Here is a 258,072-nt window from a genome sequence, read left to right on the forward strand (position 1 = left end):
CTTCCCATTCTCCTTCTGCTGTGTTGTGGAGGTCTCTAATTTTTATCTTGGGAACCCACTCAGGTGAGCCCTTGGCAGCAGCTACCATTTCTTCCTCTGTTATCTGACATGTCCCCTGCTGCTTTGTCTGCCTGGCTATTCCCCTTTTGCTCCGGAGTGTCTACCCTCCAGTAGGCCTTTATTTTTATTACTGCTATTTCCTGAGGTCCTTGTACCACATCTATTAGTTCTCTAACTAGTTCCTCATGTTGGATCGTCGTTATTGGCCCCTGGGGGGAACCGATCTGTTGATGCGACCGGCACTACTCGACCAAGATGTTTTTGTATTAGTTTGATTTGTTGTAGTTACAGGCTCAAGATAAGGACTATAGCCTGATTGGTTCTGTCACTCGTCTGAGCTTTCCACCACTCCTTAGAGCGTTGTGGTGAATCCCTTGGTCGCCGATCTTGTTTTCTCATTCTGCTAATCAACTTCCTATTTTTTCCGGGTGAGGGGAAAGAGACATAGTTCCCTCACTTCCCCATTCTGCAACAAACTTGAGTTCCATTTTCTCAGCTGTCGCTATTACGTGCCCTAGTTTCCTAACCAGGATCCAGTCATCCCCTGGGACTCAATTGTCCCAGCCTGTTTGAGTCTCTGGTCTAGAGTTCAGATCCGCCCTATTAGACCTCTGCTCTAGTCTGATGCAAACAACCGGAGAGTACTTTCAAATGAAATATACTCACCAGATCATTGTTCCACCTTTGCAGAGGTCCAGGTAGATCCTGCCGACTGAAAGGGAGCATTAAACACCCTCCGATTCCACGGAGACCAAACAAGACTCAATCTTCTTGACACCAGTTTATTCAAGCAAAAGCAGGGCAGCTGCATCCATTTACAGAATGGTGTACAAGCTCTCCGATCAGCTACATTCCATGACTTAACACCCTTGCAGATCATAGATCATTTGAATATACCAATCATTAGTTGACATACTTCTTACTCTAACATCGTTATCCAGTTGTATTCATTTACACACGATTAGGTTATCCTATTACATTCAAGGCACGTACACATGATTATACTATCCAATCATATTCAAAACACATATCCATGATTATACCATCCAATCATGACCAAGGGACTTCTGCTTGCCCATCGGGAGCCGGCACACACACAATTATAATTAAAATTTAAAGGGCCGGCAGTGGGAACGTGAGAAGCATGCGATCTCGCAGCTGGGGCAGGTACTCATTGGTGGATTCAGCGGTCAGGTCATAATGCAGGCATGGGTGAGCTTTAAAACCAGCCTCCTGGATATACAGGGACACTCTGCATCACGGCCACAACTTTCCTGTTCATCTCCATTCTATCAGGGTTGTTCATTTCTTATTGCACCGCTCATCACCCTCGGACACCCAGCAAACTTCTCCCCCATAACTCCCCACCTTATTATTCTTTCGTGTCCTGCCAACCCACCCTCCGCCCCCTACCCCCACCCCATCATGTCCAAGTCCCTTCAAAAGCACCAAAGAGGTGGGCAATTCATTGAATAACATTTGTCTCTAGGTAGTTGTAAATGGCACTATCATTGTGTCCCTGGTAGTGCCTCCCCCCACCCCCACACTGTTGTTTGGTTTATCTACCATTTGATCATGGGCCCATTTTACTGGGATGGTTTGCCCCCCCTTGTCTCAGTCCTCCCATTGTTCTGATGAAGAGTCGTACGGACTCGAATCGTTAACTGTAATCCTCTCCACAGATGTTGTCAGACCTGCTGAGTTTTTCCAGTATTTTTGTTTTTGCTCCCATTGTTCATGGTCGCCTCGCCATCTAGATCCCAATCGTCGTTATTGGCCCCTGGGAGGAACCGACCTGCTGATGCGACCGGCGGCACTACTCGTCCAAGATGTCAGGCAAGTGGTACAGATTTGAGGGAAAGGGCAAGGACTGCAGGAGAAGTGCCTGCCCTTGAGCTGCTCAGCCCTGCTGAGGAAGAGACACTGCAGATCGTAGGAGAGGAGAGCATATGGGCCCACAGGAGGTATACGAGGAAATGTGATGCGCTTATGCTGTGCTGGTCCTTCAAGTGGTTCTTTTCGCTTTCCACTACAGGTCCTTGCAATCCCAAGCCCAGGCCAGAGTCACTGCAAGAGCCTAAAGGCTCCACCTCTGTGGACGATTAACCTACTGACCCAGAGGATGTCTTTTCAATGCCTCTTTCACAACCTCCAGCAGCACAGTTATACCCACACAGGTCGCAGAGGGTTCACGTTTAGAATTGGGAGCAGGCTGTGAGCACATTGCATACACGTTCCCACAGCTGAGGGAGACTGTGACAGCTGAGCCCCCTGACACTTGGAGGATTGCTGGGATACACACCCCTGCTGAGCCCCACACACATTACAGACCTCTAGTCACAGCCACAAGCAGCCTGCTGGACATACAGCTAAAGGTAGGGGAATATATGGTGGAGATATTATGTGCAGCTTTGCACGGGCAATGGAGGAGTCCATACTAGCCATGAATTCGGCCATGTCTCAGGCAATGAACTTGGAGAGGATGACGGCTGCCATGGAGAGCCAGGTTAAGCATTCAACCCAAATGTGCTTGGAACTGCATTCGGAACTCTTAACCATGAACTCCATACAGCAGTGGGCAGGTGAAGGGGGGGGGGTGGGGGCGAGGCACCTGGACCTCCTCCAGGTGTGCCTTCTCCTCAGGGATACAGGGAAGTGCCATCAACCACTGAGATTGGGGAGGGGGGGGGGGGGGGGGGAGCATGTGCCAGCTGTCCCAGGGGCAATCTTTCAGGACACATTGATGGTGAGTGGCCTTTCTTCATCCCGTCTGTCCACTGCCTCCACTAGGCAAGGCTGAGGAGGATGCCCTGCACCAGTGCAGGAAATCCCCATTAGGCCAGAGCCCACCACGGTTATCAAACCACCACCACCTTCTAGAGCAATTAGGGATGGGAAACAAATGCTGGCCTCACCAACAATGCTCATATCCCATGAATGAATATAACACCATCATCTCCAATTCACACACCCATTCCAAACTTCAACATATATTGCCATTCCTTCATCATCCCTGGGTTTAGACTTGTAACTCCCTATCTAATAGCACTGTGGATTTACCTAAACCATATGGACTAGAAGGTTTCAAGCAGACAGCCCATCACTGTATCACTGTCTTCTTATTGGGCATCTAGGGGTGGCCAATAAATGCTGGCATTGCCACATCCCAACAACGAATTGAAAGAAGCAAACTCAATAACCTGTTGAAAATGGCAATGTAGGAATTTTATGTTGTGCATGAACCATTGTGCTAAAAATCACATTCAGTGGAATATCAGCCTTCGGGTTGGAACAATGGAGGATTCTCTCTTCCTTTAGCCCCTCTCTTCCTTTGGTGCAATCAGTCCTAACTTTAAAGGCTTTTGCAAAAAAAAAATCTTTTAATCATGGCTTACCCCTTCTGTTTAAGAGTGATGATTTCAACAGTACAAGTGGCACAGTCTGCAAGTGTTTTGAATAAAAATTTATTGATGCATTACACACACATGCTGTGCATTATGACAGGAGTATTCAGCGCATCAGCAACTACACAAGCTATTGTACACAGGCAAAGGTGTTATTGTTCAGCGAAAGTGGTACATGGCATCTTGAAATAAGATCATTTGTACAGACTCTAACGTGGCATGCAAACTTCATGGTGTTGACAATCCATTGACAGAATGGATCAATTTAGTGCATTGAATCAACACGACCCGTGTGTGTGTGTGTCTGTGTGTGTGTGTATGCCACACGCAATTAGCAACAGTGTAGTAGTTAGGCATTGTCCTAATAAGCACTGAAATGCAAGTTATTCTACCCTACAGAAGCCAATAGACAGCTGTTTCGTGAGAGGTTAAGCCAGCGATGTAGATTTGGCCACATACACATTTAGATTTCCCAAAAGAAACGCACTGCTTTTCTTGGTGATGAACAGCTGAGAATTTTTCAGTGACAGGCAACCAACCCTACGGAAATGTCTGAATACTGTGGAGAACACAGATTATCCAATAGGCCTTGAAAGTCAGTGGCACCTGGTTTGTACAGGCGAGGCCTGCCTAACCAAGCCCTACATGCAAGGCACCTACACCCTGTGCTACCATTGAGGACAAAGCCAGGCATCCACTCTGCTAAAATACACATCCTCCTTTGTGCTCTGTACCTCACTTGCCGGTGTTTGCTTTACATTTGATCATTTTGTTTTCATTCACAAACTCTTATGGACTGTCTACTCTGGTTTCCTCACCCATAGTTAACCATCTACAATTATCATCAGGTAGCTTTTGCAGCAAAAAGCAAACATAAGAAAAGAACAGAGTGAAATTAGGAGCTCCCCGTCATCAAAAAGGTGGGATTGTCAGTCATTCTGAGTAGATACAACCTCTACAGAGGAAATCGGGGTGAGGGATGTGAGGTACCTGATCAGCTGCTTTGGCTGAAAGTTTTGAGCCTAGGGTTGCTAACTCTGGTTGCACGTAGTCTCCTGTTGGTTGCATCACCTGACCTGTTCAGTCAAGCAGTCACTTTCCCATCTCCCACATTTTATGAAGATTAACTGCAATATTTTTCACATCCCTGTGACTTTTCTTCTGGGTTTTTCTCGCAGTTGTGTCCAGAAGATTAATCTTCTCAATTCCTGCAGATTCTAGGACAACCCTGCAGTGTTAGCAACCCAATCTGTATCTACAAATATGTTTGGTTACTTTTTAGGAATAAGTTACAATTACAGGATTAACATCAAACCTACATAATTGATTATATTGTTTGGTGTATTTTAACTATACTACTATTCTCTTTGAACTTCACAGGGTGATTGTAAAGCACATAAGTACCTCAGACAGAGTGCTTGATGCAAACTAGACCAAGTATTGTCTTCCACAGTGGCTACAGAAACTCCTTTGCAGCACAATGCTTAATGTAACGAGAGCACGTTTAAAGGTGCCCGTTTACATTTCTTTGTATACTTGATTGTACAATTTGAAGTCAGATTTGCCTTCTTGGGAGGTCATTGCAGCTGTCAGTCTTTTATTGTAGGCTTGTAAATCTGATTTCTCACAAGTGGGTGGCTCAACTTTTCAAAAAAGACTTACTAGGTGGCAAGTTGCAGCAAAATATGCTTTGTTTTTGGCTAATGTAGTGCTTTCACAAGAGGCACAATATTGTGTTGTTTTAAGGACATTTGATCTTAAAGGTCTATAAATAGCAGTAAACCAAATATAATACTGCACTTAGATACTTAATACTAACTTAGCAACTGAAGATGAGAAGGGTTGCGCAAATCCATTTTACCATAGAAATTAAGAAAGGTTCTAGTTCCCGGTTATGGAAAACATTCATTTATAAAAAAAAAACTATAATTAAGTATGGTGCAATAATGCTTTGAGAATCATAATAAAACAGTTTTAACATCCACTTCAAAATTAACATTCAGTTACCACGGAAGAATACCTGAGTTTTCTAAAACACATTCTACAATGTCCCTTAATCCATACTGTGCATTACTGCAAGACCCATTCAAACTGCAATTGAACAAACACTTCTCTGGGGAAATTCACTAAGTAGGTTTCAATATTAACTTAAAAAAAACACCAAGAAATAGGAGAAGCCAGCAAAAGCTACGTAATTATCATTGAGATTCACATCTGTCTTAAAATGTGGGTAACATTTCATCTGACTGATAGAGGGATTATTAGAAATTGTTATCACAGTAAACATGAGTGAGCTTTCACTGTAGTAATTTAATTGCAGGATGAATGACGCTCAAGGCTGTTGTTGTAACTGACCACTCTGGCCAGGGACAACATTTACAGAATCATATTTGTTAAAAAAGAAAGATCTGCATCTAATACGGATGATTTGAACTGTTGCGTGAAGGATTACTGTTAGTTACTCCAACATGTCCATAAAGGCTACATGAATCTTCTTAAGGTAACGCAGTCTTCGGGATCATAGTGATGTTGGACTGATTGAAGCAAGTCTTTTGCATCCTACCTTATTGTTCAGAACTCTGGGAAAAGACAAAAGCAACTCGTTAGTTTTGAGGTTACAGTAAACATTTTTGCACCAGTATTTTATTCAAAAGATATGATCACCTTATTATGAAAAACTTGAATGAAGAAATGTTCTTTCATAGGCATTATTCAAAATTCAGCTCTATATGGCCAACATTAAAATTCATAGAAACACAGGACCAGCAACAGCTCTGAAGAAGGGTCACATGGACTTGAAACGTTAACTCTGTTTCTCTCTCCATAGATGCTGCTAGACCTGCTGAGTTTTTCCAGCATTTTCTGTTTTTATAACAGCAATAGTCCATTCAGCCCCTCAAGCATGTTCCACCATTCAATCAGGTCAGGGCCGATCTACATCTCAACCCCATTTACCCATCTTTGTTCCATAGCCCTCACAACAAAAATCTGATCAACTCTGGTCTTGAAATGTACAACTGCCCCTTCCCCAGAAGAGCAAATTGGTTCTATGACCTTCAAGCTTTTCACAGATATATCCACATCTTTATTGTACAGTAGTTATACAGGTTAGAGCCAGAGCAGTTGTGACAATCTTCAATTATGGATGGTTAATGAAGTGATAACAAATGGTTTGTATACAATGGCCCTTTGGACATTCTGGTCCTGATCCTAACTTCAGCCCAGCAACAAGCATAAGGGGGAGGCTGAGTGGTGAAGTCACAGCCCCTTCCTTGCCATGTGCTGAAGACATGCTCTTTAATGTCTGCCTTCAGATCACTGGCTTGCATCATTTTAAAACAGGCCTGTCACCCTTCCTGACACGGCTCACCCCTCGCCCCTCACACTGCTCACCGCCCCCCAGCCCCTGACACTGCTCACCGCCCCCCTTCCCATGTGGGGGTATGTGGCAATACCCTATAATATCCCTATTGCCCCTATGTGGGGGTATGTGACAAAATTCTATATAAACCCAACATAATCCTCCATCCGGAGTTGAGGAATCAACTATCTAAGCTAATTAGATTACTGGGCAGCTCCACCTGTACTAAGCAGGTTCACTTCTTTCATTAACTGCTGGTATGATTTACCTGCTGATGTTTGTATATGGGTTTCCTCAACAGATTTAGTCAGTGAAGTGATAAGAGGGTTCTCCATCGAAATGCACCGCCCTTCAATCAAGTTCTTGTTACAGTCATCCAAGCTCATCGTGTCCCGGGATAACTTGGTGTAGGTTGAATGAACCGTCAGGTCGATGAGATCTTCAACTGCCTGGGCGTCACTCAACCCATTTTGCTCCTTCTCCAGTTCAACGACATGGCTCACCTCATTGAGTGGGGAGAACTCGGGGATAGAAATACCATCGTCCTTTGACATAGGGCTAGACACCAAAAAGAAACACTCAGAATGAAATGAGCAGCCCGCTTTTATAAGTCACCATCACCTCAAGGTTGCAGATCCCTGACATTCTTTCATTAGAGACATGTGGCTGAGTAACAGACACTGATTCTAAGTTATGGCATGGCCATACCAATGATTAAGATGTTTGTATAAAATTCCTTCCACCTCAAAAGTACTACAACGTTAATTTTAAATGAATTATTGTCACCATTTGAATAGATGAGGGAATGACTCAATCTGAATGTGTTTGTGCATTCATACAACCTACAGCCTAACTTCAAGCCTATTGTGTCTGCCAAACAAGTATTACACAAAGTAAACTGTGGTTTTTATCCATGCATTTTTACTTACAGGAAATAGAAAGTGCTTCCATTTATTGAACAGGTTTCATGACACTACAAGTCCCAAAGTACTTCAGTGGAATATTTCCAAACTGCCATCGGTGTGGCCGTGCAGGGAGATGTGGCGGCTAATTTGCACACAGCAAACTCCCACAAACAGTAATCATGACCAGGTAATCTGTTTTAGGTTTAGTTCAGAGACAAGTGTTGGCTGAGACACAGGAGAGAATACTGCCCAATATAGGTATACAAACATACCAACAAGGAGCAGGAGTAGGCCAGTCAGCTCCTTGAGCTTGCTCCGCCATTCAATAAGATCATGCCTGATCTGATAGTAACCTAGGTATGTGATCGCATTGTCAATATATCCTGCAGCTCACTCCTCTAACTATGTGGTGAGGAGGTTTGATGAGAATATTTTAAGCAAAGGGTTTGAATGGAGTGACTGGAGGAAGTCTATTTCCTCTGGTTGTGCATCATTTATGGTGACCAAGGACAAAGTTTTCCCCCCATCAGTAGGGAAGTGCAGGGGCGGGCGGCCCTCCAATCGGCACTCCTAATTGGGGGCATGCCGCCATTTTTAGTGAATGGGCCTTAATTGGCACTTAAAGCGCTGTGCACTCCCTGTGCGGGCAGAGGGGGATTCCTAAAATCGGAAGTGCACTTCGATCTCCCTGAGACTAACTGACACAGCTGACTTGCAAGTATTGAATGAATGGCATGGCACTAGGAAGTTCTGAAGAACAAAGGGACCTTGGCGTGTGTGTCCATAGATCTCTGAAGGCGGAGGGGCATGTTAGTGGGGTGGTGAAAAAGGCTTATGGGACACTTGCCTTCATCAATCGAGGCATAGATGACAAAAGTAGGGAGGTCACAGCTGGAGTACTGTGTGCAGTTCTGGTCGCCACATTATAGGAAGGATGTGATTGCACTGGAGGGGGTGCAGAGGAGATTCACCAGGATGTTGCCTGGGATGAGACATTTAAGTTATGAAGAGAGGTTGGATAGACTTGGGTTGTTTTCGTTGGAGCAGAGAAGACTGAGGGGCGACCTGATCGAGGTGTACAAGATTATGAGGGGCATGGACAGCGTGGATAGGGAGCAGCTGTTCCCCTTAGTTCAAGGGTCAGTCACAAGGGGACATAAGTTCAAGGTGAGGGGCAGGAGGTTTAGAGGGGATGTGAGGAAAAACTTTTTAACCCAGAGGGTGGTGACGGTCTGGAATGCGCTGCCTGGGAGGGTGGTGGAGGCGGGTTGCCTCACATGCTTTAAAAAGTACCTGGTTAAGCACTTGGCATGTCATAACATTCAAGGCTATGGGCCAAGTGCTGGTAAAAGGGATTAGGTAGGTAGGTCAAGTGTTTCTTATGTGTTGGTGCAGACTCGATGGGCTGAAGGGCCTGTTCTGCACAATGTGATTCCGTGGAGTGCTGCCTCAGGGAGATCGGTTCCCAAAGTAAAAAAGTTACTGCAGTGAAAATTTCATTCACCATTCATGTCCCCTCATGTGACAATGAGTTGGGACATGGACATAACTTTAAGTAAAAGTGAATGGTAATTTTTTGATTCAGCAATGCAATCTCATCCCGCCCGTGGGTGAGGTTTCATGCTTTTTCAGATGGCCGCCAGGGTTCCCGACCTGCCCACCAACCCTAAGGTTGGGTGGGCAGGTCCACTAAATGAGCTTAATTGTTTTTTGAATGGCCTAAATAGGCCGTTGACAGGTTGGCGGGCGCACAGCTGACTTGGATGCGTGCCCGCCCAACTGACAGGGTGACGTTGGCCGACATCATCCCGCATCAGTGAGTGGGCCCCGCCCCCGCTTACCAACCCGAAGATGCTGGCCCAAGTGTTATCAAATAAACTGTCACTGAGAGAATGATGGCGAGAGGTTAAGGAGACAGCTCTTAGGATACGGAGCAGGAAGAGTTTCATAATGGGGAGAGATTGAAGCAGAAACCACGTGAGGGAAGAGTAGACAAACATAAGAGGGCAGAGCAGTCAGTTTAGTATTTTATTAGCTAAAAGCTACCGCGGATGCTGGAAATCCAAAACAAAAACAGAATTACCTGGAAAAACTCAGCAGGTCTGGCAGCATCGGCGGAGAAGAAATCAGTTAACGTTTCGAGCCTTCATGGCCCTTCGGCAGAACTGAAGCATAGTTAGGAGAAGGGAGAAATATTTCTCCCTTCTCCTAACTATGCTTCAGTTCTGCCGAAGGGCCATGAAGGCTCGAAACGTTAACTGATTTCTTCTCCGCCGATGCTGCCAGACCTGCTGAGTTTTTCCAGGTAATTCTGTTTTTGTTTAGTATTTTATTAGTCTGTCAAAGATTCCTGAATTTAACTCTCTTTGTCAAGCAGAAAGGGGAGGTGGAAGGGGCATTAAGATGGGGGCAGCAACTTACCCCTTGTCTTCCCACCATGTCCCCATGACCTTCCACCCCTTAAAAATTGGGGTGAATGGTTTAAATAGTCTCATCTTCAACAGAAAGTATTTGTTAATATTTCACTGTGAGTTACTGATTAGTGCATGAGAACACTGCAGAAACAGGCCCCAGCCCCCTTGTTCCTGCCAGTTAAAATTCTCTTAACGGCAGTAGGTCACATTGTAAATGTGTTTTTTTAAACAATTGTGAAATTAGGCTCAGGTGATCCAGTATTTATAAATCTCCAAAGAATTGCTGAGATTGCTCATGCACTAATCAGTAACTCAGTGAAATATTAACAATTTGGACTTACCCAATATCTCAACTCTCTCCTTATATTCTAGGTCTCTGTTTCCAAAGAGACAATGCTGCCACTCATTTTTATGGCTACCAACCTGCACATTCAGTGAATGATGTCTTTACAACGCTAGGTCTCTCTGTTTCTCCATATGCTGTGTCTCTTTCCAATGTAAGATGGCCACCGATACCTGTCTGTGCATGTGCACTGGTCCGCGCACGTGCAAAAATCCAATCACATCACTCCGCTGCGCCCAGCTTGCCAGAAAGCGTTATTGTTTTTGTGGCAATATTTTTTCAGTATTATCTTTTTCAGTGTTAACTTAATGGTATATAACTAGGGTTGCCAACACGGACTAGACCCTGGAGATTCGATCACACAACATATGCTGCAGTCTTCAAATGTTATTTTGCTTCCTTAATGCCTTGACAACTGATCTCTCGCAGGGAGACTAATTAATAAATGATGTTCTGAGGTTGCGAAAGCTCAGTTTGGTCTTAACAAACTGGTCAGTGCCCAAGCACCAGATAATTGTGACATGATGTCAGTCCAGTACACAGTATTGTTGGCTAATGCGCTGGGGACATTGAGTTCAAATCCTACCACAGCAGTGAGGAGGCAGTGATGTAGTGGTATTGTCACTGGGCTAGTAATCCAGAGACCCAGGGTAATGCTCTGGGGACCGGGGTTCAAATCCCACCTCGGCAGATGGTGGAATTTGAATTCAATAAAAATTCCATGAAACCATTGTTTTGTGTTGTAAAAACCCATCTGGTTTACTAATGCCCTTTAGGGGAGGAAATCTGCTGTCCTTACCTGGTCTGGCCTGGCCCTACGTGTGACTTAAATGGCCGAGCCACTCAGTTGTAACAAGCCACGACAAGATGCGAGAAAGGAATGAAACCAGGCGGACCACCAGGCATCGACCTAGGCACCGGAAACAACAACGGCAAACTCGGCCCTGTCGACCCTGCAAAGTCCTAATGGGGGCTAGTGCCAAAAGTGGGAGAGCTGTCTCACAGACTAGTCAAGCAACAAAGCATCCTCACGGAATCATACCTTAGAGATAATGTCCCAGACTCCACCATCAACTGTACCACTTCGCAGGACAGACCCAGCAGAGGTGCCGGTACAGTGGTATACAGCCAGGAGGGAGTTGCCCTGGGAGTCCTCAACATCCACTCCGGACCCCATGAAGTCTCATGGCATCAGGCCAAATATGGACAAGGAAGCCTCCTGCTGATTACAATGTACCGCCCTCCCTCAGCTGATGAATCAGTGCTCCTCCATGTTGAACACCACTTGGAGGAAGCACTGAGGGTGGCAAGGGTGCAGAATGTATTCTGGGTGGGGCAAAATGTCCATCACCAAGATTGGCTCGGCAGCACCACTACTGACCGAGCTGGCCGAGTCCTAAATGACATAGCTGCTGGACTGGGTCTGCGGCAGGTGGCAAGGGAACCAACAAGAGGGGAATACATACTTGACCTCATTCTCACCAACCTGCAGATGCAGCTGTCCATGACAGTATTGGTAGGAGTGACCACCGCACAGTCGTTGTGGAGACAAAGTCCCGCCTTCACACTGAGGATACCTTCCATCGTGTTGTGTGGCACTACCACTGTGCTAAATGGGATAGATTTCAAACAGATCGAGCAACTTAAGACTGGGCATCCATGAGGCGATGTGGGCCATCAGCAGCAGCAGAATTGTACTCAAACACAATCTGTAACCTCATGGCCCAGTATATCCCCCACTCTACCATTACCATCAAACCAGGGGATCAAACCTGGTTCAGGAGGGCATGCCAGGAGCAGCACCAGGCATACCTAAAAATGAGGTCTCAACCTGGTGAAGCTACAACACAGGACTACTTCCATGCCAAACAGCATAAGCAGCAAGTGATAGACAGAGCTAAGCGATCCCACAACCAACGGATCAGATCTAAGCTCTGCAATCCTGCCACATCCAGTCGTGAATGGTGGTGGACAGTTAAACAACTCACTGGAGGAGCAGGCTCCACAAATATCCCCATCCTCAATGATGGAGGAGCCCAGCACATCAGTGCAAAAGATAAGGCTGAAGCATTTGCAACAATCTTCATCCAGAAGTGCCGAGTGTATGATCCATCTCGGCCTCCTCCAGAGGCCCCATAATCACAGATGCCTGTCTTCAGCCAATTCAATTCACTCCACGTGATATCAAGAAATGGCTAAGGCACTGGATACTGCAAAGGCTATGGGCCCTGACAATATCCTGGCAATAGTACTGAAGACTTGTGCTCACTTGCCACATCCCTAGCCAAGCTGTTCCAGTACAGCTACAACACTGGCATTTACCCGGCTATGTGGAAAATTGCCTGGGTATGTCCTGTACACAAAAAGTAGGACAAATCCAACCTGGCCAATTACAGCCCCATCAGTCTACTCTCCATCATCATTAAAGTAACGGAAGGGGTCATCAACAGTGCTATCAAGCGGCACTTGCTTAGCAATAATCTGATCACTGACGCCCAGTTTGGATCCCGCCAGGGCCACTCAGCTCCTGAACTGATTACAGCCTTGGTTCAAACGTGGACAAAAGTGCTGAACTCCCAAGGTGAGGTGAGAGTGACTGCCCTTGACATCAAGGTAGCATTTGACCAAGTGTGGCATCAAGGAGCCCTAGCAAATCTGAAGTCAATGGGAATCAGGGGGAAAACTCTCCACTGGTTGGAGTCATACCTAGCACATAGGAAGATGGTTGTGGTTGTTGGAGGTCAGTTATCTCAGCTCCAGTACATCATGCAGGAATTCCTCAGGGTAGTGTCCTAGGTCCAACCATCTTCAGCTGCTTCATCAATGACTTTCCTTCCACCATAACGTCAGAAGTGGGGAGGTTCACTGATGATTGCACAATGTTCAGCACCATTCGCTACTCCTCAGATACTGAAGCAGTCCATGTCCAAATGCAGCAAGACCTGGACAATATCCAGGCTTTGGCTGACAATTGGCAAGTAAAATTCGCGCCACACAAGTGCCAGGCAATGACCATCTCCAACAAGAGAGAATCCAACCATCGCCTGTTGATGCTCAATGGCATTACCATCACTGAATCCTCCACCATCACCATCCTGGGAGTTACCATTGACCAGAAACTGAACTAGACTAGCCATATAAATACTGTGGCTACAAGAGCAGGTCGGAGGCTAGGAATCCGGCAGAGAGTAACTCACCCCCTGACTCCCCAAAGCCTGTCCACCATCTACAAGGCACAAGTCAGGAGTGTGCTGGAATACTTCCCACTTGCCTGGATGAGTGTAGTTCCTACAACACTGAAGAAGCTTGACACCGTCCAGGACAAAGCAGTCTGCTTGATTGTCACCACATCCACAAACATCCACTCCCTCCACCACAAACGCACAGTAGTAACAGAGTGTACCATCTACAAGATGCACTGCAGGAATTCACCAAGGCTCCTTTGACAGCACCTTCCAAACTCACAACCACTACCATCTAGAATGACAAGGGCAGCAGATAAATGGGAACACCACCGCCTGGAAGTTCCCCTCCAAGTCACTCACCATCTTGACTTGGAAATATATCCCCGTTCCTTCACTGTCACTGGGTCAAAATCCTGGAACTCCCTCCCTAACAGCACTGTGGGTGTACCTACACCACATGGACTGCAGCGTTTCAAGAAGGCAGCTCATCACCACCTTCTCAAGGGCAACTGGGGATGGGCAATAAATGCTGGCCCAGCCAGCAAAGTCCACATCTCGTGAATGTATTAAAAAAAAGTTGATGGGCTTTGAATTCAGTAATAAATCTGGAATGTAAAGCTAGCCTCAGTATTGATCACCACAAAACTATCACCAATTGTTGTAAAAAATCATCTGGTTCACTGGTGTCCTTTCGGGAAGAAAATCTGCCTTTTATCCCAGTCTGGCCTACATGTAACTCCAGACCCACAGCAATGTGGTTGACTCTTAACTGCCCTCTGAAATGGCCGAGCAAGCCACTCAGTTCAGGGGCAATTAGGGATAGGCAATAAATGCCGGCATTGACAGCGACACCCACATCCCATGAAAGAATAAAAGAAAAAAAAGTGTCTTCATGATAAGGACAGGCACCTGCTAATATTTTAAAAATATATTTGTAAGGAAGAAGGGGAGTGGTGTGTTTTAAATGTACATAGGTGGCCCTGTTGCCAGTGCAGGGCTTTTACTGGCCATGGCTAAATAGTGACAGACACTAAGATCAAGGTGGAAAAACTGTCTTCCTGGTCTAAATAAAATCTGCCTGTTTTATAAACCATGAGAAGCTGGCAACATGAAGCACCTTAACTCGCAGCATTGCTGCTGTCTTGTTTATGAACTGTTTGATCAGTGTCTCTGCTCCTGGCTGCTGCCTACCCTGTCGCTCGCAATGCGTAACAGGGTAAAACACGAGAACTGTGCACACACAGCACTGGTAGCAGATACAGACCTCTCAACATCCTTCAATGTCTGCCTAGTAAGTGTTACATCACAAGCCATTGCTTTTACTCCCAAAATGTCTCAACTCACGTTAAATTGCATCTGCTACATCACTGTCTGTGTGCTGCTGCAGTCTTTCACAGGACTCCTCACTACTTGCTAAATACCTTGCTTTTATTTATTTTTCAACTCCCCCTGCCCCCCCCCCCCACCCCACCTACTTTTGGGGGGGCAGATTACAGTGTGTGTGGGAGAGGGGGAGAGGGGCTGATTACAGTGTGTGTGGGGGTGGGGGAGAGGGGTTGATTACAGTGTGTGTGGGGGAGGGGGAGAGGGGGCTGATTACAGTGTGTGTGGGGGAGGGGGAGAGGGGCTGATTACAGTGTGTGTGGGGGAGGGGGAGAGGGGCTGATTACAGTGTGTGTGGGGGAGGGAGAGGGGCTGATTACAGTGTGTGTGGGGGAGGGGGAGAGGGGCTGATTACAGTGTGTGTGGGGGAGGGGGAGAGGGGCTGATTACAGTGTGTGTGGGGGAGGGGGAGAGAGGCTGATTACAGTGTGTGTGGGGGAGGGGGAGAGGGGCTGATTACAGTGTGTGTTGGGGAGGGAGAGGGGCTGATTACAGTGTGTGGGGGGGAGGGAGAGAGGGGCTGATTACAGTGTGTGTGGGGGAGGAGGAGAGGGGCTGATTATAGTGTGTGTGGGGGAGGGGGAGAGGGGCTGATTACAGTGTGTGTGGGGGAGGGAGAGAGGGGCTGATTATAGTGTGTGTGGGGGAGGGGGAGAGGGGCTGATTACAGTGTGTGTTGGGGAGGGAGAGGGGCTGATTACAGTGTGTGTGGGGGAGGGGGAGAGGGGCTGATTACAGTGTGTGTGGGGGAGGGAGAGGGGCTGATTACAGTGTGTGTGGGAGAGGGGCTGATTACAGTGTGTGTGGGGGAGGGGGAGAGGGGCTGATTACAGTGTGTGTGGGGGAGGGGAGAGGGGCTGATTACAGTGTGTGTGGGGGAGGGGGAGAGGGGCTGATTACAGTGTGTGTGGGGGAGGGGGAGAGCGGCTGATTACAGTGTGTGTGGGGGAGGGGGAGAGGGGCTGATTACAGTGTGTGTGGGGGAGGGGGAGAGGGGCTGATTACAGTGTGTGTGGGGGAGGGGGAGAGCGGCTGATTACAGTGTGTGTGGGGGAGGGGGAGAGGGGCTGATTACAGTGTATGTTGGGGAGGGGGCTTCTCTGTGTCTTATATCCGCAGGGAATGGAGAGCTCGGCTGAAATGTAAATGAGAATATAAAATAATAACATCCTTACAAAGCACTCTATAAACACAGATTTTTATATTTATGATGTATTACTGTATGTTAATCTATATGTGAACTTTAATAATTATAGGCTGCAAGTTACTATTCTGCTTTACTGCAGTTTTACATTTGCTGGGATGGGGTAAAAGTTTCAGGTGTTAAAATGGGGTCATGTTGGAAAACAGTTTGGAAAACACTGCTCCACCTCATCAGTAAACATGATCTTTCCTCAAATAAAAACAGAAAATGCTGGAAAAACTCAGCAGGTCAGACAGCATCTCCGAAGAGAGAAACAGAGTTAATGTTTCCAGTCTGTAAAGAGTCATACGGATTCAAAACATTAACTCCGTCTTTCTCTCCACAGATGCTGCCAGACCTGCTGAGCTTTTCCAGCATTTTCTGTTTTTATTTCAGATTTCCAGCATCCGCAGTATTTTACTTTTATCTAAGCTGCCTTTCCTGGTCAGCAGCTCTGCCCCTTTACCAATCAATCCATCCGAGAATTGAGGATGCTTTTAAGGTGTTACTCTTGCCTCGGAGTCATAAGGTTGTGGGTTCAAGTCCCACTCTCGAGGCTTGACCACAAAATCCCCTCTAATTCCTAGTTCAGTACTTCAAAGAGCAGGGGGAGTTCTCGCCTGTGACCTGGCCAACAATTAGCCTTCAACAAACATGACTAAAGCAGATAATCCAGCCATTGCCACATTGCAGCTTATGGGATCTTGTTGTGTCCAAATGCCTCTGCTACATTCCCCATCTTACAAGTGACTTCAATTTCAAAATACTTTATTAATTTTAAAGTGTTTTGGGAACATAATGGCCTTCTATAAATGTAAGTTATTTATATATCTGAAAATATTTAATCAGCTTCCACATGTACGATGAGAATACCCACACACATCTCTCTCGACCCCTTCACTGTCTCCAATCAGACTGCTTGTCCAATATCCAGTACTGGATGAACAGAACTTTCCTCCAATTAAATATTGTTTATTTTTTCATGGGATGTGGGTGTCACTGGCAAGGCCAGCATTTGTTGCTCATCCCTAATTGCCCTTGAACTGAGTGGCTTGCTGGGACATTTTCAGAGGGCAGTTACGAGTCAACCACATTGCCGTGGGTCTGGAGTTACATATAGGCCAGACCAGGTAAGGATGGCAGATTTCCTTCCCTAAAGGGCCTCAGTGAACCTGATGGGTTTTTACAACAATTGGCGGTAGTTGTCATGGTCACTATTACTGACACTAGCTTTATATTCCAGACTTTTATTAAGTAAATTTAAATTTCACCAGCTGCCGATATGGGATTTGAACCCAATGTCCCCAGAGCCTCTGGGTTACTAGTTCAGTGACATTGCAGTAATATTACATTACATTACTGGATGCTGGAAGGTGGGATTAGAATAGGTGCCTAGTTTTTCAACCAGTGCAGACAAGATGGTCTGAATGGCTTCTTTCTGTGTCATAACTTTTCTATGGCTTCTATGTTTCATTATCCCTATGCCACTGTTTCTGTGAAGATTGAAGCCATTGTCTTTGGGCCTCACCAGCAACTCCATCTCTCTCCCTGTCTAAGGCTGAACCACACTGTTTGCAGCCTTGGTGTCCCAATATTGACCCCAAGTTGAGCTTTCAACCATATACTCTCACCATTGCTAAGACCACCTCTTTCCATCTCCATAACATCCGACCTTTCCCGTCTCATTTCATCTGCTGTTGAAACCCTCAGCAACCCCTTTGTTACCTCTAGACTTGACTATTCAAATGCACTCCTGGTTGGTCTCCCACATTCTACCCTCCATAATTCGGAGGTCACCCAAATTCTGCTGCATATCCTAACTCGTACCCAATGTCACCCACCCATCACCCCTGTGCTCGCTGGCCTACACTGTCTACCCATTAAACAATACTTTGATTTTAAAACTCTGACCCTTGTTTTCAAATCCCCTCCTGGTCTTGCTTTCCATATGTCTGACTTCCGTCAGCCCCATAACCCTCTGAGATATCCGTGTTCAATTCTGGCCTCTCGATTCCGATTTTAATCACTCCACCACTGGGGGCCGTGCCTTCAGTTGCCTGAGAATTCTCTCCTAAACCTCTCCACCTCTCTATGTTCCTTTAAGGCCCTCCTTAAAAACAACCTTTTTGACCAAGCTTTTGGTCATCTGCCCTATCCCATTATGTGGCTCGGTGTTTAATAATGCTCCTGTGTAGCGCCTTGGGATGTTTGATTACATGAAAGGCTCTAGATAAATGCAAGTTGTTTGTTGTTTGCTACTGCTAACTGGAACACTCCCAAACACTGTCAGGACATTTGTCACAGTCTTCTGTAACAGTCCATCTCTTATTGTCTGCTGAACGGTGCCGTCCCTAATATAAAACACCCATACATCGTAGCGATCTGTTTTATACATTATTTCAGTGTCGATATTTAGATAGGTATTAAACCTTTGCCCCTCACCAATATGTAGCTCCTGAATGGTAAGACTTGTGCTAAAATGGAACAAAAGCCTGAAATGTGTCAGCCACCTAGCTGTTCAGTTTATGCTGGAGATTCTCTTAAAACCCACAGGTAAACCATGTTGAACAACCTAAGACTAGAACTGTGTAATGAGAAAACAGCTCAAATCTTAACTTCAATACAAGCCAGATAATCCACAACCCAAGTTCTGCCATGCTTGCTACATGACTTTCACGCCACCCGTGTTTGATATTGGCCCATTTTCAGTCTCAAGCATATTCGCCATCATCTTGAGTTCAGTTCATCTTCTGCTCTATGTGGGAGGACTTTCCCCTTGTCGGGCAGGCGCAATAGGTGGGCCAGGGAGTGGCAACACTGCCCCGCCCGCGATCGGGCACCGACTGCAATTTCACGCTGGCTGCCCATTAATTGGGCGCTGAATCACTCAGCGCTGCATATTAATTGGGCGCTGAATTGTGCGCTGAAACAGTCAGCGCTGCCTGGGCGGGGAGAGGGCGAGCGCGGAAGTCAGTGCCTGCGCGTGGGTGCACTCACTGGAAGCTTCCTGGAGGCACAGAGCGGCCTCAGGGAGCTGAAGATTTATCACATTAAAAATAAAGATTTTAAAATTAAGGTAAACATGCCCCCTCTGTCACATGAGCAGGGACATGTTAGAAATGAGATTTAAACATTATTACTTTATTTTTAAATAACATCAGAAACCCATGGTTGAGGCTTCCTCAAAAATCCAAAGGCCGCTTGAGGGAAAAATTCAATTGAATCAATTAATTAACGGGCTTAACAGCCCTGTTAATTATCAGCGGGCAGACTGCCGACTCCCGCATACACATGTGACCGAAATATCGCACAAGTGTGCAATAATGTCGGGACACTCACCCGACGTCATCGCACACTATTTCACGCTCATGCATGTCGGGTGCACGCCGAGCTGAAAATTCAGCCCGATCTCCGTGACATTACCCATCTCCACCCCACCTCAGCCCACCTGCTGAAATTCTCATCCATTACCTCAGACTCCACTATTCCAATGCATCCCATACTCTACCCTCCATAAACCTGGCTGCCTCTGAAACACTGCGTCCCGTATCCTAAATCACACCAAGTCATATTCACCCAGCACTCCTGTACCCACTGACCTCAATCCCAGTATGGCGTACCTCAAACTGAAATTTCTCATCCTCATGTTCAAGTTCCTCCATGGCCTCATCCCTCCCTATCTTAATAACATCCTCCAGCTTTACAACCATCTGAGAACTCTGTGCTCCTCTGGATTAGGCCTCATGTGTGTCCCCCACTTTCTTTGCCCCACTGTTGGAGCTGTATGTTCAGCTGCCACAGCCCTAAGCTCTGGAATTCCCTTCTTCAACCTTTCCCACCTCTCTATTTCTCACTCCTCCTTTGGCTCTCCTTCAAATCTACCTCATTCACCGAGCTATCAATCATCACCTGCCCCAATATCTCCTGGGTTTTGGTTAGGTGCCAATTTTGGTCTGATAATACTCCTCAGGATGTTTTACTAAATAAAAGGCATGTTGTTGTTGCATGTTCTGCTGCCCCAGGTTAAGCTGCTTTGTTGCCCTGAGTTCTGTGGTAAGGTATTGAGCATAATTCAGTAGGTCTTATTAAGGTATTTGTAGTCTCAGGTAGTTCAACAGTAAGTATTTATTAACGACGATAAGCTATAAACATAGGTACAGTAAAGGTCCAAGCTAGGAGCTGTCCCCATGCTTGCTTCTACACAGGGCTCTGTCCAATGCTACACTGACCTCTAGGTATGGGTCATGCACTCTCTTACATCACTGTGTGGGCAGTACTGTACTCAGTCCCACGTTAACTCTATGTGCCAGACCTTTATACTACAAGTTAATGGCAAGAAATTGCAAAATTTAAATATTTTGTTTAGCAACTCACACGGAATAAAATTATTCTTACTCCAGCCCCAAATCTTTTTGGCTAATCAAATATTCAATAAATTCACTTGCTTTTGGTCAGGCTTTACTTAAAAGCCTAGAACTTCTGTTTCAATTGGAGTTCCCAATCAACAGATCCTGTGGAGTTTAACATTTTGTGCTGTATTGGACACTTGGAACAGCGCTGGGCTTTACATACGAACATAAAAAATAGGAGCAGGAGTAGGCCATTCAGCCCCTTGAGCCTGCTCTGCCATTCAATAAGATCATGGCTGATCTGTTTGTGTTTCCAGTTCTATATTCCCATCTACCCCTGATGACTTTTAATTCCCTTGCCTAACAAGAATCTATCTACCTTTGCCTTAAAAATATTCAATGACTCCATCTCCACTGCCTTCTGAGGCAGAGAATTCCAAGGTCGCACACCCTCAGAGAGAAAAAGTTTCTCCTCATCTCTGTCCTTTAAGGGTGACCCCTAATTTTAAAACATTGCCCCTTAGTTCTGGACTCACCCACAAGAGGAAACATCCTTTCCACGTCCACCTTGGCAAGACCATTCAGGATCTTATATAATTCAATCGATTCATCCCTTACACTTCTAAACTCCAGTGGAAACAAGCCCAGCCTGTCCAACCTTTCCTCATAAGACAACCCTGTTATTTGATGCTGTATTTTAGGATGCGAGAAGGAATTTGCAATGGGCAGTGTACATTTTTCAGAGTAAATAAGTGAAAACCACAATATAAATTACCAGGGTATTGGTCAATAATCTCCAGGATTACTCAGAATAAAATTCAGGTCTGATACCATTCGTTCTGCTGTTTCGGTCACAATTTTACAATAGTTCCTTTCTGGATGTAAGGAAACGCACTGACAATCCAGCCTACCTCACATCCATAGACTGCAGCTCATCTGTCGATTCGTCCGCACTATTAGGCTGCTCGTCCACAATATCCGCCTGCTCGGTTCCAGTGACTGCTTCCAGCTCGGGCACAGTCTCAGCCTGGGCCACCGGAGAGTGAGCTTCCTCCTGCTGCTTGTCCTCCAAACTGACCGATGCTTTGCTGCCCTCCACTGGAATGCAACAGATCTGAATTTAGACACTGGCCCTCAGCTAGCTTTACTCATTGCTCTGCAAGGCAGGGTTATTTAATGACACAACTGCTGCACAGAAGAACATGAGAAATAGGAGGAGTAGGCCATTCAGCCCTTCAAGCCTGCTCCGCCATTCAATGAAATCACGGCTGATCTTTTACTTCAACGCCATTTTCCTGCACCATCCCCGTATCCCTACACATTAAGGTTCTCACATTGAACCAAGCAAAGAAAGATCCAAGTATTATCATTTTATAACTGATGGCTACACATTAACTGTAAAGGGCGTCTGCAAACCAGAAAACTCCCAGCAAAATAATGATGCAGCCCTTCGAGGGAGCTGAATTAAGCTTCAGAGGTACAATTTCACTCCTGCAGTGGGAGGACACGTCAGGAACTGGGCATCGTGATCAGTCCATCTCTTAATCATCTGATTTAACCAGTGAAGAAGCGTCTGGGCTACGATCATACCCCAGATTCGGAGATGCACGAAGCTCTGGATCAGGAGCACTTACCCTGTTCCCTCCAAAGAAAGGCAGGGAAGCCCATTATTTCCAACCAATGTGTGGGAGTCCGAGTACCTGTGCTCAAACACCATTAGGTCAGCTAGTTCACCAGAAGTAGTGTCCACTGTAAGCCAATGTATTATTTACTTTCTTTTAATGTACTAATCGCTTCTTAACCATGAAACCGTTTGTTTATTTATTTCATATTAGTGAATGTAGACTAGGCGCTTGGTGGTCCTGTGTGCGCGGAGTTTGTCTCCTGTTGGTAACATGGAACATCAAAGAGAAGCAGTACCCTGACTGAAGACACATGAGGAACTTTGTGGGTGCATTGACAGGATGGGTAATTTAGTCAAGACACAGCTTGCCAGAATTAACAAGGTCTGCAAAATGAATTAACTTGTGCAGAAGAACTGGCCTTGACTGTGAGAAAGATAGACCCATATTGTGTTTGTTAGAGGTAGTGAAGGTGTCTGTCTGTACTAGCTTGGGGATTGATAACAGAGTAAGAGATAACAAAGCAGAGCCAGGCTGGCTCTTTCCTTCAATCATGACCTTGTGAGAGGCCCAGGACATAAAAACAAGGGAAAAGACACTGATGTAATTGAAAACAAATTACGTGGACCAAAAACAGGTCTTATATGGCATAAGGCCAGAGCCAAAAACAGTATAAAGAAAGAGCACACAAAGACATGATTAATACACAAGGTAAGATTACACGGAGTTAGGGGTAATATATTAGCTTGGATAGAGGATTGGCTAACTAACAGAAAGCAGAGAGTCAGGATAAATGGGTCTTTTTCTGGATGGCAAGCTGTAACTAGTGGGGTGCCACAGGGTTCGGTCCTTGGGCCCCAACTATTTACAATCTATATTAATGACTTGGATTCAGGGATAGAAGGTACTATAGCTAAATTTGCAGATGACACCAAAATAGGTGGGAAAGTAAGTTCCAATCAAGAAATAAGAAATTTCCGAATGGATTTGGACAGGTCAGATGAATGGGCCAAAATTTGGCAGATGGAGTTTAACGTGGATAAGTGTGAGGTTATCCATTTTGGTCGGAAGAATAAAAAGGCGACTTATTATTTAAATGGAGAGAAACTTCAGAATGCTGCAGTGCAGAGGGATCTGGGTGTCCTCGTGCATGAATTGCTGAAAGCTAGCATGCAGGTACAGCAGGTAATAAGGAAGGCAAATGGAATTTTGGCATTTATTGCTAAAGGAATAGAGTATAAAAATAGGGAAGTGTTGTTGCAACTGTACAAGGCATTGGTGAGACCGCACCTGGCGTACTGTGCACAGTTTTGGTCCCTTTACTTGAGGAAGGATGTAGTTGCACTGGAGGCGGTTCAGAGGAGGTTCACTAGATTGATTCCAGAGATGCGGGGCTTGTCTTATGAGGATAGATTGAGCAGTTTAGGCCTATACTCGCTAGAGTTTAGAAGGATGAGAGGAGATCTAATTGAAGTATACAAGATGCTAAAGGGATAGACAAAGTAGACATGGAGCAGATGTTTCCCCTTGTGGGGCATTCTAGAACGAGAGTTTTAGGCTAAGGGGTGGTAGATTTAAATCAGAGATGAGGAGGAATTACTTTTCTCAAAGGGTTGTGAATCTGTGGAATTCACTACCTCAGAGTGCAGTAGATGCCGGGACGCTGAGTACATTTAAGGAGGAGATAGACAGAATTTTAATTAGTAACGGGTTGAAAGATTATGGGGAGAGGGCGGGAAATTGGAGTTGAGGCCGAAATGAGATCAGCCATGATCGTAATGAATGGCGGGGCAGGCTCGAGGGGCTGAATTGCCTACTCCAGCTCCTAGTTCTTATGATTGCTGCAGTGGATTACAGCGATTTTGGTCAGCCACTCTGAAGTTGCACACGGAGACCTCATCGCCGGATTGAGCACTAGGGTGAACTTTGGCTCGCAGGGTTACTGAGTAACCAGAATCATGAGTATGTACTATTGCCTAGTGGTATTAATAAAGGTGTACCACATTTAATGGATCAGTGTCCAAGTTGTTGTGCCTTTGATACCAAGTAGAGGCAAGAATGTTTTAGACCAGGTAGAGGGTCTTAGCTGTGCCCACTTGACAATACAGATAGTCACATGATGCTGAATTGTCTTGTAATGTTGCTGCCCAGGGGTAAGACAGCTACTATCAGCGAATGGTTTATTAATTCGTTCTCAGGATGTGGGCATCGCTGGCAAAGCAGGCATTTATTGGTGGTGATGGTGGTGGGTCTCCTTCATGAACCACAGTGAGGGTTTGACACAGCCGTGCGTCTCACTGGGCCATTTGAGAGTTGAGAGTAAACTGTGTTGGTGTGTCAGTGGAGTCACATGTAGGCCAAACTGGGTAAACTTGGCAGTTTCTCTTCACCAAAGCACATTAATGAACCAGTTGGGATGCAAAGACATCCAACAGTTTGTAAACATTTGGGATCTCTAAGCTTTGGTTTCTGATACTCCAGGCCTTCTGTCCAAGACACATTACATTTCAACACTTTCTCAGTTTGGTTTCTTGGACAAATGCTCCAATACTACAGTGATACTGCAAGTGATTTGGAAAAAGTTGTTCCCATAAAGATTCATTAATAAATTGGCAAAGTTGTTTTATATGGTAGGATGCACAATCGCTGGGCTGACGTAGTCAAGCTATTGAGCCAACGGCAAGAACTTAGCCACATGAGTGAAGCTGTGCACTGGCTTCAGAATCAGGGTCCGAGTGCGAATGCGGTCTGCAAGAATGAATCCTCACTCTGTCGTTGCAGCTAGTTTGAGACTGAAATGCCTCTCAGTTCACTCAGCGTAGTGTACTTGCACCCTGTGTAACCAGGGTGATTATCAGCAGAAACGGACATGGAAAAAAGCTAATGAAATATTAATCAGAACTCCAAGAGCTAGACAAACCATAACGCATTGCTTACTGCTTATTTGTTCTCTGATCTTGTAAAGGGCAAATAATACATATCAAACAGCATTTCTATAATCCTGGGGCTGAATTTCCCCCCCGCATTGGGGGGGGGCGGGTGGTGGGGGGGTTGTGCAGGGGCGGGCGTGAACCCAATCGGCCATTTTACATGGGTGGGCCAATTAAGGCCCGCCCAGCGCGACTCTCGCCCGGAAGCGCTGAGTGCTCCCTGTGCGGGTGGTGGTGGTGGGGGGGGGTGCAATCCCTGAGTTGTCCCCTGCGCTTGTTCGCACATGCGCGCAAAGGAGCACAGAGATCTCCCTAAGGCATGGAGGTGCCTCAGGGAGATCAGCTTGACATGTGTAAATTTAAATAAAGGGAAATAAAAACTTTTAAAACATGTCCCCTCTTGTGACACTGTCACATGAGCTGGGACATGTGAAAGAATTATTTTAAAACATTTTATTGACTTTTAAAACACTTCATGAAACCTCATCCCGCCCATGGATGAAGTTCCCTGAAAAATACGAAGGCCGCCTGGGCCCTTCGCCTGCCCCACAACCTTAAGGCTGGATGGGCAGCTCAGCTGATTGAATTAATTACTATTTAAATGGCAGTAATAGGCCTTTGACAGTTTGGCGGGCGCACAGCCGACTCGGGTGCATGCCCGCTGAACTGAAAATCTAAACGACACACAGTGACGTTGGGATGCCCGCCCGACAACGCCGCGTGTCATTTTATGCATCGGCGAGCGGATAATTCTGCCCCTGGTGTCCAACAGGCTCAATCTCACACTTTGTGCTGCTATGCCTCTGCTGTAACGGTTTGGGAGATCCACACAACAATCAGACAGTGAAATAAAAACACAAAAACACTGCAAATATTCAGCAAGTCTGGCACCATGGCCACAATTTTACATCCCATGTGCCCGACGCGAATGGACATGAAATAGCGCGAGATGGCGTCGGGCAAGCATCCTGGCATCATCACGCATTCGTGTGATACTTTGTTCGGAGGGCGCGCGCGGCAGTCGGAAGTGCGCGCGCTGACAATTAAGCCCATTAACGACACAATTAACAGCGATTTTACGTGGCCCGTCCACACTTACGGTTGGCGGACAGGCCATTCTCCCAGGCGGCATTCACACTGTTGCTCAAACCTCGATCCAGGGTGGGCTGTGCTGCATGGACATTTTTTGCAGCATTTTTGCTGTTTTCTTTAGTCTGTGGGGGTCTGCAGCTCCCTGGGGCAGCCAGGGGCCCGCGATCGGGTCCGTGCCGCTATTTTTTGTGGGCGGGCCAATTGAGGCCCGCCCAGCGTGAAACGTGGCTCCCAAGGACAGCGGGAGTGGGCGGGCGGCAGTGGGACTGCCATGACCACCGGGTCCAATGGTGACCCGATGGCCTGTTTAAAAGTGCTCCTGCAGCCTTTCAAATGCTGTCAAACATGCCCAGTGGAAGGGCTTCCAAGAGCACTGCTGGTGAGCAGGCCAGGCAGGAGGGTAGGGCAGGGGGGCACTGTACCCCTCGTTTCTCAGACGATTGCCTTGCTGCCCTCCTCGAGGAGGTGGCAGCACGGTGGGAGGTCCTCATGCCTGGGAGGAGGTGGCGGAGGTGGTGAGCTCCCACGACGTGGTGCAACGCACTTGGATCCAGTGCCGCAAGCGTTACAATGGCCTTATGCATTCTGGAAGGGCGAGTACCATGTTGGCATTGGTCACTTAACCCAGCAGGTAGGCTTTCCCCCCTGGTCACTTCCCCCCCTCCCCAAATTCTGAGTGCAGCTCCTGCATTGAATCATTGACGGCCTGTGTCCTTCGCTGGGTGGGTCGGCAGATATTGCCCATGCCGAGGTCACCCTGAGAGGGTGGTGAAGAGATGGGTTCTGCCCCCGCAGCATGTGGTACATTGAGACCCACATTAGTATTTTGGGGGCAGCCTGGAGGAGCTGCACCTGGGCGCAGGGCTGGAACTCCAGGACATGTCAAAGCCAGGGTGCTGACAGGCTGGGAGGGGAGCTTCCAGGTGGTGTGGCACCGATCGATCTGCTGCCCTCTGCCCTCCACGTGCTTGCGCCTCCTTGTTTCAGAAGGTTAGACCGTGTGGTGCCAAATGTGATGGAGGCAGCGTTTGGCCAAGGGGGGGTTGGGGGGGAAAGGCCTGGCATCTTTGTGTGTGTGTTCAGCAGCAGCGGGGTGAGGGGGCACTGGAGACCTGCAATGTCCCACTCTGGTTGGGGTGGGCCGCCCGCGAAGAGAATCCAGGTACAAGTAGCACCAATCAATGCTCTTCTCTCCTTTTCAGGAGAAGAATGCACATAATGCCACCGAGCGGGTGAGGGCTGGCGGAGGGTCGGCCCAGTTGGCGATTCTCAGCCGCTTCGAGCAGAAGGTCCTCTATCTGGAGAGGCACCATGTTGACCCACGTAGGTGAGGCTGGGGTGCCACGGGCAGGTATGTTTACCCAGCACTGAGGTCACCATTGTTCTCCCAGCAGCCATGGCACTGCTGAATGTTCAGTGATTGAAATTTGCAACATGGCTTGACCATTGCTTATGGAAGGATGAGCGCATAATGATCCTGGGGACAGGGATGCACTTTGACATTGTCTCCATGTTAACTGATCTAATGTCCTTGTTCTTCCTTTCAGCAATAGCGGAGCAGGGCAGGGAGGAGGAGGCACAGGGGCCCCCCCTCACACCTGAGGGTCCTGAAGTCTCAGACTCACCAGCGTCACACCATCTCTGCCAGGCAGGTACCAGCGCAGATACTAGCACCTCGGTGGGAATTAGATCATCAGCTAGCGTCCCGGGGCACAGCGTTGAGGGCACTTCACAGTCACTGGCGGAGACAGAGAGTGCCCATGGCGCCAGCAGTCGGAGGACTGCAGGGGACCAGGTACATGCTCAGTCGGTGGCTGATGATGTACCTCTGGAGTGGTCCGTGATGCAGCAAACACTGGAAATGCGGCCAGGTGTGCGGGAGCATCTGGGGGAGATACATGAGGCTATGCTTGGCTTGGTCTCCGTGGTGGAGGAGTTTACGCAGACCATCGCTGTTGCAATGAACCTCATGGCCGAGCGCCATGCATCCTCCATGGAGAGAGTGGGGACTCTCGTGGAGAGGCTCCTCCAGGAGACCAATCAGGGCCTCCTGGGGTTGTGCTCGGACCAGCAAGCCCTCACATCGGCACTGACCTCAGCTGGTCAGCGCCAGTGTGGGAGATGGTCTGGGCACCAAGTTTCCCAGCTCGGTGCCCATCCATCCACGGTGAGCAGGGAGGTCCGAAGCGACCTCACGTCGGCGCAGCAGCTGCCTGTTGTCTCTGTGGGCTCCTCTCAGGGCACTCCGGATGAGGGCGGCAGCTCCTCCACCCCTCTGCCAGTGACCGTGGCATCCGATGAGGCTGCAACGAGTGGGGAGATGCCAGCTGTGGAAATAGCAGCTCCCTCCCAGGCGGGGCCAGCACAGGATCCACTGGCCAGAGGACGACCACCAAGGTCATCGAGGCCAACAGGACAGCAGAGTGAGCAGGCTGTCTCAGATGGCAGTCCCAGCCATGGGGCAGCACCAAGACGTAAATTTTAGGCACCTTAGGCACACCGCGGGTTTCTCATTGGTGCTTTTGTGTTGCTCCGCAATGAGGTCATGATTAGTTGGTGTGCTATTTAACACCTTCTGATTTTGTTTCCTTAAGTTCATTTTGTTCTATAATTACATTTAGACATGTGACCATGGCTGAGGGTGCCTCTTTCCCTCTGCAGGTGGATGGTTACCCATGATGTTATGAGTGAGTTGTCTCACATTGAGCTTTATTGACAAGGACATTAGTTAATGTTCCTATCCAGGCAGATTTAGCATTCAGGTATCGAGTATGGAGCCTGCAGCACAGGCTTTTGTTGAAGGTCCATCTGTGGTGTTCTAGCTGAAGGTTCATTGGATTAAAGCCTCCCGAGTGTCCCTGCCTCCCTGGAGTATGCCCGGGTCAGCATCAACCTCCTCAGCATTTCCCTGTGCGTGCTCATCCTCGGACTCACTGCTGGACTCACCGTGTGCAGCCGCAGCCACTCCGTCAATATCTTCATCGTCCAATGTGTCCCCCTTTTCCAGCGCAAGATTGTGGAGAGCGCAGCATGCAACCACCATCACTGAGACACGATCTGAGGGGTACTGAAGTGCGCCTCCTGAGCAGTCCAGGCATCGGAAGCGCATCTTGAGAAGACCGATGGTTCTCTCCACCACAGCCCTTGTGGTGCCCTGGCTCCTATTGTACCGCTGCTCAGCTTGTTCTTGGATGGCGGAGAGGCGTCATGAGCCACCTTCTGAGGGGGATAGCCCTTGTCACCCAGCAGCCATCCATCCAGTCAGGCTGGAGCACTGAAGGGCCCCAGCACGTGGGAGTGTCTGAGGATGTAGGCGTCCTGGGAGTTGCCTGGGTACCTTGCACAGACTTACAGAATCAGCATCCTGTGGTCACACACTATCTGCACGTTCATGGAGTGGAAGCCCTTCCTGTTGACGAAGGCACCGGGCTCACCTGCGGGCGCCTTGATGGCCACATGTGTACAGTCTATAGCACCCTGGACATGGGGGAAGCCAGCAATGGCCGCGAAACCTCTGGCTCACTGTGTCTGGCTTGCCTGGTCCCAATGGTAGTGGATGAGAGTACAACTCCCATTCCCAGGCTAATGGAAGGCTTCCTGAAACCTGCAGGCTCCAAAAAGGATCTTCACTGTAGACTCAGCAGTCTACAGTGTCAGCACCTGAAGACTGAGTCCTGTCCAAGCAGCTGGGATGACTTTTGAAGTATTTCTGCTCACACAGGCAAGTATCAATAACTTTCCAAATTAAATATCTGACTAGGGACCTTCACAACCCCACTGACCCCTCTTATCCCGCCCGTGGGTGAGGTTATATAAATGTGTCCTACCCGCCAGCCTGTTGCGCCCATGCGACGACCTGAAGATCGCACTGGCCCCAGAAAATCGCCGTCAATTGATGCCTCAGGGGCCTTAAGTGGCCCATTAATTAATGGTGGTCGTGCATCCGAGATCATCGCGTGCCCACCCGCCAAAATATCGAGAAGGTGAGAACGTCGGGACGCTCGCCAGACGTCACCGCGCGTTATTTTACACGTCGGCATGTGGGGCCCGCCCCTGCACGCCAACAGGAAAATTCTGCCCCCAGAGTATTTTACTTGCACGTAAAACCATTCGCCATATTTGGAGCCAGCTCTCCCCTACATTACTGAGAACCCAAATGCCAACATCTTAAAAACCAACAGTCAGAATACGCTGCAGACTTTGGCAAAGCAAACTCTTTGATATTGTCACTTTTGAATGTTTCACGTCCGAGTGCAGCTGGTGATGCAATCGGTTGTTTCGAGTTCTACTCCAAATATTAGGTTGCATGAACGTGCTGTTCTCTACCATGCTTTAAATTAGAATGATCACAATCATAAGATGTACAAATATGAAGAGGAGCAGACCTTGTTTCACAGGGGCTGCGGCCTGAAGCTCCTTTTCCCTATTCGTGCTGGGCTCAATTTCTGCTTTTGTTTCTTCTTTCTAGACAATGGACAGAAAATGGAAAGATCAGGACTTAAACAAAAAACTTGCACTTCTGTAGCACCTTTCACGACCTCAGGTAGTCCCAAAGTGCTTTCCAGCTAATGATGTAGCTTCGAAGTGTAGTCACTGTTGTAATGTAGGAATCTGTGTATAGCAAGCTCCCACAAACAGCAATGAGATAACGACCAGACACACTGTTCTAGGCATTGTTTTGAGGCTAAAGGAATACCAGAAGAACGCTCCTGTTTTTCATAGCAAAGTGCCAAAGCATATTTTGCCCTCACCCAAAGGGTCAGACAGGGGTTTTAGTTTAATATTTCATCAAAAGATGGCACACAAACCATTGAAATGGGCAGGCCAAGTTGAGAAGGCTGTTTAAAGAGCAAACTAAAGGCTTTATTAAAAGAGTAGAATAGAAAGAAAGCTGTGCTAAACCTTCATAACATACTGGTTAAATCTCAGCTGGAGTAATATGTTCAATTATCAAAAAAAAAACAGAAAAGAGTTAACAAAGTGAACGTGGTCCTACAGAAAGTGGGTCTGGGGACTTAATAATAGAAAATAAGGAGATGGCAGATGACTTGAACAGGTATTCTACATTGACCTTCGCTATAGAGGATACAAGTGACATCCCAGAAATAGCTGTAAATTAGGAAGTGGAAAGGAGGGAGGAACTCAAGAAAATGACAATCACCAGGAAAGTGGTACTGAGCAAATTGTTGGAGCTGCGGGCTGACAAATCCCTGGGTTCTGATGGGCTTCATCCTAGGGTCTTAAAATAAGTGGCTAGTGAGATAGTTGATACATTGGTTTTAATTTTCCACAATTCACTAAATTTGGGGAAGGTTCCATTAGATTGGAAAATATCAAACATAACCTGTGGCCATTTGAAGCCTCTAGATCACTAATCTAGTGACATTATGACTATGCCACTGTCTCCCCGAATTGAAAATTAATGGCTAGAGAGCAAGCTCACCATACAATTAAGGACAGTGGGCACGCTCTCGAAGCTGGGGGGCTCATAGGAGGCCCTCCACCAATGAAGAAGCAGCAAGATACCTTTTCAGATAAGAGAGAGAGCCTCAAGATGGAGGTGTCCTCTCTCCAACTTCTTAACATTTAAAATAAAAATGCCCTTAGTAGCTGACTTCCATTTGGAGGGAGTAGCTTAACCACAGGGTGGCCTGTGGCTGCAGCTGTGGACAGGCAGGCAGGGAGGGCGTCAAAGCCTGCTTGGAGCACTAGTTCCTAGTCTGTTGCCAGGATACCACCTCCAGGCAGCAGGCCTAGTCCCAGCTAGGAGGAAAGTGGGGGTAATGGGGATAACCCTTTCAAAGAGTCGGCACAGGCACGATGGGCCGAATGACTTCCTGGGCTTACCAATATATACTCACCTCATGGTGAGTTCAGAAAAGTATTAACTAACAGCTGAGACCATTTTGTGCGCTTGACTTCTGAATGAGGAGCAGTGTGTGTCACAAAGAGAAAACAAAAAATGTCCCAATTCCAAAGAAAATACATTACCGAGAGAAACATAGAAAATAGGAGCAGGAATAGGCCATTCTACCCTTCAAACTTGCTTCACCATTCAACATGATCATGGCTGATCTTCTATCTCAATGCCATACTCCCACTCTCTCCCCATACCCCTTGGCGCCTTTAGAGTCTAGAAATCTATTTCCTTCTTAAATGTATTCAGTGACTTGGCCTCCACAGCCTTCTGTGGTAGAGAATTCCACAGGCTCAGCACCCTCTGAGTGAAGAAGTTTCTCATCTCAGTCCTAAATGGTCCACCCCGTATCCTGAGACTGCAACCCCTTGTTCCAGACCCCCCCAGTCAAAGGAAACATCACCCCTACATCCAGTCTATCCATCCCTGTCAGAATTTTATATGTTTCAATGAGATCTCCTCTCACTCTTCTAAATTCCAGTGGATATAGGCCTAGTCGTCCCAATCTCTCCTCATATAACAATCCTGCCATCCCAGGAATCAGTCTGGTGAACCTTCACTGCACTCCCTCTATGGCAATTATATCCTTTCTTAGGTAAGGAGACCAAAAACTACACATAATACTCCTGATGTGGTCTTACCAAGACCCTTTACAGCTGCAGAAAGACTTCCTTGCTCCTGTACTCAGAGAGCCACATTCTCTCGTTTTTGGTTTACACAGTTGGCCGTTGTTTTTTTCAATCAAAATCCGGGGAACACATATGGTGAATTGTGATACTGACGTAGAGACACTGTGCGGGTCATGTCAAGTTCCTTTGCTTGCTACCTTAATGAAGGCATTAACCATTGTAAAATTAATTGGCATGAATATATTTTTTGTACAATGATATTTCCTAGTGTAATTTCCTGACTGGGGGTCAAATGGTTGATTCAAGATCAAAGTGTTAGGAAGGTTCGGTATGATGATTAGAGTCGAGATGCTTTTCATCCACAAAAAGTCCCATATGGTCAGTGTGTCAAATGGTCTCTCCTAATCAAACTCCTACTGCCCAGCTTCATGTTCCCTGTTTATAATTGTGGACAGGTGGGTGTTTGCATGTCTAAGCCAGACAGCTCTAGGTTGGTAGGGTTCGTCAGCTTTAATTAACAGTCTGCCTAGGAGAAGGTAACTCTGATTTCCAAGCCCCCAGCTATGGGTTAACTAGTGAAGTACACGTCAGCTGACAGTGCGGAAGGTCACAAATACTGCCAATGGACAGGGCAGCAATGTCAAGGGTAGATGTGGCTCTTCAGCCTTTCAGCTGCTCATCTAGGATAATGACAACTCCAAAATCAAACCTGCATCCTTTCAGCTGCTATGCTTGTGGGGTACATTGTACCAGTGTAGTATCAGCTGCCTCGGACGAGGGAGTGGGAGAGACTCTGACAAACCCCACCCACTTCAATATACTCCATGTACAGGTTGTTCAGCGAGTCCTTGATCAAAACATCAGACACACCAAGCCCTGTGACAATGGGGACAGGTAGAGGATGCTGCTGCTGGTCTTTAGTCATAAACCTGCACACAGGTAGTTTCAGGGTGATGGTCTCTCTCCACAGATCAGGGCAGATGTGGAGCTCGTATCCTCCTGAGGTGACACAGCAGATATTTCCAGGTACAGCACTGCTCTCCTCAATCCAGGGAAGGGGAAGAGAAGGAACCCTAAACACAGCCTGTTCTTCCTGTACCTAACAGGCTACCGCTCCTGGCTGGTCATCCATTCACTGCGATTGAAATATAAAAAACAAGTCATCATATGAAGCTCAGTTCATGGAATGTCAGAACACTTCTAGACAACAATATGAGATCAAAGCGCAGGATGTCCCTCATAGCCAGAGTGCTGGGCAGATACAACATCGACCTCACCGCCCTGAGTGAAACAAGGTTCACTGAGGAGTCTCAACTTGAGGATGTTGGTGCAGGCTACACATTCTACTGGACTGGCCAGTCCAAGGACCAGCATCAACATTCAGATGTGGGCTTTTCCATTTGACCTAAACTGGCAAACAAGCTCGACTCACCTCCTGTGGGGATCAGTGGTCAACTCATGGTTCTTCGTTTAAATCTTGCCAATAACCAACATGCAACACTCCTTAATGCCTATGCTCCAACAAAGATACATACAGACGAGGTCAAAGGAGCATTCTAAAATGACCTCAGCAAGATAATTAGGGGAGTACCCACCAAGACAAACTCATTACCCTTGGTGATTTCAGTGCCTGTGTGGGCACAGGGTGAGGAGTACTCGGACAACACCGTACTGGCAGAGCCAACTCCAACGGCCAGCTCCTTCTCTCTAAGTGCAGCGAGTTTGACCTAATCCTCGCAAACACAGTCTTCCAGTAAGCAGGCAAACTGCAGATCCAAAAGCAGATCCAAACACTGATAGATGTTGGACCACATTATGGAACTACAGAGAGATCGCAAGGATGTTTGTTCTACCCACCCCCTAAGAGGAGCAGAATGCTGGTCTGAGTATTGTCAGGTGTATTGTGTCTTTGAAGATAAAATCTAAGATGCTTTGGCACAGAGTCAAGCCACAAAGGAAGCTTCATGTAACTGTTCTTAAAGACAAGGCCAAGAGACAAGAACTGGAACACAAACTAGCCACAGGAATAGCTGATGTCCCCGAGGACAATATTGTCATTGAAGATTCTTGGAAAAAGTTAAAGGATGTTACTTACAGCGCAGCATCTGAGGTGCTAGAATTCATTAAACAGAAGCACCAAGACTGTTCCTCAGCATCGACCAAGACTTGCAGACAAAGTGGACGACACTCACAGATCTTACATCCCTGACAAGAAATCAGCAGCAAGAAACCCAGATACCATCGTGCTAAACACATGCTGCAGCCAAACTGAGAGAGATGAAGAACCGATGGTGGGAAAACAAGGCTGATGAGCTTTGAGCAGCTGCTGATAAAAATGACCTGAAGGCTCTACATGAAAGTCTGCAATCAGTCTATGACCCCAAAACCAACGAACACCCATCCCCTCAGCAGATGGCAATCGGCTCCTAACAAATAGGCACGAGATTCTCTCTCGTTGGGCAGAGCACTTCAGCAACCTCACAAATCAACAATCCACAGTGTACAATGGTACCACTGAGTCACTTCCACAGCACCACACTCTGGAAGAGCTTGCTCTCCACCCTTCTCAAGCAGAAGTCACAAAGGTCATAAAGCAGCTTTCTATGGGCAAGTCACGGGAGCTGATGACACTTCACCTGAAGTATCCAAGTAAGGAGGGACTCACGTGGTTAGGGAACTCACTAGTCTCTTCTGCCCAATCTGGAAGCAGGGCGCTGTGCTGTAAGACTACAAGGATGCCTACATTACTCATCTCTACGAACAGAAAGGGAGCACGTCCATCCTTGACAATCATCGTGAAATGTCACTTCATTCAAGAGCAGGAAAAATTCTTGCAAGTGTTATTCCTAATGGGATTGTCTCAGTGTACCCAGAATTATAGAGCAGCATCTGTGCAGGATGGGGAACAGTGGACATGATCTTTGCAGCACATGACAAGAATAAGGATCTCTATATGGTGTTCTTTGGCCTGTCCAAGGCTTTTGACAGTAAACTGGGAAGACCTGTGGAAGGTTCTGCACAAATTTAGCTGCCCTGAAAAGATGATCATTGTCATTCGCCCATTTCACGATAGTACGATGACCAGTGTGATACTAAATGGTACATCATCAGATGCCTTTCCTGTCACCAACAGCACCAAGCAAGGCCGTGTATTGGCTCCAGCTCTGTTTACCATATACTTCTCGCCCATCTCTGGTACGCACTCAAAGATCTTGACGCACAAGTACACATTCAATTCAGGACAGACAGCAACCTCTTCAACTTACAAAGGCTCAAGGTTTGCTCAAAGGTTACTGAACAACTACTGAGTGGACTCTTGTTCGCAGACGACTGTGCTCTCATAGCAAGTACTCCAGAGGGCATTCAGCTCCTGTTGATCACTTTGCACTAGTCTCAGAACACTTTGGCTGACAATACATCTGAAGGAGACAGAGATCTTGTATTAACCCACCTCTGGTCACGTACTCCAAGATCCCACATTCACTATCAACAACACACCCTTCTGTTCAGTACAGTTTTACTATCTTGGGAGTATCCTCCCCAATAACACTATGGCGGATGACAAAATCAATCATCGCCTGACAAAAGCAAGCTCAGCGTTTGGCAGGTTCACTCACAGACTTTGGAAGGAGTTTGTCTCTGAACAAAGATCAAGATCTACCAGGCAGTGGCTCTTACATCACTTCTTTTTGGGTGTGAGACTTGGACAACCTACCAGCATCACACAAAACAACTAGAAGCATTCTGTCTTCACTGTCTGAGATCTATTTGTGACATCAGGACAAAATCCCCAACATTGAGGCTCATTCAAAGTGCTGCATTCTTGGCATTGGGAGCTCAGCTTCTCTGGGCCAGTCATGTGCTTTCAATGGAGGATTCCCACATACTAAAGTTAATACTCTAATACTCTACAGCCATCCGGGCATGGGAACCAGCACCATAGGATGTCCCAAATTCAGATATAAAGACAATTTGAAAGCCAAGCTCAGAGCTTGCAAACTGGATCCCAAAACACAGGAAAAAAAAACAAGCTTGGATAGACCCAAATGGAGAAGTCTCTGTCATCAAGTGATTTTGACATTTGAGGAGAACAGAGTCAAGTGCCTTCAGGACAAGGGATCACAGTGCAAAGCCAATACCTCCATCCATCCCTCCAACACTGACTTCATATGTAGTATTTGCAATCGGTTATTCAAATTGAGACTTGATCTAACGAGAGGACATCAAGCTAGACTGTATACTTTGTTTTTGCTGAAGGCTCATCTGTCAAAGTGACGGGAGAATCCAACAATTCCCTGATTTGTGCTATCTGAAATCACAGAATGGCCCTGTGGGTGGAAAGTGACAGTACCGATACGTGACCTCCTGACCTCCCTCCTCTCGACTAACACCAGGGGATCAGTCTACTTGTTCAGATCATAAAGGTGGTAGAATATTACAACATATCAAAACATTCAGCAAGGAGGGAAATGTTACTGAACATAAGGGTGAGTATTAGATTGCTATGGTTACCTTGATTTCTCCAGCATCATTTCGTCTGGTTCTTTTCATGATCTCTTCTATTCTCTACAACAAAGAATTGGCAATAAAAAGAATTGGTCATATTTTCCTTTGAACTAAACCCTGCCTCCCTTATGTTCATCTACTGTCTGTCCTAACCTTCTTTCTCTCCATCCGCTCCTGTTCGATCTGCTGAATGATCTGCTCCCGTTCCAGTCGCTGGCGTTCAGCTGCCTCACGAGCCCTGGTCTCAGCTTCTTCGCGCTGAACAGAAAGAAGTACAGGACACAGCCGTAAAAAAAAATCCTAAAGGAAAGGCCAATTAACTTTGGCCTAAATAAAGATCCAATCAAGCAAATTTCAGAAAGAAAATATATTTTTTTTAATGGCCCTAGTCCAACGCTGGGGTGTTTTGTGGTGCAGTGGGTAGTGTACCTAACTCTGAGCTAGAAGCTCTGGGTTCAAGGCCCACTCCAGGACTTGATGGCCACGGGAGGTGTGTTCATAACATGGCCAAACAGGTAGAGTATCCACCTGCAAATCCTTCCAATATGCCTGATGGCAGGCAGTAAGGACAGGAGTGTTTCCTGGTCAGCCATACTGCAGAAGGCAACAGCAAACCACTGCAGTACTTTACCAAGCATAACCATGGACCAACCCATGGAGGTCCATGGTTGCCAATGCCCTGTTAGGGCATGGTACCCGAAGAGAGAGAGAGAGTTCATCTCTAAGCATGACTACATATCAATCCAATTACCTTCAACATATAGAAAGATGCTATTCAACTCTCAGAATACTGTCTACTTTTAGTAACTATGAAAAAATTATCCTGCAGTTAATAAGATTTATTTACATGATGCAGACCCAGGTTAGAATCTCATTCTCTTGAAATGATACTGTAAACTTGGCTATAGTCAACAAGCAAGTTTCACCAGATCTGAAATGTGTCAATCTGTTGACTGGGTTGATGGGGAATTGAAACACAGTGTGTGTGTGTGTGTGTGTGTGTGTGTTGTGTGTGTGTGTGTGTGTGTGTGTGTGTGTTTGGGGGAGGGGAGGGGGGTGGGGGGGGGGGGCGACGACAGTCTCAGGATAAGGGACTGACCACTTCACACTGAAATGAGGTGAAATTTCTTCACTCAAAGGGTTGTGAACCTTTGGAATTCTCTACCCCTGAGGGCTGTGGATGCTCAGTTGTTGAATTTATTCAAGGCTGAGATCGATAGATCTTTGGGTACTAAGGAAATGAAGGAATATGTGGATAAGCATGGGAAGATGGAGTTGAGGTAGAAGATCAGCCATGAATGTATTGAATGTCAGAACAGGCTCGAAGGGCCGAGTGGCCTACTCCTCCTCCTGTTTTTTATGCTCTTATGTATGAATATTTTTTTTACAGGAAAGAGACCGGCTGAAGCAGCAAGTTAGAATTATGTGTTGGTTGAATGGATTAAATTATGAGGACAGGTTGTCTGAACTTGGTTTATATTCTATTGAATTTAGAAGATTAAGGGGTGATTTGAGGTGTTTAAAAATTCTAATAGGGGTTTGATCAGGTAGATGGAGATAAACGGCAGAGAGGGGGATTCCAGAAGAAGAGGGCATCATTTTATTACAGCCAGGCCATTCAGGAATGAAATCAGGAAGAAAATTTAATAATAAGATGGAATGTAATAAAGTCTAAATTATGATTACTGTGCACGTATGTGAAATAAGGCTGTTGAGCTACAATGCAGATAAGTACATAGAGATATGTAATGGCTAAGGGCAGGACTGGGTATTAAATTTTCCTGGATATAAAAGATGTTCAGATAAGATAGAGAAGGAAAGATAAAGGAGGATGGGTTGAAGTTAAAGGGTTAAATAGAATATTACAATGCTGGAGAGAGGGTGTCCAGAGGGTCAAGGGCAGAATCTATTTGGTTGGAGCTAAGAAACAATAGCAATACCGTTACATTGCTCGGTGTAGTCTATTGGCCACTAACTAGTGGGAAAGATGTAGAGGAACAAATTTGCAAGGAAATTACAGCACAGCTCAAGAATGACAGAATTATAATGTGGGGGTTTAATTATCTGAATATAGACTGGGACAGTAAGAATGTTAAGAGCAGAGAGGCACAGGAGTTTCTAGAATGTGTTCAGGAAAATTTTCTACAACAACATGTTTCCAGTCCAGTGAGAAAAGAGGCACTGCTAGACCTGGTTCCTGGGAATATGGTGGGCCAAGTGAATCAAGTGTCAGTAGGAGAACATTTAGGGAACAGTGATCATTGTATCATAAGGTTTAGGCTGACTAAAAGCCCTAGAAAGGACTGCTTCACCGGTGACTTTGTCTTTCCACGTGATGCCGAGGATGTTTCATAGACACCTGAGATGGAAGCTATTGAGTCTTTGTTCTTGGCAGGTGTAAGTTGTCCAGGCTTTGCTGCGATATACAGTAATGTGCTGAGGGTATATGTCTTATAGATTAAGCATCATGGTCCTGTGGATCAGTTTGGTGTTTTTCTCACGCCCATTTGTTAGTGGGTCATCTGTCTCTGTAGATCCAAGGTAGCAGAATTTCCTGACTGCTTCCAGTGGTGTGTAACCAGCCCCAAAGGCTCATGGGTCATCTGTCCTATGCCTGTATCATATTCCCCATCATCAGTGTCGAGAAAACTGTAGTTATGGGACAGGATGTTTGTTGTATTTCCACCTGTGAGGGGGGAAAGGTAGGCAAACAAATCCAAAGCTCCCTAGATAATGAAAGGGATACAGAGAAAGATGAAGCAGAAAAAACCATGCATGTGATATTTGCCAGGAGGATAATACAATTGACCCAGCTGAATATAGAAAGTTCACAGGGGAAGTGAAATAAGAGTCAAAAAGAGAGTATGTGAAGAAACTGGCAGCTAAAACAGAAGTGAATCCAAAAGTCTTCCACAGGCATAAAAGGTGAAAAGACTGGTAAAAGGGGGAGTGGGGCCAATTAGGGACCTAAAGGGGATTTACACATGGAGGCAGGGGACATCGCTGAGTTATTAAATGAATACTTTGCATCTGTCTTTATCTAGGAAGATGCTGTCCAGGCCATTGTGAAAGAGGAGCTAGTTAAGACACTTGATGGGTTAAAAATTGACAAAGAGGTGGTATTAGATAGGCTGGTTGTACTTACGTTGATAAGTCACCAGAACCAGCGAGATGTATCCAAGGATATGGAGAGAAGTGAGAATGGAATTTGCGGAGGCACTGGCCATAGTTTTCCAATGCCTTCAAATATTCCACCCTTGTTCAAAAAAGATATAAAGATAAGCCCAGCAATTACAAGCCAATCAGTTTAACCCCAGTGATGGGAAGCTTTTAGAAATAATTATTTTGGACAAAAGTAACAGTCACCTGGGCAAATGTGAGCTAATTAAAGAAAGCCAACATGGATTTTTAAAGGACGAATTGTGTTTAACTAACTTGCTGGATTTGATGAGGTAACAGCATGGATTGATGAAGGTAATGTGGTTGGTGTAGTGTATATGGATCTACAAAAGACATTTGATCCAGTGCTGCACCACAGACTTGTGAGCAAAGTTAGAACTCATGGAATAAAAGGGACAATAGCAACATGGTATGAAATTGGCTGAGTGGCACGAAACAGAGAGCAGTGGCGAATGATGAACTGGAGGAAGGTTTATTGTGGGGTTCCCTAAGGGTTGGTGTTAGGACCCTTGCTCTTCCTGATATACATTAATGATCTAGACCTTGGTGCACAGAGCATTAGTCCAAAATTTGTGGATGATACGAAACTTGGAAGTGTTGTGAACTGCGAGGAGGATAGTGATAGGCTTCAAGAGGATATAGACAGGCTGGTGGAATGGCCAGACACGTGGCAGATGAAATTTAATGTAGAGAAATGTGAAGTGGTTCATTTTGGTAGGAAGAACATGGAGAAACAATATAAATTAAAGGGTACAATTCTAAAGATACATAGGAGCAGAGGGACCTGGGTGTATATGTACATAAATCACTGAAGGTGATAGGACAGGTGGAGAGACCGGTTAATAAAGCATACAGTATCCTTGGCTTTATTAACAGAAGCATGGAGTAGAAGGGCAAGGAGGTTATTCTGAACTTGTAGAAAAATCTGGTCTGGCCTCAAGGAGTACTGGGTCCAGTTCTGGACTGCACACTTTAGGAAGGATGTGAAAATATTCGAGAGAGTGTAGAAAAGATTCACGAGAGTGGTTCCAGAGATGAGAATGCAGATAGATGGGAGAAGTTGGGTCTGTTTTCCTTGAAGAGAAGGTTGAGAGGATATTTGATAGATATGTTCAAAATCATGAGAGATCTGGACAGAGTAGACAGAGAGAAACTGTTCCCATTGGTGGAAGGATCGAGAATCAGAGGGCACAGATTTAAAGTAACTGACAAAAGCAACAATGGTGATATCAGGAAAAGCTTTTTTACACAGTGAGTGGTTAGGATCTGTAATGCGCTGCCTGAGAGTGTGGTGGAGACAGGATCAATCGAGTGGTTAGGATCTGGAGTGCACTGTCTGAGAGTGTGGTGGAGACAGGTTCAATTGAGTGGTTAGGATCTGGAATGCACTGCCTGAGAGTGTGGTGGAGACAGGTTCAATCGTGGCTTTCAAAAAATAATTGGGTCATTATCAGAAGAGGAAAAATCTGCAGGCTTAGGGAAAAGGTGAAGGCAGTGGGACTAGGTGAGATACTCTTGCAGAGAGCTGGCACGTATATGACAGGCTGAATGGCCTTCCACGCTGCAACCAATCTATGATACTATTTACATACAAAGGGTAGTGGAAATCTGGAGCTCTGGGAATGCTGAAAGTCAACTGGAGCTTTCAAGGCTGGGATCAATAGATTTCTGTTGGGAGAGAGTATGAATGGATACAGAGCAAAGATGACCACAAGGAGATGAAATACTGACTTGTCATACTCTGTAAACAGGCTTAAGAATTTGAATGGGCTATTCTTATTTCCTTTGGAGATTATTTTTTATTCTTTCTTGGGATGTGAGCAAGCAGCCCAACACCGACTGCTAGGGAACCCCATTATAAACCTTCCTCCAGTTCCCCACTCACCACTACTCTCTGTTTCCTGTCACTCAGCCAATTTCATATCGGTGTTGCTACTGTCCAAGGGCTCTAACTTTGCTCACAAGTCTGTTGTGGTGTGGACATTGTTGGCTAGGCCAACATTTATTGCCCATCCCTAACTGCCCTTGAGAAGGTGGTGGTGAGCTGCCTTCTTGAACCACTGCAGTCGCTATGGTGTAGGTACACCCACAGTGCTGTTAGGGAGGGAGTTCCAAGATTTTGACCCAGTGACAGTGAAGGAACAGCGATATATTTCCAAGTCAGGATGGTGAGAGACTTGGAGGCGAACTTGCAGGTGGTGGTGTTCCCATGTGTCTGCTGCCCTTGTCCTTCTAGATGGTAGCGGTTGTGGGTTTGGAAAGTGCTGCCTAAGGAGCCTTGGTGAATTTCTGCAGTGCATCTTGTAGATGGTACACACTGCTGCCACTGTGCGTCAGTTTGTGGAAGGGGTGCCAATCAAGTGGGCTGGATGATGTCAAGCTTCTTGAGTGTTGTTGGAGCTGCACTCATCCAGGCAAGTGGGGAGTATTCCATCACACTCCTGACTTGTGTCTTGTAGATGGTGGACAGGCTTTGTTACCGAGCTACTCTGAGAAGATGGAGGTGGTGAGCGTCTCCTTTTTTGACCAACTGAGTGACATCCTAGGCCAAGTCAGAGGGTCGGGTCCAGGGTGTATAGGCTAGACTAGGTATGGGAGGCTGGCATCCTTCCTGAAAGGACATTCAGGAACAAGTTAGGATTTTACGACAATGCAACAGCTTCCTGGTCATTTTACTGATACCGAACTCTTAAATCACTGTGATAGAATTCCAGATTGAACCCCCTGGATTATTATTCCACTATATTACACATTTCAAACCTCTCTCCTCACAGGTTGTGTTTCACTGCTTATTATAATAGTGAGGTAGTTGTTGTATTACAGTGTGAATCTGCTCATCTAACCCTTACCAGGATTAATGCAGCTTTGACACCATTTTTTGGTTGGGCTGAAGAGCAAGAGTAACAGAACTGAGGAAAGTTTAAACATATCCAACTTCACAAAACATCACTTCACCACGAACCTGCTGTTCAAGTCTGGCCTGGAGTTCTTTCTCCTGCTGTTCTCTGAAGATCCTTTCCTCTTCTGCCTTCCTCTGGCGTTCCAGCTCCTGCTGTCTTTGCTCCTCTTCAAGCTTGCGAGCCTCTTCTTCACGACGAGCTTTCTCTTCAGCTTCCTTTCTTTGCAACTCTTCCCTCAGTTTCCTTTAACAGGCAACCAGATATGCTCAGAGTCATCATTAGCCTCTTCCTAAAACATTGAGGTCAAGGTACAAACATTTGCATAAAATGTCTTCCTGCATGGACAGCCTTGTGATGAACGTGTGATCAGAATGATGATAGGTGGTGCTACCTGCAATTGTTCAGCACCGGGTGTCGGTTACTTAGCCAGCACCTCCAAAAAGAGTCAACGCCCTTGTTCGGACAAGCCACTGGAGGGGTGGGGGTCAGGGGAGGGGAAGTGGGATCCTCATTGGAGGAAACACAATCAAGAAGCGGACACATTAACCCTTGAGTTAGCCAATGATATCCACAACCTGCCTCAGCTGCAGTACAGGTCAATGAGAGAATGAGTGTGGACAGTCCCAAACACAATGCCTGAGTTCAAATCCCTGCCTGAGGTGTGGAGTCACAATCACAGGAACTCCAATACTGGGGTGAAAATTCAACCTCTTAGTTTATTTGCCAATTATTGAATTTCCCTCTTGCAGTGCTCCCAATTTTAAGAGGCAAAATATAATTGAAAGTTGTTGTTATAAATAGACAGCAAAGAAACAGGTACAGCAGATAAATACAGTGCCTTCATTGGCTGATGCCTGGTTATGTGAGTTTCTAAATCTAGCACATTACCTTTCGGCTTCCTCCTGCTCTAGCCTCTCCTTCTCCTCAATCTCCTTCTGCAGCCGTGCATGTCTTCGTCTTTCTGCCAGAAGTTTAGCTGCTTCTTCTGGGTTAGTGGTTCCTGCCATGGTTTTAGTAGCGGATGTGTCTGATGGAGAAATGTGGAGAGGTGTGTCAGTCAGAGGGGCGCTGCTATTCAGCTGAGCAGCAAACGCATAGACGAGAAAAGGAATCAACTTTAACATCTCAACTGGTTTAAAAACACAAAAAAGGAACCTATTGTCTACCTGTATTCCAACACAAAGCCTCCTGAAATAACACAATGGATTTCCTCCAAGTGGATTCATTGCCCAGTATGTTACCAAGAGGCAAAGAGTCATAAATTCTGTAGATGCTGGAAATCTGAGACTGAAACAGAAAACACTGGAGACACTCGTTGGAACAGGCAGCATCAGCTGAGGCAGGAGGGTAGGATTAATGCATCAGCTTCAGGGCCTCTCGCAAGCTGATAAGAAACAAAGCCAGGGAAAAGCAGGTAGAGGAAGCAAAAAAGGAGAGTAAGAAAAGGGAGAAACAGATAAAATGACACTTCTCTCCCTTTCTCCTCTTCCTGCTGCCTTTTCCCACCAGTGTTCAGCTCTAGTCGCTGAGTTTGATACCACTGAGTGGCTTGCTAGGACATTTCAGAGGGCAGTTAAGAGTCAACCCCATTGCTGCGGGTGTGGAGTCACGAGTAGGCCAGACCAGGTAAGGATGGCAGATTTCCTTCCCTAATCGACATTAGTGAACCAGATGGGTTGTTACGACCATTCAACAGCCTTATGTGTATTTTTATTGATACCAAACTTTTGTTTCGAGTTTTAACAAAGTTCACATTCACAAATTACTTATGGGACTGGCACTCACACATAAATGCTGTTATGAAGCTATTAATGTATATAATATTTTGGAAAATATTTTTCTTTTAAAATAGAGGTTTAGTCTGCGGTTATGTCTTAATTGGATTAAAACCAGCTAGTCTAGGTGCTTTAGGTACTAGTTTTGATATGTAAGACAGATAGAGCGCATTTGCATTTTTTGAATAGAGCATTCAAGTGGGGTGAAAACTGATGCTTTTCTAGCAGCCACCAAGCAATATGTTTATATTACTAATAAAACTGGTACAATGAAAGGGGTTTCATTGTTAAAAGGTAAAGTTCAAAGAGGTTGTTGATACAATGAGAATTAACATTCAATGGTGCTGGTAGGTATAACTTCAGCAGTTTTCGGGTGCATAGGCAGAGGTAATGTAAGATCAAAAGGCAGCTGTAAGATCAAAAGGCAGCTGTAAGCCTCCAACTGGCTCCACAGTGAAAAGAACCTCATTTTGAATTTGTAAGGTGAAAATGCTTTGTCTGGTATTTGTCTATGGGTTGTTGTTGCCTTAATGGAGATTAGTTTGGGAATTTGTTACAACTTATGATAGTAGTAATTTGTAGCCATGTGCATATATTTTAACCTGTGTAAATTAATAAAATGTTTCAATTAGTTTAGTGCAAAGTCTCGAGTACTGGTGGCCTGTTTCCTCAATTTAGAGTCGCATCTCAAACATAACACTTAAAAAATTATAGGTTATGACAGTTGTTTAAAGTTTCCTCTGGGAATTTTAAGTAACTCTACTTTACCAACTGCATCGTCCTAGCACTCTGTTGTAGACTGCTGCTTTGGTTCATAAGAACATAATAAATAGGAGCAGTAAGCCATTCAGCCCATCAAGCGTACTCCACCATTCAATACCATAATGGCTGACCTTCGGCTTCAACTCCTCTTTCATGCCCACCTCCCCATTTCCCTTGATTTCCTGAGAGATCAAAATCTATTGATCTCAGTCTTGAATATGCTCAATGGTAGAGTATCCACAGCTCTCTGGGCAAGAGAATATCAAAGATTCACAAGCCCCTGAGTGAAGGAATTTCTTCTCATCTCAGTCATTAATGGCTGACCCTTCATCATGGGGCACTGACCCACAGCTCTAGACTCTCCAATCTTGGGAAACAACAGAGGATTTTCCGTGCCCACTGGCATTGGGCTTGTTCGGTGGTATTAATGGACAATATGGTGCGATTGGATTCACGATGGCGTGAAACCAGTTCGTGAATGTCCACTCAGCCCGCTGATGTCGGGCTGCATTTCCCGCCATCGGACATTGGGAACCTCATTGTCATACGTCAGCATATCGTTATTAGGCCAGCCCATCGGAATCGTTCCCCTTCCTCCCCGCTGGATTGTCACAACAGCACATAAAAGGCATGCACTTGGCGGGCTGCACTTGGAGGGGAACTCGGAGGTGGGTACACAATAATATTGTGCAGCGCTTGCCAGGGTCACCTGTTGGACTATAAGCTTGAGGGGTGTTGGGGGGAGTCGGGGTTAAGGGCGGCCCAGCCGTACAGGTGACTAGCTCGGGGGCGGGGAGGCATGAGCTGCCCTGTAGTTGAGGTGACTTGTAGTGGGGGGAGCAATGTTTCCCTGCCATTGAATATGTCGCACAAGCATTTGGGATGGGCGATGGGAGTGGCCACGCATTGGGGAAACCTGTATAAAGTGACCATTCCTCTGCAACTGAGACAGTTCAGGCGCAGCCACATTGATATGATTGGAGTCGGGTTTCTACCTTATCTGCCCACTCAAGCAACACAGAGGCAGCAAAGTGCCAGCAAGTGCTCCAGAGCTTTTCACCCCACATCCCCGCACCATACAGACTGCAAAGCCATGAGCATTTTAGTGGACTGCAGAACAGTTGGGACAACTGCACACATTGTACAATCTCCTTGCTAAAGCTGCCATGGAGCAGTCACTGCTGGAGACACTCACAGCCCCTTGCAATGTTAGCACTACAATCCCAGTTTGGACCAGTCTCCCCCATGGTTCAAGCTAACCTTGCAGTGCGGGTTAGGGGAATGCCTGTGCCTGAGCTGAGAACACAGCAGGCAGTCCAATGGGCAAAGCTGCTGCCAATCGGTCAGGCGGAGTGGGACGGAGGTGGGTGGGGTTTCGGGCAGCCGTGCAGAGGAGTAATCTCTGGCCATCCAAGTGGTGACCAGCACTCTCCGGGGAGCGTTAAGGGGCCTTCACACTTAAACAGGACAGGTTCTTAGTACACCCATGCTGACCACGTGTCTCTCTCTTTCATCCTGCAGGAGTAGAAGATCAGGATCAGGGAGCCTGGTGAACTAGCCGAATGCCTGATGGACACAGAGAGTGAAGACAACTGAGGAGAGAGTGATGAGGGAGGGGCAGCAACCTCAGGAGGAAAGGGTGGCTGGGGCTCCCACACACACCACAAAAGAGCTGTTGCTGGTCAGCGCCTAGCAACACCCAGAGTCTATAGACACCACCTTTCATTCCTGCAGATGACTGAGAACCAGTGTCGCTGAAGACTGCGCATGTCTAGGGACCTGGTGAGTCACATCTGCCAGTTACTGCAGGATTTGGCACGACAGGGACATGGAGGGCATCCACTGCCAATGGCTGTGAAAGTGACTGCGGCGCTCAATATCTATGCCAGTGACCCCTTTCTGGGCTCCACAGGTGACCCCTGTGGGATATCACAAGCCTCCACCCACAAATATGGATGCCATCTTTGCAAGGGCACACAAGTTTGTGCATTTCGCTTGGGACCGGGACAGCCAGGATGCAAGAGTGATTGGATTTGTCCAGATCTTGGGATTCTCACAGGTGCAGGGTGTGATTGACTGTACTCATGGTGCTCAGATCTTCATCGCTACACACGGTGAATAACATCAACCGCATGGGCTTCCATTGCTGAATGTGCAGCTGGTGTGTGACCACCAGAAACACATCCTGCAGGTGTGCGTACAGTTTCCAAGGAGTGTGCACGGCGCCTACATCCTCAGTCGGTCACAGATACCTGATATCTTCCAGGGTCCACAGAAGCTGCAGGTTTGGCTCCTCGGGGAGAAGGGCTACCCGCAGAGGCCGTGGCTGATGACACCTGTGCAGCGGCCTCAAACTGCAGCAGAGCGACGCTATAATGAGGCTCAGGCTGCAACTCACAACTTGGTGGAGCAAACCATCGGGATGCTGAAGATGAGGTTCCGGTGCCTGGACCGGTCTGGTGGAGCCCTGCAATACAGTCCGCAGAGGGTGTCACACATCATCGTCGTCTGCTGCGCCCTTTACAACCTGATACTGCAACAGGGAGAGGAGCTGGCTGAGGAGGAGATGGAGGAGCTGGAGGTCTCCTCTGATGAGGACGATGCTGACGGGGTCCTCGGTGGTGACGATGACGGGGATGAGGTCCTCGCATTGGCTAGACTAGCAGGCGCTCGGGGAGCCCTCATAGCTGCCAGATTTGTGGAGGATGATGACGACAGGCAGTGAGGTGATCCCATAGATCCTCACATTGCATCTGTGAATGTTTGACTCCAGTCTGGCTTATGGTAGCGTGAATACCCTCTGTGAGAATGCTCCTGTCATGGAGACACGGTGGAGACCCTAATAGTCGCTCGATTGCGGGAGGATGATGACGATATGCAGTGAGGACACACCATAGATCTTCACATAGCCTCTGAGAATGTCTGACTGCTGTCTGTCTGAGGACAGCTCGCTTGTGCTCTGTGATCAGGGTCATATCATAGAAACACCGCCATGAAACTTTAGAAGCATCTGATCCTTTGTCCACCTTCAGAACCTGACCCCTTCAGGAGCTGGAGCACAGCCTCACTGGTCACAGATGCTGAAGAGATGGGGGCCAGCCCCACATTAAAGATGCTGAGAGCACACAGAGAGAATGAGGGAACTCTGTGTCGCCTGCCCACTACATTCTGGCAGCAATGACCAGCGCCATCGAGGTGCAGGCATCAGTAATGTGTCCAGGGAGTGTGAGGCTGGACCATCATTGTGATCTGAAGGCTGCATAAAGCACAGGGAAGAGGCCCTGGACTGAGACACCTGCCTTTATCTTGTGCAGAAAGGTTTCACGTCTGAGCGACACGAACACTGCTCATCAGAACAAGGAGCCATAGGCAGGGAGACATTCTTGGGAGTTTATTGACAATAGTGAACAGTATGTACAAGTGATTAACACCCATGCCCAGGCTGTGCAACTAAATCTCCTTAACCATCCTAGCCCTGCCGCTGCGTCCCCGGACATCCACAGTGGAGACGGAGACAGCCTGCTGACTGCTACTGTCTGTGATGACCTTGACGGGCGTCCTCTGGAAGGCTGAGGCCTGGAGGGCCCCGGCCTGCTTTTGGGGTCCTGCTGTGTGGCAGTGGTACCCTCCTCAGCCTGTGGAGCTGGAGCTGCTGTGGTCACAGGAAGAGGAGATTTGGATGGGCTGGACACTCTTGGAGTCACCTGGATGGATGGGCCCGGAGTGTGCACCTGCTGATCCTCCTCCCTATGGGTGCTCGGTGAACCCAGGCTGACTCCTTGAGGAGAAGGGGAAGCTGGAGTGAGATCGGGTTCCCTGCACCCCTCTCGCGTACACACTGTTGGAGGCCAACTATGGCATCAGCGATGGAGTTAAGCCCGAGCAGCAGTGCAGGAGCGACGTCCTGGACCAAGGTCTCCATGGCGGCCACCATCCTACCAGTGTTGACCTTGGTGCGTTGACATGCTGGCACTATCACCTCAGAGTGAAGGCAGACGGACTCCTCCATTGTGCCTTGCAATCTGAGGAGTGCAGCGGACATCCCTTCCTGATGTTCCCGAGCTTGCCTTTGCAGCTCCAGCAACTGTGACATGACCGAGCCCAGAGGTTCATCATCTGACTCGGACTCAGCAGAGTTCTGGCCTCCAGCAGTCCTCCGAGTGCTGGGGACCTGGGAAGTCCCTGTTGCTGCCTGCTGTGGATCGGAAAGCGTGATGTGCTCACCAGATTGTGATCCCGAGGCTATTCTAAAGCTAGGCCCCCCCGAGGTGTGTGTCTCTGCGCTGGTGGAAGGTGTGGGTGACGCTGTGACGGGACTTCAGGGAGGGTGCCTCCAGATTCTTCTTCAGAAGTTTCTTCGGGGTTTGATTGGAGGCCCTGGGTCATGGACTCTGTCAGCTGTTTCGCCGATGTGCCTGTGGAAGCAAGGAGAGATAGTTAGTACATGGCAGTGACTGTGAAACAGGACACATCACTCACAGCATGGTTGTCTGACTGATGTTGAACTGCTGGACCCTCACTTGGTAGAGCAGCGCCGACCTCACCGTCAGCACAGGACTGGTTCAGATCCTCGCCGGCCAGCTGGATGGCTGTTTTCAAAGTCCGAGAGGACCTTGATTTCAGGCATTCCTCCACCGGTCTGCAACCTTTCCCCCTTGTTGTGTGCCAGCTTGTCCTGTATGAATAGAGATGGAGAGAGTGTAAGCAGGATGCCTGCCAGGCCAGATGATAAATGTGCCTGGCCTGTGTGGGTGGTGAGTGATCCCATGGACGGGATGAGGACAATGACGGTGTGTATGAGAGAGCGAATGGTGATGTCCCTTGAACCAGCAGTGAGTGAGGTCCCTGTGGGTGTGTGATGGGTTTGAGAGTGCATGAGTTGAGAGTGATGAGAAGAGTGACTTACCCTGGCGGAACGGAGATCATCATTCATCCTCTTGTGGCACTGGGTGGCTGTCCTCTTTTGAAGGGCGTTGGCCCTGACCACCGCTACCATCGCCTACCGAGCCTGGTTGGTCACGTTGCTGCCCATCCTGCGGCCACAGCGGGGGTAGAGGACATCCTGGCTGAATTCCACGGCATCCAAAAAGTGCTCAGTGATGCATCGCTGCAGACTTATTGCCTTTCAGGGCCTTGTCTTCCCTGCAGCAGTTGTGGGCTGGAAGCAGTGAGATGCGTGTGCACAGCTGGACTTTAAATATGGCACCGGGCGTGATGAAGCGGCGAGGTGATGGCTGACGGGGTGAACGAGAGCCTGCTCACCATGGAAACGATGTGTTTCCCGAAATGCACAAATAATTGGGACAATACGGCGTGAAAACCCGTCATCGCGGCCAACAGATAAAATATCGTTTTATCCACCCACTACCGTACTTAGTGCAAATCTGGGGCGATTTTGCCCAATCTCTCACTATCTATCCTGTCAAGCCCTCTCAGAAACGTACATGTTTCAATGAGATCACTTTTCATTCTTCTAAGCTCCAGGGAGTACAGTCTGTTCCATTCAGTTCAGCAAGCAATGATGCTGTCCCTTTTGTGGTTCTTACAACAAATGTTGAGACATCATAACCTAACACCAATGTTAAATACTGTTTCACTCTAGCAGAATAAATCCTGTGTATTTTCAGACCATTCCTACAGTCTCAATGTTATGGTCATCGAGGCATTCAAGAGGCCATTAGATGATTATTTGAATAGAAACTATGTGCAGGGCTACGGGGAAAAGGCAAGAAAATGGCACTGAGTCATAATGCTCATTTGGAGAGCTGATGCAGACACGATGGGCCAAATGGCCTCCTTCTGCGTCATAACAATGCTGTGATTCTGCACCACATCTACATTAAACAGGTCCCTCCTCCATTAGTTCAATGCCATCTGAAAAAGTTTCACTTTTGAAATGTAGTACTGAACAGCTCTAATATAAAAACAGAAAATTCTGGGAAGACTTAGCAGGTCTGGCAGCATCTGAAGAAGACTCATATGGACTCAAAACATTAACTCTGTTTCTCTCTTTGCACAGATGCTGCCAGACCTGCCGAGTTTTTCCAACATTTCCTGTTCTTATTTCAGATTTCCAGCATCCGGAGTATTTTGCTTTTATTGGACAACTCCACCTGTTCCAGTCCTAGGGTCCTTCAGAATCCCAGGGCCGTTTGCCCTTCTCTGATTCCTATCGCTCCACCATTGGCGGCTGTGCCTTCAGCTGCCTGGGCCCCAAGCCCTGGAATTCCCTCCCTAAACCTGTCAGTCTCTCTACTTCACTTTAAGGAACTCCTTAAAACCTACCTTGTTGATCGAGCTTTTTGTCACTGATCCTGATATCTCTATGTGGCTCGTGTGAAATTTGTATTTGACGTTCCTGTCAAAGGCCCTGGGATGTTTTACTACATTAAAAAGGTGCTATATAAATGCAAGTTGTTGTTGTTGTAATCACCTTCACCCGCAGCAGCTTTCTTCCTCTCATGTTCTTTGACTGGAGTTGTCACTGGAGCCTCCCTTTCAGCTACCTCTGGCGATTTAATCTCGCCCCCTGCGGTCTCCTCCGATTTCTGCCGTGCCAGATCCCCCTGCTCTTTGCTCTTTTTTTTACTTCCTGCAATGTTATTAGAAGATGGGCGTCTCCTCATGGGAGAGGACTTGTTGCTGGACGTCGGAGATGGCGGGAATTCTTTGCCAGAGCTGGGAGACCGGGTTCGAATCTTTGAACTGGCCCTGCAAGAATGATGAGCAAAAATTCCACAGAACTGTTAAATCATAACACATACTGAATATATTTTTGACAAACTATTCCAGCGTTACTATTTTACTCAGTCCATTAAGTATTTTATAAACAAACTGTAAAATTTAGCATGTAATTTTCAGTTTTGTACATCTATATGTACAGGGGGTGGATTAGCTCAGGCGGCTGGTTTGTGATGCAGGGTGATGCCAACAATATGGGTTCAATTCTCGTACTGGCTGAGGTCATCCGTGAGGGTCCTGCCTTCTCAACCTCGCCCCTTGCCTGAGGTGTAGTGTCCCTCGGGCTAAACTCACCACCAGTCGTCTTTCTCTCTCTAATGAGAGGGCAGTCTCTGGTCCTCCGGGGCTACGGCAACTTTTGTTTCACATCTATACATATTTATATTGTTTGTAACTGTTGGCCATGGTTCAGTTGGTAGCCACTCCTGAATCAGAAGGATTCAAATCTTAATCCAGTAACTTGACACACCAGTGCAGTACTGAGGGATTCAGTATTGGAGGTGCTGTCTTTCAGATGAGATGCTACATTTGCTTACCCTCGCAGGTGGATATAAAATGCTGCATGGCATTACTTCAAAGAGGAGTTAGGGAATTCTCCCCATTGTCCTGACCAATGTTTACCAATATCACAAACCAACAGATTAGTTGGTTATTATCACGTTCCTGTTTGCAGGAACTTGCTGTGTGTAAAGTGACAGCTGCATTTCCTACATTTCAACAGCAACTTTGCTTCAAAAGTACTTGATTGGTGCTTTGGGACATTCAAACTGCAACAAATGATTAATGGGGCTAGAGACACTGGGGGCCAGATATTCACAGTCGGGAAGACTCCACAAACCTATATAAAATACGACACAGGTGCGGAAGTCGCGCCCCCATTTCTGACAAATCCAATTTTTACTGGTAGGTGGAAGAGGGCAAGCTGTGATTCCCACAGGAGGAAACCTGATCTCAGCAAGGCCATTTGAACGCAGTGCTGAGTTCAAACAGACCTCATTTTGGCTGTTGCAAGGGCCGTAACCCGCAGTATGGGAGTCACGGATAGATGAGTAGACATAAATGCACTCAAAGGGCGGGTAAGGTCAATTTAAGTGTCAAAATCTGATTTTTCTTTTTAAATTTCTCACTCTTTAAACATTTGCAGTCTGAAGCTGTCACAGAGTTTTAAAAAAAAGCCTCTGCTGGACTGCTTTGATTGCCAGTCCATCTGGTGTAGGTGAGAAAGAAACATGAGCATCTGGTCATGTAGTTTCGAAGGAGGTTTTTGTTGACATTTCTCCAAGGGCTATTGTGTCATTATGAATGCTTGGCTGAGTTTCAAAAGTTACAATAATTTCAGCAGGGGTTTCAGGGTTCACAGTTAGATTGACAGTTTGAAAGGGACTAGTAAAGCATTAGCGGTCTTTGATGTGGGGTCTGAGTGAAAGTCTGTTTGCTTTCATAAGTGGTTAACTATTTCAGGAGATTTAGAAACTTTGAATGGATTTCATGAATTTTTTTTCACTGTCAATGGTGTATGAGTGAGAGCTGTATGAAAATGTTAGAAGTTTTTTTTCCATCACCATATGACTCCTGAGGTCTACCCATGGTGGATATAGCATGAGTGGCGATGTAGTTGGAATGGGGGTTAGGACTGTTGATGGGGGATGGGTGGGGGCATGAGTTGGTATTGAATTGGCATGGGGGCTGTGTAGGGGGAATGGGGGTTGGGGTGTGAGGGACACAGGCTAGAGAGCACAACAGCTTCTAAAACAATTGGGACTAAGTCCCAGAGAACTGAGGCAGGCCGTCTAGCCAGCCCACCCTGGCACTCGCCCACCCCTGTGGCCGCCTAGGTACTGCTTCCAGGATTGGCAGGCCTGACTGCATCCCATCACTGTGCAACAACCCCACCCAGAGCAAAAATTCCATACCAGGACATTTTTTCTACTGGGGCTGGTCTGCGGTGGAAATCTCCCGATTTCCATTTAGTACCAAGGCTACACAAACAGGCCACTTTTCTGCATAATTTTCGATGTATTATTTCGGGATGGGCCTCTGGATTGACACCCATGGTGCGGACACCCAGCAGAACTTCCATTCATCTGCTGCTGAAACCCTCACCCATGCCTTTGCTACCTCCAAACTGGTCTATTCCAACATACTCCTGGCTGTTCTCCCACGTTATCTAAAACTCTGCAGCTCACCAATCCCCACTGTGCTCGCTGAACTATATTTGGCTTCCTGTTAAGCAGGCACTATAATTTTACAATTCTCATCCGTGTTTTCAAATCTCTCTATGCCATTCTCCCTCCCTATCGCTGTATGCATTTGGAGCTCCACAATCCTCTGAGATACCAGTGCTCTTTTAATTCTGGCTTGTTGAGAGTTGAAACACTCCTTTATTGCTGGCTGTGCCTTCAACTGTCTGCACCCTAAGCTCTGGAATTCCCTCTCTCAACCTCTCTGACTCTCTACCTCCTTTTTCTTCCTTTAAGATGCTCCTTAACCTGCGAAAGAGTCAGGCAAACGTATCAGGAATCCAACCAGTGGCTGGCTGAGTGGGTGCCTCACCCCACAATAATATAAAACTGGATATATTTGTGAAAAGCTTGCATCAGGAAGATCTGTACAGTGTCATTAATATCAGGGCTGGCCACAATTCCACTGGCTATTTTGTCATCTGGGAAATCTATTCTGGGATATAAATCATACTGCATACCTCTTCACATATCAACTGTGTGTGAACTTTCCTCTCCATTATAACACTCATTGTCTTCTCTCCAAAGTCTAATGGCTCATGAGGCAACCCCTTTCTTCCACTGCTTTGACACCAGCTAGCAGATTGTGCTGCAGGCTGTTTCTATAACCAGGATTCTTCTCGCATGAGCAGATTGCTACCACGGCTGGGAGGACTTGTTCAATGGGATGGAGGTGGGTCATCTTTCTACTCCCAATAGACTCAAGGCCTCCACTGGGTGTCAGGATTTCAAGATTGGAATGTTTGTATCCAATCATTGGGGTTGTCTGGGATGGGGCTTGAATGGCAATGTAATAGTTGTGTGGGAACCTTAATCTTAATATCGACTGGACCAATCAAATTGGCAAAGGTGGTCTAGGAGATGAGTTTGTAGAATATTTTTGTTTCTTAAGCAATAGGTTGTGGAACAGACTAGGGATAAAACTATTGTAGATCTAGTATTGTGCAATGAGGCAGGGTTAATAATAATAATTTCATAGTAAAAAATCCAGTGGGAAATAGTGATCATAATACCGCTGAATTCTATTTTAAGTCTGAAAGCAACATACTCCAATCACAGACTTAAACAAGGCCAATTACATGGATATGAAAGGGGAACTGGCTAAGGTTGGTTAGCTAAATAGACTAAAAGGTATAGCTGTAAATAAACAGGGGGAAACATTTAAAGAAACAATTCAAAATGTTCAACAAAAATACATTCCATTAAAAAAAATCTCAGCAAGAAAGATCCATCTGTGGCTCACTCAGGGAGTTGAGGGTAGTATAGGGGGCAGTGGTGGCATAGTGGTATTGTCACTGGACTCGTGCTCCAGAGACTCAGGGTAATGTTCTGGGGACCCAGGTTCAAATCCCACCACCAGATGGTGAAATTTGGATTCGATTTTAAAAATCTAGCCGTGAAACTATTGCCGATTGTCATAAAACCCACTATGTTCACTCATGCCCTTTCAGGAAGGAAATCTGCCTTTCTTACCTGGTCTGGCCTACATGTGACTCCAGACCAGGTAAGAATGGCGGATTTGTGGTTGACTCTTAAATGCCCTCTGAACAAAGACAAATAGGGATGGACAATAAATGCTGGCCTAGCTAGTGATGCCCACATCCCGTGAATGAATAAAAAAAAGTATTAGATTAAAAGAAGAAGCTTATAACGTTGCAAAGAATAGTAACAAGTCTGAGGATTAGGAGTGTTTTAGAAACCAAAGTTGATAACAGAATGAGAGCAAACCAGCTAGAAATATAATAACAGATTGCAAGAGCTTTTACAAGTAAATGAAAAGGAAGAGAGTAGCTAAAGTAAACACTGGTCCCTTAGAAGCAGAGACAGGAAAAATTATCATGGGGAGTGAGGAAATGGTAGAGACATTGAACAAATATTGTGTCTGTCATTTCAATTACATACCAGAAATAGAGGGCAGCCTAGGGCTAATAAGAATGAGGAAATTAAGGTAATTCATATCAGCAGAGAAAAGAAGCAGAACCTCAAAGGTCATAATCTCTGGATTATCACCTGAGTCACGTGCAAATTGGCATAGGACAAATCTGGTTAGGGAGATGAATGCGTGGCTCAAAGTCTGGTGTGGGGTAAGTGGGTTCCAGTTCGTGGGGCATGGGCACCAGTATTGGGAAAAGTACTGCTGGGACGGTTTACACCTGAACTGTGCTGGGACAAGTGTTCTTGTTAGCCGCATAACTAGGGAAGTAGAGAGGGTTTTAAATTAAATAGTGGGGGCAAGGGATCAAATTTGGGAAGATGTGGTTAATCAAAGAGCAGAGACAAGGCAAAAGAGGTGTTATTACGGGAAATGACAAACAGATCGTGACAGGATAGAGAGCACAAATCTAACAGTAAATCAACAGATGAGGCTAGAGGTTATAAAAAGAATAAAAGGATAAAATTAAAGGCTCTATATCCGAATGTATGAAGCATTAAAACAAAACAGGAGAACTGAGAATAAATAATTACGATTTGATAGCCATAACAGAGACATGGCTGCAGGAGGACATGGATTAGGACCTGAATATTAAAGGGTACAGGACATTTAGGAAGGACAGGAAGCAAGGAAAAGGTGGAGGGGTGGCCCTATTAGTTAATGAATGGTATGAGCACAATAGAGAAATGGTAAAGGCAGGAAGTCACTTGTGGGAGTCTTGTACAGGCTCCCAAATAGTAAATACACGGTGGAATGGAGCATAAAGGAAGAAATAATTTGAACTTGTCAGAAAGGCACGGCGGTAATCATGGGAGATTTTAATCTACATATAGACTGGAAAAATCAGATAGGCAAAGATACCCTAGATGAGAAGCTTATAGAATGTTTTCGGGATAGTTTCTTAGAACAGCATGTTCTGGAGCCAACCGGAGAGCAGGCTATACTAGACCTGGTATTGTGCAATGAGATGGGATTAATTAATGATCTCAGAGTGAAGGTACCCCTAGGTAGCAGCGACCATAATATGCTTGAACTTTAATACACTTTGAGTGGGTTCGAGACTGTTTTTAAACTTAAATAAGGGAAATTATGAGGGCATGAAAGCAGAGCTAAATAAAGTGAATTGGCAAATTAGGTTAAAGGATAGGTCAATAGAGATGCAGTGGCTAATATTTAAGGGGATATTTCAGAATGCACAGAATAGATACATTCCAACAAGTAAGAAAAAGTCCAAGGGACGGACACACCATCCGTGGTTAACTAGGAAGGTTAAAGATAGTATCAAACTTAAAGAAAAAGTATATAATTGTGCAAAGATAGGTGGAACGTCAGAAGATTGGACAGAATATACGGAACATCAAAGGATGACTATGAGATTAACAAGGAAGGAAAAATTAGAGTACGCGAGAAAGCTAGCCAGAAATATAATAAGATAGTAAGAGTTTCTGTAAATACTTAAAAAGAAACGAGTTGACAAAATGAGTGTTGGTCTGGAGTGAGTCTGGAGAAATGACAATGGGAAACAAGGAGATGGCAGATGAATTGAACAGGTATTTTGCATCAGTTTTCACTATAGAGGATACAAGTAACATCCCAGAAGCAGCTGTAAATCAGGAAATGGAAATGGGGAAGGAAGTCAGGAAAATTACAGTCACTAGAGAAGTGGTACTGAGTAAACTGTTGGAGCTGCGGGCTGACAAGAGCCCGGGTCCTGATGGACTTCATCCTAGGGTCTTAAAAGGAGTGTCTGGTGAGAGAGTTGATGCATTGGTTTTAATTTTCCAAAACTCCCCAGGCTCGGGAAAGGTTCCAATAGATTGGAAGATAGCAAATGTAACTTCATTATTCAAAAAGGGAGGGAGATAGAAAGCAGGAAACTACAGGCCAGTTAGCTTAACATCTGTCATAGGGAAAATGTTAGAAGCTATTATTAAAGCCGTTATGGATAAGTTCAGGGTAATTAGGCAGGGTCAACATGGTTTCATGAAAGGAAAATCATGTTTAACCAACTTTTTGGAGTTCTTTGCTGTGGATAAAGGGGAACTGGTGGATGTACTGCACTTAGATTCCCAGAAGGCATTTGATAAAGGGCCACATGAAAGGTTATTGAGGAAAATAAAAGCTCATGGTATAGGGTTAACATATTGGCATGGATAGAAGATTGGCTGGTTAATAGGAAGAAGAGAGTAGGCATAAATGGGCCTTCTCAGGTTGGAAAAATGTAACGAGTGGTGTTCCACAGGGATCAGTGCTGGCACTGCAACTGCTTACAATTTATATAAATGACTTGGATGGAGGGATGGATGGGATGGTTGCTAAATTTGCTGATAGGCAGGGTACAAAAGGATATAGATAGGTTAGGTGAGTGGGCAAAGATCTGGAAAATGGAGTATAATGTGGGAAAATTTGAAATTGTCCATTTTGGCAAGAAGAATAAAAGAGAGGCATATTACCTAAATGGTGAGAGATTGCAGAGCTCTGAGATGCTAAGAGGGATCTGGGTGTCTTAGTGAAGGAAGTGCAAAAGGTTAGTATGCAGGTAGAGCAAGTATTTAGGAAAGCTAATTGAATGTTATCATTGATTGCGAGGGGAATTGAATACAAAAGTAGGACATTATGCTTCAGTTATACAGGGCACTAGTGAGACTACATCTGGAGTACTGTGTACAGTATTGGTCTCTGTATTTAAGGAAGGATGTAAATGCATTGGAAGCAGTTCAGAGAAGGTTTACAAGGCTAATACCTGGAATGAGTGGTTAGTCTTATGAGGAAGAATCTTATGGACAGACTAGGCTTGTATCTGCTGGAGTTTGGAAGAGTAAGAGGCAACATGATTGAAACATATAAAATCCTGAGGGGTCTTGACAGGGTGGATGTGGAGAGGATGTTTCCTCTTGTGGGAGAATCTAGAACTAGGGGTCATTTTTTAAAAATAAGGGGTCGCCCATTTAAAACAGAGATGAGGCAATTTTTTTTCTCTCAGAGGGGCATGAGTCTTTGGAACTCTCTTCCAAAAATGTCAGTGGAAGCAGAGTCTTTGAATATTTTAAAGGCAGAGGTGGGTAGATTCTTGGTAAGCAAAGGGGTGATAGGTTATCGAGTGTAGGCATAATGCAGATTTGAGGTTACTATCAGATCAGCCATGATCTTATTAAATGGTGGAGTAGGCTCGAGGGGCCGAATGGCCACTCCTGCCCCTTGTTCATAAAAAGTGTTAGTGAAATTTAAAGGATTCAAATCTGACAAATCCCCAGGACCTGGTGGCCTACATCCTAGGGTTCTAAAAGAGAACAGTCTTTTTAATTAATTAAAAATTAAAAACTACAGAAAAAGTGGATGTGCTGGCTCTGATTTTCCAGAATTCCCTAATTATAGAACAAACCCAGAGAATTGAAAGTTAGCAAATGTAATACTGCTATAAAGGAGGGAGAGAGAAAACAGGGAACTACATAGTCATCGGAAAGTGCTGGAATCTATTATTAAGGATCCTTACTGATCATATTATGCTGTTCTAAGTGCTTTGTTAAGCCTGAACAATCCACTTAGAAAATCATAGTATGATCAGACAAAGTCAGCATGGTTTTATGAAAGAGAAATCATATTTGGCTGACTTACTGGATTTTTTTGAGGATAAAAGGGGATCCAGCAGATGTAGTATACTGGATTTCCAAAAGGCATTGATAAGGTGCCACACAAAACATTAATAGGCAGGATAAGAGCTCATGGAGTAGAGGGGTGATATATTAGCACGGATAGAGGATTGGTTAATCGACAGAAATCAAAGATTAGATATAAATGGGGCATTTTCAAGTTGGCAAGCTGTGGGTAGTGGAGTGCCACAAGAATCAGAGCTGGAGTCTCAGTCATTTACAATCTAGATTAATGTCTTAGATGACGAGACAGAGAATAATGTATCTAAATTTGCTGATGATACAAAGCTGGCTGGGAATGTAAGCTGTGAGGAGGACAGAGAGAGGCAGCAAAGAGATATAAACAGGTTTAGTGTGTGGGCAACAAGATGGCAGACGGGGTATAATGTGGGATAAAATGTGTGAATTGTGTGAGGTTATTCATTTTGGTCCCAAAAAAAAAAGCAGAATATTTTTTAAAAGGGGTGAAACCTGTAAATGTTGATGTTGAGAGAGTCTTGGATATACTCTTACAAGAAACTCACAAAGTTTGCATGCGGGTACAAGTAATTAGGAAGACAAATGGCACGTTGGCCTTTATTGCAAGGGGATTGGAGTACAGGAATAAAAAAAAGTCTTGCTACAATTGTACAAGGGTTTTGGTGAGACCACATCTGGAATACTGTGTGCAGTTTCGGTGTCCATATTTAAGGAAGGATATACTTGCATTGAGGTGGTACACTTGTTGACTAGTTTCACTAGATTGGTACTTGGGATGTGTGGGTTGTTCTATGATGAGAGACTGAGTAAATTGGGTCTATGTTCTTTGGAGATTAGATGAATGAGAGGTGATCTCATTGAAACATACAAGATTCTGAAGGAGTTTGACAGGGTAGACCCTGAGACATTGTTTCCCCTGGCTGGGGGATGTAGAACATGGGGGCACAGACTCAGAACAAGGGGCCAATCATTTAGGACAGAGATCAGGAGAAATTTCTTCACTCAAAGGTTAAATATTCCTGGTTACAAGGTGTTCAGAAAAGATAGGAAAGGAAAGAAAGGAGGAGGGGTGGCGGTATTGGTTAAGGAGAGCAGTGCAGTTCTGGAGAAAGAGGATGTCCCAGAGGATTCAAGGACAGAATCAATTTGGCTAGAGCTAAGGAACAAAAAGGGTGCAGTTACATTGCTCAGTGTAGTCTATAGACCGGCAAATAGTGAGGAGGACGTAGAAGAGCAAATCTGCAGGGAAATTACAGAGAGATGCAAACTTTATAGAGTAGTTATAATGGGAGACTTTAATTACCCAAATGTAGACTGTGACAGGGTAGTGTAAAGGGCAAGTGTTACTAGATTGATTTCAGGAGAATTTTCTACAGCAGTATGTGTCCAGTCCAACAGGAAAGGATGCACTGCTAGACCTGGTTCTTGGAAATGAGGTGGGCCAAATAGATCCAGTGTCAGTGGGGAGACATTTAGGAGACAGTGATCATTGTATCGTAAGGTTTAGGATGATGGTAGAAAAGGACAATTTGCAATCCTGAGCAAGAATCATTAACTGGGGGGGAGCAGACTTCAATGGGGCAAGAAATAGTAAGAGGGTGGTAAGAGGAGGAGGAGGGCCATTTAGGGACTAAAAAGGGGATTTACACATGAAGGCAGGGGGCATGGCTGAGGTATTAAATGAATACTTTGTATCCGTCTTTACCAAGGAAGCAGATACTACCGAGACCACGGTGACAGACAAGGAAACTCTGCCACTACAAGGGTTTAAAATTGATGAGGAGGAAGTGTTGAATAGGCTGTCGGTGCTTAAAGTTGACAAGGCACTGGGACTGGATGAGATGCATCCAAGAATATTGAAGGAAGTGAGAGTGGAAATTGCAGGGGCACTGGCCATAATCTTTCAGTCTTCCCTCGACTCAGGAGTGGTGCCAGAGGACTGGAGAATTGCAAGCATTATGCCCTTGTTCAAAAAAGGTAGTAAGGATAAGCCCAGCAATTACAGATCAGTCAGTTTAGCTTCAGTGGTGGAGAGGCTTCTAGAAAGAATTATTCAGGATAGAAGTAGTAGTCAATGGAAAAATGTGGGTTGATTAGGGAAAGCCAACATGGATTTCTAAGGGGGAAATCATGTTTAACTAACTTGCTGGAGTTTTTTGAAGAGCTAACAGAGGGTTGATGAGGGTAATGCTGTTGATGTGGTGTATATGGACTTTCAAAAGGCAATTGATACAGTGCTACACAACAGACTTGCGAGAAAAATTATAGCTCATGGAATAAAAGGGACAGTAGCAACCTGGATACAAAATTGGCTGAGTAACAGGAAACCGAGGGTAATGGTCAATGGATATTTTTCGGGCTGGAGGAAGGTTTGTAGTGGAGTTCCCCAGGGGTCAGTATTGGGACTCTTGCTTTTCCCGATACATATTAATGATCTAGATCTTGGTGTGCAGGGGACAATTTCAAAGTTTGCAGATGATACAAAACTTGGAAGCATTGTAAACATCCAGGAGGGCAGTATAGAACTTAAAAGGACATAGACAAGTTGGTGGAGTGGGCCGATAGGTGGCAGATGAAGTTCAATATGGAGAAGTATGAGGTGATGCATTTTGGTAAAAAGAACATGGAGAGACAGTACAAAATAAGGGGTACAATTCTTAAAGGGGTGCAGGAGCAGAAAGACCTGGGTGTATATGTGCATAGATCACTGAAGTGGCAGGATAGGTGCAGAGAGCAGTTAATTAAGCGTATAGTATCCTGGGCTTTATTAATAGGGGCACAGAATACAAGAGCAGGGAGGTTATCCTGACCTTATATTAGACACTGGTTAGACCTCAGCTGGAGTACTGTGTACAATTCTGGGTGCCACATTATAGGAACAATGAACACATTGGAGAGAGTGCAGAAGAGGTTCACAAGAATGATTCCAGGGATGAGAAATTTCAGTTATGAGGATAGACTGGAGAAGCTGGGGACTGTTCTCACTGGAGAGAAGAGGGCTAAGAGAGATTTGACAGAGGTGTTTAAAATCATGATGGGGCTGGATAGAGTAGATAGGGAGAAACTGTTCCCCGCTCGTAAAAGAATCGAGAACAAGAGGGCATAGATTTAAAGTGTTTTGAAAAAGAAGCAAATGTGACGTGAGAAATAACTTTTTCACACAGCGAGTGGTTCAAATCTGGAATGCACTGCCTGGAAGTGTGCTGGAGGCAGGTTCAATCGAGGCATTCAAGGGGGCATTAGATGATTATTTAAATAGAAACAATTTGCAAGGTTATGGGGAAAAGGCAGGAGAATGGCACAGCCGGGGCAGACACAATAGGCTGAATAGCCTCCTTCCAAGTCATAACAATTCTGTGAATCTGTGGAATTCTCTACCCCAGAGGGTTGTGGATGCTCCATCGACAAATATATTTAAGGCTGGGATAGGCAGATTTTTGGTCTCTCAGGGAATCGAGGGATATGGGGAGTTGACGGGAAAGTGGAATTGAATCGCAAGATTAGCCAGGATTGTTCTGAATGGTGGAGCAGGCTCAATGGGCCAAATGGTCTAATCCTGCTCATCTTTATGTTCCAATCCATAAACGTCTGACTCAGAGATGGAAATGCTTCCCTGAACCAAGTCACACTTTGATCTTTGGCTAATAAACATTACAACTCACTTCATTGCAGGTGAAGTTGACCTCTTGGACATGTTTGCTGGAGATTGAGATCTTCGGAGTGTGGACGTCACACTTGACACCAGCCCAGGGGATAGCTGTCTCTTATCTTTTTTCACTTTCTCTGTCTAAAAAAAAAGGTTTTTGTTTATATATAGAATCCAAATATGTTAAAACATTAATAAAACTGAAAGAAAAAAAGCTTAACATGGGCACATTGGAGTTATTTACTGTATCTTCTGTCCAAAATTCAAAAGTAATCTGCGGGAATCTTGAATTTCCTTCAGACCAGTTTTCTAGGCATAACTTTGGATGTGTTAAATTCTGGTGATGCAAGGAGAATTAAACTCAAAGACTGAAAATTGGTTCAATGACCAGCGTGTTGTGTTTTACGCCTTGGAGATATGCAGAGATGACACACCGGGGCAGAATCTTCTGTTCGGCGTGTGGGGGCCGGCCCCCGCACGCCGACACGTAAAATGATGCGCGGTTGGGCGTGCATCCTGAGTCACTGCACGCCATTCCGCTCTTTCTTTCGGTGGGCGGACACTGGAATCGGCTGCACGCCCGCCGAACTGTCAAAGGCCTGTTAAAGCCATTAATACATTAATTAACCTAATTGTCAGGGCTGCCTGTCCAACCTTAAGGTTGGCGGACAGGCAAAGAGCACAGGCGGCCCTCGCATTTCTCATGAAACCTCATGCATGGGCGGGGTACGGTTTCATGAAGGGTGTATTAAATATTTTTTAAACATTTGATAAACATGTCCCAGCTCATGTGACGCTATCACATGAGGGCACATGTGGGGATGATATTTTAAACATTTTTTATTGTAAACTTTGAAACTGAAGTTAATCTCCTGGAGGCAGCTCCGTGTCTCAGGGAGATTTCTGCCCTCTTTCCGTGCATGCGTGAAAGAGCGCAGGCCCCGACTCTCCCTCCTCCCCACCCCCTGCCCGCACAGGTACCGCTGAGCGCTTCCGGGTACGCGTCACAATGGGCGGGCCTTAATTGGCCTGCCCACGTAAAATGGCGGTGCACAGCCGATCGCGGGTGGTGATCAGCTCCACGCCTGCTCCCAACGGGGAGAAAATTCTCCCCCAGGTTTATACGTCTGAACAGGAGTTTATGCTTCCAAAATGTCTGCTCTCACACACTTACAGCTTCTTTCTTCAGTTCAGTCTCTCTTTCTCAGCAACCACACCTAAAACAATAGCAAAGTGCCTATACTGCTGCTTCCATTATTTTATTAATTCTGGGGAAACTAACTGACCGCTCCTAATGATAAGAATTATATACCTAAAAATAGTTACCAATCAACCAGCACCACTGTGCAGTATACACGAGAACTGATTCATTTAGACTTCAAATTGCATTGAACATTGAACAGAAACAGTATCAGAATAGGGGCCAACCTTCTCTGGTTCTGGGACATGGGGTGAGGAGACCACGCGTGGTCCTCTGCTGAGGTGCAGGTCAGAGGATATTTGGACAAGCAACTGCAGATGCAATTCAGCCCCTAGACTGAAGTACCATTTTTTCCATTTCCATATTCACTTACTATTTCTAATAGAAGCTGCTGAAAACCCTGTCATGTAGCAATTATACAAAAGCAAAATGCTGCAGAAATCAGAAATAGAAACAAAAAGTGCTGGAATTACTCAGCAGGTTTGGCAGCAACTGTGGAGAGGGAAACCGAGTTAAGGGCCGGGATTTTCCGCTCCCACTGGCGGTGGACGTCATGGTGGGCGGGAGCAGAAAATATCAGGACATGGCAAAAATCGGTTTCACATCGTCATAAAACCAGTTTGCGATCGTCTGCTCCATCAATCAATGACGGGCTGCGTTTCCCACCATCGGATATCAGGAACCTAATTTCAATACTTTAGCATCTCATTATAATTCCTGCTCACCGGAATCACCCCCCCTATGCTGGATCATCCAGCCATGTCAGTGTGATTGCACACCCACGTGTTTCACAACTGTACGTAAGCAACGTGCACCTGGCGAGCTGCACTTCACTCGGGACTTCGAGGTCTGTTTGCCCACCTTGCTTCGGGCAGCACTTGTGGTCATCAGTGCCAGGCTTTGCCAACAGCACATCACTTTTAGAGGGGCTCATGGGCAGGTCTCTACCTACCAGACCAACCATAAGGTGGTTTTTCAATGGCTGCAGGACTGGGGCTTGCTTGGGGAAGGGGGTGGAAAGAGGCTGCAGGGCGGGGGCTTTACTGGGGAAGAGGGGTAACCAGGGGTGTGTGTGGGGGCACATGTTGATCTGTGCATGTGGCCTCAAGATAGTGAGGGCTGAGGAGAATGTCTCCAGAGGAGATGAGGCCAGATGGAGATGTGAGGGTGTGTGTGAGAGAGTGAGTGGTGATGTCCCTTGAGCTGGCAGTGAGTGAGATGCCAGGGAATGTGTGATGGGCTTGTGAGTGTGTGAGTTTAGAGAGATGAGATGGTTGCCTTACCCTGGCAGCACAGATGAGATTATTCATCCTCTTTCTGCGCTGGATGGCCAACCTCTTCTGTGCAGTGTTGGCACTGACTGTCACTGTCACCGCCTCCCAAGTCGGAGTGGTGAGATTGCTGGACCTCCTGCAGCCAGAGCAGGGGTAGAGGACATCACTGCGGCCTCCAAAAGGCATTCCAGTGATGAGTCACTGAACTCTTCCTGGCTTTCAGGCCCACATCTTCACTGGAGCAGTCCTGGGCTGCGAGCATTGAGAACTGTGTGTGCGGCTGCAGTTTAGATATGGCCCCTGGGGTGAGGGAAGACTGAGGTAACGGTGTGGCGGGCGATTCAGAGGCTGCCCGGCAGCGAGACGGCGTGTTTCCTGTGGCTGCATAATTAATGAGGTGGGAAGCGGACATTATGGCGCGAAAACCTGTCATTGTGGCCAGTGGGTAAAACATCGCTTTTCACGCCTGTTACTGCACTTAGTGCAAATCTGGCACCTACATGTCGGGTTGATGACCCTGCTGAACATTTCTGCAATGTCTGTTTTCATTAACACAGTAATTATCTCTTTCTGCTAGGTTGTGTAATTGCTATGTGGCCCTCTCTCAAATGTGGACTCTTGGGGCAGATTTTTTGAGCCCCCTCCAGGTCAGGAATGGAGTGGGGTCAGGGGGAGGGGGGTGGTCTGAAAATACTGGTGTACCAATCTCAGAACGCCATTCCGAGCACTGGCCATTTTAAGAGAGGTGAGTTTGGAGCCCAGAAAGACCAGCCACTCCCATGAGGCAGGGCAGGCAAACAGACCCATTGAGATGGTGTTGAAGGTAAGTCATGGAGGCAGAGTGGGAGTTTTCCAGTTGTTCTCCAGTTTTCCGATGTGAAAAGGGGCTAATCAAATGCCTGAAGGCAGGCACCCAATGGCAAGCTAGGGTGCCAGTGCTCCTGACCGGGTTACAGGCCCTCCCTGCTTGTGTGGGGACATAGCCAAAGACCACCCTGTAGAGGAGATCCCCCCTCCACTGGCTGTATTTTTTCTGTATTCTATCAAGGTTTCTAAAAAGTGGCTGACTGGACACCTTCTTGTTGAGATGTCCTCCCACGTACTCACCTTGTACTGCAGTTAGCTTCTACTCTGAAACTGGAAGGTTTCTGAATGGCCCTCCAGATTTAAGAGCCCACCGGCCCCCATAATTGGACAGGGAACCTGTCTCCACGCCAATTAACAGCTCACCCACATGAAAATCTTTACTTTCACCAGTTTCCCACCAGTGCCGGGTTCCCAAAGACAAGCCCGGCTCCTTTTCCCACCTCCATGGCAAAAATTCAGCCCTTGAATTAATACCAGAAAAAAGATGACAGTGAGATGCATTTTACAATAGATGCTGCCTTATTTTCCATCTCTTTTATCTTGGCAGGGTAGCAGAGGAGTATCTAGAAACCGTCAATGATGACATATTGATCGAGAGATTACTATTTTGGCTGACTGGGGAGTTTAGAGTAAAAATAAGAGAATAAGATGAAATCAGGAAACACTCCATGCAAAGGATGGTAGGAGTTTGGACCTATTTTGTAAATGGTAATTGATGCTAGATCAATTGTAACTTTTAAATCTGAGGTTTTTTGTTCGCCAAAGGTATTAAGGCAGGCTCCTCCAACCTTTTTGCATGGGCGGGGGTGTGGGATGGGGGCACATTTCCGTTTTTTTCTCACTCAAAGAGCCAATGAGTAGATTTCGGAAAGATACATGAATGAGTGAGCTTATCAACAGCCAACACAGGAGAGTAATGGTCTGTGATTGGAGGATCAGCCTCTTGCAGGATCTTCAACTTCACTTCCCTCTCTTACTGGAATTCTGAACAGTGGCTTTGGGGGCCACAATCTGGCCCGCAGGCTCAGGTTGGACAAGCCTGTATTAAGGGATATGGGACAAAGGCGGGTATATGCAGTTAGGTTGCAGATCAGCCTCGAGCTCACCGAATGGCTGAACAGGCTCGAGGGGCTGAATGGCTTCCTGCTGGCTTTGGGACATTCTCTAATCTGTATCAAAGGTTAGCAAAACAATACCCTAATCAATGGCTCATTCTCTAGCCTGTCTCTGCTGTCTTCATGTTGCTGTTTCTTTCTCCAGCGAGGGCCTCCAAATCTTGTAGCAAGAAAGCAGTTCCAACAACAGCGTCCTCTCCCAAACCATCTTGCCCAGCATCAAAATGCTAATCACTCAAACCAGCTCTGTTGGGTAGGACATGTCGTTCGTATTCCCGACACCAGACTCCCCAAGTAACTGCTCTACTCAGAACTTGGTCATGGCAGGAGATCCCCAGAAGGACAATGGAAACGCTTTAGGGATGTCCTCAAAGTATCCCTGCAGAGATCAAACATCCCACCGACTCATGCGAGTCCCTGGCTTGTGACTCACCAAAATGGAGAAGGTTCATTCGGGAATGCACTAGACACTTTGAGAGGCTTTATTGGGAATGTGCAGAAGTGAAGTCGAGGCATCAGAGGAGTATGCAAACTCCAAACAACCCATCTACCCAACCCTTCAAACAGCACGTGTCCCCACTCATCAGACATCACATAGCCCATCAAACCACAGTGGAAACCAGTCAGTCTCAACCCTGAAGGAGTGCCTGAGAAGGGGAGGAGGACGAGGTTTGTTTCTCTATCTCTCCTCTTCTGCTTCTTTCTCTTTCTTTTCCTTCTTTGCTTTCAGCTGGGAGGGACTGGGTGGTATGATATGGTGGAGTGGGGCTGATGGGGATGGCTGCACTCTGCAGGTGGAACTTAAAGAAGATGTGGCTCTTAATGGTTCACTTCTGATGTGCTTTTCTAATCATCCTGGCTCCATTATATCCCCCTCCTACCTATCCGTTTTCATACAAGAGACATTGCTTACTTTCAAAATTCAATATTAAAAATATAATTTGAATCTCTGTCTCACGGTTCAAGTGTTTAGCTTTGGCTTTTCACTATTCAATGGTTACTGCTGAAAAGACAGACATGTTACCTAAGCCTTTCATCTTGCACACATCAGGGCAAATGCAAGAATGTCAAATTTCAAATAATCACAACAATTTATACTATAGGAGAAAAGGTTGGCAAGGCAACTTTGATAGGCTGAGGCATTGTGTTGGAGAAAGCAGTGGGGAGCTATAGGCTCCCCAAGCTCCCGGGTAATTCAAGAAAAGGCCTAAGGCTTGAACATATTTCTTTATTTCCAGAGAACGGGTCCCTGCCTATGAATGTATCTTGCTTCTAGCAAGTGTAGATGAGCCACATTATGAGCTCAACTGATTATCTTAAGTTGGTTGTTAGCGTAACTATTAGCACAGTCATGATTGTTCAGCAAGTGCCGTCCAATCACAGAATCACATCTAATAGCAGACATTTTGTTTTGGGTTTTGTAAGCACGGTTGAGTATGGCCTGTACTCTGCCTATCATGCAGCAAGTAAATTACTGATGCCTTGTTACTGGGGCAAATATATTCAAATAGCAGAATGAGAGGGCACTGCAATTCTGTTTGCACTGGAGGAATCTGCAAAATCTAGGATAGGTTCCAGGGGACAAACACTTTCCTCCCCAGATGTAGCTGGATATAATGAGGTCCATGCAGTCGCCAACAATGTGTGTTTATTTAGGGGAGGGCTTCATCAGTGAGTATATAGTAGTAGTGCTTTCAACGCTTGGCTACAGCAAGCAGGATAGCAATCCACGGGAAAATGCAGGACATGGACAAAGGGGTCCGGGCCACTATGAATTTAGCCTTAAATGCAAGTTTCTCTTTTCAAAGCAATGCTACAATACTTTTTTGAAGAAACAAATTGGAATTATCCTCATGATTTATTCCTCTCCCTTGAATTGCACTGCAATATGACCCCTGACACTGGCAGCATCATCCACGACACCTCGCTCCACTGGCTCACCATTCTGTCCAAGCAGTGAGAGACAGAGGGCAGTGTGACCACAGCAATAACACAGGAGAGTCAGTCTCGCCCTTGCCTATTCGTCTCACAGTGCTTGCTTGAATACTTTTAAATTGCAATCTTCATGATCACAAACCCTAAAGAAAAATAATGTGTTTTTGCAATATTACCACTTCATTGTGTTTTGTTTTTGTTATTACAATAGCATGCCAGAGATTTGGGAGCACAACAAACTCTCAGCTCGCTCTCTCTTTATCTGTCTCCAGCCCTTCCTTGCCTCTTTCAGTTTGCCCCAGTCACTTTTCAGTTAGTTCAACAACCTCAGACCATGAATCTGTCCTCCATTTTGTATTTTATCCCCCCAGTGCCAGTCTGTATCTTGTTCTCATGTTTTGCTTTCAGACAACACTAACCTTCATGCTACTATTAACACATTCTCTGGACCAATGCTTTGTTCCTTTACTACTACCATTCCCACTCCCATTCCCTTTTGTTCCATGACATTTTTGTCATTTAATCTCCCCTGCCCTCTAACCTATCCATTACCTTCCCTTTTTGCTCCACCTGACTCTCCCCTCTTTATCAACAGCATAAAACCCATCATATTTCTATCTCACTTCAGTTCCGAAGAAGAGTCATATTGGACTGGAAACGTTAACTCTGTGGGCAGGATTCTCCCCCTGTCAGGGGAAGTTGAAGTGCGGGTGCACCAGAGGTTTGCCTCTGATCGGCACCCCCGATCGGGGGCGCGCCGCCATTTTACGTGTGCGGGCCAATTAAGGCCCGCCCAGCGTGATGTCCGCACGGAAGCGCTATGCGCTCCCTATGCGGGCAGGGGAGGAGGAAATCCCTAAACCCGAGAGTGCGCTCTTTCGCGTGTGCGCATGAAAGAGCGCACTCATCTCCCTGAGGCTAAGTGCTGCCTCAGGGAGATCGGCTCTACAATAAAAAATATTTTAAAAAAAAATTCCCTGACATGTCCCCTCATGAGATACTGTCACATGAGTTGAGACATGTCCATAACTTTTTAAAAAACTTTAATTACATTTTTTAAAACCTACATGAAACCTCATCCCGCCCGTGGATGAAGTTTAATGCTTTTTTTGAAGCCCGCCTGGGCTCCCGGTCAGCCCGTCAACCAAGGTTGGACGGGGAGGTCCATTAATTAGTTTAATGACTCTGCCAATGGCCTCAATTGAAACGGGGCACGGTGACATTGGGAGTCCCGCCCGACGCCATCCCGTGTCATTTTACACGTCGGCAAGCGGGCCCCGCCCCCCCCCCCCGCTCGCTGATAGGAAAGTCCTGCCCTGTTTCTCTCTTTCCACAAGTGCCAGCAGACCTGCTGAGTTTTTCCAGCACTTTTTGTTTTATTACTCCAGTCACTTTGTTGCTTTGTAGCCTGCTTCAGACTTCCTACTTAAGTGGGTAGTGATTTCATTATATCAGGAATTTTATTAGATTCACTTCCATGGTAAGGATATTAGGATTGCTTTTTAACATGTATATAAATGTAAATTTATACAACTGAATTTACTGTAAGTGAAATTTATTGCATAAGCTATATACAAAGTAATTTTTTTTCACATCAAGGTCATGGATTCAAGAACCACTCTAGAGAATTGGGTATAAGTTCTAGGCTGACACTCCAGAGCCAGTACTGAGAGAGAGTGCTACACTGTCAGAGGTGCCTTCTCTCCCATGAGACTGAGGCCCTGTCTGCCCTCTCAAGTTGATGTAAAAATCCCTTTTGAAGAAGAGCAGGGGAGTTATCCTGAGCCAATTTCTACTAATATCGCTAAAAGTTAGATTATCTGGTCAGATCCCAATGCTGTTTGTGGGATCTTGCTGTGCACAAATTGTCAACTGTGCTTCCTATTTTACAACAGCAACTACAATTTGAAAAAGGATTCCATTGACTTTGAAGGTGAGAGGTTGCCAAAGGTGCTAAAAGGCCCTTTTCGTTTTTGTGCTATTTGGAAATTTGGGGAGAATTGTCATGCCATTTACAGACAGAAAGAGACGGATTCTCAGCAGGAACACAGGGATGAAGTTTACATTCCGTGGCAGTGGGCGGGATCTGATTCGGAAGCACGTGGATTAGCCCAGCCCCCGCCTTTAAGCAATGTTAGATAATACGATAATCAGCCAATTAACTGACACCAGGCGGGTTGTAGGCCAACAGGGTTCATGGAAGGTGGGCTGCTCGCCCAATAGGCCGTTAAAGGTGGGATGTGTGGGCAAATGTTACTCAGATACTAGGTACGTAAATTACGTCATGTTTGAACGTTCTCGAGAAGATCACTGGTTTATTTACTTTGTGCGAGAATGCATCGAGATGGACTCCATTGATGGTCTTATTTGAATGTGTATTCATGCGCACTTAAAGGAGTGACAGAGTTTGGATGTTTGTGATTGTCCAAGATGACAAATTGGTTTTCTTATGATGGGGGTGGGTAGGAGGAGGAAACACTGGTAAAGGTGAGCAGATACATGGGAACATCACCACCTGCAAGTTCCCCTCCAAGTCACTCACCACTCTGACTTGGAAAATATCGCTGTTCCTTCACTGTCACTGGGTCAAAATCCTGGAACCCCCTCCCTACCAGCACTGTGGGTGTACCCACACCACATGGACTGCAGCGGTTCAAGAAGGCAGCTCACCACCACCTTCTCAAGGGAAACTAGGGATGGGCAATAAATGCTGGCCCAGCCAGCGAAGCCCACATCCCGTGAATGAATTTTTAAAAAAAATCTTTGGATAGACTGAACTATTGGAATCTTCTCAGGATTAATGCCTCCCGAGTCCAACACCCATCCAGATGCTCCCTGGCTGGGCATTCCACATCTGGCTGTGGCAGCTCAACCTCCTCTTCCTCTGGAGGAATGGATTGTCCCCCTTGGCTCATCCTGTGAGAGGAGATTCCCTCCCTGTAGTGGCAGGTTGTGAAGTGTACAAGCAACCACCAGGAGGAACATTCTCAATGGCACGTACTGCAGAGACCTCATTTTGAACAGAACAATGGTTTGCCCAATGATGGCCCTGGTCGTTGAGTGGTTCGCGTTATATCAGTGCTCAGGGTCAGTCCTGGGGCCTCATACAGGTGTCATGAGGCACTTCTTCAGAGGGTACCCTTCGTCACCCGGCAGCCACCTTTCCATTGTGTCCTTCCCACTAAACATTCCTGGCACCTGAGAGTTCTTGAGGGTGTACAGGTCATGCACATACCTGAAATAAGTGCTGCTGGTGGTCGCAGACTATGTGATTGAGCGGTAGATGTTTGGGATAATGAACACCCCTGGATGTCCTGCTGGTGCTTTGATGGTGAGATGGGTGCACCCTTGGGGAACCTTCCATGTCCACAAAGCCTCTGGCTCTTTCCATCTGACTGATGTTGCCAGTGGTGAAGGCAATGAACTGCTTTGTACTGTGAAACATGGCATCTGTAAACACCTTAATGTAGTGGTGAGCTGCAGGGCTGGGTCACACCGTTCTGGTCTCCGCAGGCAGCCTGAAATGACCCAGATGCAAAAACGTTTTGTGCCAGCATGACTTTCAATGCCACAGGCATTAGATGTCACCACCCCACCTCCCCTCCCCTACAGCTGGATGTCATCTCTATATCTAGCATGTCACATAGAGATGTCACCGTGGTTTGCGAGAAGTGAAGTCTCTGCAGGCACTGTCCCCCAGACACTTCTGAACTCTATACACAATTGGCAGGTTATGGCCTCTGCACCTCCTGCATCCTGCCCTCAGCAGCCCCTCACTCCTCAGCAGGCTGGCCTCCTTCATCCACTTGTTATGGCTCCTGCCCCTCTTCAACTGGACTCCTCCATCTCCTTCTCTTCCTCCTCTCTTCCTAAGCCTATATTGGGCTCAGCAACAATGCTGTAGTGATCTTATATTACAGTGTCCATCATTTTGAAGGCAGTGTAATGATCGATAGCCCTGATACTGACCAGGAATTCATGCACTTCACAGATTTGCCAGTGTAAAGCCTCACCTGCTAAAGTAGGGTATAAACCCACCGTTAGCTTTTATATCCATGCCTTTCACTAACTATGAAAAAAACAAAGGTTCCTACTTGGCATGTTTCACATGCAGGCGACGTATTATAGCATCAGGGATGTATAATTGCAGTCAATTGGATTGCTAATAAGCTTAAACAATCATTACTTGCTTATTTCAAAGTGGTGGTGAGCTCCCTATTTTGGAGCCCGTGCAGCCACCATATTATTGCTGACTGGCGTGATGAGGTTGTGTTCGCAGCCCAATGTCACCATGCTGGATATTATGCTGCCACGGGACTAAAACAGTCCCATTTTCGGAACATAACGTTCAGCCCAAATGCTCAGATAATTACCCTCTAACTCTCTGCCGACTGCACTCTGATTCTATTATCAAATGAATAATTTCAGAATTGTTTAAAGGTTACAGCACAGAGGAAGGCCATTCAACCCATTATGCTCACGTTGGCTCTTTGCAAGAACAACTCAGCCAGTCTCACTCTTTCCCTGTAGCCTTGCAAATGTTTTCACTTGAGATAACAATCCAACTCCCTTTTGAATGCCTCGAATGAAGCTGCCTCCACCTCATTTTTAGGCAGTGCGTTCCAGATCCTAACCACTCGCTGCATAAAAAAGTTTTTCCGCTTGTCGCCTTTCATCCTTTTGCCAATCACATTAAATCAGTGTCCTTTAGATCTCAATCCTCCCATCAATGGGAACAGTTCCTCCCTATCTACTCTGTCCAAACCCCTCAAGATTTTGAACACCTCTATCAAATCTCCTCTCCACCTTCTCTTCTCCAAGCAGAACAGTCCCAGCTTCTCCAATCTACCACGGAACTGATGTCTCTCAGCCCCAGAACCATTCTCGTGAATCTTTTCTACACTTTCTTTACTGCCTTCACATCTCTCCTAAAGTTTGGTGTCTAGAATTGGACACAATACTCCAATGTATATAAGATAATGAATTCTCCTGCAATTAAAAAAAAACTGGTCCTATCAATATTCCTTCAGGTTTTCTGTCACCCAGGATTAGCAACAGAAGCACAATGTTAAATACCACACAGAAAATTCACCATCAGCTAAATATCCTTTCAACAGTTTTGGAAACGCAAAACATTCAAGGAAGTCATTCCAATTTAGGATTCAGGTCATGAGTTTTAACAATATGGTTAGAAAGTCCAATTGATGATATTAGGACAATAAGGACTTGCATCTATATAGCACCTTTCACAACCTTGGGAGGTCATAAAATGTTTTACAACCAATGAAGCACTTTTTCAGTGTAGTCGCTGTTGTAATGTCAGAATTGTGACAGCCAATTTGCACACAGCAAGATCCCACAAACAGCACTGTCATAACGATCTGACAATCTATTTGAATTGAGTTGGCCAGAACGCTGGGGAGAATGCCCCTGTTCTTTTTGAACAGTGCCACAGGATTGTGTACATCTACTGAGGGGGCAGAGGCTCAAAGCATCATATTACACTTCTACGTGTGGTATTTTACATGAGTCTTAATCCTTTTAAAATAAGTACCAGAATGTTAAATGCTGATAAATGAACTTTGCCAGTTGAAGGCTTGATTCTCAATACTTGACTCATTGGTATCATCCAAACCCCTGACACTAGATTGCGTCTTGTATGAAATAAACCATAATCCCTTGACAGAACTTTGGATGTCCAACGTTATGGTGCTTTGTTACCTATTAGAGCTAATGCAACATTCGTCATCATTCTTCATCAATAGGGGCATTGGGGGCAGGTAGTGGGGGTTGGGGAGAGGGTGGGGCCCAGAAACCTACTACACACTAAATAAGGCTCAACAGGGCTGGATTAGAGGCAATGTATAAAAGGTCCCTGATTAATTCCGGGCTTTATTTGCTCAAATAGGAAACCAGATCAGGCCTTTATATGCACATGTCATATAACCCATGATTTTACACACAGGTCTTTGGAGTTTTAAAGAGTTAATTACAACTAAGATTAATTGAAGAATAGAACTTTCTTTGTAAACACTATCACATGAAGTCTTTACTGAGTCATAGTGTGACTGATAGCAACAACTTCATTTGACTATACAAAATAAATAAGAACATCATGTGGATTTTACCAATAAATGAAAAGATATCTCCAATAAGCAATGTTATTCATTTTTGAGCTTCATCAATAACTTCATCATTCTTTTCGCTACCTGTTGAAGTTCTGATGCCAGTGTCCCTTTTGTCTCTCCTGGTGAGCTGGAGATTCCGGCTGTATTCAGACTGTCTCCACTTGGGCTGAGCGTAGATGTGAAATTGGTCTTGTGGGGGCTATCTGAGGCTAGACGAGGGCAGAGATGGGACACTAAAGAGTTAAAGTTTATAAGAAAAGAGCAAAAGAGTATATAGAACGAGGAAAGAAATGGAGATTCATGTTAGAATACGTTTACTGGCTAGAACAGGCTAAAAGTGAACTGCCACCACAACAGTGCGTATCGGTGTTTTCATGTTAGGCAATTAATCTTGGCTAGATTCCCCTTAGGGTGCGGTGAATAGTTCCAGTCTCCATATTATATTAAAAAATACAGACTGAGGGGTGACCTGATAGAGGCCTTTAAAATTGGGTAGATACAGAGATGATGTTTCCACTTGTAGGAGGCACCAGGGTTAGGGGCCATCAATATAAGATAGTCACCAAGAGATCCAATCAGGAAAAACTTCCTTACCTAAATAGCGATGAGAAGGTGGAAGAAGCCACTACATGGAGTAGTTGTAGAGCCATAGAAAGGTTACAGAACAAAAGGTGGTGATTCAGCCCATTGTGTCTGTGCTGGCTCTTTGTAAGAATTACTCCACTCCCCTGTCCAACTTAGTTAGTCCCATTCCCCTGCCTATCCCCCCCTCCCTCTGCCACTCCAAGGTGAATAACACAGATACATTCAAGGGGAAGCTAGATAAACACGAGGGACTGAACAATACAGGGGGAGGGGGTGAACAGCACTCCCCCCACCCCAGAAACCACGTGTGGAGGTGACACGCTCCATGCCAACCCGCTCCGCCGCCATAAAGCGCTGCGAAGCAAACTAATGAAGGCTGAGTGGGACTTCTGCCCCAAAGTCCCGCCCCCTGGAGCTACCAGCCATGTTCCATCAGTCCCAGCAGCACCAGGGAGGCGTCAGCGGCTGCTGCTGGGACTGCTGGAGAAGGAAGGACCCCTAGGCCTTGGATCCCCAGAGCAGGTTAGTCCAGGGTCTTGGGCCAAGAGGTTTTGAGTAGGCTAGCGAGATGGGTGGGAGGGTGGAGGGGGTGGGTTTAAGGGAGGAAAGGAAGGGGGAGGTGGAGGGAGGGTTTCAACCTAAGAGGGAGCTGTCCCGTGATCGGCAAAGGACATCCCTTGAGGAGTGACATCCCCTTCCTCCCCACCCTTTAACAACTCGAGGTTAAAAATCGGGCCCGGTGCTCCTGCCCTGATCATGCCAAACATTTTATGGTGTGGGCAGCATATTATCAGGGTCAACTGGCTTGATAACAAGCCTAATTTACCCTTAATTGTTGATTTAAATATGGTGGGCAGGCTGCCGTTTTCAGCGCCCCCATTATTAATGGGGTGAGCTTGGGAGTGGGCAGGTGGGGTGGGTGCCCACCTCATTTTGTGTGCCCAGGCCCCGGGGGAAAGAGACCTGTGGTGGGGCACTTAAAATACAGCCGGAGGAATAGAAGGATATATAGATAAGGTGAGATGAAGTAAAGTGGGAGGAGGCTGGTGTGGAGCATAATCCCATTCTACTGAATGGCCTGTTCTTGTGCTTTCGGTTCTATGTGACTTTGTGTAGCTATTCTATGAATATCATACACCATATGTATGTACATCTTCTACAGCTGTGCTGAACTTTTAAGACACAGATTACCCTCTTATTCAAATCTAGATTGCTGCCTTTGTATCTCTTTTATCTGTGCCCAGCAGGTTTGTATTTTCTAAGATCAAAATTAGCTGATGGCGCTTTGAAACATTCCTTTCCTCCACCATTATTATCTGATTATTCTCTGAGCTTTACAGAGATCTGAATATGAGGACGTGGCCTCTGTCTGGCTGGCTGCAAATTGACAAAACCTCCAACGTTTATTGCAATTCAAGCTCAGGTAACAGTTGCTGCAGTAGCAACAACCCAAAATTAGCTAGACTGAGGCATCTGTCAGTGAGCACCCCAAATTAGATGTTTCCTCTTCGCCTTCCAATCATATTATTTTTGTGTTGCAACTTGCTGGCAGTGTGAGCTGATAATGCTGTAGTGAGGACAACAGAGCACCAGAGAACTTAGTGAATGGTGGGACCAAGAATCTATTGCATTAGCAATGAGGTTAAAGGATTGAGAGAGAAAAAAGAGGAATGGTGGGGTAGGAAACAGAATTAATAAGATTCAAGCTTGGAAACAGAAAGAAAAATAAGGGGAAAGATTGGATTAACTGAGTAACAATGGCAAAAGGATACAAAAAACATTCCAGCAATAGCTGTAAATCGGGAGGTGGAAGGGAGAGAGGAACTTGGTGAAATTACAATCACTGGGGAAGTGGTACTGAGCAAACTGATGGAGCTGTGGGCTGACAAGTCTCCGGGTCCTGATGGACTTCATCCTAGGGTCTTATAAGAGGTGGCTAATGAGGTAGTAGATGCGTTGGTGTTAATTTTCCAAAATTCCCTTGATTCTGGAAAGGTTCCATCAGATTGGAAAGTAGCAAATATAACCCCTCTATTCAAGAAGGGAGGGAAGCAGAAAACAGGAAACTACAAGCCAGTTAGCTTGACATCTGTCGTGGGGAAGGCGTTAGAATTGATCATTAAGGAGGTTATAGCTGGGGCACTTAGAGAAACTCAAGGTAATCGGGAAGAGTCAGTATGGTTTTGTGAAAGGGAAATCATGTTTAACCAATTTATTAGAATTCTTTGAAGGAGTAACATGTGCAGTGGATTGAGGGGAGTCTGTAGACATACTGTACTTGGATTTCCAGAAAGCATTTGATAAGGTGCCACATCAAAGCTTATTGTGGAAAATAAAAACTCGTAGTGTAGGGAGTTAACATATTAGCCTGGGTAGAAGATTGGCTGGCTGGCAGAAAACAGAGAGTATGCATAAGTGGATCTTTGATTGATAGGATGTGATGAGTGGAGTCCCGCAGGGGTCTGTGCTGGGGCCTCAACATTTTACAATTTACATCAATGATTTAGATGAGGGGAGCGAAGGCATGAAAGCTAAATTTGAAGATGACACAAAGATAGGTCGGAAAGTATGTTGTGAAGAGGGCATAAGGAGGTTGCAGATGCATATAGGTAGGTTGCTTAGGTGGGCAAAAATATGGTAGATGGAGTATAATGTGGGAAAATGTGAAGTTGTTCACTTTGGCAGGAAGAATAATAAAGCAGAATATTACTTAAATGGAGAATGGCTACAGAATTCTGAGGTGCAGAGGGATCTAGGTGTTCTAGTGCATGAGTTACAAAAGGTTAGTATGCAGGAACAAGAAGTAATTAAGAAGGCTAATGGAATGCTATCCTTTATCACGAGAGGAATTGGACATAAATTAAGGATGTTCAGTTATACAGGGCTTGGTGAAACCGCATCTTGAATACTATGTGCAGTTTTGGTCTCCTTATTTAAGGAAGGATGTAAATGCATTGGAGGTGGTTCAAAGGAGGTTTACTAGGTTGATACCTGGAATGAGTGGGTTGTCTTATGAGGAAAGATTGGACAGACTGGGCTTGCTTCCACTGGAGTTTAGAAGAGTGAGGGGTCACTTGATTGACAAATATATGATCCTGAACAGTATTGACAAGACGGACATGGAAAGGGTGTCTCCTCTTGTGGGTGAGTCCAGAATTAAGGGGCACTGTTTTAAAATTAGGGGTCACCCTTTTCGGACAGAGATGAGAATTTTTTTCTCTCAGACGGTTGTGCGACTTTGAAACTCTCTGCCTCAGAAGGCAGTGGAGTCACTGAATATTTTTAAGGGGAAGGTAAACAGATTCTTGTTAGGCAAGAGAATAACGTTATTGGGGGTAGATGGGAATGTGGAATTTGATACACAAACAGATCAGCCATGATCGTATTGCATGGCAGAGCAGGCTCGAGGGGCCGAATGGCCTACTTCTGCTCCTATTTTTTTATGTTTGTATGTTCGGAAAATACCCAAAAAAATTAGTGTGAGTTACTGTTATTATTAGTGTGAGCTATTAGCACACTAATTATGACATGCTGATTAAACTCGCCATATTTTCCCAGTAAATTCTGGGTCGCTTATATCAGCGACTACCAGAATTGATTGACTTACTACACGTGATGCTCTGATTGAATAGTTACTGCCTCAACTAACTCATTTTCAGGAGAGGGAGTGATGAATTCAGCTTAATAGTAGAGCATTTGATTAATTTTTAAAAAGGTCCAAGTGTTTCAGGTACATTGACCAGAAACTGAACTGGACTAGCCATACAAGAGCAGGTGAGAGGCTAGGAATCCTGTGGCGAGTAACCCACCTCCTGACTCCCCTCCTGACTCCCCAAAGCCTGTCCACCATCTACAAGGCACAAGGTAGCAGTGTGATGGAATACTCTCCACTTGCCTGGATGAGTGCAGCTCCCACAACACTCAAGAAGCTTGACACCATCCAGGTCAAAGCAGCCCACTTGATTGGCACCCCATCCACAAACATTCACCCCCTCCATCACCGACACACAGTGGCAGCAGTGTGTACTATCTACAAGATGCACTGCAGTAATTCACCAAGGCTCCTTAGACAGCACCTTCCAAACCCACGACCACTACACCATCTAGAAGGACAAGGGCAGCAGATAGATGGAAACACCACCACCTGGAAGTTTCCTTCCAAGTCACTGACTATCCTGACTTGGAAATATATCGCCATTCCTTCACTGTCACTGGGTCAAAATCCTGGAACTCCCTTCCTAACAGCACTGTGGGTGTACCTACACCACATGGACTGCAGCGGTTCAAGAAGGCAGCTCATCTCCACCTTCTCAAGGGCAATTAGGGATGGGAAAGAAAAATGTTGGCCTAGCCAGCAATGCCCACTTGCTGTTAAATGATTTTTTAAAAATCCCTTAAGTTTTGTTTTTTTTTCTACAACTATCTCAACCTGTGCCAAATTTAGGTGGCATGGTACATTCTGTGGAATGTTGCAGTCTGATTGCAATCGAATCAGTATCACTTAGATAGTAATTGTCTGATGTGTTACCCATCAGTAACTCTTGCAACAAGAACATTGTAAACTGTTCACATTTCGCAAAGGCATTTTTAAAATGCATGTTCAACTAAATAAGTCACATAAATTGATTTTTAAAAATTCATTCATGGGTCATGGGCATTGCTGGTAATGCCACCATCTCTACTTGCCCTTGAGAAGGTGGAGATGAGCTGCCTTCTTAAACAACTGAATGGTTTGCCAGGCCATTTCAGAGGGCAATTAAGATTCAACATGTCATCCCGGAGAGGCCAGACCGGGCAAGGACAGCATATTCTTCCCTAGAGGATAGTATTGAACCAGATGGAATTTTACAACTAGTTTCTTGATCACCATTAATGCTACTAGCCCTTTATTCCAGATTTATATAGTTGAATTTAAATTTCCAACTGCCATGGTGGGATTTGAGCCCATATCACCTGCTCATTAGTCCAGGTCTTTGGACTATAAGTCCAGTAACACAGCCATTGTGCTACCATCCCATCATAATCAGCATGTAATTGAAGACATTCTTTGTTATATTTTCCTTTAATATATCTTAATATTGGTGGATAAATGTTCATACAGCATTTTTGAGTGCATTTTATATTCGAACACACTGTCGACTGAGAGTTTTAGCTACATTCCAAAAGTACCAATTTAGCATTAAATATTTGAAAAGCTTTAGTTTGTTCAATTATTTGCACTTGATTTTGAAAATAAGTCGCTTGTGGTCTTGGAATACTGGGAAGTCATGGATCCTTCCCTGTGGTTGACATGATAAGCTGAATGAAGTAATGGGCTTCTGGAATCTGTTTAAAGTCTCACACATTTTTACCACCTAAAACCCTCTCTCTCTTCTGGATTTTCTAAGAAGCATTTTATTGGGATTCTGCAATTGCTAACCTTTAATCGTAGAGAAGAGGGAAAATCTCCCAATTTGGTCTCCAAAAACATACAAACATGCAATTGGGAGCATGAGTAGGTCACTCAGCCCATCGAGCCTGCTCCACCACTCAACAAGATCATGGCTGACCTGACTGTAACCTCAACTCCACATTCCTGCCTGCCCTGACATTTAGCTGGCCAATATTTTTCATGTATACATTAGGATCATGAGATAAACACTTTAGAAATGCATTAAGCTCTTGGAGCCCTCTTCGATCAAATACGCATTAACAGTTTGACTGAGCAGTTTTTAAATGATCAATTCTTTGAAACATATAAAACATATTCAGTGAGCAACGATCATAAAGCAACATTTGAAATGCTTAAGTTTAAAAGCGAGAGTTTTGGGGGACCAAAGCTGGATTAACACTCCACGTTTTGACCTTTGAACCTTTTGTCATTTACCTGAATGATAGGTGGAACAATATGACAAAACCTGACAAGTTAAGGAACGTGCAGTGGTCAGCAAGCAGCAGATAACATTCTCCGAGGGACAATGTGAAAGCAGCAGTGAACTGCTAGATTGAAGCAAATGAAGTAAATTATGTCAAGATGAAAGAAAAGCGTGAATCATTAAAGGATAAAACTCAAAATTAAAGTCAAATGACAGAAGAGCAATATTCATTATTTCATTGTTTAAAAACAATGGAAAGTATGAAACAATAATTTTCTCCTCCTTCATCTTCATATAAAGTAATTGGCATACAAAATTCTTCAGGTTTGTGATGAAACAGGTGACACATGCACACAAGTCCAGTCTTGTCCAACAGGAATCACTGAAATGTCCCAGGTGATGCTACAGTAATACTGTTTTAGCCACATGCACTCATTTTAGTGGAAATCACCTTACACACAATACATGTACATTTACTGAACAAACATCTATCGCCATTCAGTGACCAAGGGAGTGAAGCAGCCACACAATTAAATAACATTCTGCTTTTCCTCTATCATACCAACAAACACACAAAAGTTTAAAAATCACTCGCATATGCTATGTGAATGAGTGTCAAGGTCACACACTTAGTGCTGTGTCTATCACTCATTGTTTGCTAATCAGAAATGCTATTAACCACATCTGGATTTCCAACTGGCCAGTTGTGACTGCTGGCTAATGTATTGGACGACACTGGAATAATCCACAGCTGCCTTCATGACACAATAGCAGGTATCAACCATCGAGCTTTTAACCGTTCCTCTTCCGCAATCCAAGATGGAGCATCCACATGTGAACCAGTGAGTCTCCCAATGTGACATACAGGACTTGAGCCACGTCTAGCTGTGGCCTGATTGGCCCATGTGCCCATTTTGAAAGTGGGTAACAGTTTAAACAAAAACATTGAAAGAAAAGCTTGAACGCAGTTAGTGCCAGGCTTCACGAATGGTTACCGCTGAAGGAAAAATGATGTTTACTTAGTAAGTACGAGAAGTACCAGATTAGTAAGGTCTACTGTAGAACAGAAATGTATTTGCAATTAAGATGAGTGTACTGCTATTTAAAATTGAAACTTACAAAATTTAGAAGTAAAATGGCAAGTGCCATTACACAGAACATGTTCAGGATATATAAAGCTGAAATCACTAATGAAATGTTTAAAATGTCTTTGTACATAACTGGAGAAAAATAAACCTTAATGTCATTGACAGATGAGGCCCCAGGTATGAGACCATAAGATAGGCAATGGCAATATAGTAAATGAGCTTGGCTAGGCCAGGTCTGAGAGACAGGCATTTGTGCCCACAAACAGCGTTGATTATCTTCTGACAAAGCCCCTTGCTCCTGTGTGGCAGTAGCTGTTAGCCATCGGTCTGCACATTACTACCTGGTATTTTACAGGAACCATGTGGAGGAGCTGAAGCTGTAGACACGGGTAAGAGTATTTCTGAAGAACCAGAGACGCAACAGGCCTGACCAACACTTGAGAAACTCAAGGTTACACTGAGACTGTTTCTGTCTCCCTGATTAGACTATTGATATTTTGTTAAGGGAAAAACCAAGTCTATTAGACATTTAATTCAAAAGATTTAGAAAACCCTGTTAAACCCTCCACTGTAATGTCAGGCAAATAACGATCAATGATTTTAATAAGTAATTGAAGTTCTTTCTAAATGATTAATTGTTCAAGTCTGTAGCACTCCAACTACTCATCTACAAAGAACAATGGTTTTACAAATCAATATTTGTGCTAGCGATGACTCTTAAAGGGTTTTAAAGTAATTATTCCATACTTAAACTACTGTACTTCTCCCCAATTATATACTGTTGATCATTTATTTATCTGGCTTCCTCTCCCTGCCAACATCACTCCCCCACACATGGACTGACTGGCGAAAACCTACAAGCTGATTGAAACCATCAGTACTGCGCCTCACTTCCCACTGCATGATGACCTTTCAGCCGATCTACTGCCCGCCTTCCAACTCAGTGCCCCATATGGAGCACCCTTCCTGAGGAAGATCTACCCGCAGACATCCTCTGGATCGAGAAATGGGAAGTCACTAACAAAGTGACAAAGCCTGTCTTGTTTTTTTGTTTTAATGATACACACAATGATACGCCAACATTGTAGCTGAGCTAACTTTATTGCCAACACATTTTCCTAACATGAACACATATCTGCAGTAACTGAATTCTATCAAGACAGGTTCCAATTTGTGCTATCTGACCTTCAACTCCCAGGTCAGGTGACCCCATATGTAGTAGAGAGTACCGTATAGTATCTGTTGGATCCTGGTCCTTAGTTTAGTTAGGCTAATGGATCCGGGCTGCACACATGGCCGAGTTGGTACCATTGACAGAGTAAATCAGTAGACGGTTCTTATGTAGAACACATTCTATTTATTTACAAAGGAACTCAGCAGTTACACTTGTGTGCTTGCAACTCAAACTCTGTCTCTACATTACAGACTCTAACTCTACACTACTCCTACTGACTACTGAGGTAGCCTGCGCTACTCTGCTATTGGATACTAAGATCATGTGATCTTCCAATATACATTCTTCTTAAAGCTATATTACACATCAGATTACCACATCCCTCCCCCTTTACTCAGAAATACTTTTTTACAGTTACAATTACAATTTTTCTCAAATATCAAATTATTTACACAGATAAGTAATTTACAAGTTCAGCCTTTCTAGGGGTTTCCTTACGTGTGTAGAAATTCTCAGCTCCACAACTTCAGGTGTTTTGTCGGGAACCTGCTTTTCTGGTGTTATTCAAACATCAGGTTCTTCGGTGGGCACCTGCAAATCTGTTTCCTCGACTCTTACATGTATAACCGACCCTTCAGACATATCTGTACTCGGTTGAGTTCTTTCAACTGGAGATGCTGGCAGAATTGTGAATACTTGGGGAATTATTTCCTGACACTTTGTTTCTCTCCTCCTTATGTGATCTATATGTCTCTGTGTGACTCGGTCTTCCACTTTCACCTGATAACCATCTGGATCCTTCTCCAAAATTTTTCACGTATACCATCTCTCCTCTGGTAAACTTTCTGTCAGGACTATGCCAGTCATGTCCAGTTTCTGACTTCCCAGACTCCTTTACACCTTCCCTTCCTAAATTCGGCGTTATTCAGCTCAATCTCATTCTGAGACAGCGTTTCATCAAGAATTCAGAAGGTGTGATATCTGTTGTCATGGGGTGGTCCTATATGGAAAAGAAAACGTGCTAGCTTGGTTGCAATGGAGATTCCTGTTAATTTCTTCATGCCAATTTTGAATATTTGAACTGCTCTCTCGGCTAGTGAAGTTTTTACCAAGAGTGATACCATTGAGGCTGATAAACCGTTGTAACTCAGCACTCATAAATGCCGTGCCGTTATCTGATACGATGACTTCTGGTAGTCCATTGATAGCAAAACTTTGACGTAGCTCGTCATTTGTCGCAGAAGATGTTGGTGACTTCACCTCATATATGTCCATCCATTTTGAGTGAGCGTCAACAATCAGGAGAAACATTGTTCCCAGAGAAGGTCCCCCATTGCCAATATATAATCGCACCCATGGCCTTCCTGGCCACTCCCACAGATTGTAATGGAGTTGTAGGAGGTAACTTTTGCACTTGCTGACACTGCATACAACTTCTCACTAAGCTCTCTATTTCCCCATCCATTCCAGGTCACCATAAATAGCTGCATGCTATGGTCTTCATTCGAGAAATACCTGGATGGCACTATGCAGTTCAGTCAACAATGGCTTTCGTCCTTTTGGAGGAACAATCACTGGAGCTCCCCACAATAAGATAGCCTCCTGGCAGGTTACCTCATATCTTCTGTGAAAATACGGTTTCATTTTGTCAGATTCCTGCTCTTGCGACCAACTGTGAAGAACCTGTACTTGTACTTTGGATAAGTCTGGGTCTCGACTTGTCCAATCTCTAATCTGTCTAGCACACACCGGGGATGAATCTAATAAGTTCAATAATAAAACGAGCTAGAGGAACTGGAATATCCTCATCGTTTTCTTTCAAAAGGAAACGACTAAGTGCATCAGCGTTTGTAATCTGATTTCCAGGCCTGTGGATGAAAGTATACACATACACTGCCAGGATCAATGCCCATCTCTGTATTCTTGCTGAGGCTAAGGGTGGTATAGCCTTGTCCTTGCTGAACAATCCTAGCAAAGGCTTGTGGTCTGAAACGGTAGTAAAATGACGGCTGTGTACATACTGGTGAAGTTTCTTAACACCAAAGATGATTGACAGGCCTTCTTTTTCTATCTGTGAGTACCCCTTTTCCACTGTGTTGGGCGTCCTTGATACATATCCAATAGGTCGTTCTGAGCCATCATCCATTCAATGGGAGAGCACTGCTCCCACTCCATAAGGTGGTGCGTCACATGTCAAAACTCTTTTCTTTTGTCAAAATGTACTAATAGGGTGGATGAGTGTAACAGCTGTTTCACCTTTGTGAAAGCTTCTTTATGTGGCGTTTGCCAAGACTAACTTTGGTTTTCCTTGAGTAGGTACTACAGGGCTGCCAGTTCTGTCGACAAATTAGGCAAGAAGCGTCCATAGTAACTGATTACCCCCAAGAATGATTTGAGCTCAGAGAAGTTCTTTGGCGCTGGTGCCTCTCTAATGGCTCTAACTTTTTCCTCAGCTGGGTGGAGGCCCTGTGAATCTACCCTGTGACCTAATTAAACTACCTCTTTCGCTTGGAACGTGCACTTTTCTTTCTTTTCAAACGCACTCTCGCCTGTGAAAAACATTTCAAAACTTCTTCCAAGTTTACCAAATGCTCCTTTTCAGTGAGTCTTATCACCAGAATGCCATCTAAATAAACTACAACGTGGGGCAGTCCCTGCAGTAAACTTTCCATTGTTCTCTGGAATTTGGTGCAAGCTGAGGATACACCAAAAGGCAAACGGGTATATTTTTACAACCCTTTATGTGTATTAATTGTGATGAATTTCTGGGAGGCTTTCTCTAATTCCAATTGTTGATAAGCATGGCAGTTCCACCTGCCAACTTAAATTGCAGGTCTTCAATTTTTGGTATAGGGTGTCTGTCCAACTTACTTACTTTATTAACAGTAAGTTTGTAGTGTCCACAAATTCGAACACTTTGGTCAGGCATAAGTACGGGGACTATTGGTGCTGCCCATTCCGAGAACTGCACAGGTTGTATCACTCCCAGTTTCTCTAATCTGCCCAATTTGGCGTCTACCTTTTCCTGCATTGCGTAAGGTACTGGTCTTCCCTTCATAAATCTGGGGTAGCATCTGGATCCACATGAATCTTTGCTTGTAGTCCTTGGATGTTCCTGAGTTTCATCTTGGAAAACTGAGGCGTATTTTTGTAGTAGCTCAGGTAGCCCCCTGGCTCCCAGCTGGAAGAGCTCAGTCCAATCCAATTTAATTTCTTTCAGCCAGTTTCATCCAAGGAGACTTAGCCCCTTACCTGCTACCACCACCAAGGGTAATTTTACTGATTGTACTGTACTGTAACCCTGCTTATGCCTTTAATCTTGATGTCTTCTCCGTGTAAGTTTTCAATTTGGTACCTGTTTATTCCAAATTTAATTTACATTCTCCACAATTCAGGTATTTGAAGGTATGCTCACCTATTACCATAGTGGATGCTCCTGTGTCCACCTCCATTCTGATAGGCCTATCATTCACCCTCACTGTTACATAGATTGGTTCTGTTCTTCCTACCTTTAAATTATACAATGAATAAATATCTGAATCTGTTACTTCAGGCTCTTCTACGTTATGGATCTCACGGGGTTTTTTCTTTTGATTGAAAATCTTCCTGATTCTATCCCTGCAAGGTCTCATGAGGTATCCATTTCGATGACAATAAAAACATTTGATATTTTAAAATTTTCATTCATTACAAGGTTGTCTACTTCCAATTCTGTCATCATTATTCCATGTTTTAGCTGCTAAGTCATTTCTTTTTATTTGCCTGCAAGCGGTGGCTGCTTCCCGCTTCTCAGAGCTGTGCATTTTCTTGCCCTTTTTGGATGAGATTCGCCGCTCAATGTGAAGGACGGCACCATTTTATGCTCCTTGTATGGCTTTTGAGTTCCTTGCTGCGCTTTCCATGGCCAGTGCTACCTCTAGTGCCTTCTGAAAATCCAAATTTGTTTCAGACAGTAATCTCTTCTGAATCGCACCTTCATTTATACCGCACACCAAATGACCTCTAAGCATATCATTGATAGATGCACCAAACTCGCAATATTCTGTTAACTGTTTCAGACTTGCCACATAACAAGCAACTGTCTCTCCTGGGGCTCTATTTCTTGAATTAAATTTGAACCATTGTATCGTTACCAAGGGCTTGGGCTGATAATGACTCTTCACAAGGTTCACTAAGTCATCAAAATTTTTTGAATCCGGGGAACTGGGTGCTGTCAAACTTCGAATCAATCCATAGGTCTTACTCCCACACATGGATAAGAGGATCGCTCGCCTCTTCTCCTACCCTGTAATGTTGTTAGCTTGATATTCAACATAAGGAGACCAATTGTCCACGGTTGGGTCGAAGGAATCTTCCCAACTGTGGCATGCTTCGAGGGGACTGCCTCAACGGTTAGGACAGAAATAATTACTGTGTGCAATATGGTCTGACTCTGGTTCACTTGATTTCCTTTCTTGCTTTTTTCCTGTCCTTCCTTGCTTTTTATAAAGGAACTCAGCAGCTACACTTGTGTGCTTACAAGTCAAACCCTGTCTCTACATTACAGACTCTAACTCTAGATTACTGACTGCTAAGGTAGCCCATGCTATCCTGCTATTGGATACTAAGATCATGCGATCTTCTATTATAACATTCTTCTTAAAGGTATATTACACATCAGATTACTACAGTATCTAATACTGGAGTCCACTACAACAATCAACTATTATCATGACAAACCCCACTGATCAAATGGCAGGCTTTGAACTACCATGGCAAGGGTGGTTCTTATTAAACAGGTTCAGGACAGCCCAGGGCCCCTGTGCAGCCAGTGTCCACTGCTGGGGCCTGAGTACAAACCCTTTATGTACCTGTGGAGAGACACAAACAATACATTATTGAGGCATGTCACCTCCACAGACTAAGTGATGGACTAACTCAGCAAATGAGGAGGTTATCGCTTGGCTTCGGGATTTGAATTCATATGAACATATACATGAATTAGGAACAGGAGTAAGCCATTCAGCCCCTCGGGTCTGCTCCACTATTTGATAAGATCACAGCTGATCTGATTGTGGCCTCAACTCCACTTTCCTGACTGCCTTTGCACTTTGACTCCTTTGTCGATCAAGAATCTAACTTGGCCTTAAAGATATTCCAGGAGCCACCTCCATTTCTCTCTGGGGAAGAGAATTCCACAGACTAATGACCTCAGAGAAAAAATTCCTCCCCACCTTAAATTGGAGCCGCCTTATTTTTAAACTGTGTCCCCGGTTCTAGTCTCTCCCACAAGGGGAAATATTCTTTTGGCATCCACCCTGTCAAGTCCCCTCAAGATCTTAGATGTTTCAATAAGGTCACCTCTTATTCGTCTAAACTGCAATGGATATAGGCCCAGCCTGTCCAACCTTTCCCCAGATGATAAACCCGTCATCCCAGGAATCAAGTCAAGTGAACCTTCTCTGAACTGCTTCCAATTCAATTATATCCTTTCTTAAGTAAGGAGGCTAAAATTGTGCATGATATTCCAGATGTGGTCTCACAATGCCCTGTACAACAGTAGCAAAACCTCCCTACTTTTATATTCCATTCCTCTTGCAATAAATGCAAACATTCCATTTGTCTTCCTAATCACTTGCTGTAGCTGCACACTAACTTCATGTGATTTGTTTACCAGGAGACCCAGATCCTCCTGTACCTCAGGGTTCTGCAATCTCTCACCATTTAAACTGCTTTTCTATCCTTCCTGCCAAAGTGGACAAGTTCACATTTTCCCATCCATTCACACTTGTCACTCACTAGGTGACGAGACATTTGCCTATTTTGCCACACTCTGCCACAAAAATGGATAAATTTAGAGTGCCCAATTTGAATCTTTGCATGATTCGTCCACGTGCAAATACATCCAGAAGCGAGAACAACCAAGGGATAGAATTAAGAGTCACTTGGAAAAATGTGGATTGATTCAGGGAGTCAGCATGGATTAGTTGAAGGAAAATCATGTCTAACTAACTTGCTGGAGCTTCTTGAAGAGGTTAACAGAGATGGTTGAAGAGGGAAAGGCTGTTGATGTGGTGTATATGGACTTCCAAAAGGCGGTCAATACAGTGCCACACAATAGACTTGTGAGGAAAGTTATAGGTCATGGAATAAAAGGGGCAGTAGCAACATGGATACAAAATTGGCTGAGGGATAGGAAACAGAGAGTTATAGTTAATGGTTATTTTTCGAGCTGGAAGGTTTGTAGTGGAGTTCCCCAGCGTTCGGTATTGGGACCCTTGCTTTTCCTGATATATATAAATGATCTAGATCTTGGTGTTCAGGGGACAATTTCAAAGTTTACGGATGCAACAAAACTTTGGAGAATTGTAAACTGTGAGGAGGACTGTGTAGAACTTCGAAAGGACATTGATACATTGGTGCAGTGGGCAGATAGGCGGCAGGTGAAGTTCAATGCAGAGAAGTATGAGGTGATAAATGTTGGTACAGAGAACATGGAACACAGTATAAAATAAAGGATACTATTCCCAAGGTATGTGCAGGAGCAAAGAGACCTGGGTGTATATGTACATAAGTCATTAAAGGTGGCAGGGCAGGTAGAGGGAGCTATTTCTAAAGCATACAGTATTCTAGGCTTCATTAATAGGGGCAGAGAGCACAAGAGCAGGGAGGTTATGATAAATTTATATAAGACACTAGTTAGATTTCAGCTGGAGTGTTGTGTACAGCTCTGGGTGCCACACTATAGGAAGGATGTGGATGCATTGGAGGGGTTTATGAGTATGGTTCCAGGGATGGGGCACTTCAGTTATGAGGAAAGATTGGAGAAGTTGGGACTGTTTTCCTTGGAGAGGAGAAGGTTAAGAGGAGACTTAATAGAGGTTTTCAAAATCATGAGGGGTCTGGACAGAATAGGTAGGGAGAAACTGTTCCTGCTCGGAAATGGATCGAGAACCAGAGGGCACAGTTTTAAATGTTTTGCAGAAGAAGCAAATGTGAGGTGAGAAAAAACTTTTTCACACAACGAGTAGTTAGGGTTTGGAATGCACTGCCTGAAAGTGTGGTGGAGGCAGGTTCAATTGAGGCATTCAAGAGGGCATTGGATGATTATTTAAATAGAAACAATGTGGAGAGTTACAGGGAAAAGGCAGGAGATTGGCACTAAGCTAAAATGCTCAGAGAGCTGGGGCAAACATGATGGGTTGAATGGCCTCCTTCTACACTGTAACAATTCTGTGACTCTGTGAAGGGAAGTTACGCTCGATGTAAGGGGGAGGAGTGGCAGGTTCTGAATTGTATGGCCTTCGATGTTAACCAAGCATGGAATACCACACCGACAGAAAGATGCAACTAGGTTCAGTGGTCCAGAGACCTATTCTTGAACACATCATTTGATTGTTGTGTAGTATTATTAAAATCATTATTAAATTAATATTAAAATGATAAAACATGCAACAACTACAATAATTAGTCTAAGCTAACACACCTAAACCTGGGTCAAAATCCTGGAACTCACTCCCTAACAGCACTGTGGGTGTACCTACACCATATGGACTGCAGCGGTTCAAGAAGGCAGCTCACCACCACCTTTTCAAGGGCAATTAGGGATGGGCAATAAATGCTGGTCTAGCCAGCGATGCCAAAATCACATAAAATGAAAAAAAACCCAACAGTTAAAATCCCAATTAATGTAGTACACCATACCCAGCCTCTGGGGATTAGGTGTTTCATCATCACCAGCTTGAGAGCTCTATACAATTACCCTTGAATCCAGAACTAGTCTTTCGTCATCCAGCCTGGGGTAAATGTCTTTATTCAACAGCTCTCAATGTTCTCAATGAAACACCTAATCCCCAAAGGCTAGGTATGGCGTACTGCATTAATCAGGATTTTAACTGTTAGTTTAGGTGTGTTAGTTTAAACTCATTATTGTAGTTGTTGCATGTTTTATCATTTAATATTAATTTAATAATGATTTTAATAATAAATCCTGTACATCAAATGACAAAGCAGCCTGCTTGATTGGCATCCCATCCACAAACATTCACTCCTTCCACCACTGACACACAGTAGCAGCAGTGTGTACCATCTACAAGATGCTCTGCAGGAACTCAACAAGGCTCCTTAGACAGCACCTTCCAAACCCATGACCACTACCACCTAGAAGGACAAGGACAGCAGGCACATGGGAAGATGACCACCTGGAAGTTCCCCTCCAAGCCTCTCACCATCCTGCCATGGAAATATATCACCTTTCCGACGCATAGTGCTACTGTCACTGGACTAGTATATCAGAAACCCAGGATAATGCTCCAGCGATCCAGGTTCGAATCCCACCACTGCAGATGGTGAAAACTGAATTCAATGAATAATCTGGAATTAAAAGTCTGGTGATAACCATGAAACCATTGCCGATGGTCATAAAAACCCATCTGGTTCACTAATGTCCTTTAGGGGAGGAAATCTGTCATCCTTACCTGGTCTGGCCTACATGTGACTCCAGACCCACAGCAATGTGGTTGACTCTTAACTGCCCTCTGAACGAGGACAATTAGGGATGGGCAATAAATGCTGGTCTAGCCAGTGACCCCCACGTCCCATGAACAAATAAAAAAAAATAAAGAAAAGCTGGTCGTTTGATAGAGGTCATCAATTCTCACTTGTAACTGAAAATCTGCAAAATCTCTTGTGTCCAAGATATAGTTAATCCCGAAATCTGCTGTGCGAATGATTTATGTTTTTGGATCTTCGGAAACTGCAAGAGTCCGTTGTTTTTCTCCAGCCCTTTGCCTCATGCTGCAAATCACAAATCCAAAGAATCTGATCCCCGAGTCTCCAATCAGTCCCAGAGTTTCCCCTTTAAGGTGCAGATATTTCTTCCACTTTTCGTCACAGGCGAACAACAACATGTGTCATGTTGCTGTCCTCACACTGAACTATCTACTACAGTCACGTCCTCCCGTTTCCTGACTATAATGTCGGGCCTTGCTTCAAGGTTCGATGTCCATCATACTATCAGTCAAATTGTTGGCAATGGTCCAAGGTTTTGTTAGCGGCGAAGGCGTAGGATCTCTCCTGTGGATTTCCTGATTATGTGATCCAGTTTTATAAGTGCATTTTGTGAAACTTCTGCGAGAATTAGATGGAAATAGATTCTCGGAATTATGTCTGTTTTTGGGATCTCAATTCTCTGAGCTGGTCAAAGTGAAATCGCCCTTAGACTTGTGATCTGTGATCCTACTGGTCCTCTGCAACACCTGCCCATGGGTCTACAGCACTCACAGGTACTTCACCATGTCCCTGGGTGGGATGTAACAAACAGGTCCACCTTTCAAACGTCGGCTTTCCATGTGATTGTGTAAAAAGGTCATTCCCTTACAAGCGAAGTGGAATCCTTTTGTCCTCGAGGTGATAATTTCCAGCCCCAGGTTGTCACAGAATGACTGGACAGCCTTTAGGTTCCATATGCGAGTGTTGCTGAGGAAAGCCCAATCATAAACAGCAGACTCACTTCCCCTGTAGAAGTGTTAACATTCCCATATCGGCCTTTTCTAGTGAACATATCAATGGGTCCAGTGAAATACTGAATAGAATTGGAGAAAAGGGGTCACCCTATTTAACACCCTCTTTGTTATTTATCGGTGCACTTCGGATATAGTCGCCTTCAATCACCATAGTGTTATCGGTGCACAGATCTTCCATCAAGTTAATGAAGTTCTTGGGTAACCCTGTTCTGTTTAGAGCTTTGATCAACATTTTGTGTTTCATGGCATTGAATATTTTGGCTAGGTCCACAAAGTCAACTGCCTGGTACTTTGTTATTCTTAACCTCCTTTGATGTACTGCAGGATGGCAATGTATACATTGCATCCAGGGGTTGCTACTAAAAATCCCTTCTGTCAAGGATTGATCTTGACAACCTTGCTTTTACCATGATCTCGAAGAGATGCAGCAGCATTTGACTGATGGTGATGAGTCGCCAGTTGTCGATTCTTCAGGCATTTGGCATCTTTTGGTTTGGGGATGAGCTTGGTGCAACTTGCTTCAGGCTTTCCAGTATGCTGCCTGGTCCTAGCCAGAGGGAGAAGAGTCCAGGAAGCCAGGTATCACCTTCCTCCTCTATGTCCTGGATGGTTTCCATGTTCGTATTTTCAGGCACTTCTTCCATCAATACCCTTAATCCTCCTCAAATGGCTTCGTTGGAGTTAAACTCCTTGGTATTGGGGAATTTTCTGATGTTTGCCTTATTGTTCAGTATGGTTAGCTTTGAAACAGTGTTCCAGTTCCTCTTTGCTTAGAGAGATTGTCATAGGGGGTGCTGCACCCATCATCTGATTTACAAGTTTTCACCTGTCAATTTTGTACACTGGTTGGGTTCCTCCGAACACTGCCTTTTTAGCTGCCCATCCCTTTTTAGCACCAGTGTTGTAAACCCCATGGGTGCTTTTCCTACTTCCTCTCAGAGCTCTTTGCTGTTTCCTGAGGTTTTCCGTTGCTCATTAACATCTCGGTGGTGTTTTCCACAAGCCCAATGCTTAGGGCCCTGGTGTCAGGGTCTCCCCTATAGTCCATTAATTCTTCCACTGGTGTAAGCCGGTCAGCCAGATCCCTGTGCTTCGGGACACTGGCCAGCAGTTGGATCACTCTTTTTAGATAAGAGGTTACATTATTACTGTTATCAGTCTTACCCCCTCTCACTCAGTGACTCTGCACCAGGAACACCAACACGGGAATGAGTGTTACACTTGCCGCTTCCACCATAGCTCTCTGCAGTAAATCGGCATTTGTCCAAAATCTGTTTACTGGGTTTTGACTGGAAGACATTTGCAATTCTCTTGTTAATGTCCCAGCGTCCTTGAAACTTCTGTTCGAGTTCCCGAAGGAGGTTTGTTTTCTTCGGGTCATCTGTAATCTTTCCTGTCTGGTTTCTTTTCGGACAATGGAGCTTCCAACCGCTTCTCATTCCTCAGGCTAGCATGTTTCTACCTCTCGTGCTGACTGAGATCAACCTGGGTTGTGAATTTTTGTTCACAATTACCACATGGGAACCTTCCCTCTCGTGTAGGCAGCCCTCTGCCATTGCAATTTGCATGGCAGTAAGCGATTGAGTGACATTCACCCGTCTTATTGCATTTAGTGCATCGAGTGCGGATGGATTTGATTTGATGTCTTTTGGCCAAGAATGAGGGGCTGCTGTAGCTAGGCAAGGGGAATGGAGGGTCCGGGGAGCTTAAAACCCGCCTGGGTTGCTGTTCTCTCAGTCTGCCCCCAGGAGGCAGCTGACCTGTCCCCAGTGCCTTCGGGATGGGGCCTGCAAGCTAACTGCAAAATCCCAAGAGGGGTGGTCAGGGATCTGGAGGAGGAGGCCAGGGGAGGGGGTTAAATGGGTGCAGAAGTGCTTGCATTCAGTTGAATTACTGACCTTTTTCTCGGCAGGCGATTCAAAGGCCTAGTTCCCCCGAGTTCAGTCAGCCTAGGTACCAATTGCCTCAAGGCAAACCTATTTTGGAGAGAGGGCCACAAACAGGTGCTAGGTCCCATATTGGTAAATGTGAAGGGACATTGGCTAAGGGTGCCTTGTTTGTTCTTACTCAATTGGGCATACCTCCTGTCCACCATATTAGTCTCACTAGTCCGAGTAGCCTCTGAAAAACAAGTGCTGCAAGGGCCAATTTCTAGGCCAACTTTACATAGAATTACATTAAAGAGGCAGCACAGAATCAGACCCAGAATTTGGCCCAACAGCTCCACGCTGGGGTTTGTGCTCCACAGGAACCTCCTCCTAACCCTCTTCACCTCAGCCTATCCATATATCCTCTACTCCTTCCTCCCTTATGAATTTATCTAGGTTCCCTTAAATGCCTCCCTGGAATTCACCTCAACCACTCCATGTTCCACATTCTAATCCTTCCACACATGGTTAGTATTGAAATGTAGGAACAGGAGGAGGCCATTCAGCCCCTAGCCTGTTCTGCCATTTAATTAGATCATGGCTAAACTGTACCTTAGCTCCATCATGGTTCTGTAGCCCTCAATACTTTTGATTAATAAACTCCATCAATCTCAATTTTGACATTTTCAGCTTTTTGGAAGCTGGAGTTCCAGATTTCCCTTTGTGTGAAGAAGTACTTCCTGATATCAGCCTAGCTCTGATTTTAAAGGAAAACAGCTTCTCTCCAACTACCCTATCAGCAGCACATTTGGGGGGAAGAGGTGCCATTGGACCAATGGATCCCAAAGCTCTCCAGAGTTTTCCTCACTTAATATCCAAGTCTGTTGTAGAGAAATTCAGAGATTGATTGTCATGTAATTAGTCAACAACTCCATTATTGTTCATTGCGACTCCCAGGATGGTAGCAGGTGAACAAGGACAACTTAGGTAGATAAGAAACGACCGATGAGAGCTATCATTCTTGAGGTGGGCAGGTGTATCCTGTGTCCATTTGGTGGGAAACGGGGAGAATCCATACTCTAGGCTTGGATCACTGAAAAAAGCAGGATTTTTTAAAAAATTAAACATTTGGTCCCCTTGAAGAGGGTCTGGCTAGTGTAGTGCCAATGGGGAGGGAGCCTGTGCCTCCATCCCCATCAGCATGTGCCAGTCATCAGATTGCCCCACTGCATGGGGAGGCAGGACCCACAGCTGGGGTAGGACCCCTCCCCCAAACCCCAGAGCTGGGGTAGGGCCCCCTCCCTCCCCCAAACCCCAGAGCTGGGGCAGGCCCCCTCCCCCACACCCCAGAGCTGGGGCAGGCCGCCTCCCCCACACCCCAGAGCTGGGGCAGGGCCTCCTCCCTCCCCCAAACCCCAGAGCTGGGGCTGGCCCCCTCCCTCCCCCAAACCCCAGAGCTGGGGCTGGCCCCCTCCCTCCCCCAAACCCCAGAGCTGGGGCTGGCCCCATCCCTCCCCCAAACCCCAGAGCTGGGGCTGGCCCCCTCCCCCCAGAGCTGGGGCAGGGCCCCCTCCCTCCCCCAAACCCCAGAGCTGGGGCAGGGCCTCCTCCCTCCCCCAAACCCCAGAGCTGGGGCTGGCCCCCTCCCTCCCCCAAACCCCAGAGCTGGGGCTGGCCCCCTCCCTCCCCCAAACCCCAGAGCTGGGGCTGGCCCCCTCCCTCCCCCAAACCCCAGAGCTGGGGCTGGCCCCCTCCCTCCCCCAAACCCCAGAGCTGGGGCTGGCCCCCTCCCCCCAGAGCTGGGGCAGGGCCCCCTCCCTCCCCCAAACCCCAGAGCTGGGGCAGGCCCCCTCCCCCACACCCCAGAGCTGGGGCAGGGCCCCCTCCCTCCCTCGCTCACACCCCAGAGCTGGGGCAGGGCCCCCTCCCTCCCCCAAACCCCAGAGCTGGGGCAGGCCCCCTCCCCCACACCCCAGAGCTGGGGCAGGCTCCCTCCCTCCCCCACACCCCAGAGCTGGGGCAGGCCCCCTCCCTCCCCCACCCTCCAGAGCTGGGGTAGGGCCCCCTTCCTCTCCCACACCCCAGAGCTGGGGTAGGGCCCCCTCCCTCCCCCACACCCCAGAGCTGGGGTAGGGCCCCCTCCCTCCCCCACACCCCAGAGCTGGGGTAGGGCCCCCTCCCTCCCCCACACCCCAAAGCTGGGGTAGGGCCCCCTCCCTCCCCCACACCCCAGAGCTGGGGCAGGCCCCCTCCCTCCCCCACACCCCAGAGCTGGGGCAGGCCCCCTCCCCCACACCCCAGAGCTGGGGCAGTTACCCACCATAGCCCCCTGAGCAAGCTTCCACAAACAGCCATGTGATAATTGCTGGATAATCAGTTTTAGAGGGGTTGCTTGAGGGGTAAAGTACTGGCCAGGGTACCAGAGAGAACTCCCGGCCTCTTTAAAGTAAGCCCATGAAATCTTTTACAGCCGTCAGGAGGGCAGACAGGGCCTCGGTTTAACATCTCACCTTGAAAGGCAATGTAACACTCCCTGTGTACTGCAGGGTGTGGCAGCCTAGTTCATGTGCTCAAGTCTATAAAATGAGGACTCAAAACCATGGCCTTCTGATTCTGAGGCAAGGGTGACAGCATTGAATCAAGGCAGCCACATAAAGACAGTTAACAGAGTTGTGGAGTAAGTTATGGAAACATTCATTAAGGCTAAGCATATAATTGAGCTGAAATGGAAATCTGTACAGACAGAAGTGAGTGAGGGATATGGTTACACAGCAGCTTCGTATAATTGTAAGTACATAGGATATAGGCACAGAAACAGGCCATTTGGCCCAACCAGTCCATGCTGGTGTTTATGCTCGATTTGAGCCTCCTCCTATCTCTCCTCATGTAACTCTATTATTGTATCCCTCTATCCCCTTCACCCTCACATGCTTGTCTAGTTACCCCTAAATGCTTCTATTCTATTTGCTTCAGCCCCTTCCTGTGACAGGGAGTTCCACATTCTCAACACTTTTGACTGTGGTACAGGGACGTTGCACATAGTGACCCCCCTGTCAGGCCCAAAAATCAGGCCAGATGAATTTTACATGTTTCAACAAGGTCACTTCTTGCTCTTTTGAAACTTAGCAAACAGCTGCAGTGGTCTAAGATAGTGGCCCACTTCCACCTTCTCAGGGCAACTAGGGATGGGCAATGGCAGCCTTTCCAACACCCACATTTTGAGGAAAACAAAAATCCCATCACAGCTTGAGTCACCCTTTGTTAACATAGGTCGCTGGGCTCAGGCAGCCTTCAACGAGAAGCAGGTCATTTTCATTCACTGACGAGGCCAGTCTGGCTGAACTGGCATTGAGGCCTCGAGTTCACAATTTTGCTGGGCTCCTGTGGTAACTCTGCTTGGTCGATAGGGAAACGATGGAGACTCCCTCACTCTTCCCACTTCCAGGAGTTTCCATTCACTGCACCCCCAACTTAAAGGGCAAGTGATGGTCGGTGGGGGGGAACCGGAAATGGGACCCTCTTAACTCCTGCCCCTGGCACCTGCTTGGTACCCAGAATTGCTGTGGAGACCTTTGGTTTTTGTTGACACCGAAATAGGTGGGAAAGTAAGTTCCAATGAAGAAATAAGAAATTTACAAATGGATATGGACAGGTTAGGTGAATGGGCCAAAATTTGGCAGATGGAGTTTAACGTGGATAAGTGTGAGGTTATCCATTTTGGTCGGAAGAATAAAAAAGGTGACTTATTATTTAAATGGAGAGAAACTTCAGAATGCTGCAGTGCAGAGGGATCTGGGTGTCCTCGTGCATGAATCGCTGAAAGCTAGTATGCAGGTACAGCAGGTTAGAAGGAAGGCAAATGGAATTTTGGCATTTATTGCTAAAGGAATAGAGTATAAAAATAGGGAAGTGTTGTTGCAACTGTACAAGGCATGGTGAGACCGCACCTGGAGTACTGCGCACAGTTTTGGTCCCCTTACTTGTGGAAGGATGTAGTTGCACTGGAGATGGTTCAGAGGAGGTTCACTAGATTGATTCCAGAGATGCGGGGCTTGTCTTATGAGGAGAGATTGAGCAGTTTAGGCCTATACTCACTAGAGTTTAGAAGGATGAGAGGAGATCTAACTGAGGTATATAAGATGCTAAAGGGGATAGACAAAGTAGACGTGGAGCGGATGTTTCCCCTTGTGGGGCATTCTAGAACGAGAGGCCATAGTTTTAGGCTAAGGGGTGGTAGATTTAAATCAGAGATGAGGAGGAATTACTTTTCTCAAAGGGTCGTGAATCTGTGGAATTCACTACCTCAGAGTGCAATGGATGCCGGGACGCTGAATAAATTTGAGGAGATAGACAGATTTTTAATTAGTAATGGGTTGAAAGGTTATGGGGAGAGGGCGGGAAATTGGAGTTGAGGCCAAAATGAGATCAGCTGTGATCGTAATGAATGGTGGGGCAGGCTCAAGGGGCTGAATTGCCTACTCCTGCTCCTAGTTCTTATGTTCTTATGTTAAACAATGTTCAAAAATTATCCCCCTTGCCAGGGTTGAGGAGAGACCTTGGCAAAACATGCCCACCGACAACATTGCTACCTTGGGCGTGGTGCAGGAATAGGCCAAAGAGGTGCCCATGCTAGTGAGATGCAGTCCAAGCAACCCTGTAAACTGAGAAGGGCACCAGAGTGTGGGATCCTAACCTGACCTTCTGGAATGTGACACCCCCTCAGGGTCTCAGCAGCTAATAGTCGACAGGTTTGAAACAGAGGCTGTGTGCTTGTGTGCGAACTGAGACAGTATATAGTCAATCAATAAGGAGTTGTTTTTCAAACGCTCACACACAAGCCTTTTCTGCCTCAGCAGCTTGCACATTATCCTGCAAGTTATTCAGAATTAAAAAGAGTAATCGAATTCTCGATGCATTGGTTGCCAGATCTTGCTGTTCACCTGGCTTGTTTGCCGCAAACATACAATTAAAAATAGTGTTCTTAAAAGAGAAAATATCTGGAACACCTCTCTTTATTCATTTGAAAAATATTTGACATGAGAAACAAAGGTTTGACTAACCATGACGAATCATCCAAATGTAGGTCAGCGCAGATGGAGGCAGGAGATCATGTGATGAGACCTCCAGATATAGGCCCCAACCAGAGCTGGTGATGTAAACTCAGGGCAAGAGCAAGGGGTTGGAGGGGGTGAAGGCACAGGACTGGTGGGGTGCGCAGAGTGTAGGCCAGGCAATAGCGTTTAACATCCTGCATCACCTTTTCCTCGTTGACTCCACCTTTTTCACTCTGCTGGCCTCAACCCACTTCACTGCCATCACTTCCCAATTTTCCAGTGAAGGGAATGCAGAAAGCTCATTCAATAACCAGCACAGAAAGGGCTGAAGCAAAGTAGTCACTACTTTGTCAGCTGCTTGGGACTTACAAAAGCGTGTTTCATCCTCACAGGGAGAAAACAATATTTTGTAATCCTATTTCTCTCGAATTTTATGTCACCTTAAAAAATTCGAAACAGAGCTAACCCATTGTGACAAGAAATGAACGCATTGCCTTGAATCCTTCACAAGAGTCATTGATTAATAGGATGAGAGAGTGGTTAAGTCCAACCAAAGGATCAAAGGCAGAGCTTGGGTGAGGAAGTTAGGCCCTCTGTAAACAGGTCGGATCAACAGTTACACAGCAACGTTGACTGAAAGCCACTGAGTGCATCCAGTCTTTGATTAAATGCACATGGTGCAGGAACGCAGTAGAAAATCTGCTAAAAAGGCCTTCAACAATGGCACCATGAACAAAGGAACAGGAGGAGGCCATTCAGCCGCTTGACCTGTTCCGCCGTCCAATTGGATCATATGCCTGATCGGTGTCTACAGCCTCCTCTGCATGGGCGGGCGGCCTCCCTGTGCTTGTCAGCTCCCTGTGTGGGGAGCCTCAAACCCACACGCCATTGCTCTGGGCTGCATTGGTAGAATCTTGCTTCACACAGTGACCATTACCTGCTCCGCATCTCAACTGAAAACCGCTGAACTAAGCACCTTCTGCAGTTACCTGATAGGGAAGACACTGCCTTTTTCTACACGCAATGCAGACACTGCAACATAACATGCCTAGTAACAGTAACATTTCATACCAAATTTCAAATAGGTCTTACTACATCCATTGGGCAGATGCATCCACTTACCCAGTAACACATAGCCAATCGGTTTGGAATCTACCTTTTTTTTTTGCTTGTTGGTGTTTAACTAGATTACTAGTAAAGCAACAAAAGCAGAGAGAGCACACACAGGAAACACTGTAGTGAATACAGGAGAGGAAAAGCTAATATGGCCTCAGAAGCACATCCCACAGGGAGCACGCATACCGCCCAGCAGGATGATCACTTGCCTCTTTCAGGGGGATGTGGATTCGCTGGTGTAGAGGAGGGCACAGCCTTGCTGGTAGGAGACTCCATTTGTTTGGGCAAATTGGCAGCAGAAGCTGAGAATCTGTCAGCCACTGCAAAAAGGAGAGAGCGAGCAAGGACATTTACATTTAGATTGGCACTTCATAAATCCTCGTTGTGAAATATAAGGACAATGGAGATTGAAAACAAAAACACATTGAACAGGGAAACAAGCATGCACGCAGACCAGCCTCGGAGCATATGTCTGAGTCAAGTGCTGGTATAGGAAATGATGCTGTCTCGACAACAATAATGCAATAACCATGCTTACCAATTATTGAAAGATCAATGAGAAAGCACAACACACACACACACTCACGCACACACGTTACCCAAAATATGTCAAGCAGTAATAATATAAACAGCAAAAAACCATTAGGTCACTGGGTGGGTTCAACAGACCAATTAGACAAGTGGGTAAGACACTAAAAGAAAACACCTAGGTATAGTAATTATCCTAAATACCAGTAACGCAGTCAGCAGCAGCAGCAAAGGCCACGGGCTCTGTAGGAGGGTGGGTGTTGAGTGATAAACCTACAGGAGAGGATGGGGTATTTTCTGATTCACCTACACGACACACAAGCAGAATAAAGAATAGTCAGCTGCGAAATAGTTTTAACACTCCAGAGCAGATGATTAAAAACCAGAAAACATTTCAACAGACAGTGAAGGGCAGGGAGTTAAGACCTTGCACCCTGACACAAAAGGGTGGCGTGCAACATGTTGAAATCTCAGAGCAGGTCCAGGGTCTCATGAATTCCCAGGGTCTTGCAGCGAATTCACCTAAAATGTCTCAAATCAACATATTTCAATCATCAGCGGTGGTGCTTTCAGACGCAGTCTCAGGAACATGATCAAGGGATTGGGAAATCGATCTATTTTTGTAACAGAAATGCTGCCTGGTGTACTGCACCAGCACTCAGTTACAGGCTGTGGCTGCTCCCAGTCTAGCAGTTCAAACTGGGTCTAATCCTTACCACAAGCTGTGCAGACACTGAACATCATTCCCCGCCCTGTTGCACGGGTACATTTTAACCCAAATAATTAACTGTTTCAGAAATGCAGTCTCTGTAAACAACGGGTCAGAGAAACAGGTTTGAAAATTCATCCTGCTAAAAAATTCCTGAGGGACAGACATCTTCAATAATTTACTCAGATTCGCACTATCCATTTTAATACATCTGGTCCCAATGATTCAGCGAAAACTGTAGTTATCTGCGAGCCAAGTATTTTCTGCACTTAAAATGTTTTGTCTTTCATTGCACTTATTTCAATAAAAACAATATTCTGCACAGGCTGCGTGATGAGCAAATGGGAGAGACCCACATAAAAAATGAACGGAAAGCGGTGACGCACCTGAACAAATGTCTACTTTATAAAAATGCAGAGACTTGTTCTGCTGTCTGAAATTAGCTGGAGAGAGAAACCCGAAAGTTCAGAGAGCGCTCAGAGGCTCCCTCTCTAACACACACTCATCGCGTTATGTAGGAGCTGCAATGCAGTTAGTGTCCTCTCACTCACCATCTCTGGATCCAGCTCCTGGAGATCCTACTCCTCCCCAAGACCATCGCTTCTGTCTTTGCTCTAGCTGCTGGCTACGCTCTAAAGTGCGACGCATCATAGCTTCGTGACGCTCCTAGCATTGCAGGGAACAAACAGAGAGACAGACACACCTTCCAAAGTCAGAGCACTCACCATGTACTTTCGCCAGATGTACACACTGAGAGACCATATAAAGAAAACCAGAGCTCGCTGCTCTTAGGAAATGATTGTTCAAACGTAATTTGCATTCAATTGGTTAAAAAAAAACGGCCAGCTTAACATAAATTTTCACACAACAGCACAAAACATACCATCAGAAATCTCCAAGCTCAGCACCATACCCAAGAGAAAGGCAAGCAGTTACAGGATGCTGAACTACTATGCAAATATCTCTCTGCATCACCATCAGCACCTGCTCTTATAGGTCTGAAGAGCTTTGGGGATTCTGACTTCATGGGCCCATGAATAATGCTCAACAAGCATTAACTGCAGAGCCATGGAGAGAGAACTTAGTGCAGAGGTTCAATGGCTGCATTATTGTGTAGGATCCTTAGTACAAGCTGCTCTGCCAATAGGTATCTATTACAGACTGTGGCACTGCACTGTCTTTAAAAAAAACAGCATTTTCCAGCAGAGATAAACTCAGGTGATAACCTGAAATATTTAGATGTTCATAAATCAACTTCTTTTAAAGATGTGGAAATCTATGCATAATTTAACCAGTTGAGTTTGATAGGTGAAGGGGTGTCCTGTCTGACCTTGAACATTTGAAGGTGGTTTATTTCAGCCGTGAACACCTCAGAGGTATGAATTCTTATTGTACCCACAGCACACAGGGTGTGTCCCAAGTAACGTGGCAATGCTATGTGAACACGCCAATCCACGCATCGAATGCAATCTCCTCCATAACCAAATCTGATGCAGTTTATAAAATGAGTGATCAATGGTGAGCGGGTGTTCAGCCTGTTCCAAAGCCGCCCGTTGCATCATGCCTGGCAGGTCAGCGAGGAAAATGCAGAACTGCAGAAGAGTTTGTTTGCCACAGCATCAATTCCTTCACTGTGTTTTAGGGAGCACTGCACTGATAATAAGAGAACACGGGTTTCAATCCCAACAGGGCAGTTTGAGAATGTGAATTCAGTTTAAAAACAAAATTGGAAATAAAAAACTAGTCTTGGTAATGTGACCATGAAACTATCACTGATTGTCATAAAAGCCCATTTGGTTCACTAATGCCCCTCAGGGAGGGAAATATGTCGTCCTTACCCAGTCTAGCCTACACGTGACTCCAGACCCACAACAATGTGGTTGACTCATAACCGCCCTCTGAAATGGCCGAGCAAAACACTGAGTTTAGGACAACTAGGGATGGGCAACAATGTTCACATCCGGAGAATGGTTTTTTTTTTAAATGCACATGGAAACACTGAACACAGCTACATTCAGGTAGAAAGTGACAGCTACCCACCATCTGCATGGTGACTTGACAAAAATATTCCTTAACTGTCACATCCAGTGTGATCAGGGGCTGAGTAAATTGGGTCTATATTCTCAGGAGTTTAGAAGAATGAGAGGCGATCTCATTGAGACATACAAGATTCTGAAGGGGCTTGATAGGGTGGGCACTGAGAGATTGTTTCCGCTGGTCGGGGAATCTAAAACACGGGGGCTCAGTCTCAGGGTAAGGGGCCGATCATTTAGGATTGAGATGAGGAGAAATTACTTCACCCAAGAAGGTTGTGGATGATCCATCGTAGAATACATTTAAGGCTGGGATAGGAAGAGTTTTGGTCTCTCAGGGAATTAAGGGAGTGGGAAATGGAGTTGAAGCCCATGATCAGCCATGGTCATATTGACTGGCGGAGCAGACTTGATGGGCGGTGTGGTCTACTCCTTCTCCGATTTCTTATGTTCTTAATGAACTTATATGAGTCACATCGCACCTTGTAGATGTGAGTACAGCATCAGCCATGTGGTTTAACAAATTACAATGAAGGACACTGAAAGGCCAACACTTCCAAATAGAGTACAGGACACATATCCTTCCTGCGCTAGCATTGTCTCTATTTTTACTCCAATCTCCCCTATAATATATCAATATTTGGAGGAAATTTCTGCTCATTCAATTATGGATGCTGGATAAGCAGTCTGACAGATCAGAGGCAGTGGGAGGGTAGAGGAATGTGATGGTGAGATAGAGCTGCATGTCATCAGAGTATATATGGAATCTGACATCATGTTTTCAGATGGGGGAAGATCAAAGTCATTGTCTCCAGTCTGGCAGAGACTCATCCCTCTCCGTGGTAACTGTCTGATGCTGAACCAGAATGTATACAGCCTCACTGGCCTATTTGATCCTGAAGTTTAGAAAAATGGGAGGAGATCTAATTGAAACGTATAAAATTCTGACAGGGATGTACAGACTGGATGCAGGGAGGATGTTTCCTCTGGCTGGAGGGGTCTAGGACAAGGGGTCACAGTCTCAGGATACGGGGTAGATCATTTAGGACTGAGATGAGGAGAAACGTTTTCACTCAGAGGGTGGTGAACCTGTGGAATTCTCTACCACAGAGGGCCGTGGAGGCCAAGTCACTGAATATGTTTAAGAAGGAAATAGGTAGATTTCTAGACTCTAAAGGCATCAAGGGGTCTGGGGAGAGAGCGGGAGTACGGCGTTGAGATAGAGAATCAGCCAGAAACATATTGAATGGCGGAGCAGGCTCGAAGGGCCAAATGACCTCCTACTGCTCCTATTTCCTATGTTTCTATGTTCCCATGAACTGAGCTCCTGTCCATCACTAGGACCATCTACTTGCATCTCTGCAACATCACTCGGCTGTGTCCCAGCCTCAGCTCCTCCGCTGCGGAACCCCCAACCCCCTCATCCATGCCTTTGTTACCTTAATTGCAAAGCACTCCTGGACAACCTCCACCTTCCGCACTCCATAAACTTGAGCTCATCCAAACTTCTGCTGTTTAAAATTCTAACTTCAACCAAGTGCCATTCATCCATCTTTCCTGCAAGGATACCGGGCCGGCAATGACCCAATTTTAAAATTCCCATCCTTTCCTACTTTTCAATGGCCTCACCTTTCCCCATCACAACAACCTCCTCCAGTTCCACAACCTTCCAATTCTAGCCACTTATGCATCCCCACAAGGATTGAATCATTCTACCATGAGTGGTCATGTCTTAATCTGCTAAGAGAGGTTCATTCACATCTCTATCTCTCCCTCCTTTAAAATGCTCCTTAAAACCCAAGCTTTTGGTCGCCTGCACTAATACCACTTCTTTTGGAAAAGCAGATTTGATAGAAGTGTTTAAAATCATGAGGGGTTTTGATTGAGTAAATAAAGAGAAACTGTTTGCAGTGATAGAAGAGTTAGTTAGCAGTGGGCACACAATTAGGATGGACTGGCACAAGGACAAGGCAATATGAGAAAATGTTTTTACTTACACAGCGAGTTGTTGTGATCTGGAATGCGTTGTCTGAAAGGGCGGTAGAAACAAATTCAATAATAAATTTCAAAAGAGAATACCTGACAGAAAAAGATTTGCAGGGCCCAGGGGTAACAGGATGGAAGTGCGAGAACTGAACAGCTCTCCCAAAGAGTGACCCAGCTACGGGGGGCCAAAGGGGCCTTTCTGCACTTGATCATTCCACCCCTGCATGACTAGTTTGGATTTTGGTTCAACATGAAGGTGAGAACAGTGAACTGAGAGTCTCATGTGGAGCTGATCTGTAATTGCAGTTCACACATCGAAACTGGGCAACATAAACCAACCCGAGCCAAACCGAACCGAGAGAAACCGGGCAACACAAAATGACCCGAACCAAACCGAACCGAGAGAAACTGGGCAACACAAACCGACCCGAACCAAACCTAACCGAGAGAAACCGGGCAGCACAAACCGACCCGAATCAAACCGAACCGAGAGAAACCGGGCAGCACAATCCGACCCGAACCGAACTGAACCGAGAGAAACCGGGCAGCACAAACCGACCCGAACCGAACCGAGAGAAACCGGGCAGCACAAACCGACCCGAACTGAACCGAACCGAGAGAAACCGGGCAGCACAAACCGACCCGAACCAAACCGAACTGAGAGAAACCGGGCAGCACAATCCGACCCGAACCAAAACGAACCGAGAGAAACCGGGCAACACAAAATGACCCGAACCAAAACGAACCGAGAGAAACCGGGCAGCACAATCCGACCCGAACCAAACTGAACCGAGAGAAACCGGGCAGCACAAACCGACCCGAACCGAACCGAGAGAAACCGGGCAGCACAAACCGACCCGAACCGAACCGAGAGAAACCGGGCAGCACAAACCGACCTGAACTGAACCGAGAGAAACCGGGCAACACAAACCGACCTGAACTGAACCGAGAGAAACCGGGCAGCACAAACCGACCTGAACCGAACCGAGAGAAACCGGGCAGCACAAACCGACCTGAACTGAACCGAGAGAAACCGGGCAACACAAACCGACCCGAACCGAGAGAAACCGGGCAGCACAAACCGACCCGAACCGAGAGAAACCGGGCAGCACAAACCGACCCGAACCGAGAGAAACCGGGCAGCACAAACCGACCCGAACCGTACCGAGAGAAACCGGGCAGCACAAACCGACCCGAACTGAGAGAAACCGGGCAGCACAAACCGACCCGAACAAAACCGAGAGAAACCGGGCAACACAAACCGACCCGAACCGAACCGAGAGAAACCGGGCAGCACAAACCGACCCGAACCGAACCGAGAGAAACCGGGCAGCACAAACCGACCCGAACTGAACCGAGAGAAACCGGGCAGCTCAAACCGACCCGAACCGAGAGAAACCGGGCAGCACAAACCGACCCGAACCAAACCGAACCGAGAGAAACCGGGCAGCACAAACCGACCCGAACCAAACTGAACCGAGAGAAACCGGGCAGCTCAAACCGACCCGAACCAAACTGAACCGAGAGAAACCGGGCAGCACAAACCGACCCGAACCGAACCGAGAGAAACCGGGCAACACAAACCGACCCGAACCGAGAGAAACCGGGCAGCACAAACCGACCCAAACTGAACTGAGAGAAACCGGGCAGCACAAACCGACGCGAACCAAACCGAGAGAAACCGGGCAGCACAAACCGACCCAAACTGAGAGAAACTGGGCAGCACAAACCGACCCGAACTGAACCGAGAGAAACCGGGCAGCACAAACCGACCCGAACCGAGAGAAACCGGGCAGCACAAACCAACCCGAACCAAACTGAACCGAGAGAAACCGGGCAACACAAACCGACCCGAACCAAACTGAACCGAGAGAAACCGGGCAACACAAACCGACCCGAACCAAACTGAACCGAGAGAAACTGGGCAGCACAAACCGACCCGAACCGAACCGAGAGAAACCGGGCAGCACAAACCGACCCGAACTGAACCGAGAGAAACCAGGCAGCACAAACCGACCCGAACCGAACCGAGAGAAACCGGGCAGCACAAACCGACCCGAACCAAACCGAGAGAAACCGGGCAGCACAAACCGAACCGAACCAAACCGAGAGAAACCGGGCAGCACAAACCGACCCGAACCGAACCGAGAGAAAGCGGTCAACACAAACCGACCCGAACCGAGAGAAACCGGGCAGCACAAACCGACCCGAACCGAGAGAAACCGGGCAGCACAAACCGACCCGAACCGAGAGAAACCGGGCAGCACAAACCGACCCGAACCGAGAGAAACCGGTCAACACAAACCGACCCGAACCGAGAGAAACCGGGCAGCACAAACCGACCCGAACCGAGAGAAACCGGTCAACACAAACCGACCCGAACCGAGAGAAACCGGGCAGCACAAACCGACCCGAACCAAGAGAAACCGGGCAGCACAAACCAACCCGAACCGAGAGAAACCGGTCAACACAAACCGACCCGAACCGAGAGAAACCGGGCAGCACAAACCGACCGGAACAAAACCGAGAGAAACCGGGCAACACAAACCGACCCGAACCGAACCGAGAGAAACCGGGCAGCACAAACCGACCCGAACCGAACCGAGAGAAACCGGGCAGCACAAACCGACCCGAACCGAACCGAGAGAAACCGGGCAGCACAAACCGACCCGAACCGAACTGAGAGAAACCGGGCAGCACAAACCGAACCGAGAGAAACCGGGCAGCACAAACCGACCCGAACCGAACCGAGAGAAACCGGGCGGCACGAACCGACCCGAACCGAACCCAGAGAAACCGGGCAGCACAAACCGACCCGAACCGAACCAAGAGGAACCGGGTAGCACAAACCGACCCGAACCGAACCAAACCGAGAGAAACCAGGCAACACAAACTGACCCGAACCAAACCGAGTGAAACCAGGCAGCACAAACCGACCCGAACCAAAACCTGGACTGCAGCTCACCACCACCTTCTCAAGGGCAATTAGGGGAGGGCAATAAAAGCTGGCCCAGCCAGCGATGCCCAAACCCCCTGAATGAAATTAAAACTGAGTTCTGATTTGTTGCTGTTTTGGGAATAACTTGAGCTAATCAGTAAGTGTGATGTATAATTCCTGGATGGTGGGATGTCTGGGTATGTACATTATTTGATGGTTCAGAATGTTTCTTTCAGTGTCTGTGGTCAATTGTTTGTCCTCCCTCTGTCACACAATATCTTTATTTGACTAAATGATTTGAGAATCAGATGTGAAATGAATTTTAACAGCTTTGTTCAGGTAAAGTTTCAAATTGAAGTTATTATCAAGTCTTTAGCATTCACTGAGTGCCAGAGAATGTCTTTCTGACCATAATATTTAACACCTGTACACGTTTCACTTATGGGTAGAATTCTAAGCAATCATTGTTCACAGGAAATGATTCTTCTTTCAATGGGAAAGTTGAATCATGTCTTTACTCACCAAGTAAAAATCTTTCCGTTCACCTGAGCAAAAGAAACCAAAAGATGAATTTGGAAAGGTTTTTTGCTGCTGAATTTCCGCATGAGCTTTTCACATGAACCTTTATAAAGCTTTGGTTAGAGATTTAGATACCGTATGAGAGTACTGTGTCCAGTTCTGGTCACCGCACTTTAGGAAGGATGTGAGGGTCCTTGAGAGATTTACCAGAGTGGTTCCAGGGATGAGGAATTTTAGCTACAAGGTTGGGTTGGAGAAGCTGGGGTTGTTCTCCTTGGAGCAAAGGAGATTTTGGGGAGGTTTGATAGACATATAACAGGTTTGGGTAAGATAGACAAGGGAAAGCTGTTCCCATTGGCTGATTGTATAAGGACGAGGGAACAAAGATTTAAGTCAAATATATGGGAATTTGAGGAAGAACTTTTTTGATGCAGTGAATGACCTGGCACTTGCCACCCTTGAGGGTGGTGGAAGTGGAGACAATCAATGATTTCCAAAGGAAATTGGGTGGGCACTTGAGGGAAGTAGACATGCAGGGCTATGGGGATTGAACAGGGGAATCGGACTGACTGGATTGTTCTATAAAGAGCCAGCATGGACTTGATGGATCAAATGGCATTCTTCAGTGCCACAATGGCTCTATCACACCTGAGAGTACAATCCAGGTCTCAGTTTAACGTCGCATCTGAAAGGCTACAGGGCGGAATTGCGTTTTGGCCTCGGGGGTCTTGCCTGCTGGCTGGAGAGCCGACGAGAAACCTGCGCTGCCTCTTTTTGGGAAGTCCTCCAAGCCACATGCCAATCAGGCAGCACTGAAGCCAGCAGTGGGCCTTCCCCTAGAACCAAGGCCCCAGGGGCAGAGGTCTCGCCTGCGGAGAGCTGACGGTAAATCAGAGACTGGCAGCTCCTGTGTTCAGCAGCACCACTGATGAGGCCGTGGCTTTTTTATTCATTCATGGGATGTGGGTGTCACTGGCTGGGCCAGCATTTATTGCCCATCCCTAATTGCCCTTGAGAAGGTGGTGGTGAGCTGCCTTCTTGAACCGCTGCAGTCCATGTGGTGTAGGTACACCCACAGTGCTGTTAGGAAGGGAGTACCAGGATTTTGACCCAGCGACAGTGAAGGGGCGGTGATGTATTTCCAAGTCAGGATGGTGAGTGACTTGGAGGGGAACTTCCAGGTGGTGGTGTTCCCATCTATCTGCTGCCCTTGTCCTTCTAGATGGTACCATTTGTGGATTTGGAAGGTGCTGTCTAAGCAGCCTTGGTGAATTCCTGCAGTGCATCTTGTAGATGGTACACACTGCTGCATTGGTGGTGGAGGGAGTGAATGTTTGTGGATGTGGTGCCAATCAACTGGGCTGCTTTGTCCTGGATGGTGTAAAGCTTCTTGAGTGTTGTTGGAGCTGCACTCATCCAGGCAAGTGGGGAGTATTCCATCACACTCCTGACTTGTGCCTTGTAGATAATGGACAGGCTTTGGGGAGTCAGGAGGTGAATTACTTGCTGCAGGATTCTTAGCCTCTGATCTGCTCTTGTAGCCACAGTGTTTATATGGCTAGTCCAGGGCAATGGTAACCTCCAGGATGTTGATAGTGGAGGATTCAGCGATGGTAATGCCATTGAATGTCAAGGGACAATTGTTAGATTTTCTCTTGTTAGAGATGGTCATTGCCTGGCACTTGTGTGGTGCGAATGTTACTTGCCACTTGTCAGCCCAAGCCTGGATATTGTCGGGTCTTGCTGCATTTGAACATGGGCTGCTTCAGTACCTGGGGAGTCACGAATAGTGCTGAACATTGTGCAATCATCAGCAAACATCCCCACTTCTGACCTTATGATGGAAGGAAGGTCATTGATGAAGCAGCTGAAGATGGTTGGGCCTAGCACACTAGCCTGAGGAACTCCCGCAGAGATGCCCTGGAACTGAGATGATTGACCTCCAACAACCACAACCATCTTCCTTTGTGCTAGGTATGACCCCAACCAACGGAGAGTTTTCCCCCTGATTCCCATTGACTCCAGTTTTGCTAGGGCTCCTTGATGCTACACTCGGTCAAATGCTGCCTTGACGTCAAGGGCAGTCACTCGCACCTCACCTCGGGAGTTCAGCTCTTTTGCCCATGTTTAAACCAAGGCTGTAATGAGGTCAGGAACTAAATGGCCCTGGCGGAACCCTAACTGGGTGTCAGTGAGCAGGTTATTGCTGAGCATGTGCCACTTGATAGCACTGTTGATGACCCCTTCCATTACTTTACTGATGATTGAGAGTAGGCTGATGGGGCGGTAATTGGCCGGGTTGGATTTGTCCTTTTTGTGTACAGGACATACCGGGACAATTTTCCACATAGCCGGGTAGATGCCAGTGTTGTAGCTGTACTGGAACAGCTTGACTAGGAGCGCGGCAAGTTCTGGAGCACAAGTCTTCAGTACCATTGCTGGAATATTGGCAGGGGCCATAGCCTTTGCAGTATCCAGCTGTTTCTTGATAACATGTGGAGTGAATCAAATTGGCTGAAGAATGTTATCTGTGATGCTGGCGACCTCTGGAGGAGGCCGAGATGGATCATCCACTCGGCACTTCTGGCTGAATATTGTTGCGAATGCCTTATGTTTTGCAGTGATGTGCTAGGCTCCTCCATCATTGAAGATGAGGATATTTGTGGACCCTCCTCCTCCAGTGAGTTGGTTAATTGTCCACCACCATTCACAACTGGATGTGGCAGAGCCTAGATCTGATCAGTTGGTTGTGGAATCACTTAGCTCTGTCTATCACTTGTTGCTTATGTTGTTTGGCCCGCAAGTAGTCCTGTGTTATAGCTTCACCAGGCTGACACCTCATTTTTATATATGCCTGGTGCTGCTCCTGGCATGCCCTCCTGCACTCTTCATTGAACCAGGGTTGATCCCCTGGTTTGATGGTAATGGTAGAGTGGGGGATATGCCGGGTCATGAGGTTACAGATTGTGTTTGAGTACAATTCTGCTGCTGCTGATGACCCACAGCACCTCATGGATGCCCAGTCTTGAGTTGCTAGATCTGTTCGAAATCTATCCCATTTAGCACGGTGGTAGTGCCACACAACACGATGGAGGATATTCTCAATGTGAAGGCGGGACTTTGTCTCCACAACGACTGTGCGGTGGTCACTCCTACCGATACTGTCATGGACAGATTCATCTGCGGCAGGCAGGCTGGTGAGGATGAGGTCAAGTATGTTTTTCCCTCTTGTTGGTTCCCTCACCACCTGCCGCAGACCCAGTCTAGCAGCTATGTCCTTTGGGACTCGGCCAGCTCGGTCAGTAGTGGTGCTACTGAGCCAGTCTTGGTGATGGATATTGAAGTCCCCCACCCAGAGTGCATTCTGAGCCCTTGCCACCCTCAGTGCTTCCTCCAAGTGGTGTTCAACATGGAGGGGCACTGATTCATCAGCTGAGGGAGGGCAATACATGGTATTCAGCAGGAGGTTATTGCCCCCCACCGCCCGCTCCCCCCACTCCAGAGGTGACAAGCTGGCTGCACAGTTTAACCTGCCCTCCACACCACGTGGCGATAAGCTCATATATTAATATATAATAGTTAATCCCAGCGGCAGCAGGATGCGGCCATTAATTGGCCACTTAAGGGCCTCAATTGGCAGTGCGGTGGGAAGGTTGACCATGAATTTAATTCCGCTGGTGTTCCGGTATGTCACCATCCCGCCAAATTACACACCCTTCCTACCTCCAAGCTCAACACCAGCGAGAGCAGAAGATTCTGGCCAACACCTCTGACTGCAAAAATTCTTCAGAGTTGACCTAATAGATTCTGTTCTCTATACTGTGGAGTGAGCCCACATCCTTTTGACTCAGAGGTAACTTAGTCAGCAGCAGAAGAAAGTAAGAAATAGTAGCAGAAGTAGCCCATACATCCCCTCAACCCTGCTTCACATTTCACACAGTCATGGCTGATCTTCAACTTCACTTCCCCGTACACTCCCCATATTCCTTCATTCCCTGTGTGATCCTCTGTCTATCCCAGCCTTAAATATATTTAACAATGGAGCATCCACAACCCTCTGGGCTAGAGGATTCCAAAGATTCACAACCATTTGAGTGAAGTAATTTCTCTTCATCTGAGTCCTAAATTGATCGGCCCCTTATCCTGAGACTGAGTCCCCGTGTTTTAGATTCCCCGACCAAGGGAAACAATCTCTCAGTGCCCACCCTACCAAACCCCTTCAGAATCTTGAATGTCTCAACGAGATCGCCTCTCATTCTTCTAAACTCCAGAGAATATAGGCCCAATTTACTCAGCCTCTCAACATAGGACAATCCACTCATCTCATCCCAGGGACTAATCCAGTGAACATCTGCTGTTCCTCCTAATATGTAAGTCCTCCTTAAGTATCAGAAAGCTTAGATTGGCTATTGAAAAGGACAAGGAACAATCTAGAGTAAGAATAATTAATCAAGGAAGACCAACATTAATGGTTCTGGTCCAGATAAATTGGAATCAGAGGTTGGCAGGCAAAACTGGAATTGGGCAATGAAATGAACAATGCCTTTAAAGAGAAGAAGGTCCAGGTACAGTCAAAATATCTTCCCACAAGGGAGAAAGGTAGGGTACACAAATCCAGGGCTCCCTGGATGATTTCTTTTCTTAACTCGTTCATGGGATGGGAGCATCACTGACTAGGCCAGTATTTTTAGCCCATCTCAGTCCTAAATGATCGGCCCCTTATCCTGATGCAAAGGAAGAAGATGCTGCACAGGTCATTGTGAAAAAGGAAATAGTTGAGGCACTTTATGGGTTACAAATTGATAAAGGGGAGCTATTAGATAGGCTGGCTGTATTTAAAGTTGATAAGTCACCAGGACCGGATGAGATACATCCAAGGATACTGAGGGAAGTGAGAGTGGAGATTGCAGGGGCACTGGCCATAATTTTACAGATACAGGAGAGGTGCCAGAGGACTGGAGAATTGCAAATATTCCACCCTTGTCCAAAAAGAGTTTAAGGATAAACCCAGCAAATTACAGGCCAGTCAGTTTAACCTCAGTGTTGGGGAAACTTCTAGAAACAATAATGGGCCAAAATTAACAGTCACTTGGGAAAATGTAGGTTAATTAATGCAAGCCAACACACATTTGTTAAGGGCATATCATTTTTAACCAACTTGCTGGAGCTTTTTGAAGAGGTAACAGAGAGTATTGATGAGGGCAATGCTGTTGATGTGGTGTACATAGACTTCCAAAAGGTATCTGATAAATTATTGCACAACAGACTTGTGAGCAAAGTTAGAACTCATAGAATAAAAGGGGCAATAGCAACATGGATACAAAATTGGCTGAGTAACTGGAAACAGAGACTAGCAGTGTACTGGAGGAAGGTTAATCATGAGGTTCCCCAGGGGTCAGTGTTAGGACCTCTGCTCTTCCTTATATATATATTAATCATCTAGTCTTGGGCATACGGGACAGAGTTTCAAAATTTGTAGATGATACAAAACTTGAAAGTAGTGTGAACTGGGCAGGACTTCAAAAGGACACAGGCAGATTGATGGAATGGGCAGATGAAATTTAATGCAGAGAAATGTGAACTGATTCATTTTGATAGGAAGAACATGGAGAGACAATATAAAATAAAGGGGGTGCAGGAGCAGAGGTCCTGAGGGTCTGTGTGCAAAAATGATCAAAGCTGCCAGGACAGATTGGGAAATAAGGTTAATAAAGTTTATGGGATCCAGGTCTTTATTAATAGGGGTATAGAGTACAAAAGAGGTTATGTTAAACACGTATAAAACACTGGTTTGGTCTCAACTGGAGTACTGTCCAAAACTGACAAAAGAATAAAAGTCAGTTAACAGATCGAAATTAAAAATGAATGAAAATGCTGTAAAGCACCTTCCCGATTAAAGTCTCCACTGCTCAGAGTTTCCGTTTTACTAACTCGAGATGGACAAACAGAATTTACAAATTAACAAAGATGTCCTTCCTGTCAGCCTTTGTACGTTTCTGCAAGTGTAATCCTGATTTAGCTGACATATTACACTTTAATTCCTGGGTTGTGGGTTTGCTAACCAGGCTGACATTGATTGGCCATCCCAGTAGCTCGGAGGAGGTAGTGATGGGCCTTTTAGAATAGTTTGATACAGCTGAATGTTTCACTTAGGCCAGTTCCAAGGGCAGTAAAGCATCAGCCACACGAGTGTAGGAGCAGGGTTACATGATCGAGAGACCAGGCAAGAATGGCAGATTTCATTCTCTTAAGGACTTTAGTGAACCTGGTGGTTTTTTTGTGACAATCCAACATGGACATGGTCATTTTTACTGATACTGGCTTTTTATTTCCAGAGTTTTAAAAACCAAATTCAAATTCATGGTAGAAATTGAATTCACATGTTCTATAATTCAGGCTGTTAGATTACTAATCCAGTACCTATACTCATACTAGGGAAGAATCAGTTGACAAACTTCCTTACATCTTTTAGTGTGCCCAGTGGTCTAGCTGCATTGGACATCGCTCATGTGGCAGTTCGAGACTGAATTCAGATTTCAGTAAGCTACGGGTGGAATTTTCCGTGCCCGCTGGTGTCGGGCGTGTTCAGTGGTGTGAGCGGACAATATGACGAGAAGGCCAAAGATCGGTTTCACAACGTTGTGAAACCAGTTTGCAGCCTGTCAATAGCGGGCTGCGTTTCCTGCCATCGGACATTGGGAACCTCATTGTAATACATCTGCGTATTTGGGGGTGGTGGGGGGGTGGCAAGGGCTGCCTTGTGGTTGAAGATAGTGTACAAACACATGCGGTGGGTCAGGGGAGGGAAACAGGCATGCGTTAGCGAATCCTTGTATAAAGTGACCATTCCTCTGCAGCTGAGACAGTTCAGTCACAGCCACATTGATATGCTTGGAGTTGGGCCTCCAGCTGATCTGCCCACTCAAGCAACGCAGAGGCCTGAAAGTGCCTGAAAGAGCTTTTCACCTCTCGGACACAGACTGCAAACTAGTGAGCATTTTAATGGTGCAAAACAGTTGGGACAACTGGGCAAGTTGTACAATCTCCTCCCTAAAGCTGCCATGGCACAGTCACTGGTGGAGGTGCTCACAGCCCCTGGCAATGTCATCATTCCGGTTTAGACCAGTCTCCCCCATGGTTCAAGCTAACCTTGCAGCGCGGGTTAGGAGAATGCCTGTGCCTGAGCTGAGAGCACAGCAGGCAGTCCAATGGGCAAAGCTGCTGCCAATCGGTCAGGTGGAGTGGGACGGAGGTGGGTGGGGTTTCGGGCAGCCATGCAGCGCACTAAACTCTGACCATCCAAGTGGTGACCAGCACTCTGTGGGGAGCGTTAAGGGGCCTTCACACTTAAACAGGACAGGTTCTTAGTACACCCATGCTGACCACGTGTCTCTCTCTTTCATCCTGTAGGAGGAGTACATCAGGATCATGGAGCCTTGTGAACCAGCTGCATGCCTCGAGGCTTACAGAGAGTGAAGACAATGGAGGAGAGGGTGACTGAGGCTCCAGGCTGTGCTGAGGGAGGAGCAGCACCCTCTGGAACTAGGGGCGGCTGGGGTCCCGCACACGTTGCTGAAGAGCCACAGTGAGCCATCGCTGGTCAGTGCCTGGCTAGACCCCGGGTCTATAGATGCTGCATTTCATTCCTGCAGATGACCGAGAACCAGTGTCGCTGAAGACTGCGTATGTCTAGGGAACTGGCCGGTCACATCTGCCACCTGCTGCAGGATTTGGCACCACGGGGACATGGAGGGCATCCACTGCCAGTGGCTGTGAAAGTGACAGCAGTGCTCAATTTTTATGCCAGTGACTCCTTTCAGGGCTCTACAGGTGACCCCTGTGGGGTCTCACAATCCGCCACCCACAAATGCATCCATGAGGTCTCGGATGCCATCTTCTCCATGGCACACAACTTTGTGCATTTCGCCTGGGACCAGGACGGCCAGGATGCAAGAGCGATTGGATTCGCCCAGATCTCGGGTTTCCCAGAGGTGCAGGGTACGATCGACTGTACTCATGTGGTGCTCAGGTCTCCGTAGCAACAAAAAGGTAACTATGTCAACTGCAAGGGCAGCTGCTGTGCGACCACCACAAATGCAGATCTGCGCATGGTTTCCAGGGAGTGTGCACAACAAATACATCCTCAGTCGGTCACAGATCCCTGACGTCTTCCAGGGTCCACAGAAGCTGCAGGTTTGGCTCCTCGGGGAGAAGGGCTACCCGCAGAGGCTGTGGCTGATGACACAGACTGCAGCAGAGCGACGGTATAATGAGGCTCAGGCTGCAGCTCACAACTTGGTGGAGCAGACCATCGGGATGCTGAAGATGAGGTTCCGGTGCCTGGACCGGTCTGGTGGAGCCCTGCAATATAGCCTACAGAGGGTGTCACACATCGTCATCGTCTGCTGTGCCCTTTACAACCTGGCACTGCAACGGGGAGAAGAGCTGGCTGAGGAGGAGATGGAGGAGCTGGAGGTCTTCTCTGATGAGGAGGGCGCTGTTGGGGATGAGGCCCTCGCATTGGCCAGACGAGGCAGGTGTGCTCAGGAGGCCCTCATAGCTGCCAGATTTGTGGTGAATGATGACGACAGGCAGTGAGGTGACCCCATAGATCCTCACATTGCATCTGTGAACGTTTGACTCCAGTCTGGCTAATGGCAGCGTGAATACCCTCTGTGAGAATGCTCCTGTCATGGAGACACATTGGAGACCCCTAATAGTCGCTCGATTGCAGGAGGATGATGACAACATGCAGTGAGGACACTCCATAGATCTTCACATAGCCTCTGAGAATGTCTGACTCCTGTCTGTCTGAGGACAGCGCGCTTGTGCTTTGTGATCAGGGTCACATCATAGAGACACAGCCATGAAACTTGAGAAGCATCTGATCCTTTCTCCACCTTCAGCACCTGACCCCTTCAGGAGCACAGGGTCACCGGTCACAGATGCTGAAGAGATGGGGGCCAGCCCCACATTAAAGATGCTGAGAGCACACAGAGAGAATGAGGGAACTCTGTAACGCCTGCCCACTACATTCTGGCAGCAATGACCAGCACCATCGAGGTGCAGGCATCAGTAATGTGTCCAGGGAGTGAGAGGCTGGACCATCACTTTGGTCTGAAGGCTGCACAAAGCACAGGGAAGAGGCCCTGGACTGAGACACCTGCCTTTATCTTGTGCAGAAAGGTTTCACATCTGAGTGACATGAACACTGCTCATCAGACCAAGGAGCCATAGGCAGGGAGACATTATTGGGAGTTTATTGACAATAGTGAACAGTATGTACAAGTGATTAACACCCATGCTCAGGCTGTGCAACTACATCTTCTTAACCTTCCTAATCCTGCCACTACGTCTTGGTGCTCCCTGGATATCCACAGTGGAGATGGAGGCAGCCTGCTGACTGTAACACCCTGTCTGTGATGACCTTGACATGCATCCTCTGGAGGGCCCCGGCCTGCTTTCGGGTTCCTGCTGTGTGGCATTGGCATCCTCGTCAGCCTGTGGAGCTGGAGCTGCTGAGGTCACAGGAAGAGGGGATTCGGATGGGTCGATCACTCCCGGATTCACCTGGATGGATGGGCCCGGGGTGTGCACCTGCTGATCCTCCTCCCCATGGGTGCCCGAGGACCCCAGGCTGACTCCTTGATGAGAAGAGGAAGCTGGAGTGAGATCGAGCTGCCCGGCACCCCTCTCGCGTACACACTGTTGGAGGCCAACTATGGCGTCAGCGATGGAGTTGAGCCTGTGCAGCAGTGCAGGAATGTTGTCCTGGGCCAAGGTGTCCATGGCGGCCACCATCCTACCAGTGTTGACCTCGGTGTGTTGGCATGCTGGCACTATCACCTCAGAGTGAAGGCAGACAGACTCCTCCATCGTGCCTTGCAATCTGAGGAGTGCAGCAGACATCCCTTCCTGATGTTCCCGAGCTTGCCTTTGCAGCTCCAGCAACTGTGACATGACCGAGTCCAGAGACTCGTCATCTGACTCGGACTCAGCAGATTTCTGGCCTCCAGCAGCCCTCCAAGTGCCGGGGACCTGGGAAGCCCCTGCCTCCGCCTGCTGTGGATCGGATGTACTGTGCTCACCAGATTGTGATCCCAAGGCTATTCTAAAGTTAGGACCCTCTGAGGTGTGTGTCTCTGTGCTGGTGGAGGGTGTGGGTGAGCGCTGTGATGGGACTTCAGGGAGGGTGCCTCCAGATTCCTTTTCTGTGGTTCCTTGGGGGTTTGATTGGAGACCCTGGGTCATGGACTCTGTCGGCTGTTTCCCCGATGTGCCTGTGGAAGCAAGGAGAGATAGTTAGTGCATGGCAGTGACTGTGAAACAGGACACATCACTCACAGCATGGTTGTCTGATGGATGTTGCACTGCTGGATCCTCACTTGGTAGAGCAGTGCCGACCTCACTGTCAGCTTAGGACTGGCCCAGATCCTCGCCGGCCAGCTGGATGGCTCTGTTTTCAAAGTCCGTGAGGGCCATGATTTCAGGCATTCCTTCACTGGTCTGCGACCTCTCCCTCTTGTTGTGTGCCAGCTTGTCCTGTATGAATAGAGATGGAGAGAGTGTAAGCAGGATGCCTGCCAGGCCAGATGATAAATGTGCCTGGCCTGTGTGGGTGGTGAATGGTCCCATGGACAGGATGAGGACAACGACGATGAGTGTGAGAGAGTGAATGGTGATGTCCCTTGAACTGGGAGTGAGTGCGATCCCTGTGGGTGTGTGCTGGGTTTGTGATTGTGTGAGTTGAGAGTGATGAGAAGAGTGACTTACCCTGGCAGAATGGAGGAGATCATTCGTCCTCTTGTGGCACTGGGTGATTGTCCTCTTTGGAGGGCATTGGCGCTGACCACCGCAGCCACTGCCTTCCAAGCTGGATTGGCGATGTTTCTGCCCCTCCTGCAGCCAGAGCAGGGGGTAGAGGACATCCCGGTGACCAGCACTCAATTGTGAGCTTCTCTAATACATTACACATATTAAATCCAGTCAGTAATGTGCTGCTCAGGTTACTGTTTGGACTAGTATAGCGTTGCAGCTGAACAGAGTTGAGTTGAGCTTCAGGTTTGGATTCAGATATTCCCATTTTTTTTCCCACTGTGACCCCATTTTAATGATTGAAAATTGCCGAGGCTGCAGAGTGAGAGCAGGTGCGGAGGGGGAGGACATGAGACTGGCAGGGAGAGTTGTGAGAGTGAGGGTGGAAGTGCTGAGAAAGAGGACAGCTCAGAGAGCGGGGGCGGGGTGGGGGTATGTGCGGTGGGGCGGGGGTATGTGCAGTGGGCGGGGGTATGTGCAGTGGGGTGGGGGTATGTGCAGTGGGCAGGGGTATGTGCAGTGGGTTAGGGGTATGTGCAGTGGGCAGGGGTATGTGCAGTGGAGGGGGGTATGTGCAGTGGGGCGGAGGTATGTGCAGTGGGCGGGGGTATGTGCAGTGGGGTGGGGATATGTGCAGTGGGCGGGGGTATGTGCGGTGGGCGGGGGTATGTGCAGTGGGCGGGGGTATGTGCGGTGGGCGGGGGTATGTGCAGTGCGGGGGGGTATGTGCAGTGGGGTGGGGGTATGTGCGGTGGGGTGGGGGTATGTGCAGTGGGGTGGGGGTATGTGCGGTGGGGTGGGGGTATGTGCAGTGGGATGGGGGTATGTGTGGTGGGGTGGGGGTATGTGTGGGGGGGTGGGGGTATGTGTGGTGGGGTGGGGGTATGTGAGATTGGAATGTAACAGTTTTCTCGAGTACCATTTTGCAGGCTCTGATTCAGGCAGCAATGGGGCCTTGGAGCTCATTCGCTTAGGACATGCCCATTAACTAAGGTGAGAGAAATATCGTAGCTGGTCCTGGGGCTGTCCAGCTGGAGTCTCTGCTGCATAGTCGCCATTACTGCCTTGGAGCTCGTGGCCCCAATTGCTTAACCCTGAGACCCCTCCCTGGGGTTATGGCCCACGGTTTGGGAACCCCTGCTGGAAGGTTTTCTCAGGTGAGGTGGTTAGGACAGGCTCTTATTTCTTACAAGTTGCACTGTTTTAATGATCTCCAGCTGAAGACTAAATAAATTGAGCAGAATTGACGTGAGGGTAAATGATCCATTGGTGGACAGTGTAGGCTCGATCAGTGTAAGTGACACTTTTCAGTCTGGATGTTTCTGAATTATTTCAAAAGAAGGGATTACGTTTTCTGAAATCCTGCCCTAAAAACGGTACAACTTCTGACATCTCAGGCACCTCAAAATCTCACCCAAGGTCCATTCTCAAACCCTACACTGCAAAAAACATGGAGCATTCCATCACAACCTGAACATTCACATGCATCAAAAAGGGAAGACGAGAGTAAAAAGATTTGTATTTATATAGTGGCTTACGCGACTTCAAGGTGCCCAAAAGTGCTTTACTGTCAAAGAACTACATCTGAAGTGGAGTCACTGTTGTAATGTAGAAAATACAGTAATTAATGTAACCACAAACATAAATGAGATAAATGACCAGATAACCTGTTCGTGAGGGGTAAATATTGGCACTGGGGGGAACTGCCCCGTCCTTTATCGAATGGGGTTATGGGTCTTTTTTGAAATGTCCACCTGAGGGCACATGGAGCTTTGGTTTACATCCCATCCTAAACACAGCATCTCTGACAGTGCAGCATTCCCTTTGTGCTCCACACCACCGTCGGTCTGGATTATGTGCTCTAATCTCTGGATTGGGAATTGAACCCACAACCTCACGTCGCAGAGGTGGTGAGAGTCAACAAGTTGAATCTAGGGTGGCTAAAACCCACCATCAGCAATAAAAGAACAATCTTAGAATATATCAAAAATTGCAGACCTCCTGGAGAAGAAAATGCACAAGGGTCCACACGGCCAAGAGAGACTGTGTTGCAGCAGGACCCGCCTTACTGCAATGCTGGAGAGTTCTACAAGGCAATAGTTGGTAAATTTCCCAAACTGAAATAAAGTCCCATTGGCTAGAAACCACAATAATCAATAAACTGTTCCTGTGGGTCCTTTGCATTTTCATGATTCATTGGGTCTTTCTATGCTATCAGCTAGCTTGCTTTCTAGTGCAGTATTAGTAGCTCATCATATTGATTTCTACAAAAGACAAATCACTCCGTGTTTATTATGCTTGTATTGCTATGAGCAAGACTTCCAGACAACGGGGAAGCTATTTACTCTTGATCATTGCTGCTGTCTGGCACCAGCATTGTTGCAGTAAGCGACTGGGCCTGATTTGGATGCATGGAACAGCAACTGATAAACAATGAACCAGACACCAGATCCCTTCCAAAGGCCACAGATTGCATCAATCACTCCTTCTACCTGATGCATTTCTCCTGCTGATCTGATTAATTGTCCCCAGGTTTAGCACAGTGGCTCAGGAGCAGTAATGTTTGGCATGGAATAAAGGGTTCCCAGCATTGCTCCTCAATGTCAGGCAGGATACTGGGGAGCTGCAGCGGTTCATGTAGGCAGCTCACCCTAACCTTCTCAAGGGCAATTAGCAATGGGCAATGAATGCTGGCCTAGGCAGCAACACCCACATCCCATGAACGAATAATAAGAAAAGAAAATAATAAGTGACGCACTAAAGCAATGTGTGACTATTCCAACAATAGCTCCCTATCTGTCGGAGGAAGTGAATCCCCAGGGCAGATTACCACAGGTTGGCTCAGGCATGTAGGCAGCTGTTTAAAAAGCATCTTTGGTAAAGGCCTGAGAATAGCACTCCACTCCCCCAGAGTCAGTGTGGCTCAGTGGGTAACACTCTCACCTCCAAATCGGGAAGTTGTGAGTTCATAATCCCATTGAAGAGGCTCAAGTACAAAATCCAGGCTGCAACTTCAGTGCAGTCCTGATGGAGTGCTGCATTGTCAGATGTGGATCTCAGAGATGTTAAACCAAGGCTGTGCATGCCCTCTCAGCTGCATGTAAAAGATTCCAAGGCACTATTTCAAAGAATAGCGAGGTTCTCCCTGGTGTCCTGGCCAATATTGATCCCTCAATCAAATCACAAAAACAGATTCTCTGGTCATTAACACATTGCTGTTTGTGGGAACTTGCTGGGTGCAAATTGGTTGCCACATTTCTTATGCTACAACAGTGACTATACTTCAAAAGCGCTCCATTGGCTGTAAAGCACCTTGGCCTGTGCACAGGACATGAAAGGCGCTATCTAAATGCAAGTCTTTCTTGCTGTCTCTATTAATTCTGCAGCTGAATCCCTCAGTGCTACACACTACCCTCTTCACTCTACAGAGATTCATGTTGTGGACCGCAGGCCTCTAGTTTGAGGTCAAGTGTAAGCATGAAGTGGTTCAGGTTTCTGTAATCTGGAGGCTCAATGTATGGAGTCAGAGCAGAGCAACCAACAAGAACACAAGGAGACTGCAATGCTATCTGGGTCACAGTCATGACTACCAATGTCCTCTGGCATTCACTCAGCTGGAGTTTGAGGGGTTGGTGGAAGGGAACCTCATCCCCATGAAACAGATAGGTGGAAGCATGGTGATGGGTGGCGAATGGGGGACAGCATCTCTGGGACGAACCTTCTCAATATGACTGGAAACTCAGTTGTCCAGCTGCCACTGTAGAGGAGGAGGGGACTGGGTTGGGAAGCAGTTAGAGTGGTTCTGACCTGCCCAAACCCAACTATGTCCTTCTCCGCCTCTTTTAGAAAGAAACATCAAAACTCACTTTCATCAAATTGAAGGGTTGTGGGGGTCGGGTATGTGAGCAGGAAGGGGTCCAGGGATCTTTCCTGGCGAGACCCACTTCTGCCCATGTGGACAGGTGGTAGGTCAACTCACTTGTACCAGCCTCCAAAGGAACTCTGGCCCTGAACACATGGGGACATTTAGCCTGTGTACCTGGCTGAACTTCTGCCTCAACTCCACCTTCCCACTCACTCCCCATGTCCCTCGATTCCCTGAGAGACCAAAAATCTGTCTATCCCAGCGTAAATATATACAACTATGGAGCATCCACATCCCTCTGGGGTAGAGAATTCCAAAGATTCACAACCCTTTGAGTGAAGTAATTTCTCCTCATCTCAATCCTAAATGATCGGCCCCTTATCCTGAGACTGAGCCCCCGTGTTTTCGATTCCCCGACCAGTGGAAACAATCTCTCAGCATCCACCCTATCAAACCCCTTCAGAATCTTGAATGTCTCAATGAGATCACCTCTCATTCTCCTAGACTCCAGAGAATATAGACCCAATTTACTCAGCCTCTCATTATGGAACAACCCTCTGATCCCAGGGACCAATTTAGTGAAACTTCGCTGTACTGCCTCCAATGCAAGTATATCCTTAAACATAGAGACCAAAACTGTATACATTATTCCAGATGTGATCTCACCAAAACCCAGTACAATTATAGCAAGACCTATTTATTCTTGTACACCAATCCCCTTGTAATAAAGGCCAACATGCTATTTGCCTTAAGTGTTTGCTGTGTCTGCAGGCTAACTTTCTGAGTTCCTTGTATGAATACGCCCAAGTCTTTTTGAACATCAACATTTACAAGTTTCACACCTTTTAAAAAATATTCTGCTTTTCTATTCTTACTATCAAAGTGAATACCCTCACACTTCCTCACATTAGACTCCATCTACCATCTTGTTACCCACTTACTTAACCTTTCTATATGTCTTTGCAGCCTCCCTGTGTCCTCCTCACAGCTTACCTTCCCATCTAGTTTGGTATCATCACTAAAATTAGCTACATTATTCTCTGTCTCATTGTCTAAGTCTTTAATATAGGTTGTAAATAGCTAAGGCCCTAGCACAGGTCCTTCCAGCATTCCACTAGTTACAGCCCGACAACTTGAAAATGCCCTGTTTGTCCCTACTCTCTGTTTCCTATCCTGTCACCAAGGCTCCTTAGGCAGCACCTTCCAAATCCATGACCGCTACCATCTAGAAGGACAAGGGCAGCAGATAGACGGGAACACCACCACCTGGAATTTCCCCTCCAAGTTACTCACCATCCTGACTTGGAAATATATCACCGTTCCTTCACTGTCACTGGGTCAAAATCCTGGAACTCCCTCCCTAACAGCACTGTGGATGTACCTACACCACATGGACTGCAGCGGTTCAAGAAGGGCAATTAGGGATGGGCCCACATCCCATAAACGTATAAAAAAAAATCCTCAATCCATGCTATTGTATAACCCCATGAGCACTTATCTTGTAAATTAACCTTCTTTATAGCACCTTATCGAATGCCTTTTGGAAATCCAAGTATACTGCATGCAACGGTTCCCCTTTATCTACTCGACTAATAACATCCTCAAAAAACGCTATTAAATTCGTCAAACGTGATTTTCCTTTTAAAACCATGTTGACTGTCTGATCAGACCATGAGTTTCTAAGTGCATTGTTAAGACTTCCTTAATAATCAGTTCCGGCATTTTCCCGATGACTGATGTCAGGTTAATTGGTCTGTAGTTCCCTGTTTTCTCTTTCCCTCCTATCTTGAATGGAGGTGTAACATTTGCTGACTTCCAACCTGCTGCGGCTGTTCTAGAATATAGGGAGTTTTGGAAAAACATAAACAGTGCATCCACTCTCTGCAGCTATCTCTGTTAGAACCTTAGGATCGATTGGCTTTTAGTCCCCTACATTTCTCTAACATTTTTTTTGCTGACACTAATTACCTTAAGTCCCTCGCTATTAGTAGCCCCTTGTTTGCCCTCTACTCCTGGAATATAATTTGTGTGTTCTACCGTAGACAAAAGATTTATTCAATGTCTCTGCCATTTCTTCATTCCCCAATGATCATTTATCCGGCTCTACCTTCAGTTACTTTCCTACTTGTAAAATCTCTTACAATCTGTTTTTATATTTCTGGCTACTTTATTTTCAGATTCTATTTTTTCCCTTTTTATCTACTTTTTGGTTGTCCTTTGCTGGTTTCTAGAACATTCCCAATCTTCAGACTTACCACTATTCTTTGCAATTTATAAGCCTCCTCTTTTAATCTGATACTATCCTTAATTTCCCAATTGTCAACAAATGGATTTTTCCTGCTAAGTTTTATTTTATTTTGTTGAACACTTTGAATTGTTTCTTTAAACAGTTTATTTATTTACCGCCATCCCTTTTAGTCTATTTATCCACTCAAACCTAGCCCGGTCACCCCTTATACCTTTGTAATTGGCCTTAGGTTTAATATTTTTGTTTGAGACTGGAATGTGTTGTTTCCAAATTTAATATGGAATTCAACTGGTCACTTTTCCCAGAGTTTACGAATTAAATCTGCCTCACTGCACAATGCTAGATCTAAAATAGCTTTATCCCATTGATTCCACAATGTAATGTTCCAGGATACTGTTGCGAAAGCATTCTACAGACTCAGCATCCACACTACCTTTGCCAATTTGATTGGTCCAGTCTATATGATGAATATAGAGCCCACAATTATTATTCTTTTAATTCATTTACAGGATGTACGCATTGCTGGCTGGGCCAGCATTTATAGCCCATCCCTAGTGTCCTTGAGAAGGTGGTGGTGAGCTGCTATCTTGAGCCGCTGCAGCCCATGTGGTGTAGGTACACCCACAGTGCTGATAGGGAGGGAGTTCCAGGATTTTGGACTCAGCCAGCTGTGGTGCTACTGCTGTGAACATTGAAGTACAGAGTACATTCTGCACCCTTGCCATCCTCAGTGCTTCAACGTGGAGGGGTACTGATTCATCATCTGGAGGGGGGAAGGGCCATACCTGGTAATCAGCCCATGTTTGACCTGATGCCATGAGACTTCTGGAGTCGATGTTGAGGATTTCCAGGGCAACTCCCTCCCCTCCCGACTGTATACCATTGTGCTGCCACCTCTGCTGGGTCTGTTCTGCTGGTGGGACAGGATAACTGAGTGGCTCCCTAGGCCATTTCAGAAGGCAGTTAAGAGTCAATCACATGACTGTGGATCTGGAGTCACATGCAGGCCAGACCAGGTAAGGACAGCAGATTTCCTTCCCTAAAGGACATTAGTGAACCAGATGGGTTTTTACAACATTCAGCAGTGGTTTTCATCATCAGATTTGTAATTCCAGGTATTTTATTGAATTCATGGTGGGATTTGAACTCAGGCCCCCAGAGTGGGGGGTCTCTGGATTACTAGTCCAGCAACAACACCACTAGGCCACTACAAGCTCCAATTATCTCATGCTTAATGCTCTGTGTAATGATATAGCGACTATTAGGGAGCCTATAAACTACTCCCACCAATGTTTTCTGGCTCTTATCATTCCTAATTTCCACCCATACTTATTCTACTTCCTGATTTTCTGGGCCAAGGTCCTTTCTCACTAATATCCTTTTGTCACCCTTTACTATCAGGACTATCCCTCCCCCTTTTCCATTCTGCCTGTCTTTCCAAAATGTTGTGTACCCTGGAATATTTATTTCCCAACTCTGGTCACTTTATAACCATGGGCTGAATCACGTCAGTGTAGAGCCCACACGCTCCACGCCTACCCGCCCTGCAGCCATAAAGCGCTGTGGGTGGATTAATGAGGGCCGAGTGGGACTTCTGCCCCCCATTAGGGCGGAGATCCCACCCTGTTAAGCTGCTGGCCAATCCGATTGGTGAGCAGTTCCATCAGTCCTGACAGTGTGAAGAAGGGGTCAGTGGTTGATGCTGGTACTGCCGGTGAAGAAACGACCCCAAGGCCTTGGATCCCCGAAGCAGGTAAGCCCGGGACCTTGGGCTGGGAGAGTTTGGGTAGGTCACAGAGAGGAGCGGGGGAGGGGGTGGGTTTAAGGGAGGAAATGAGTAGGAAGGAATGGGAGGGTTCAGCCTAAGTGGGGCCTGCCCCTTGATCAGCAAAGGACAGCCCCTGAGGAGTGACCCCCACTGCTTCCTCCCTGCCCTTTAACAACTTGAGGTTAAAAATCAGGCTTCCTGTTCCCGCCCTCTGCCCACACCGAATGTTTTATGGCGTGGGCAGCGTATTATCAGGGTCAATAGGCTTGATAACAAGTCTAATTGACCCTAATTGTTCATATAAATATAGGGGGTGGGCTGCTGATTTCAGCACCTGTATTAAGTGGGTGAGTTGAGGGTGGGCGGAAAGCTGGTGGAATGAGTGCCCATCCCCCATTTTAGATGCTCCCCCCTCCCCCACCACCAGCAGGAAACACGCCCACCAGGGGCATGTAAATTCAGCCCCATGTCTCTGTAATAGCGATTAGTTCCCTCTGCTGGTGCTGCGAGTTCATTTATCTTCCTAGGAATGCTTCACGCATTCAGGTAAAGAGCCTTTAAGTTTGTTCACTAATATTTGCATGGACCTTGTTTGCTGATGCGTTATCATTAAATTCTCTGTGCGCTCCTTTCCATACTGTGTTTCTTCACGCAAATCGCTACACTGCTCTTTTGCCCCAATGTTTCTCTTTAGATTTCTAATTATCCCTTCACCTACCCCCTTCCTCATTTCCTACCACCCACACAACCCCTCCACCACGCCCCTCCTGTTAATTTAAAGCCTACCCTCAGGCCTAGCTACATGATTTGCCAGGACACTGATCCCAGTCTGGTTTGAGTGGATTCCTCCTAATGAAACAGCTCCCTTTTTCCCCAGGACTGATGCCAGTTCCAGATGAATCGAAACCCTTTCTTCCCAGGCCCCTCCTTGAGCCACGTGTTCAATTCTCCAGTCTGCTTTACCCGATGCCAATTGACATGTGCTTCAGCTGACAATCCTTTGAGGCTTGGCATTTTAATTTGAACCCTAGCTCCTCAAACTGTCACAGCAGAGACTCATTCCCAGTTCAACCTATGTCACTGGCTCCTACATGGACCATGGTAACTGGATCCTCCCCTTCTCACTCCAAGGTTATCTCCAGCTGTAAGCAGATGTCCTTAACCCTGGCACCGGGCAGGCAACACAGCCTTCAGAACACTCAGGTGCTGTCTAACCTGCTGACCATACTGTCCCCTATCACTACCACATCCCCTTTCTCACACACTCCCCCTCTCTCACTTGAATGGCATCTTGCACCATGGTGTCATGGCTAGTTTGTTCATCCACCCTTGTTCATATTAACGCAGGTAGTAAGTACCTCATACCTGTTGGTCAAAGTCAAGGTCCAATGCTCCTCCATCACCATATTGTCCCAGTCAGAAGACAGGAAGGAAAATATTTAAATATCTACATATATCCATGTCAGCCTGGCTACTTCATGGGCAACATTTTCCCCCCCGTTGGGGGGATGAGTGGGAGCGGGCGCAGACGGGCGGGTTCCCGATCGGCGCCCCCGATTGGAGGCACGCCGCTATTTTATGTGGGCGGGCCAATTAAGGCCCGCATAGCATGATGTCCGCTTGGAAGCGCCATACGTTCCCTGTGCGGGTGGCGGGGGAATCCCTGAGGCGAGAGTGCGCTCTTTCGCGCATGCGCACGCATCTCATCTTAAGGATGAGATTTCAGAATACTTGGAAGTGCATGGTAAAATAGGGCAAAGTCAGCATGGTTTCATCAAGGGGAGGTCATGTCTGACAAATCTGTTAGAATTCTTTGAGGAGGTAACGAGTAGGTTAGACAAAGGAGAGCCAATGGATGTTATCTACTTGGACTTCCAGAAGGCCTTTGACAAGGTGCAGCACAGGAGGCTGCTCAGTAAGATAAGAGCCCATGGTGTTAGAGGCAAGGTACTAGCATGGATAGAAGACTGGCTGTCTGGCAGGAGGCAGAGAGTGGGGATAAGGGGTCCTTCTCAGGATGGCGGCCGGTGACTAGTGTAGTTCCGCAGGGGTCAGTGTTGGGACCACAACTTTCCACTTTATACACTAATGATCTAGATGAAGGAACTGAGGGCATCCTGGCTAAGTTTGCAGATGATATAGAGATAGGTGGAGGGACATGTAGTATTGAGGAGGCAGGGAGGCTGCAGAAGGATTTAGACAGGTTAGGAGAATAGGCAAAGAAGTGGCAGATGGAATACAACGTGGGGAAGTGTGAGGTCATGCACTTTGGTAGGAAGAATAGAGGCATAGACTATTTTCTAAATGGGGAGAGAATTCAGAAATCTGAGTGCAAAGGGACTTGGGAGTCCTAGTCCAGGATTCTCTTAAGGTTAACTTGCAGGTTGAGTCAGTAGTTAGGAAGGCAAATGCAATGTTGGCATTTATTTCTAGAGGACTAGAATATAAAAGCAAGGATGTGCTGCTGAGGCTTTATAAGGCTCTGGTCAGACCACATTTAGAATATTGTGAGCAATTTTGGGCCCCGTATCTCAGGAAGGATGTGCTGGCCCTGGAGCGGGTCCAGAGGAGGTTCACGAGAACGATCCCAGGAATGAAAGGCTTAACATATGAGGAACGTTTGAGGACTCTGGGTCTATACTCGATGGAGTTTAGAAGGATGAGGGGGGATCTGATTGAAACTTACAGAATACTGAAAGGCCTGGATAGAGTGGACGTGGGGAAGATGTTTCCATTAGGTAGGAGAGACTAGGACCCGAGGGTACAGCCTCAGAGTAAAGGGAAGACCTTTTAGAACAGAGATGAGGAGAAACTTCTTTAGCCAGAGAGTGGTGAATCTATGGAATTCATTGCCACAGAAGGCTGTGGAGGCCAGGTCATTGAGTGTATTTAAGACCGAGATAGATAGGTTCTTGATTGGTAAGGGGATCAAAGGTTACGGGGAGAAGGCGGGAGAATGGGGTTGAGAAACTTATCAGCCATGATTGAATGGCGGAGCAGACTCGATGGGCCGAATGGCCTAATTTCTGCTCCTATGTCTTATGGTCTTATGGTTACTCATCTCCCTGAGGCCAAGTGCTGCCTCGGGGAGATCGGCTCAAATGTGAAAAGCAGTTTAAAGAGTAGAAAAAAATTCACTGACATGTCCCCTCATGTGACACTGTCACGAGTTGGGACATGTCCATAACTTATATTTCAAAATATTCTGAAATTTTAAAATCCCTCATGAAACCTCATCCCGCCCGTGGATGAGGTTTGATGCTTTTTCTGAAGCCCGTCAGGGCTCCCGGCCTGCCCGCCAACCTTAAGGTTGGATGGACAGGTCCATTAATTGGCTTAATTAGTTTTTCAAAGGCCTTAAGTGGCTGTTGACAGGTCAGCGGGTGCACAGCCGAGTCGGCTGCGCGCCTGCTGAACTGAAAATCTAAATGACGTCGGGACGTCTGCCTGTGTCATTTTACTCGTTGGAGAGCAGGACCCCCCCTCTCCCCCACCCCGGCCCGGAAGATGCAGCCTCTTGACGTTATTTTTTCTGTTTTACAAAGTGGACACTTGCTGTGCTGATAAAATTGGCTGCAGCCAATCACATGCTAATTTCTGGAAGGTTCTAAGCTTTTCCAATGGACAAAGGCTACATTATCATCCTGGAATGTGACTTGTACTGTATAAACATTCCAGCCAAGCCAACACAAAGGAGTTATAGACAATAAGTCTGTAACAGCAGCTATGGACAAAGATAGAGCTATTTGCGACTCCTAATCTCCAATGTTGTGCTAATGGCCCCAGCGTTACCTGCGCTAAAACACAATGGGTTTCAACCAGGCTTCTGGAAAGAAGGATCACCCTGCAACAGTTTCGTCCTGCTAACCTCTGAAGGAATACAACACTGGACTTCTGATTCTGGACTTGCTTGAAACCATAACTCTTATTTTCATCGTGGTCTTGCCCTGTACCCCTTTCTCTCCCTTATCCTTCTCGTATTGTGTGAGTGCAAAAGGGGCGGACATTGCAAAACCTCTTTCCCATGTTTTGTGTGTTTGTGTAAAATAAACCAACTCTCTTCTTTTACCTTATCTCGAGTTTGCTGTGGGGTTATTAACAGAGGATTGGATAACCCCAAAACTGAAGGGTTTGGGAAAATATGCCACTGTTTATAAAGCTGCAGACATTTACTGTGGATATGGCTGTCCAGGTTTGCATGCTGTAGACTAACTTCTACATGTTACAGTCATGGCACACCATGTATGTCTAACCTTATTTATTTATTTTATTAGTTAACTGGTTACTAATTTAGTAAACTAAAGTAACAACAAGTTACAGGCTCCTAGTTTGGAGATAAAGAAGAACAGCAACCAGTTCCAGGAGGTAAAACAAAAAGAATAAACAGTAGGGCCTCCTCCAAACTCTGCATCAAATTCCCAACTCAAACACCTGGTTTTCGAAGCACATTATTCCCTGCTCACTCTGCCTTACAGAATTGGACCCAACACTCCAGCTAAGATTTAACCAGTGTTTTATACAGGTTTAGCATCACTAGCTTGCCTTTGAACTCTATGCCAGGAATTTTAGGATTTCCCTTCCTGACATCCAAAGAGTTGGCAGAGTCCCCCGTCCATCCCCACACCACACGACCAGCCCCACAGCCATTTCACACTCCAACAAGTGTTAATTGGCTGGAGACGGGACTCTAGCTGCTGGCCAATCTGAGTCCCTCTAGTTCCTGCAGCGCCAGAAGCTGCAGTGGACAGTGCAGTCAGTCCCCAGAGCCTCAGGGCAGGATTTTCTGGTCATCCAGCGGGTGGGCCTCGGAGCAGCCGGGAAGCAGCCCGCTGCCCGCGATCGGCCCCCGACCGCGAAACACGGGCTGAGAACGTCAGCGCTGCCCGGGGGTGGGCGGGGGTGGGGAGCACGAGCACTGAAGTCTGCCCATGCACAGGGGAGCACACACTGAAAGCTCCCTGAAGGGAGAGAGCGGCCTCGGGGAGCTGAACAATTTTAAAATCAAAAATAAAGAGTTTCAAAATCTGAAAAAATGTCCCGACATGGGATTCACTCACAATAACAATTCTGCCCAAAAAAAAATTATATATTTTTTTTATTTAATTGTGGAAACCTCATCCCGTCCAAGGACGATGTTTGCTAAAAAATCAAAAGGCTGCCTGGCTGAGTTGCCTGCCTGCCAGCCGTAAGGTTGGATGGCAGTGAAAACTATGTTTAAATGAATTGCTTAAGGGCTTAAATAGTCCTCTCAATTGTTGGCGGGCGCACTGCTGACTCTCACGCACCCACCCGCCGATCAAAATATCATGTGAGTGTGCGATGACGTCGGGACACCAGCCTGACATCATCGCGCACTATTTTACGCCTAATTGGGTCGGGTCTGCGCCCACCCACGGGATGTAAAACCCTGCCCTGGAAGAGTTGGGAGGATGGGGTCGGAGAATTGTCAGAGGAGGATCATGGCTCAGTGGGACATTGTGGCCTGCTCCGGTTCCATCTGGCCAACAAGCAGGATTGGAAGACCGCTTACCTGCTGGATCCAGCTGTCCTCACCACCCTTCAGCTACCTGGTTTCCCCGAGGCTGAGAAAATCCAGCCATTAGGCCGGTGTTAAATTTAAAATGGAGGTAAAATATGTGGCACACAAATTTAACTATTTAAATAGGCAACCCACCTCCTGGGAGCAGTTTAATTTTTTTATTCATTCGAAGGCTGTGAGTGTCACTGCCAAACCCTGTATTTATTACCCATCCCTAGTTGCTCTTGAGAAGGTGGTGGTGAGCTGCCTTCATGAACCACTGCAGTCGCTATGGTGTAGGTACACTCACAGTGCTGTTAGCGGGTGGGTTTCCAGGATTTTGACCCAGCGACAGTGAAGGAACGGCGATATATTATCAGGTCAGGACGGTGAGTGGCTTGGAGGGGAACTTCCAGATGGTGGGGTTCATCCAGGCAAGTAGAGAGTATTCCATCACACTCCTGATTGTGCCTTATAGATGGTGGACAGGGTTTGGGGAGTCAGGAGGTGAGTTACTCTCCACAGGATTCATAGCTTCTGACCTGCTCTTGTAGCCGCAGAATTTATATGGCTAGTCCAGTTTAGTTTCTGTTCAATGATAACCCCCAGGATGTTGGTAGTGGGGGATTCAGTGATGGTAATGCCATTGAATGTCAAGGGGCAATGGTTAGATTCTCTGTTGCTGGCACACAAATTTAATTTGTCATTGCCTGGCACTTGTGTGGCGCGAATGTTACTTGCCACTTGTCAGCCAAAGCCTGGATATTGTCCAGGTCTTGCTGCATTTGGACATGGACTGCTTCAGTATCTGAGGAGTCGGGAATGGTGCTGAACATTGTGTAATCATCAGCGAACATCCCCACTTCTGACCTTATGATGGAAGGAAGGTCATTGATGAAGCAGCTGAAGATGTTTGGGCCGAGGACACTACCCTGAGGAACTCCTGCAGTGATGTCCTGGAGCTGAGATGACTGACCTCCAACAAGCACAACCATCTTCCTTTATGTTAGGTACGACTCCAACCAGCAGAGAGTTTTCCCCCTGATTAATTCCCATCAACTAGAGTTTTGCTAGGGCTCCTTGATGCCACACTCGGTCAAATGCTGCTTTGATGTCAAGGGCAGTCACTCTCACCTCACCTCGGGAAGTTCAGCTCTTCTGTCCATTTTTGAACCAAGGCTGTAATGAGATCAGGAGCTGAGTGGCCCTGACGGAACCCAAACTGGGCATCAGTGAGCAGGTTATTCCTAAGCCTGATTGCACTTTGATGACCCCTTCCATTACTTTACTAATGATTGAAATTAGACTGATGGGTCAGTAATTGGCCGGATTGGATTTGGCCTGCTTTTTGTGTACAGGACATACCTGAGTAATTTTCCACATAGCCGGGTAGATGCCAGTGTGTAGCTGTACTGGAACAGCTTGGCTAGGGACGCGGCAGGTTCTGGAGCATAAGTTTACAGTACTATTGCCGGAGTATTGTCAGGGCCCATAGCCTTTGCAGTATCCAGTGCCTTCAGCCATTTCTTGATGTCACGTGGAGTGAATCAAATTGGCTGAAGACTCGCATCAGTGATGCTGGGGACCTCCGGAGGAGGCTGAGATGGATCATCCACTTGGCACTTCTAGCTGAAGATTGTAACAAATGCTTCAGCCTTACCTTTTGCACTGATGTGCCGGTCTCCCCCATCATTGATGATGGGGATATTTGTGGAGCCTCCTCCTACAGTGAATTGTTTAATTGTGCACCACCATTCACGACTGGATGTGGCAGGACTGCAAAGCTTAGATCGTGAAGTGGGGATGAAGAAATAATTCGATATTAAAGCTGATATTAAGATATGCATCAATAACTTTAAAAGTAGTCAAATATAGTTATTAGCATTAATAGCTTTAAGTGTGGTTGTGAGAGCTCTTTCTAAGCATGATGGGAAATATAGCCAACACATAGGCATGATGGGTATAGTACTGTGGGAACCTGACTAACAATCACAATTCATAAAACTTTGTGACATTCACAGGATGGGTACAAATGTTCGAGTGATAGGAGCACAGACTTGGAGGTATTAGAACGGAGGCATTTCCCAACCTCCCAGTGAGATAACAGAGACATCTGCAGGCTGAATAATTCTGCTCATTAGGTATATAACTGCAGGATGTACTAGGCAGTATAGTGAAATGCGATAACTGAAAGATATAAATATGCTACTCAGCCTTTGTATCGGAGAGAGACACTGTAGAACCAGGCTGTGTCCTCCCAGCATGTGCTTGAATAGAACCTTATAAAACCTTTGCTTACTAGAAACTCACAGACTTGAGTCAAAGAATCACAGAATCACAGTGCAGAAGAGGCCCTTCGGCCCATCAAGTCTGCACCGACACGTGAGAAACATCTGACCTACCTACCTAATCCCACTTACCACCACTTGGCCCATAGCCTTGAATGTTATGATGTGCCAAGTGCTCATCCAGATACATTTTAAAGGAAGTGAGGCAACCCGCCTCCACCACCCTCCCAGGCAGTGCATTCCAGACCGTCACCACCCTCTGGGTAAAAAGGTTTTTCCTCACATCTCCCTTAAACCTCCTGCCCCTCACCTTGAACTTATGCCCCCTTGTGACTGACCCTTCAACTAAGGGGAACTGCAGCACCCTATCCACCCTGTCCATGCCCCTCATAATCTTGTACACCTCGATCAGGTCGCCCCTCAGTCTTCTCTGCTCCAACGAAAACAACCCAGGTCTATCCAACCTCTCTTCATAACTTACATGTTTCATCCCAGGCAACATCCTGGTGAATCTCCTCTGCACCCCCTCCAGTGCAATCACATCCTTCCTATAATGTAGTGACCAGAACTGCGCACAGTACACCAGCTGTGGCCTCACCAAGGTTCTATACAACTCTAACATGATCTCCCTTCTTTTGTAATCTATGCCTCGATTGATAAAGGCAAGTGTCCCATATGCCTCTTTCACCACCCCACTAACATGCCCCTCTGACTTCAGAGATCTATGGACACACACGCCAAGGTCCCGTTGTTCCTCAAAACTTCTTAATGCCATGCTGTTCATTGAATACTTGCTTGTCAACCTTCCAAAGTATCACCTTATCTTAGTCATCTTATCTTTCTGCTACAACAAATTGCGTAGTCAGCAGGATCGTCGCAATATCAGACACTGGCACTGGATTGAACGTTGACAGCAGAGGATGCATGAGTACGTTCATTTACCATCCATTAGACAGTGTAGTCAGCGTTCGGAATGGCAGGCCAGTGGGTCAGTCTGACGATCCAAACCAGCATACGAGTCTGAGAGTGTAGTAGCTCAATAGCGTGGCGCCACGAGCACGGTTTGGTTGCTTGGGTAAACAAGAAGGATGAGATTATTGTAATTGTTTCCAGGGTAGGCTAAAGGCATGATGAATGACTATGTGGTAAAACAGTATCGACCATTTCCTAGTGTCCGGCGTAGTGAGAAAACTGATTTCAGTAAAATGGTATTTACTGTTTCCTAGTATCCGGTGTGGAAAGAGATAGGGAGGGATGCATCTCCTAATAAGGAAGCAATAATAGTAGTCAGGCCATAAATATAACATCAGCCATGGCAGACAAAAATTTAGAATAGGGACCCGAAAGGTCCCCCACTGAATTTTTGGTAAATAATTTAAAAGGTGAAAAAGAATTAAGTTGACGTAAGTCACCAAGGCTTTTGTTCTGGAGAGAGGAAGAAGGGGGACCCCTAGAGGGGTTAATAAGCAGTGACAGGCAGGAGCAGAGGGAATGTGAACATTGTTGTTTGATTGTCTCTGTAGGTAGAGCCTCCAAGGTCCCTTTATTTCCACCACTGCTACTTGTAGTTTCGTTTAGAGCATGCAAGTATTAAATTGTTAAGATAAATGTTATAATAATAGAAATACATACCTTTATATATGTGTGTGTTTGTGTGCAAGGAAGAATTTGTGTGTGAGCTTTAATGTGTTTTCTTCCCTAAATTGTCAATTGTGTGTGGAGTTCAGCACTTTGAGTTAAAAGCCTCGGATTATGAGTTGGATTAAAGGAAAAATATACTCAAACAAAACAATGTTTTAACTTATAAGGTTTGAGCTGAGATTTCTGGCCAAAAATCACAATTCGAAGGTATTCTAAAGATATAACAGGGTTTCCCTTTGTTTGAAATGAACCAGCCTTTGCACCACCCTCTTGCAGACAAGCAGGGAGCGACTCTTTCCACCAGCTTTCAGGCTGATTGGAATTGATAAATTAATTTTAGTTCATACAAGTTGGCATTCTAAAAATTTGGAGGAAAAATTACCTGAAATTCAATGGGATTCTAGGAAAAGAAAGGCATAAACACACAGTCTAGACAATTTCTATGGATAAAAAGAGATTTATTTTGAAGAAGAGATGAATTAAATATGAAAGGAAAGCTACAGCCCAACAACACTGTTATTGGAATTTGAGACAATTTTGAGATGTGAAAAGTGCTGCGTAATTTAACAAGTTACTTTTGAAAACTAGGATGCTATCCAAGATATAGAATATGTGATAAACATGTGGGTCTTTTAATCTGGATACAAATTCATACACATGAGAAATACACATTTTAATACTGATAGTGTAAATTACAATTCTTACAAAGTTTAAAAATGTGAGGTCACCGGTTCCTGATAAAATTCTCAAAAGGGAATTTTTATTTTAAAAGGTTTGACAACAATTGACACTAACTCAAATGCTGCAAGCTTTGATGCTGAGAAAAAAAGGAGTTTAAAATGCTCTGAAGAAGGGTAATACAGACTCGAAACGTTAACCCGCTTTCTCTCTCCACAGACGCTGCCAGACCTGCTGAGTTTTTCCAACATTTTCTGTTTTTATTTAAAATGTATTTGTAAGTCTGTTCCTGTTATAACCGAACAGTTGGTAAATCTGAGTTATTTATAAAAAAATCCCAGGGGGAAACTTTAAACTGTCATAACCTATAATTTTAGGTGTTATGTTTGAGATGCAACTCTAAATTCAGGAATCAGACCACCAGTTCTCAAGAAGTTTTATATTAAGCTAAATGAAACATTTTATTAATTTACACAAGTTAAATATATACACATGGCTAAAAAATACTACGATCATAACTTGTAACAAATTCCCAAACTAATCTCCATTAAAGCAACAGCAACCTATAGACTTAACCAGACACCAGGCAAAGCATTTTCACCTCACAAATTCAAAATGAGGTTCTTTTCACTTTGGTTTCTGTGGAGACAGTTGGAGGCTTACAGCTGCTTTTGATCTCATATTGCCTCTGCTCTAAACACAACACAAAACGATTGCTTTGTTATACCTAGCACAGCTAATTGAATGTAAATTCTCATTGTATCACCAGCCACTTTGAACTCCACCTCTCTAACAATAAAACCCCTTTTATAGTACCAATTTTATTAGTAATATAAACATATTGCTTGGTCTCTGCTAGCTAGGTGCCAGATTTCACCCCACTTCTTGAATGCTCTATTCAAAAAAATGCAAATGCACTCTACCTCTCTTACATCCCAAAACTAGTACATATCAAAGCACCCAGACTAGCTGGTTTTAATACAATTAAGACACACCCACAGACTAAATCTCTATTTTTAAAAGAAAAATATTTTCCAATAATATTATATACATTAAGAGCTTCATAACATTTAACAAAATATAAAGTTAAGCCTGAGACCTTGACAAAGTTTGGCAGAAATCCAATTTTTGGCAGAGTTAAAGGCTGCAGCTCAACAATACTGCTATTTGAACCTAGGATCATGTTAAAAGGAAAAAAAGTCAGACACAATCTAGTGGGTGACTTTGAGAAAATAAAATGCTTTTTAAGAAGAAGAAAACAAGGATGCTTGGAATCAAATAGAAATGTTTGATTTATGTTTTAAAAATGTTATGAGAATACTTTATTGGACTTTAAAGTCTCTCCAGTCAACCTGAACGAGATAGGATGGTAACTATTGCATGTGTAAAATGGTATGAGGAAATGATTACGGGTAGGAGATAGAGTTAGGGAAAGAGGACACAATATTCAAACTTTTTAAGAGAACTGAATTTGATAATCTGGCCATCACCTGAGACATTGGAATACAGGTAAAGGGAGAGCTGAAAAAGGAAAATAAGATGTATTAATGAACATGTTAACGTGCCAGAGAGCTACAAAAAGTAGGACCACAGGATTGACACCATGAAGATAGACTCCCAGAGAGAATCGCCACTGGAAGTGAAGATACTAAGCCATTGAAAGATCGGATAAGAAGGTACATTGTAGAGTTGCGTAGACAGCTTAAGGAATTGAGATACGAGATGAGAAAGCAGCAGGAGGTAGTGGACCAAGAAAGCAGTGAGAGGGAGCGGTTCCCCCAGAACATGCCAGAAGTAAGGGCTAAGGTAATGGTTAAAGGGGCACTGGAATGACTATGATCTACCCCGCGATGGCAAGAGCCTTACTGGATAATGATGACCAGTGACACATGTGTATGTTTGGGAGTATTGGTCACAGGTGAAACCTTTTTTCTCACAGTCTGTTTCTGTCTGCTGGAAAATAACCAGCAGCTCGCTTAACTCATTTGTGTCAGACAAGTCCTCAGAGCAATGACAGTCTGGAGGACAACAGCAGCAGTAACCACCCTCTTAACAATTACAGCAGCATGGGAGGTGCCTGCTGTGAACATCAGTAAAGTCACCCATCTGCATGCAGGACAGTTTGTGCAGCTACTTAAAGGAGGGAGTGGAGAGTGGATAAGGATACTGAGCGTTTGGATTTCTCAGAGACACTGCTGGTATTATTCAGTCTGACTCAGGTAATATTGTTTGTACTGATGCACCTGGTGATACATTTTGTAAAAGTTTAACCTGGATTGTACCCTTGTAATGTTGTTTTTGAAATGGTTTGGAATGTGATTGAAGATATTTTATGAATAAAGTATATTTTTACAAAAAAAAAACATTGTCCCAACTTTTATGTTAATGACACGGCTGGAAATGTGGACATAAACGGAGTGTACAACACCGGCTCAGGCATGGTATCTGGGTCCAACACAGGGCTGAACATTATGGCAGGATGGACTAATCTTCCCCTATTTGTTTGGGAGTCAGGATTCGAGGGATAATATTGTCAAGAGCAATGTGTAAATTGGTTTGGCTGTAGCAATACGAGATGCTTTAATTTGTCAACCTGCAGGTATCAGAATCCCACTAAGTGCCCAACCACCATGTCACTGCCCCTGGATGGGGTAATTAGAGCTGGGAAACCCAAAGTGATATTACATGATGTTACAATGGGTACGCTGGAGGTGACCTACAATTTGACCAACCTCATCCTGGCCTTATTGACTGATGGGGCAAAACAAACGTTACAGCACTTATGCCTCCCAGGTAGCAAAGGAGGCCACGGGAGGACTGCGATTTGCAGCACAGGGAACTGAATGCAGCTATACAAATTCAGGGGGAAAGTATACTAGAAAGGTTAGAAATCAGTAATACAACTGACTCAGTCCTAAGGGGAGGGCGTGTGACATGTTGGCTTGGGACTTGATAGATAATGTTAGGTCAGATATTGAAGATATAAGATATGGTACAGCACCCTGACGCATGTATCAGCCTGTAGAGAAATTAGATCTTATCAGTCGACAGGAAGAACAACAGGAATTAGTAATTACACAGCCCATGGCAGAACACAAGACAGACACAATAAAATTTTGATGAGCGTAATACAGGAACAAAAACAGAATTACCTGGAAAAACTCAGCAGGTCTGGCAGCATCGGTGGAGAAGAATAAAGTTGACGTTTCGAGTCCTCACGACCCTTCAACAGAACTGAGTAATATTAGGAGAGGGGTGAAATATAAGCTGGTTTAAGGTGGGGGGAGAGAAGTGGGGCAGGGGGGGGTGGTGGTGGTTGTAGGGACAAGCAAGCAGTGATAGGAGCAGATAATCAAAAGATGTCACAGACAAAAGAACAAAGAGGTGTTGAAGGTGGTGATATTATCTAAGAGAAAGTGCTAATTAAGAATGGATGGCAGGACACGCAAGGTACAGCTCTAGTGGGGGTGGGGTGGAAAGACTAACAGGGCATTAAAGGTATAGATTTAAAAATAATGGAAATAGGTGGGAAAAGAAAAATCTTTATAAATTATTGGAAAAAACAAAAGGAAATTGGAAGAGTTGAGCCTGGATGCAAGGTCACGGGTGAGAGTTGGTGTGGCAGGTGGAGGGGGGTAAGTTTGAGGCCACTCACCCAGCAGTCAGCTTTCCGCAGTTTCCTGCCGAACTGATTCTTGTCTTTAATGATGGCTCCACCCAGGCTCCCACCACCTTTCTTCCAAACAATACAGGAACATACTAACTAACATATCAGAGGGGGGGGGGATATAAATTTGAATCCCTGGGAGTGGTAAAGGGTATGTGGGTGTACCAGGTAGGATCCCATGAGTATACAATCCCAGGGCGGAGTGGCATCCTCCTAATGACAACACGAGAATGTTGTAGTGAGTCGCAGCATTACACCATTTACTCCTGTAATACCCTGAAACCCATCAGTAACGATTCTGACATCGTGGTGTCGCTTGACCCTCTCGAAGGGGCCTTCAAGGAAGTCCAAACCTCCCCAAGGCAGTGGTGCTTTCTGATGGACAGAATGAGATACATATACAGAGGATTAGAGTGTGACAATAACCACCTTTCTGCTCACAGATCACTGACCCCTTTACTGTGGGGGTCTTTCACCTTGCAGGCAGGGCCCTCACTGGCTATGTATTCAGCCCGTGGTGGGACGGTACGTTAAACATCAACAACACCCGGGTCGGATGGCCTGGGTAGCAGTGGAAAGGGCCCCGGCCACTGCCAGGAGGTTTATGAAACAAAGCCGTCAAGCAATCATGAGGGGAAAGGTTCAGTGAATCTGGCCACCACAAAGGCTGGGAGATTGGCGGATTCGGCCAGTAATCGGGCCAAGATGGGAAGATTGCAGCATAACTGGTGTGAAGTAGGGAGGGTAGCAGCGGCTGTTGCGTCTGTTGGGGTCTTAATAGTTAGTCTCTGGATTTGCTGTTGCCTGAGACTGATGGTATCCCAAGCAGTATGGATGGTAATGCTGGCCAATAAAGGGTATACCTCGGTATCCACTGCGACTGAAGCTCCCCTCCCAGGGAATACAAAAATTGTGAACATTTATGAAGATTTTGCAATCTATTGAAATGATGGCTCCAGGCCTAGTTTAGGTCAGTAGGACTTAAGCAAAGCTGTAAGAGAACAGCAGACCCGAAGCCCACCAGACGCTAGTAGGTTCCCAGGGTTTTCTGGTGGGCAGAGGATCTGGGGAATGTCCCTCCTGGGCCAGGTAGTGTCTGACCAGGGGTCCAAAAGGAGGGGCTGAAGTGGGGATGATGAAATAATTTGATATTAAAACTGATATTAAGATGTGCATTAACAGCTGTAAAAGAAGTCAAATATAGTTATTAGCATTAATAACTTTACGTGTAGTTGTGAGTGCTCTTTCTAGGCATGATGAGAAATATAGCCAACGCATAGGCATGATGGGTATAGTACTGTGGGAACCTGACTAACAATCATAAGTCATAAAACTTAATGACATTCACAGGATGGGTACAAATGTTAGAGTGATAGGAGCACAGACTGGGAGGTATTAGAACTGAGGCATTTCCCAACCTCCCAGTGAGATAACAGAGACATCTGCAGGCTGAATAATTCTGCTCATTAGGTATATAACTGGAGGTTGTACTAGGCAGTATAGTGAAATGTGATAACTAAAAGATATAAATATGCTACGCAGCCTTTGTATCGGAGAGAGACACTGTAGAACCAGGCTGTGTCTCCCATCGTGTGCTTGAATAAAACCTTTGTTTACCAGCAACTCGCAGACTTGAGTCGTCTCAACTTTATACCACAACAATCTGATCCATTGGCAGTGGAATTGCTTAGCTCTATCACTTGCTGCTTATGCTACTTGGCATGCAAGTAGTCCAGTGTTGTAGCTTCACAAAGTTGACACCTCATTTTTAGGTATGCCTGGTGCTGCTCCTGGCATGCCCTCCTGCACTCTTCATTGAACTAGGGTTGATCTCCTGGCTTGGTGGTAATGGTAGAGTGGGGGATATGCCGGGCCATGAGGTTACAGATTGTGGTTGAGTACAATTCTGGTGCTGCTGATGGTCCACAGCACCTCATGGTTGCCCAGTTTTGAGTTGCTAGATCTGTTCGAAATCTATCCCATTTAGCATGGTGGTAGTGCCACATAACATGATGGAGGGTATCCTCAATGTGAAGGCGGGACTTAGTCTCCACAACGACCGTGCGGTGGTCACTGCTACCGATACTGCCATGGACAGATGCACCTGCGGCAGGCAGGTTGGTGAGGATGAGGTCAAGTATGTTTATCCCTCTTGTTGGTTCCCTCACCACCTGCCCCAGACCCAGTCTAGCAGCTATGTCCTTTAGCACTCGGCCAGCTCGGTCTGTAGTGGTGCTACTGAGCCATTCTTGGTGATGGACATTGAAGTCCCCCACCTAGAGTACATTTTGCATCCTTGCCACCCTCAGTGCTTCCTCCAAGTGGTGTTCAACATGGAAGAGCACTGATTCATCAGCTGAGGGAGGGTGGTAAGTGGTAATCAGCAGGAGGTTTCCTTTTCCCTATTTGACCTGACGCCATGAGACTTCATGGGGTCCGGAGTTGATGTTGAGGACTCCCAGGGCAGCTCCCTGCCAACTGTATACCACTGTGCAGCCATGTCTGCTAGGTCTGTCCTGCCAGTAGGACAGGACATACCCAAGGATGGTGATGCTGGTATCTGGGACATTATCTGTAAGGTATGATTCCGTGGGGATGAATATGTCAGGCTGTTGCTTGACTAGTCTGTGAGACAGCTCTCCCAATTTTGGCACTAGCCCCCAGATGTTAGTAAGGAGGACTTTACAGGGTTGGCAGGGCTGAGTTTGCCGTTGTCGTTTCTGGTATCTAGGTCAATTCCGTGAGGTCTGTCTGGTTTATTCCATTGTGACATTTTAGCAGTTTGATACAACTGAGTGGCTTGCTAGGCTATTTCAGAGGGCAGTTAAGAGTCAGTCACATTACTGTGGGTCTGGAGTCACATGTAGGCCAGGTAAGGATGGCCGATTTCCTTCCATAAAAACATTAGTGAACCAGGTAGGTTTTTATGAAAATGGACAATGGTTTCACATGGTCATCATTAGACTTTTAAATCCAGACTTTTTTTTAATTCAAATTTCACCATCTGCCATGGTGGGATTAAAACCTGGGTCCTCAGAGCATTACCCTGGGTCTCTGGATTACTAGTCCAGTGACAATACCACCATGCCCACCACCTCCGCAAACCGCTGCAGCTCAAGTGGTGTAGGTACACCCATAGTGCTGTTAGGGAGGGAGTTCCAGGATTTTGACCCAGCGGCAGTGAAGGAACAGAGATATATTTCCAAGTCAGGATGGTGAGTGACTTGGAGGGAAATTTCCAGGTGGTGGTGTTTGCATCTATCTGCTGCCCTTGTCCTTCTAGATGGTAGTGGTTGTGGGTTTGGAAGGTGCTGTCTAAGGGGCCTTGTCTAAGAATTCCTGCAATGCATCTTGTAGATGGTACACACTGCTGCTACTGTGTGTCGGTGGTGGAGGGAGCGAAGTGGGCTGCTTTGTCCTGGATGGTGTCGAGCTTCTTGAGTGTTGTTGGAGCTGCACTCATCCAGGCAAGTGGGGAGTATTCCATCACATTCCTGACTTGTGCCTTGTAGAGGATGGACAGGCTTTGGGGAGTCAGGAGGTGAGTTACTCGCCGCAGGATTCCTAGTCTCTGACCTGCTTTTGTAGCCACAGTATTTATATGGCTAGTCCAGTTCAGTTTCTGGTCAATGGTAACCCCCAGGAGGTTGATAGTGGGGGATTCAGTGATGGTAATGCCATTGAATGTCAAGGGGTGATGGTTAGATTCTCTCTTGTTGGAGATGGTCATTGCCTGGCACTTGTGTGGCGCGAATGTTGCTTGCCACTTGTCAGTCCAAGCCTGGGTTACCTGGTCACCTGTCCTGTTCTGCCTCTGTTAAAACCAGAAGTGGTAGGTTGGGTTCTAGTTTGAGATTTTAAACGTTGTAATATCCCATTTGATCCAAACCCACTCATTTTCAGGGAGTTTGAATTCCTCCGATGCTTCTATTAATAAAGCCCTTAAACCTTTTATAAAAGCATCGGCCACCTGTAGTGCCACATTCACAGTTTTGGGCTCATGAGCCTGGTCTCTCTGTTCCTACATTCCTTTTAAAACTTTACTATTTAGTATACATTGGCCCTCCTCATCTTTCCTTGCAAAGTGAATCACTTCACACTTCTCAGCATTAAATTTCATTGGCCGTCTGTTTGCTCATTTCACCAGTCTGTCTACCTCCTTCCTAAGCTCGTTACTTTCACGTTTATTCCATTTCCAAACTTTATAACATCTGCAAATTTTGAATGCTGCCCTGTAAATCAAAGTCCACAACAAAACTCTACATTTCTGCCTAGTTTGTCGTGACTCTGCTTTCTGTCTGTTAGCTGATATCATATCCATATTGCCACTGTGCCTTTAATCCCATGGACTGGCTAACAAGTCTATCCTGTGGCATCTTTTCAAATACTTCTCAAAATTGAGAACTCAGCAACTCACTCCAATGTTTGAATCAACAAACTCAGCATATTTGAAAAAATTGAGAAAAAAAACTTTGAAGAAAAATTGAAAATAAATAATGTTCCAGCACAAAACAACTCACCCTCTCTTCTTCAAGCTTCTGCCTCCTTTTTTCCTCAACAGCCGCTCTTCTCTGCTCTTCTTTCTGACGCTGCTCTCCCAGCTTCTTCCACCGTTCTTCCATCTGTTTCTCGTAGAGCAGCCGAGCTCGTTTCTCCTTCTGCAGGATCTGCTGTTCTCTAACAGCTGCCGGGAGAGCGGAACGTCAGTCAACAAGCTCAGGGCACAACAAGGAGCTCGGACATAGTAGCTATCGGCAGAATTGACAACAACAGAACTTACAGCTGTGCATGTAAATAAACTGCCTAAACTGTCATTACAAAAACTCTAACATACGGAATAGATGGATAGCATCAGCACTAGGACTGGATTTGTCATAATAAAAACAGGACATTTCCAATTGTAACCCCCGCAGACAGGCTGTTTTGAGTACAGACCCATTAGCTTTTGAGAACGTGCTGTCTTGCTATATAATTAAATCTTTGGTGGTCACATTCTATTTTTGAACGAAGTCCAGCACTGGGATTATTAACGGTGAGTTCAGCACAGTGTGGACACAGAGGAACCCTTCTCTTCATTACCCTTGCTTTCAAGATGGATATGGACCAGTTCTTGGCTGGGGCAGAGTTGGCATCATATGGAAGAGAAGTACCTTTATCGATTATATTATAGAAGTACCTTTATAAATTACACTTGGCTCATGTGATCCCCTGGACTAATTTTGATCAGCTGAAGGGGTCAGGGGACAATGTTACAGTGTATTTGTCTCCCTTTTTGGCCCTGGAGTTTTCTCTTTATTTTGTCTCTCACAGGGGATCACATCACTGCAGGATGTAGGAAATGTCACACCCGATGGTCTGAAGAATACGGAGGGGGAGCGGATGGCATGTGCCCCTGGAAATCACATTGGGGTGGAGCTGATATGTTCTATGTCCACCCACCCCTCATTGAGGAGGAAGTCCCGCCCTCTGGAGCTGCCAGCCAAGTCGATTGGCTGGCAGCCCCATCAGTCCCAGCAGCGCCAGGAAGGCATCAGTGGCCACTGCTGGGACTGCAGGAGAAGGAAGATCCAAGACCTTGGATCTCCAGAGCAGGTAAATCCAGGGTCTTGGGCCGGGATGGTTTGGGTAGGTTAGGGAAAGGGCGGGGGGGGGCTGGAGGGGGTGTGTTTAAGGTAGGGAGCAGGTAAGAAGGAAGGGCAGGTTCAACCTAAGGGGGGATTCAACCTAAGGGGGGGATAACAAGCCTAATTGACCCTTAATTGTTCATTTAAATACAGCAGGCGGGCTGCTGATTTCAGCGCTCAGCCACCCCCTGCACTATGGGGAAGAATTCGAAGGAGGGCGGGAAGGTGATTGGATGGTTACCCACCCCATTTTCTGTGCCCCACCCTGCCCCCATGGGAAACACGCCTGCCAGGGGCACATAAAATTCAGCCCGATGAATTAAAGGGAAATTATTGACCATGTTAGGAAATTGGCTGAGAGCAGGGATAATGTAATTGCCAGGATGTGACTAGCGGTGTCCCACAAGGATCTGTGTTGAGATATCAGCAACTCATCGTAATTATTAACACCTTAAATGATGCAATAGAAACGCTCCCAGATCCAATTCTCCCATGACACAAGGATAGGTGGTATTGTAAGCAGTGTAGAAAGAAGCATACTGTAGAAACACACTCTGGGAGGCCTCTTACTCAAACAAAACAAACTTTATTTACACAGGAGCTCCCGTGGCTGCTTGTAGCCAGTCCCTCATACAGCCATTTCTTTCCGAAGAAACTCCTCTCTAGAATTTATTCCCCGCGCTAGCCACACATTGGCTGAACTGATCATAAAGTGACAGTCATCACACATACAATTACAAGAGTTATTAATAGATTAAGTGAATAGTTAAAGGGTTATCTCATGAAGAAAGATTGAGCAGATTGGGCCTGTATTCACAGAGTTTAGAAGAATGAGAGATGATCTCACTGAAACATATAAAATTCTGAGGGGTCTTGTCAGGGTGGATACTGAGGGGATCTTGGGGAGATCTAGAACTAGGGGACATAGTCTAAAAATAAGAGGTCGCCTATTCAAGATGGAGATGAGGAGGGATTTCGTCTCTTAGAATATCATTAGTCTTCAGAATTCTCTTCCCCAGAGAGCAGTGGAGGCTGAGTCATCGAATATAAGGCAGCGTAAGACAGATCTTAGATCAACAAGGGAGTTAGGGGCTACGGGTAAGCAGGCAGGGAAGTGGAGTTAAGGCCACAATCGGATCAGCCATGATCTTATTGAATGGCGCAGCAGGCTCGAGGGGCCGAATGGCCTTGTCCTGCTCCTATTTCTTACGATCTTATGATCTTAAAACTGTGGCAAATGGATTTCAGTGTGGACAAATGTGAGATCATCCGCTTTGGACGGGAAGAGGATAGAACAGGATGGTTCCTAAATGATTAAAAACTAACAGTAGAGATGCAAAGAGTCTTGGGAGACTGGATACACAGATCATTAAAATGTCCTGAACAGGTGCAGAAGATAAACAGAAAGGCTGATGGAAGAAAGCCTCTGTATCTAGAAGACTAGAATACAAGAGGGCGCCAGACACGCTTCAGCTATACAGAGCCCTAGTTAGGCCACACCTGGCGTACTATAAATAGTTCAGGGCAACACACTTTAGGAAGGATATATTGGCCTTGGAGTGCACATAATTTTACCTGAACGATACCTGAAGCCAGATACGTTGGTGTCCCCAGAAGGTTGGGAATGTGTGCAAGAATTGGAAAAACCAAGGCTGTGGGACCAGAAATTTGAATTTCCCTCTCATGAAGAGCCCCATACAAACTTCCCAGAGACAGGAAGATGTTTGGGGTCAGCTGAGGTTGCGACCCTGTACGCATGATGACAGTGGTGTCGCCATTGACAGGCCTAGGGGAAATTTGTATTTAATGCCCATGGTATTTTCATTGAGTCAGGCAGATTTTGGAAGCCCTTCGAAAACCTGTAAGGTAAGAGAGTTTGGGAATCTTGGGGGAAGCCTGCTGAGGAGTTGGGAGCATTCTGACAGGTAAGTGATAAATTGACAATTTAAAATGTCATTATCAGATGTTGTGTTATAATTTAGAGGCATTCTTACTGCAGTGATTGATCATAACCTGAAAAGGTAAAGTTGGCCTTTATACTTACCAGCATTGTGGAAGTGTTGAGATGAATTAGAGTAATTTTCCCATTGGAAAAAGTATCACTATGCATTCAAAACTATAGGAAACAGTGCTTGGTTACTCATAATCTAGAGTGATTTAAATGTCCACAGTGTGGAAAAAACAAAATAGCCTGCTGCTTTAACTTAGAGAAAAAACAGCCACCTGTTCCTGGAATTCTTTAAATGACAGGTCATCTGGTGTATCTTAGAAAAAAACTGAACCATCTGTTCTTTCAGCTTCTGGAAGCTGTAATAGGCTGTTTTGATAGCTGAGCCCATTATGAATGCTTGAATAAGTTTCAAAAGCTTCTGAGCCACCTAGCTCAGCAGGAAGTTGTGTACACAGTTTGAATGACATTTTAAGAGATTATGAAAGAATTAAAAGCAAAATACTGCGGATGCTGGAAACCTGAAACAAGAACAGAAAATGCTGGAAAAACTCAGCAGGTCTAGCAGCGTCTGCAGAGAGAAAAACAGAGTTAACGTTTCGAGTCCGTATGACTCTTCTTCAGAGCTGAAGAGAAGTGGAAATGTGATGAAATTTATACTGTTTAAGGTGGCTGGGGCAGGTGGAGCTGGATAGAAGGCCAGCGATCGCTCTGAAGAAGGGTCATACAGACCCGAAATGTTAGTTCTCTTTCTCCACAGATGCTGCCAGACCTGCTGAGTTTTTCCAGCATTTTCTGTTTTTGCTGTTATTAAAGAATCATTTGTCTTTGATGTGGTTTCTGAATAGATGTTTGTTTGTTTTACAACTTAATGGCCACTTGGATTTAAGCTTTTTTCAACATGAATGGTGATATGTTTGAGTGACAGCTCTATTAGATTATTAGAAGTTTAATTTTTTTCACACCCAATTCGAAGACTTCCTGTTGCTATCACGTGGCTCCTGAGGCCTATCTATAGTGGATACTGGGTTCGTGGCTATGGGGGATACCTGGGAGGCATGGAGGGGACTTGGGGCTACAAGAAGGGATGGAAGGGTGGGTGAGGGGTGAGGGTTAGGGGACATAAGATAACCCAGAGCGATGAGGTGGACCTTTAACCAGCTCGCCTCGCACCTGTATTCCTCCAACGCTGCGTGTGGCCTACCTAGGGAGGCTGCAGACACAAACCTTGCCCACACATGTTTCTAGGGGGCAAAAATATGGTGAATATGGGGGAGGCGATTGGTTTGATTTCGCAAAGGCGGGAACTGCACTGATTCGACTTTCTCGAAGTCGAGACAAAAATCCAGGCCTTAGGCCCCAAAGGTGAAGATACAAGGAGAGATTACACAAAACAAAGGTTTTTATTCCCTGGAATTTAGGCGGTTTATGAGTGACTTGATTAAAATTGTCAAGAAATCAAGGGGGAGCAATGGAGGAAATAGAGAGAAACTGGTTCTTTGACTGGATAGTGTCGGACTTGGGGAGCAGAGTCTAAAATTTAGAGCCAGGCTGTTCTGGAGTGAAATGAGGAAACAAATCTTACGTGCAAAGGGGATTATTTTATGGAGCCCTGCAAGAGTGGGAAATGTGGCATGGGTTGGCAGGGGGGGAGGTGCGGGAGGTGACTGAATTAGGCAGGCGCTGCATTTTTGAGTTCCCAACCGTTGGGCGGAGATGCAGAGATAAAGTCAGCAGTGTGTTTGTGGCGTGTCAGGCCTCACACCAGCCTGTGGCAGGTTCATATTATAATATATTTGCATCCCTTGAATACTCATGAGCATAAAACATGTTTTCAAAAAAATTTTTTAAAATTACGTCAAGATAAAGTCAGTGATGCACGAGGATCATGTGGCACCTGGTTCACCTCTGTTTAAAGGTGACATGCACCAGTCAGCTTTGTGCAGTGCCCGTAAGGCCAGTGACTTTCTTCATTGAGCTCTGTGCCACACGAGAGGAGTGCAGGAGAATGGCAGCTTGCATGGAGGCTTGGCAAGGGTGAGTGAATGGCAGGAGGTGTGGCTGAATCCTCATGGAGCTTTTGAGTTCACCTACAACATTCCAATTAGCCTCACTGAGAGTGATTTCGGACAATGTCCTTTATAATGACCTTTACAATGTATAGGAGGGAGGGCCAGCTGAACCTGCAAGTTCAGTCATGCCCCAGAGTGGCGAGTACAACACTGGACACTCACATGAACACTCAATAAAGAGAGAACAAAAAACACAACATTGTTTCTTCCACAATAATGGAAACGTCGCTGACTCCCCTGTAACCATCAATGCGCATCAACCACGAGGCATGAGACTACGTTTAACTCTCTAGCTAAGCTAGTCTCACCAAATAATGATGATACACACATGAATAAAGTGAAACCAATGGAAGTGAAATATTTACAAGTGAAATTGAAATTTGAAAAACACCCATGCCACCAATGTGCTCTCAATATGTTTGATGTTAATGGCATTGGGGCAGGAAAGTGAGGCACAGCCTCATTGTTTGACCAGGAAGCTCTGTTACAGAACAACTGTGGCTGCAGCATTATAGGCGGACAAAGGGTTTCACCAATGAAAAGCCTCCCCCATCGCCGAATCGCACGTGTGTCCCATGCTCGCTGCTGGCACTTCCAATTTTAACTGTAATCGTGCGGGAAGCAGAAAAAGAGCAAGAAAGAGGACATGGGGCACACGCCTGGCGCCATCGTCAGGAATGGCACGTCATTGATTTAATTCCTCCCATTGAGTGGGAGAGCTTTGGAACTCTCTTGCACAAACAACAATGGATGCTGGATGAATTAATAATTTTAAATCTGAGCTTGATAAATTTTCATACCCAAAATCATGAAGAGATTTGGTGCAGAGGGTAGTTGCAGACCAGCCGTTACCACATTGAATGGTTGAACATATAGTAAGGGATAAATGGCCGCCTCTTGTTCCAATACGTGCGTTCTCATTACCGCACGCTTCACAGCAAGATGAACAGAAGGATCGACAATAACAGCATCAGCTGAGAAGACTAATGAGAAGACTACATCGCCAATGTGGGATCTCCAAACATCACAACACTCAGGAGCACAATTAGTCAACATTGTGAAGGATGGGACAGAAAAGAGGAGCACAACTGAACTGAGGGAATAACACAGATATTTCAGTCAGGATTTTTACATCAGGTGGAAAGGAAAAACTACAGATCATAAACAGTGTCAGTATAAACCCCAACACAAACCCCATAGAGTGTCAGTGTAAACCCCAACACAAACCCTATCAAGTGTCAGTGTAAACCCCAACACAAACCCTATCAAGTGTCAGTGTAAACCCCAACACAAACCCTATCGAGTGTCAGTGTAAACCCCAACACAAACCCTATCGAGTGTCAGTGTAAGCCCCAACACAAAGCCTATCGAGTGTCAGTGTAAACTCCAACACAAACCCTATCGAGTGTCAGTGTAAACCTAAACACAAACCCTATCAAGTGTCAGTGTAAACCCCAACACAAACCCTATCAAGTGTCAGTGTAAACCCCAACACAAACCCCATCGAGTGTCGGTATAAGCCCCAACACAAACCCTATCGAGTGTCAGTGTAAGCCCCAACACAAACCCTATCAAGTGTCAGTGTAAACCCCAACACAAACCCTATCAAGTGTCAGTGTAAGCCCCAACACAAAGCCTATCGAGTGTCAGTATAAACCCCAACACAAACCCCATAGAGTGTCAGTGTAAACCCCAACACAAACCCTATCAAGTGTCAGTGTAAACCCCAACATAAACCCTATCAAGTGTCAGTGTAAACCCCAATACAAACCCTATCGAGTGTCGGTATAAGCCCCAACACAAACCCTATCGAGTGTCAGTGTAAGCCCCAACACAAACCCTATCAAGTGTCAGTGTAAACCCCAACACAAACCCTATCAAGTGTCAGTGTAAACCCCAACACAAACCCTATCAAGTGTCAGTGTAAACCCCAACAGAAACCCCAACGAGTGTCGGTATAAGCCCCAACACAAACCCGATAGAGTGTCAGTGTAAACCCCAACACAAACCCTATCGAGTGTCAGTGTAAACCCCAATACAAATAATATCGAGAGTCAGTATAAACCCCAACACAAACCCTATCGCGTGTCAGTGTAAAGCCCAACACAATCCCTATCGAGTGTCAGTATCAACTCCAACACAAACCCTGTCGAGTGTCAGTATAAACCCCAACACAAATCATATCGAGTGTCAGTGTAAGCCCCAACACAAACCCTATCGAGTGTCAGTGTAAACCCCAACACAAATCATATCGAGTGTCAGTATAAACCCCAACACAAACCCTATCAAGTGTCAAGAGAAACCCCAATAGAAACCACATCAGCTGTCAGTATAAACCCCAACACAAACCCTATCGAGTGTCAGTATAAACTCCAACCCAAACCCAACGCGTGTCAGTGTAAACTCCAACACAAACAATATCAATTGTCAGTGTAAACCTCAATAGAAACCCAATCGACTGTCAGTATGAACACCAAGACAAACCCTATAGAGTGACAGTGTAAGTCCCAGCACAAGTCCCATAGAGTGTCTGCATAAACCCCAAATCAAACCCTATCAAGTGACATTGTAAACCCCAAACACAAGCCCTATCAAGTGTCAGTATACACCTGAGCACAAATCCTATCGAGTGTCAGTATAAACCCCAATACAACCCGAATCAAGTGTCAGTATAAACAACAACACAAACCCCAACGAGTGTCAGTATGAACCACAACACCAACCAATCAACTGTCAGTATAAACCCCAACACAAACCTGATTGAATGTCAGTATAAACCCGAGCACAAACCTCATCGAGCGTCAGTGTAAACCTCAACATAAACCCAATTGAGTGTCAGTATAAACCCCAACACAAACCCTATCGAGTGTCAGTATAAACCCCAACAGAAACCAGATCGAGTGTCAGTATAAACCCCAACACAAACCCTAACGAGTGTCAAGAGAAACCCCAATACAAACCATATCGACTGTCAGTATAAATGCCAACACAAACCCTATCGAGTGTCAGTATGAACCCCAACACATAACTTATCGCGTGACAGTATGAACACCAACACAAACCTGATCGAGTGTCAGTCTCAAACCCAACACAAACTCTATCGAGTGTCAAGAGAAACCCCAATACAAACCTATCAACTGTCAGCATAAACCCCAACACAAACCCTATCGAGTGTCAATATAAACACCAACAGAAACCGAAATGAGTGTCAGTTTTAATCCCAACACAAACCCTATCGTGTGTCAGTGGAAACCTCAATAGAAACCCAATCGACTGTCAGTATGAACACCAACACAAACCCTATCGAGTGATAGCGTAAACTCCAACACAAGCCCATCAAGTGTCAGTATAAACCACAACACAAACCCCATCAAGTGTTAGTGTAAACCCCAACACAAACCCCATCAACTCTCAGTATAAACCCCAACACCAACCCAATCAACTGTCAGTATAAACCCCAACACAAACCTGATCGAGTGTCAGTATAAACCCGAGCACAAACCTTATCGAGTGTCAGTGTAACCCCCAACTCAAACCCTATATAGTGTCAGTATGAAACCCAACACAAACCCTAGTGAGTGTCAATGAAAACCCAAACACAAACCCTATCGAGTGTCACTGTAATCCTCAAAAGAAACCCAATCGTCTGTCAGGATGAACACCAACACAAACCCTAACGAGTGTCAGTATAAACCCCAACACAAACCCTATCAAGTGTCAAGAGAAACCCCAATACAAACCATATCGACTGTCAGTATAAAAGCCAACACAAACCCTATCAAGTGTCAGTATGAACCCCAACACACAACTTATGGAGTGACAGTATAAAAACCAACACATACCTGATTGAGTGTCAGTCTCAACCCCAACACAAACCCTATCGAGTGTCAAGAGAAACCCCAAAACAAACCATATCAACTGTCAGTATAAACCCCAACACAAGTCCCATAGAGTGTTAGTATAAACCCCAACACAAACGCTATCGAGTGTTAGTATAAACCCCAATACAATCCCTATCGACTGTCAGTGTAAACCCCAACACAAACCCTATCGAGTGTCAGTATAAACCACAACACAAATCCTAACGAGTGTCAGTGAAAAACCCTACACAAACACTATCGAGTGTCAGTGTAAGCCTCAATAGAAACCCAATCGACTGTCAGTATCAGCACCAACACAAACCCTATCGAGTGATAGTATAAACCACAACACAAGCCCCATCAAGTATCAGGAGAAACCACAACACGAACCCCATCGAGTATCAGGAGAAACCCCAACACAAACCCTGTCAAGTGTCAGTATAAACCTCAACACAAACCCAATCAACTGTCAGTATAAACCCCAACACAAACCTGATTGATTGCCAGGATAAACTCGAGCACAAACCTCATCGAGTGTCAGTGTAAAGCCCAACTCAAAACCTATCGAGTGTCAGTATAAACCCCAACACAAACAGTATCGAGTGTCACTGAAAAACCCATCACAAACCCTATCGAGTGTCAGTGTAAACCTCAATGGAAACCCAATCGATGGTCAGTATGAACATCCACATAACCCCTATTGAGTGACAGTGTAAACCCCAAAAACAAGCCCTATCAAGTGTCCCTATAAACAACAAAAACCCAATTGACTGTCAGTGTAAACTCCAACACAAACCCTTCGATTGTCAGTGTAAACCTCAATAGAGCCCAATCGACTGTCAATATGAAGACCAAGACAACTACTATCAAGTGACAGTGTAAACCCCAAACATAAGCCCAATCAAGTATCAGTAGAAACAACAACACAAACCCCATTGAGTGTTAGTGTAAACCCCAAAACAAACCTCATCAAGTGTGAGTATAAACCCCAATACAAACCCCATCAAGTGTGAGTATAAACCCCAATACAAACCCCATCAAGTGTCAGTATAAACCACAACACCAACCCAATCAACTGTCAGTATAAACCCCAACACAAACCTGATCGAGTGTCAGTATAAACCCGAGCACAAACCTCATCGAGTGTCAGTGTAAACCCCAACTCAAACCCTATATAATGTCAGTATGAACCCCAACACAAACCCTAGTGAGTGTCAATGAAAACCCAAACACAAACCCGATCGAGTGTCAGTGTAAACCTCAATAGAAACCCAATCATCTGTCAGGATGTACACCAACACAAACCCTAGTGAGTGACAGTGTAAACCCCAACACAAGCCCCATAGATTGTCTGTATAAACACCAACACAAACCCTATCGAGTGTCAAGAGAAACCCCAATACAAACCATATCGACTGTCAGTATAATAGCCAGCACAAACCCTATCGAGTTTCAATATAAACCCCAACACACAGCTTATCGAGTGACAGTATAAACACCAACACATACCTGATTGAGTGTCAGTCTCAACCCCAACACAAACCCTATGGAGTGTCAAGAGATACCCCAATACAAACCATATCAACTGTCAGTATAAACCCCTACACAAACCCTATCGAGTGTCAATATAAACCCCAACACAAACGCTATCGAGTGTCAGGATAAACCCCGACATAAACTCTATCGACTGTCAGTATACACCCAAACACAAACCCTATCGAGTGTCAGTATTAGCCCAAGCACAAACCCTATCGAGTGTCAGCGTAAACCACATCACAAACCCTATCGAGTGTCAGTATGAACCCCAATACAAACAGTAGTGTGTGTCACTGAAAAACCCAACACAAACCCTATCGAGTGTCAGTGTAAACCTCAATAGAAACCCAATTGACGGTCAGTATGGAACACCAACAAAACCCCTATCAAGTGGCAGTGTAAACCCCAAACACAACCCCTATCAAGTGTCAGTATAAACAACAACACAAACGCCATCGACTGTCAGTGTAAACTCCAACACAAACCCTATCGATTGTCAGTGTAAACCTCAATAGAGCCCAATCGACTGTCAGTATGAACACCAAGACAACTACTATCAAGTGACAGTGTAAACCCCAACACAAGACCCATAGAGTGTCAGTATAAACCCCAAAACAAACCTCATCAAGTGTGAGTAGAAACCCCAATACAAGCCCCATCAAGTGTCAGTATAAACCCCAACACAAACCCTATCAATTGTCATTATAAACCCGAGTGCAAACCCTATCGAGTGTCAGTGTAATCCTCAATAGAAACCCAATCGACTGTCATTATGAACACCAAAGCAACCCCATAGAGTGTCAGTATAAACCCCAACAGAAGCCCTATCAAGTGTCAGTACAAACCACAACACAAAGACCATCGAGTGTTAGTATAAACCCCAAAACAAAGCCTATCGACGGTCAGTGTAAACCTCAATAGAAACCCAATCGACTGTCAGTATCAGCACCAACACAAACCCCATCAAGTGTCAGTATAAACCTCAACACAAACCCCATCAAGTGTCAGTGTAAACCCCAATACAAGCCCCATCAAGCGTCAGTATAAACCACAAAACAAACCCCATTGAGTGTCAGTTTAAACCCCAACACAAACCCTATCAATTGTCACTATTAACCCAAACACAAATCCTATCGAGTATCAGCGTAAACCTCAACATAAACCCAGTTGTGTGTCAGCATGTACCCCAACAGAAACCTGATTGAGGGTGAGGACAAATCCCAGGACCACCACTGTTGTGCGTCATTGAAGGCTCCAACACAACCCTATAGATGGTCAATATAAATCCAAAACTAATCCTATAGGGCGTGTGAGTAAAAACCAGCACAATCCCCATCAAGTATCAGTATAAACTGCAACACAAACCCTACCGTGTGTCAATATAAACCCCAACAGAAACCCTATCCGCTGTCATTGTGAACCCCAACACAAACGCTATCGAGTGTCAGGATATACCCCAAACAAACCCTATCGAGTGTCAGTGAAAAACTCAACACAAACCCTATCGAGTGTCAGTGTAAACCTCAAGGCAAACCCAATTGAATGTCAGTATGTACCTCAATACAAACCTGATTGAGGGTCTGGACAAATACCAGAACAAATCCGATCGAGTGTCAATGTAGGCTCCAACACAACCCTATCGACGGTCAATGTTAATCCAAAGTAAATCCAATAGGGCGAGTGTGTAAACCCCAGAACAAACCCCATCAAGTGTCAGTGTAAACGACAACACAAACCCTATCGAGTATCAGTATAAACCCCAACAGAAACACAATCGAGTGTCATTATAAATCCCAACACAAACCCTATTGAGTGTCAAGAGAAACCCCAATACAAACCATATCGACTGTCAGTATAAAAGCCAACACAAACCCTATCAGGTGTCAGTATGAACCCCAACACAAACGCTATCGAGTGTCAGGATAAACCCCAACATAAACCCTATCGACTGTCAGTATACAACCAAACACAAACCATATCGAGTGTCAGTATAAGCCCGAGCACCAACCCTATCGAGTGTCAGCGTAAACCAGAACACAAACCCTATTGAGTGTCAGTATAAACCCCAACACAAACAGTATCGAGTGTCACTGAAAAACCCAACACAAACCCTACCGAGTGTCAGTGTAAACCTCAATAGACACCCAATTGACGTTGAGTATGAACACCAACACAACCCCTATCGACTGACAGTGTAAACCCCAACACGAGCACAATAGAATGTCAGTATGAATCCCAATACAAATCCTATCAAGTGACAGTGTAAACCTCAAACAGAAGCCCTATCAAGTGTCAGTATAAACAACAACACAAACCCCATCGACTGTCAGTGTAAACTCCAACACACACCCTATCGATTGTCAGCGTAAACCTCAATAGAGCCCAATCGACTGTCAGTATGAATACCAAGACAAGTCCTAAAAAAGTGACAGTGTAAACCCCAACACAAGACCCATAGAGGGTCAGTATAAAACCCAACACAAACCCTATCAAGTGACAGTGTAAACCCCAAACATAAGCCCGATCAAGTGTCAGTATAAACAACAACAAAAACCGCATCGAGTGTTAGTGTAAACCCCAAAACAAACCTCATCAAGTGTCAGTATAAACCCAAACACAAACCCGAGTGAGTGTCAATGAAAACCCCAACACAAACCCTATTGAGTGTCAGTGTAATCCTCAATAGAAACCCAATCGACTGTCAGTGTGAACACCAAAGCAACCCCTATCGAGTGACAGTGTAAACCCCAACACAAGCCCTATCAAGTGTCAGTACAAACCACAACACAAACCCCATCGAGTGCTAGTATAAAGCCCAACACAAACGCTATCGAGTGTTAGTATAAACCCCAAAACAAACCCTATCAACTGTCAGTGTAAACCTCATTAGAAACCCAATCGACTGTCAGTATGAACACCAAAGCAACCCCTATCGAGTGACAGTGTAAACCCCAACACAAGCCCTATCAAGTGTCAGTACAAACCACGACACAAAACCCATCAAGTGTCAGTATAAACCTCAACACAAACCCCATCAAGTGTCAGTATTAACCCCATCAAGTGTCAGTATAAACCCCAAAACCAACCCAATCAACTGTCAGTGTAAACCCCAACACAAACCCTATCGACTGTCAGTATAAACCCCAACACAAACCCTAGTGAGTGTCAATGAAAACCTCAACACAAACCCTATTGAGTGTCAGTATAAACCCCAACACAAACCCTAGTGAGTGTCAATGAAAACCCCAACACAAACCCTATCGAGTGTCAATATAAACCCCAACACAAACCCCATCAACTGCCAGTATAAACCCCAACACCAACCCAATCAACTGTCAGTATAAACCCCAATACAAACCTGATCGATTGTCAGGATAAACACGAGCACAAACCTCATCGAGTGTCAGTGTAAACCCCAACTCAAACCCTATCAAGTGTCAGTGTAAACCTCAACATAAACCCAATTGAGTGTCACTATGTACCCCAATACAAACCTTATTGAGGGTCAGGACAAACGCCAGAACAAATCCAATCGTGTGTCAATGTAGGCTCCAACACAACCCTATCGAGGGTCAATATAAATCCAAAGTAAATCCAATAGGGCGAGAGTGTAAACCACAGAACAAACCCCACCAAGTGTCAGTGTAAACCACAACACAAACCCTATCGACTATCAGTATAAACCGCAACAGAAACCCAATCCAGTGTCAGTATAAATCCCAAAACAAACCCTATCGTGTGTCAATATAAACCGCAACACAAACCCTATCGAGTGTCAGTGTAAACCTCAATATAAACCCAATCGACTCTGAGTATCAGCACCAACACAAACCCTATCGAGTGATAGTATAAACCCCAACACAAGCCCCATCAAGTGTCAGTATAAACCACAACACAAACCCCATCAAGTGTCAGTATAAACCACAACACAAACCCCGTCGAGTGTTAGTGTAAACCCCAACACAAACCCCATCAACTGTCAGTATAAACCCCAACACAAACCTGATCGAGTGTCAGTAAAAACCCGAGCACAAACCTCATCTAGTGTCAGTGTAAACCCCAACTCAAACCCTATATAGTGTCAGTATGAACCCCAACACAAACCCTAGTGAGTGTCAATGAAAACCCAAACACAAACCTGATCGAGTGTCAGTGTAAACCTCAATAGAAACCCAATCATCTGTCAGGATGAACACCAACACAAACCCTAGTGAGTGACAGTGTAAACCCCAACACAAGCCCCATAGATTGTCTGTATAAACACCAACACAAACCCTAGCGAGTGTCAAGAGAAACCCCAATACAAACCATATCGACTGTCAGTATAAAAGCCAACACAAACCCTATCAAGTGTCAGTATGAACCCCAACACACAACTTATCGAGTGACAATATAAACACCAACACATACCTGATTGAGTGTCAGTCTCAACCCCAACACAAACCCTATCGAATGTGAAGAGAAACCCAAATACAAACCATGTCAACTGTGAGTATACACCCAAACACAAACCCTATCGAGTGTCAGTGTAAACCTCAATATAGCCCAATCGACTGTCAATATGAACATCAGGACAACTCCTATCAAGTTACAGTGTAAACCCCAACACAAGACCCATAGAGTGTCAATATAAACCCCAACACAAACCCTATCAAGTGACAGTGTAAACCCCAAACATAAGCCCGATCAAGTGTCAGTATAAACAACACAAACCCCAACAAGTGTTAGTGTAAACCCCAAAACAAACCTCATCAAGTGTGAGTATAAACCCCAATACAAACCCCATCAAGTGTCAATATAAACCCCAACACAAACCCTATCAATTGTTATTATAAACCAGAGTGCAAACCCTATCGAGTGTCAGTGTATGCCCCAAAGCAAACCCTATCGAGTGTCAGTGTAATCTCCAACACAAACCCTATCGAGACTCAGTGTAAACCTCAATAGAAACCCAACTGACTGTCAGTATGAACACCAAAGCAACCCCTATCGAGTGACAGTGTAAACCACAACACAAACCCTATCAACTGTCAGTGTAAACCCCAACACAAACCCTATCGAATGTCAGTATAAACCCCAACACAAACCCTATCGAGTGTCAGTGAAAAACCCTACACAAACCCTGTCAAGCGTCAGTGTAAACCTCAATAGAAACCCAATCGGCTGTCAGTATCAGCACCAACACAAACCCTATCGAGTGACAGTGTAAACCCCAACACAAGCCCCAGAGAGTGTCTGTATAAACACCAACACAAACCCTATCGTGTGTCAATATAAACCCCAACAAAAGCCCTATCAACAGTCATTGTGAACCCCAACACAAACCTTATCGAGTGTCAGTATAAACCCCAACACAAACCCTATCTAGTGTCAATATAAACCCCAACACAAACGCTATCGAGTGTCAGGATAAACCCCAACATAAACCCTATCGACGGTCAGTATACACACAAACACAAACCCTATCGAGTGTCAGTATAAGCCCGAGCACAAACCCTATCGAGTGTCAGCATAAACCACAACACAAACCCTATCGAGTGTCAGTATAAACCCCAACACAAACACTATCAAGTGTCACTGAAAAAACCAACACAAACCCTATCGAGTGTCAGTGTAGACCTCAATAGAAACCCAATCGATGGTCAGTATGAACACCCATAAAACCCCTATCAAGTGACAGTGTAAACCCCAACACGAGCACAATAGAGTGTCAGTATAAACCCCAAACACAAGCCCTATCAAGTGTCAGTATAAACCTGAGCACAAACCCTATCGAGTGTCAGTGTAAACACCAACACAAACCCTATCGAATGTCAGTATAAACCCCAACCCAAACCCAACGCATGTCAGAGTAAACTCAAACACAAACAATATCAATTGTCAGTGTAAACCTCAATAGAGCCCAATCGACTGTCAATATGAAGACCAAGTCAACTCCTATCGAGTCACAGTGTAAACCCCAAACATAAGCCCTATCAAGTGTCAGTATAAACAACACAAACCCCATCGAGTGTTAGTGTAAACCCCAAAACAAACCTCATCAAGTGTGAGTATAAACCCCAACACAAACCCCATCAAGTGTCAGTATAAACCCCAATACAAACCCTATCAATAGTCATTATAAACCTGAGCGCAAACCCTATCGAGTGTCAGTGTATGCTCCAACACAAACCCTATCGAGTATCAAGAGAAACCCCAATACAAACCCTATCGAGTGAGAGTAAACCCAAAACACAAACCCTATCAAGTGTCAGTATAACCCCAACACAAGCCCTATCAAGTGTCAGTATAAACCATAACACAAACCCCATCGAGTGTTCGTGTAAACCCAAACACAAAACCAATCAAGTGTCAGTATAAACCCCAACACAAACCCAATCAACTGTCAGTGTAAACCCCAACACAAACCTGATCGAATGTCAGTATAAACCCGAGCAGAAACCCTATCGAACGTCAGTACAAACCCCAACACAAACCCTAGCGAGTGTCAATGAAAACCCCAACACAAACCCTATCGAGTGTCAGTATAAACCTCAATAGAAACCCAATCGACTGTTAGTATGAACAGCAACACAAACCCTATCGAGTGACAGTGTAAACCCCAACACAAGCCCCAAACAGTGTCTGTATGAACCCCAACACAAAACCTATCAAGTGACAGGGTAAACCCCAAACACAAACCCTATCAGGTGTCAGTATAAACCCGAGCACAAACTCTATCGAGTGTCATTGTAAACCCCAACACAAACCCTATCGAGTGTCAGTGTAAGCCTCAATAGAAACCCAATCGACTGTCAGTGTGAACACCAACACAATCGCTATCGAGTGACAGTGTAAACCCCAACACAATACCCATAGCGTGTCAGTTTAAACCCCAACACACACCCTATCAAGCGTCAGTATAAACCACAAAACAAACCCCATTCAGTGTCAGTTTAAACCCCAACACAAACCCTATCAATTGTCACTATTAACCCAAACACAAATCCAATCGAGTATCAGCGTAAGCCTCAACACAAACCCAATTGTGTGTCAGTATGTACCCCAACAGAAATCTGATTGAGGGTGAGGATAAATCCCAGGACCACCACTGTTGTGTGTCATTGAAGGCTCCAACACAACCCTATAGATAGTCAATATAAATCCAAAACTAATCCTATAGGGCGTGTGAGTAAAAACCAGCACAATCCCCATCAACTATCAGTATAAACTGCAACACAAACCCTATGGAGTGTCAAGAAAAACCCCAATACAAACCATATCGACTGTCAGTATAAACCCCAACACAAACCCTATCGAGTGTCAGTATAAATCCAAACATAAAACCTATCTAGTGTCAGTATAAACCCCCACACAAACCGTATCGAGTGTCAGTATAAACCCCGACACAAACACTATCGAGTGTCAAGAGAAACCCCAATACAAACCATACCGACTGTCAAGTATAAACCCCAACACAAACCCTATCGAGTGTCAGTATAAATCCAAACATAAAACTTATCGAGTGTCAGCATAAACCCCAACACAAATCCTATCAACTGTCAGTACAAAACCCAACACAAACCCTATCGAGTGTCAGTAGAAACACCAACACAAACCCTAGCGAGTGTCAATGAAAACCCCCACACAAACCCAATCGAGTGTCAGTATAAACCTCAATAGAAACCCATTCGACTGTCAGTATGAACACCAACATAACCCCTAACGAGTGACTGTGTAAACCCCAACACAAGCCCCAGAGTGTCTGTATAAACCCCGACACAAACCCTATCAAGTGACAGTGTAAAACCCAAACACAAACCCTATCGAGCCTCAGTGTAAACCCCAGCACAAACCCTGTCGAGTGTCAGTATAAACCTCAATAGAAACCCAATCGACTGTCAGTATGAACACCAACACAACCCCTATCGAGTGACAGTGTAAACCTCAACACAAACCCCATCAATTGTCAGTATAAACCCAAACACAAACCCTATCGAGTGTCAGTGTAAGCCTCAACACAAACCCAATTGTCTGTCACAATGTACCCCAATACAAACCTGATTGAGGGTGAGGACAATCCCAGAACAAACCCTATCGTGTGTCAGTGTAGGCTCCAACCCAACCCTATCGAGGGTCATTATAAATCCAAAACAAATCCTATAGGGCGTATGTGTAAATCCCAGCACAAAACCCATCAAGTGTCAGTATAAACCCCAACACAAACCTATCAAGTGTCAGTATGAACCCCAACACAAACCCCATCAACTGTCATTGTAAACCCCAACACAAACCCTATCGAGTGTCAATATAAACCCCAACACAAACCCCATCAACTGTCATTGTAAACCCCAACACAAAACCTATCGAGTGTCAGTATAAACCCCAACACAAACCCTATCGAGTGTCAGTGAAAAACTCAACAAAAACCCTATCGAGTGTCAGTGAAAAACTCAATAGAAACCCAATCGACTGTCATTATGAGCACCAACACAAACCCTATCGAGTGATTGTGTAAACCCTAACACAAGCCCCATAGAGTGTCAGTATAAACCCCAACACAAACGCTATCGAGTGTCAGTGTAAACCCCAACACAAACCCTATCGAGTGTCAATATAAACCCAACACAAACCCTGAGTGTCAGTGTAAACCTCAATAGAAACCCAATCATCTGTCAGTATGAACACCAACACAAACCCTAACGAGTGACAGCGTAAACCCCAACACAAGCCCCATAGAGTGTCTGTATAAACCCCAACACAAACCATATCGAGTGTCATTATGAACCCCAACACAAACCCTATCAAGTGACAGTGTAAAACCCAAACACAAACCCTATCGAGCATCAGTGTAAACCCCAGCACAAACCCTGTCGAGTGTCAGTATAAACCTCAATAGAAACCCAATCGACTGTCAGTATGAACACTAACACAACCCCTATCAAGTGACAGTGTAAACCCCAACACAAACCCCATCAATTGTCAGTATAAACCCAAACACAAACCCTATCGAGTGTCAGCGTACGCCTCAACACAAACCCAATTGTCTGTCAGTATGTACCCCAATACAAACCTGATTGAGGGTGAGGACAAATCCCAGAACAAACCCTATCGTGTGTCAGTGTAGGCTCCAACCCAGCCCTATCGAGGGTCAATATAAATCCAAAACAAATCCTAGAGGGCGTGTGTAAATCCCAGCACAAAACCCATCAAGTGTCAGTATAAACCCCAACACAAACCTATCGAGTATCAGTATAAACCCCAACACAAACCCTATTGAGTGTCGGTATAAATCCCAACACAAAACTTATCAAGTGTCAGTTTGAAACGCAACACAAACCCGATCGAGTGTCACTGTAAACCCCAACACAAACCATATCGACAGTCAGTATAAACCCCAACACAAACCATATCGACAGTCAGTATAAACCCCAACACAAACCCTATCGACAGTTAGTATAAACCCCAACACAAACCCTATCGACAGTCAGTATAAACCCCAACACAATCCCTATCGAGGGTCAATATAAACCCCAAAGAAACCTTATCAACTGTCAATGTAAAGCCCAACACAAACCCTTTTGAGTGTCAGTGAAAAACCCAACACAAACCCTATCGCGTGTCAGTGTAAACCTCAATAGAAACCCAATCGACTGTCAGTATCAGCACCAACACAAACCCTATGGAGTGGTAGCGTAAACCCTAACACAAGCCGCATAGAGTGTCAGTATAAACCCCAACACAAACCCCATCGAATGTTAGTGTAAACCCCAACACAAACCCCATCAAGTGTCAGTATAAACCACAACACAAACCCCATCAAGTGTCAGTATAAACCCCAACACAAACCTGATCGAGTGTCAGTATAAAACCGAGCACAAACCTCATCGAGTGTCAGTGTAAACACCAACACAAACCCGATCGCGTGTCAGTATAAACCCCAACACAAACCCTAGTCATTGTCAATGAAAACCCCAATACAAACCCTATCGAGTGTCAGTGTAAACCTAAATAGAAACCCAATCGATTGTCATAATGAACACCAACACAAACCCTAACGAGTGACAGAGTAAACCCCAACACAAGCCCCATAGAGTGTCTGTACAAACCCCAACAGAAACCCTATCAAGTGACAGTGTAAACCCCAACACAAGCCCCATCAAGTGTCAGTATAAACCCCAACACAAACCCCATCAAGTGTCAGTATAAACCCCAACACAAACCCCATCAATTGTCATTATAAACCCGAGCGCAAACCCTTTCGAGTGTCAGTGTAAGCCCTAACACAAACCCTATCGAGTGTCTGTATAAACCCCAACACAAACCCTATCAAGTGACAGTGTAAACTGCAAACACAAGCCCAATCAAGTCTCAGTATACACCCGAGCACAAACCCTATCGAGTGTCAGTATAAACCCCAACACAAACCCTATCGGGTGTCAGTGTAAACTTCAACACAAACCCTATCGATTGTGAGTGTAAACCTCAACAGAAACCCAATCGATTGTCGGTATGAACATCAAGACAACTCCTATCGAGTAACAGTGTTAGCCCCAGCATAATGCTCATACAGTGTGGGTATAAACACCAACACAAACCCTATCTAGTGACGGTGTAAACCCCAAACACAAGCCCTATCAAGTGTCAGTCTAAACCACGACAGAAACCCCATCGAGTGTTAGTGTAAACCCCAACACAAACCCAATTGAGTGTTAGTATATACCCCAATACAAACCTGATTGAGGGTGAGGACAAATCCCAGAACAAACCCTATCGAGTATTAGTGTAGGCTCCAACACAACCCTATCGAGGGTCAATATAAATTTAAGTAAATCCAAAAGAGCGTATGTGTAAACCCCAGCACAAACCCCATCAAGTGTCAGTATAAACCCCAACACAAACCCTATCGAGTGTCAAGAGAAATCCCAACAGGAACCATATCAACTGTCAGTATAAACGTCAACACAAACGCTATCGAGTGTTAGTATAAACCCCAACACAAACCCTATCGACTGTCAATATAAACCCGAACACAAGCCCGATCGAGTGTCAGTATAAGACCGAGCAGAAACACTATCGAGTGTCAATGTAAACCCCAACACAAACCATATCCAGTGTCAGTATAAACCCCAACACAAACCCTATCGAGTATCAGTTAAAAACCCAACCCAACCCCTATCAAGTGTCAGTGCAAACCTCAATAGAAACCCAATCAACTGTCATTATGAGCACCAACACAAACCCTATCGAGTGATAGTGTAAACCCCAACACAATCCCCATCAAGTGTCAGTATAAACCCCAACACAGGACCCATAGCGTGTCAGTGTAAACCCCAACACAAACCATATCCAGTGTCAGTATAAACCCCAACACAAACCCTATCGAGTATCAGTTAAAAACCCAACCCAACCCCTATCAAGTGTCAGTGCAAACCTCAATAGAAACCCAATCAACTGTCATTATGAGCACCAACAGAAACCCTATCGAGTGATAGTGTAAACCCCAACACAGGACCCATAGCGTGTCAGTGTAAACCCCAACACAAACCCTATCAAGTGTCAGTATAAACCACAACAAAAACCCCATCGAATGTTACTGTAAACCCCAACACAATCCCCATCAAGTGTCAGTATAAACCCCAACACAAACCCCATCAAGTGTCAATATAAACCACAACAAAAACCCCATCGAGTGTTAATGTAAAACCGAACACAAACCCCATCGTGCCAGTATAAACCCCAACACAAACCCCATCAAGTGTCAGTATAAACCCCAACACAAACCCCATCAATTGTCATTATAAACCCGAGCGCAAACCCTTTCGAGTGTCAGTGTAAGCCCTAACACAAACCCTATCGAGTGTCTGTATAAACCCCAACACAAACCCTATCAAGTGACAGTGTAAACTGCAAACACAAGCCCAATCAAGTCTCAGTATACACCCGAGCACAAACCCTATCGAGTGTCAGTATAAACCCCAACACAAACCCTATCGGGTGTCAGTGTAAACTTCAACACAAACCCTATCGATTGTGAGTGTAAACCTCAACAGAAACCCAATCGATTGTCGGTATGAACATCAAGACAACTCCTATCGAGTAACAGTGTTAGCCCCAGCATAATGCTCATACAGTGTGGGTATAAACACCAACACAAACCCTATCTAGTGACGGTGTAAACCCCAAACACAAGCCCTATCAAGTGTCAGTCTAAACCACGACAGAAACCCCATCGAGTGTTAGTGTAAACCCCAACACAAACCCAATTGAGTGTTAGTATATACCCCAATACAAACCTGATTGAGGGTGAGGACAAATCCCAGAACAAACCCTATCGAGTATTAGTGTAGGCTCCAACACAACCCTATCGAGGGTCAATATAAATTTAAGTAAATCCAAAAGAGCGTATGTGTAAACCCCAGCACAAACCCCATCAAGTGTCAGTATAAACCCCAACACAAACCCTATCAAGTGACAGTGTAAACTGCAAACACAAGCCCAATCAAGTCTCAGTATACACCCGAGCACAAACCCTATCGAGTGTCAGTATAAACCCCAACACAAACCCTATCGGGTGTCAGTGTAAACTTCAACACAAACCCTATCGATTGTGAGTGTAAACCTCAACAGAAACCCAATCGATTGTCGGTATGAACATCAAGACAACTCCTATCGAGTAACAGTGTTAGCCCCAGCATAATGCTCATACAGTGTGGGTATAAACACCAACACAAACCCTATCTAGTGACGGTGTAAACCCCAAACACAAGCCCTATCAAGTGTCAGTCTAAACCACGACAGAAACCCCATCGAGTGTTAGTGTAAACCCCAACACAAACCCAATTGAGTGTTAGTATATACCCCAATACAAACCTGATTGAGGGTGAGGACAAATCCCAGAACAAACCCTATCGAGTATTAGTGTAGGCTCCAACACAACCCTATCGAGGGTCAATATAAATTTAAGTAAATCCAAAAGAGCGTATGTGTAAACCCCAGCACAAACCCCATCAAGTGTCAGTATAAACCCCAACACAAACCCTATCGAGTGTCAAGAGAAATCCCAACAGGAACCATATCAACTGTCAGTATAAACGTCAACACAAACGCTATCGAGTGTTAGTATAAACCCCAACACAAACCCTATCGACTGTCAATATAAACCCGAACACAAGCCCGATCGAGTGTCAGTATAAGACCGAGCAGAAACACTATCGAGTGTCAATGTAAACCCCAACACAAACCATATCCAGTGTCAGTATAAACCCCAACACAAACCCTATCGAGTATCAGTTAAAAACCCAACCCAACCCCTATCAAGTGTCAGTGCAAACCTCAATAGAAACCCAATCAACTGTCATTATGAGCACCAACACAAACCCTATCGAGTGATAGTGTAAACCCCAACACAATCCCCATCAAGTGTCAGTATAAACCCCAACACAGGACCCATAGCGTGTCAGTGTAAACCCCAACACAAACCATATCCAGTGTCAGTATAAACCCCAACACAAACCCTATCGAGTATCAGTTAAAAACCCAACCCAACCCCTATCAAGTGTCAGTGCAAACCTCAATAGAAACCCAATCAACTGTCATTATGAGCACCAACAGAAACCCTATCGAGTGATAGTGTAAACCCCAACACAGGACCCATAGCGTGTCAGTGTAAACCCCAACACAAACCCTATCAAGTGTCAGTATAAACCACAACAAAAACCCCATCGAATGTTACTGTAAACCCCAACACAATCCCCATCAAGTGTCAGTATAAACCCCAACACAAACCCCATCAAGTGTCAATATAAACCACAACAAAAACCCCATCGAGTGTTAATGTAAAACCGAACACAAACCCCATCGTGCCAGTATAAACCCCAACACAAACCCCATCAAGTGTCAGTATAAACCCCAACACAAACCCCATCAATTGTCATTATAAACCCGAGCGCAAACCCTTTCGAGTGTCAGTGTAAGCCCTAACACAAACCCTATCGAGTGTCTGTATAAACCCCAACACAAACCCTATCAAGTGACAGTGTAAACTGCAAACACAAGCCCAATCAAGTCTCAGTATACACCCGAGCACAAACCCTATCGAGTGTCAGTATAAACCCCAACACAAACCCTATCGGGTGTCAGTGTAAACTTCAACACAAACCCTATCGATTGTGAGTGTAAACCTCAACAGAAACCCAATCGATTGTCGGTATGAACATCAAGACAACTCCTATCGAGTAACAGTGTTAGCCCCAGCATAATGCTCATACAGTGTGGGTATAAACACCAACACAAACCCTATCTAGTGACGGTGTAAACCCCAAACACAAGCCCTATCAAGTGTCAGTCTAAACCACGACAGAAACCCCATCGAGTGTTAGTGTAAACCCCAACACAAACCCAATTGAGTGTTAGTATATACCCCAATACAAACCTGATTGAGGGTGAGGACAAATCCCAGAACAAACCCTATCGAGTGTTAGTGTAGGCTCCAACACAACCCTATCGAGGGTCAATATAAATTCAAGTAAATCCAAAAGGGCGTATGTGTAAACCCCAGCACAAACCCCATCAAGTGTCAGTATAAACCCCAACACAAACCCTATCGAGTGTCAAGAGAAATCCCAACAGGAACCATATCAACTGTCAGTATAAACGTCAACACAAACGCTATCGAGTGTTAGTATAAACCCCAACACAAACCCTATCGACTGTCAATATAAACCCGAACACAAGCCCGATCGAGTGTCAGTATAAGACCGAGCAGAAACACTATCGAGTGTCAATGTAAACCCCAACACAAACCATATCCAGTGTCAGTATAAACCCCAACACAAACCCTATCGAGTATCAGTTAAAAACCCAACCCAACCCCTATCAAGTGTCAGTGCAAACCTCAATAGAAACCCAATCAACTGTCATTATGAGCACCAACACAAACCCTATTGAGTGATAGTGTAAACCCCAACACAATCCCCATCAAGTGTCAGTATAAACCCCAACACAAACCCCATCAAGTGTCAATATAAACCACAACAAAAACCCCATCGAGTGTTAATGTAAAACCGAACACAAACCCCATCGTGCCAGTATAAACCCCAACACAAACCCCATCAACTGTCAGTATAAACCCCAACACAAACCTTATCAATTGTCGCTATAACCCCAAACACAAGCCCTATCGAATGTCAGCGTACGCCTCAACACAAACCCAATTGACTGTCAGTCTGTACCCCAATACAAACCTGATTGAGGGGGAGGACAAATCCCAGAACAAACCCTATCGAGTGTCAGTGTAGGCTCCAACACAACCCTATCGAGGGTCAATATAAATCCAAAACAAATCCAATAGAGCGTTTGTGTAAATCCCAGCACAAACCCCATAAAGTGTCAGTATAAACACCAACACAAACCCGATCGAACGTCAGTGTAAACCCCAACACAAACCCTATCGAGCATCAAGAGAAACCCCAATATAAACCATATCGACAGTCAGTAGAAACCTCAACACAAACCCTCTCGAGTGTCAGCATAAACTCCAACACAAACCCTGAATGTCAGTGTAAACCTCAATAGAAACCCAATCGACTGTCATTATGAGCACCAACACAAACCCTATCGAGTGATAGTGTAAACCATAACACAAGCCCCATAGAGTGTCAGTATAAACCCCAACACAAACCCTATCGAGTGTCAGTATAAACCACAACACAAACGCTATCGAGTGTCAGTGTAAACCCCAACACAAACCCTATCGAGTGTCAATATAAACCCCAACACAAACCCTGAGTGTCAGTGTAAACCTCAATAGAAACCCAATCGTCTGTCAGTATGAACACCAACACAAACCCTAACGAGTGACAGCATAAACCCCAACACAAGCCCCATAGAGTGTCTGTATAAACCCCAACACAAACCGTATCGAGTGTCATTATGAACCCCAACACAAACCCTACCGATTGTCATTGTAAACCCCAACACAAACCCTATCGAGTGTCAGTGAAAAACTCAACACAAACCCTATCGAGTGTCAGTGTAAACCTCAACAGAAACCCAATCGACTGTCAGTATGAACACCAAAACAAACCCTATCGAGTGATAGTGTAAACCCAAACACAAACCCCATCAAGTGTCAGTATAAACCCCAACACAAAGCCCATCGAGTGTCAGTATAAACCCCAACACAAACCCTAGTAAGTGTCAATGAAAACCCTAACACAAACCCTATCGAGTGTCAGTGTAAACCTCAATAGAAACCCAATCACATGTCAGTATGAACACCAACACAAACCCTAACGAGTGACAGTGTAAACCCCAACACAAGCCCCATAGAATGTCTGTATAAACCCCAACACAAACCCTAACGAGTGACAGTGTAAAAGCCAACACAAGACCCATAGAGTGTCAGTATAAACCCCAAGACAAACCATAAGACATAGGAGCAGAAATTAGGCCATTCGGCCCATCGAGTCTGCTCTGCCATTCAATCATGGCTGATAAGTTTCTCAACCCCATTCTCCCGCCTTCTCCCCGTAACCTTTGATCCCCTTACCAATCAAGAACCTATCTATCTCGGTCTTAAATACACTCAATGACCTGGCCTCCACAGCCTTCTGTGGCAATGAATTCCATAGATTCACCACTCTCTGGCTAAAGAAGTTTCTCCTCATCTCTGTTCTAAAAGGTCTTCCCTTTACTTTGAGGCTGTGCCCTCGGGTCCTAGTCTCTCCTACTAATGGAAACATCTTCCCCACGTCCACTCTATCCAGGCCTTTCAGTATTCTGTAAGTTTCAATCAGATCCCCCCTCATCCTTCTAAACTCCATCAAGTATAGACCCGAAGTCCTCAAACGTTCCTCATATGTTAAGCCTTTTGTTCCTGGGATCGTTCTCGTGAACCTCCTCTGGACCCTCTCCAGGGCCAGCACATCCTTCCTGAGATATGGGGCCCAAAATTGCTCACAATATTCTAAATGTGGTCTGACCAGAGCCTTATAAAGCCTCAGCAGCACATCCCTGCTTTTATATTCTAGTCCTCTCGAAATAAATGCCGACATTGCATTTGGCTACCTAACTATCGCGTCCACCTGCAAGTTAACCTTAAGAGAATCCTGGACTAGGACTCCCAAGTCCCTTTGCACTCCAGATTTCTGAATTCTCTCCCTATTTAGAAAATAGTCTATGCCTCTATTCTTCCTAAAGTGCATGACCTCACACTTCCCCACGTTGTATTCCATCTGCCACTTCTTTGCCCATTCTCCTAACCTGTCCAAATCCTTCTGCAGCCTCCCCGCCTCCTCAATACTACCTGTCCCTCCACCTATCTTTGTATCATCTGCAAACTTAGCCAGGATGCCCTCAGTTCCTTCATCTAGATCATTAATGTATAAAGTGAAAAGTTGTGGTCCCAACATTGACCCCTGCGGAACTCCACTAGTCACCGGCCGCCATCCTGAGAAGGACCCCCTTATCCCCACTCTCTGCCTCCTGCCAGACAGCCAATCTTCTATCTATGCTAGTACCTTGCCTCTAACACCATGGGCTCTTATCTTATTGAGCAGCCTCCTGTGCGGCACCTTGTCAAAGGCCTTCTGGAAGTCCAAGTAGATAACATCCATTGGCTCTCCTTTGTCTAACCTACACGTTACGTCCTCAAAGAATTCTAACAGATTTGTCAGGCATGACCTCCCCTTGATGAAACCATGCTGACTTTGCCCTATTTTATCATGCACTTCCAAGTATTCTGAAATCTCATCCTTAATAATGGACTCTAAAATCTTACCAACGACCGAGGTCAAGCTAATCGGCCTGTAACTTCCCGTCTTTTGCCTCACTCCCTTCTTAAACAGGGGGGTTACATTAGCGATTTTCCAGTCCTCTGGGACCCTCCCTGACTCGAGTGATTCCTGAAAGATCACCACTAACGCCTCCACTATCCCTTCAGCTATCTCCTTCAGAATATGGGGTGTAATCCATCTGGTCCAGGTGATTTATCCACCTTCAGACCTTTCAGTTTTCCTAGCACCTTTTCCTTGGTAATGGCCACCATATTCACCTCTGCCCCCCGACTCTCTTGAACTTTGGGGATGTTACTCGTGTCTTCCACTGTGAAGACTGACGCAAAGTACCTATTCAGTTCCTCCGCCATTTCTTTGTTTCCCACTACTACTTCTCCAGCGTCATTTTCCAGCGGCCCAATGTCCACTTTTGCCTCTCTCTTACCCTTTATATATCTAAAAAAAACTCTTGCAATCTTCTTTTATATTACTGGCTAGTTTACCCTCATATTTAATCTTCTCCCTCCTTATTTCTTTTTTAGTTGTCCTCTGTTGGTCTTTGTAGGCTTCCCAATCCCCTGGTTTCCCACTGCTCTTCGCTGCATTGTATGCTTTCTCTTTAGCTCTTATGCTGTCCCTGACTTCCCTTGTCAGACATGGTTGCCTCGTCCTCCCTTTAGTATGATTCTTCTTCCTAGGGATGAACTTTTGCTGCATCTCCCAACTTACTCCCAGAAACTCCTGCCATTGCTGTTCCACTGTCTTTCCTGCTAGGCTCATCTCCCAGTCAATTCTGGCCAGCTCCTCCCTCATGCCTCTGTAGTTGCCTTTATTCAACTGTAATACCGTTACATCTGATTCCAGCTTTTTCCTCTCAAATTGTAGGGTAAATTCTATCATATTATGGTCACTTCCTCCTAAGGGTTCATTCACCTTAAGCTCCCTTATCAAATCTGCCTCATTACACATCACGAAATCTAGAATTGCCTGTTCCCTAGTGGGCTCCACCACAAGCTGCTCCAAAAAGCCATCTTGTAGAAATTTAGCAATTAACTAAAAATTGCTTCTCATATTAAGAGTGGTTCAGTTTTATGCCAACCTTCAAGCCATCTTCTCCATGCTCTCTGAGAGCAGCTGCAGCTAGTTAATTAGTTAGCTTGCTTAAACTAGTTTTCAGAGAGTATAAAAGGTGGCCTTCCTGAATGCTGCTTGGTCTATACTGAGTGCTGAAGGAGGGGTTCCTTTCTTTTCTCATCCTCCAGTAGCTGGCTCTTATTTTTCTACAGGTGAAGAAGCTGATTGGTGGGTAACTGGTAAGTTATTCTTCTTACCCTAATTCTAATAAATAGTTTTTAAAATTACAGTTTGGCAGGTCAGCTCAGCCTAGTGGAATGTGCACCCTGTGGTATGTAGGAGGTCATGGATGCACCATGTGTCCTAGATGAACACTTCTGCAGGAAATGTCACTGGCTGCAGAAGCTTGAGCTCTGGGTTATGTAACTTGAGTGGTGGCTGGTGTCATCTGTGAGGCTGGGAACTATGTTGATAGCATGTTTAGGGAGGTGGTCACACTGCAGGTTAGGAACATGCAGGCAGAGAAGGAATGGATAACACTCCTAGGCAGTCTAAGAGGTTCAGGCAGGTAGTGCAGGAGTCCCCTGAGTCTATCTTGCTTGCTAATCAACTTTCCATTTTGGATGTTGGTGAGAGCAATGGTTCCTCAGGGGAGTACAGCCAGAGCCAAGTCTGTGGCACCATGGGTGGTTCAGCTGCACAGGAAGGGAGGAAGATGAGTGGGAGAGCAACAGTGATAGGGGATTTGATAGTCAGTGGATCAGATAGATGTTTGTAGCAGTAAATATGACTCCAGGATGATGTTGCATCTCTGATGCCAGAGTGAAGGATGTCACAGGGTCGCTGCAGGACATCCCTCTGGGGAGGGTAAACAGCCAGAGGTCATGGTACAAACTGGTACCAATGACATGGGTAGGAAGAGGCATGAGGTCCTGAAAGCAGATTTTAGGGAGCTGGGAAATAAACTAAAAAGCAGGACCTCAAGAACAGTAATCTCAGGATTATACCCAGTACCACATGCCAGTGAGCATAGGAATAGGAGGATTGAGTGATTGAACATGTGGCTGGAGAATTGGTGTAGGAGGGAGGGTATCAGACTTCTGAGGTATTGGGAGTGGTTCTGGGGCAGGTGGGACCTGTACAAGATGGACAGGTTACACCTTAACAGGACTGGGACTGATACTCACAGGGAGATTTGCTAATGCTGTTGGAGAGGGTTTAACCTAGCTTGTCAGGGGGATGGAAACCTGAGGGGTGGCTCAAATTGGAAGGAAGTAAAGCTGGTAACAAGAAGTAGAAAAGTAGCAAGTGAAATTAGAAGGTAGGTGAAATGAAGGTGAGCATCAACTAGGCTTAGAATGAGGAATAATGCCAAAAAAGACTAAGTTAAGGGCAATCAACCTGAATGCACACAGCATTCACAACAAGGGAGATGATTTGAAGGCATTTGATGATTTGATCTAATTGCCATTATGGAAACATGGCTGCAGGGTGACCAAGACTAGGAACTGCATATTCAAGGATATTTGACATTTAGGAAGGACCTGCAAAAAGGAAAAGGTGGTGGTGTGCTGACAATAAGGGATGGGATCAGTACATTGGTAAGGGAGGATCTCTGATCAGAAGAACAAAATGTGGAATCTGTTTGGGTGTAGCTGAGAAACAGCAAGGGGCAGCAAACATTGATAGGAGTTGTTTATAGGCCACCAAACAGTAGTGGTAGTGTGGGGCATGGTATTAATCAGATAAGAGAAGGATGTAACATAGGTAATACAGTAATCATAGGTGGCTTCAATCAGCATGGACTGGATAAACCTAATGAGTACTAATGCTGTGGAGGATGAATTTCTGGAATGTTAGGGATAGTATTTTAGAGCAGTATGTTGAGGAACTGACTAGAGAACAGCCTATTTTAGATCTAGTATTACATAATGAAAAAGGGTTAATTAATAATCTTGTTGTAAAAGAACCTTTAGGGATGAGTGACCATAATATGATAGAATTTTACATTATGTTTGGAAGTGAGGTAGTTCAACCCGAAACCAGGGTGTTCAATTTGAACAAAGGAAATTTGAAGGTATGAGGGTCAAATTGGCTGAGGTTCATTGGGAAAATACATTAAAATGTATGATGGTACATGGCAATGGATAGTCTTTAAAGAAATATTACATAGTTTACAGCAATTATACATTCTTTCAAGGCACAAAAACCCAAAAAGAAAAGTAAGTCAACCGTGGCTAACAAAGGAAGTTGAGAATTGTACAAGATTAAAAGAAAAGGCCTATAAAGTTGCCAGAAATAGTTGTAAACCTGAAGATTGGGGGATTTTAGAATACAGCAAAGGAGAACCAAGAAACTGAAAGGGAGGATAGAATATGAATATAGACTAGCAAAAGACATAAAAACGAACTATAATAGCTTCGAACGATACATAAAAAGGAAATATTTAGCTAAGACCAATGTAGGTCCATTACAGGCAGTCAGGGGAATAGAGAAATGGCAGAGAAGCTAAATGATTACTTTGTGTCTGTCTTCACTGTTGGCGTTGTATAGAACCTTGGTGAGGCCACAGCTGGAGTACTGTGTGCAGTTCTGGTCGCCACATCATAGGAAGGATGTGATTGCACTGGAGGGGGTGCAGAGGAGATTCACCAGGATGTTGCCTGGGATGAAACATTTAAGTTATGAAGAGGTTGGATAGACTTGGGTTGTTTTCATTGGAGCAGAGAAGACTGAGGGGCGAACTGATCAAGGTGTACAAGATTGAGGGGTGTGGATAGGGATCAGCTGTTCCTCTTAGTTGAAGGGTCAGTCACAAGGGGGCATAAGTTCAAGGTGAGGGGCAGGAGGTTTAGAGGGGATGTGAGGAAAATATTTTTACCCAGAGGGTGGTGACAGTCTGGAATGCACTGCCTGGGATGGTGGTGGTGGTGGGTTGCCTCACATCCTTTACAAAGTACCTGGATGAGCACGTGGCACATCATAACATTCAAGGCTATGGGCCAAGTGGTGGTAAATGGGATTAGGTAGGTTGGTCAGGTGTTTCTCATGTGTCGGTGCATCCTCAATGGGCTGAAGGGCCTCTTCTGCACTGATTCTGTGGAAGATACATGAAATCTCCTGGAATTGGAGATCCAAGGGACTAGGGAGAATGAAGAATTGAAGGAAAATAGTATTAGTAAGAAGGCTGTATTGGAGACATTAATGGGACTGAAGGTTGATAACTCCCCAGGACCTGATATTCTACATCCCAGGGTGTTGAGAGGTAGCTATGGAGATAGAATTTTGGAAGATGGTCACCAATGCATCCACTATTGATTCTGAAATGGTTCCTGCAGATTGGAAGATAGCAAATGTCGCTGCACTACTTAAGGTAGGGAGAGAGAAAACTGGGAACTACAGACCTGTTAGCCTTATGTCCGTGTTAGGGGAAAATTAAAAATGCTAAAAGAGAACACTAAGAACTTACTGAAGAACACTTAAAATCTCCAGGCAGACATGGCTGCTAAGCATATTAAGAGTTGACAATTACCAGATGAACATTGCACAGCCTTGAGAGTCAGGCTGAAGACACAAGGAGGACATAAAATAGATTGTGTACTCCCCTCTCTCATAGGGAAGGGGCAGATGGTTTTAGCTTAGATATGGGAAGACATACAATGGACAAAGGGCTTTGATGAAACACAAGCAGTCTTGAGTTGAGAACCAAGGTCTTTGCATACATGTTAATTGGATAATATAATTATGCATACACCCTTTAGAATAATTGGTTACCAGAATCACATGTTTATGTACTCAATAGGATAGTTTTAACATGGTACCTGTGTGTCAGTTACAGATTGGATATATTCAAATGTACTCAAATGTATTGTGATAAGAAAAAGTACAAAAGTAGTGAAATGTAATCAATCTAGGAGCTGGGTCATTTTCAGGAATGATTGTGGCTCCCTTGCATATGCTTGAATAAAACCGGTTAAAAGAAGCCTGAGTCTCTCTGGTCGCTATGTGATCGGGGATTGTAATTTCTCCTCTTCAACTGGCCTATGTGGTAGTTGCAGGATTGGAGGGAATACCCTCTTCAATCAGTAATAGGAAAAATGCTAGAATCTATTGTAAAGAATGTGATAAATGGATAGATACATGGATAATAATGATCATGGATTTATGAATGGGAAATCATGTTTGAACTTGGGAGTTTTTTGAGGATGTTACTAACAGAATTGATAAAGAAGAGTCGATGGATGTAGATAATTGGATTTTCAGAAGGCTTTTGATAACCTCCCCCGACAGGAGGTTGATTAGCAAAATAAAAGCACGTGGGATAGGAGGTAATATACTGGCATGGATTAAGGATTGATTAACAGGCAGAAAACAGAATGGGAATAAATCAGTAATTCTTGCATTGGCAGGCTGTGACTAGTGGGGCAGGGATCAGTACTTTGGCCCCAGCTCTTCACAATATATACAATGATTTGGATGTGGGGACCAAAAGTAATATTTGCAGATGAGACAAAGCTAGGTAGCAATATGTTGAGGAAGATTGAAAGTGGCTTGAAGAGGGTTTGGACAGACTCAGTGAGTGGGCAAGAACATAGCAGATGGAATATAATGTGGTAAAATGTGAGGTTATCCACTTTGGTAGGCAGAACAGGTGTTCAGAGTATTTCCTAAATGGTAAGAGATTAGTAAGTGTAGATGTACAAAGGGACCTGGGTGTCCTTGTCCATAAGTCACTGAAAGTGAACAGGCAGGTGCAGAAGGCTAATGGTATGCTAGTCTTTATCGCAAGCGGATTTGAGTACAGGAGTAGTGAAGCCTTGCTTCAATTGTTTTAGAACCTTGGTTAGACTGCACCTGGAGTACTATGTGCAGTTTTGGTCCCCTTACCTTAGAAAGGATATTATTGCTATAGAGGGAGTGCAATGAAGGTTCACCAGACTTGTTCCCAGGATGGTGGGATTGTCTTATGAAGAGAGATTGGGGAAACTGGGCCTGTATTCTCTAGAGTTTCGAAGAATGAGAGGTGATCTCATTGAAACCTACAAAATACTTAAAGGAATTCTCAGGATAGATGCAGGTAAGATGTTTCCCCTGGTTGGGGAGTCTAGAACCAGGAGACACAATTTCAAAATAAGGAGGAAGCCACTTAGGACCAAGATGAGGAGAAATTTCTTTACTCAAGAGGGTTGTGAATCTTTGGAACTCTCTACCCTAGAGGGTTGTGGAAGCTCAGTCATTGAGTATGTTTAAAGCAGAGATTAAGAGATTCCTAAATACCAATGACATAAACTATTATTTTTGATTCATTCATGGGATGCGGGCTTCGCTGGGCTAAGCCAGCATATATTGCCCATCCCTAGTTGCCCTTGAAGGTGGTGGTGATGAGCTGTCTTCTTGAACCACTGCAGTCCATGTGGTGTAGGTACACTGTTGCTAGGGAGGGAGTTCACTTTGTAAATAATTAGGGTATAACTTCAGTCTTCATTCAATCAGAACCTGTTTTACCTCACCTTTCTACTTGAACCAGCAGTGATTAACACAGGGTATAAACTGGTCTGTACTCAAGTTAATTGAAGATCTGAGCTAAATATTTTGTTGAAGTATTGTTTGATCCTTCCACAATACATTACAATTATTGTACCTCGTTTAGCCAATGCAAATTGTGTTTTCTTGTATTGCCTCTTCCAATTTCTTTTCTCCATGAGTGTTTTCATTCTGGAAGTACATAGCCAGAATCCTGGAATAGACCCTCTCTGGAACAATTCTCCATCTGTGAGTGAGAAGGTATATCCTCACCAGCCAGTTTTGTTGGTTGGGAGCCAATAAAACACCCTGGGTTGGGTGTTTATTCCCATCAAGTACCCATCCAATTTCCTTTTAAAATCATTTACCATTTCTGCTTCCTTCTCCCTCATGAGCAGCAAGTTCCAGCTCAGTACCACTTGCTGTATAAAGTTCTCCCTCACATCCCCCTGCATCTCCTGTCCAAAACCTTAAACCCATGTCTCCTAGTCCTTGTACTATCAGTTAAATGGGAACAGCTTTTCTTTGTCTATCTTATCCAAACCTGTCATCATCTTGTACACATCTATCCTTACCCGGCCTACATGTGATTCCAGGCCTACAGCAATATGGTTGACTCTTAAATGCCCTCTGAAATGACTTAGCAAGGGCAACTGGGAATGGGCAACAAATGCTGGCCTTGGCCAATAATGCCCACATCCCATGAAAGAATAAAGAACAACCCCCCACCACCTTTACTCTGGTTGTGGCCTAACCAGAGCTTCATAAAGGTTCAGTGTAACTTCCCTGTTGTTGTACTCGATGCCTCTATTCATCAAGTTCAAGCCCCCATAATATTTACAAATTACACTCTCAATGTGTTTTGCCACTGTGATGTTTATGTTTAATGTTTATGGCTTTTTGCCTCTTAGTAAGAGAAGTATTATATAAAAAACCAGACAGTGGATTGTGTAAGTCCTGGTTGTATTGCTCTCTGGTGTAGATAAGGAATAAAGGAACCTTCTGTTTTCTATACAGGAAGCTGGGGTTCAGAAGCAGATAGCTGTGTGTTCTTAATTAAGTGACAAAACACTTCAAATGACTGAGGATGGGATCATCATTATTAGGGACTTTAGAAGCTTTTGATCCAGCTACTATGGACTTTATACCTTATGTTGAGCAAATGGAACAGTTTTTCATTGCAAATGAGATTCGAGAGGAGAAGCAGGCCTCAGTGTTTCTCAGTCATCAGAATGAAAAATTTCACTTTACTGAGAAATCTCATTGCTCCTGACAAGCCAGCAAATAAAAGCTTTAAAGACCTTGTGGACATTTTGAAAAAGCACTTCAATCCCAGACCAGCAATTATTGCTGAGAGATTCAAGTTTCACTGAAGAGAACAGCATGAGTGAGTCAGTTTCCCAGTTCCTGGCTGAGTTGAGAAAACTAGCGGAACATTGTGACTTTAAAGATTACCTGGAAGAAGTGTTGCGTGAACGCTTGGTTTGTGGACTAAGAAATGAAAGAATTTAGTGTAGATTGTTAGTGGAGTAAGAGTTGACACTGAAGAAAGTGTTCAAGATTGTGCAAAGCATAGAAATGGCAGAGAAACAAGCTGGAGATTTGAAAAGGCATTCTAACAATGCTGAAGTTAAAATAGTAAAGTCAGGGTATACTTGCTTTCAAACATGTTACTGCTGTAATGGAATAGGGCATAATGCAGAAGCCTGTAAGTGGAAAACCGCTACTGTGGGGGGAGAAAAGATCACATACAGCGTGCATGTAGATCAAAGGCTGATCACAGTAAAGCAGTACCACCAAGAAAAGGGCATCACAAGGAGCACACAGACAAGTCGCACTTGAAAATAAACAAAACACAAAAGTAAGGCAAGTCTAGATGAGACAGAGAAACTAACAGTGACAATGCAGAAGAGTAATTGTATTGCATTCAATCTAATCTGAAACTTAGTGAAGGACTAAATGTTGGTATTGCCTTAAATGGTAAAATGGTTGAAATGTTGGTTGTTGCTGGGGCATCTGTTTCTATTGCTTCGGAGAAAACATGAGAGAAAATTCCAAGAAATGCCCATTGGAGAAACCACCCCCCTCCAGCTTAGCACCTACACTGAGCCTGTGAATATACTTGGAAAAATGTCCATTCAGGCTAAATATGGAGATCAAATAGCAAGGTTGCTGCTTTTCATTGTGAAAGGGGATCACCGATTGCTTATGGCTAACTGGCTAAAAGAAATTCAGCTGGACTGGAATAAAATACAGTGCATTGCAACCCCATGTTGCAATCCTTGTTAGACAAGCATACTGAGGTCTTCAAAGGAGGTTTTAGAGTTATTAAAGACATTGAAGCCAAACTTGCTGTGAAGCCAAAGCTTCTTCAAGGTTCTTCAGACCACATTCAGTTCCTTACTCAATATGACAGAAAATTGAACAGGAACTAGAACGATCTGGAAACTTTCAGATAATTGAGAAAGTTGATTATGCAGAGTGGGCAGCTCCAATAGTCCCAATAGTGAAGGATGACGGGTCTACCAGAATGTGTGACCATAAAATCACTATTAATTCTTTCCTGGAAGTGCTCAGTACCTGCTATCAAAATTGAGGACCAGTTTGCTGCTCTGAATGGAGGTGAATTATTCACAAAGCTTGACCTATCACAGGAATTTTTTCAAATGTAACAGAGTGAAGATTCCAGGAAGTACACAGCCATCAGCACAGAGGTCTATATCAATACAAACGACTGTCATTTGGAATCACATCATCATCAGCCTTATTCCAGCAGGCCATGGACAAAATACTAATACCCCTGGTGTAATCTGCTTCCAAGACAACATGCTCATCACCTGGAAAAACTTCCCAACTCACTTAGAACTTAGGCTGGGTCCTGTGTAGACTGGAAAAATATGGCATCTGCTGTAAGAAATCCTAATGCTCATTCCTGAAGCTCTCAGTGGAGTACCTGGGACATGTGATAGACAAAACTGGCTTCTCAACCTCACCCAGAAGGGTGGAGGCAGTGGTGAATGCACCACAGCCCAAAAATGTTAAGGAGCTTCGTTCATTTTTGGGACTTGTGAATTACTACAGCAAGTTCATTTCCAGTTTGGCTACCAAGACAGCACCATTGAATAATCTGCTGAAGAATGCAAAATGGGATTGGCCACAAGCCTGTCAGGAAAGTTTCAAGGAACTTGAGCAAGAGCTCACTTCTGCTAAAGTCTTGGCACATTTCAATGAAAAGTTGCCTGGCTTGTGATGCATCTGGATATGGTGTTGGAGCTGTCATCTCCCACGCATTTCCTGATGGCAGTGAAAGGCCCATTGCATACGCCTCACACACACTGCCCAAGGCAGAATAAAATTATGCCCAGATTTGAGAAGGAAGCTCCTGGATTAATCTATGGAGTCAAGAAGTCCCACCAATATTTGTATGGGTGTAAATTCAGGTTAATTACAGATCACAAGCCTTTGACATGATTGCTTAGCCCAAAGTCAAACCCTGACACTTGCTGCTTGCACGCCTACAAAGGTGGCACTGATTTACCTGCTTACCAGTACAAAATTACACTTCGCTCGACTAAATCATGGAGATGTGGACACTTTTCAGACTTCCGTTACACCACAGCTCCACGACCCAAAGTGAAGTTGCTGCTTTCAATGTGAACCAGATAAACATGTTCCCTGTTAAAGTGGATCAAATTCAGCTTGAAACATAGAAGGATGCTGCCTTGTCTAGGAAGGGTTGGTGTGTACCTCAAGTGACTACTGAGCTTAAACCTTACTACCTGTGTAGATTTGAGCTGACTCTGCAAGACTGTTTGTTATGGGAAATCAGTTGTTCCTCAAATTCCAAACAAGAGTGTTAGAATAACTTCACCTCAGTCACATGGAATTGTCAAAATGAAGGCATAGCTCATCTATATATGGTGGCCACACTTGGATAAAGACATCGAAGGCATGGTCAGTGATTGTCTTCCATGCCAAGAAATGAAGTTGTCTTCTGCACCTGCCCCATTACTTGGTCTGACCACCCATGGCACAGGCTTCATGTGAACTCTTCTAGACCACTTCTCGGACATACATTCCTGATTGTAGTGGATACCCACGTAAAGCAGCCTCATGTAATTCCCATGAACTCAACTACTTCAGCAAAGACCATTGATGCTCTCTGGAAGGTGTTCACCACTATTTTTGGATTGCTGGAGCAGATTGTGTTTGACAATGGCACACAGTTCACATGTGAATTTCAAACATTGCTGAAAAACAATGAGATCAAGCAGATTCTCATCTCGCCTTACCACCCATCCTCATAGTGAAGCGGGGTGCTTTGTCCAGACATTAAAAATGGCCATATTGAAGGGGAGGATGTAAACAGGTTGAAGTTGAAGAACTTTTTGGTGTATTGCAACACCCTACATTCAACAACAGGTGCATCTCCTGCTGAGCTGATGTTTGGAAGATGGCTGCGTACCAGAATGGACTTGCTGTGTCCAGATTTGAAAGGAAAGATTGGTTAAAGGCAACTTGATCAGAGGTCACATGACACAAGTAAACCAGCTCATGAGTTTAATCTGGATTGGTCTGTTTAGGTCCAAAATTACTAGGACACAAGTGGCATGTGTGTGTGCATGCATGTGGCACATGGACCTCCACATTCCTCTGTCCCTACACATTCTTTAGAACTGTACAATTTAGTTTATAATGCCTCTGCTGATCCCTCCTGCCAAAATGCAACATCTCCCATTTCTCAAATGAAATTGCTGCTGCCACACGTCTGCCTATTCCACTAGCCTATTTAAATCCTGTTGAGGTTATCTCTGCACTTTACCACTCTTCCAAGTTTGGTAACATCAGCAAATTTTAGAATTTTACTCTATTTGAATTTCAAATTATTTTTATAACATAAGAACATAGAAATAAGAGCAGGCCACTGAGCCTACTCCAACATACAATAAGATCATGGGGCTGATCCAATTGTGGCCTTAACTTCACTTTCCTACCTGCCCCCATAACCCTTCACTCCCTTGTCAATCAAAACGCTGTCTAACTCAGTCTTGAGTATATTCAATGACCCAGCCTCCACTCTTCTCTGGAGAAGAGATTGACGATCCTGAGAAGAAATTCCTCCTCATCTCCATCTTAAATTGAAGACCACTAGATTTCCCCCACAAGGGGAGACATCCTTTCAGCATCTACCCTGTAAAGCCCCCACAATTTTATTTGTTTCAATAAGATCACCTTGCATTCTTCTAAACTCCAATGAGTATAGGCCCAGCCTGCTCAACTTTTCCTCATTAGACTACCCTTCATCCCAGGGATCAACCTAGTGAACTTTCTCTAAACTGCGTCTAGTGCAAGTATATCCTTGAATAAGGAGAAAAATTGTAACTAGGTTTGGTCTCACCAATGCCCTGTCAAGTTGTAGCAGAACTATTTTTCTACTCCATCCCTCTTCCAATGATATGCTTTCCTAATTACTTACTGTGCCTGCATGCTAACTTGTTGTGACTCATATGCTAGATCCCTTTGTACCACAGCATTCTGCCATCTCTCACTATTTAAATAATGTTCTGCTTTTTTATTCTTTCCACCAAAGTGGACAACCTCACATTTTCCCATATTATACTCCAGCAGTCAAATCTTTGCCCAATCACATAATCTATCTATATCCCTTTGCAGATGCTTTGTATTCTCATCACAATTTGCTCTCCCACCTATCTTTGTATCATCAGCAAATTTGTCTTTAATACAGTTGGTCTGTTCATCCAAGTCATTAATATAGATGGTAAATAGTTGAGGCCTCAGCACTGATCCCTGCAACACACCACTAGTTAGTTTGCCAACCTGAAAATGACTCATCTATCTTGACTTTTCTGTTAGTTAGCCAGTCTTCTCTGCATGCTAATATATCACACCCAACACCATGAGCTCTTCTCTTGTACCACAAAAATTCACCGCACCTTATCGAATGCCTTTTGGAAATCCAAATACACTACATTTACTGGTTTCCTTTTATCCATCCTGCTTGTTACATCCTCAAAGAACTTGAATAAATTTGTCAAACACTATTTTCCTTTTATAAAACCATGCTGACCCTGCTTGACTGTATTATATATCAAAATAGTGGTTCTAGCACTGACACTTAGAAACACCACTGTCTACCATTCTCCAGTCTGTGAAACAACTATTCACCACAATTCACTGCTTTCTGTCCTTAAGCCAGTTTTTTATCCAAGCTGACACTGACCCTCCTATTCCGTGAGCCTTCATTTTGTTAACCAGCCTTTTACATGGTACTTTTTCGAACCCTTTAAAATCATATAGAAAACATCCACCACATTCCCTTCATCAAAATATTCAAATTAGCCAAGCACGACTGTGTTTTACAAATCTGTGGCTCTCCTTAATGCAAACTCAATGTCTGATTTTTTTTTCCCCGATTTTTATTATTTCTAAAACCTGACCCACTGATGAGCTGACTGACCTGTAGTTACTAACACTGTCATTACAGGCTTTAAATAAGGGTGTCACATTTTCCACTTCAAACCTCTGGCACCTCGACAGATTATATAGGGAAGAATGGAATATTAAGGCAAGCTATTCCATTATCTCCATCCCCACTTCACTTAGCAAGCTGTGATACAGGCCATCTGGATCAGGCAACCTATTTAACTCTAAGCATAGCCCAGCCTTTCCAATACATCCTGCCTATCAATTTTCATCCCATCCATTACCTCTCCTATCTCCACTCCTACTGATATTTTGTTAGATTCCTCCTCCTTATTAAACACCAATACAAAATGCTGAATATTCTAGCCACGTCCCACACCTGAGCATATATCACTTTGTCCCTAATAGGATACAGTACTTCTTACTACTCACCTACTATTTACATACTAGAAGATTTTTGAGTTCCTCTGGCACTGTCTATTGGAGTGGGTAATGCAGCCCCTTCCCCTGGTACTGTCCATTTCGAGGGATTGACAAATACCAGCTCAGGATTTACCAGCCAATTAATTTTACAGCCACCAAACAAGTGGGTAAAAATAATCCTGGTCTTGGAGTTTGGAGAAGCAATTGGAAAATGGCAAACTGTTTGCTATTTTACCTTGGATAGCCCAATGACAGGAGAAGCTATCATCAACGTCAAGTGTACTGAGATGGGGCTGGCAGCTTCCAGAGTTAATGGACCAGGAGCAGTATAGAAACAATCTCCATGCTTCTGGGAAGACAACATTACACTGGCAGAGGCTCTGGGCTGATCTGGATTGTGAAGTTGTCATTGGCAGATTGGTGAATGGTGGAGACTAGTACACACCCAGAGCTACCTGTGCTCCCTGTCTGCCTATATCCCAGACTGTGTCTCAGCAGCTACAAATCAGGAAGGTGCATGTTAATACACTCAGAGGCAGACTGAACTCACCCAGAGACCTCTCTCTCTCCTCTCTTCTTTCCTTGGCCAGTCTTTGTCTATCGACCGTCTTGGAAGATTGGGGATCTAAAAATCAACAAAATTAACAACACTTCACAAAAAAGCCCAAGCAGCTCTAACAGTCACATTGGTGAGGTGTTCCTGACACAAAGTTTGCTATCATGATAAGTGAACACACCCTCAGGACTTTACAACTGCTCATACCAGCTCAGATAGTAGGACATGCCTCATAACAATTCCAATCCTGAAGAGTGTGAATTTAGCACCTTTGATGACCTCAGGATGTCCCAAAGCACTTTACAGTCAGTACTACTTTGAAGTAATCACTGTTGTAATGTAGGAAATGCAGCAGCCATTTTGAGCACAGCAAGTTCTCTCAAGCAGCAACGTGACAACGAGCAGAAAACCTGTTTCAGTGCTGTTGGTTGAGGAATAAACATTGGGCAGGACCCCAGGGAGAACTCCACTCTTTCAAACAGTTGCGTGGGATCTTTTACATTCACCTTAGAGCAGATGGGGTATTGATTTAATATCTGATCTGAAAGATAGCACCTCTGACTGTGTGCAGCACTCCGAGTGCAGCACTGGGAGTGTCGGTCACAATTTTGTGCTCAAATCTCAAACGGGACTTGAACCCACAATGTTCTGGCTCAAAGACTACTGTGATACCCACTGAGCCACAGCTGATACCTGGAGCAGGATATTGGCCCCAACGAGGTGAGAATGGAGACAGGGGCATAATTTCCTGCCACCAGCCAGCATAGCTGTTTGCTGGGACCATCTTGCCTCTGAATTATTTTGCAGGAGGCAGAGTGGCCTGCAGGCGATGGGTAGCCTAGCAAGCTAATTAAAGATTGGATTTTCCATTAGCCTGCAAAGCCCCTGTGGCATTGGCAGCACAGCAGCTACCTGAAGGGGGCCTCCCAGTAGGAGACTGCAAGTACCTGCAAACTGGTGCCTCGACAGCTGTAAACATTTCTTATTTCATATTTTTTTGAAGCTGCTGAGGCCACCTCAAGATAGAGCTGCCCTCTCTCTCCCTTACCTGCACCAGCAGGCTGCAGGTCCTTCGTGCTTAACAAACATTTAAAGCCTCACATCCACATGAGTAATTTTGTTTCTTGTTGTTTGTTCTTGTGATGTGGGCTTCAATGGCTGGGCCAGTATTTACTGCCCATCCCTAATTGCCCTTGAGAAGGTGGTGATAAGCTTCCATCTTGAACCGTTGCAGCCCATGTGGAGTAGGTACACACAGTGCTGTTAGGGAGGGAGTTCCAGGATTTTGACCCAGCGACAGTGAAGGAACAGCGATATATTTCCAGGTCAGGATGGTGAGTGACTTGGAGGGGAACTTGTAGGTGGTGGTGTTACTTTGCATCTGCTGCCCTTGTCGTCCTAGATGGTAGAGAGTTTGGAAGGAGTCTTGGTGAGTTCCTGCAGTTCATCTTGTATATGGTACACACCACTGTCACTGTGTCAGTGGTGGAGGGAGTGAATGTTTGTGGATGGGGTGCCAATCAAGTGGACTGCTTTGTTCTGGATGGTGTCAAGCTTCTTGTGTTGTTGGAGCTGCACTCATCTGGGCAAGTGGGGAGTATTCCATCACACTCCTGAATTGTACTTTGTAGATGGTAAACGGGCGTTTGGGAGTCAGGAGGTGAGTTACTCATCGCAGGATTCCTAGCCTCTGACCTGCTCTTGTAACCACAGTATTGATATGGCTAGTCCAGTTCAGTTTGTGGTCAATGCTAACTCCCAGGATGTTGATAGTGGGGGATTCAGTAGTGGTAATGTAATCGAACATCAAGGGGTGGTGGTTAGATTCTCTTGTTGGAGATGGTCATTGCCTGACACTTGTGTGGCGCGAATGTTACTTGTCAGCTCAAGCCTGAATGTTATCGAAGACACTTAATATATTAAATCTACATTGTCTACTCTCTCTCACCTCTTCAAATTATTCAATAAGATTCCTCAAGCAAGACCTTACCTTATGAATTCCATGCTGACTGTTCATTATATTTCTTATTTCTAGATTTTTTTCCTATTTCTGCCTTTGATAGGGATTTCATTAATTTTCCTACCAGTGATATTAAACTGACTTGTTTATAATTCCATGAATATTCTTTATCTCCCTTAAGTATAGGAATAACGTTAGCTATCCATCAGTCCTTTGGCAGCTACAAGTTTTCTGATTGAATAATTAAATGTGCAGCTGTACTACTGCTATCGCTTCCCTACATTCTGTTAAAATGTGTCAATGAGATTCACCTAGATCTGGAATTTTAACCTGAGTTTGAACAGTTAATTTATTATTTCTAGTCATTTTATTTTGATTGTAGTTATATCATTTCTAATTTCAACTTCAGAGATCATGCCTCCTGATCCAACTCCCTGCTAAATACTAAACGACATCAACTTATATTTACATAGCTGCCTTAACATAATGAAATGTCCCAAGGTGCTTCACCAGAACATTCTAAAACAGCCTGACAGAGTCACATAAGGAGATATCGGATCTAATGACCAAAGCTTGGTCAAAGAGGTAAGTTTTAGGGAGTGTCTTAAAGGAGGAGAGGTGGGGAAAGGTAAAGAAGGAACTCCAGAACATGGGGTCTAGGCAGCTCATCGCACAGTCACCAATAGAGGAGCACTTACAATTGGGGCTACACGACAGATCAGAATTAGAGGAGCGCGGATATCTTAGAGGTGAGGGACAGGAGGAGATGGGAAGGGGCAAGGCCATGGAGGAGTTTGAAAACAAAGATGAGAACTTTAAAGTCAAGACTTTGCTTGACCAGGAGCCAATGTTGGTCAGTGAGCACAGGGGTGATAGGTGAACAGGATTTGCTGTGAATTAAGACACAGGCAGCAGAAGTTTGGAAAACCTTAAGTTTACAGTGGGTGGACTGTGGGTGACCAGCCAACAACTCTAAGCTGAAGTTGCTTGAAGACTCCTACTGCTGATGTAGATTTCTGGGATCATGCTACTTTCCACAAAGCCACACATCTGTGCTGCTAGCTCTAACCTTGATTAACTAAAGCTTTTAGTAATTAATTCACTTGATTTATTTTTAGGGGTTTTCCCCCCAAAGACCAATTACTTAGGTTAAATTATTAATTTAACAGTGTTAGTTATACATTCTGATGAATGGTCATTCATCTGAAAAGTTAACTCTCTCTCCATGGATACTGCCAGACCTGTTTTTGTTTTAATTTTATATTAATTAGGTATTCCTCATTTTAAATAGTTACTGACTCTAGCTTACACAAACCATTACAAATGTCAACAGGCAAAAAGAAGCACTTGCTCCCTCACCAATTTTTTTTATTCTTTCATGGGATGTGGACGTTGCTGGCAAGGCCAGCATTTGTTGCCCATCCCTAATTGCCCTTGAACTGAGTGGCTTACTCAGCCATTTCAGAGCGCAGGTAAGAGTCAACCATGTTGTGGGTCTGGAGTCACATGTAGGTCAGAACAGGTAAGGATGGCAGATTTCCTTCCCTAAAGGGCATTAATGAACCAGATGGGTTTTTACAACAATCAATGGTGGTTTCATGGTCACCATTACTGACACTAGCTTTATATTCCAGATTTATTCATTGAATTTAAATTCCACCAGCTGCCATGGTCAGATTCATGGTCCCCAGAAAATTGGCTCTCTGGATTACTAGACCAGTGACATTACCACTACACCAGCATCTGCCCCTAATACTCACAACTTCCAACTCCATTCACTGTTAATGCTGCATCCTAGGTTTAGGAGGTATTTTGTACTTTTATAGTATTACCTGGCACTGATCGTACTTTTAATTATTATATTAAATATTTGCTGTCACTGCCCCCAACATTCCAGTAATTAAGATAACATTTTTACTAGCCTTGTTTGGATGTTAGACTCATGCTGACTACTACATGAATTGGAGATCCATGGCAGCTCACTGGATTTCTTCGATCATCTGGCTTGGCTGATAAATGAATCCCTGAAAGACATAATTTACACAGGTTGGTTTTACACACATTTACTGAGCAATGTTCCCACATGTTCAACATTCCTGAACACACTCAAAGGCAATGCCTCAGTAACCATCTCAAAGTATTTCTTTTGGCGCTGCTTTCTGGTGGGAACACATGAACAGAAGGAGGCCATTCAGCTCAAGTCCATTCCACCATTCAATTAATTCATTGCTGATACCTGTATCTTAACACCATATCATGCCATTGCCACATCGAACTAACCAAAAACTATCAACCTCCACTTTTAAAATACAATTGTCCCAACATGCATGGCCATATGGAGGAAAGAATTCCTCATTCGCACAACAGTTTATTTGAAAAATGTAAAGTGGTCTTGAAGGGGTTACAGCACAGATTCACCAGATCAATAGTGGCCTAAGAGGGTTAGATTCTGAGAACTGATTAGAGATTAGGCTTGTATTTCCTTGAGTGCTGAAAATGAAGGGGTGATCTAATTGACGTGATTAAGATGATTAAAGGATTTAATAGGGTAGGCGGATAGAAAATATTTCCTCTGGTGGAACAGTCAACATCAAAGAGGCATCACTGCAATTACAGCTAGACTCCAGAAGTAACTGCTATGCCAGTGCAGCTACAACACTGTCCTGGAGGTGTCAGCTGTGGCTCAGTTCATAGCACCCTCGCCTTTGAATCAAAAGGTTGTGGGTTCATGTCCCACTCCCGGAAACCAAGAACTGTGAATGTACTCGAAAGAGTTACATGCGATCTGTTGATAACTCGAAAGAGTTACAACACTGTCCTGTCTACAAAACCAGGACAAATCCAACCCGGCCAATTACCGCCCCAACAGTCTACTCTCCATCAGTAAAGTGATGGACGGGGTCATCAGTGCTATCAAGTGGCACTTGCTTAGCAATAACCTGCTCACTGATGCACAGTTTGGGTTCCACCAGGACCACTCAGCTCCTGACCTCATCAATACTTTGGTCCAAACATGGACTAAAAAGCTGAACTCAAAGTGAGATGAGAGTGACTGCCCTTGATATTAAGGCAGCATTTCACTAAGTGTGGAATCAAAGGTTCCCCCACCCCACCCCAAAAATTGAGGTTAATGAGAATCGAGGGGAAGGCTCCACTGGTTGGAGTCATACTAACACAAAGGAAGATGGTTGTGGTTGTTGGAGGACAATCATTGTCTCACAGACTAGTCAAGCAACAACCTGACAGTCATCCTCACGGAATCATACCTTACAGATAATGTCCCAGACATCACCATCCCTGGCTATGTCCTGTCCCAACAGCAGAACAGACCCAGCAGAGGTGCTGGCACAGTGGTACACAGTCGGGAGGTAGTTACCCTGGGAGTCCTCAACATAGACTCCGAACCCCGTGAAATCTCATGCAACATGGGCAAGGAAACCTCCTACTGATTACCAGGTACCACCCTCCCACAGCTGATGAATCAGTGCTCCTCCATGTTGAACACCATTTGGAGGAAGCACTGAGGGTGGCAAGGGCGCACAGTATACTCTGGGTGGGGGGACTTCGATGTCCATCACCAAGAGCGGCTCGGTAGCACCACTACTGACTGAGCTGGCCAAGTCCTAAAGGACATAGTTGCTGGACTGGGTCTGCGACAGGTGGTGAGGGAACCAACAAGAGGGAAAAACATACTTGACCTTTTCCTCACCAACCTGCCTGCCCCAAATGCATCTGTCCATGACAGTATCGGTAGGAGTGACCACTGCATAGTCATAGTGGAGACAAAGTCCTGCCTTCACATTAAGGATATCCTCCATCATTGTGTGGCACTACCACTGTGCTTCAAATAGATCTAGCAACTCAAGACTGGGCATCCATGAGGTGCTATGGGCCATCAGCAGAGCAGAATTGTACTCGAACACAATCTAACCTCATGGACCGACATATCCCCCACTCTACCATTACCATCAAGCCAGGGGATCAACCCTGGTTCAATGAGTGCAGGAAGGCATGCCAGGAGCAGCACCAGGCATACCTAAAAATGAGATGTCAACGTTGTGAAGCTACAACACAGGATTACTTGCATGCCAAACAGCATAAGCAGCAAGTGATAGACAGAGGTAAGCAATTCCACAAACAACGGAACAGGTCTAAGCTACATGAAGTCATGAAATGTGGTGGACAATTAAACAACTGACTAGAGGATGAGGCTCCACATAAATCCCCATCCTCAATGATGGAGGAGCCTGGCACATCAGTGCTAAAGATAAGGCTGAAGCATTTGCAACAATCTTCAGCCAGAAGTGGATGATCCATCTTGGCCTCCTCCGGAGGTCCCCAGCATCACAGATGCCAGTCTTCAGCCAATTAGATTCACTCCATGTGATATCAAGAAATGACTGAAGGTACTGGATACTGCAAAGGCTATGGGCCCTGACAATATTCCAGCAATGGTACTGAAGACTTGTGCTCCAGAACTTGCTGTGCCCCTAGCCAAGCTGTTCCAGTGCAGCACATCACTGGAAAATTGCCCAGGTATGTGCTTTACACAAAAAGCAGGACAAATCCAAAATGGCCAATTACTGCCCCATCAGTCTACCCTTGATCATCAGTAAAGTAATGGAAGGGGTCATCAACAGTGCTATCAAACGACACTTGCTTAGCAATAACCTGCTCACTGACGCCCAATTTGGATTCCACCACGGCCACTCAGCTCCTGACCTCATTACAGCCTTGGTTCACACATGGACAAAAGAGCTGAACTCCAGAAGTGAGGTGAGAGTGACTGCCATTGACATCAAGGCAGCATTTGACAGTGTGGCATCAAGGAGCCCTAGCAAAACTGGAGTCAATGGGAACCGGAGAAAACTCTCCGCTGGCTGGAGTCACAACAAGCACAAAGTAGGATGGTTGTTGTTCAGTCATCTCAGCTCCAGGACATCACTGCAGGAGTTCCTCGGGATAGTGTCCTAGGCCCAAACATCTTCAGTTGCTTCATCAATGACCTTCCTTCCATTATAAGGTCAGAAATGGGGATGTTCACTGATGATTGCACAATGTTCAGCACCATTCACGACTCCTCAGATACTGAAGCAGTCCATGTCCAAATGCAGCAAGACCTGGACAATATCCAGGCTTGGGCTGACAAGTGGCAAGTAACATTCACATCACAAGTGCCAGGCAATGACCATCTCCAACAAGAGAGAATGTAACCACTGCCCCTTGATATTCAATGGCATTACCATCACTGAATCCCCCACTATCAACATCCTGGGGGTTACCATTGACCAGAAACTGAACTGGACTGACATATAAATATTGTGGGCAGAATTTTTGGTTCAGCCGCGTATGCCAGCATGTAAAGTGTCGCGCGGTGAAGTCAGGCATGCGTCCCGACGTCACCGCACGTCATTCCGATCTTTTGTTCGGCAGGCGCACACAAGAATCGGCTGCGCCCCCACCGAACTGTCGAAGGCCTGTTAAGGACATTAATAAACCAGTTAACCAATTTGACAGGGCTGCCCGTCCAACCTTAAGGCCGGCCCGCTCGACAGGGAGAAAACTCTTCCCCGTGGCTACAAGAGTAGGTCAGAGACTAGGAATCCTGCGACGAGTAACTCACCCTCCTGACTCCCCAAAGCCTGTCCATCATCTACAAGGCGCAAGTCAGGAGTGTGATGGAATACACCCCACTTGCCTGGATGAGTGCAGCTCCCACAACACAAGAAGCTCGACACCATTCAGGACAAAGCAGCCCACTTGATTAGCACCCCATTCACAAACATTCACTCCCTCCACCACCGACGCACAGTAGCACTGCAGGAATTCACCAAGGCTCCTTGGACAGCACCTTCCAAAGCCATGACCACTGCCACCTAAAAGGACAAGGGCAGCAGATAGATGGGGACACCACCACCTGGAAGTTCCCCTCCAAGTCACTCACCATCCTGACTTGGAAATATATCGCCGTTCCTTCACTGTCGCTGGGTCAAAATCCTGGAACATCCTCCCTAACAGCACTGTGGGTGTACCTACACCACAGGGACTGCAGCAGTTCACCCAAACAGCTCACCGCCACCTTCCCAAGGGCAACTAGGAATAGGCAATAAATGTTGGCCCAGCCAGCGAAGCCCGCATCCTGTAAACGAATTTTAAAAAGTCCTGGGACCTCACTGCAGGAGTTCTTCAGGGTAGTGTCCTAGGCCCAACCATCTTCAGCTGCTTCATCAATGACCTTTCTTCCATTTTGAGGTCAGAAGTGGGGATGTTCGCTGATGATTGCACAATGTTCAGCACCATTCATGACTGCAACGGTCCATGTCCATATGCAGCATGGCCTGGATGACATTTAGACCTAAGCTATTGAGTGGCAAGTAACACTTGCTACAAGCAAGAATCTCCAAGACACTGCTGTGTGCAACCCTGGAGAAAAATCATCAGGATATTAATGGTTTTTTTTTTGTCATTTTCTTTGCACATTTCTCTTCATTAGATATAAAAATATTGAAAGTGGGGAAAGAAAGTCTGTTTGCTTGACAGTCAAGCATCATCCAATTGGGTAATGAGCCTTTTTCCAATTGGCATAGGAAGGCAGTGCACCACAAGGATGGATGTGTTGGTCAATTAATGGCTGGAGCGTGGTGGCAAGTCATGTGGTAAAACCTCCAGGAATACATTTTAATCACAGTTGGCAACCCTACACCTGCCCCTATGCCCTCTCCCAAACACTCACCCATACCCTCTCTCCCAAACACTTGCCCCCTATGCCCTCTCCCAAACACCTGCCCACTACCCCCTCACCCAAATACTTGCCCCTACCCCCTCTCCCAAACGCTCACACATACCTTCTCCCCCAGACAGAGCCCTGCATCCCTGCTCCTTGTAGTTAGACACTGCCCCCAGCTTTTTAACTGAAAGACAGTGTTAGTGAACCTGTAATTATGGTAAACCTATAATTCATAGCTAGTTAGCCTGATCAACAACAATTACAAGTGAGCTATATAATTCCAGTTTGGTTTTTAAGAGGCACTCCATCTCAATCAATCACTGAGGCTGTGATAAAATCCCAGAACTCCCTACCGACACCACCGGGAGTGCAGAGGCTGCAGTTTTCGGGTGGTCACTGACGGAGCTGCAGGACACTGGACCATGGACCTGCCTGGTGCTCGCTTCCAATTACAAACAGAGGGCTGGAAGTGGCCAGTCATGTGACTGATGCAAACCTGCAGAATTGAAATATTTTTTTTTTAAAAATTTATTCCAACTATTGACTAATCAAATTAAGTTTGGGAAGATTGCAGTGTTGGGATATAGATCGGTTGGTGAGTGTTTTGATTTTCTTTTTGGGTTTTTTTTGAGTTCAAAGAGACTGGATGCCCCCATGGAGACGCTGTGTCGTTACAAAGTTCCCTTTATCCCAGACCAATTCATCGATGGAGGTGGCGGATTGGAGTCAGTTACTGTCCCAGGTTAAGCTCTTTTGGCTGAAAGACCGCTGGAACCCTTCAGCACAAGTCTACTTGTCCCGGGATACCCCGGTGTGCTGACTCTCCTTGTCATCCTGATTTGCTGCCTGATTTCCAGTGTCGAGTAAGTACACAGCTCGTTACCATGGAGACTGTCTGTGCTGAGGAGCAAGTTGGACTGAGGCCAGGACCAGCTGGTGAGAGGGAATCATCAACATTTATGGAACAGCAGCACGTTCCAGGGGCCAAGTCCCTGTGGATCTGGGCGTTGTTGGTGACCCCAAATAAAAATACTGGACATAAAGACACCAGGTACTGGACGAGGGTCAGAGAGGCTAAAAACCGGACAAATGGCTACCCTAAAATGCCTTTTCTCAAGGACAATTAGACCCTGCCAGCGATGTTCCCATCCTGAGACTGTATACGTATTCTTAAAATTAAACAAACCAAGAAAGATCACCTAATTACCTAATTCATTTAAAAAGCATACTTTGGGCATGATGTCATTGTGACCATTTTTGCAGTTTATCTGTATCAAACAGCATTGGCGAGTTGGAAGCCTCACCGGATTGAGGCAAAGCTCTGATATTTCAGATGATATTTAAGATGGACTGCAGTGGTTCAAGAAGGCGGCTCACCACCACCCTCTCAAAAGTGACTAGGGATGGGCGATAAATGCTGGCCTAGTCAGTGACACCCACATGGATTTAAAAATTTTTAAAAACAAATCAAATTCAATACAATACGGGTCAACCTCTGATTTAACATTGTTCAGCAGCTTTTAAAACTAATGTCGAGGTTGTTTCAGAATTTCAACTGCATAGCACCTGTCTGTCAGGCACTGAACAGCCACCACGGATGGAATTTTTTGGCCCCGTCACAGCAGGGGCGGGGCCATAAAATGCGGCGGGCCATTCAAAAGTCCATTGGCGGGAACATAAATCCTGCCGGGCAAAATTCTGCCCCATGTTTCCAAAATAGTGGGCAGGAAGTGCACTGTCATAATAAACCAAGCTCCAATGCCCACCAGTTGTGGCAGACTAAAAGGACATGCTACAGCGCCCGCATTCAAACAAGAATTTCCTCCACTTTAGATACAAATAAGGGTCCTCAGGGTTGTTTGATGGCCCCTCAACAATACTGGTTTACCCAGAGACAGCTGGTGCTAGCTGTACAAACTCTTCCCAATTTTGACCTCCACCCCTTAACAAGCTACCCTCTCTAACACTGGACCTCACTCTTGCTCACCTCAATCTGGAGGTCACTGTGCCTTCACGGCCTCTTGTGAGTTGCTTGGAGAAGCCCATTAAGTTTAAAGGATGGAGAGGTTGATCAATTGAGGTATTTACAATGTTAAAGAGGTTATGAAGGAAACTGTTTCCTCCATTGGGAGAATCCAGAACAAGAACTTGGAAAATTAGTGCTCGGCCATTCAGGGGTAAGCTCAGGATGTCCTTCATCACACACAGGGTAGTGGAAATCAGGAACTCTCTCCCCTAAAAGGCTGTTGAGGCTTGGGGGTCAAGGGGGCTGAATAGCCTGCTCATGATGCTATGTTCCTATAAATCCTTTTATTTGAACCCTCCCTTATAACTAGATGAATCAATGTTGGTCTATCTTCTATATGAATGCCAAACTATTCTTTCATATTTCTTTAAATGTATTTCTCCTTCCAGAAAATTTGCCTAAATTTTCTTTCTTTCCCTCCACTTGCCCTTCAAACAAGAGTCATTTACATTACAGTAGGAGGGCATTCATCCCATTGAGTCCATGCCAGCTCTCCATGGAGTAATCTAGTCAGTCCCAGTCCCCCGCACTATCCCCTGTAGCCCTGCAAGCTTATTTCCTTCAAGTGCCCATCCAATTTCCTTTTGAAATCATTGATTGTCTCCACTTCCACCAGCAAGTTCCAGATCATTACCACTCACTGTAAAAAAGTTCTTCCTCACCAGACTGATTCCTAGGATGGCAGGATCGTCGTATGAGGAAAGATTGGGACGACTAGGCCTATATTCACTGGAGTTTAGAAGAATGAGAGGGGATCTCATTGAAACATATAAAATTTTGACAGGGTTGGACAGACTGGATGCCGTGAATTTGATTTCTCTGGCTGTGGGGGTGGGGTGGGGGGCAGTCTAGAACAAGAGGTCACAATCTAAAGATACAAGGTAGACCATTTAGGACTGAGATGAGGAGAAACTTTTTCACTCAGAGGGTGGTGAACCTGTGGAATTCTCTACCACAGGAGGCTGTGGAGGCCAAGTCACTGAATATATTTAAGAAGGAAATTGATAAGATTTCTGGACTCGAAAGGCATCAATGGGTTTGGGGTGAGAGCGGGAATATAGAGTGGCATTGAGATAGAGGATCAGCCATGATCATACTGAACGGTGGAGCAGGCTCGAAGGGCTGAATGGCCTACTCCTGCTCCTATTTTCTATGTTTCTCTCAATCCCACCCCCCACACCCCCTGCATCTCCTGCCAAAACCTTAAATCTATCTCCCCTAGTCTTTGTACAGTCAGTTAATGGGAACAGCTTTCTTTTGTCTATATTATTTAAACCTATTATCATCTCTTGTACATTTCTAACAGATCTTCTCTCAATCTCCTTTACTCCAAGGAGAACAACCCCAGCTTCTCCAACCTAACCTTGTAACTAAAATCCCACATCCCTGGAACCATTCTGGTAAATCTCCTCCACACCCTCTCAACGACCCTCACATCCTTCCTCGGGTGTGGTGAGCAGAACTGGACACAGTGCGCTAGCTGTGACCTAACCAAAGCTTTATACTAATTCAGCAGAACTTCCTTGTTTTTGTACTCAATGCCTTTATTTATGAAACCCTAGCTCCCATATGATTTGCTAATCAGCATCTCAAAGTGTCCTGCCACCTTCACAGATTGATGCACACGCACCTCCCTGGTCTCTGTTAGCACAGTTCTAAAGAGTGTGTGGTATTAAGTCTCTATTGCCTCTCTGCCCCCACTTTTGCAAAAATGCATCACTTCACACGTCTAAATTCCAGCTACCATTCTGCAAGCCTATCTATGTCCTGCTGAGGCAATGTTATTTTTATTTGCAAATGATTGAGGCTCAACAAAATTTCACAAAACAGACTGTACTGAGCTGTTGTGGAGATGTAGTTCATTGATGGTTTTAGAATGCTAGTGACATATTAATCTTGCAGTTTTGAAAAGTAGTCCCTAGATCCTTAAAATATGTGGGGTTGGCACATGATATTTTTACTACCTAGATTTAAAGGACCACATATTTGGCTCAATGTTTTGGATGGACTTGAAGCATATTTTGGTTACTGAATGAGAAGAAGGGAATTTGAAACCAGTTCGGGTGCGACCAAACTATCAGGCTGAGGAGTTTGATGCACACTCATTCACAATTCCTGCACTAAATGAGGGGAGAGATGGTGGTGTAGCGGCAATGTCACTGGACTAATAATCCAGAGGCCTAGACTAATCCTCTGGGGACATGGGTTCAAATCCCACCACAAAATTTAAATTCAATTAATAAAATCTGGAATATAAAACTAGTCTCATAATACTGACCACGAAACTATCATCAATTGTTGTAAAAACCTTTAGGGAAATCTGCTGTCCTTACCTAGTCTGACCTAAAATGTGTCCAGACACACAGCAATGTTGACTCTTAACTACCCTCTGAAAATGGCGAAGCAAGCCACTCAGTTCAAGGGTAGTTAGGGATGGGCAACAAATGCTGGCCTTTCCAGTGACGCCCATACCCGTGAAAGATTAAAGAAAAGTAGTGCATTACTGTGATTACTGAAGAAGAGGTAAGGACCTCAAATACATAATAAATAGCTAATCGGTCAGAAATAACCGTTGTAGCTAAAAACAGCTCTCTGAACTGTTAATGAAATGCTCTGTAGATGTAAGGGATCCTATTATCCAACACATACCTCAAAGCACAATGACTATTAATCCATTTCAATAATTCATAGCTTCTCCACTTGCAGCCATTAAGGTCTTATTAAGTAATAATTCACCAAACACTGCGTTACTGATAAAGGACAAAGTGAGCAAAACACAGTTAACTATTAGCTTTCAGAGCACAAGGTTTGTGCCACTGACTTTATTATCAGTGAAAGGTGATGTATGAGCAAAATCATGTTTCGAGAACATTGTGGCAATAGAACATTTGAAACGCATCCCTCACTAATATTGTTCAAGTGAGTTCAGGTTCCAGCTTGCTATTACAATGGTATGTTCTAAACAGCCTCATGACCTACAATTATCAGGGAGCCTTAATACAGGGAACCAAAGCTGCTTGGAAGGCTCCTCGAGAAGATGCAGATTTACCAGAATGGTTGCAGGGATGAGGGGATTTTAGTTACAAGGTTGGGTTGGAGAAGCTGGGGTTGTTCTCCTTGGAGTAAAAGGAGATTGAGGGGAGATTTGATAGAGGTAGACAAGGTTATAACAGGTTTAGGCAAGATAGACAAAGAAAAGCTGTTCCCATTGGCTGATGATACAAGGACTAGGGGAGACAGGTTGAAGGTTTTGGGCAAGAGATGCAGAGGAATTGTGAGGGAGAACTTTTTACGCAGTGAGTGCTAATGGCCTGCTGCATACTAGGCTGGTGGATGAGGAGTAAATGAATGATTTCAAAAGGAAATTGGATGGGCACTTGAGGGAAATAAACTAACAGGGCTACAGGGAGTGTGCAGGGGCATGGGACTGAGTCGATTGCTCTAAAGACAGCTGGCAAAGACTTTATGGGCCGATTTAGCCTCCTTTTGTGCACTAAATGACATGAGCTAAAGTGTGCATGGACCTGCTTGCCCTGCTCCACCCCCTGCATAAGCGTCAGAGGCCCGCCCACCCGTGCTTGGCCCACTCACCCCGCAGCCATTTAATAGCCGGCTGGACCACTTTCTGGGCCAGAGAGGTTGACTGACAATTATTAACAATGATCATGAAGCTAAAAGGATCACAATTTTAATTGTTAGACTTGACATTCTGAGTCTAATGGGAAAGGAGTGTGTAAATGCAGCACCTTCTTGAAACTCACAGGGACTTTGAGGATGTGCTGTCATTTTCACAGAGCCAGTGGACTGGTTTCTGTTTGCGAAAACAGTAGCAAGAGGAGATATTGAAATGGTCTCAGCTGTAAAGCAACCAGCAACTGGTGCTGATTCACAATAAACTGCTTCATATCTCTTCCTCACAAGTTACAGAATCCATAGATTCATTGAATGGTTATGGTGCAGTAGGAGGCCATTCAGCCCATCACATCCATGCCAGCTGTCTGTATGAGGAACTCACCCACTGCCACTCGCCCACCTTTCCCCTGTAGCCCTGCAAATTTTTTTCCTCTTCAGATAATGATGCAAGGGGAGGATTTTCCCATCGTCGGGCAGGCCTGGGAACAGCCACGCAACAGTCCACCGCCCGCAATCGGGCCCCAATCGCGATCTCACCTTGGCTGGCCAATTAACGGCCCAGCCAGCATAAAACACACAGTGATAACCTCGGTGCTGCTGGGTTGGGGGCGGGAGGAGCGTAAGCGCTGAAGTCTGCGCAGGTGCGGGGGGAGTGGTCACTGAGGCACAGAACTGCCCGAGGGAGCTGAATAATTTTAACATGAAAAATAAAGAATTCAAAAGTAAGAAAATCATGTCCCCACATGTGACTCTGTCACATGAACAGGGGCATGTGGAAAATTAGTTTTCAAAATTTTTATTGTGTTATTTTTTTATTTACTGTCCAAAACCTCATCCTGCCTGTGAATGAGGTTTCATTAAAAATGCAAAGGCCGCCTGGCCTATTCGCCTGCCCGCCAACCGAACGGTTGAACGGGCAGCAAAAAATTCAATTTAATTATTTACTTAAGAGCCTTAATAGGCCTCTTGTCAGCAGATGTGCTGCCGCCTCTCGTGTGCGTGCCCGCCGAGCGAAATTTCACGAGAGTGCACGATGAGAGTGCACGGGTGCTCGCCCGACATCATCACGCACTATTTCACTCTCCTTCGGGTCGGGCACACACCCGCCTTCGGGATGAAAAATTCTGCCCCAAGTCTTTTCTGAAAGTCTTGATTGAATCTGCCTCCACCACACTCTCAGGTTAGTACGTTCCTGATCCTAACCACTCGCTCTGTGGAAAGAAGTTTATCCTAATGTCGCCTTTGGTTCTTTTTAAATCGATGCCCTCTGATCGATCTTCCACCAAAGAGAAATTTCTCTCCGTCTACTCTGCCCAGACCCCTCGTGATTTTGAATACCTCTATCAAACCTCCTTTCAGCCTTCTCTTATCTTCTATCTATCTTCATACCTGAAGTTCCTCATCCCTGGAACCATTCTTGTGAACCTTTTCTGCACTCTCTCTAAAATCTTCATATCCTTCCTAAAGTGTTCCTAAAGAATTGGATACAATACTCCTGTTGAGACCGAACCAGTGTTTTGTAGAGGTTCAATATAACTTCAATATAGCTCTTGTACTCTATGCCTCTATTCATAAAATCCAGGATTTCTTTTGCCCTTTTATCCATTTTCTCAAACCTGCCCTGCCACCTACAACAATATATACACATATACCCCCAGGTCACTCTGCTCCTGCACACTCTTCAGAATGTTATCACTTATTTTACATAATCTCTCCTTGTTTTTCTGACCAGAATGATTAACTTCACACTTCTCTACATTACATTTCATTCGCTGCGTGTCCGCCCATTCCACCAGCCTGTCTATATCCACTGGAAGTCTATCACTATCACGATATTTCCAAGTTTAGCACCATCTGAAAAGTTTAAAATTGTGTCCTGTACACCCAAGACTAGATCATTAATATATATCAAGAAGAGGCGGGCGTTCTAACACCAACACCTGGGGAACCCCATTATAAACCACCCTCCAGTCTGAAAAACAACCTTTTTAAAAATTCATTCAGGGGATGTGAATGTCACTGGCTGGGCCAGCATTTATTGCCCATCCCTAATTGCCCTTGAGAAGGTGGTGGTGGTGAGCTGCCTTCTTGGACCGCTGCAGTCCATGTCATGTAGGTACACCTGCAGTGCTGTTAGGAAAGGAGTTCCAGGATTTTGACCTAGTGACAGTGAAGGAACGGTGATATATTTCCAAGCCTGGATGGTGAGCGACTTGGAGGGGAACTCATTACTTTTTTTTTTTACAACTGGCTTAATTCACAGGATTTCCACTTTTCCCTGTAATTTTCAAAATATTTTATTTTAGCTTCATACTCTTTCCTCACTTATTGCCCAGAAACTGCACAGGAGATTTACAGTCCATGTATCCATGTTGCTACTGTCCCTTTTATTCCATGAGCTATAACTTTGCTGACTAACCTGTTGTATGGCACTTCATCAAAAACCTTTTGGAAGTCCATGTACGCCATAGCTCATCAAAAACTCAATCAAATTAGTTAAACATGACTTTCCCTTAACAAGTCTGCACTGGCTTTTCTTAGTTAATCCACATTTATCCAAGTGACTTTAGATGTTGTCCAGGCATTCCTAAAAGCTTTCCCACCACCATGGTTAAACTGACTGGCCTGTACTTGCTGGGTTTATATTTAAGCTCTTCTTTGAACAAACGCTTAACATTTGCAATTCTCCAGTCCTCTGGCACCACCCCTGTATCTAAGGAAGACTGGAAAATTATGGCCAATGCCCTCTGCAATTTCCACTCTCACTTCCTTCAGTATCCTTGGATGCATCTCATCCGGTCTTGGTGACTTATCAACTTAAGTACAGCCAGCCTATCTAATAGCTCCTCTTTATCAGTTTTAAACCCTTCTAGTGTCTGAACTACCCCAGCAACTATAGGCCAGTCAGTTTAACCTCAGTGGTTTTCACCATGACCTGGGCAGCATCTTCTTCCTTGGTCAAGGCAGATGCAAAGTATTGATTTTATACCTCAGCCATGCCCCTTGCCTCCATGTGTAAATCCCCTTTTGGGTTCCATCATTCCAGGATGAGGCCCTCACAGTGCGGGCACCTCAAGATGGAAGCTTCCTCTCTCTCCCTTACCTGCATTATCAGGCTACATCTTCTTCAGAGCTGGTGGGACAGTTTTCAAACAAAACGTTATTTAAGCACTGTCCAAGGATTCTCACTACTATATCATCTTTCAAAAAGTCCTACTTGCTCTTTGCTTGTCTCCCATTGCAAAAATGCCAAAAGAAACTACCACCCATCTCTCCTCACACACATATACAACATATTCATTTACTCTCTCTCCAAATATGCCATCTAATTTTCTTCTTCCAATTTTCATACTTCAAACCAAATGATCTTATATAACAACAGATTTCCCCATGGTCTCTAAATGCACAAACTACATTCTGAAACTTGTCTACACCTCAATAGTGCTGGTATTGTAATAAAAACAGAAAATGCCATAAATACTCAGCAGGTCTGGCTGAATCCGTGTGGAAACAGTTAATATATCAGGTCAATGATCTTTCATCAGAATGTTCCAATGGAAGGTCATTGACCTGAAAAGATTGGGTCCCATTCGCTCCATTGGAAGGAAACTGAACTGGACCAGCCATATAAATACTGCAGCTACAAGAGCAGGTCAGAGACTGGGAATCCTGTGGCAAGTAACTCACCTCCTGATTCCCCAAAACCTGTCCACCATCTACCAGGCACAAGTTAGGACTGTGATGGAAGATTCTCCTTTGCCTGATGAGTCCAGTTCCAACAACATTCAAGAAGCTTGGCACCACCCAGGGCAGCTCACTTTATTGGCAGCCCATCAACCACCTTCAATGTCCACTCCCTCCACCACCGATGCAGCACTGTGTGCCATCTACAAGATGCACTGCAGCAACTCACCAAGGCTCCTTCGACAGCACCTTCCAAACCCACAACCTCTACCATCTAGAAGGACAAGGGCAGCAGATAAATGGAAACACCACCACCTGGAAGTTCCCCTCCAAGCCACTCACCATCCTGACTTGGAAATACATTGGCCGTTCCTTCACTGTTGCTGGGTCAAAATCCTGGGACTCCCTCCCTAACAGCACTGTGGGTGTATCTACACCACATGGACTGCAGCAGTTCAAGAAGGCAGCTCATCAACACCTTCTCAAGGACAATTAGTGATGGGCAATAAATGCTGGCCTGGCCAGCAAAGTCCACGTCACATGAACAAATTTTAAAAAAATATGTGTTGGAAGCACACATATGCTGGCATTGAGACCCAGGTGGCCAATTTTCAGGAGGCAACAGGTTAACTGTCCAATTATCCTAATATGTAACACTAAAATGAGAATAACTTTAAAGGAGCTATTATATAACATAACTCAGGCAAGCTAGAAAAGACAAGGGGCGGAATCGCCCCAGATTTGCACCAAGTGCAGCAGTGGGCGGGAAAAAGGATGTTTTACCCGCAGGCTGCATTGGCAGGTTTTTGCGCCGTATCATCCCAATCCCACCTCATTAATCATGCATTCCCAGAAAACACACTGTTTCAATGGTGGGCAACCTCCGATTTGCCCGCCACGCCGTCACCTCGCCGTTTTCTCACGCTGGGCGCCATATTTAAAGTGCAGCCGCGTGCACACCTCTCAGTGTTTCCAGCCCAGGACTGCTGCACAAGAGACATGGCCCCAAAAGGCAAGAAGACTGCAGCCCCCTGATTCAGTGATGCTTTCCTGGGATGCCCTCTGGACATCATTGGAGCCTGCCTTGATGTCCTCTACCCTCACCCTGGCCACAGGAGGCCCATCAGTGTCACTATTCTGGCTTGGGAGGCGGTGACAGTGATGGTCAGTGCCAACACTGCACAGAACAGGTTAGCCATCCAGTGCAGAAAGAGGATGAATGATCTCATCGTGCCACCAGGGTAAGGCAACCATCTCATCTCTCTAAACTCTCACACTCACAAGCCCATCACACATTCCCTGGCATCTCACTCACTGCCAGCCCAAGGGACATCACCACTCACTCTCTCACACATACCCTCACATCTCCATCTGGCCTCATCTCCTCTGGAGACTGCCTCCTCAGCCCGCACCATCTCGAGGCCACTTGCACAGATCAACATGTGCCCCCCCGCACACACCCTGGGATACCCCCACTTCCCCAGTACAGCCCTTGCCCTGCAGCATTTTGCCTGAGGCCATTTCTCCCCCTTCCCCGAACAAGCCCTAGCCCTGCAGCCATTGAGAAGCCACCCCCACCTTACGGCTGCTCTGGTAGGTAGAGATCTGTCCCTGAGCTCCTCTAAAGTGATGTGGTGCTGTCTGTGAAGTCTGGCGCTGATGACCACGAGTGTTGTCCGAAGCAAGATAGGCAAACAAACCTCGAAGTCCCGAGTGAAGTGCAGCTCGCCAGGTGCATGTCACTTATGTTCAGTTATGAAACATGTCAGCGTGTTTCCCCGCCAACGTGCTCGGGTGATTCAGCGTTGGACAGGGGGGGGGTTATTACAATGAAGTTCCCAACGTCCACGGCGGGAAACACATCTCCATCCCCATTGATGGGTGGAGCAGAAGATTACAAACTGGTTTCACAGCATCGTGAAATCGATTTTTGGCCTTACTGCCATATTGTCCGCTCACGCCGTCAAACACGCCCAACATCAAAGGAAAATTCTGCTCGAGAACTTGCATTTATATAGCACCTTTCTCTACCTCAGGATTTCCCAAATGACTTAGTGGCACAAAACAAGGCCCCAAAAACAGCAATGCAGACATGACTAGCTGAAGGCTTGGATTTTTCAGCAGTAATGGTGCCAAAACTGTCAACATTCACCATCATTACTTCTCTGAAACTGGCAGCAACTTCTTGAGTCCACACTTGCACAGTTAAATGCAGAAACTAGAAGATCCTGTCAGTGATCCTGTGCTTCTCCAGAGGGTGAGCTAGTGAAGTCCCCTCTATTCTGCAATCAATCTGAATCATTGAACTGACGAGGACGTTCACCCTGACACTCTTAGTTTGCTGTAAAAGCCTTGAAAAAGGTTACAGCTTATTGAGTGAGGTGTAACAATATTCGTAAGTGCAATGAAAGTGCCTCACCAGGCCCTATAGTTGTTGAATGCCAAGTTTCTCCTTTCTGATAAGAAATTCAGCATGCCTTTGGAAGATTTTTAAAGTTTGGTTATGATAATTTAATTCCAACATTAATCCCATGCGTATGCCCCAATAGTTTAAGTTGGTATCTGTAAAATTTAAAAATTAAACTTGAAGGGATCCAGTAGTTTCCACTTGCTGGTTTGGTGATATTGTTGTTGCTGGGTGTCTGGAGATCTACTTCGCTCAGGTGCCAGGAATAAACTGACCTCAGGAAGGGACAACCCCACAACGCAGCGATAACTAACTCTTTGTGAGCAGCTTTCTTCAAGCTCCACAGCGGGAGCCCTGACCGTGAAATCCGGTTTGCAGAATTAAAACTGGCCAGGACACCAGGAGAGCTTTCCACTTTGAGGCATAACTTGCCAAAACTATTGTTAATTTTAAAACTGAAGCTGTCTATAATTAGGGGGATGGAGCTCTTTAGCTCAGTGGGTAGTGCTCCTGCCCCTGAACCAGAAGCAGCAGGTTCATGCCCAACTCCATGACTTGTTACCAATGCAATGAGCATTGAAAATGGGGTTCAACAGGTTGATGCTCAGCCTGCTAACCCTTCCAACACTTCTCCACCATGGCCCAAAGGGCAAAATCTGCTGCGGTTTAGCTCCTATCTCAAGAGTCTGAAGGTTCTGTGTTGGAACCCCATGCCGCACAGTCCTGCTAGGTGGAGACCCGAGCTCCAGTTCTAAATTTAGGGTTGAAATTCAAAAGGACGCTAGTGTCCAGTGGATGTGGGTGACATCCCCTGCCCTCCACACCATCCCCCAACCCCGCCCCCCATGCCCCCCTCCCCGCCGCCAACCCCATTGTCTGGGTTGTAGGAGCCCATAAAACCCTCTCCTACTATAGGACTAGCCAACCAATTGGCTGAGATAAAGATGGTTAAGGCCAAAGAAGGAATGTTCACATCATGGCCTGTTAGCAAGACCCATTACCTCACACTGTTCTCCCAGAGAAGGGATCAAAATCAGTTAGGCAATGGAGTTTTGTAAAAGAGGTGAGAGTTATAAAGGTCAATTCCCTTAAATAAAATTGAACATTTAATCTCAACAGTAACCCATCCAACTGCAAGAATAGGACACTGACGTATTCGCCTGGTATTTCTTCCTGTTCCTGTCTGAAACATTCTGTAAAAGTTCTATAGGGAATCGCAAAGTCAAGTTAAGGATACAATCTGGAACACATGCTCATAAACCTGGCAAGGGTTTGACACTGAGATTGAGGTGACCTATATCGGGAAAATTTACAAGACCCTGCAACAGTACCCACTGTTTTCAAATATATGTTGGCTGGGACTGCATTTCCACTAGTGTATGGGAACTCACTTGGTCGAGCCTAATAGCCCTTACAGGAAAGGGAAGCATACTTAATGATTTATCATGCACTCTACACCATAAAACACATGCTGTCTCCAATTAAACTGATACTTTTCAGTCCAATCTAGTCCAACAGAAATCACCGACTTGCCCTAGGTGAAGCCACAGTGATACTGTTTTGGCCACATGCACTCATTTTAGTGGAAATCACCTCACACACAATACAAATAACTGTATTTTACAGATGTACGTTTACTGAACAAACATCTATCATCATTCAGTGACCGAGGGAGTGAAGCAGCCACAACTGTTAAATAACATTCTGCTTTTCCTCCAACCATCATACCAGCAAAAGCACAAAAGATTAAAATTTACCCGCAAATGTTGTGTGAATGTGCAACACCCACATTCACACATCCAATGATTACTATTTACTCGGGGTTGGATTTTATGTGCCCCCAGCAGGCATGTTTCCTGTGGGGGAGTGGGGGGGGACGTTAAATAGGCCAGGTGCCCACTCCACCATCTTTCTGTCCACCCCCATAATACAGGGGTCAGGCGGGCGCTGAAATCGGCTGCCCACCTGCCATATTTAGATGAACAATTAAAGGTCAATTAGGCTTGTTGTCAAGACAATTGACCCTGATAATACACTGCCCACACCATAAAATGTTGGGCATGGGTAGCAGGGTGGGAGTGCAGCTGGTTCTGAGTGTAACGACTGTGAGTTTGGTTAGTAAGGAGGTGAAATTTTAAATTTTAAGGATTAATCCCTTTCATAAAATGTAATACGGCTTGCTTGCAATTTAGCATTTAACTTAAACTTGCTCTTTTAAGTTTTGACTTGGGCAGGGCTAACCAAGCAAATCAAGCTCTCTGCTGGAGAGCAGGTGAGATCAGCAAATTAAGGAACTGGCCTAATCTAGTTCTGTAACTGCCACACGGTAGTCATCTGAATCTCAGTAGTGCAAAAAAGAGAGGCTAAATGCACTGGCACAGAGTGCAGCTGGTTCTGAGTGTAATTATTGTGAGTTTGGTGAGTAAGGGAGTTCTGTGAGGAGGGGAGGGAGGTGCTTTTTTTTCTTTTTCTTTCTCTATCTTTCTCAGCCTCCAAGACACCAAGAGTTGAAAAGCTGCAAGAGAGGGCTCTGTTTCGAAAAATATCCAACAGTGGCATCACAGGAGAAACATAAAGTCATCGGTTGGTGAGAAACTGCTGGTAGGGAGGGTCTTTAAGTAGCTGAAAATGGAAAAATGCATATTTTTTTAAAGTAGCTACTTAGATTTAAGTAAGAAACACAAGCATTCGGGAAGTAAAGTTAAGGTCAAGTGAAATATAGTAGTATAAATAAACAAAAGTAAACTAAAGTTACCATAAGGGAAGTAAATTGAAGCCATGGCAGGATAACTCGGTCATGTGGAATGCATGTCCTGTAATATTTGAGAAGTCATTCATACTACTAGTGTCATAGATGACCACATGTGCAAGAAGCTTCACCAGCTGCACAGCCTTGAACTCTGGGTTTCAGGGCTCGAGCGGAGGTTGGAGTCACTGTGGCACATCCTCGAGGTTGATATAGTATTGGATATAGGTTGGATAGCACGTTTAGAGAGGTGGTCACACCTCAGCTTAGGAACATGGAGGCAGAATGGGAATGGGTGACTGCCAGGCAGTCCAAGAGAACTAGGATGGTAAAGCAGGAGTCCCCTGGGGTCCCGCTTGCTAATCGGTTTTGGATACTGGTGAGAGCGTTGGTTCCTTGGAGGAGAGCAGTCAGAGCCAGGTTTGTGGTTCCACAGGCAGCTCTGCCGTACAGGAGGGGAGAAAAAAGAACAATAGTAATAGGGGATTCATTAGTTAGGGGAACAGACACGATATTCCAGATGATGCCTAAACAGTGATTTAGAAAGGTTTAGTAAAACCTCCTTGCCTTTGTGATCTGTCTCTATTTATAGAGACCAAGGTTTTGTTTTTGTAAACAGACTTCTCAGCCTGTCCTGATACCTTCAATGGTTTTTGTGTACAAAAACCGCCAAGACACTCTGTTCCTGACACCTACTTAAAAATTGTGCCGTTTATTTTACGTTGCCTTTCTTCATTTTTCTTTCCAAAATATATCACTTCAAATTTCACCAGTCTATTTCATTCTTAAGTCTGTTACTATCCTCCTCACTGTTTATTCCAAATCAAACCATTGTGCCAACACTGAGACCATCATGGTCCATGTAACAGTTCAAGAAGGCAGCTCACCACTACCTTCTCAAGGGCAATTAGGGACAGGCAATAACTAAATAATCGTCTAGTCAGCGATTCCATGAATGAATTTTTTTTAAAGTGACTGAGTTGTACCATACACAGGACTACCCATTGAACAATCAGGGGAACATATCTTTAATTAAACGAGAATGACACATTTTTTAAAGAATATAATGGAAATAAATGCACATCTCATCATTCTTAGATTTCTGTAAGTACTTTAAACTTTCAGTAGATTTGTGATGGTTATACCCTCGATTTGAAGCCAACGTGATCCACCACACTAAATTAAATTTTTGAGCTGTTCTGACAATAAGGTAGAATGTCAATTGTCATTTGTAATCACTTTGACAAATAGTTTGACATTTTGGTCTTTGAGCCTTGATGATACTTGGGCATTCATAATGGCTTTGAGTTTTCAAATGGCTACGTAAGTGAAGTGTATACTGAGCCAGACCCCCAAGCAATGCACTATGAGGACAGAAGGAACAGAGGGAGGAAGAAAGAACGTGCATTTATGTAACACCTTTCACAACCTCAGGATGTCCCAAAATGATTTACAGTTAAGTACTTTTGAAGTGTATCAGTACTGTAAAGTAAGAAATGCAGCAGCCAATTTGTGCCCAGTAAGCTCTCATAGGTGGTAATGTCACTAAACTAGTAATCCAGAGCACTAATCTGATGCTCTGGGGACATGAGTTCAAATCCCACCATGGCAGCTGGTGGAATTTAAATTCAATTAATAAATCTGGAATTGAAAGCTAGTCTCAGTAATGGTGACCATGAAACTATCTTTGATTGTTGTGAAAACCCATCTGGTTCACTAATGTCCTTTAGGGAGGGAAATCTGCCAACCTTCCTGATCTACCCTACATGGGACTCCAGACCCACAACAATGTGGTTGACTCTTAACTGCCCTCTGAAATGGCTTAGCAAGCTGCTCAGTTCAAGGGCAGTTAGGGATGGGCAACAAATGCTCACCTCACCAGTGATGCCCACATCCGATGAAAAATTAAAGAAAAAAACCACAATGAAATAATGACCAACTTTGGTGCTGTTGGTTGAGAGGATAAACAGGACAGCAAAAAGAATGCCATTGTTCTGTTTTGAAAAGTGTCATAGGATCTCTTTTGTCCACCCAAGAAGGTTTAACGTCTCATCCAAAAGACGGCACTTCCAACTGTGCAGTACTCCCTCAGTCCTGCACTGGAGAGTCAACATGGGTTATGTGCTAACATCTCTGGAAGGGGTCGTAGACCCATGAGCTTGCGACTCAGGAGCCCTGAGCTAGGGCTAACCTAAAGACTTAATGGATTTTCCAACAATTTGCTCCCTTATGTCTCTAAGGACTCAGTGGGTAAAACCCTGTTTATTTAACATGTACAAGAGCAGTACTCCCTGATTACTAGACATGTCAACAACCCCTGGCAGTGACATTAGGAGCTTTCCTTTCTGCATTTGGATGTGGTACAAAACTGTCACACTGTCCCCAAGCTACTGAAGACCCCCTGGGGCCTGTACGATCCCAAGTATAAAAGACCAGTCCTTTGTAGCTAGTGTTTTGTCAGGCGATATAAACCCCAAATAGACTGAAGTGTTAACTGTTCTTTCAAAGAGAACTGAACAGGCACCTCGTCACATTTCAACCCATCTCACGTCGGGCTGCACATCTCTGCATTAGTCCAACAGTATTTCTGACAAAGCATTTTGGCACAAGCCTGCAGCTGCTGCAGGTCAAGGACAGGTTACCCTTGGGGTTGTAGTCAAAAATGCACCCTTAGGGATTATCCCCCATTTATAAACAACTGGACCTCACCACAATGCATCAATTGAACAAAAGCAATGAGGGGGTCATAGCCTGAAGGAAAAGCCAAAGAAAAGCACCTGCTTTATGTGAGGGGGCAGTTAAAAGATACAAACTTACTCCTATTTCTGCAGGTTGCAGAGAAGGTAAATGTAAAAATGTAAACTTGTCTCAACCCTGGATTTAATTACCCTTTCCACAAAATCCGAATGATTTAATCCAATCCCATTAACAACTGTACCGTTTACATCATTGACCTGAAATCACTGCCACAAAAATAATGTCACTTCTCCCGATCTTCCTTCCCCTACCTAGTCATTCCTGCCCCTATTCCTGTCTCTCTGTCTCCCGGGTAGAGCTGAGCTGATGCTGGGGCTGCAGGGGAGGGAGGGAGGGAGGATGGATGCCCGGACGGAGTGGATGGGCTGCCGGCTGAGGAGCTCAGTCCCGCCCGCTCTCCCTACCTGTTCGCCGGGGGGAAGCTGCGAGCAGCTCCGCCATCTTCTCCCTCCTTGGCCGCTGATCCTCCCGGCACAAAGCGCAGTGCGGCAGCCTCAGCCTCGGGGGAGATAGGGACAGAGAGCCCGGGGAGACAGAGAGCCCAGGAGACGGGGCAGGAGCAACCTGAGACCGGCAGCAGAGGCAGCCGCTCCTCCCTCCCTGTCTGCACCCCCGGCAGTGTGCAGTCTGACTGCAGCACTGAGCTACTCTTCCGTATGCAGAGTATGTCTGTACATGTTGAGGATTCAACAATGTACAATACCTCCCCCACTGTGGGTACATGTAGAGATATGTTCGAGAAACGACACGCCTGTCTTACATGTAGACATATGTTTAGCAATGTACATACACACGTGCATGTAAACATATGTGCAGGAATATGTATACCCATGTGTACATGTAGAAGTATGTTTAGAAATGTACATGCCCACATAAACATGTCGACATATGTTTAGAAATGTACATACATATACATGTAGAGATGTGTTTAGGAATGTACGTACTCACATATACATGTAGAGATATGTTTAGGAATATACATACTCACACATACATGTAGGTGTGTTTAGGAATGTACATACTCACATATACATGTAGAGGCGTGCAAAAGGTAAGGCTGAAGCATTCGCACCAATCTTCAGCCAGAAGTGCCGAGTGGATGATCCAACTCAGCTCCTCCTGAGGCCTCCAGCATCACAGATGCTAGTCTTCAGCCAATTCAATTCACTTGACGTGATATCAAGAAGTGGCTGAAGGTACTGGACACTAAAGGCTATGGGCCCTGACAATGTTCCAGCAATAGTACTGAAGGCTTTTGCTCCAGAACTTGCCGTGCCCCTAGCCAAGCTGTTCCAGTACAGCTACAACATTGGCATCTACCCGGCTATGTGGAAAATTGCTCCGGTATGTCCTGTACACAAAAAGCAGGACAAATCCCACCCGGCCAATTACTGCCCCATCAGTATACCCTCGATCATCAGTAAAGTAATGGAAGGGGTCATCAACAGTGCTAGAAAGCAGCACTTGCTTAGCAATAACCTGCTCACTGATGCCCAGTTTGGGTTCTGCCAGGGCGACTCAGCTTCTGACCTCATTACAGCCTTGGTTCAGACATGGACAAAAGAGCTGAACTCCAGAGGTGAGGTGAGAATGACTGCCCTTGACATCAAGGCAGCATTTGACCAAGTGATGCTGAGTGTGGCATCAAGGAACCCTTGCAAAACTGGAATCAATGGGATTTGAGTGAAATCTCTCTCCTGGTTGCAGTCATACCTAGCACACAGGAAGATGGTTGTGGTTGTCAGAGGTCAATCTCAGCTCCAGGACATCACTGCTGGATTTCCTCAGGGTAGTGTCCTAGGCCCAACCATCTTCAGCTGCTTCATCAATGACCTTCCTTCCATCATAAGGTCAGAAGTGGGGATGTTCGCTGATGATTGCGCAATGTTCAGCATCATTCGCAACTCCTCAGATACTGAAGCAGTCCATGTCCAAATGCAGCAAGACCTGAACAATATCCAAACTTGGGCTGACAAGTGGTAAGTAACATTCGCACCACATAAGTGCCAGACAATGACCATCTTCAAGAGAGAATCTAACCATCACCCCATGATATTCAATGGCATTACCATCACTGAATCCCCCGCTATCAACATCCTGGGGGTTACCATTGACCAGAAACTGAACTGGACTAGCCTTACAAATATTGTGGCTACAACGGCAGGTCAGAAGCTTGGAATCCTGTAGCAATTAACTCACCTCCTGACTCCCCAAAGCCTGTCCACCATCTACAAGGCACAAGTCAGGAGTGTGATGGAATACTCCCCACTTGTCTGAATGAGTGCAGCTCCAACAAAACTCAAGAAGCTAGCATCCTCCAGGACATAGCAGCCTGCTTGATTGGCACCTCATCCACAAACATTCACTCCGTCCATCACCAATGCAGTAGTAACAGTGTGTACCATCTACAAGATGCACTGCAGGAACTCAACAAGGCTCCTTCGACAGCACCTTTAAAACCCACGACCACTACTTTCTAGACAGATGAGGGCAGCAGACGCATGGGAATATCTGCATCTGGAAGTTCCCCTCCAAGTCACTCACCATCCTGACTTGGAAATATATCACCGTTCCTTCACTGTCGCCGGGTCAGAATCCTGGAACTCCCTCCCTAACAGCACTGTGAGTGTACCTACACCACATGGACTGCAGCGGTTCAAGAAGGCAGCTCACCACCACCTTTAAAAGGGCAATTAGGGATGGGCAATAAATGCTGGCCCAGCCAGCGGTGCCCACATCCCATGAACGAATAAATATATGATGCTTGCCACCTTCATCTCTAGATTATATCAGGCAAATGATATGAACGTTTCTTTTCTTTTCCTTTCTTTATCAGTTGTAACAGTATTTTCTACCCTTGTAAATTTACTTGAGTGTGTTTGTGTGCATGAATGTGCATGAGTGAAGTAGCGTTCATTTTTTGGTTATTTAGCTTTTATAAAAAATAATCAATTATCTTCTTTTTTAAAACAAATTCCCAAAAGCCTGCTGCTGTACAGTTTCTTGACCACACACTCAGCGGGTTAAAACAAACACATTCATATTCTTTAAATTCATTGATCACAAGCAGTTTGAAACAGAGATAGAGGTTGTAGCAGTTCCCTCTCAACCTGACTGTGACAAAAATTGGGGGCTCGTCCTGGATGCGGACTTACTGGATAAAAAATAAATTGGAAACAAAAAGGAAAATAAATGGAATAGCTGAAATTGTTATTTTAAGAAAAAGACTATGGCAGCAAGCTTCCTGTTTATCAACACTAGAAAGTAGAATGTTTGGCTTTAACATGAAATCATTCATAGAATAGGGGGGGTTTAACTTGGTATAAGCTAAGAACCTTAATGATTGAACAGCTCAAAGCAGTAGCTAAACAGATGGAAGTTAGTGTGAGGAAAAAAATGAAGAAGCCTGAGATGCTAAAAACACTGACTGAGTATTTCTCCTTTACCCCAGAACTGGAATGGACAGAAGATATGGAACCTGAAAGAGACCAGGTTATCTTGGCAAGACATCATCTGGAAAAGTGGAGACTGAAGTTAGAGTGAGAAAGAGAAAGAAAGGAGGAGGGAGAATTCCAGGGAAAGAGGGAGAGAGCCTTCCAAAGGGAAAAGTTTGAGATGGAGTTACAAGCACAACAGGACAGTGAAATGAGACAGTTTGAGCTGAAAAGGGAGAAATTGTCTTTATGTAGTAGAGAAAGTGACCCATGTTCAGAGCCAAGCTTTGATTTTTCCCAGTTAGTAACAAAATTTGATGAAGATAACATTGAAGCGTTCTTCATAGCCTTTGAGAAGCTTGCGAACAGGTAAAAATAACCCAAAGAAATTTGGACATTCCTGATGCAAAGTCAGTTGACAAGAAAAAGGTGTGACATTTATTCCATGTTGTTTAAAGAGAGCTGTTCTGACTATTGAGCGAACAAAAAATGCCATCCTGAATGCTTATGAATTACTTCCCGAGGCAGATCACCAACGATTTAGGAACGTTCGCAAAAAGTCCACTCAAACCTTTCTTGAATTTGAAAGAATTAAACAACTCGCATTTGACGGTGAGAGTGAGTGCTCAAAATTTTCCCCACTCGCAAAAGATTAAGAGAGGTGATCCTGTTGGAGGAGTTCAAAACTTGCCTCCCAGACTGCCTTATGGCTCATGCGGAACAGCAGGGAGTTCTAACAGCCAGGAATGCTCAGCCCTCGCTGCTGACTGCAAGCTCACACAAAGCATACAGGCAAACCATTTCCTAATAATCACCTGAAATTTGGAAAAGACAGAAAAGGAGAATATGATAGAAGATGGGCTAACTATGAGAAAGAGAATAGGAATTAGGGTGTGCAAGAAATCCTCCCCAAGTCAGAACAGAAGGAGCAGGAATGACACACGGATACCTGTGTGTTCCCATTGCAGCAAAACAGGACACACAAAGACTGACTGTTAGAACCTAAAGGGGAAACCAGTGGGCTTTGTTGGGATCCACAAAAATCAGCCCTGAAAAGGATACCCCTGTAGGTGGCGCAGCGGACCAGACCATGGGCCTAGCTACAGAAATTAACCCCTTTATCAGTACCGCCCTGAGTGTGGTTCAGCTGGACAAAATCCCTGAAAGTTACCAGAGTTTTGTCCTCCAAGGAACTGTGTCCCCTGATCCCTCTAAAGAAATGGGCAAGTCCATTGTACTGCTCAGGGCTACAGGGCCACTCATTCCCTAACTCCATGTATAAACTAGCACAGCTAATTAAACAATTTACTTATTTAGTTGCCAGATTTTCATTGTGTTCAATTGAAAAAAGCTGTGGCTCTATCCCTTGTGTATTGGTTATCATGTCCAATATAACAATTAACTGTAACGTTATTTCCTTGTGCATTATCAAATCTACATAAAAACATTACTGCAGCAATGTTCAGTGTCCTAGTTATCAAAACCAATTGGAGAATTAACTTGTATATTCATTGCCAAGCCCAGTTCAGCAATTATCTCTAACTATATTTCCAGGTATATAGGTTACCAAGACCAATTTAGCAATTAACCATAGCTTTATAACCCAGTGTATTGGCTATAAAACACAATGCAACAATTAACTGTTATGTTATTTCCGAGTGTGTTTGTTGCTAAATTAACTCTTACCTGTGACTTTATTCCCCTGGGGAAAAGTTACCATGCCCAATTTAACAATTAATTGTAACCTTGTTAACCCGCGTAATAAGACCATCCAAACACAGGAAGTAGGAGCAGGAGTAGATCATACAGCCGCTCGGGCCTGCTCTGCAATTTAATATGAACGTCTGCTTCAACTCCATTTTCCTGCCCACTCCCCATATCTTTTAATTCCCTGAGAGACAAAAATCTGTCTATCTCAGTCCTAACTATGCTCAACGATGAGGTATCCACAATCCTGTGGAATAGAGAAATCCAAGGATTCATAACTTTCTCAGTGAAGATATTTCTCCAAATCTCAGTCCTAAATGATTGGCCCCTTCTCCTGAGACTATGCCCCCCATGTTTTAGATTTCCTAGCCAGGGGAAACAGCCTTTCAGTGTCTACTCTGTCAAACCCCTTCAGAATCTCTTTGTTTCAATGAGATCATCTCTCATTCTTCTGAACTCCAGAAAATATAAGCCCAATTTACTCAGCATCTCATCATAGGACAACCCTCTCATCCCTGGAGACAATCTGGTGAACCTTTGCTGTCCCACCGCCAATGCAAGTATATCCTTCCTTAAATATGGAGACCAAACCTGCGCACACTACTCCAGGTGTGGTCTCACCAGAGCCCTATACAAATTGTAGCAAGACTTCCTTATTTGTGTGCACTAATCCCCTTTCAATAAAGGGCAACATGCTACTTACCTTCCTAAGTGCTTGCTGTACCTGCAGGCTAACTTTCTGAGTTCCTTGTATGAATACACCCAAGTCTCTTTGAACATCAACTTTTACAAATTTCACACCTTTTAAAAAATATTCCACTTTTCTACTCTCACTATCAAATTGTATAACCTCACACCTCGCCACATTAAACTCCATCTGCCATCTTGTTGCCCACTCACTTAACCTGTCTATATGTCTTTGCAGCCTCTCTGTGTCCTCCTCACAGCTTACATTCCCACCCAGCTTTGTATCATCAGCAAACTTACGTGTAGAGACTGGGGACGATGGATCTAAGTCATTAAGGTAGATTGTATTAGTTACCAAGTCCAATTTAATATGTTTGTACACGATACACTGGACAATAGAGTCATAGAGGCCTACAGCACAGAAAAAGGCCCTTTGGCCCATCGAGCCTGTGCCAGTCAAACAATTCTATTCTACTCCCATTTTCCAGCACTAGGCCCAAAACCTTGTGTGCCCCCTCTGGGTGAAAAAATTAAACAAATTAAGAATCAACTCATTTTATTATCTAGTGTATTCATTTGAAACTAACTGTAATTTATTTCCCCTGTATATTGCTTGTCCTGTCCAATTTAACAATTAACTATAACATTATTCAGCAGTGTACAATTATCAAAACTAATTGAACAATTATCTGTCATTTTGTTCCATTGTGCACTGGTTATCAACTCCCAATTCAACAATTAATACTAACTTTACAGCCATGTTTTGTTTACCAAACTGAATTTAACAATTAACCATGCTTTTATACTCCCATGCATTGGCTTAAAGAGCACATAGCAAGTACCTGTAATTAATTCCCAAAGTTTGATGGTTATTAACCCCAATTTAACATTTAACTGTAACTTTACAGCCAGTTTACAGGAACAATTTACCAATTAACCATAACTTCATCCCTGTGTATGGTCTATTAAGCCCAATTCAACAATTAACTGAGACTGTGTTCCCCCGTGAATTGTTAGCAAACCCAATTTCACAAATATCTGCAACCTTCTTCGCCTGTGCATCAATTATCAACACAATCAACACAAAGTCAACGTTTTACAATAAATTTATTCCCCTCTGGATTGCTTTCCAAGCCTAATTTAACCATACACTTTATAATGTTTAACCTGAGCAATTTAACAATTAACTGTAACTTTTTACCCCAGGCAATCACTATCATGACCAGTTAAACAAGTTACTCATTTTATTAGACAATGTATCTGTCATATTCAGTTGAAGAAATGACTGTAACTGTATTCCCCTGTATACAGCTGATCATTTTTAAAATTCATTTACAGGATGCGGGTGTTTCTGGCAGCATTTATTGCCCATCCCTAATTGCCCTTGAGAAGGTGGTGGTGAGCTGCCTTCTTGAACCGTAATCCATGTGGTGTAGGTACACCCACAGTGCTGTTAGGGAGGGAGTTCCAGGATTTTGACTCAGTGACAGTGAAGGAATGGCGATATATTTCCAAGTCAGGATGGTGAGTGGCTTGGAGGGGAAATTCCAGGTGGTGGTGTTCCCATGTGTCTGCTGTCCTTGTCCTTTTAGATGATAGTGGTCGTGGGTTTTGAAGGTGCTGTCGAAGGAGCCTTGGTGAATTCCTGCAGTGCATCTTGTAGACAGTACACACTGCTACTACTGTGCGTCAGTGGTGGAGGGAGTGAATGTTTGTGGATGTGGTGCCAATCAAGAGGGCTGCCTTGTCCTGAATGGTGTCAAGCTTCTTGAATGTTGTGGGAGCTACACTCATCTAGGCAAGTGGGAAGTATTCCATCACACTCCTGACTTTTGCCTTGTAGATGGTGGACAGACTTTGGGGAGTCAGGAGGTGAGTTACTCGCTACAGGATTCCTAGCATCTGACCTGCTCTTGTAGCCACAGTATTTATATGGCTAGTCAATTTCAGTTTCTGGTCAATGGTAACCCTCAGGATATTGATAGTGAGGGATTCATTGATGTTAATGCCATTGAATGTCATGGGGCGATGGTTAAATTCTCTCTTTGCTGGAGATGGTCATTGTCTGGCACATGTGTGGCACGAATGTTACTTGTCACTTGTCAACTGAAGCCTGGATATTGTCCAGGTCTTGTTGCATTTGGACATGGACTGCTTAAGTATCTGAGGAGCCACGAATGTTGCTGAACATTGTGCAATCATCAGCACACATCCCCACTTCTGACCTTATGATAGAAGGATGGTTAATGATGAAGCAGCTGAAGATGGTTGGGCCTAGGACACTAACCTGAGGAAATCCTGCAGTAATGTCCTGGGACTGAGATGATTGACCTTCAACGACCACAACCATCTTCCTTTGTGTTAGGTATGACTGCAACCAATGGAGAGTTTCCCCCCTGATTCCCATTGGCTCCAGTTTTGTTAGGCTCCTTGATACCATATTCAGTCAAATGCTGCTTTGATGTCAAGGGCAGTCGCTCTCACCTCACATCTGGAGTTCAGCTCTTTTGTCCATGTTTGAACCAAGGCTGTAATGAGGTCAGGAGCTGGGTGGCCCTGGCGGAACCCAAATTGGGCATCAGTGAGCAGGTTATTGCTAAGCAATTGCTGCTGGATAGCTCTTTAACTCTTCCATCGCTTTCCTGATGATGGAGAGTAGACTGATGGGACGGTAATTGGCCGGGTTGGATTTGTCCTGCTTTTTGTGTACAGAACATGCCTGGGCAGTTTTCCACATAGCCAGGTAGATGCCAGCCTTGTAGCTGTACTGGAACAGCTTGGCAAGGGGCGTGGCAAGTTCTGGAGCACAAGTCTTCAATACTATTGCCGGAATGTTGCCAGGACCCATAGCCTTTGCAGTATCTAGTGCCTTCAGCTGTTTCTTGATATCATGTGGAGTGACTCGAATTGGCTGAAGACTGGCATCTGTGATGCTGGGGACCTCCCAAGGAGGCTGAGATGGATCTTGAGTCTGTGATCCCTTGTTCTAGACCACCCATCCAAAGGAAACATCATACCTGCATCCAGTCTGTCCAGCCCTCTCAGAAGTTTATATATCTCAATGCAATTCTTCTCATTCTCCTGAATTCCAGTGAATACAGGCTTAATGGACTCAATCTCTCCTCATACGACAGTTCTGCCATCCCAGGAATCAGTCTGATGAGCCTTCACTGCACTCCCTCTATGGCAAGCATATCATAAGGAGTCCAAACTGCACACAATGCTCCAGGTGTGGTCTCACCAAGGCCCTGTACAGCTGAAGTAAGACGTCCTTGCTCCTCTACTCAATTCCTCTTGCATTGAATGCCAACATGCCATTTGCCTTAACTGCTTGCTGCACCTGCATGCTTGCTTTCAGTGACTGGTGTATAAGGACACCCAGGTCCCTTTGTACATCAACATTTCCCAATCTATTACCGTTTAAATAATACCCTGCCATTCTATTTTTCCTACCAAAGTGGATAATTTCACACTTATCCACATTATACTGCATCTGCCATGTATTTGCCCACTCACTCAACTGGGTCTAAATCGCCTTGAAGCCTCTTAATATCCTCCTCATAACTCTCATTCCCACCAAATTTCGTGTCGTCAGCGAACTTGGAAATATTACATTTGGTTCCCTCACACAAATCATTGATATATATTGTGAATAGCTGGGGGCGCAAGCACTGATCCTTGTGGTACCCCACTAGTCACCACCTGCCATTCCGAAAAAGACCCATTAGTTCCTAATCTCTGTTTCCTGTCTGCTAACCAATTCTCAATTCATGCCAATATATTACTCCCAATTCCATGTGCTGAAATTTTGCACACTAACCTCTATGTGAGACTTTATCAAAAGCTTTCTGAAAATCTAAATACACCACATCCAATGGCTCTCCTTCATCTATTCTACTAGCTACATCCTCAAAAAACTCCAGTAGGTTTGCCAAACATGATTTCCATTTCATAAATCCATGTTGACTTTGTCTAATCCCATTGATATTTTCTAAATCCTGTTATCACATCCTTTATAATAGACTGTAGCATTTTCCCTAATATTGATGCTCGGCTAAGTGGTCTGTAATTCCCTGTTTTTTCCTTCCCTCCTTTTTTAAATAGTGGGGTTAAATTTGCCACCTTCCAATCTGCTGGGACTGTTCCAGAATCTGCAGAATTTTGGAAGGTGACAACCAACGCATCCACTATTTCCATGGCCACCTCCTTTAGTAACCTGGTGTGTAGATTATTAGGCCCTGGGGATGTATTGGCTTTCAGTCCTTTTTCTCCAGCACTTTTTTTTTTACTAATACTAATTTCCTTCCCTTCCTTCTACTTTCCCTAGCATTTCTGGGAAGTTATTTGTTTCTTCTTTGTGAAGAAAAAATTAAAGTAGTTGTTTAATTGCTCTACCATTTCCTAAATTCTCCCATTTCAGACTGTAAGGGACTTACATTTGTCTTTACAAATATTTTTATTTTTACATATTTATAGAAGCTTTTACAATCTGGTTTTATGTTCCTTGCAAGTTTACTCAAATCAATCTCTAATTTCATCATTTGACCAAGTATAAATTGAACTGCCTTAAAGGGGCTTTTTAAAAAGCAAGTAAAGACGCCAGCTTAAGATGGCTGCCACAGGTCACCTGATGTCTGGTATTACAAGTTGGCCAATTTCTGGAAGGTTCCAGTGTGGATTACAATTAAGACATGCCAAGCCCACCTCCTATGGAATTTTACACCTGCTGATGTCCTGAAGTACTTCAAAAAAATTACTGAAACTGCACTGGCCCTTACCATTTGCATTTCTATAAAGCTACTTTTCAATCGGAGACAGAAAGTCTACCAGGACAATGGCCATATGGAAGGTGTTCTTCCTATTTCATCAAGATGGAGGATGAACCATTCAGGAGTTAATGGCTGAGATATTAAAGAACCTAATCATCTAGCCCTTAACAATCACCAAAGTCTATCCAGACATGAGCTAATCAATTACTTTCTGAAATCACTATAGGGAGAGAGAGGTCATGTGTCTAGAGTAACCACTTTGAAATGTTTTTAGTACAACAGCCAAGCTGCTAAAATATGACTATAAGAAATCTGCCAATGAAGCAGTAACACCATCTTCCAACCCTCTCTCTCAAGTCCAAGACCTTGGGCGGAATTTGCCGTTGGCGAGTGGGGGGTGGGGCCTGCTTGCCAATGTGTAAAATGACACAGTATGACATCAGGCAGAACCCCCGACGTCATCCCACCCCATTCAAATTTTCAGGAAGGCGGGGGGTGCAGCAAAATCAGCTGCGGGCCCGCCAACCTGTCAATGGCCACTTGAGGCAATTGACAGGATCAATTAACCAATTAAAGGACCTGCCCGTCCAACCATAAGGTTGGCGGGTTGGCCAGGAGCCCCGGCAGCAAATAGAGAAAACATGAAACCTCATCCAGCGGTGGGATGAGATTTCATGTAGGGTTTTAAAATTTGTAATAAAGTTGTTCTGTAAATTATGAAACTGTCCCAACTCATGTGACATTGTCACATGAGGGGACATGTAATGGATTTTTCTTTTCTCTATTTTTAATATTTTTAAAAGTCAAGGTGATCTCAGGGAGATGTGCACTCTTTCGTGCGCATGCGCGAAAGAGCGCACTCTCGATTTTAGGGATTCCCCCCAACCGCACAGGGAGCGCATAGCTTAATTGGCCTTAATTGGCTCGCCCACATAAAATGGTGGTGCGGCTCTGATCGTTGGTGGTGATCGGCTCCGTGCCTACCCGCGATTGGGTCAGGCCCACCCACCCAACAAACGGGAAATTCTGCCCCTTATCTCTGACACATTTTGGAAGCCACCACAGAGATAGAGAACTTCAATTGAAAAGAACCTCTGGTGCAATCACATCAATTTTTGAAAAAAACAGATTACAGTTTAAAAAAGACCATCTCCATAAATTGCAGTTCACATCAGTCTCAATTCCACTGGAATTTCAAGAGCATTATGGAAAAATTCTGCCTCAGCCACAGATACCAGCAAAGGACTCATTTTTTTCCTTTAATCAATGAATATTAATTTTGCCAAAGAGTAACTTCCTACTTGTTATGAAATCCATTCATTCTGTGTGCTATGTAATTTAGCAATCTGTGCGAATTGTAACATTGATGGTACAGGATGTTCCAATGCTTGTTATATTTCTTTCTGCCTAGTAACAAGGGTGGAACCTTCTTGGAGTGTTGTGATAGGTCACCAGATCAGTTCAACGGTCAGTGAACAGCACTTCTTGGGGGTCAGTTTTAATCAGTCAGTTTGAGATAGTCAGTCTGTCAGCCAGGAAATGCCCCAGAAATAAGGGACAAAGTCGGAGACAGGAAGAGGTCCCAGTTAAGTTAAAATGTGTGAAAAAGACTGCAGTTAGCAGACTTTAAGTGAAGAGAGCAGCCCAGATAATCCACAAAGGCAGCCTCACTTCTTCCTCCAGCCTTACTCTTAGCCCCTTCCTGACTCCTTCCTCCACTCTTACTTCTTCCTCCACCCTTACTTCCTCCCCTCTCTGCACTCCTTCCCCCCTTGGACACCCTCCCCTCTCTGCATCCCTTCCTCCCCTCTCCACATTCCTTCCCCCCCCCCCCCCAGACACCCTCCCCTCTCCACACTCCTTCCCTTGCATCTTCCAACCCCCTTACACTTACCTCCCCAGTTGCCTTCATCTCCCCCGTTACCCCCTCCTCCCCATTCTCCCTCCCCTCCCCCACAGCCTGCCCCCTGGACACCTTCAATCCTCCCTCCCAACCTCACCTCACCTCACCATGACACCATCATTCCTCACCCCCTAACATCACCCCATCCTAATACGTTCATTACCCCCCTGCCAACCTCACCACTCCCCCGACCCCCCCCCCCCAACCACTGACACCTCTCCCTCTCCCAGCCGATCCTAGCTCCTCCTCTCCCACCCCTTCAACCATCATCCGTTGTGAGCATCAACAGTGACTTTCCAACGTCCGTGAGCTGTTTCTCAGCAGAGCCATGTCCATGAGAATCCACCCAGCATGCCATGGACATTCCTCCCGTGTGCCGCTGGTGTCGGGCTCCAGCATCTTCTTCTCCTCAGACGATGTGAGTAAAGCTCTGGCGGGCAAGTCCCGACTTCTGCACGTCACAGCTGTCCGGACGTGTTCTACAATGACGTGTTTTCCCATCGATGTGGGCGGCCGATCCAGCAGTTTGGTCGGGGGCATGGTGGGGGGTGGGGGGTAGGTGGATGATTCCAGCGGACAGGCCTAATAATGATATGCTGATGTATTGCAATGAGGTTCCCTAGCTCCGATGCCGGAGAACGCGGCCTGCCATCGGCAGGCTGAGTGGACGGTCGTGAACTGCTTACACGCCGTTGTGAAACCGATTGCACCATATTGTCTGCTCACGCCACCGAACATGCCCGACACCGGTGGGCACAGAAAATCCCAGCCTCTGTATCTCCATGTGCTGAGGGAGCAGACTATGGAGATTGTAACAATTAAGGTACAAAATGTTCCACTGTTTATTACATTTGTTCCTGAGTCATAACAAGAACAGAACCCTTTTAGAGTGCTGTGATAGATCACCGGATCAGTTTAAGGGTCAGTGAACTGCATTGCTTGGGGAGTCAGTTTTAGTCAGCCATATGCACACATGAAATAGGAGCAGAAGCAGGCTATTCGGCCCACCATGCCTGCTCTGTCATTCAATAAAATCATGGCTGATCTGTTTGTGTTTCGATTTCCACATTGCCATCTACCCCGACAACTTTGATTCCCTTGCCTAACAAGAATCTATCTACCTCTGCCTTAAAAATATTCAATGGTCCCTCCTTCACTCCCTTCTGAGGCAGAGAGTTCCAAAGTCACACAACGCTCTGTGAGAAAAAAATTCTTCTCATCTCTGTCCCAAAAGAGTGGCCCCTAATTTTAAAACAGTGCCCCCTCGTTCTGGACTCACCCTCAAGAGGAAACATCCTTTCCACATCCACCTTGTCAATACCATTCAGGATCTTATATAATTCAATCTAGTCACCCCTCACTCTTCTAAACTCCAGTGGAAACAAGCCCAGTCTGTCCAACCTTTCCTCATAAGACAACTCACTCAATTCAGGTATCAATCTAGTAAACCTCCTTTGAACTGCCTCGAACGCATTTACATCCTTCCTTAAATAGAGACCAAAACTGCACATAGTATTCAAGATGCGGTTTCACCAAGCCCTGTATAACTGAAGCATAACATCCTTATGTTCAGTTCCTCTCATAATAAAGGATAGCATTCCATCAGCCTTCTTGATTACTTGCTGTACCTGCACTTTAACTTTTTGTGACTCATGCACGAAAACACCCAGATCCCTCTGCACCTCAGAATTCTGTAATCGTTCCCCATTTAAGTAATACTCCACTTTTTTATTGTACCTGCCAAAGTGAACAACTTCACATTTTCCCACACTATACTCCATCTGCCAGATTTTTGCCCACTCACTCAACTTATCTATATCCATCTGCAAACTCCTCATGTTTTCTTCACAACATACTTTCCTACCTATCTTTGTGTCATCTGCAGATTTAGCTTTCATGCCTTCGCTCCCCTCATCTAAGTCATTGATGTAAATTGTAAAAAGTTGAGGCCCCAGCACAGACCCCTGCGGGACTCCACTCGTCACATCTTGTCAATCAGACAAAGACCCATTTATGCATACTCTCTGTTTTCTGCCAGCCAGCCAATCTTCTATCTAAACCAATAGGCTACCCCCTACACTATGAGCTTTTAATTTCCACAATGATCTTTGGTGTGGCACCTTATCAAATGCTTTCTGGAAATCCAAGTACAGTACGTCTACAGGCTCCTGCCTATCCATCGCACATGTAACTCCTTCAAATAAATCTAATAAATTGGTTAAACATGATTTCCCTTTCACAAAACCTTACTGTTTCAAGGACTAGTAGGCCACTCCCAATAGTGACTTCTTTCCCCTACTATTCCTCGTCTCCACCCAAACCGATTTTACATCCTGATCCCCTGAACCAACGTCATCTCTAACTATCGCACCAATGCTATCCTGGATTAACAGTGTTACCTCTCCACCTTTACCTAGCTTCCTATTCTTCTTGAATGTCATATATCCCTCAATATTCAGGACCCAATCCTTGTCATCTTGCTGCCAGGTTTCAGTAATGGCTATCATATTTATTTACTTCAATGTGCGCTATCAATTTCCAATCACCTTGAACTTTTCTCAGTGCCCAGATATAACCTCTTTAATGATTGACTCTAACAGCTTCACCACGACAGACGTCAAGCTAAGTGGCCCATAGTTTCCTGTTTTCTGCCTCCCTCCCTTCTTGAATAGAGGGGTTATATCCCAGTTCACTTCAGCTAGTTCACCTTTCATGCCCACATAGTTGCCCTTATTTAAGTTTAAAATACTAGTCTTATACCCATTCTTCTCCCTTTCTAGCTGGGTGTAAAATTCAATCATATTGTGGTCGCTGCTACTTAGGGGTGCCTCCACTCTGAGGTCAATAATTAATCCTGTCACATTACACAATACCAAGTCTAATATAATCTGCTGTCTGGTTGGTTCCAGAACATGCTGCTCTAAGAAACTGTATTGAAAGCATTCTATGAACTCCTCATCCAGGCCACTACTGCCAATCTGATTTTCCCAGTTTATATGTACGTTAAAGTCACCCATGATCATTGCTGTCCCTTTATTACAAGCATCCAATATTTTGTTTTGCATACTTTGTCCTACATTTGGTTACTGTTTCAAGGGCCAGTAGGCCACTCCCAACAGTGACTTCTTTCCCCTACTATTCCTCATCTCCACCCAAACCGATTCTACATCCTGATCCCCTGAACCAACGTCATCTCTAACTATTGCACCAATGCTATCCTGGTTTAACGGTGCTACCCCTCCACCTTTATCTAGCTTCCTATTCTTCTTGAATGTCATATATCCCTCAATATTCAGGACCCAATCCTTGTCATCTTGCTGCCAGGTTTCAGTAATAGCTATCATATTTATTTACTTCAATGTGTGCTATCAATTTGTTTACTTTGTTATTAATGCTACGCCATTCAGATAGAGTGCCTTTAGTTTAGTCTTTCTGTTACATCTAGTCTTGATTCTTTGCGCATTCTTAAGTTTTTTTCTCTTTGTCCCTTCCTGCCATTCTCTGACCCTCATTTCCCATATTACTATTTTCCCCTCTTACCTTGTCTCTACTCTTTGATATACTACATCTGAAGCAGTCGATGTCCAAATGCAGCAAGAACTGGACAATATCCAGGCTTGGGCTGACAAGTGGCAAGTAACATTCATGCCACATAAGTGCCAGGCAATGGCCATTTCCAACAAGAGAGAATCTAACCATTGCCCCTTGATATTCAAAGGCATTACCATCACTGAATTCCCTGCTATCAACATCCTGGGGTTACTATTGACCAGAAACTGAACTGGACTAGCCATATAAATACTAAAGCTAAAAGAGCAATAATTAATTCATTTTATTATCCAGTGTTTTCATTGCATCCATTTGAAAACTTAGCTGTAATTTCTTTCCCCTGTGCATTGTTAAATTGGATAGGACAAGCAATTAACTATAACATGATCCAGTGATGTAATAATAACATCAACTTAGTTATCTGTAATTTTATTCCAGTATACATGGATTATCAACTCCAATTTAATTAACAATTAATGTTAATTTCATAGTTTTGCTTACCAAGCCCAATTTAACAATTTACTGTATCTATGTACCCCAGACACCAACTACCATAACAAATTGAACAATTTACTCATTTAATTAGCCAGAATATTTGTTGTATCCAATTAAAGAAATTACTATCTGTATTCCCTTGTGTATTGCTTATCATGTCCAATTTAACTATTAACTATAACTTTATTGCCCTGAATTATGTTATCAAACTCACTTTTTAAAAAACTGCAACATTCCTCTATGTATGAGATTTTAACTCCATTTTGACAATTGACTGTACATTTATTCATCTGTGTACTTATTACAAATCCCAACGGAACAATTTGCTTTGATTTTATATCTTGGTATTGTTTACCATGAATAATTTAACAAATAACTGCACTTTATACCATCAGTAAAGGTTTGCAAATGCAGTTCAGCAGTTACTGTATCTTTATGCCCCATAAACCCTTTTGTAAGAATGCCCTTGCTCATTTTGCCAGCCAGTATTGTTGTTCTATTCAATTTTTAAAAAACCCTCAGCTCATTCCCACGTTATACTCCATCTGCCAAATCAGATTGGAAATTACTCACTTAACCTATCAATATCCCTTTGCGGACCCCTTATATCCTCTTCACAACTTTCTTTCCTAACTATCTTTGTGTCATCAGCAAATTTAGCAACCATACCTTTGCTGCTTTCATCCAGGTCATTGACATAAATAGTTGAGGCCTCAGCACTGACCCCTGTGGTACTCCACTCATCACATCATGCCAACCCAAAAATGACTAATCTATGTCTACTCCATTTCCTGTTGGCTAGCCAATCCTCTATCCATGCTAATATGTTACCCCCTACACCATGAGCTCTTATTTTAAGCAGTAACCTCTGATGTGGCACCTTGTCAAATGCTTTCTGGAAATCTAAGTACAGCACACCCACAGGTTCCCCTTTATCCACATTGCTTGTCACTTCCTCAAAGAGCTACCATAAATTAGTCAAGCATGATTTTCCTTACACAAAAACATGTTGATTCTACCTGCTTGCTTTGAGATTTTCTAAGTGCCCCGCTATAAACTCTTTTATAAAAGATCCCAGCATTTTCCCTATGTCAGATGTTAAGCCAACAGGCCTGTAGTTTGCCGCTTTGTGTCACCCCCTTTTATTGAATAGGGAAGTAACATTGGCTAATTTCCAATCTGATGGGACCTTTCCAGAACCTAAGGACTTTTGGAAGTAAAAACCAATGCATCTACTTTCTCAGCAGCTGCTTGAGTTAATTTAACAATTAACTCAAATGTAATTCACCTGTGGGGTATTAGTTATCCAGCACAATTTAACAATTAACCTTGGTCCCTGTGCTGTCATGTCCCATTTAGTACATTTAAGACTGGGATAGACAGATTTTAGGTTTCTCAGGAAAATAAGGGACATGGGGAGTGGGCAGGAAGATGAAGCTGAAGCCCAAGATCAGCCATGATCATATTGAATGGCAGAGCAGGTTCGATGGGCAGTGTGGTCTACTCCTGCTCCTATTTCTCATGTTTTTAGTAATTTGCATTTTAAAGCCTTGATCAAATTAGCTACTAACCTTAACATTGCTGTGCATCATTGCTAATTTGATATTTGCATGTAGGATTATACCCCTGTGTATTAATTAACAATAATAATTTGACTAATAACTGTACCCTTGACTTCCTGCGCGTTGGTTAGTAAGACCAATTTGACAAGTAACTGTAACCTTGTTCCCCTGTTTATCAGGGCCAATTTAGCAATTAACTGTAATTTAACAAGTCCAATTTGACAAGTAACTGTAAGCTCATTGCCATGTGTTGGTTCACAAGCCCAAATTTACAATTAAATATAACTCGATTCCTCTCTGAATTGGATACCTAGCAGAATTGAACAATTAACTGTAACTTTAATACCTTGCATATTGATTAGAAAGCCTAGTTTCACAATTCATTGTAAAAGTGTTACCCTGTGTATTTGTTACAAAACCAAATTTAAAACAATTAACCTTTTTTTATTCATTCACGGGATGTAGGCTTCGCTGGCTGGGCCAGCATTTATTACCCATCCCTAATTACCCTTGAGAAGGTAGTGTTGAGCTGCCTTCTTGAGCTGCTGCAGTCCCAGTGGTGTAGGTACACCCACAGTGCTGTTAGGGAGGGAGTTCCAGGATTTTGACCCAGCGACAGTGAAGGAACAGAGATATATTTTCAAGTCAGGATGGTGAGTGACTTGGAGGGGAACTTCCAGGTGGTGGTGATCCCATCTATCTGCTGCCCTTGTCCTTCTAGATGGTAGTGGTCGTGGGTTTGGAAGGTGCTGTCTAAGGAGGCTGAAACTTTGTATCCCATGCTGTCACTATGAGGAACAATTTAACAATTAATTCATTTCTTAACCCGTGAATTTGTTGATTTCAATTGCAAAAAGACCTGTAAATTTACTCCCCTGAGTATCACTTATCATGTCCAATTTTACCATCATCATTGACAATCCCTCATGTTGAGGATGATTCTTTCTTCTGAATGGCTGGGTGAGATGTCAGTGTTGGCAGTGGGTTCGTAGATGGCTTATGAATTTGATCTTAGCTCGGTAGGCTGTCCCACAGTGAGGACATTGATTGTTGGCTGGTAGAGGTGGTGACAGATCATTGGCTCAAGCAGCCACCCTCTCTTCTCTCTCTGCCAGTGGCTGCTCCTGTTGATTGGTAAGTCTTGACACACTCTTGATGATGGATCGCCATTTTAGTTGCAATTTGGTATCTGCTTTCCATGTGTTGACCTTAATAGAACAGATCTTCATGGAGGTTTTGAGATTGTCTTTGAAACATTTCCTTTGGCTCTCATGTGAACATGGCTCCCTGGTGTAGCTCTGAGTAGAGCACCCATTTGGGCAGTCTTGAGTCAGACATTCTGACAATTTGTCATGTCCAACTCAACTGATGTGAGATTATCATAGCCTCTATACTTGGCATGTTTGCAACGGGGAGGACGATCATCTTTGTTCTTTGTCCTCCCAGTTGATTCACAAGATTTTTCTAAGACAGCATTGATGATGTTGTCCTAGGGCCTTGATATAACCTGGGTATATTGTCCGTAATTCAGCACCATAGGAGAAGGTAGGGACAACCGCTGCCCAATAGATGTATTTATTCTCCGGTCTGATATCATCATTCTCAGAAACCCGAGTCCACAATTTACCATAGGCTGAGCTGGCACATTGGATTGAGTGGTGTACCTCTGTATCTCTTCATCAATGTCAGCTTTTTGGGATAGATATTGTGAAGGACATTTCCCAAAACATCACCATGAGTCTCAATTGAAAGCTTTGGGTTTGATGCATTTGGTGTGGGTCAGTAGGGGATTTTCGTGCTCAAAGCAAGAAGTCCCAGGCTCTCATAGGCTTTGGTGGATACATCAACTATTTGTTGTAGTTCTACTTCAGGGTAATCACTCACTTGTGCACCGTCAGCATATTGTTCTTCTATTATAAAAGTGGTTGGTGTCTCGGCCTTCAGCCAGTTGAGGTTGAAGAGTTTACCATCAGTGCAATAGGTTCTTGTCCAATTTAACAAGTAATTGTGACATCATTCCCTTGGATATTGTTGCCAAGCCCATTAAAAACATAACTGTAACATGCTTCTTCTGTGCATTACTTATCAACCTAAATCTAACATTTAATTGTAACCTTGTTCCCTATCAAACCCAATTTAACAAATAAATGTAACTTTGTAACTATACGCCCAATTTAAAAATTAACAGTATGTTTATACCCTGATCATTAGTTACCAAACTCAATATAATGTTACAATCCTATTAGAGACTGTTAAAGTTTCAAGAGAAATCTGAACACCCAGTAATTAACTGAAAGAACTAGACCACAAGATTTCACATTTTTAAACAAAACCAAATTCTATTGTGCATTTAAAAACTAAAGCAAGAAAGCAGTATGGACTTAACACTATAGTTTATAAAGGGTTATGCTGTAGACTCAAGTTCTACTTTTACTTCCGCCCTGCCCCCAAATGAACAACAGTTCATTTACCTTATGAAATCTTGAAGGTTCATTCACCTTCTCAATCAACCCAAAGATATGCCACAGCCCTCTGGAAGTCATTTTGATTTCTTCTCAGTGTTGCAGCTATCCTTCAAGGTATGACATTGCATGGGGATCCTTCCAATAGCTTTCGGCTCAGCAATCCTCCAATTTCCTTTCAAAGACTTCACAACTGTACCCTTTCAGTTCAAGCATGGGCTTCACTGACTTCTTGCTCAGGGATTTAAACATTAGGAACACTCCATTTCCTAATGGCCTTCCATGCTCATACAGCTTCTGATCCCATAGCTGATTCCCAGCTTTTGCAGCAGACACATACACACACACGCGCACACACACAACCCTTCTAACTCCTACAGCCCATCTCCATGACAATGTGACATACTTGGGATATTCCAAACAGAAATGTAAATTAATCATTTTATACCTTCAACACAACTGTTTGATTCTGTAACCTGTATGAATAATTTATATCTGTAATTGATAGGATTGCCCTCTCTCCAGATTTGCTAATTGTTTTGTTAAGGAAACCCCTGTTTACAAACTATTTCCATCTTCTTTTCATCTGGGATCTGCATGAATAATTTAAACCTTTCATTGAAGATTTCCTAGCTACATTAAGCTAAGGTAGAAGACAATCTATTGTTTATTGCTTTCATACCTCTACCTCTGACCTTGTAAGATAAAAACAGGTTAGCTTTTAATTGTAATTGACTCCAAGCTTGTTTGAATTGCATTCACTTGAGATGTCTAACAATTTCATAACCAGATGTTTCCATTTATCTTACCATTTAACATTTAATCCCTGAATCTAAAAGTTATATTCTCAAACATATGAACTAGTCACAAAAATAATAATTAACTATAAATTTACTTCCTTGTATATTGGTTGTCAGGTAAATTTTAATAAATGGTTGTAACTTTAATCCTTGCAAGTTGACAAGACCAATTTAACAGTTAACTAATACTTATTAGTTACCAAGACCAATTTAACAATTAACTGTAAGCCTATTCGCTGTGTTTTGATTATCAAGACCATTTAAAAATTAACTTCAATTAGCCATTTGGTAGTATAAAACTTGAGTATTGCTGATGTTGTGACGTGGCAGATGATGTGTGCCAGGCAGATCAAATCCACAAGGGAAACTTGGTCGCACTATCATAACGGTTTTGCAATTTGTATTTATTACAAGATGAATGTACAGAATGCAGAAGTAATAAGTCCACCAAGACTTCTAGAGATTTAAAAAAATTAAAATTAAAACATCTATTAACAAAATAAAAGATTCCAAGCACATGCATAAGATTACAAGTTACTTACTATTATAATAACTCCTAAAAATTCCTAATTAACCTGACTCCCAATTACACACCGTTTAAGGCAATGGTTCAAAAATAGATTTTAGATTTTAAACAGATCCAGCAAGTTAACACAATATGCTGGACAGTGGAATTCCAAATGGCTTTTCCCCAGCTTCAGTTTCTGTAGACAGCAGGCTTATGCACAAATGTTGGAGGCTTCATTATGGCTATTTCACACACTTCTGTTAGATCTCACAATGCCTTTACCTGACACATAACCTGATTCTCCTTTATGTATGTTTCTCTCTTTTAATACATAAATTATATTTCTATATGTCTTTGAAACTGTATCTTCCTCACAATATGAAAACTTTCATGTTGCTACTATTTGTTGCCAGTAACCTTTGAGAAAAACAAATGCATTCCTTAGCCTTGCTTGTCTGGCTAGTTGTAAACAGACTAAAATCCCTTTGAAATCCAAATCCCCCTTCATCTATCTAAAAATGCAATTTCCCTTCACACCTTACATGCTAAGCCAGCATCCATGTATACTCATTAGCATATCAAGCACCTAGTTTCTTTTGATGAGTTAAATCTTGCAGTCCAATTGACTCCAATTGTAACTAAATCCACACAGACAGACCAAACTATACACACTTCACAATAAACCAGAACAATATGAAAATGATTATACTTTCATGACACCTCCATCCTGGTTATGCTGTAAATGTATAAAACTGGTTAGGCCACAGATGGAGTACTGTGTTCAGTTCTGGTCACCACATTATAGCAAGGATGTGATTGCACTGGAGAGGGTGCAGAGGAGATTTACCAGGATGCTGCCTGGGCTGGAGGGTCTGAGCTAAGAGAAAAGATTGGATAGGCTGGGGTTGCATTCCTTGGAGCAGCGGAGGTTGAGAGGGGATCTGAATGAGGTGTATAAGATTGAGGGGCATAGATAGGGTGGATAGGAAGGTACTTTTTCCATTAGTAGAAGGGTCAATAACCAGAGGGCATAGATTTAAGGTGAGAGGTAGAAGGCTAAGAGGGGAGTTGAGGAAAAATTTTTTCACCCAGTGGGTGGTGGGAGTCTGGAAATCACTGCCTGAAAGGATGGTTGAGTCAGGAACTCTTGTAACATTTAAGAGGTATTTAGATATTTGATTGCATTGCCATAGCCTCCAGGGCTATGGGCCAAACGCTGGAAAATGGGATTAGTGTAGTCAGATCTTTGTTGACCAGCACAGACATGATGGGGTGAATGGCCTCCTTCTGTGCTGTAAACGTTTATGAGTCTATGAGAAAATGAACTGTCATAATTTAAAAAGATGGCTTCATTTTCTTAACCTTACCCACACTTATCTTTATACTTATATACTTATCTATATACTTATTTATTTATCTATATACCCACACCACTACATCACCAGATGCATGCATAACAATATAGATATACAAATCCTTGGTATCAAAAGAAGTCATTCCAGTCCAGTGTCCAGGTTTTAAATGTCCAATTTCCCTTTGAGCTTTAAACTCACAAAAATACATCTGCAATCAGATTTTCTCACCCAGCCACATGAATAATCTGTAGATTAAATGGTCGCAGTAATAAACTCCAAATCAATAGCCTTGCACTTCAGTCTCGAAACCTGTCCAGAAATTTTAAAAGAGCATGGTCTGTTTAAACAATTATTTCTGATGAATTGTTTGCAACATAAACCTCGAAATGCTGCAATGCTAACATCAAACCTAGAGTCTCCTTTTCAATCGTTGAATATTTTCTCTGTTGTACAATCAACTTTCATGAAAAATACCCTAGCGGTTTCTCAGTTCCAGTTTCATCCTCTTGCAACAGTACAGCCCCAATGCCCACATCACTTGCGTCAATCATCATAGGCCCCTCAGAGAATAAGGCTGAGGAAATAATAATGGGGAACCAGGAAATGGCAGGGGAGTTGAATAAATACTTTGCATCAGTCTTCACAATAGAAGACACTAATAGTATTCCAAAAATAATAAATAGTCAAGGGGCAAAAGTGGGGGAAGGAAATAAATGCAATAACTATCACTAGAGAAAAAGTACTAGGGAAACTAATGGGGCTAAAGGCCGATAAGGCCCCTGGACCTGATGGGTTGCATCCTAGGATATTAAAGGAAGTAACTACACAAATAATTGATTCAATGGTAGTAATCTTCCAAGAATCCTTAGATTCTGGAAAAGTTCCAGAAGATTGGAAAACTGCCAATACAACGCCCTTATTCAAAAAGGGAGAGAGACAAAAAACTGGTAACTATAGGCCAGTTAGCTTAACATCTGTCATTGGGAAAATGTTGGAGTCTATTATAAAGGATGTAATAGCAGAGCATTTAGAAATGCATAATATAATCAAGCAGAGTCAGCATGGCTTCATGAAGGAGAAATCATGCCTGACAAATTTATTCCAATTCTTCGAGGAAGAAACAAGCAGAATAGATAAAGCGGAACCAGTAGATGTAATACATTTGGATTTCCAAAAGGCATTTGATAAGGTACTGCACATAAGGCTACTTAAAAAGGTAAAAGCCCATGGTGTTGGGGGTAATATATTAGCATGGATAGAGGATTGGCTAACTAATAGAAGACAGAGTCGGGATATGGAAGACATTTTCAGGATGGAAGATAACTAGTTGAGTGCCTCAGGGATCAGTGCTGGGGTCACAATTATTTACAAAATATATTAATGACTTTGATGAGGGAAGTGGATGTACTATTACCAAGTTTGCGGCTAACACAAAAATAGATGGGAAGGCAAGTGGTGAGGATGACACAAAGAGTCTACAGAGGGATATAGACAGGTTAAGTGAGTGGGCAAAAACTTGGCAGATGGAATATAATGTTGGAAAATGTGAGGTTATGCATTTTGGCAGGAAGAATAGAGGAGCTGAATATTATTTAAATGGAGAAAGACTGAAGAAAACTACAGCAGAGAGGGATTTGGGAGTTCTCATGCATGAATCCCAAAAAGCTAACATACAAGTTCAGCAGGTAATAGGGAAGGCAAATGGAATGTTGGCCTTTATTTCAAAGGGAATGGAATGTAAAAATAGGGAAGTCTTGCTAAAACTATACAAGGCACTAGTTAGACTACACCTAGAATACTGTGAACAGTTTTGTTCCCCTCATCTAAGGAACGATATTGTCATGAAGTTATTAATGTATATAATATTGTTGGAAATTATTTTTTTAAAAATAGATGTTTAGTCTGTGGGTGTGTCTTAATTGGATTAAAGCCAGCTAGTCTGGGTGCTTTGATGTGTACTAGTTTTGAAATGTAAGAGAGGTAGAGGTACATTTGCATTTTGTTGAATAGAGCATTCAAGAAGGGGAGTAAAAGCTGGCACCTAGCTAGCAGAGACCAAGCATTGTTTATATTACTAATAAAATTGGTACTATGAAAAGGGTTTTACTGTTAGAAGAGGTGGAATTCAAAGGGGCTGGTGATACAATGAGAATTTATATTCAAAGAGATGTGTTAGGTATAACAGAAAGCAGTTTTGTGTGTGCAGAGTAGAGGCATGTAACATCAAAGCCACTGTAAGCCTACAACTGTCTGCACAGGAACCAAAGTGAAAGGAACCTCATTTTGAAATTGTAAGGTAAAAATGCTTTGCCTGCTGTCTACTTAAAGTCTATGGGTGTTGTTGCCTTCGTGGAGATTAGTTTGGGAATTTGTTAAAAGTTATGATAGTAGTAATTTGTAGCCATGTGTATATGTTTAACTTGTGTAGATTAATAAATGTCTCATGTAACTTGATATAAAATCTCTCGAGAACTGGTGGTTTTATGCCTGAATTCAGAGTTGCATCGCAAACATACCAAAAGAAAATATAGGTTATAACAGTTGTTTAAAGTTTCCCTCTGGGATTTTTAAAATAACTCAGCTACCAACTGCTGTGGCATAACAATATACTGGCATTGGAGGCAGTCCAGAGATGGTTCACTAGGTTCACTAGGGGAGTTGACTGGGTAGATGCTGAGAGGTTATTTCCCCTTGTGGGAGATTCTAGGACCAGAGGGCATAATCTCAGAGGTCGCTTATTTAAGATAGAGATGAGGAGGAATTTCTTCTCTCAGAGGGTAGTGAGTCTGTGGAATTCTTTACTGCAGAGGGCTGACGAGGCTGGGTCATTAAGTATATTCAAGGCTGAGATAGACAGATTTTTAATCAGTGAGGGAATCAAGGGTTATGGTGGGGTGGCGGAAGGCAGGAAAATGGAATTGAATCTCATTGAATGGTGGAGCAGAGTCGATGGGCCGAATGGCCTACTTCTGCTCATACTTCTTATGGTCTTATGGTCAACGGCCAGCTTAAATTGCTTGGTGTATTTGGGTACTACCAAAACTGGTGTTGTAGTTAATACAGTTTTTAAACTGTCAAATGCTTTCTGACACTCCAGTGTCCATTGAAACCTCTTGTTCTTTTTTTAATAATTCAGTCAGTGGAGCAACCACTCGGCTAAAATTTGGTAAAAACTTCTGGTAAAACCCACTCATGCCCAGAAATCTCAAAACTTCTCATTTTGTTGTAGGCACTGGGGAAATCTACAAAAGCTTTAACTTTCATGTCTCTCGGAGCCACCTTACCGTGTTCAATGGTATGGTTTAGATTTGTAACTTGAGCTTTTACAAATTGACTTTACTCAAATTCATCACCAAATTAGCTCCTTGTAGTTGATTAAATAATTCTTCCAGATGTTGTAAATGCTGCTCCCGCGTTTGACTGAAAACTACCAAGTCGTCAATATAAACAGCACAATTGCTCAGTCCCGCAATTATTTTGTTTGTCAGTCTTTGAAATGTTGCTGGTGCATTTTTCATACAAAATGGCATGACTTTAAACTGATATAGTCCATCTGGTGTCACAAAAGCCCATATCCCCTTTGCTCTCTCCGATAACGGTACTCGTCAACATCCTCTCAGCAAGTCAATCTTTGTGATAAACTTTGACTGTCCAACTTTCTCAATGCAATCTTCCAACTGTGGTATAGGATATGAATCCGCTTTTGTCACCGCATTCACCTTTCAATAGTCCACACACAGTCTTTATGTTCCATCTGGGTATACTGAACCAGGAATGGCATTATGAGATTTCAAAGTGGGAGACTACAAAATGGCATTGGCAGTTTCTACGGTTTGTCTGGTAGCGGAAGTTATAACCTTGGATGGTTTACAAGAGGTAACTAAAGCTAAGTTAATCAAATTGGCAGATAACTTGCAGTTGAGGTTGACTGCAGGGGCAACAAAAGCAGACCTAATTGAAGTAATAGCACAGCATTTGAAATTGGAAGGGATACCTGAAGCTAGTGAGTCACAGCTGGAGGTAGTGGGCAGAATTTTACCCTGGATGGGCAGGCAGGCCCCACTGGCTCAGCGGCAGGCGGGCAGCCGATCGCCGCCGACGAAACGGGCCCCGCCGCCATTTTGAGTGGGCGGGCCAATTAAGGCCCACCCAGCGGGCTGCCCAATGGGAAGCCCTATGCGCTTCCTGTGCAGGGGAGGGATTCCCCAACTGTCAAAGTGCGCTCTTTCATGCATGCGTGCGAAAGAGCGCACATCTCCCTGAGACTAAGTGTTGTCTCAGGGAGATTGGTGAAAGCTTTATAAACATTAAAAATAGAAAAATAAAAAAGTTATTAACATGTCCCCCTCATGTGACAATGTCACACGAGATGGGACATGTTAATAAAAAGCACAGAAACTTTATTAAACTTTTTAAAAACAAACATGAAACCTCATCCCGCCAGTGGATGAGGTTTCATGTTTTTTCAGAAGCCTGCCCGCCAGCCTTAAGGTTGGACGGGCAGGTCTTTAATTAGGTTAACTACCCTGTCAATGGCCTCAATTGGCCATTGACAGGTCGGTGGGCGGACAGCTGATTTTGCTATCCGCCTGCCTTCCTGAATATTTAAATGAGTTACCCCCTGACGTCATCCCGTGTCATTTTTGCATCGGCGAGTGGGCCCCGCCCCCAGCTTGCCGACAGAAAAATTCTGGCCAGTGAGACTTCAGTTACAAATAAAAAAGCTTGAACTTGAACAAGCAAAGGAACTGAAGAAACTTGAATTGGAAGCAAAAAAAAAGAAAAATGGAAAAGAGAGAGAATTGGATTTGAAAAGGCTAGAGGCAGAGGAAAAGGAAAAGGAAAGAGAAAGGGCATTCCAAAGGGAACTGGCAGAATGGCAGGAGAGAGAAAAGGCAAGAAGACAGGAAAGGGAAGTAGAAATGGCGAGGTTAAGAAAGGAGGAAAGAGAAAAAGAGGGAGACAGAGAATTCCAGCTTAAAAAGCTGGCAGTTATAAAGAGACACCAGAAGGTGAGGAAGGACATATTTCCAGATCAGAAACCAGTGGGGAGATGTTTAAATTTATACAAGCTCTTTCAAAGTTTGAAGAAAGAGATGTCGCAGCATTCTTTATCTCATTTGAGAAGATAGCTAAACAGGTGAAATGGCCAAAAGAAATTTGGATATTACTTTTACAGTCTAAGTTGGTGGGTAGAGCTAATGAAGTATATACGTCGCTGTCAGAAGAAATATCTGGGGAATATAATGCAACGAAGAAGGCTGTTTTGAGTGCCTATGAGTTGGTTCTAGAGACTAGAGACATACAGACAGAAATTTCAAAATGTGAGAAAACAGCCTGGATGGACTTATATGGAGTTTGAAAGAGTCAAACAAAGGAATTTTGACAGGTGGATCAGGGCATTAAAAATAGAGGGAACCTATGAAGCCCTTCGAGCAGTAATTCTTTGGGAAGAATTTAGAGATTCACTTTTTTCAGTAGTAAGAAGCCACGTGGAGGAACAAAGGGTTAAAACTGCTAGGCAGGCAGCAGTAAGATAGCAGATGATTATGAGCTGGTCCATAAATCAAAACCTTTCTTCAGCACCCTTTTAAATCTGAGAAGGATAGAAAATGGGAAGGTGCGAGGAAAGTAGGTAGTCAAGGAAGGGAAAGAACAGCTGGAGACTCGAAGGAGATTTCACCTTAGACTAGGAAGGGAGGTGCTGAGAATGGAAGAAATGTAAGAAAGCTTATACGTTTTCATTGTAATAAAATTGGCCATACAAAGTCAATGTGCTGGGGGTTACATGAGAAACTTTGTGGATTAGTAGGAACTATGAAAGGTGCCATAAAGTCAGAGGCTTTAGAACAAGACAAACCAGCAGGATTTGTTCAAGCAGAAAAGCAAGCACAAGTATTAGCCGAAGGTGTGAAAATAGGTTTGCAACCTATTCCAAGAAATGTTGAAAGGCAGGTTGCAGACATGTTTAAAGATTTCATCTGTGAAGGAAAATTCTTTTCATGTCTACAAGGTGGAGTTGGCAAAGTTATACAAATTATAAGTGTTAAGGGAGCTAGTCAATCCTTAATGTTATGTTATAGTGATAGAGGAATTCATGGAGAAACAAAAAGTATTTTTTGTTGGTGGAAGAGTCAATTACTAGGGGACATAGATTTAAGGTGAGAGGAGAAAACTATAGAGGAGATGTGCGGGGCAAGTTTTTTACGCAGAGGGTAGTGAGTGTCTGGAAATCGCTGCCAGAGGAGGTGGTGGAAGCAGGTACGATAGTGGTGTTTAAGAGGCAGCTTGACAAATACATGAATAGGATGGGAATAGAGGGATACGGACCCCGGAAGTGCAAAATGTTTTAGTTGACGGGCAATATGATTGGCGCAGGCTTGGAGGGCCCAAGGGCCTGTTCCTGTGCTGTACCTTTCTTTGTTCTTCTTTGTTCCTTATTCCATTGTGTAAGGTGGATTTGAAAAGTAACTTGAAAACAGGTGAAGTGATTGTAGGAGTAGTGGAGAAAATGCCTATTTCAGTGGTTCAATTTATCTTAGGAAATTATATAGCTGGGTCACAGATGTTGGTGATGCCTAATGTAGTCGAACAGTCTGTAGAAAAGCAACCCGCAGAAGTTTTGAAGGGGGAACATCCCGGTTTGTTCCAGACTGTGTGGTAACACAATCACAGAATCATAAGCTGAGACAGGAGGAGGAGGACTCTAGAAGACAGGGCAAAGAGACTGAAGTGCAATTAGTTGATACTATCTTTGATAAGATTGTTCAGCAAGAGAGAATGGAGAAGAATGAAGCTGAAATGTTTAGCTCAAGGAAATTGATAGAGTTACAGCAAAAACATCTGAAAATAAATAAAAAATTAAATTAATACCAAACAGCTTATTCAGAAACCACACTCATGGACTATGTATCAAAGTTCAGGGAAAGATTGAACAGAGCATGTGAATTAACTAAAGAGCATTTTAAAATATCGCAGCAGGTGATGAAGGCAGAAGCAGATAGGAAGGCAAAGAATCATAGCTTTTTAGCTGGGGAAAAAGTGTTAGTTTTGTTGCCAGTATCAGGCGAACCGTTAAAAGTCAGGTTTAGTGGACCTTGCCAAATTGAAGAGAAATTAAGTGGTGAATTATTTAGTAAGAACTCCAGAAAGAAGAAAAACCCAGAGGGTATGTCATATAAATATGCTCAAAAAGTACTTCAATAGGGAGGATAACCAAAAAGAAGTAGTATTAGTGGTGATGAATCAGGAAAAGGAAGTAGCGATGGAAGATTCTGAAACTGACTTTCTTCGACTTCAATTGTACAATGAGGAAGTGCTTAAAAATTTGAATGAAATACTGGGTCACCTTTCAGATAAGAATCGAAGTGACTTGAGAGAGCTATTGCAGTCACATGAAACTATCTGTGGGAATAAATTGGGAAAAACAAAGGAAGCTGTACATGATGTAGATGTGGAGAATTCTGTTCCAATCAAGCAACATCCTTATAGATTGAATCCAGTGAAATTATCACAAGTGCAAAAAGAAATTGAATTTATGCTCAAGAATGACATTATTTAGTTCAGTTGCAGCAATTGGAATCCACCCATTGTCATGGTACCAAAGGTGAATGGCACACAAAGACCGTGGGCAGAATTTTACATCCCGTGGGTGGGTGCACGCCCCACCTGATCGGGCGTAAAATTGCACAAGATGATGCTGGGCGAGTGTCCTGACGTCATCACACACTCGTGCAATATTTCGCTTGGCGGGCGCACACAAAAGTCGGAAGCGTGCCCGCCGACAATTAAGAGGGCAATTAAGCTCATTAACGATGCAATTGTCTGCGTTTTCTGTGGCCCTTACAGTTGGTGGACAGGCAAATCGGCCAGGCGACCTTTACGTTTTTCATCAAAACTCATCCAAGGTTGGGATGAAATCTACATTATGAAATAAAATAAAAATAAATATCTGTGGACAGCATTTTTATGAGGTATGCTTTCAGGTGCTTGATTGTGATGCATGGACATTTTTCTTTGCAGCTTTTGACACCTTTGCAGGTCTGCAGCTCCCTGAAGCAGCTGTCTGCCTTCAGGTAGCTCTCTCGCAGCGCTCACCCATGCTGACGTCAGTGCCCGCCCTCTTCCCACCCCCACCCCGGCAGTGCTGAGCTGGCTGGCCGTTAATTGGCTAGCCAGCGTGAAATCATGGTTGGGGGCCGATCATGGTTGGGGGTCCCTTTCCCGGTCACTCCCGAGCTTGCCGTTCGCGCACGCCCACCAAGGGTAAAATTCAGGCCTTTGTGTGGATTATCAAAAAGTGAATGCAGTGACGAAAGCGGATTCATATCCTATTTCACGTTTGGAAGACTGTATTGAGAAAGTGCGATAATCAAGGTTTATTGCAAAGATTGACTTGCTATTGGAAAAGGGCGAAAGAGGTTTCAGCTTTTGTAACACCGGATGGGCTCTATCAGTTCAAAGTCATGCCGCTTGGTATGAAAAATGCACCAGCAACCTTCCAGAGACTAACGAATATAGTTATTACCGGACTGAGTCATTGTGCTGTGTACATTGATGATTTGGTAGCATTCAGTCAAACATGCATGTACAGCACCTGGGGGAACTATTTGATCGTCTACAAGAAGCTAATTTGGCGATGAACTTGGCTAAGAGTGGACTTGCGAAAGCACAGGTCACATATTTAGTCCATACTGTCAGACATGGTTAGATGGCCCAACGAGATGTAAAAATAAAAGGTGATTGATGAGTTCCCAGTGCCTTCAATGAAAAGGGAAGTTTTACGATTTCTGGACATAAGTGGTTTTCACAGGAAGTTTGTGCCAAATTTTAGCAGCTTAAAGAAGAACAAGTTCAACTGGACCTCAGAGTGCCAAAATGCATTCAAAAATCTGAAAACTATGTTAACAACAGCGCCAGTTTTAGTGACACAAAATTATCCCAAGCAGTTTAAATTGATTATTGATGCAAGTAATGTGGGTGTTCATATTGTATTGTTGTAAGAAGATGACACAGGTATTGAAAAGCCTGTGGGACATTTTTCAAAAGTTAAATATTCATCAACAAAAATATCTGATCATTGAGAGGGAAGCACTGAGTTTGGTCCTGGCATTGCAACATTTTGAAATTTATGTTGCCAACAATTCATCAGAAACAATTGTTTACACTGACCATAACCCATTAAAATTTTTGGAAAAGTTTTGAAATCGGAATGTGAGATTGTTTAGATGGAGTCTATTATTACATCCATTTAACTGCAAATTATACATGTGGCTGGATGTGAAAACCTCATTGCAGATGCATTATCAAGGGCTTAAGGTGTAAAGGAGATTGGACATGTGAAGCCTGGAAAAAAAGAATTGAAATGGACTCTATTTTTACTGAAACCTTGGGTATATTATCATGTTAATGCATGCATCTTATAATGTAATAGTATAGTGTATAGAGATAAGTAGTAATTAATAGGAAAGAGGTTGAGAAAATGAAACCATCTTTTTGAATTATGATGGTTCATTTTCTAAAAAAGGGGGTAGGTGTCTAGAAACAAGAAATGGTAATATTTTCTTCTGTTAATAACCCTGTCATATTTCTTATGTATCGGAAGACAGGCTGTTGGGGGTTGTAAATGTGGTAATTGGATTAAGAGCCAGAGTGACTGCAAGGGTCTAAAGCCAACAGTAGAAGTAGTTTTGATACGTTAATGAACCAAGAGGAACTTAAACCAGAGTTTTACATTTTAAAAAAACAGGAGTCGTTTTGAATTGAGTTGTTTTAGTTCAAAGGGGGATATATGCAGGTTGTTTTTACACCTTTTTAGATGTTAGTAAATAAAGTAAAGATAAGGTAAGTTTATTTTTTTTAAAAAAAACCTAAGAGCTAAAGTGAAGAAGAGTCTAATCATGTCTGGGGGGAAAGCATTTCTAAAGAGACTGGTTGAAACAATAGAGAGATCAAAAGGAAGGAACACATTTAAGGAAATACTGAAGCCTATGTGAGGTGGTAGCTGTTGAGATCTCCCAGAAGACAGCAGGGTAGCTGGGCAGAACTCTCAGAAGACAGTGTGAACAAGGCTAGACCTGAAAACCCAGTTGCTGTCAGCCTCAGAGGACACCCCCAGAAAGAAAGACACTGTGTGGTTAAACATTACTGGAATTCTATAAATTTTGAAATCTATAAGGATAGTTGCTGAACAGAAAAGGGGACAGTTAGCTCTGAGGGTAGTTAAGATCTTGTGGAACTGTTTTGAAGTAATGTTTACTGCGTGAAGTCATTCTTGTATTTAAGTGTAATTGTAGTTTTTTTTCTCTATATTCTTTTAATAAACATTACTCTACTATGAAATCATCACAAGTAGTCAGGGACATCATTTGCTAATTTTAGAACCTCTCTTCATACTACACAAATTGCAAAAACTGTTTTGGCAGCTGTTTCAAGTTTCTCTCTGGGATTTCAGCAGCTTGGCATTTACCATCAGCCATGCCATAACAGTGAGGGTCCTGTGGATGTGTGATGGGTTTGTGAGTGCGTGAGTCGAGAGCGATGAGAAGAGTGACTTAGCCTGGTGGAATGGAAGAGATCGTTCATCCTCTTTCTACACTGGGTGGCTATCCTCTTTTGTAGGGCGTTGGCGCTGACCACTGCTGCCACCACCTCCATGGTGATGTTGCTGCCCATCCTGTGGCCAGAGTCGGGGTAGAGAACATCATGGCGGGCCTCCACTGCATCCAAAAAGCGCTCGAGGAATGCACCATTGAACCTGGGGGCTGCAGTCATTTTGCCTTTTGGGGCCGTGTCTTCCATGCAGCAGTTGTGAGCTGGAAGCACTGAGAGGTGTGCATACAGCTGCGATTTAAACAAGGTGCCCAGCATGATGAAGCGGCAAGGTAATGTCGTGGCGGGCGAATGAGAACCTGCCTGCTATGGAAATTGTGTTTCCCAGAAATGCATAGTTAATGTGGCGGGTTTGGGACGATACGACGTGAGAAGCTGCCATTGCGGCCGGCGGGTAAAACGTCATTTTCCCCACCTACTACCACACCTGGTGCAAATCTGGGACGATTCCACCCATTAGCTCAAACCCAGGCACTTTTACAGATCTGGTTTCTAGGAGGTTAGTGGGCTGTATTTTGATTTTTCACCTCTTGTAGGGATTCTGGTTTTGCATCTTCTTTGGGAAGCTTCCTCTCTCTCTACTTCTTGGAGTTCTAACTCTATTCATTTCTGTTCCAGCTGTATTTTGGCCAATTCTATTTCTTTTTGTACACTTGCCTTAGGTTTACAACCTAATGCTCTGGCCATTGTTTTCACAGTATACATATGACAGCTTTCAGGGAAACTCTAATTCTAAGTGCCTCTCTCATCCCTTTTGACTTTTTAAGGGACAGAATTCTTAAATCCTCATAAGTAATTTCCCCCTCTTCGAGAAATGCAATGGCATCTAATGTGGACATTTTTGCACTTTGGTATTACAGAACCCAGGAAATCTTTTGCAAATTTTAAATTGTGTTCAAAGGAGGAATTTACGATTATTTTTATTAGCCTATGGGAACAAATCCCAGGTAAGAGCCCCCAATTTGGCTATGACCGGATGAGAAGGGTGAACAGGCTCCCTTGTATTCAGCTCCCTTGATTGGTCGTAACAAAGGTTTTTGTAAAATTCTTTTCCCCTTTGATGCCTTTTTCAATCAAATTGTATTTACTTTCTAATAAGGAGCCAATCAAACCAGTTTTTCTTGAGTCAAAGAAAGAATAAGTTTATTAGTTAATAAACCTGAGAAAAAATAATAAAAGACATGATGGCACATACACAGACACACACATGGACACACAGACACGGACAGACACACACATAGATATCAGAAGTAAGAAAAGTTAGAGTCCAAATAAAAGTTAAAAGAATATATGGTTAAGTCCTCTGTTTGTCTTTGAATGTTGTGGCCATTTGAACATACGAACAATGAGCAGGAGTAGACCATTCAGCCCCTCGAGCCTGTTCTGCTACTTAATAAGATCATGGCTGATATGATAGTAACCTCAACCCCAAGTTCCTGGTTTCCTTTAAAACCATGGAGTTGAATTGAGTTTGGTAACTGCGCTTTGCTGGAAACACTCTGACTTGGTTAAAATCTGCACTTGTTGAAGATGTTATTTTTGTTCATTCATTCATGGAATGTGGGAATCGCTGGCTAGGCCAGCATTTATTGCCCATCCCTAATTGCCCTTGAGGAGGTGGTGGTGAGCTACCTTCTTGAACTGCTGCTGTCCAAGTGGTGTAGGTCCACCCACAGTGCTGTTAGAGCGTTCCAGGATTTTGACCCAGTGACAGTGAAGGAACGGTGATATATTTCCAAGTCAGGATGGTGGATGACTTGGAGGGGAAGGTTTAGGTGGTGGTGTTCCCATCTATCTGCTGTCCTTGTCCTTCTAGATGGTAGTGGTCATGGATTTGGAAGGGGCTGTTGAAGGAGCCTTGGTAAATTCCTGCAGTGCATCTTGTAGATGGTACACACTGCTGCTATGTGCATTGGTGGTGGAGGGAGTGAATGTTTGTGGATGTGGTGCCAATCAAGCGGGCTGCTTTGTCCTGGATGGTGTCAAGCTTCTTGAATGTTGTGGGAGCTGCACTCATCCAGGCAAGTGGAGAATATTTCATCACGCTCCTGACTTGTGCCTTATAGATGGTGAACGAGCTTTGGAGAGTCAGGAGGTGGGTTACTCGCCGCACTATTCCTAGTCTTTGACCTGCTCTTGTAGCCACAGTATTTATATGGCTAGTCCAGTTCAGTTTCTGGTCACTAGTCACAGGATTCAGTGATGGTAATGCCATTGAAAATCAAGGGGCAATGGTTGGATTCTCTCTTGTTGGAGATGGTCATTGTCTGACAGTTGTGTGGTGCGAATGTTACTTGCAACTTCCCGGCCCAAGCCTGGACATTGTCCAGGTCTTGCTGCATTTGGACATGGACTGCTTCAGAGTCTGAGGTGCCGCGAATAGTGCTGAACATTGTGCAATCATCAGCAAACATCCCCACTTCTGACCTTATGATGGAAGGTCATTGATGAAGCAGCTGAAGATGGTTGGGCCTAGAACACTAGCCTGAGGAACTCCTGCAGCGATGTACTGGAGCTGAGATGATTGGCCTCCAACAACCACAACCATCTTCCTTTGTGCTAGATATGACTCCAGCCAGCGGAGAGTTTTCCCCCGATTCCCATTGACTCCAGTTTTGCTAGGACTCCTTGATGCTACACTCTGTCAAATGCTGCCTTGATGTCAAGGGCAGTCATTCTCACCTCACCTCAGGAGCTCAGCTCTTTTGTCTATGTTTCAACCAAGGCTGTAATGAGGTCAGGAGCTGAGTGGCCCTGGCGGAACCCAAACTGGACGTCAGTGAGCAGGTTATTGCTAAGCAAGTGTCGCTTGCTAGCACTGTAGATGACCCCTTCCATTACTTTACTGATGATGGAGATTAGACTGTTGGGGTGGTACTTAGCCGGGCTGGATTTGTCCTTTTTGTGTACAGGACATACCTGGGCAATTTTCCAAATAGCCGAGTAGATGCCAGTGTTGTAGCTGTACTGGAACAGCTTGGCTAGGGGCATGGCATGTTCTGGGGCACAAGTCTTCAGTACTATGGCCGTAATATTGTCAGGGCCCATAGCCTTTGGAGTATCCAGTGCCTTCAGCTGTTTCTTGATATCATGTGGAGTGAATCGAATTGGCTGAAGACTGGCATCTGTGATGCTGGAGACCTCTGGAGGAGGCCGAGATGGATCATCCACTTGGTAATTCTGGTTGAAGATTGTTGAGAATGCTTCAGCCTTATCTTTTGCACTGATGTGCTGGGCTCCTCCATCATTGAGGGGATGAGGATATTTGTGAAGCCCCCTCTTCCACCACCATTCACGGCTATATGTAGCTGGACTGCAGAGCTTAAATCCAATCCGTTGGTTGTGGAATTGTTTAGCTCTGTTTATGACTTGCTGCTTATGCAGTTTGGCATGCAAGTTGTACCTTCACCAGGTTGACACATTTTTAGGTATGTCTGGTGCTGCTCCAGGCATGCCTTCCTGAACTCTTCATTGAACCAGGGTTGTAATGCTGTGTTATATTTTTTTCCTTCACCTATTGTTTGCTTGGCAGAACATGTTTTTGAACTCCCGTCTGCATATTCCCAGAAAGTAATTCAATTAGTATGTCTTACAGTCATTGTTGTAGGCCAAGTAATCCCAATTTTTTGATCTTTTCATTTCTTCAACTTTTGATACATTTCAAGGTAGAAATCAATAGGAGATGAGTTTATTCCATCCTCCACCAAGGTTTTGAATGTCTGATGACTATCTGGCTGGTTTGTCGTTCCTATTGTCTTGATAGAATGACAGGTAATTAAAGTCCAGCACTTTGCATTTTTAATGCCGTCCTTTCAAGAGAGTCCCAGTTTGAAGCGGACCTTGACACCTCCAGGTATGAAATTCCATGCAACAGGTCTGCAGTGCTATTCCTATGGAACTTTCCAGAGAACTGGTCAACTTTACAGTATCATCCACCAGGTGACTCGTGCTCTGTTCTTGCTTTTTTTTTAAAACAGGTCTTCTTTAAACAATTCAATGTCTATGGTTAGCTGGCGAAGTTGTTGGCAACTCTCACTTCGTCAGTTTTCCTGCCGTTATGACAATAGCCCTAATCAAGCTGTTCCAGTACAGCTACAACACTGGCATCTCCCTGACAATGTGGAAAATTGCCCAAGTATGTCTTCTCTACAAAAAGAAAGACAAATCCAATCCAACCAATTACTGCCCCATCAACCCAATGACTCTCAATTTTGTCAGCCAAGTGATGGAAGGGGTCGTTGACAGTGCTATCAAGTGGCACTTAGCAATAGTCTGCTCACTTATGCTCACTTTGGGTCCTGCCAAGACCATTCAGCTCCTGACCTCATTACAGCCCTGGCCCAAACATAGCTAAAAGTGCTGAACATGAGAAGTGAGATGAGAGTGACTGCCCTCGACATCAAAGCAGCATTTGACCGAATGTGGCATCAAGGAGCCCTAGCAAAACTGAAGTTAATAAGAATCGGGGGGAAATATCTCCACTGATTGTAGTCATTCCTAACACAAGGGAAGATGTCAGAGGCTAATCATCTCAGTCCCGGGCCATCACTGCAAGGGTTCCTCAGGGTAGTGTCCTAGGCTCAACCCATCTTCAGCTGCTTCATTAATGACCTTTCTTCCAACATAAGGTCAGAAGTGGGAATGTTTGCTGATGATTGCAAACTCTTCAGTACCACTCCTCAAATATTGAAGCAGTCCATTTCTGCAAAAAACATGATCTGGACAACATTCAGGCTTAGGCTGATGAGAGGCAAGTAATATCTGTCCTACATCACCACCAGGCAATGACCATCTCAAACAAGAAAGAATCTAACCATCGCTCCTTGACATTCAAAGGCGTCACCATCACTGAATCTCCTATCAGTATCCTTAGGGTTACCATTGCCCAGAGACTGAACTGGAGCAGCCATTTAAATACTGTGGCAATAAAAACGGGTCAGAGGCTAGGAATTCACCTCCTGACTCCCCAAAGCCTGTCCACCATCTACAAGTGTTATGATATGGCAGATGATGTGTGCCAGGCAGACCAAATCCATGAGGGAAATTTGGTTGCACTATCACAACGGTTTTGCAATTTGTATTTATTTCGAGGTACATGCACTGAATTCAGAAGTAATAAATCCACCAAGGCTTTTAGAGATTTAAAAAAATTTAATGAAAATATTTATTAACAAAATAAAAGCTGTCAAACACATACATAAGACTACAATTATGGCTATAATAATTTCTAAAATTCCTAATTGACCTGACTGCCAATCAAAACCCCTTTAAGGCAACAGTCCAAAAATAGATTTTAGATTTTAAACAGAACCAGCAAATTAACACAATACCCTGGACAGTGGAATTCCAAATGGCTTTTCTCCAGCTTCAGTTTTGGTACAGCAGACTTATGCACAAATACTGGAAGCTTCATTAAGGCTACTTCACACACTTCCATTAGATCTCACAATGCCTTGTCCTTACACATAGCATAATTCTTCTTTATATATGTTTCTCTCTTCTTAATATGTAAATTCTATTTTCGTATGTCTTTGAAGTTGTATCTTCCTCACAATATAAAAACTTTCATGTTGCTACTATTTATTGTCAGTAAGCTTTGGGAAAAATAAACACATTCCTTAGCCTTGCTTATCTGGCTAACTAAAATCCAAATCTCCCTTCATCTATCTAAAAATGCAAATTCCCTTCACACCTTACATGCTAAGCCAGCATCCATGTTTCCTTATTAGCATATCAAGCACCTATCTTCTTTTGATGAGTTAAAGCTTAGAGTCTACTTGATGCCAAATGTAACTAAATCACACAAAGACAGACACAACTATACTTGCCCTCATTAGCCTACTTTACAAGAAAAATATTATGAAAATTATTCTGTTTTCATGACACAAGGTGCAAGTCAGCAGTGTGATGGAATACTCTTCACTTGCCTAGACGAGTGCAGCTCCAACAATGCTCAAGAAACTCAATACCTTCCAGGGCACCCCACCCGCCGCGTTAAACATTCACTCCCTCCACCAACGATGCACAGTGACAGCAGTGTGTGCCATCTACAAGATGCACTGCAACAATTTGTCATGGTTCTTCCGACAGCCCATTCTAAAGCCATGCCCTCAACTATCTAGAAGGGCAAGGGCAGCAGATACATGGGAATACCAACAACTGCAAGTTCCCTTCCAAGTCACACACCACTCTTACTTGGAAATATATCACTGCCTTCTCACTGTCACTGGGTCTAGTAATCCAGAGACCCAGGGTAATACCCTGGGGGCCCAGATTCAAATCCCACCATGGCAAATGGTGAAACTTGAAAATCTGGAATTAAAAGTCTAATGATGACCATGAAACCATTATGCAATGAGAAGGGTTTAATTAATAATCTTGTTGTGCGGGGTCCTTTACGGAACAGCGACCATAACATGATAGAATTCTACATCAGGATGGAAAGTGAAGTAGTCTGATCTGAAACTAGGGTCCTAAATCTTAATAAAGGAAACCATGAAGGTATGAGATGTGAGTTGGCTATGGTTGACTGGGGAACTTCATTAAAAGGCATGATGGTGGATAGACAATGGCTAATATTTAAGGAATGAATGTATACATTGTAACAGTTATACATTCCTTTCTGGCGCAAAAACACAACAGGAAAAGCAGCCCAATCATGGCTAACAAATGAAATTAAGGACAGTATTAGATCCAAAGAGGAGTCATATAAAGTTGCTAGAAAAAGTAGCAAGCCTGAAGATTGGGAATTCAGCAAAGGAGGACCAAGAGATTGATTAAGAGGGGAAAAATAGAGTATGAGAGTAAAGTTGCAAGGAACATAAAAGCGGACTGTAAATGCTTCCATAACTATGTAAAAAGAAAAAGATTAGTGAAGACAAATGTAGGTCCCTTACAGTCTAAAACAGGAGAAGTTATAATAGAGAACAAGGAAATGGCAGAGCAATTAAACAATTACATTAGTTCTGTCTTCACAGAGGAAGACACAAATAGCTTCCCAGAAATACTAGGGAACCAAGAGTCTAATGAGAAGGAGGAACTGAAGGAAATTAGTATTGCTAAAATAGTGCTGGAGAAATTAATGGGGTTGAAAGCAGATAAATCCCCAGGGCCTGATAATCTACATTCCAGGGTATTAAAGGAGGTGGCCATGGAAACAGTGGATGCGTTGGTTGTCATCTTCCAAAATTCTGTAGATTCTGGAACAGTCCCAGCAGATTGGAAGGTGGCAAATGTAACCCCACTATTTAAAAAAGGAGGGAGGGAGAAAACAGTGAATTACAGACCGGTTATTCTAACATCAATAGTAGGGAAAATGCTAGAGTCTATTATAAAGGATGTGACAACAGGAAACTTAGAAAATATCAACGGGATTAGACAAAGATCATGGATTTATGAAAGGGAAATATTGTTTGACAAAC

At 44.8% G+C, this 258,072-nt stretch overlaps 1 protein-coding gene across 1 annotated transcript; it reads right to left on the reverse strand.

The window, feature by feature from the left end:
* Positions 1 to 3,508: 3,508 nt before the first annotated feature.
* Positions 3,509 to 217,423, reverse strand: map7d2b (MAP7 domain containing 2b). Its single transcript, XM_078559598.1, has 18 exons — positions 217,214 to 217,423; positions 194,752 to 194,853; positions 190,864 to 190,938; positions 148,574 to 148,737; positions 104,641 to 104,755; positions 103,585 to 103,686; positions 103,062 to 103,172; positions 76,691 to 76,818; positions 64,106 to 64,230; positions 52,334 to 52,611; positions 44,252 to 44,390; positions 43,426 to 43,606; positions 37,437 to 37,541; positions 37,290 to 37,343; positions 30,617 to 30,695; positions 21,499 to 21,685; positions 7,094 to 7,383; positions 3,509 to 6,043 (listed from the first exon to the last, which is right to left on the reverse strand). Exons 1-18 carry the CDS (start codon positions 217,248 to 217,250, stop codon positions 6,036 to 6,038), a joined length of 2,280 nt encoding a protein of 759 aa, XP_078415724.1. The 5' UTR covers positions 217,251 to 217,423; the 3' UTR covers positions 3,509 to 6,035.
* Between the last annotated feature and the right edge of the window lie 40,649 nt (positions 217,424 to 258,072).

The sequence above is a fragment of the Cetorhinus maximus genome, chromosome 16 (genome assembly GCF_964194155.1).
Source record: "Cetorhinus maximus chromosome 16, sCetMax3.hap1.1, whole genome shotgun sequence".
NCBI classification, from domain to species: Eukaryota; Metazoa; Chordata; class Chondrichthyes; order Lamniformes; family Cetorhinidae; genus Cetorhinus; species Cetorhinus maximus.

What these genes read in the sequence shown, in the direction of transcription:
- map7d2b (XM_078559598.1), bottom strand. Translation starts at nt 217,250, where the DNA reads ATGGCGGAGCTGCTCGCAGCTTCCCCCCGGCGAACAG. An exon ending in TGGCATCAGAACTTCAACAG is followed by an intron (nt 64,231 to 76,690) that starts GTAGCGAAAAGA and finishes CTTTTTTTTTAG; the next exon opens with ACAGAGAAAGTGAAAAAAGA. An exon ending in CTGCAGTCTATGGATGTGAG is followed by an intron (nt 7,384 to 21,498) that starts GTAGGCTGGATT and finishes TTTGGTGTCTAG; the next exon opens with CCCTATGTCAAAGGACGATG.